The following is a 223,875-nucleotide window of genomic DNA, read 5'->3' as shown; positions in this document are numbered from 1 at the left end:
GGGTGGGCTCGGAGAAGCCATCAGGCTACCTGAACTCAGCCTCCCCAACCATAAAATGAGATCTCTAGTGAGATTTCAAAGCTATTCCAACCCCCTGCAAGAATGCGGGTGGAGAGAAGCATCCAGAGTTCATGTTCTAACAATGAAAAGCGCTTGTAAAATCCTCAAACAAATCTCATACATGCTACCAGGAACAAACCTCAGCTCTGCTGGGATTGATGATGTTTATTCAAGGTACAACGCTGGGAAAGTTTCCAGCCACCGCTAATTGGGGTGCAGTCATTTCATGTCCTACAAAACAAGGGCTCCTGTTCTCACTGCTTTTAAGTCTTGGGAGTCTTAAGACTCACAAAAGTGTTCAGCCGACTGAACTCAATATCTGATTTTCCCTACATTGCTTGTTTGCCTGCCAGCCTTTTCAATACACCTCCTTATCCCACTCTGCCCTTTGCCATGTGAGGATCAGGGCTTTCCTCTGAATCCTACACTCAGGTTTGAACTTTGACTCCCAATTGTCTGCCTAATTCCCCCTCGCCCCCACACAAGGCCAGGAAGGGGCAGGAACAGGGGTGTGCTGGGGAGGGATGAGACAAGGTTGCAGCTCAGGACATCAGAAACAGACTCTGTCCAGGCAGCCCCTGGTTCCTTCCCCCAGCAGGAAGCACAGAATGGTTCAGGCTGGAAAAGACCACAGCGGTCTTCTGATCAAATGGTGCCACCTCCCTGCTGAAGCAGGGCCATCCCAGAGCACATGACACAGGATTGTGTCCAGGTGGGTTCTGAGTATCTCCAGTGAGCGAGAGTCCACCGCTGTCTGGGCAGCCTGTTCAGTGCTCAGTCATGTGCACAGGAAAGTTCTTCATGTTCAGATGGAATATCCTGTGTTCCATTTTTTGCCCGTTGCCTCTCGTGCTGGGCCCCACGGAGCAGATCCTGGTCCATGTTCTGACCTCTCCCTGCAGACACTGACAAATATGGATGAGGGCCACTCTCAGCTGTGTGTCCTCTTGAGGCTGAACAGCCCCAGCTCCCTCAGCCTTTCCTCATCAGGGAGATGCTCCAGTCCCTTCATCACCTTCCCTCTGTGGACCTGCTCCAGCAGATCCAGAGGAAGCAAGGGAGATGCTGCAGGAGCTGGAACTCTCCTGCTCTGGAGCCAGGCTGGGAGAGCTGCGGGTGTTCAGCCTGGAGAAGGCTCCAGGGAGACCTTAGAGCCCCTTCCAGTGCTTAAAGGGTCTTCAAGAGAACTGGACAGGGACTTGAGACAAGGGCCTGGAGGGACAGGACAAGAGGGAATGGCTTCCCACTGCCAGGGTTAGCTTATTAGGAAGAAATTATTGGCTGTGAGGGAGGTGAGCCTTGGCACAGGGTGCCCAGAGAAGCTGTGGCCGCCCCATCTCTCTGGAAGTGTTCAAGGCCAGGATGGACAGGGGTTGGAGCAACCTGGAACAGTGGAAGGTGTTCCTGCCCATGGCAGGGAGTGGAACTGGACGGTCCTTCAGGTCCCTTCCATTCTACAATTCTATACCCGCTCCAGAAGCTTCATGTCCCTACTGTCCTGAGGAGCCCAGAACACAGCATTCCAGATGAGCCACACCAGGGCTGAACACATCCCCTCCCTGACCTGCTGGCAATGCCCTTCACACCCCAGGATCCCCCACCTTGGCCCCAGGACACACGGCTGGTCAGGGGCAGTTGCAACCCCTGGAGCCTTCTCTGCAAAGCTGCTGGCCAGCAGGTCACCCCCAGCCCGGGCTGGGACATGCAATGACCTCCCTGCTGCTTTAGCTCCAGCACAGACACCCTCAGGCACTGGATGTTCAAGCTGGAGATCATCAGGCAGCAATAAGCCCCCAATGCTCCCTCGGCCAGGTAGCCTCGGCCAAGCATAGGTGACTGTGAGCGACACCGCACCGGCAGGGACAGCTACTGCCGGCTTGGGCCAAGAGAGGAGAAGGGAATCCTGGCCCCTGAGGGATCCAGGGCCGCCGCTGTGCCCCGAACCCGCCGCCGGCCCGGGATAACGAGACCACAGGAACATGGCGACGGCGCCGTGAGGGGAAGCGCCTCGCCCCCGTTTCTCCGCACCGCCCCACACGGCAGGGGGCGCCGTGCTGCCCGCGCATGCGCCGCTGCGCCAGAGGATCGAACCGCCAACTGCCCCAATTCGAATTCGCATCCTCACCGACCAATCACAGCGCGCAGGGCGGGCCAGGCCCCGCCCCCACCGGCCTCCCGGCCAATGACAGAGCCTGCTGTGTTTAAAACAAGTGCGCGCGGGAGGTGGGCGGGGCGGTGGCGCGGCGGGCGGGCCTGGCGGGCGGGGCTCCCGCAGCTCCCGGCGCTCACTGGGCGCGCCCGCGCTGCGAGCGGGGCGTGTCAGCCCCGCAGTCCCCGCCCGCCCCCGGCGCTCCGGTCCCTCCTCCGCCTGTGCCGCTCTCTTGGAGCCGGGCAGGGCGCTGTGTCCGCCCGCTTAGTCCCCGCGGACGCGCCGCGATGAAGGCGGGCGGTGAGTGCGGATGTGTTCACGGGCTCCGTGGGTGCTGCTGTTTCCCGGTCCTTCCGCGCTGAGGGGCGGCTCCAGAGCGGGCTCAGCCTGCTGGGCGCCTCCTGAGGAGGTCTGAGGGCGGGGGTTAACGGGATACACCGAGCCCGTGCTGAGGGACCACCGGGACCGGCAGCGGGTGGGGGCCGGGCCGACGGCTGCGCGCCCAAATTCAAACGCGGCGGGAGCGGCCCGGCCCGGCCCGGCCCGGCGGGGGCTCGGGGCCGGCTCTGCCCGCGCTCTGCTGCCCGCCGGGGCCGTACCTCAGCCCCTCTATGACCTCTGGGTCCGTGGCTGTGGCTGGCGACTGAGCGCTCCTGGCCTCAAAGCCAAGGGGTCAAGATGTATATTGCGCGTGGAATAACATCTCGGGCGTCTGTGAGTTTGCAGGGTGCACAGTAATGTGCAGGAAACCCCGTTCAAAAGTAAGTGGTTTTTACTGTAACGGTGGCTGAACGATGGTACTTGATTGCCCAGAGCGATTGTGGCATCCACATCCTTGCAGTTGTTCAAAGCCACCTGGATGTGGTCCTGCCCCCCTTGGCGCGGCCGTTGGACCGGGTGACCCCCAGAGTTCTCTTCCAGTTTAAACCACTCTGGTTTCGTGAAGCAGCACATTGGAAATTAACCTGTGCCACTTCCTGTCTGTAGAAATGGAGTTTTCACTGAATTGCTCATGTACCCCCTGCTCTCTATTTGGATGCTCATATAGGCTGAACTGGCATCCCAGTTTGGGTGTCCGTTTCATTTTCATGGCAATAATACTGCTGAAGATAATACATTTTGTATATATATGTGTGCGTGTGGATATATATAAAAAAATATATATTATTGCATTGGAGTAATACTCCAGAAGATATAGGCAATGGGTCTTCCATTGGCACCCCTGGCAGCAACTGCTTGGAAAGATAGGCTTGCGTAGGCTTGGTGGTCTTCCTAATATCTCTGGTTGTGTTCCAGGGACTGGTGTCAGTTGAGAAGGAAAAGTTGGGGCATGGGGGAGGTAAATGAAATGATAACTGTGACAGTTAAACCATTTGTTACTACTGAGCAGGGACAGCCGAACTGTTTGTCCCTACTAAACATGGTCACAGGAGTCAGGGCTCAGAGGGGCTCTTGGTGAAGAACACTTGAGCATGAGCCACCCCTTCTGAGTCTCTTGGCTTCATTAACCAGTTTGAACAAGCCCTTTCTGCTCTGTGGCTTATTCTTGTGGCATTATGTGGCACGAGCTATATTTCCCTCGTTAATATGTTTGCCGTGTCCTGTGCTGCAGTGAAGAAGTGCTCAAGTGAACACCTTTGTATGTGTGTAATACTCTGTAGTACCTTTTTTCCTTGTGCTGTTCCATCACTGACTGAAGTGTCCTGTGTTTTTCTTTTCCAGTGGTTCACTGTAGATGTTCCAGATGCTTTTCTTTCCCTTCAAAGCGAAGGATAATAAAACGGCCTCGAGTCCTGACGTTCTTGAACCTCCCCGAGGATGTCCTGTTTCACATCCTGAAGGGCCTCCCTGCTGCAGACATCCTCTCAGTCAGAGCTGTAAGTGCTGTAGCTTTCCCTCTGCCAGGCACCACTGCTCAGCTCTGCCTTCAGGAGCCTGGATGCACACGGCTTCTCATCTCACAGTGAGCCTGAAGAAACCCAAAGAGTTTCTGCAGGGTTTAGATTTTTGCTATCCCAGGAACAGTTTCATTTCTCACTGCTCAAGTTAAGAGTAGCAGCAGTATTTGACTGCTTTTTGTACCTTTTCTGTGGCAATTGTCCTGCCAGATTACTGTGGTTGAACAAATTGGTTTGGTTTGGCATCTCTTGCCTTACTGCTTATCAGGCAGGCAACAAGTTAAACATAACTTGTGATTAATTAGTTACTTCTCTAAAATAAGATTGCAGAGACCTGTTCTTCTGTTGGTCCTTTTATTTTGGTAATCATTATTTTGTGTTCCCTCCATGCAGGTGCACTCACATCTTAAGTACCTTGTGGATAATCATTCCAGTGTTTGGGCACATGCAAGTTTCCAAGACTTGTGGCCATCTCCAAACAATCTGAGGATGTTTGAAAGGTAAGTTTTGAACATCAAATTTGTCTGGTCTTTTAGAAGAGGTTGTTTGAAGGAAGATTAACTGTTCTAATCAGTCCTCAGTGTAGTTGGGGCATCTGACTTGTACGAAGAGGGGAAATATTTGCTTTAGGAATGAAAAAATGGCTGATTTCAGGTCTAAGCTGCAGGTGGTCACTGCTGTCTCTTTAACCAGAGCAGGACCTATTGCATATACCAAAGTTATTTCTCTTCACAGGCATTAATATTCCAGACTGGAACATAGCACATTCCCTAAAACCTCTTTCTGGTGCTTCCATGTGAATGAACAAGTGAGGTCAGGGGCTCCAGAGAATAATGCTGTTTCTAAATCTGAGATGGCTTGGTCACTTCTTGTGCAAACCAGTATATTGAAAAACAGGTGAATTTCAGTAACAAAGTTTGAAAGGGTAATAATAAATCTGCTTTAAAAAGATGGGAAACATCTTTTTATCCATCTGATTTGAAGGGGATCCATTGGTGTCAGAGGTTTCTTTAACAGGTTTAAATGTCATGATAATGGTTTTGCTTCTGACTGTCACCTCTTTTCTTTCTGAGGCAGACCACTATGTGCACATCAGTTTGGGAGGGAGGAACACAAGGGCTTCATGTTTTGATGCATGTCCTTCAGGGCACAAGGACCAAACTGTGGATTCTGGTGCTAGGAAGGATTTCAACCTCAAGTGTCTTCTCTGTTTGCCCTTCAGGGCTGCTGAAAGTGGTAACTTTGAAGCTGCTGTGAAGCTGAGCTTGGCATACCTGTACAACGAAGGCCGTAAGTGTGGGAGTTTGTCCTGGGGCTTTGGGACCATGACATAGCACAAGGAAGTTTTACATTGCTCTGCTTAGGCACTTTCCAGGAAGCTGCCAGGTGTTCAGTGATGGGACAGGATAGAGCCTGGGAATTCAGGGTTAGGAGTTATCCTCTGCAAACTTGTGATCAAACTCGGCTACTTTGGTATTGTGATAAATGTATCAAAAGGGCCTGAAAAGTGACAGGAGGAGCCTCCTCGCACAGGGTCCTGGCAAGGCAGTTGGTATTTGCAGACTGAACTCCCCAACTTAGGTTATGTGTTCCTACAGCCTGACTGTAGTAAGATTTTCCTTCTTTAGCAATCTCCGTGATTTTTAAGGCTCTAAAGGAAAGAGACAGTTCAACCTTTTCCTGATTGTTTCCTCGTGTGTCTTGGTTTGACTGAATGCCAAGCAGGCATTGTGAACAAACTCTACTTGATTCCTGGCTTTCTCTCCGGTTCAGTGTCCATCACGGGCCATGGGCGTGCAGAAGTGAACGGAATAAAGGCATCTCACTACTTCAGCTTGGCAGAGCACCTGAATGTGTGTGCAGTCCCCTTTATCTGGCTGTTCATCCGTCCTCCCTGGTCCTTCTCTGGAAGCTGCTGTAAAGCTGTGGTCTACGAGAGTCTCAAGGCAGAGTGTCAGCTCAACAAGGTCAGGTTTCTTTCTGCCCTTGGCTTTACCTTACGTCAGTAACTGTGTCTCATTATTTTGGAAAAAATACTTTTGTTTCCCCAAGGAGCCTCTGACTGTGGCTCAGACATTTTATTGAACTCATTGCCAAACTGCACATGAGAGATCATGAGTGCTGGAGGCCTGTAGCGTCTCTTCTGAGAGGTTCAGTGCTATCTCAGGGATAACAAAACATAGAGAAAAGCAAGGGGGAGGAGTGATTGAAAGATAAACCAAAACTGTAGTCTGGAATTACTAGCAAGAATTGCTGTGGTTTAACAATGCTTTGTCTTGATGCTTTCTTCAGGCTCAGAAAGGATCTATTCTCCACAGCTTGGCTAAGGTCTTGAATTTCTTTGAGGTGAGCATTATTTCTGATGTGATGTGTTTGGGTTTTTTTTGTGGTGATGCTAATGCTGTTTACCTTGATTAAAAAAAAAATAAATCACCCAGATGCTCTTTTACTCCTCCAGTGGCCCAGGAGTTTCTGTTCTCGTGAGTTTAATTTACTGGTTGTTTAAAGGAACATTATTAACTTACTTTATTGAATTGTACAAACAGTGAAATTAATTTTGGCTTAATTATGGGCTTGCAGTATGTTCAGGTCTCAAAGGAGGTCTTCCAGTTGTAGTGCCTAGCAAAACAAAAATTAAAATAAAAAGCCTTCAGTGGCAAGCAAGCCAAACTGCATTTGTCTGGCTGAGGAGAAGCTCTCAGAGCATGCATCTGCAAATGGCAGCACTGAGTGGAAGTGGGAGCATTCCTGAGAGGCTGCCAAGGAATGGATTCTGCTGTGTAGCTTTAGCACAGTATTCTGTAGCTTCTGAAATGTTGAGGCATCCACTTGTCTGGACAGAAAGAATACCAATATATGCCTTTTGTTTTTAGGATGAAGGAAAAAAAAAAGAATCCCTTGAAATGCTTGAAGAATCATCAAAACAGGGTTGTTTAATCAGCTCCTACCTCCTTTGGGAAAACAACAGAAAAGCTGCTGTAAGTAGTCATTTTTTGTCTCTAGACAACTTTTACACTAACTTCTGGATCTCTGTTATGTGCAAGAAATGTCCTCAGAAAGCAATTGCTGTTCCTCAGAGCTTACCTTCTTAAACAAGGAGAGTGCTAAGAACTCTCTGAAATGAGCTTTGGTGTCTGCCTGGCTACAAGCAGTTGTAGCCAAGGTGCCACAGAAGTTGCTTTAGTCCAACTCTGCTGAAGGCTTGGGCACTGCTGGCCAGTGATCCCAGGGCTCTGGGAAACAGGAGGGGGAGGCTCCTGCCTTGTCATTAATAGATCTGCCAAAGCTCTCACCTTGGAATCCTGAGTGACTGCTCTCATTTCCTGTGAGACCTTGGGCAAGAACTGAAAAAGGGTTCTTAAAAACAGTGATGTCATGATGAGAAACAGACCTGTTGCTGAAATAATGGATGTACCTCCAGGTAGTGTTTTTTCTCTGGATGTTGGTGCTACAATGCCTCTGTTTGCTGTGTAAAGGCTGTGGGTTTTTACATCTGTTTGTGTTGCTCTCTGTAGATGTCGGATCCTGGCAGATACCTCCAAAGTCTCAGGAAGCTACGAGACTACGCAGCCAAGGGCTGCTGGGAAGCACAGGTAAGACTGAGTTTTCCCAGAAAAAGAGTCTTTATTTGGTCCTTTCTGTGCTGCCATTGTAAGTTTAGATTTCTCTTTTTAGAAGCAGGACCAGCATTGCTGAGTAATGTCTTTATGTGCACGTCTGTATCTACTCTGCAGATTCTCTTCTTTGGGAAATTACTGCACACCTGTGGCAGAATGGAGTAAAGATGCATCTTTTGATGACTGGCCCTAAATAATCTGTGTGCTCAACATTTAAACAAACTAAGAACTACCAGTTCAAGTAGTTTGTCATGTTCACTGTTTCAGCAGGAAAATTAGAGGACCATCCTCTGCTGCCCTAGTTTTCATTTGGTAAAATAAGCATACTTTCTTTTGTGTTCTCTCTACTACAGATAGCTTTAGCCAAAGCTTGTGGGAATGGAAACCAACTAGGATTAGAAGCAAAATCTTCCAGGGAAATGGTTTCTCAAATCTTTCAAGCTTCCCTTCCTATCAGCAAGCAAAGCATCTTCACTGTGCAGAAAGGAATGAATGAAATAATGAGGTAGGAACTTGGATCCAGGAGTGAGGCCCCACAGCAGAAACCATTCCTTATTTCCCTCCACATCTCTACATTCCCTCTACAGCTTTTCTGGGCAATCTGTGCCAGGGCCTCACAGGGAAGAATTTCTTCGCAATATCCCATCTAGCCCTGCCATCTGTCAGTGTGAAGCCGTTCTCCCTTGTCCAAAGTCCTTATTGGCTCCTTTCCTGAATAAACACCCACAGCAGTGTCACCTGTGTTAGCCTGCCCTTATCTGTAAGTCCCTTATCTTTTTTTTAGGTAGATTTTGATCCATTCTGGTTGCTCTCTCACATGTAGGGCAGCTCCACCAACTTCCCCTTGCTGGCATTCCTTTCCTAAAAAAGCACGTTACCATCCGTGGCAGCATTCCAGCCACACGGGTGTCCCACCATGGCTCTGTAATGGCAATGGGATCGTGGCCCTGTGACCACACACACACATCTCCAGCTCCTCCACTGTGTGTGTTGGTGTGCAGGGAGGGGATGGAGCAGGCAGGTTTTCCAGGAGGGCTGCAAGAAAACCCACCACAGCCACAACCCCACTTGAGGGAGTTGGCTCTTCTCTTGGGAGGCATCTCAGGAACACTTATCCCTGCTCTGCTTGGCCCGGCTCATTCCTCACTTGGATGTCATGGTGTGGGACACCACTTCCCAAGTCCTTCCTTAAGTCTCTCTTCCTGTTCTAGGTATATCCTGGTGGATTGGCTGGTGGAAGTGGCTACCATGAAGGACTTTTCTAGCCTGTGCCTTCACATGACAGTGGGATGTGTGGATCGTTACTTGAAGCTGAGACCCGTACCTCGTGCTCGGCTCCAGCTTTTGGGAATAGCCTGCATGGTCATTTGCACACGGTGAGGGTTCTGGCTGGTGAGCAGGGGTGGTCATTGTGATCATCCAGATTCTTTCCTGCAGCTCAAACTTCTCCCCCAACCCCATCCCTTGCTTGTAATACTGGAAAGACTCTCTGACTTCCCTCTACTTTGACTGCTGCTTAACTGCGTTTACATACAAACACAGACTCTAGATGAGGCAAAAAAGGTAGTTCCTTGCAGGTTTTTTTCTTATTTAGACACATGATCATAGCTGTGGATTGCTCTAAATGCATTCCTTCAGCAACTGGAGTCTTTGATACCATATTGGCATGAGAAAGCTGGAAAGGAGTAACAGCAGCAGTGATCCATAGTTGAGCCTGTTACACTCAGATGAACTGCAAGGGCTGGTGGAAGATTATCCTTCTGTGTTCATTTCCTTAATATCTTGCATCTCAGCCTAGGAGAGGCTTCATAGATGAAGCATTAGGATCACAGAATCACAGACTGGTTTGAGTTAGATTGTCTCATTACACCCCTCTGCCATGGGCAGGGACACCTTCCACTGTCCCAGGCTGCTCCAAGCCCCAAAGTCCAGCCTGGCCTTGGACACTTCCAGGGATCCAGGGGCAGCCACAGCTTCTCTGGGCACCCTGTGCCAGGGCCTCAGCACTCACAGCCAAGAATTTCTTCTGTATTAGGAAGAACATTCCAGATTAGGAATGTTCCAGTAGGTAGTTCCATCTTACAGAATGAAATAAAGAGCTGCAATGCTTTCTTTCCTGGTCTACCTGGGAAAGTACCTTGTGAAGTTATTTAACTCTGGTCATTGTGGATGGATTATCTGCCATGAGTGCACAAATCCCCTTTCTGCTGGGGCTAACTGGTTATTTAACATTGCAGTTTCATCAGCAAAGAGATGCTGACGATACGGGAAGCTGTGTGGCTGACAGACAACTCCTACAAATATGAAGAGTTGGTCAGAATGATGGGCGAGATCATTTCTGCCTTAGAAGGAAAGATAAGGGTGAGTTTGGAAAGTAGATGTAATATTTCCCCCCCATTGGGCTGCTAGTCAAGTCAGGCTGTAGCAGTTCTCATCTAAGGAGTTGGGGGTTTCTGTCGGTGTTCTCAATCAGCTGTGGAGCCTGTGCATGTCTCAGAGCATGCAGATACAGAAACCTCTGCCTTCTCTAGAGATTCAAACTTCAATTTTAAGAAGCCATTTATTCTCTCACTGGAGAATGTTTCAATGTCAATGTAGTAGTTAAACAAAAAAGCCCCAAACAAACAAAACCCAGCACCTGGAAACAGCTGTTCTAAATGCTTTGTGCTGGTCTTGTATTTCCAACCTCTGTTCTCCTTTCTGCACTAGATACCCACCATTTTGGACTACAAAGAAGTTCTGTCAAGCATCGTCTCACTGGAGAGAAGAACTCTTCACCTGTACAGCTTCATCTGTGAGCTGTCCCTCCTGAACACGAGCCTCAGTGTGTACTCCCCAGCCCAGCTGGCTGCTGCTGCACTGCTGCTGGCCAAGATGCTGCATGGGCAAGGTAAGCCATCTTACCTCAAGTGGAGCTGTAGCATGGTGTGCCAGTCTGCCTTCTCTTTCTAGGGAGATTTTTTTGGGGTGTTAGCTTGTCTTTAGGCAAGATGTCCCAGTCACTTGGCTGGGGGAGGTGGAGAGAAGAGTGGAAAAGAGGAGGACAGGTATAAGAATTCAGAATGAAGAGCTGAGTTCAGCCTGTTTGGCTGTATTGGGCAACCAAGATGACTAGAGGGCTGGAACAGCTCTGCTGTGAGGAAAGGCTGGGAGAATTGGGATTGTTCAGCCTGGAGAAGAAAAGCTTCAGGGTGACCTAATTGTGGCCTTCCAGTACCTGAAGGGAGCTGACAGGAGACATGGGCAGAGTCTACTTACAAGGGCCTAGAGATACAGGACAAGGGGGAATGGCTTCCCGCTGCCAGAGGGCAGGGATGAATGGGATACTGGGAAGGAATTGTTCCCTGGGAGGGTGGGCAGGCCCTGGCACAGGGTGCCCAGAGCAGCTGGGGCTGCCCCTGGATCCCTGGCAGTGTCCAAGGCCAGGCTGGACATTGGGGCTTGGAGCAACCTGGGACAGTGGAAGGTGTCCCTGCCCATGGCAGGGGGTGGAATGAGGTGGGCTTTGAAGTCCCTTCCAACTCAAACCATTCCATGATTTTCTGATTCTATTTTACCTCTTAATAGCAGTGATGAACTGGAGCATTAGCATCAGATGATGCAAGCTTTGTGTTTCAATGACACTGAAGATTTCTATCTTTAGGTATAACATCAGTTTGGCAATAAACTTATCCTTGAAGCCAGTTGTGAACATGAACAAACTATGGACAGGCATAAGCTTGCAAAGATCATGATCCTTATCCTGTTAAAAAAAAAAAGCTGTCTGACTACAGAACTACTGCACTTTATGAATATGTAATTCAATACATGAATGTGCACTCTCTTCTCCAGCACACCCCTGGACCAGCCAGCTGTCTGAGTGCACTGGTTTCTCTCAAGAAGACCTCTTGCCCTGTGTGCTGAGCCTCCACCAAAAGTGGTAATGGTTTTGGGACTCTTCGGGGGGGCACATGACTACTTGGATTGCAGCTCTTGCAGATGTGCTGCACCTGTACAGTCAGCCCTTCCCAGTGAAGGAGGGGCCTTTGGGTAACTGCCTTGCTCCCCTGCACAAGGCACTAAGATTCACTTCAGGGACAGCTGTTCTATTTCTGCCAGCTGGTCTGGCCCTGGGTCACAAAAAATGGGGACAGAAAAGGAATTAGATGCTCACATGCTCAGAAGCCACCAGGTGTCCTGATGAAGCTGCTGAAACACCAACTGCCTTACACAGCACTGAGGGGCATAGAGGGACAGTACCTAACTTGGCGGGTTTTCTTAATATTGTTTCATAGAATCTGTTCTAAGATGGGGGTTTTAATCTTTCTTTGCAGCTTCCACGACGATGTCCCAAAGGACTATAGGCAGGTGTCCCTAATGGCAGTGAAACAGCGATTTGAAGACGAGCGCTATGAAGAAATAGGCAAAGAACAGGTGGGTGAGCTGTGGCTGCATCTGCTGCTGCCTGACACCCAGAGCAGAGCTGCTGCCCCATGGCAGGCTGGGTGAATAAAGTGGCAGTTTAAAACTTGAGTTGCAGGGACTCTTAATTGATGTTTGAGTGCTTGTGGGAAGAACTTGCTGGGACAGAGTTCTCCTACAAAATAAATAGCCTCCTTCTGGCTATTTAGTTCTTATGACAATCTCATGGTCTAATTCTTGTAGGCACTTTCATTTTTTTTATCTATTTCTTTATTTAATATTTTAGGTTATGAGTTACAGCCAGCTCTGTTCATTGTTGGGTGTGAAACAGGAGGACCCAGCACCCAGTCCCTTGCACAGGAACGTGGTGGAAATTCAGACTTTTCTCAGCTCTCCCTCTGGAAAGAGAGCTAAAAGGTGAGTGTAACTCATGGCTGTCAGTGGCTCTGAAGATCAGCCCGAGGCTTTCCTCCTCTCTGGTACCCTGAGGTTTCATTCCTAAATACAGTAAGTTTTCCTGTCACCATCTTGACATACCTATTTAAAAGAGCTAGAAAAGCCTTGGCTTTTAACATGTGATTTCTGGGGTTTTTTGCTATAGAAGGAGGGAAGACAGCATTCAGGATGACAGAGGCAGCTTTGTGACTACACCCACAGCAGAGCTGTCCTCCCAGGAAGAAAGTCTGCTGGACAACTTCCTCGACTGGAGTTTAGATTCCTGCTCTGGTTATGAAGGTGATCAGGAAAGCGAAGGCGAGCGAGAAGGAGATGGTGAGCAGTTTATTCTTAGAAAAAGCAGCCAAGAAGATTAAACTTGTCTTTTCATTTTTGCTTAAAACTGTTTCTCAGGCACCAGATGCCTGAACTTTCAGCTGAAGACCAGTTGGAAAAACTCTTCCCCTTCCCCCGTGGTTATAATTGTTAAACTCTCTCAGAGGTATCTATCTGTTCTTTCTCTGCACTGCTTCAGAACATGATGACGGGTTTTGTATTTGCTCAGCATTTCAAAGTCAGGCTGTTTGCAGTGCACCAAATGTGATGAAAGAGCCACTGTCTTAGAAACACTAATTAGCTGTTGGGTTTTGCTGACCCTGGGCCTGGCTGCTCATTTTCTAACAGCTTAGTACCTGTTCAGATAGTCTGAGGGAAGAAAAGATGCTGTGTGAGCAGACAGAAGGTTGACTCTTGCTTGGCTTTTTTCTGCTTGGCTCTGTGCTGAGTGCCTACTTGGTGCTGGATTGGGACAAACTAAGGTTTCTCTTCTCCCATCCTGCAGTGACCAGCCCCAGTGGGATCCTGGATGTGACAGTGCTGTACCTGGACCCTGCAGAGCACTGTGCCCAAGACTCCAGTGATGAGGACAGCCTGCCTGGGGAGTGGGATGGCTCCAGGGCACCCCACAGGGAGGGGGAGTTGCCAGGGGCATATCTCACCCCAAGGAATCCCAACCCAGAGGGGAGCTCGGGCTACTCTTCTGTCAACACTGCCAGTCCTACATCTTCTGTTGAAGGCAGCCCTGGAGCTCCTCCCAAACCTACCTCAGCACTGCCCCACAGCAATGCCATGAACAGGGAGCCCTGCCAGCCCCATTACCTGCACAGGAGGCAAGTCAAGAGAAAAAACATGGCAGAACACACTGAAGAAAGGCTGAACTTGGGCTTCTTAAGCCTCTGATTTCTTCATGCTTTTAACTTTTCCAGGATTCCTGGAAACTGTATTTCTGTTGCAGTCATACAGGGATGGTAGTGAATAATTGTAAATACCTCCAAAAGAACAACCCCCTTCCCTTCAACCTTGTCTATCTTGTACATCTGGGCTATTTCCTCCCTTCACAGCTGCCTTTTTACGTATCCCCTATTGTCTCATCCTTTGCTAAGGTTCTGCTCTCTCTCTAAAACTTTATAGCCCAGTTGTCATCCCTCTTAGTGACAGAACTGTCCTGTCCCTTGCTTCCTCTGAGGCCTGGCACTATGAATGAAATGAATTGACAGTGGTTCTCAAGTTCCTGAATGTAACACTATGCTTGAACTCTTCCACTTGAAAGACCTATTTTGAGGTTGTGCTGCCTTTTTACTCTGTCCAGGTCTCCCTCAGCTCCCTTCTCTTCTTGTCTATGGCATTTGCTGCACTGATACAAGGTTTTTATTGAAAAACCCCAGAGGTAAATGAAGGCTCACTGCAGGTCTGAGCTGCTCTCTCACCTACCTCTCACATGGTTTAAACCTCATTTGCCTCTTCTCTTGTTGCCATGTTTTCCTCACCTGAAAAGTCCTTCTGTGCCTTAACACATAGTGAACATTGGAATACCAAGGTACAAGACTTCAAAAAGATGTCACTGAAGTTAACACTGGAACTGGACTCCAGGACTCTTTAGAAGTTACTGTGGCATTGGCAACAGTTCAGATACACACAGTGTAGTGAGTGTTTACTGTCCGTTTTTTTTATAAATCATTTTGTTATTAGAGATGGGTCCCGGTCTTCCTTCCCCTCATTCCGTGGCCTGAGGCTTGGAGAACTGCTGGGATGAGGTCAGGGTTTAGCCCTGAGCTGAGTTCTAATGGTTAAATTGCAGTGGCACTGCCTGAAGGCTATTTACACAAATCTCACAAGGAGCACAGGGCTCAAACCACCCTCACAACCCTACAGGAGCCCCAGAAAGGCCTTGAATGTGCCAAATAGCCAACAGCAGCCTTGAGTACTTGTCCACAAAGTTTATTACAAAACCATGTACTGCCACTCTCGTTCAAAAAAGAAAATCCCTGATTCGGTTTCCTGGCTCATGGTGGCTCCACTGCAGTTCTCCAGCTACTGCTTCCCCTGAGCTGCCATGCAGGAGTGTCTTCACATTAACTTGGTACAGCAGCAGCTCAGACTTCAGCACTGGGTCACATTAACATGGGAAGAAAACGCTTATAAAAACCTCTCTCATTCTAAAACTAGTAAAAGTTAAAATATATCTGGGAAAGGCCTCACTGCAGAAAGCTCTGAACTCTTCTTGTGCAAGTTTTCTTGATCTGAAAAAATAAAAGCAGAGAAGGGGAAGATGAATCAGTTTAAACTCCTTCCCACAAAGAGGAAATTAGGTGAAGAGTTGGCTCTGTGTTCCTGCTGCTGGATGCAGAGCTTTGGCTGATGCAGCCCTGCACTAAAACCGTATCTGGTTCTGTATCAAGCCTCACTCTTGGAGGTGCCTCATGGCTAAAACAGCACCTGGGCTTGAGAACCACCACTGCCTCAGGGCTGAGGCACTAAAACCAGAACTACAGGCTGCTTTCTGAGAGAGAAAAGCAAAAAGTACAGCCCAGAGCTTCAGATTTAAAAAAAGAAAAAATTACCAAGATGGCATGAGTTTGCATCACCTCCCCAGCCTGCAGCCCCCTTCAGCCTTTAGTAACCCTTGTTGTATTCCTTCATGAGCAAGTTATTTCCAGAAAAACTTGAGGAAACATAGCCTGGCTTCGTGTAGCACTGGACTGGTTTCAATAGGGAATGACAGGAGGAGCAGGTTGGTCTCAGCTGGAGCGATGTCACAGCCACGCCTGCTCTGCCCTCACCTGCCTGTGGCAGCACAGGGCACACGCAGCAGCTCCCAGCACTCACCTAGGGCACTACTCGGACATCCACAGAGTCATAAGCTGAAGCTTTCATCTTTTCCAGTGCCTTCCCAAAGAGCTGCCGCAGGGCCGTGTAGTCAGGCTTCTCCTCGTACTCCAGTGCCATCACCTGCTCCAGGTAGCTCTCCAGGCCATCTGCAAAGAGACTCACACTGGAGCAGCACAGAAACTCCAGCTGCCAAATGGCCATTTCAGGCTGCTTGTCCTACGGCCAGCTCACCCACCCTCCCAGGCAGCTGCACAGAGAGGAAAACCAAACCACAGCTAATATGAAGCTCAAAGACAGAATCACAGAATTACAGAATAAAATAGAATCACCAGCTGGCTTGGGTTGGAAGGGACCTTGAAGCCCATCTCCTTCCACCCCCTGCCATGGGCAGGGACACCTTCCACTAGCCCAGGTTGCTCCAAGCCTGTCCAACCTAGCCTTGGACACTTCAGGGATGGGGCAGCCACAGCTTCTCTGGGCAACAAAATGGGATGGGGAAGTGACCTCTAGCCCCAGATGCTGCATTTCTAAACCCACCAGCACACCTGTCCCTTCAGCAAGGTTCATGAAAGCAGATCATGGGAAGCAGCCCTTGTTCTCCTGTACGAGAGAACAAGGGATTTGTTCCCAGCCTGCCAGATAATTCATGCTTGGTCACCATCACCATTAGAAGCCACTCTGGACCAGCAGCCCAGCAGAGAAAGTTCTGGCTTCAGGCACAGTCAGTCCTCCATCCCTGAGTCCCATTGCCACTGAGAGCAAGCCCATACCTGGAATGGATCTCTGCCTGAAGCACAGTCGGAGAAGGCATCTCACATCCTGTCTGTACCTGGAATAGTCAGCACAGAGTCCTGTCAGGTGAGAAGCAATGGACCAGGTGCCTGAGCACCTGGCATTGACAACAGGGACAAAAAAAATCCCCAGAAGGCTGAATTCAGATGGCCATGTTCTGGATGAAGCAGAACTTGGGGTTCACCAAACACCCTGGGGCCAGGCTCAGCCTTGGCTGCAGGATGTACCACAGCCCAACAGCGTATCATGACCAGGGGATTTCAGTCAAAACCCCCCCTTGCTGCTTTCTGCTAAGCATTTCCCAAAAGAGTAGATGACTTCTCCTACCTTTCTTTCTGTTCCACCACAGCTCCTACTTTGTCCAGCTCATCAGACCAAGGCAAAATGCCACAGAGCCATTTCAGAAGACAGTAGCCCAGAGATTCCAAGTCACTCCGTCGAGATGGTCCTGATGGGAAGCACGAGACATTCACATGTCACTCATGAAGGGGCAGAAGTAAAGAGATCCAAGAGCTTCATGAGATGTGCTCTGGGATATCAATACTCCTGGGAGCCTGCTAACTCAAATAGTTTAGGAATCACCTCCCAGCCTCTGAGGGAAGATTTCCTGAACACTGTGAAAGAGCAGTCACATCCCAGCCAGGAGAAGGACGGAATTTGGCACAGGCTGCCCAGGGTAGTGTGAAGTCCCCATCCCTGAAGGGATTTAAAAGTCATGTAGATGTGGCACTTGGAAAGTTGGGTTAGTGGTGACCTTGGAAGTGCTGGGTTTACAGCTGGACTCAATGATCTTAAAAGGTCTTTTCCAACCAAAGTGATTCTATGATTTAAATGCCCTTCCAGCTCTCATTGCTTCAAGGTCAGAGCACAGCCTGCTGCAAATCTGTTTTGGGCAGGGATCCAGTCTGGCTTGAAACAGATCCCTGCTAAGCTAGCACGAAGGGCTGTTTTCTATTCCCCACACGCCTCCAGCAGCCAAGGCTCCAGATGGAGCAGGAACATCCCTGCTGCAGTCACTGAGTGACCTGGCAAGTCCCAACACAGCAGCCATCAGGAGGCAGGAGTGAACAGCCCAAACAGGAACGCAGTTCCTGGTGCATGTGAATGCCTGGAAAGCAGCAGTACCAGCAACACCAGCGAGGAGCCCCAGCTCCAGGGCACCACCACAGGAACAGCTCCAGCACGTGTCACAAACCCCGACCCACCTGCGCCCTTGTGGCTGTCCAGGCTGATGAACTCCACCGTGCCCTCGTGAGGGGTCCTGCTGCCCTCGCGCCGAGCCACGTGCTTCCCCCCGGGGCAGTACCGGAACGCGAAGCCATAGCCAGCAAGGGTCACCTGCAGGCCAGCACAGAGCACCCACCTGAGTGAGGTGCAGCCCCCAGTGCTGCCCCACAGCCCCTGCCTGAGCACTGCCCAGCCTGCTCTGCTGGCTGCCCAAGGCAGGGACCTGGGGGCTCCCTTATCCCCTATCACAATCCCACCTCCAGCGCCCTTCCCTGGCAGCACTGCTCCTGTTCCCTACCTGTGTGAGGTCTGCTGGGTTCAAATAGATGTTCTCAGCAGTGATGTCCCCATGCACATACTCATTCTCATGAATGTACTCCAGGCAGTCTAGCTGGGAATAAACAGGGGAAGCATATCAGATCCACGCAGGCTCCTGCAGCACCCTGGTTATCACTGAGCTGGACCTTCCCCAGCTCCCTGCAGCCATGGGGAAGAGCACTAAAAACACGACATCTCACAGCCTTCAAGTTCAAAGGTCAGGTCTTAGTCATTCTTCTTATCCCAAATTCCTTCAAGGTGACACAGTGCTGAAAGGATGCTACTGAAGTTTACAGGAGGCTTGAAAGATGCTATTTAAGATACCCCCACCCAAGCCCCTGGAGGAGCTTTAAAACACCTCTGGGCGATCCAGAAGGAAGTTAGAAGTATTTTCTGAAAAAGTCTCTTGGGAAGGATTGGTTGTCCACATACCACACGAATTGCAATCTGAAAAGCTGCCTTCTCCCTCAGCAGGTGCAGGCCATCGCTCAGGACCAACTGAAGAGATCGCCCCAAGTCAGAGAACACCAAAAACCTGCAGGAGAAAAGGGCTTTGCACATGGCAGTACCTGCCTGGTTTGGAGACCCTGTGACACTTGTCAAGTGATCCACTGGACCCCACTTCGACTCCAAGCTGACCTGGGCAAACACTTCTTGACTTTTGGTGAGAGAAAACTTCTTATAAAGGAGACAGATGTGCTCGTCATGTGCTGCAGACACACAGCCTGAGTCTCCCCTTTGTGTTAAGTGTCAAGGACCAGAATAAGGTGTCTCCTGTCCTGAGCAGCAAAAGCAGTAACTTCACCAGCAACACAAGGACTGAAGGAAACAAAGCAATGAGAGGCAAAGCATTTAATAAATGACAGGAGCAGTGCCTAAGGTCAGGAGCCCAGGGGACAATGACAAAAGGACTAGCAGACAGCAAGCAGAGGAGAGGGAAAGCCAGAGATGCTCAGGCAGCCCAAGAGCTCGGTCATCTCACCTGTAGCTGTCTGCATGCAGTCCAAAGCCAACGCAATTGGGGATGCCCAGCAGCGGCACGGAATGCCACCTCTTCCACTTCTCCACTACAAGGGGAGAGAAGAGGACAGTGCAGCAGATGCTGCTGAGGAGCTCTAGGAGGAAGGAGTTAGGGATGCTCCTCCTCTGAAGGTCTGCTCTGCCCTGGACAGCTGACAGTGGGAAGCCTCTCATGCTGACTCTGTTCCCAGAATTCCAGTCTGATGTGGGGGAGTATTGGCATGTCAATGCATATAGCACTGTAGAGCGGGAATAGAACGGGCAAGATTCTGGGAATACCAGAGCAGGCTAAGGCATGGGATTGCTACAGGGCTAGGGAAAACAAGGAGAGGGGGGAGAGAGAGGGGGATGGACAAGCAGATTTTTACAGTTCTTCTAGAAGTGTAGATTTGACATAAATTCCTCCATCCCCCCTGCCCACATTCTCTGGGCAGCTTTGCTCTTGCTCAGGTTTTGGGATCAATGGAGTTGATACCAGAGAGCAGCTGACAGAACCACCCATGGAAGAGGGACAGGAGAGTGAGCCAAGGTGAGTCAGGCTGCAGAGCTGGACAGCTCCCAGACACATCAAGACAGAGTGAGGAGAGTGAGAAAGCTGTGCTCATACTGCACTGTCCTACAGCACACCGACTGCTGGGAGAACTGGCACTGACTGAACTCCTCAGCACTCTGGCACTAACTGAGCAGGGGATTAATTTATCCTAGCCTGGCCTTCCAAGAGATTCACATAACTGTTGAGAGAGGAATGCCAGTTATCCTTAGTCCTTGCCCTCCCAAGAAGCACCAACCTGTGCCTGCCTTGGCAGCTCGCTGGAAGAAATTCTGTTCATTGTAGATCCTCCCATCTTTGGTATCCTAAAGGGAACAGGAAGGAGGAGCATTACTTCAGCCACACACATCCTGCTGGAAAGGGAAACTTGGGTAAGATTTCTACAAAACATTCACTACTCATTTTAAGGAAAGCAAAGATCAACTAACAGAGCTGAGAACAGAGCTCAGGTGTCTTGGTTCCCTATTTAATGCTGCCCCTAACAACCACATAAACTCTGAGCATCAGCACAGAGCAGGGGAGGGGCCATCTCAGGCTGGGCCTTTCCAGCAGCCCATTTACAGCTGTCTGAGGGTTAAAAACAGCCAGGCAGTGCAGCCCAGGCACAGCATGGAGAGAGCTCTGGTCCCAGAGCTCTTACGTTAAAGGGAGCCAGACATGATCTTCTCAGCCACAGCAGGGATGAGGGTATTTCTACAAACTATTGAGGCAAGTCTCAACAGAGAGCTGTAATATCTATTCTAGCTGTGAGAAAGTGAGAGAAAAAAGTCTGCCTTTGTAACATTTGAGATCTTGCTGTCATCGAGTGACCTCGACTACACACAGTTTACACTCAGTATGGCTGTGCCTACACACTCATTCCACACTAACTCAGAACAGCAGCTATCATGCATGGGAGAAAGCAGCAGTGTTCTGTTCTACCTGGTTTGATACAAAACTGGTATCAAAGGTAGCTGGAGGAACAGCAGGCTCCCGACAACACAGACCACATCCCAGAGGGTATTTCACTCTGCATCCTGCCTGTGAGCCCATGTGGGCCATCAAACCCCAGAGCCAAAATGCTCTCATGTGCCATATCACACTCCACAGTGCTCAGCAGACCACCGAGCAGCCAAAAGGTACAAAACAGAGAAGCTGGGAGTGTTGCCTATAGAAGTGATTACACTTTCCCACCTACTGGTTTTAGTTTTGTGGCACTTAGCAGATTTTTCTCATCAACACTGTATTCCTTCTCCATCCTCTTACATGTCTCCTCTGACAAAAGGCAGAGGGATTGTCTGAGTGCCTGCAAGAGCCCCACAGAGCCATAAGTCAGCACTGGCCCTCCTACAGACCAGCAACCCCCAAGAGCCACAGCAGACAAGAAAACAGTCTTTCAGCTCTGGTTTGTGAGCTACTGAAAATCAATTGACTGAATTCCCACCACAGAACTGGAAATAACACATTTCTGGAGAACCCAAGGTATTGACAAGTGCCTGGAAAGCTGGCTCAGAACTCCAACTATAATTCCTATTTGATTTCAGAGTGTGCTCTGACTTCACACAGTGTCTCCATGCTGGCTCTCACACAGCCTCAGCACAGCACCAAATTCCAACCTCTCCAGTTTCCCCAGACTTCAGCAGGGTGTGTGCACACCTGCCAGAGAGGAGAAAAGTTGGTCTGATATTCCTGAATCAAGGTATCCACCTCACACCACCAAGTTCACTTCTGCAGGTTCCTGAGCCTGGTCAATCAAAGCAGCAACCTTCTGTGATTAAGGCTTCGGGGTTTTTTTAGTCCTTGTATCCATTTTCTTCATACCTTTAACAGAAAAGCCAACTGGTACTGAAATCCCAGCACAATACCATCAGGGGGTTGTATCCAGCTCCCTAGCAGGGGCCTCTCTGACCATTCTCTCCAGATTCTTCAGATACTCTCAGCCAAACAGGTCCACACACAGTACTCTATGCACTATTCCTTACCCAAACAGATCAAAACTCACAAGTTTGAGGGAGTAGCTTTGCTTTTGAGGACAGGTTCCAGATGCTGACTGCGCTGTGGAAGGATGGAACAGATGTGGTTACAGGAGCATCAAAAAGAGGTTTTGAATCATTGAGTGCAGCCTGTGCAGCTGGATTTACTCATCCTCTGCTTCTTTCCCTTGAGCTTTGCAAAGCAACCTCTGTGACAGCGCCTTTCCAGATCACTACAAAATAGTTCTTACCTTGTTCCAGGGGCTCAGCACCCTGACATGCTGTGAGTGCAGTTCTGCTTAAGTCACAGAAGCATCGGGGCATGGCTACAGTATGGGGGTGCTTTGAGGGGTATATAAAGAATAGATCATTAGTAGAACCTCAAAGGCATCCCCAAATTTATTTGCTGAGCATTCCCTCCAGCTCACTCCATGGTTTTGACAAATCTGTGAGGGATGCCAAGTCCCTCTGCTCTGTATGGATGTTAGAGTTGTATGTGGCCTCCCTTCTCCAAAAGGATTTGCACCCATGACTTGGCCTCAGGGCAGTTCCTCTTCTCTTGCTCTAAGACCAAGTGCTATCCACAGGTTACCTGCAGCTCATCACCTGAAACCTATTTCTATAAAAGCACCCTTCACTATTGATTTTCCTTTTTATCACGTCTTTTAAAACACATAGGTGGATGCTCAGGCTTTATTATGCAACAGCTTGAATAATGAAAAAGAAAGTAAAGCCAAATATCAGGCAAAACTTGGTAATGGAGAAAATTCCTCTTGGGCAGTTTCCAAATTAACAAGAGAGAAGAAGATCAGAAACTCCCCTTTGGAAGTTTACAAACAGACTGAAAAGATCAGCACTCACTAAATGGCTGAGAAGCAGCCTATGTGGTGTAGTTGCTTTCTTTGGCCCCAAAACAGGCTGAGAATTGACATTTAGTGGGTAGTGACACCCCTTACAGCACAGGAACTCCTGTACATTACCAGCAAATAGTTTTTTGATCTTAAAGAACAGAAAGAGGAAGTGTGGCCCCAACGATGCACGCTTCATGGTAACAAAGCAGCCTGGCCTCGGCTTGATACTATGCTGGTGGCAGAGTGGCTGACAGGCAGATGCCCAGTGAGAGCAGCTCCCAGCTGGAGCTGTGCCAGGGAAGGTTTAGGTTGGATATCAGGGAAAGGTTCTTCCCCAGAGGCTGCTGGGCACTGCCCAGGCTCCCCAGGGAATGGGCACGGCCCCGAGGCTGCCAGAGCTCCAGGAGCGTTTGGACAGCGCTGCCAGGGATGCCCAGGGTGGGGTTGTTGGGGTGTCTGTGCAGGGCTGGGAGCTGGACTCCAGGGTACTTGTGGGTCCCTTCCAGCTCAGGATATTGTATGAATTGTATGAATGCTGGATCCTGCGAGCCTGTGGGTCACTGCCAGGCCGGCGGACACCGCAGCGTCACCCACTCCGCGGGCTCTGGGGGTTTCGGGATGCTCCCACAGCCGTCGCCGAACCCAGAGCCGGACATGCCCCCCTCGCCTCCGGGCCCCCGCCCGCCCCGGGCCCCACAGCACCTTCGTACACCAGCCCGCGGCCGTCCTGCTCCAGCAGCCGCACCAGCCTCCACCGCCGCCCGCCCTGGTCCGTCAGCACCGTGTCCGCCGGGAGCGGCCGGGCCGGGCCGGGCCGGGGCTTGCGGGGCGAGCGGGGCCCCAGCCGGACCGCGGCCGCCCGCGGGGAGGGGGAGGCGACGGGGCTGGGGGTCGGCGGCGGGCTCGGGGCCGGCGCTGCGGGCTCGGTGTGCTCCTCGGGCGGCGCGGGCAGCCTCCCGCCGCAGGCCGGGCAAAAGCGGAACGCGGGCTCCACGGCGAGCCCGCACTGCGGGCAGAACCGGCTGGGCCTGCGGGACACGGATAGCGTCAGCGCCCGCCCGCCGCCCCGCTTCCACCGCCCCGCTCCCGCCGCCCCCGGCACCTCGGGGAGTCGCCGGACACCTCCGCCCACGGCCGCTCCAGGCTCGGTGTCCCTGCCCCCGTCCCGCGCCGCCCGCGCGCCCTCCGGCCCGACATGGCACCCCGGGCCCGCCCGCACCACCGCGCATGCGCCCGCCCGCGCCGCGCCTCGGCCTGGCAGGGCAGCGGGGCTGCGGTGGAGCACCGCGGGTCTGAGGGGATAGGGGATGTCTAACGGGACCCCCGGGCTGTGAGGGGACATCGGGATCTGAAGGGAACATAGGGGCTTCTGAGTGAGCACCAGGGCTTCTGAGTGAGCACCGGGGCTGTGAGGGAATACCGGGGCTGTGAGGGGACATCGGCGCTCTGAAGGGACGCCGGGGCTATGAGGGCGCATGGGGCCTCCGAGGGGGCACCGGGGCTCGCGGTCCCGCGGCCCGCGGGCTCTCCGGGGTCACAGGAGGTCACAGGAGGTCAGGCTGCTCCGGGGGCCAGCGCAGCCTCGGGATGCCCTCAGGCCGTGCCCCCAGCGCTGCTTTCTGGGGCCGAGTGTTTTCGCATAAAAGACACCAGAAAATTACTCAGAAAGGACCTTGGGACTGCAGAACAGGCGCTCACAAGTTAATGAGTGCAGGAGTTAATTTGTGGCACAGGGCTGTGTATTCAGTGTATGCACCTGTGTATCCCATCCCTTGCGTACATTCTACACCTCAAGCAGGCACCGTTTCCTTAAAAGAGGTGTAGGTGGACTGAAGCCTTTCCCATCAGGTGGGCTGAAGCCAGGGTTTGCCTGGGGAAGGTGCCCAGCAAGGGGTAGCAGAGGCAGGCGAGGTGGGGGCAGTAGGGACCTGGTTCTTGTCCCACAGAACACCTCACATGTAAAGATGTTTTTCAAAGCCCATCTCAGTGAGCCATGGAACACCAGCCACTGTGTGCGAGAAAGGAGCAAAGCGGATCTGGAAGGCAACTGCTCATCGTATGAAGAGCTTGAGTGGAGCAGCTGCTCCCACCAAAGCTTAGCGTGAAGCAGGAGTGAGCTTGGTGTGCCAATGGTGGAAGGTGGAGCAGTGGTGGAATGCAGCAGGAAATAACACCTGAGGTATGAACCCCCTGACTGAGCCCACCGTGGGGCTCCAGGGCTTGGAAGAAGTGTCTCCACACAGGGTGTGCTGCACAGACCTGATTGTGCCACGGGCTGGTTGCCCCTTCTCAATCACTGCAGGTGCTAGGGTGTGTTCCTAACATTCACTAAGCACACAAAACGTCCCAGCAAAGCCAGAACTCTGCCAAATGACTCTGGGAAGCTTGGCATGTGTTCGAATCGATTTCTGCAGCCTGTTGCTGGGATTTTTTTGAAGCACCTGGACACTGTCAGGAACGACAGGGCAGGCTGGAGGGATTCTTCCGTTCCTGCCCACCATGGCCATCAGGATACTGCACTCCACAATCACTCTGTTATTTCCCCTGGCATTGCAGGCAGCAGCAGGACACTGAATTGCCTCACCTCCACTGCCACCCCCCTGCACAACCACTTCAGTTCCAGCTCTTCCCACATCCCATGCAGGTACAGCCTCAATTCCTTTGTTAACCAAAGCATCCCCTCAGAATTTTGACAGAAAAGAAGTGGCCCTTTATCAGATTTGTTTGGATTTCCCTTAACAGGCTGGTGGGTGGTGTTCTGGGTCAGTGATTGAATCTCAGACCCAGACCTGCAGGGGATCTGAATTGTTTATTCAAAGGAATGAACTGGTTTTATACACTTTTCTAAGGCACAGTATTTCTTTATATGGTGTGACCTATCCCGTGTTGCCACATCAGCAGCACACTTTCTCAGTGTCCCTCTGTGGGATGATCACTCACTGTTCACCCGTCCATCGTCCATCAGCTCCCGGCAGGCTCCTCTCTATAGGGGTCTGCCATGTGACACCTCCTCCCCCCAGGGTCCGGTGGAGACAAGCTTCTCTGTCCCCCCATGTGCTCCTTTGTGCTGCCATGTGCCTCTGCAGGCAGGTTTTACAGCTCACAACCAAATTCTACTTTATAATTCCCCATATTTTGTCTTCCCCTGATTCCTGAATCAAAATCATTGTCCCCAAGCCCTCCGCAGTGACCAGTGGCTCAGCTGGGAATGCCTTGGTTCAGCAGATTTATAAAGTCTTCCAATTACCATTTTATTTTTTTTTAACTTCCTTAAGATGTTAATTCTTGATCACAGCTCTATAATTTTGTCGGTGGTTGCCTGGGGAACAGTGATCACAACCTGATTACATTCAATTTGGGGAGAGAAGAATCCGTTCAGTAAACAGAAATACAGGGTGCTTTAAAAAGTCAGACGCCATAAAGACAAGAAAAACTGAGAAAACACAGTGATAGGGAAAGGTAGACAGAAAATAGCGAGAAAAGGCAATTCTTTAAGATTTATTTCAAGAGTCACCAAGCCAGAATCAGAGAACAAAAACCTCCATCCTTCTTCAGTGCTGTATTGAAAGTAATGATTAGCAATAAAAAAGAAACCCATAATAAATAGATGAAAAGGGAAATAATTAACAAACTTCTCCATTTCATAACTGGTAATTTGCATCAGCAGGGCAAGCTGGGTGCCTGCAGTCACTCCATAGGGGATTGTGTCTGCAGCATTGCACTTTTGCCTGGTCTCAGCAGGAATTTGCTCCCCCTTTCCTACCTCTGGCATTGAAAACCAGTCTGGATTTTGGGCTGCAGAGGGCTCTGGCTCCTGGAGAGCCTCTAGAGAGCAGGACAGAGCAGATCTTGAGGTCAAACTTTGGTTCTTTGAACCTTTCAGCTCTCAAGTCCTCGGGTGAGGTGCCAAGGCCTCACCACCCTCAGGGAAGGATTTACCTCTGGATGATTCCTTGTCCCACTGCCCACACACCTCCCCCACTGTCCATCATTTAAAACCCTTCCCACAGTTTCATTTCAAGGGCTTGCACCCCACTTTTGTTTTCCTTTAGCCAGAGCTCATCTCTCCTGGAGATGCTCCCTCTATCCCCCAAGTTTCTCTGGTTTATCTGTAAGCTGAAATCCAACCCCCATAGGCAGCAACCTGCCTGCCCTCGCTGAGCAGCACCAGTGCCTGCCCTGCCCCAGCTTCCTCTAAAGCAGTGGGTTAGGTAAATTTTTAACCTCCCTTGCTCTCGAAGAGGGAAAAGTATGAATTTTTAGGAGAAGACCTGTCTTCCTCTGGCCTTTGTGTGTTGAGGATGGTCTGACAGAATCACAGAATATTCTGAGTTGGAAGGGACCCACAAGGATCATTGAGTCCCACTCCAAGTCTGTGCTGTTGTGCCCTCTGGGAAAGTGCAGACAGCTGGGATGGCAACAGAAAGATCCCTATCTCCCCCCTGCAGGAGTTTTCTTGGTGCCAGCTCAGTTATGTCTCCCTTATCTCACCCTTGGCTTCCCAGCACACTGCCAGCAGCCCAAACATGTGACTTACCAGATTTAGGTGCTGGCAGAGATCTTTGAGCTTGACAGAATGTCCAAAGCTGCCGGTTCTTCAACCTCTTAATGAAATGAGGCTGTTCCTTTTCATTTACACACCGCTTGGATCCTGAAGTGATGGCTCTTGAGAAGCCATGCTAGAGTCCTGGGAGAGGCCTTGGAACCCTTTCAGCTCCAAATTGCCAGGTCCAATCCAGCAGCTGTAAGAGGTCCTGGCTGTTGGCACACCCGTGGGAAGTGGCCCTGGGGACACCAGCTGCCTCTCTGGGCTGAGGGGACAACCAGGCTGCCTTTGGGCAGTGCAGGCAGAGCCTGCCCATGTGTCCCAGGCCATGCTGCCTCCCCAGCTCCCACCACAGCGGGAGGCTCACCCAGGCACAGAGGAGCAATGGTAGCTGAAGTTCCCAGCCACGTCTCCTCCAAGGTCTGTCAAGGGCACGGAGCTCTGTAACCCCCAGCAGAGACATAGGGACAGAGCAGGGACACTCTGGGGACACTTTGCTGGAGGTTGATGTGGGCAGAGACTGTGCCAGCTCCCTGCAGAGCAGTGCCAGGGAAATCACACTTGAGGAGAGCAGGGATTGGGAAGAGCAGCAGGTATTCTGGAAAGCTTCTTCACATGTCATCCTTCCTGGCCCATGGAGATTTTCCTGTGTCTGAGCACTGTGAGGGGAGTCTGTTCCACTGTGCATCTCCCCAGCACTTAAAGGGCAAAGTGATACACCAGGAGACTCCAACGTGGCAGCCAAGATTGGGGGCCTGCGAGCTGGCATGCCTTGGGGTGAAAGGGAAGAGGGAATCCACCCTGGGGAAAAGAAGCCCAAGAGATCTGGTCCTTGGCAAGTCTGGGGGGAACAAGAGAAGTTGTTGGATCCACTCACCCACTTTAATCGGAACCACCATCCTGGCATTTTACTCCTGGACAATTGTTGGGCTTTTGATGGGATACCCTTCCTTCCTGGACCAGGGTAAGAGAGCAGAGGAGGCTGCTGTTCTGCTGAGTTCTTTATTTCATAGTCTCACAGCTTTCTTGAAGGCAGAGTTCAAGGGGGTTACATGATAAGGCCAAGCAGCAACAGCAAACAGCAGGCAGAAAACAGCTTCTTCTTCTAGCTCTAGTTTCTCTGTAAGTTTTTTTCTTACAGAAGTATGGATTGTATTTGTTAATTGACCAATAAGATTAACACACGATTCTAGTTTTTCTTTTCTTAACCTATCCTGGTCTAATTCTAACAGTTGTAAATCTTACACAAGTGTACATAGGTATTACACAGATTTGCAGTTTCAGCTGATACAGTTTCTATCAGCTCTTATTGTTTATGTGAACACTCTAAAAAATGTGAACAGTACAGTTCTATCTATGTTTTGTCTAAAGTAAAGAAATTCTGTGAAAAGGCAACACTGCTGTAGTAAAAACTGTGTTTTAAGGTCTCTGCTACATCTTTTCAATGTTTAAGGCACTTAGCATATATTTCTACTAAAAGTTAAATATCTATATTTCTATTTCACTTTGGTGTGACTTCATGTATCTCAACTGGTCCAAAGGTTTTAATTCAACCCCTGTGCTTTGGCTTCCCTCTGGGCCTGAGTCCAGAGGAGCTTTCACTCCAACAGGCAATAACAGTCTAGGGTAAAAAATGCCAGTCCCAGGGCAGCACCATGCAGCACTGCAGCAAGTTAAGGATGGGAAGAAATGAGGACAAGATGGAAAATGCTCTCAGCAGGAGTCGGTGTGTCTGTCCCTTCCCACGGCTCACGGGATGTGATGTCCAGGGAAGCCCTCGCTGCATGTCCCTGGGCCACTGGCTGCTCTGGAGGAAGGTGCCACTGGGCATCATGGGGTGTGTGCCCTGCTCATGCTCCTTCCTCCATCGCAGGGAGCAGCAAGAGGCTGGGATGGAGGGCAAGGAGCAATGCAGATGTGGTTGCACAAGGACAGCAGTAGTGAATCCCAGACAAAATCCTTGCCTGGATAGGGTCCAGGGTGCCAGGGCTGTGGGGGAGAGCAGAGGAACTGAAGGAGGAATTACTTAGCCAAATTCCTTTTCCAAATGTCTGCATTTGGCTGCCAGCTGAGAGATGAGGAGCCAGAGCACCCTTCGCCAGGCCCACGCTGGCATGGCTGCCCTGGGGACTCACCGGCACACCTCCCCCACAGTGCCCCTGCCAACCTGTCCTGCATTCTGGGTGTTGTTTGGATGGGCAAGGGGAGGTCCTTGATGTCCTTGATGGACAGAGATAAGATGGTTTCCTGAGCCAGCCAGCACCTTTAAAACAGGTTAAACCCTGAAACCATGTATGGGGTGAGCAGGGCTCGGGTTTCTGAACCCAGGTGATCTGAAGCAGTCCAGATGGACATCCCTACTGCTGCTGACAGGATGGCCCCTGTGGCTGCCCCGCGGGAATAACCCCATGGGAGATGGGAGTGACAACAGCCAACAAGGAAAGGTGGTGGAGAACAGCTTGAGCCATGATCTCAGGGACACAGATGCCAGCAGCAGGAGCAGGGTTGGCAAGTTTGGCACAGGGGCTGCTTCTTCCTTCCAGGGGCTGATGTGAGAGCTCAGAGAGGGACATGCCCCAGGCAAGTGCTTCCCCACTGCCTGATCCCCACTACTTGATTCCTCACTGCCTGATCCTGCCTTTTTCTGGGTTTCTCCCATGTTCCTGCTGAGTCTCCTGCACACTCCCAGCCTTGGGTGTGAGCTGAGTCACTGCGATGCCACTGCACCTCATTGCAACATCTCCTGTCTTCTTAGGAGCCATGAGGAGCCTGCAAATACTTTCTTTGGCAAGATTTTTGTTTTGATCTAATGGCTCAGCTTCCTTCAAAGGCAGGCACGGAGAGGCACTTTGTGAGGCAACAGGGAAGGTCACAGGGAGAATTGAGGCAGCTGTAATTGGGGAGGATCAAACCCAGGCTTGAGCAGGGGTGTGGACAGGTGGCTCAGCCCAGGCTGACATGAGGCTCCAGCGTGTCACCGCAGGCAATGACTGTCCCAGATCCTCCCCAGGCCCATAGTTACCTGTGACTACTCAGCTGGCTGCTGTCATCACCTGAGACACGGCCAGGGGCCCTGTGATGATGCAGATGCTGGGTAAGACCACACCATTGCCAAGGCGGCCACCACAGGGTGCCATCCAGAAGGGTGACACACGATGGAGGAAGGCAAAACAAGGAGAGGACGAGCCCTCAACCAGGCCATGCTTGGAGGGAACACACGTGCCATCCCTATGCCTGGCCAACCTGCATTATCCACATCTCAAAACACTCGTGTGGCTCTGCTGAGGGACAACAACTCTGAGCCAGGCAGCTCCTTCCTGCCTCCGAGCACTGTAACGAGCTTTGCTGCATGCTGCTAAGGATGCGAGCGTGAGCAGGGAAGCTTTGCTGTGGTCTGGTGGCTGCTCAGTCACCCATGGCAGGCAGCTTCAGTTCCTCTGGTGTTTGTGGAACCAGGTGGGGGAGGGCAGGAACACAGCTCCCAGCTGCAGCTCTGAATATGGGCAGTGGATCTGGGCCTCTCCCAGTGCAGCCCAGTGGGAGATGGGATCTGGGCACAGGCTAGACACAACTTCGACTGCAAGCATCCCATCCGGGGCCAGACCCACAGCTGTGACTCGCTCCAGGTGCCCCGGGGAGCCAGAGCTCAGCTTTGGCCATCGCCAGGATCAAAGGCACCAAGGTGGAGAGCGGGGTCTCCCAGCTCAGGGGGTCCCGGCAGTGCAGTCACGAGTGCCACTCTCTGTTTGTACAGGCCTCATTTTAACACCAATGCTGCTGATTCCTGCTCCCATACCCAGACACCTTCACCCTTGCCCTTGTTCTCAGTTCATTTCCTCCTCTCCCAGGGCCAGCCAGGATCCAGCAAGCGGCTACAAACCCCCAAGATCAGAGAACCAAAGCATTCACACTCAAAGCCATCAGTGTGGCACTCAGCTACACGGAGATCCCAAAAAATTATAGAATCATAGAATTATAGAACCATTTAGGTTGAAAAAGCTCTCTAAGGTCAAATCCAGCTGTTTCTCCAGCACTGCCAAGCACTCCAGCACTCCACCACTAAATCATGTCTCCAAGTGCCACATCTACATGATTTTTGAACACTTCCAGGAACTCCACACTTCTCTCAGCAGCTTGTTCTGATGCCTGAATTCCTTCTCTTTATCATATGGAAAAGAGCAGTGGGTGGGGGGTGGCCTACGCTCCTGCCTCTCATGGCCTGGGGCAGGCTGGGTTCACTGGGGCAGCCCAAATCCCCCCCAGCACTCACAGCACCAGACAGCTGCCCGAGGGGTACCCCGTGCCCCTTGCTCAGTAGAGCTGCCTCGAGCCATGGCTGTCCTTGTCCCCATTGCAGTCCCACCTCCCCACCCTTCTCTTCCTCCTCCCTCTCCCACACTGTGCTAACTTTCCCCACTTTGGTGTTCCCAGCACCAGCAGCACCTTCTCCTGCCAATTTGGCAGCCAGTGGGCAGGGCAGGCAGGGCAGGCAGCCAGCAGCAACTGTGACCCCACTCCACCGTCGGCACTTTCATCCTTATCTGGAACGTTCCACCTGACCCCTGGAGTGGCCCGGGAGTGCCGCATTCCCACGCACAGGAGCTGGCACCTGCTTCCAAAAACCGGGGCACCAGGGCAGGGCCCGGTGTGGAGTGCTGCTATGCAGGAGCAGGGTGGACAGACAGATGGACATGGCAGCACTGACCCTGCACCCGGAACCACCACGGCCACTCACAGCCGCAGCCCCACACAGTGTGTGTGAGCCCTGTCACGTACACACACGGCCCCTCGCACACGCACAGACCCCTACACACACACTGACGCTTGCACACATGCAGGTGTCCACGTGGGCACGTGTGAATGTGTGTGTCCCACACCTGGCACATGTGCAGTGCCCAGCGCATGCACACACAGCTGTGCAACGCCCTGTGCACACACACACACACCTGGCACACGTGCAGTGCCCAGCGCATGCACGCACAGCTGTGCAACGCCCTGTGCACACACACACCAGTGCACGGAATGCCCGAGGGGGTGTGTGCGCCCACAGAGAATGCACAGCCAGAGGGATGTGTACACACACACCTCGCAGACATGTTCACAGTAATATACACATCTCATGCACACACAGGATCACACACACACGGGCACACACACAGTGACACACATACATATGAACACAAACACACACACAAACAGATGTGTACACACATGTACACACACAGATGTACACACACAGACACAGAGATGTGTACACACACAGAGATGTGTACACACACACACAAACACACACGTACACACATACACACACACAGATGTACACACACACATGCACACACACAGATGTACACACACACAGATGTACACACAGACACATGTACACACAGACACATGTACACACACACACACACAGATGTACACACACACACACAGAGATGTGCAGACACACACACAGAGATGTGCACACACACACACACAGAATGACACAGATATGTGTACACACACACACACAAGATGTACACACACACAGATGTACACACACACACACGTACACACACACAGAGATGTATACACACACACACGTACACACACACACACACAGATGTACACACACACACGTACACACACACAGATGTACACACACACACACCGATGTATGTATATACACACACGTACACACACACACACACACACACACCGATGTATGTATATACACACACGTACACGTACACGTGTACACACACACACACACACACACAGATGTACACACAGACACACAGACACAGACACAGACACACACACACAGACACACACACACACACACACACAGAGATGTGTACACACACACACACACACAGAGATGTGTACACGTACACACACACACACACATAGATGTGTACACACACACACACAGACACACACACACACACAGAGATGTGTACACGTACACACACACACACACACACACACAGAGATGTGTACACACACACACAGAGATGTGTACACGTACACACACACACACACATACACACACACACACAGATGTACACACAGACAGACAGACAGACAGACACACACACACACACAGACACACACACACACACACACACACAGAGATGTGTACACGTACACACACACACGCACACGCACACGCGCGCGCACACACACACACACAGAGAGATGTGTACACACACACACACACACACACATAGATGTGTACACACACACACACACACAGACACACACACACACAGAGATGTGTACACGTACACACACACACACACACAGAGATGTGTACACACACACACAGAGATGTGTACACGTACACACACACACACACACACAGAGATGTGTACACGTACACACACACACACACACACACATACACACACACACACAGATGTACACACAGACAGACAGACAGACAGACACACACACACACACACACAGAGATGTGTACACGTACACACACACACACACACACACACACACACATAGATGTGTACACGTACACACACACACACACACACAGAGATGTGTACACGTACACACACACACACACACACACACACACATAGATGTGTACACGTACACACACACACACACACACAGAGATGTGTACACGTACACACACACACACATAGATGTGTACACGTACACACACACACACACACACACACACACACACAGAGATGTGTACACGTACACACACACACACATAGATGTGTACACACACACACACACACACACACACACACACACACACACACACACACACACACACACACACACACACACACACACACACACATTTTCTCACCCTCTCACGGTCCCGCCCCGGTCCCGCCCCTCCCGGCGCGTGCGCGGTGCGGGCGGTCCCGCGGCGGGCGCGGGCGGGGCCGGACGGAGCCGGAGCCGCAGCCGGAGCCGCCCGGCCCGGTGAGTGAGCGGAGGGGAATGGGCGCTGGAACCGCCACCAGTACCGGGGGAAGATGGGCGCCGGAGGGTGCTGGGCACCGGGGGGTGATGGCAGCAGGAGTGGGGGGCTCGGGCGGGGCGGGGGATGCGCGGGGCCGCGGCCTCTCGGCCGGTCGGCGGGGCGGCCCCGCCCGGAGCTGCGGCAGCGCCGGGGCCTTTGGCCGGCTCCTCCCGCTGCCGCCTCCGCGCTCCGGCGCGGCTCGGGGTCGATGCCGGCCGTGGCTCCTGCGCGGGCCCCGTCCCCCGTAGGCTGCGGGGTGCGGCGGGATGGAGGCGCGGGATGGAGGCGGCGCCGCGCGGGCTCCGCCGGCGATGCTCGGCCGCGCTCCGGCAGCCGCGGGGGCTGCGCCTGGCTGGGACCCGCCGGCATCCCCGGGGAGCTCGGCCATCCCTCCCTGCCGGGGAACGGACACGGGGCTGCGGGGACCGAGGGGGCGCCTGCCGGCTCCGCTGCGCCCCAGGGCCCTGGCTCGTTATGAGAAGGTCTCTTATGCCAGGACAGACCTTGAGGGGCTGGAGCGTGTCCAGGGAAGGGAACGGAGCTGGGGAAGGGGCCGGAGCGCAAGTCTAATGAGGAGTAGCTGAGGGAGCTGGGGGGGTTCAGTCAGGAGAAAAGGAGGCTCAGAAGGCACCTTCTCACTCCACAACTCCCTGACAGGAGGGTGCAGCCAGGTGGGGGTCGGGCTCTGCTTCCTGGGAACAAGCGATGGGACACGAGAAAACAGTTTAAGGTTGTGCCAGGGCAGGTTTAGGTTGAATATTGGGGAAATTTCTTCATGGAAAGCATGGTCAGACACTGGAACAGGCTGCCTAGGACAGTGGTGGAGTCCCCATCCCTGGAAGTGTTCAAAACCAAGTAGAAGCAGAAGGGATCCCCCTGTCCTCTGCTCACAGCTGTCTGGGTGTCCTGTCCTGTCCAGCCACTGGGCAAGTGCAGGGCAGGAGCAGGGTTGTACAAGGGTCCATGAGAAACCCACGTGTTGGGCTCCAGACTTTGTTATTTTGCTAAATCCACGAGGCCAGTGAATTTGCAGTTTATTGTTTTATGGGCAAGCGCAAACTCGCTGGGCAAACCAGTGATGTTGTTTTTCAGGCAAAGGGGTTGACCAGCTCTTGCAGCAGCTTTGTCCCCCCTCTCCTGCTGCTGCTCCAGCACAAAGGCTGTTACAGACACAACCATGGAGCCCATCAGGCTCCCTGTGCCCATTGACCCACTCCCACTGCAGGGCAGCAGCTGTGCACAAGCCAACCCCGCATTCTGCAGACAGGATCCAGCCCCAGCTCTATTTGTGTTTACTTCTTTATTTCAAAGCTGAAGTTCCTGTCTGGGTCAAACCCAGACTCACGTATCTGTTGGGCACTGGGTGTTGGGTTTGTAGAGGGCTGCGAGGTCGCTGGTCCCTGCAGCACCCAGCACCCCACCAGCCTTGCAGCCTCTTAGAAAGTTTTACTGCTGTTTGCACAACCAAGGTGAGGTTTTTATGGTCTGGCTGTATCGTGACTCCCAGATGTCTGTGAACACTGAGAGGGTGAAAACACCCCAGTAGTGATTGCTGTGTGTCACTGAACACTCCTGGCCGGTCTGGTGGCTGCTGGCCCTGGTTGCTCTTTGCAGGACCCGGGACTTTCTGCATGTGCTCGTGTCGGAAATCACTCGCTCTTCCTGAAAACAGCGGCCATAAAAAGTCCTTGCCCTGCTATGGCTGCTTGTGCTTTTAATTTCCAACACAGACACTGTGGAGAGCAGAGAGGAATTTCCTGCTCCAGTTACAGCATGGAAAGTACCCAGGGACTGACAGCCCTCGCTAGGTGTGTGATGCCACCACCCCAGGAACCGCGTGCTCCTCAGCACAGCCGTGGAGGTGCAGGCACCTGGCAGCTCGTCTTATAGGGGTGACACGATGTCTGTGCCAACCGGCAGGGAGAAACGCTGGGTTTATATTAAAAAAGGCAACGTCTGCCATTTCCAGGGCTGGTTTCTATGGGAACGGGACATCAGAAGAGCAGAAATGCGGTGTGTGCTCTAAAATAACTGCCAGCACCCGGGAGCACGTGGCCTTTGCTCGGCTCGCTCAGCCCTTTCCGCTGAGGCGGCAGCCGGGCACAGCCACCTCCCGGCAGCAAGGCAGTGTGGAAGTGGGTCAGGAGGTGGGATGCTGTGGCTTTGATCCCTGACGATCCTCAGCCTGTCCTCATCTAAATCCACCAGCAGAACAGCTCCGGTCCAGGCTGGCAGCTGGTGCTGCCACGTTATCAGCACAGCTTGGCACTGCAACAGGGGCTGGTGGGGACCAGGTGGTGAGGACCAGTCTTGTGTTCACCCATGCAGGCTGTGGGCAGGCAGGAGTGTCTCCTCCCTCGCTGACCTCCCTGAGCATGGCCAGGGTGAGTCCACACTCATGTATTCAGGAGACCCTTCCTCCTGCTGTGGGCAGGTGCAGAGAGCAGGGTATTTCCAGTGAGGAGGAGAGGAACTGGGTTGTTCTCGCAGAAGCTGGTGGTGGTCACCTCTCTCTTCCCCCAGATCTTTGGCCCTGCCTCTTGGTGGGAAATTCAGTCTTGTCTTGTAGTGCTTGAGGTCAGGCAGGAGCATCTCTGGCGAGGACAACCCAATGTGCTGCCCGTGTCCTCCTGAGAGGCACCTTGGTGCCTCCGAGGTCATCATCAACTGGTGGCACTCAACCCTCCCTTCCTGCCGCACGTGGGCCCAGACATGGACCCTGGGCCCTGCCTGAGCTGCCTCTGGTCATGGGCATCTCGGGGCTGATCCAGGCAGCACCTCCCAAAACAGGTTTCTCTTTTGGGTTGGAAAAAAAAAATCATTTTTGTGGATGCCAGAGCCTGGAAGACCGTTCTTGCTCTCAAATTCAGTAATAGCCTTTGCAACAGAGCTTCTTCCTCCTCTCATCCTCCAGCAAGCAAAAGGTCCAGAATGGGTTTTCTTGGAACACTTAAAAACTTGGAAAGCATTTACTGGCAATAACGGAGTTTTCTGTCTTTGCACAGTGTTTGTGTTACCCAAGAGCTGCTTGACATTTTCCCAGCAGCAGCCGTAAGACCTGCGGGGGTGGTTGGGGGGGCAGCTTGAGTTTGAGGGTGCGGCGGGGCGAGCAGGATTTGGGATCTCTGCGAGGGCAGCAGCCTGCTCCTGCCTGACCTGCAGCATTCGTCCTCTTAAAAGTGAGCCACAGCTTGGACTCCCTTGGTTTGCTCCGGATTCCTTCAAGGGGGTGCATGACAAAGGTTTCTGCTCAGTGGCAGGGGGGCTTATTTGGGGGTGTTTCAGGTGCTGCTGTGTGGGGTATGTGTGTGTGGGTCTGGGGGACCTGCTAAGGGATCCTGTGGACCAGAGGTCAGCTGGAGACATGGCACTTTGTGAGGCGCTTGAAGGTTCCTTTGCCAAGTCTCCCTTGCTATTCCTTTCCTGCTTGCTGTGAGCGGGGGTTCTGGTGGACTTTTTGGGGCTGAAGTGTAAGATCTCTTCTGCTTTCTCCTGCCTGGAGAAAGATCCTTGAACACAGATGTCCCTACTGTTGTAGGAATCTGTCTTCTGTGCATGGAGTGGCAAAGAGAAGGTGGGTTTTTCGTGCTCTGAGAACACGTGTGGGTTTAGCATTGGGGCTGGGAAGGTGCTTGCAAAGCCAGGAGAAGGCTTTTGGTTTAGGGTTGGGGCTGGGAAGGTGTGTGCCAGGGCAGGAGAAGGGTCCTGGGTTTCGGGTTGAGGCTGGGAGGGTGTTTGCCAGGGCAGGAGAAGGCTCCTGCAGAGGTCAAGGAGCTGGTGGCAGAGAGCAGGTGAGGCAGGCAGGTGTTGCTGTGCCTGCAGCCCTGCGTGGGTCTCAGCTGCTCCTGCTGCAGCTCTGTTGCCACCGGAGCTGTGCTCGCTGTGTGCGTTCACTGGCACCGGCCTGGGAGCCAAGGTCGGGCAGGCTGGGTCAGCACCCTCCCCTCCTCTTACTGTGGCACCCTGAAACCCCTGCTGAGGTTGCTGGGTGCCAGGTGCGTCCAAGGAGCCGATACCATCCCAGCCAGGGCTGGAGAATGTGCTGTGGAGCATTTGCCAGGGCGTTGCTCGTGGGTCGTGTGCCCATCCGTGTCCCTGGGCAGCTTTCAGTGCTGCCAGGCTTCGGAGCATGGCTCGGAGCTGACCCCAGCAGCTGCCCGCTGTGATCCTGTCGGGATGTGCCGTGCTCAGAGGCTGGCACTGCTCGGTGGGGGCTGCCCAGAGTCCGGCAGTGCGGGCAGGAGGCTTTGCTCGTACCAGGGCTGCCCCTTCCTTCTCTGTGCCGCACTGCAAGCCCAAAATCCCGGCCCTGATGTCTCCTGATGGGACAGCAGTGCTCTGTCAGGAAATGCCACTGCAAATGGAGACACAAACAACTTGAAGGGATGGCGGATGCTTCCCGAGAGGGGGAGGAGGCGGCGGGGGATCGTCCTCAAGCGCACGGACCTTCTCTTGTGCTTCCCTACCCTTTTCTGATGCTCGCCTCTCCGAGGGAGAGTTTCTGCTGGGAAAGCACCGGCAGTGTTGCAGAACCAACCCTTCACACGGCAGGAGGTGAAGGCACAACTTGAAATCTCCACCATCCCAAAATAATGGGCTGCCAGGGGTTTGACGGCCTTCCTGGGGCTGCTGTTTGCGGTTCTGTAACCCTGTGCTCTTGCAGCTCGAGGAAAGCTGTTCCTGTCTGCTGCTGGGAAGGACCCAGGTTGGGTGTTGAAAGAGCAGCTTCCATTGCTGGGAACAGCCATGCCAGAAACCAGGGGCTCTTACTCTTAGGAGATGGAACACAGTGGTTATTTTGCCCTGTTTGGGGTCAAGCCAGCTGCTGTGGCACCAGGCTGGAAGCCGAGAGCTGCCCTGGGCTGGATGGGGTGTGGGGCGCTGCCCTCCTGCTGCCCAGCTCCACCAGCACCTGGCACTCACGGCTCTCTCCTCTCTTCCAGGGTCCTGCGGAGCGGCGGTGGCAGCGCTGGGCCCCTTCTGATGGGAGGATGGTTGTGCTCAGGCAGTTTGGGCTGCTGCTCTGGAAGAACTACATCCTGCAGGTAGGCTGGCACTGCGCCCGGGAGGCCGCTTCTGACACCGCTAAATGGGGGTACAGCAGAGCTTGCCCAGCCTCTGGCTCCTCCAGGAAACCTCCCCCGTGGGCACAGGGCATCTCTAGGAGGAAAACTGGGTTATTCGTGCACGTGGTGTCTTTTGTGCTGAGCTGTGTGACCTTATGGGCTGTGCTATGTGCTCAGTTTCCTTGTCCCCGGCCTGCCCTCTGGCCATGAGCGTAGCTCCCCTTCTCCTGGGACAGGGTAACCCACACACCCACCCATGTGACAGTGGGGTTTTTTGAGCTGTCTCATTGCGCAGCCTCCTCCGGAAGTGCCGGTGCCTCCAAAACCGCTGGAGCCCTGGGGGTTTTTCCCTTCCATTGTTTTCTACCACTCTTAGGAGCAGCTTTTAGAGGTCTTAAAAATATTAAACCACTGGCACCCACTGCCAGCCCACCTCCCAGCGTGGCAGCTGGGCGGTGCTGAGGGATTTGTGGACGTCAGGGCCGGCAGGTCCCGGCTGGTGCTGGCCGAGGCCGCAGCCCCTTTAAGCAGCGTGTGGGTGTTCCCAGGCAGATGCTGTGGCTCCTCTGGGACCCGGGGCCAGCCCTGGCAGAGCTCGGGGGAAGAGGACGGAGCAGGGTTGGCTGCAGCCTGGCTTTACGCTTTCAACTACCTGTCTGCAGCTCAGCACGGCATTGCTGTAAAAATAAACCAAAGGAAGAGGGAAGTGCTGGCTGCACCCGGCCTTCCAGCAGGCACGGAACAAGGAGCAGCCGTTGGAGGGGACAAAAGGGACTGGTGGCAGGGCTGATTTGCAGCCAGGAGCATCCCCCATCCTCTCTGCAGGGGAAAAGCGTCGTTTTCTGGGTGTGCTCCAGAGTGGGGACACGTCTCAGCGGGTTTTCCAAGGCCACAAGCTGACTTAGGTTTACTGTGTGGGGACACAGCTAAAATCCTGTTCCTGATAAAGACACAGAGCTCCCAAGTCACCCCCACCCCGCTGTGAGGATGGATGCTGGCACACGTGGCTCGTCCTGAGCTGCTCTGGCCAGGCGGAGGTGGTGATTATGGATGAGTATCCCTGTCACCTCTGGAACACAGCGCTTGAATGACTTCTGCTGCAGGGCTGGTGAATGTGTATGAGCCTGCAAGTTCAGGGAGGCAGAGAGCTGTTCTGGAGGCAGCCCAGGAGATAGGGAGAGGTTTAGTACGATAGTAAATCAGCGGGAGGCAGCTGGGCTGCCAGGGCTGCATTATAAACCCATCAGACATCTGCAGCGTTCGCTTTTATGAGCGTGGCTGTTGGGAAAGCTCCTTTTTCCCTGCCTGCCCGGAGCTGCTGCCTCCTGCCTGTGCTGCCGGGGCCGGCTGTGGACTGTTCCTCCCAGGGGGAGCCCCAAGAGGTGCTTCTGGCTTTGGCAGTGGGTGCTGAGAGCCAGGGTAATCGTAGTCCCTGTACCATCTCCTGAAGGAAACACTGTCCAAGATCCCATTCACCCTGGCTCCTGTGGGGCTGTCTCCCTCCCCAGGATGTCCAGGCTGTGCTCAGGGCTCCCTACCTGCCCCACTGGAGATTCTGCCCACTGGCTGCTGGATACAATCCAGTTGCTGAGACAGCAAAGTTGTGAGATGAAAGCCGTTGGTGCTCCTCTTTCCTAGTGGTGCTCCTCTTTCCAGCCTGGCAAAGGGGAGGGTAGAAAATCCCCACGTCTTGTGAAGCCCAAATTAGCCAGAGGCCTCAGAAAAGGTTAATGCTGCTGCTGCTGCTCCAAGCATGTGCTCTGAGTGAGCAGCCATGAACCCCTGTGGCCAGGGACATCTCTGAGCTGTCACTGCTGTGGCTGTGGCTGAGTGTGCTGTGCTGCTCTTGAGCCTGGGCTGGGGTGAAGGCAGCTTGTTTTGCAGGAGGAAATCACAGAATCCCAGAATGGTTTGGATTGGAAGGGACCACCCATCCCGCTCCCTTGCCAAGGGCAGGGACACCTTCCACTAGCCCAGGTTGCTCCAAGCCCTGTCTAACCTGGCCTTGGACACTTCCAGGGATGAGGCAGCCACAACTTCTCTGGGCCAGTGAAATAAGGCAACACAGGTCCAAATTTCAGCTCTCCTCCCCTGGACCTGCCTGGCTGCTGCACCAAGCGCTCAGCTAAGCTGTGCCCCCCTGCCCATGGTGAACCATGGTGTGCCCAGCCGAGCTCTGTGCCTCCCTCTCCACTCCTTCCCCACATGGGTGATGCAGTTTCCAATGGGAACAGCCTGGTGCTTGCTACTCTCCTTGGGAGCAAGCCTGACCTTTACAGTGATGTTGCGAGCATGAATCCTTCAGCACATCCTGGCACTGGAGTAGAACATCAGGGGAGTGAGACTGCAGGGAGGCGGGTGTGCTGCATGGTGCTGGTTGGGACCAGCGCTCCCCTTGGCCCCATGGTCAGAGACAGCAGAATTGTGAATGTTTTGGGTTGAATGGGACCTTAAAGCTCATCTTGTTCCTACTCCCCTGCCATGGGCAGGGACACCTTCCACTAGACCAGGTTGCTCAGATGACCACAGTTCCCCTGGACACCAGTTTGAAATGCTAATTGACCTGGGTCGATGCTAATGAACCTGTGTTGGTGGGGGGTGTTACTAGCTAGGGGGAATTGTGCAGGAGAGGTAGCCCTGGGGGAATTGATGGATGATGCTCCCTCCTGAGTGCAGGGTTTGAGTTCATTCTCCAGTTGCTTGAGCCTCAATTAAAAGAAAGAAAAAATGAGCCACTGTGTGCAGTGCAGGAGTGGCTTGGGTATGCCCACGGGTGTGCTTGCCGTGCTGCAGCTGTTCTGTGGCCGGAGGCTCTGCTGGGCCCCATCCTGGGATGCAGATCCCATGTCCAGCTGCCTGGAGCAACTCAGCTCCTGCAGGAAAAGTTTCACTGGTTCCAGCAGCGTTGCTGCACGTGGCAGAGCCCCAGGTCACGGGGAAGGAGCAAAGGACCAGCCTGGGTCATTCAACCCAGCAACGTGGTGAGGAAGGCTCTAATGGAGGCTGATTTGAGCTGGAGCACTGCTTAGGGTAGGGGACACTTTGGCTGGAGAGTCCTGAAGGATGTGGGAACCAGCACAGCGTCATTCCTGGGCTCTGGAAAAACCCAGGTTGTGAAACCTTGTGGAATGCAAGAATGCTGCTGCTCCGTGGTGTTCTCATGGCCTGAACCTCGTTACTGTGCTCATCTACCTTCTGTGTTTGCACTTCTTTTTTATCAAGAGAGAGAGAGTGTGCTATATATGGATAGGTATCCGTGTATAGACACATACCATGGTAGATATCTAGATGTCTGTGTATATATAGACATATAATGTATTTTATAGCCTTACCCCCATCTTTGTACCTTTTCCCTGCCCCGCAGAAGCGGCAGATCCTGGTGACAGTGATCGAGGTGTGCCTGCCGCTGCTCTTCGCCGCCATCCTGATCGCGCTGCGGCACCGCGTGCACTCCGTCAGCCACCCCAACGCCACCCTCTACCCCACCGAGTCTGTGGATGACCTGCCCAGCTTCTTCTCCTCCCGGCATGCCAGCAGCCCCTGGGAGCTGGCCTATGTCCCCTCCAACAGCAGCGCCGTCCGGAGCATCGCCGAGGCGGTGGAGAGAGCTCTGCCCATCAACATCAAAGGTGAGCAGGGCTGGGGCTGCCCCTTCCACCCCAGAAATTGGTGTGAATCTTTACTCTGAGTAGCCTGGTCCAGTGGAAGGTGTCCCTGCCCATGGCAGGGGCTTGGAGCTGGATGGTCTTTCATGTCCCTTCCAATCCAAACCATTCTGTGACCAATTCTAAATCCTTATGCTCCCAGAACACTTTTTTTTTCAGAACTTCAAGGCCTGTAGTTTGATTTTTTTCCCCCACTAAAATGACAGGATTTTGAGTTGCTTTTTGGTCTCTAAAATGCAGTTTCCATCTAGAAAAATATCACCCTAAACCAGTTAAAGAAAGTCGCAGTGCTTCCCTGTGAAAAAGTATTTTTGGAAATCTTTTGGCACAGAAAATTTTAGCACTTGGTGTTCCAAACTGTTAGGATTTTCTGTGGGAAAGCTGACTCCTGCTCTCAGGGAGGAGGAATGTCTGCATGCCCAGGATACAGGGCAGCATCCTGTGTAACTGCCCCGTGTCTCACAGCCAGCATGGCACGTCCCTCCTGTCCTGGAGCAAACGATGCTCCTGGTGATGGCTGAGCGCCCATCCATGGTGCGTTGCTGTGCCCCATTCCTGCATCTCCACGTTTTCCCCTCCACAGCTCAGGGCTTCACCTCGGAGCGGGACTTCGAGGAGTACGTCAGGCTGGACAACCGCTCGGGCAGCGTCCTGGCCGCCGTCGTGTTCCGGCACCGCTTCCCGCACAGCTCGGCCCCGCTGCCCCTTCAGGTGAGCGAGGGGAAGGTGGGGACAGCATCCCCCCTCCGGGTGTCATCCGGGTGTCATCCAGGTGTCATCCAGGTGTCACTGCCGTCTGTCCCACCCCCCTCCGACCCTCCGTGTGCTCCTTGCAGGTGGAGTATGAGCTGCGCTTCAAGTACAGCCCGAGGAACGCCCCGCGCAGCGAGCAGACGGGGCTGAACCCCAACCTGGACCGGGACTGGCACACCAGTTACCTCTTCCCCCTCTTCCAGCTGCCCGGGCCCCGCGAGGCCAAGTTTGCTGATGGGGGGACGCCGGGTGAGCACGGCCGAGCACGTGGGGTCACCTTCCTGCAGCACCTGGCAGGCTCTGAGCTTTTAAAGAAATAGGCTCATTTAAAAGAAATTATTAAATTCAGTTAATTATAAGGAAGTGTTGATTTATATTTATACCAGCATTAAGTTTATCTATGCATAAGGCAAACAATTAAATATTTATTTATATAAGCATATATTTATTTTATATAAATACAAGCAAGTGATTAAATATTAAATATTTATATAGATATTAAAAGTCTTAAATTTACATATAAATCTTTATGAATACATAAATAGTTAAATGGTTATGTATTTGTGTAGATGTTTATATTCAGTTTTAGGCATATATAAACAATTCCACATTTTTAAATTAATATTTAATGTTAATTATTAACGATAGGCCTTTTTAATATTTATTTGTATATTTAATTAATTAATATGTCTTTATTTTATTGAGTTATTATTTAGGTAGAATTTAACTTTATTTACAATTTTGTTATATTCATTATAGCTATCCTTTATTTATATTTTATCCTGTGACTTCATGGGCACTGTTTGGCCTCTGGGCACCTCTCTTGAGCAGGGTTGGATAAGAATAAATTTCTATGTGCATGAATCATTTTAAAATTTAATATCTTTTCCCATTTCGATTTTTAATGGAAATTTTATTTCACGATCCAAACTGCCCAGTGTTTATTGTGCTGCTTAAGTACTTGAAAAGTAAATAGAGCAGTTCTGTGGTTTGGGGTGTTTAAGGGCAGCCAAACCACTGGCAGAACAGGAGCCAGCAGGGACATTGCTGGAGCTGGCGCTGGCTTAGGACTGGATTTTTGGGAACTTCTCCTGTGGTGGCAAAGGGAATATTTCCCTCAGTGGGATTTCTCCCCCTGTATTTGATTGCAGTGTCCAGGGAGAGGGAGAGTGAGGGTGAGGAAGTGGGCGAACAGGTTTTGCTCACAGTGTGTAAATAAAGCAGAGCCCCAGAGTGTTTGCTCAGTACATGAGTTAATATCAAACAATGTTCCCAATCTCATATTTCCACTTTTATCTTCTCTCTCTGTGGGTCATTTTAACCAACTGACTTTCAAAATGTTCATTTGGGGTTTTGTAAGAGAATTTAAATTCCTGTCCAGGTAACACTTGGCTGCAATTCCACTTAAAAATAAACTATTTTAAGTTTATTTTGTTATTTAAAGCTGTGTTAAGAGAGGTTTAGGTTGGATCTCAAGGAAAGGCTCTTCCCCCAGAGGGTGCTGGGCACTGCCCAGGCTCCCCAGGGAATGGGCACGGCCCCGAGGCTGCCAGAGCTCCAGGAGCGTTTGGACAGCGCTGCCAGGGATGCCCAGGGTGGGGTTGCTGGGGGATCTGTGCAGGGCCAGGGTTGGATCCATGATCCTGGTGGGTCCCTTCCCACTTGGGAGATACTACTGGAAAATTAAAATTTTTTCAGCGTTTTCTAATGTACAAAAATGTAAGTCACACGTTTACAAAGAAAAAGAAAAAGGGATGGAACACAAGCCCAGTGGCTTGTGGTGGTTGATGGTGACAGGTAATCTCACAGCCATGCTGTGGGACAGCGACCATGAACTGAGTTTTCCTGGCAGCTCCTCCTAGGGGAAGGTGTCCCTGCTCTAGGGGAAGGTGTCCCTGCTCTAAGGGAAGGTGTCCCTGCTCTAGTGGAAGGTGTCCCTGCTCTAAGGGAAGGTGTCCTTGCCCATTGCAGGATGTAGAACAAAATAAGCTTTAAGGTCCCTTCAAACCCAAAGCAGTGGTTCCATGAGTTTGCTGTGGTATCAATCCTTCCCCTGTGCCCCGTGGCACAGTGATGCTTGTGTTGCTTTTGCTCTGCACTCCAGTTTTAGTCCCTGTTCCTCTTCCCATGTGATCCTTCCCACAAAGGCTGTTTGTCCCTCCAAACCCCAGACCCGTCTCTATTCCCCGTGGTTCTTGCCGTGCAGGTTATCTCCGGGAGGGATTCCTGGCGGTGCAGCACGCGGTGGACAGGGCCATCATGCAGTACCACGCCGGTGCCAGCTCTGCCAGCCTGCTGGAGAACATCACTGTGGTGGTGCAGCGCTTCCCCTTCCCGGCCTACGTCAATGACCTCTTCCTCCTGGCCATCCAGAACCAGCTGCCGCTGCTGCTCATGCTCAGCTTCACCTACACCTCGCTCAACATCGTCCGCGCCGTCGTCCACGAGAAGGAGAAGAAGCTGAAGGTGAGCGCTGGGATGTGTTCCCCTCACTCTGCAGCCGTTCCCAATGGATGATGGCTTTGCATTAGGAACAAAATCCCTGTTGGGTGTAGAGCCAGTGAGCAGGAGGTGGGGATGGCAGCGGATTAGCGAGCCCCAGGGAAGAATGTTGCTAATCCTGCTGCCGGCGTGAGGCTGGGCTCTCCTTGCTGTGCAAGCCGGGGTGCTGGACCACAGGGATGGTGTTTCTCCTGGGCCAGGAGAGAGGGCAGCACGTGTGGGTTCCAGAGTTTGTGGATTCAAGAGTTCAGCCTGTGGGAAGGAAGGTTTTTGCCTTTTGAGAGTAGCGACCCGATGTGGGTGTGCTGTGGGGGCGGCTGGAGCTCGGCCACGTGGTTGCGACAGCAGGGCTTGGCTTCTCCCAGGCGTTGGGTGTCCTGCCCTGTGCTGGGTGGCCCTGGTGGCACCACTGGCACCCTGCCCTGGGTTTGGGCTCAGCTCGGCTCTCTGGGGACTCCTGCAGTGGTGGCAGCCCTCGTTTAGGGAGGTGGAGGACACCGCGCCGTGCTGGTGGCTGTGCAGGACCACTCTGGTGGCACTTGGGGCTGCCACCTCCCTGCTTGTGCCACCTCTGCCTTGCCCCAGCCATGCCCGGGGAGTGTGGGTGCAGCCCTGGGTGATGCTGTGACCTCCCACAGGAGTACATGCACATGATGGGCCTCAGCAACTGGTTGCACTGGAGCGCCTGGTTCCTCATGTTCTTCCTCTTCCTCCTGGTGTCCGTGTTCTTCGTCACCGTGCTCTTCTGTGTCAAGGTGAGCGTCTGGCCCCAGGCCACGAGCTCTGTGCTGGCAGGGCACAGGGATGATAGGGCCACTCTGCCATGGGACTGTCCTGGTATCCCAGGGCTCCTCCAAAGGCTGGAGTTTGGGTTTCCCGGACCGAGGTGGGCAGTGCTGCCCCACAGCTGCATTCAAGGCAGGGGTGACTCCCCCCAGAGGGAGCTGGGGATTGGAGCCCCAGGGACACTCCATGCAGAGCAGGACCACCCTGCTCCCAGAGCCTCTGAAGGGCCTCAGGCTCTCCCCTCTGCATGTGCCCACACCATGGCAAGCAGGAGGGGGCTGTCTGAGTGTTGGCCGGGGTGCCCCCTGCCCCTTAGACCCTGCATCACACGAGGACAATCTGTATTTCCTCCCTCTGGAGTGGTCTGGGAGTTCCTGGGTGTTCTCACCCATCCCAGTTTGTCTCCAGCCCCAGGTCTGGGCTGTTAAAGCCACAGCTGGCTCCAGCAGCTCTGGGCTTCACAAGATTTTCTTGGCAGGTGAGTGAACAGGGAGCGGTGCTCACCAACAGTGACCCCACGCTGGTGTTCACCTTCCTCGCCATCTTCTCCATCTCCTCCATCTCCTTCAACTTTATGGTGAGCACCTTCTTCTCACGAGGTGAGTCCCCCCACGCTGCCTCCCTGTGTTACTGAGCACTTTGACTTGTGGAGGGGGCATTTCTTCCCGTTTTTGGCTGCATTTTCCCCACAGTGTGTGGAACAGGATGTTGGTACTGGTTGCTTCCCAAACCAGAGCAGGTCCAAGGGCTGGAGCCCCTCTGCTCTGGAGCCAGGCTGGGAGAGCTGGGGGTGCTCACCTGGAGAACAGAAGGCTCCAGGGAGAGCTCAGAGCCCCTTGCAGGGCCTAAAGGGGCTCCAGGAGAGCTGCAGAGGGACTGGGGACAAGGGATGGAGGGACAGGACACAGGGAATGGCTTCCCAGTGCCAGAGGGCAGGGCTGGATGGGATATTGGGAAGGAATTGTTCCCTATGGGAGTGGGCAGGCCCTGGCACAGGGTGCCCAGAGCAGCTGTGGCTGCCCCTGGATCCCTGGCAGTGTCCAAGGCCAGGCTGGATGGGGCTTGGAGCAGCCTTGGCTAGTGGAAGGTGTCCCTGCTCATGGCAGGGGGTGGGAGAAGGTGGTCTTTAATGTCCCTTCCAACCCAGACCATGCCCTGGTGTGTGACAAGCTCATGTCTTAGGGCCTCATCTGGCTGGCTTGGCCCCAGACTCTGCTCTGGCATGGACAGGGGGCTTCTGCAGCTGCCCACCATGGGGTTGGGGTCAGGCTCCTGCCTTGCTGTGGGATGTGGGCATGTCCTTGTCCTGCCCCCACATAACCATGCTCTGTGCACAAATCTGGCACGTCCCTGGATGGGAAGCTGGTGAGGAATGCTGGGTGGCATCACCGTGACGTTTTCCCTCTCACTTTTCCCTGCCCTGGCAGCAAACGTCGCAGCTGCCGCTGGCGGCTTCCTCTACTTCTTCTCCTACATCCCCTACTTCTTCATCTCGCCCCGCTACGACCTGATGTCCCACAGCCAGAAGCTGGCATCCTGCCTCATCTCCAACGTGGCCATGGCCATGGGGGCGCAGCTCATCGGCATGTTTGAAGGGAAAGGTGAGTAGGGCCGTCTGTTCCTGGGGAGAGGAGCATCCCCTTCCTGTCAGCCTGAGTTTGTGGTGGGGTGGGGCTGGCTTGGTGGAAAGACAGCAGGGAGAAGCACTTTCCTGCTTCGAAGTAGAGCTGATTGCTCCCATAGCAGGGCTCTCCGAACTTGTGCCCGTGCCCCTGGGCTGTGCAGAATGCCATCCTCACTCTAATTACCAAAGGAATTCTGTTCTAATGGATGGGAACCATTGCATTTCCTTCTTCCTTTAATTTCTTCAATTTAAGCAGTCTGCTGTTGCTTCCAGCAGAGCTGTGCATTTACTCAGTGCTGGCAGTAGATCAGTGGCTGTAGTGATGGAGGGGTGATGCTGGAGAAGGGATCATTTCTTCCCAGGCAGTGGCAGAGGATGGCATGGAAGGAGCATGGTGGGGTGGGGAGCCTCGAGGTGTCAGTGCCTCTTTTCCCTCCATCTGCAGAGGGATCCTAGAGCTGTGCAGGTGCTCCTGGTTACAGAGCAGTGAGCTGGCAGAGGGGCTGCTCTCTGCCAGTCCTGGAGAAGATGGTCCTCCTGGGGATGCAGAGGTAGCAGTGCCCCGTGTGCTTTGCAGGGACTGGCATCCAGTGGAGGGACCTCATGAAGCCCATCAGCGTGGATGACAACTTCACCTTGGCCCAGGTGCTGGGGATGCTGCTCCTGGACTCGGTGCTCTATGGCGTGGTGGCCTGGTATGTGGAGGCTGTGTTCCCCGGGGAGTACGGTGTGCCACAGCCCTGGTACTTCTTCCTCACGGTGAGCACTGCTTGCACCCCTTCCCTGGGCTTGAGGGGCATCACTGGGGACGGTCACCACTTCTGTGCTGTGCAGCAGGCCAGTCTGATGGGCAAGGGTGGCACCATCTGGCCTCCAAAACCACGGGGTGTGCAGCATGTCCTCACTAAAGGCTGATGCAGCTGTAGGTTTTTACTGTGGATGAAGGTCGTCTTGGCTTTAAATCTCTCTCCCAGCACTTCTGGCGTGCAGGGTGTTGTTTAATGTTTCCAGGCCCAAGCAAAGGCATTGGAGAGAAACCCCAGGTGTGAGCAATCAGATCCAGCTATTTGACACCCCCGAGTGCTGCCATGCAGGCGGGCATGGGTGGCCTGTGTCCCACTGCCAGCCGCCACGTGCCAGGGGTGGGTGACAACTGTCACCCCGTCAGCTGAGCCGCCCTCGCTCTGCCAAGCCAAACACTTGGCATCACTGTCAGCAGCTGCAGCTGCAGTGGGCACTGTGGCTCCATGGCTGCAGAGAGGATATGTTCTATTTGATACTGGAGATGGATCCTTTGTTATTTGATAGAGAGGTTTTTCCTTCTCCCTTCCAAATTCCTCATCCCGGGGTGGTTTCACTCCGGTATCTCACTCCTTGCAGTCAGACCAGGGAAGCAGAGATGCAGCCATTGACAAAAGCTGATTTTGCATCCTGGAGTTGTTGAATTGTTATTCCCATGGGGATTTAAGGTCCCAAACACTTAGTTTCATTCCTAGAGGGCCAGGCCAAAAAAAGGGGCTGTAACTGCAGCAGCTGGACCCCAGGCTGTAATTAGTGTTTGTCCGGGGTTTTGGAGGGAGTGGTCATCCATGGGCTCTCCTGGGCAGGATGAGCTTCTGCCTGAGTGATTTTTTTTCTCAGTGAAATTTTTTCCATGGAGATGAAGATGGGGAGAAGCTGCTGTGTAACCACAGGCAGTCCTGCTGCAAGGGAGAAATGGGGGAAGGCAGGAGGGCAGGAGGAGCTGTTCTATCACGTCAGCCCTGCCTGCTGAAGATGTGCTGGTTGGCAATTCCCAGGCCAAGGAGAGTGGTCTGGGAGATCCTTGGGAGGCATCTGTGGGAGGAGGAGGGTGGCCAAGGCTGGGAAAAAGAGATGGGCTCTGCCTGTGCCTGACTTCTGTCTCTCCCTTCCTCCATCAGCCCTCATACTGGTGCGGGCGGCCCAGGACTGTTGTGGGGAAAGAGAAAGAGGAGGAGGAGGACCCCGAGAAAGCCCTGAAGAGTCAGTACATTGAGGAGGAACCAGCTGACCTCGTGTCAGGCATCAAAATAAAGCACCTTTCCAAGGTACTGACTGCCCAGCAGGGCACAAACACACCACAGTGTTGGTTTTGTAAAACTCGTTGCCTGCAGGCAGCTTCTGTATCCTCGTGCTGCCCTAGGGCTGGGTATGGCTCTTCCCCAGAGCTGGCTGCATTTTGTGGTGGGATGAAGTGCTGGGTACTTAGAGGTGCAGTGACATCTGTATTTAACTGGTTGACATCTGAATTTACCCTGAATTAGACCTGTTGTCTACTGCTAACGCCCCGTGAGCATCCCGGGCTTTGCCTGCTGCATGGAGCTGAGGCACTTGCCTGAAGTGCAGCACCAGCTCATGGGCGTGATCTCCACAGGTCTTCAAAGTGGGAAACAAGACAAAAGAGGCAGTGAAGGACCTGACAGTGAACATGTACGAAGGGCAGATCACCGTCCTGTTGGGACACAATGGTGCTGGGAAGACCACCACCCTGTCCATGCTCACAGGTAGGAGCATCCTGCTGCAGGGACTGATGACTTGACCCTCAAAGAAGAGCCAGACCCTGTCTCTGAGGGTGGGCAGGGTTTTTGATCTTCCTTGGAGCTCAGTTTGCTGAGCTGTTGGTCAGGGGTGCCAGGGTAGTGTGAGAGGGAGATGGAAAGAGCATGGAGGGTCCCTGCTCGGGCCTCCGCAAGAATGGGATCAGCCAGTGGGTGAAATGACAGCCAGGTTTTGTGCTGGAGAGCCCTGAAAAGAGACTGGACCTGCTGTAGGATTGCTCTCTGTAGGCTTTGCTGTGATAAGGCAGATAAGGTAGAACAGGTGTTTGTCATTCTTGAGCTGCTGAGCTCCACCATACCTGTTTTGGACACAGTGGCCTTTGATGGTCCTTCCCTGTTCTCTATTGCTCTGAGCTGCTCCTGGCAACTCAGGGGGCTCACGGGACCTTCCTGGAGCTCTGTCCTGGCCGTGACTGGCTCTCTGCACAGCTCAGAACCATGTTTGACCTGCCTGTTCCTCTCCTTTCTGCACTGGCAGGCCCAGTTCCCACCTGTGGGTGCCCTGCAGCCCACCCTGTGGGCAGGAGGAAGCTGTTGTACCCTGGCCTGAGCAGGAGACAGACTTGCTCTGCTTTTTTGGCAGAAAGCTGGTGGGAGGGGGGGGGGGGATGCTCATCAGGACCGTCCACCTTTCCACTGGCTCTTTGCCACTGGGGTCACCCTGAGGCTCTGTGTCCCGCTCCCCGCAGGGCTGCACTCCCCGACGGGCGGCCAGGCCTACATCAATGGCTACGAGATCTCCCAGGACATGGTCCTGATCCGCCGCAGCCTGGGGCTGTGTCCCCAGCACGACGTCCTCTTTGACAACATGACTGTGGAAGAGCACCTCCACTTCTATGCAGGGGTGAGCCTGGCACTGCGCAGGGGGCAGCCCTGGGGGAGGCACCTGGGCTCCTGAAGGTGGGGAAGTGTAGTGAGATCTATCAGGTGGGTCCAAAAATGATCAGAGGGTGAAGCCCCTCTGCTCTGCAGCCAGGCTGGGAGAGCGGGGGGTGTTCACCTGGAGAGGAGAAGGCTCCAGGGAGAGCTCAGAGCCCCTTGCAGGGCCTAAAGGGGCTCCAGGAGAGCTGGAGAGGGACTGGGGACAAGGGCCTGGAATGACAAGACAACAGGGCTCACTGAGAGACAGCAGGGTTAGATGGGATATTGGGAAGGAATTGTTCCCTGGGAGGGTGGGCAGGCCCTGGCCCAGGGTGCCCAGAGCAGCTGTGGCTGCCCCTGGATCCCTGGCAGTGTCCCAGGCCAGGTTGGACGGGGCAGCCTGGGCTAGTGGAAGGTGTCCCTGCCCATGGCAGGACAGTTGGCCTAGATGATCTGTAAGGTCCCTTCCAACCCAAACCATTCCCATGATAAGCAGAACAGCCCTTGCATCCTCTTCCCACCTCATCTGCAGGCTGGTGGAGGAGTGCAGGGTCTCAGACAGCACCACTCCATGGAACCACCCCTGCCAGCTGTGCTGGGGCTGGGCACAGCTGCAGGGTTGGGCAGGAGTCCATCTCTGCTTCCCCACTCTCCTGTCTGTGTGTGGAGGAGGGAGCGTGGTGGGGTTTGGCAGCCCTGCAGGTGGGCTCATCCCTCCCTTCCCCCTGTCTGGCAGCTGAAGGGATACCCACCCTCCAAGTGTCCTGAGGAGATCAACCACATCCTGAGGATCCTCAACCTGGAGGACAAGCGCCGCTCCCTGACCAAGGCTCTCTCCGGGGGCATGAAGCGCAAGCTGTCCATCGGCATCGCCCTCATCGGGGACTCCAAGGCAGGTGGCTTTGGTGGGCTCACCTCGTACCTGGGGCCAGTGCAGGTCCTTGGGGTGGCTCTGAGGCTGTTCCTCATCTGTGGTGAGCCAGTGGGAGAAGCAAGGACAGCAGGGAACGGGCAGGAGCACCTCCATGAAGGGGACAACTGTGAGGGCCATGCCTTGAGGCTCCGCTGTCTGGCAGCTGCTCCCCAAGATCATTACTGGGAGGCCAAGGCTCCCTCTGGGCCCTGAGGTTGTCCCCTCCTGTGCTGCTGGGCCTCTGCCAGCCCTTTCTGACCTGCACCCATCTCCTGTGTGCAGGTGGTGATGCTGGATGAGCCGACGTCGGGGATGGACCCAGCCTCTCGCAGAGCCACGTGGGATCTCCTGCAGCAGCAGAGGAGCAACAGAACCATCCTGCTGACCACTCACTTCATGGACGAGGCAGACCTGCTGGGGGACCGCATAGCCATCATGGCCAAGGGCGAGCTGCAGTGCTGCGGCTCCTCACTCTTCCTCAAGCGCAAATACGGTACGGGAGCAGCAGCAGCTGTGCTCCACGTCTTCTCCTGGCCAGGGAGGAGCAGGAGGGGGATAGAGAGCAGGAAGGGGGTCCATTGCTCCTTGTCTCATGTCTGGTTGCTCCCCATCCTGCTGTTCAGCCTCTCCTGAGGCCCGTCCCCACATTTGCTCTTTCATCGTGTCCGTGTCCGGCGCAGAGCGGTGCCTGAGCATCCCTCTCTGCTCCAGCCCCCTCCCCAGGCCAGGCTGGGCTGGGACTGACCCTCCTCTCCCTTCTCTCGTGGCTCCCCCCAGGGGCAGGATATCACATGGTGATGGTGAAGGAGCCCTACTGCAACCTGGGGGAGATCTCCCGCCTCATCTGCCAGTACGTGCCCAACGCCACCATGGAGAGCAATGCCGGGGCAGAGCTGTCCTTCATCCTGCCCAAGGAGAGCACACACAGGTAATGGCGTTGTCCCCTGCTGCCCCTCCCTGGGGGGATCCCTTTGTCGTCACACACTGTCTCACAGGCTTGCTGGAAAGGGGAGCTGCTCCCTGCATCAGCGCTGCTCATGGAAAATGGGCTTCAGTTCCTCCTGTGGTGCGGAGGGTGGCACAAATGAGGCAGAATGTTCTGGCTCTGAAATCAAATCTATGGACCCAGAAGGGTGACAGAGCTGATTGTCCCCATCTGCTCTGTTCTCGTGAGACCCCTCCTGCAGTGCTGCCTCCCGGTCTGGAGGCGCCAGCAGGAAGACGTGGAGCTGCTGGAACAAGTGCAGGGAGGCTACAAAGATGGTCCAAGGGCTGGAACCCCTCTGCTCTGGAGCCAGGCTGGGAGAGCGGGGGGTGTTCACCTGGAGAGGAGAAGGCTCCAGGGACACCTCAGAGCCCCTTGTAGGGCCTAAAGGGGCTCCAGGAGAGCTGCAGAGGGACTGGGGACAAGGGATGGAGAGACAGGACACAGGGAATGGCTTCCCAGTGCCAGAGGGCAGGGCTGGATGGGATATTGGGAAGGAATTGTTCCCTGGGAGGGTGGGCAGGCCCTGGCACAGGGTGCCCAGAGCAGCTGTGGCTGCCCCTGGATCCCTGGCAGTGTCCAAGGCCAGGTTGGACATTGGGGCTTGGAGCAGCCTGGGACAGTGGAAGGTGTCCCTGCCCATGGCAGGGGCTGGAATGGGATGGTCAGTAAGGTTCATTGCAGACTCAAACCCTTCTGTGTTTCCATGATTCTGTGATAGCTGAGGCCAGAACAGCCAGTGGAGCCCAAACTCTGCCCTTGGGGACAGGGGCGTGCTCAGCGCCACAGGCTGCCCTGCGGTTGGATGCAGGACTCCAACTAGCTGCAGGACTGATGCCCAGAGGGTCTTAACCCCGGAGTGCCCCCTCTCACGACTGTCAGTGTCTGACATCTCCCTTCTCTGCCCAGGTTTGAGGCCCTGTTCACAGAGCTGGAGCAGAGGCGGGAGGAGCTGGGCATCGCCAGCTACGGCGCCTCGGTCACCACCATGGAAGAGGTGTTCCTCAGGTAGGTGGAGGGGTGACCAGTGCCCGTGTGCTTTGGTGATGTCCAGCACAGCTCTCCGGGGCACTTGTTGGCATTGGTCTCTTGGGTTTGGTTTCCCCAGCTCAGAAGAGCTGTATCCTGCCTGGATCTCTGTTTCATCACCCGCTTTGCCTCCTGGCACAGGGTTGGGAAGCTCGTGGACTCCAGCATGGATATCCAGGCCATCCAGCTGCCTGCTCTGCAGTACCAGCATGAGAGACGCTCCAACGACTGGGCCATGGATGACTCCAGCAGCCTGAGTGGCATGACGGACATGACAGATGACAGCGGGGCACTCATCACCGAGGACTGCTCCAGCATCAAGCTCAACACTGGGGTGAGTGCTGGGGGGGTCAGGGCAGCAGGAACGGGGAGGGGACATGTGAAGGGGGATTTGAAGTAGGGGTTACCAGGTGGAGCCTCCCCCACGGCTGCTCTTGTTGCACGTGGTTTGGAACATCAAACCGAAAGACCAGGTTGGGTTAGGACAAACAATTTTTAGGGTTGGTAGGGTTGGTCACTTCCATTCTCTTCATGTTAATCTTGGGGTCTGAGTTGCTCTTCAAGGTGTTCCAGGAGATCTAATGTGGTTTTCCATCTGCTGTTGTTCCATCACTTGGAAGGGAGATGAGGAAATCCATCTTCCTTCCCTTGCTCGTCCCTGGCAGCCCTTCATGCCCTGCTGCCTCTGCGCCTGTGATCAATGTCCCTTGTCTTCTCAAGGGCACATCTCAAAGGCAGAGGGGGAGAAGGACGTTGCTGGGTTTGAAAAGCAGAGAAGGTGCTTGCAGGGGCTGGGCTGGGCACTCAGGTGTCTCACCCGGTCACTCTGGCCGGCAGCTGCCCCGCAGTAATCCTGTTTGGGAACCTCAGCTGCTGGGAGGTGGAGGAAGGTAAAGGTCATGGCTAAAGCTGCTTTTAACACCTGAGTCACACCAAGGGACTCCAAGCCATGGAGGTGGATGTGCTGGAGCTGGGCAGCTGCCCTGCTAATCCCTTTATAGGCTTGGCTGGAGAGCAGGCTCTGCTGCGGGCTGGCAGCGTGCATGCAGGATGGGGGTGGTTTGGGGTCATCTTCCCCATCAGCTGCGTGGGATGATGTGTCCACAGCTGGCAGGGCTCACCTTGACCTGGCCTCTCTCCTCGCAGTTCTACCTGTGCTGCCAGCAGTTCTACGCCATGTTCATGAAGCGGGCCATGTACAGCTGGCGCAACTGGAAGATGGTGGCAGCGCAGTTCCTCGTGCCTCTGATCTTCACTGCCTTTGCCCTCATCGTGGCCAAGACCTTCCCGGGCCCACGGGACTCGTCCCTGCTGCGGCTGACACTGGAGCCCTACGGCCAGACCATCGTGCCCTTCTCGGTGTCGGGCACCGCGGGCCTGCCGCAGAGGCTGGGGGAGCAGTACGTGGAGCTGCTGGAAGCCCAGCGTCAGTCGCCACTGGAGGTGCTGGGTGAGGGCTCAGGGAGCACCCCTGGAGCAGGTGGTGCCCAGCAGGGTGTCCAGGGGCCACTGGTGTGGGTGGTTTAGGTCCCAGCTGCGGCGTATCCGATGCATTTCCTTCCTGCATGGGAGTGTCCCCTCCTTGGCAGGGCCTCTCCTTACCTGAGCAGAGCTGTCTTCTCCATAACCCCATGTTTGTGGCCACTGGAACAGGCTCCCCAGGGAAGTGGTCATGGCCCCAGTGCTCCCAGAGCTCAAGGAGCTTTGGACAATGCTCTCAGGGATGCACAGGGTGGGATTGTTGGGGTGTCCTGTGCAGGGCTGGGAGTTGAACTCGATGATCCTTGTGGGTCCTTTCCAACTCAGGAGATCCTACGGATCTGCATTTCTATGATCAGGACTAGGGTGGGCCACCAGGGCTGAGTCTGCCTGGGCTCCTCTCCAGCTGGCCTCAGTTAGCTCTGGTGTGATGGAGCCCGCCTGTAACAGCGGTGGTGTTTGGCAGGTGGGCTGGAGGAGTACCTCATCTCCCGAGCCTCTGAGGAGGGAGGAGCCTTCAACGAGCACTACATTGCAGCCGCCTCCTTCGAGGGAGCAGGGAACCGCACGCTGGTCACGGCGCTCTTCAACAACCAGGCCTACCACTCCCCGGCCACTGCCCTCATGCTGGCAGACAACGCCGTCCTCAGGGTGCTGGCAGGCCCCAACGCCTCCATCACCGTCACCAACTACCCCCAGCCCCGCAACATCACCGAGAAGGCCAAGGACCAGCTCATGGAGTACGTGTGATGGTGGCACCAGGCTCGCATTCCTGCTGGGGCTCAGGGCTCCCATGGTGCATGTTGGTTTGGTTGTACTGGGGTCAGTGGAGGAGCCAGGCTGAAGCTTCTCAGACTCAAATGTAGCTGTGATTGCACTCAGGAGGTCAGGGGAGCAAAGCTGTGGAGATGACTTACCTGCTGAGCCTGGCAGCCACGTCACCCCAGGCACATCTCAGAGGGTGGCTGTTCCCCTCAAGATACTGGTTGGGGTTACTTTTCCCCAGGTGCTCATAGGAGAGGAGGCCATGTGGCCATGCTCTTCACAAAACCTCCCATCCAGGGCCTCTGAACCTCACCTAGACCAGAGGGGCCATGTGTGGGGCCTTGCCAAGGCTGGGTGGAGGTTTGTGGTGTGCAGGGTGGGCTGTGCCTGCGGGATGATTGTCTCCCTTGAGTGTTTCTTCAGCAAGCCCAGAGTGGGTGTGCTGGCCACAGCTTCCTCAAGAGGGGCAGCAGAGGGGCAGCTCTGGTCTCTGCTCTCTGTAACCAGAGACAGGACCCCAAGGAACAGCTGGAGCTGTGTCAGGGCAGGCTCAGGCTGGAGATCAGGGAAAGGTTCTTTCCCCAGAGGGTGCTGGGCACTGCCCAGGCTCCCCAGGGAATGGGCATGGCCCCAAGGCTGCCAGAGCTCCAGGAGCGTTTGGACAGCGCTGCCAGGGATGCCCAGGGTGGGATTGTTGGGGTGTCTGTCCAGGGCCAGGGGCTGGACTGGATGATCCCTGTGGCTCCCATCTCACTGAGACTATTCTATGATTCTATGCTGGCCCTGTGTAGCCTCAGCACTGGTTTGCTGAGTTGTCCCTGCCCTAACGTGTCCCCCTGTCCCCACAGAGGCCAGACTGGGTTTGCCATTGCCATCAACCTGCTGTATGGCATGGCCTCGCTCGCCAGCACCTTCGCGCTGCTGCTGGTCAGCGAACGCGCCATCAAGGCCAAGCACGTCCAGTTTGTCAGCGGCGTTTACGTGGTCAACTTCTGGCTTTCTGCTCTGCTCTGGGACATCATCAACTTCCTCATCCCTTGTGCTCTGATGTTGGTGAGTCACCCCTGGCACCCCAATGCCCTCCCCGTTGGTGGGATCTCTGGGTGCTGCTCCTCTGGGGTACGTGTGGGTGCAGGGAGAAGGACAAGGCCACTGGCGTTGTCTCTGTAGAAAGGACCAGCAAGAAAGCTGTCCCTTGGTCCTGCTGGGAGCTGGACCATGGCCAACCAGCTGGGGCAGCTGCCTCTGGCAGCTGAACACTTGGCTGTTGGGACTAGAAAATGTTAAATCCATGGGATCTTGGAGAGGAATTCCCCAGATCTGCCCTTCTGCATCCCAGTCTGCAGAAGGGGCCTCCCCTGGGGGCAGCCATGGGCTGCTGGTAGCACTCATCCATGAGGGGTTGCTTGGGTCCTGGGCTGCTGGGACAAGGAGACATCACCTGAGGTCAAGCCAAATGTGTCTTCTCCCCACATTGCTGTGCCCCAGGTGATATTCCAAGCCTTCAACGTGCAAGCCTTCACCCAGGACAGCCACCTCGTTGATGTGATGCTGATCTTCCTCCTTTATGGCTGGGCCATCATCCCCCTCATGTACCTCCTCAGCTTCTTCTTCTCAGTGGCAGCCACAGCCTACACCCGTCTCACCATCTTCAACATCCTGTCCGGCACCGCCACCTTCCTCGCCGTCACCATCATGAGCATCCCAGGTGGGTCAGTGCCCTCTGCACCTGCCCAGCCATCACCAAGAAGCTCCAGCCCCCAGGGGGGCTCTCTCACCCCAGGGCTCTTCCCACAATAGCCATAAAACCCTGCAACAGTCCACTCCCACCCATTCTATGTAACAAAATATGTTTGGTTTCCCTCTAAACTTGGCAGTATCAGAGTTTTTTCCTCCCAAACCAGCAGTCTCTAATGCATTGATCCACCTGTTCTCCTGTTTCAGAGCTGGGTTTGGTGGACCTCTCCAAAACCCTGGATAAAGTTTTTCTCATCTTACCCAATTACTGCTTGGGCCAGTGCATCAGTGACTTCTACCAGAACTACGAGTTCATTCAGTTCTGCACCTCCTCCGTTGAAGCCATCTTCATCTGCAAGGCCTTCAGTGAGTCTCCATGTCCTCACCTGACCAGCCCCCACAGCCTGAAGGGGGTTGTGTGGGGTGGATGGTGGAACTGGGCAGATCTATGGGGCCTCTACCTGGGTAGTAGCTCCAGGTACCATTTTAGAGCAGAAACTGGGCAGCATATGAGGACACGCATAGGAAAAAGCTGCTTAACTGGATCACCTTACTCATGATTAGGAGGAAAATGTGGGCTAGGGGAAGTTTCACAGATGTGTAAAGAAATCCCAATCCCAAGATTGGTGTCCTCTGCCTGCCTCAACTGGGAATCTTCTGCCAGATCCCCTCCAGACCCAAATCCTCTTGTGGGAAGCATTGGAAGGAGCTTTGGGCAGGGAGCCAGTGTGGGATGGAGATGAGCCTGGCAAAGCTTTGGGCTCACAGCATCCTCTGGAGTTTATCTGCCCCTCCCCAGAGTGTGACTTGATCCAGGAGTTGATTTTGTTCCATCCCTCCTCAGATATCAGTTATCAGATGAACTACTTTTCCTGGGAGACCCCTGGAATCGGGCGGTACCTGACCTCCTTGGCCGTCCAGGGTTTCTCTTTCCTCTTCCTCCTCTTCCTCATTGAGACAAACCTTCTCTGGAGACTGAGAACTCTGGTCTGTGGCATCTGCAGGCGGCGGAAATGGGTGAGTGAAGCACGAGGGAGGGAGCAGTAACGTGCCCTCCAAACCCAGGCCAGCAGTCCCTGTGAGCTGGAGACAGACTCTCACCACCTCAATCATCTTCCCAGGGAGCATCCCCAGAGCTGGGAGGAGCCAGTCCTGTTAAGGGTACGGATTGGCAAAGGGAGTGAGGCATCCCCAGAGGTGGCTGATGGAAGGGGTGGATCCTGCCAGGACTGGGGACGCTGGAGGACCCCGTTCATCCCCCAGCAGCCAGGTGACAGCAGAGTGTGTCCTCCCCCTGTGTTTAGGTGGCCCTGCTGAACAGGGTGTCTGTGCTGCCAGAGGACAGGGATGTGGCAGATGAGAGGAAGAAGGTTTTGGAGTCGCCACCAGAACTGCTGTCGTCTCTCAGCAGCCCTCTGGTCATCAAGGAGCTCACCAAGGTGAGGAGAGATGACCTGAGCATCCTGCTGTCATCTGAGCCGTGTCCTCTGGGGGCTGGCAAAGCCTGCCATCGGCTGCTGGCACAGCCTGCCTTGCCGTGCCATCGGGCAGTGACACGTGGCTCGTGTGTGGTCTCCTCCAGGTGTACGACAGCCGGGAGTCCCTGCTGGCAGTGGACAGGATCTCCTTGGCCGTCAGCAAGGGGGAATGCTTTGGTCTCCTTGGCTTCAACGGAGCGGGCAAAACCACCACCTTCAAGATGCTGACGGGTGACGAGAGCATCACATCAGGGGATGCCTTTGTGGATGGCCACAGCATTCTGGCCAACATCAAGAAGGTACCCAGGGCTGCAGGGGTGAGGTGGTGTTGCAGACCCGTCCTGTGTTTGGCTGGGCTGAGCCACCCTGCAGGTGCCTCCAGAGGACATGGTTGCAGTTCCAGAGGCAGAGACAATATCCCAGGGACATTGTGTCCTTGGCTGGCTCAGCTCTCCGTTATCTGCCATGTGGAAACAGTCCCCTCTCCACTGGGATTGCAGATGTGATACAGATGGAGTCCAAACCTGGTGAGGGTGGCAAACCCTTCACCAAAGGGTTTACCTCCGTAACTGGAAATGTGGAAAATATTGGAGGATGGTCTCTAAAATGAGTGTTTCAAACCTTTCCAGACCTCTGCTAGGGGTCTTCTTGCTGGGAATTGCCCACTTGCTTTGGAAGAGGAGGAGATGAGCAGGGGTTAGGCTTTCGGTCCAGTCCTGGGATTCCTCCAGCACTGTCCCAGATTTCACAGAATATTCCGATTTGGAAGGAACCCACAAGGACCATTGAGTCCAACTCTTAAGTGAATGGGGACCCCAGACATAGAGAGCATTCCCTGAGAGCATGCCCCAAATTGCTTCCTTCCCTGGAACTGCCTTGTCTCATGCTCTTGTCCCTGGAAGTGACCAGGACATGGGGGAGGTACCATCCCTCCAGCGCTTTCTTTCTCCTGAGAGCCTGGGCCACCCAAAATGCTCCCTCGCAGTGAGGAACCAGCTTGGCACAGGCATTATGAGCCCACCCAGTTGCTGCCCAGAGACACATCTGTGTCCATCCCTGTCAGCCCAGCTTCTCCAGGGGGCATTTCCCTCACAGTCTCAGAGCTGCGGCTCAGTTCCTGTCACTCTGAGCAAAACCTCCCAGAGGAGCAGCAAAGCCTGCCCGTGAGCTGATTGCCGTGCCTTCCTCTCGGCCCAAGGTGCAGCAGCGCATCGGGTACTGCCCGCAGTTCGATGCCCTCCTGGAGCACATGACGGGGCGCGAGACGCTGAGCATGTACGCGCGGCTGCGCGGCATCCCCGAGCGCTACATCGGCAGCTGCGTGGAGAACATGCTGCGGGGGCTGCTGCTGGAGCCGCACGCCGACAAGCTCGTCAGGACCTACAGGTGAGAGCAGCCACGGACAAAGTGCTGCCCCTCCTCTCTCGTGATGCTCCCTGTGCTCCTATTGGGTCTCTGTCCCCGTTCCCGCTCCCATTTTCGGCTGCATGTTGGACTCGATGCTCTTGCGGGTCGTTTGCAACCTTAACGATTCTGTGATTCCTCCGCAGTGGTGGGAACAAGCGGAAGCTGAGTGCTGGCATTGCCCTCATTGGTGGCCCTCCTGTGATCTTCCTGGATGAGCCCTCCACTGGCATGGACCCCGTGGCCCGGCGCTTGCTCTGGGACGCAGTGACACGGACGCGGGAGTGTGGCAAATCCATCATCTTCACCTCCCACAGGTGACACTTGGCTGGGCAGGGCTTGGCACGAGAGATCAGGGAGAGTGGTGGGGTCCAAGGGATGGGACGCACCTCCAGGGCCTGGTGAGTGGGCATGCACAGCCAGTGACTGGCTTTACCCAGATCTCCCTCCTTGAAGAGTCCAGAGAGAAGGGAATACACCTCCAGGCGCTTCCCAGAAGCTTCTGCTTCTGTCCTGGCGCTTACATGCCCAGAGAAGCTGTGGTTGCCCCATCCCTGGAAGTGTTCAAGGGGAGTGCTGGACTGGGCTTGGAGCAGCCTATTCTAGTGGAAGGTGTCCCTGTTCATGGCAGGGGGTGGATCGAGATGAGCTTTAAGGTTCCTTCCAACCCAAACCATCCTGGGCTTCTCTGAACGAGTCCTGTCCTTCCTGCAGCATGGAGGAGTGCGAGGCGCTGTGCACACGATTGGCCATCATGGTGAATGGGCAGTTCAAGTGCCTGGGCAGCCCCCAGCACCTCAAAAGCAAGTTTGGCAGTGGATACACCTTGCTGGCCAAAACCCGGAGTGAGGAGGAGGGTGAGCTGCAGGCCTTCAAGGCCTTCGTGGAGAAGACTTTCCCAGGTACCGTGAGCTGCTGGAGCTGTTGCCCTCAAAGCAGGGGCTGGGTGTGAACTTCAGCACATTCCCTAACCCAGAGCCTCTCCCTGCTCGATTCCCCAGGCAGCGTCCTGAAGCACGAGCACCAGGGCATGGTGCATTACCACTTGACCAACAAGAACCTCAGCTGGGCACAGGTAAGGGGGTGCTGGGAACCCTTCTCCTGCCCCTTCCTGTGTGGTGCTTTGCTTTCGGTGATGCATCCTTCCCGCGCTGCATTCTGCTGTGGCACGGGTGGGCACAGCTTCCCCGTGCTGGCACCGCCCTGCTCCTGCCCCTTAGCCCCAGGGACCGCCTGGCAGTGGCTTCAGGTGGTGCCACGTAGGCACCGCGTGGTCCCACCTTTACCCAGCCTCTGCTGCTGCGGGGTCCCAGCCCAGGGACACTTAAAAAGCCCACAGTACAGATACAGTATGTAACCCTCTGCATACAGTATACAGAGTTGCCTATAGAGTATATACATGGTATATCTCTATATACACTATCTGTCTATATGTACATTATCTATATATAAATACATGTATAGGACAGATATTCATAGTGTACAGATAATTTTCATATGCAGTATCTAAGTATATATATATTTTTATGTATCTATTATATGCACTGGATGTAGTGTATATAATATACTGAATATTGTATATATACAATATATACTATATTATATACTCTATAGGGTGTAAGGTAATACTCTATACAGATTATGTACTCTGGAGTTCATACTCTATATCAAGTATATAGTATAGTGTATAGAGTATATATAGAGTACACAGTATACAGATTATATAAAAACTATGTATAGGATTATATAAAAACTAGAGCGAGTGAGTTTATAAATATATATATGTAGTGAAGTGTAAAAATGATCTGTATGCTATATACAGATAGTTATGTATAGTGTATCCTATGTAGTTTTTTCTTTATTATATTAAGATTTTATATATATAATGCATTAGCAGAAACCTTGGGCAGGGATTCAAGGCCAGATACGTGTGTATATATGTAAATATATATATATGTGTGTGTGTATATATGTATGCATTTATCACATATGTGTAAAACAATCATATCCACAGCATATATTTTTAAATGGTGTCAGATATTCCTGGCTTCTCCCCACTCTCCTGCTCGGGAAGGTGTCATTTTCCTCGGTCTCCCTGGAGAAAAAAGCTTTCTGTTTTCCCTGCCACAGCTTGGGGATTCCTCTGTCACAGCCTGCGGTTCCCTGTCACAGCCTATCTGGGAGATCCCTATCATAGTGTGGTGTTCCCTGTCACAGCCTGGGGTTCCCCCTGGGGTCCTGGGGGTCCCTCCACCAAGTCACTCTGCCCTCCCTTGCAGGTCTTTGGGGCCCTGGAGAAAGCCAAAGAGAAGTATCGCTTGGAGGACTACTCGGTGAGCCAGATCTCCCTGGAGCAGGTCTTCATGAGCTTCACTCGCTTCCAGCACTACACAGAGGACAGAGGGAAATGAGCCCCTCCGGTGCCCTTCGTCACGGACTGGCCCTCAGCCTATACATAGTATATATAGAGACAGTAATTTATATATCAGCGTGTCTTAAATACTGTATAAATGTAAAACTTTTCACCAGGGAGGGGTGAGAGAGAGGATGGCAGTGCTCCTGCTGCTGGCACCGGCTCTGGGCACGCATGGGTGTGCGCATGTGACACTGCCACTCTCCAGCCTTCATCCATCCACACAGCAAAAAAATTCCGCCCAAAAAGCCGGGAGGAGCCTGGAAGGGTGGAGAGGGGTGTTGGACTTGGGCTGGCAGAGGAGGAGCAGGATCCCCCCTGCTCCCCCCTTCCCTGCCTGTCGCTCACACCCAGCAGGATGCTGCCCCGTGGTCCTCACCCGCATGTCCATGTGTTGTTTGGTGGTTGCTCGTGGTTTAGCCGGAGGCTGTCACCTAGCTCAGATCCAAACCGTCCCTGGGGTCGGTAGGAGGCACTGGGATCGCCCGTGGGAGCACTTCGTGTCCAGCCGGCAGGGGGACAGCTCAGCTCCTGTCTGGCACCTGCCTGGCATGGGAAAGAGGAGGCTCTGTCTCCTTTAACTGCTTGGGAAAACTCTGTCTCCTCCTGCCTGCTTGCCAAGCCTGGCCCGAGGAGCTGGCACTGGCCCCAGCCGTGCAAGGGGAGCTGTGTGGTGCCAGGAGCTGGCACTGGGTGAGAGGTAGGACGTGGTGCTGGAGCAATGCCCAGAGTTTGGCCCCGGGAACAGCACGTAATGGGCACGGCTGGGGAGCCAGAGCTGGAGGCAGCAAGGGGCGAGGGGTGCCCAGGGACACTGCTGGGAGGGGGGAGAGGTGCCACAAGGTCCCTGGGGACGCTGCTGGGTTGTGTGAGAGGTGCTGCAGGGTCTTGGCTGTGCTCTGTGGGATGGGTGTGAAGTGTCACAGGGTGCCCAGGGACACTGCTGGCCTCAGTGTTGTGCCCATGCAGGGGTTCTGCCAGCAGCACTGCCCTGCACTGTGCAGTGCAGCCACGGGACCAGTGTGAAGCCAGCCATGCCCTCACTGTGCCCATGTCCTGCTGAGCTCACCCCTTACACCCCACACAGCTCCAACCAGACCGTATCTGTCCTGCATCCCCCTTCTCATCCCCTCTGCCCCTCACCAGGCTGCTCCAGCAGTAGGCAGGGAGCAAAGGGCCTGTCCTGCCCCTGCCTGGCTCCGCGATGCTGCTGGGCACCAGCATTGCCCAGTCCTGCCTGGGCCCAGTTGGAGGAGGCAATTTCTTTTTGGAGTTTGCCAGTGGCAGGGTTGGTGGGGGTTTTTTGTTTGTTTGTTGGAAATCTGTGTTGATTCTTGTCTGTCTTTAACTAGTCCCTGTGTCACCTGGGCCAGCCCCTCGGGCGCTGCCCCACGATCAATGCAGAGCTATTTGCACTATAGTACTACACACAATTGCACATAACTAATTAATATTTATGGCAAGGGGGGCTGTTTCCCTCCCAGTGATTGCATTGTCAGGGGTTGGATTATATTTTTGGGTTGGGTTTTCATTTTTTTTCCTTGTGACTGACTCATTCTTTCCTGTTCCATTTCTTCCCTTTGCCTAATGTTGTTGTTCAGAACGATGGTGCATCATGTTACTAAGAATTTCCCCAGATCTTAAAGATGTGTGTTTTTATTAGTCAGCAGCCAGCAGGTGGATGGCCTCCCTGGACACCTTGGAGCCCTTTGGAGCTGCTGGCAGGAAGGGGTTGCTCCCTGGGAGCATCCTGGGGGACAGCAGAGCCAGCCACTGGCAGGGCACCATGCAGGGGAGAATCCCAGCACCAGTGACTTTCCCAGGGAGGGAAGACAAAGGGAGATGCTTTTTGCTGGGAGGGTGCCTGAGGTGCTGAAACTCCCAGTAACTGTTTTTCCTGGAAAGGGAAGTACAGCAGGATGTAGTAGAGCCTCCCAGGCTTTGCCTGGGATGTGGAACAGTGGCAATGTGGAGGCTTCAGGGGGTGAGATGCAAAATTGCCACGGGCTGGCAGTGCCCTGAGCACAGCAGCAATCGTCCATGTCCTGTTGGCACTGGTGCCCCTGCAAGGTTTGGTGCTGGGGTGGGGGCACGGAAGCAGCGTAACCCCCACTCTGCCCACGAGTCCATGGCAAGGATGACATGCCCTGACCCCAGCCCTCCATCACTCTGGGGCCATCCTGACCTCAATGAAGGAAGCATTATGGAAGCAGCATGTCCCTGGCCGCAGGGCTGGAACACCCTGCCTGTCAGCAAGGCGGGCACTGTGGGCTGTGCATGGTGCTGCTCCCAATTTCAGTCACAGCCACAATGCCAGGCGTGCCAGCCCGGGGCAGGAGCAGGACCAGGAGTGCTCCATGGGCATGTGCTGCCAGGGGCACAGCTGCTGCTGGCACTTCTCTGGCCTCCCAGGTGGGAGAAGCAACACGGCTCCTGGGCGGCTTCTACTCCCCACTGGCTGCAGTGTGGTTGTTATTCCCAGCATAGGAATAATAAAGATGATTTTTTTTTTCCAGTGGGTGTTTCCTGGCCTCCTTTGGACTCAGACTCTGTTCAGCCTGTGCTGGCCTCCTGCTCTCTGCTTCGGGGAGAAGGATGAGGGGGTAGAGGGGTGTCCTACAAAACCAGAACTGGAAAGGCTCAGTGCAGCTTGGAAAAGCCCAGCAGCTGAGGAGTTTTTGTGGGGAAGCAGAAATGGGAGTCCCCTTCCTTTCTGCCTCAGGCAGCCACAGCTATCCTCTCTCAGCTCCCCCAGACAACCACAGGTGAGGGGGAGACCTCAAGCTTGGCACTCAAAATGCCTTTTGGCCTCCATGGCAGTGTCAGACTGGCCCTGGCACTCCCACTCCTGCAGCTGTGCCCGCCTACACGCTGCAGCCCGGCTCTGGAGCACAGCCAGGGTGCTCAGCCCCCTGCAGATGCCCATATGCCCCCCCAAACATCACCTAAGACAGCACCAGCCCCTCGCTGAGCCCTGGGAGATGAGGCAGCATGGGGGCAAGGATGCAGCTCCAAGGAAGGGGATCTCCAACCCCTTGAATCCACAGACGCCAGGTACCCACTGAGCCACGAACCAGCTGGGAGCACCCCCTCTCCAGGGCATGACGCTGCACCCCCCTGCTTCCCCCTCTTCCCCATCCCACAAGCGCAGCTCCACGGGCAGTTTCAGCGCTTTATTGTCTGGCGGTCCTGCTACAGCCCCCCACTGTCCTCCCCGTGGCTACGGCTGCAGGGGGGAGCCGCTCCCTCGTGCCCAGCATGGCACCGCAGTGTCCCTGGGAGCTGGAGGCTGCAGGAGCTGCAGCAGTCCGAGAACTGGCACTTAAGGAATCCTGGCTGGGGCCGCACGCTGCTCCTCTGCCGGGCACAGGGAGGGCACGCGGCCAGGCATGGCTGTGGTCCGGTCCTGCTGGGCTGGGTCACTCCACTTCGGGCATCTTTTAAAAATGTGGTTCAAAAACGCCACCGGTTCTGGGTTGTGACCAGGTGCTCGCAGCTTCGGTTCTCTTAAAAAGAAACCAAACGCAACCTTTTCTTCCCTTTTATGAGCAGTTCTCGATTTTGGCCAGAAATTGCTGTGCCCACCACTCCTCCAGGTCGATGGGAACGAAGTCTGAAAGAGAGTGGAGGGAGAGAGGGGAGCAGGTGGAGCAGAGCTCTGGGTGCTCCCCACCAAACCACCAGAAAAAACCATAGAATCACAGAATACCCTGAGCGGGAAGGGACCCACAGGGATCATCCAGTCCCACCCTGGCCCTGCACAGACACCCCAACAACCCCACCCTGGGCATCCCTGGCAGCGCTGTCCAAACGCTCCTGGAGCTCTGGCAGCCTCGGGGCCGTGCCCATTCCCTGGGGAGCCTGGGCAGTGCCCAGCACCCTCTGGGGAAAGAGCCTTTCCCTGATCTCCAGTCTAATGACACCCCCAGGTTTCCCCCACCCCTGTGCCATGTCCCCAGAAGGCCAGACTGGGTTTACAGGGATACTCTCTTCCTGGGGGAGCTCTCAGCTGCTGCAAGAGCCCCCAGGCTGCTGCCACTGCCCTGACTCCAGGTGCCACCAGACAAATGTTGTCCCCATGACTGACTGGTCCTGCTGGCCCCAGGAGAAGCAGGTCCCCACGGGGATCTCCTCTCGCTCCAGCATGATGCTGAACCCCTTGGTGGCTGGAGAAGGTCTGAATCCCAGAGGAGTCAGCATCCAGGTGTCCTCCAAGAGACACAGTGGGACATCCCCACCACAGTGCCTGGGGCCAGCTGTCTCCCCCCAGCACCCCCAGAGTGACCTCAGCACCAGCAGGACAGACCCAGCCCCTCTGGCACATCCAGCACTGGAATCCTCCTCCTCCTTCCACCACAGCCATGCTCAGGTGCAGGCTGAGCCCAGAGCAGCCCATTGCACCCCGAGCCTGATGCACCCCAAAGTGCCACAACCACTTCCCACTTACTTTTGAGTCCGGGGTTGGGGGTTTTCTCCACGTACTGCACAGGGCCGCAGGCGCTCTCCCCACTCCGGCTGCCGTCCAGCTGCTGCTCTACCTGCTGCCAGGCTGGGGAGGGGGAACAAGCACTGGGTGGGTTTGGGATGGGGGTTCCCGGTGTGGGGGGCTGCGGGACAGGAGCAGGAAGCAGAGCAAAGGAGGGCAAGTCCCCAGGATGGGGACTCCATCCCTGCCACCGATGTCCCCAGCGTGGTGTGGGTGCTGGGGAGGGACTCCACATGCTCCAGCTCCCCTGGGCGCTGCCGCAAGGACGCTCTGCCCTCACCTTCATAGACAAAGCGGACGTTCTCCTCGTGGGCCAGGGTGTAACACTCTTCAGGGGCCGAGATCTGCTGCAGCAGCAGCGGGGGCCTCTTGCCATTCACTCTGTTGAAGACGAGTTTCTGCGCTGGGCTATGGAGGGAGGGAAGCAAGGGGGGTGAGGGCACAGGCAGCTCTGCCCACCCCAGCAAGAACTGGGGCGGTTCAGGTGTCCTGGGCTGTCCCATGGTGCACACACTGACCCACAGCTGTGGTCACCCAGCCCTGTCCCCAAGGACTGGGATGGAAAGGGACCCAGCTCCCAGGGATAGGGGATTCTGACACAGGAGGGGTGCAAGGGGAGCTCCCTGGGGAAAAGCATCAGCTGCCCACCTCCCACTTAGCACCAAGGGCAGTCCCTAAAATAAAGAATCTGCCACCAAAATTGCAGGAATATTAGGAAATGGAAGTGAAATCCAGTTAGGTACTGGACAGGGGATGTGCCATCCTCTGCAGATGAAGCACCCAGGTTCACTGCAACAGCTCTGGCCCCAGCATGTCCCCAAGGTGCCCCAGGACCGGGATGTAACCCTTTGTCAAGTGGGAGCAGGTCAGGCTTCCTCAGAGCTGGGATCCCCTCTGGCGAGGGGCACTTCAACCAACCCCTGCCTGGACACAGCAACAGCCACCAGAGCTAAAGGAAAAACTTGGGATGAGACCTGAGAGCATGTTCAGTGCAAAACTCCAGTATTTTGGCTTTTCTGCCCAGCTCCAGGGCAGGACATGTCTGCAACAGCCACGTTTCTCATGGGACAAAGTCTAAGGGGCCCTAGGAGTAGGTTTGGAGGGCAGGAGAGACTGGGAGCAGGCAGCTCCTGCAGATCTGCAGGCAGGGGCAGGGAAGGGCAGTGACCCTCAAGCCCCCACAGCCCGGGGCAGTGGGCAAGCAGGAGGAAGGCAAGAGTGGTAGAAGCCACTCCAGTGAATTACAGGGATCCTGGGAAGGAGAGGAACTGGGTGGGGGGACAGGGGGTGGCTCTTATCCATTTCTTGGAGCTGGAGAGGACGTGCAGAACTAGCGGGGTCCCACCGCCCTGTCTGGGTGTGCTTTGACCCCAGCCCACCAGCCGGGAAAGGGTCTCCTTAGGGATCCCATCATCACCTCCCAGCCACTGGAATACCCCTCAGCACCCACCCGGCAGCTCCAGGTGCTGCTGCTGCTGCTGGACGCTGGAATTCTCCCAGGAAGTGCCCCCCCGGCTTTAGGGGCAGAGGGGATCGCCAGCTCCGCGTGGGCTCCGCGGCCCCCGTGGGTGCGCGGCGCGGCCAAGGCGGGCGGTGACACCGCGGGGCCGGCGCTGGCCCCGCCGCCGGTTTGTGCAATCGGGGCCGTCCGCGGGGCGGGCGCGGGGGGGTTGGACAAGCCCGGCCCCGGCTCTGCCCCGCACCGGGGACCCCCCCGCGCCGCCTCCTTGGCGTGACCCCACCGATCCCGCTCCCCGCGATTTTTTGGGGACGACCCGTGGGAAGGAGGAGGGGCAGCGACTCCGGCGTGTCCCCGGCGCGGGGCGGCCCACGCCACGCGTGTACAGAGCTCCGCGGGACGCGTGCGGGCACCGGCACGGCTGAGACCCCCGGGGCCAGCGGCACCGAGCGGAGACCCCCGGGTCCCCCTCCCGCCTCCCGTCAGGCGGCCCGGCCGTCCCGCTCCCCTTCCCAAGGTCACGGCCCGGCCGCCCCGGTGCCGGTCCCCTTCCCAAGGTCACGGCGGCGCGCGGGGCTTACCTGGCGGGGGGCCACGGGCCGGGCTGCGGCCGCCCCCGCAGCTCGCCCAGTTTGCTGCTCTCCACCGCCTGCTGCGTGGGACCTGCGGGGGGTGCGGGGCGTCAGGGGGGAGCGGCGCGGGGCGGGACGGGACAGCACGGAGCCCCCGCGCCCCCCCGGCCCCGCGCCCCCCGGTACCTGTGCGGCGCTGCGTGGCGAGCTTGCTGGGGCCCCGCGTCAGCGTGTACATCCTGCGGGCCCCGGCCCCCGGCCCGCCGCCCCCGCCCGAGTGCCGCGCGCGCCCCTCGCCGGGGCCTTTAACGGGCCGGGCCGGGCCGGGCGGCCCCGGCAGCACCGACACGCCCCCGCGCTTAAAGGGACCGCGGGGCGCGCCTGGGGCGCGGCCACAGCGCTCGGCCGTTCGGGGGGCGCAGGGGACACGCGCGGGATAGGTCGGGGGAACGGGTGGGAGGCGTCCGGGGACGCATGCGACACATGCGTGCCGTGTAAGGGACATGTCTGGGTCGTGGGGACACGTGGGGGACACGGCCGGAACATATCGGGGGCACGCGCGGGATGTGGGACACACAGGGGACACGCGGGACACATCGGGTGTACGTGTGGGAGGGGCGCGGGATGCACGGGGCACACAAGGGACACACGTGGGATGTGGGGACGCTCGTCTCACACACAGGGGATGTGGGGACACACAGCGGACATTCATGGGATACATTTGGGGCATGTGTGCCATGTGGGAACACACACTGGAGACACGCTGGACGTGTCAGGGGTGCACGTGGGGGATCAATGAGGACACACAGGATGCAGGGAAACACAAGCAGGGCACATGTTGTTGGGGGCACATGTGGGGACATTACATGGGACATGCATAGGACACATCAGGGGCACACGTGGGATGTGGAGGGCACGCAGGAAACACACTGGGGATGCACGTGGGACACAGAGGGGACATGTGGGAGACACAGGACACTCACAGGACACATGGAATGCACACAAGGGACACTGGAACGTGCGGGGCTCAAGTAGGGGGGAGGGCACAGGAGGCACGTAGGGCACAAGATGGCACAGGCACACCGGGGACACGGGAGTCACAGGAAACTCGGAGGGGACCTGCACGGGGACATTTAGGAGACAGGACACTGGAGCCATGGCATACACAGGGGACAGATAGGGGTCATGCCTGGGACACAAAGGACCCAGGCAGGGAAAAGTGAAGGGATGCAGAGGCAGGGGCTGAGGTGCCACCCCCACGGAGACAGCGCTGCGACGAGTCCTGAGCTGCACATCCCATGACTAGCGCAGGAAGCCGGAGTGGGCAGCCGCGTCCCGGCCAGCACGGTGACCTTTGGAGCGGGGAGGTCCCTCCAAAGTGTCCCCACGTGGCGGGAGGTGCAGACCCAGGACACGATCCCGAACGTGTCCACCGGCCACCCCTGTGGCACTCAGAGTTTTGGGGAGAGACCGTGTGACAAACACACTGGCGTCTCAGGGAGGCTCCAGCCTGGCTCCAGGGGCTGCAAAGCCACCCCACGAGGGTGACCTTTGCCTTTCCGCCACGTTGCCACGGTAGTGGCCAGGGAGGGAGGGCTGCAGGAGGGTGCCTCCCATGAAAGCCCAGCAGCGCCTGACCCTGGTGGGTGCCAGGCACCCGTGGGCCCCTCGCGGGTGTGCATCCAGTGCTGTCACCCCCAACCCTGTTACTGTGCCTAAATACAACCCTGACCTGCGGGATGTCACCACCGGCTGTCACCCTCCCTGTCACGTGCTGGGGGCTGTGCCTCAGTTTTCCCCCGGACCTTCCCGGGGTTTATAAGTGCCTGTTGGCGCATCCCTGAGCTTTTAGGCGCTTGGAAGGGCTGAACCCCTAACCCTTGTGCTCCAGAGGGATCCCTCCAGTCCTCCACCACCAGTGACAGCTGTCGCGGAAAGGGTGGGTGGGGGTCCCCCGTCACTCCCATTTTCCCGGGGTGTCCGCGCGAAGCCTCAGTTTGCCGCTGCCGAGGGGTGCCGGTGCGCGGCGGGGGCGCGGCATCACCCCGGGCCGGGGTCCCCGCGGGGCCGGGCGGGTGCGAGAGGCGGCGGGGCGGGATCGCTGGCGGCCGCGCCGCTGGTGTAGTGGTATCATGCAAGATTCCCATTCTTGCGACCCGGGTTCGATTCCCGGGCGGCGCACATCCCTTTTCCTTCTTCCTGCCTTTTTCCCCACCCGCCGTGGGAAGCTCCACCCGCGGCGCGGGGGGGTGCCGGGGGTGCCGGGAGCGGTAGTTCCGCCGCCCGCCCCGGCCATGCAGGTCCCGGCGGCCGCGGAGCGCAACAAGGGCCCGATCCTGGCGGTGCTGCGGGAGTACGCGGGGGGCGGCGCGGGCGCGCTGCGGGTGCTGGAGGTGGGCGCGGGCGCGGGGCTCCACGCCGCGCATTTCGCGCGGGCGCTGCCGCAGACGCGCTGGCAGCCCTCGGACATCGACCCGCGGGCGCTGCGCAGGTGAGCGGGGCCGGGGGTCCCGGGGGGACGGGGGACCCCGGGGGGGCACCGCCTGCAGCCCCCTCCCACGGGCCCACGGACCTGCGGCCCCGGTTCCCCACGCCCCTGGTTATTTTTTTCCTTATTTATTTCGTTTTGGGATTTTAGGAAAACGCCAGTATCCAACTCTTCTGCAGCCTGGGCTCTCCTGCTCAGTGCTGTTTTTCCTTCAGGAAAACCCTGATATCCAACTCTTGGGTGAGCTGGATGCATATTTTTTCCCAGAAATGACCTACTCAACAGTGGGCCCAGGTTCCACACTTTTTTCTTTTTTCAGGAAAAACCCAATATCCAACTCTCCAGCAGCCCAGACTTCCCTGCTTGGTGCTGTATTTTTTCCAGGAAAACCCCATTATCCTGCTCTCAGATGAGCTTCATGTGTATTTTTTCCCAGCAAGGGCCTCCTTGGGCAGCCCAGGCTCTCTGGCTTGATGCTTTATTTTTTCCAGGCAAACCACAATATTCGACTTTTCCCCAGCCCAGGCTCCCCAAGTCAATACTCACTATATTTTTTTCAGTAAATCCCCAATATCCAACTCCCAAACACCCCATGTTCCCCAGCTCAGGACTTTATTTTTTTCCAGAAAGGTCCCAAAATCCAGCTTTCCACCACTGAAAAAAAATAAGCCTCGTGGAGAGGTGCTGGAATCAGCACCTGTCCAGGGGGAGTTTTGTGCTGCCCACCCAGCAGCACCCACCACCTTGGGTAAAAATAATCCCCAGGCTGGGAGGCTGCAGGAGCTGAGAGCTGGGTGGTGAATGTGCCAAAAAGGGTGTCAATAACACCAAAATCGGGTGGTGCTGGTGCAGTGGTACCAGTGGGGTGCCCCACAATGGGAGGGTGCTCCAAAATTGGGGAGTTTAGGCCCTGGGGCCTCTCCATCCACGTGCTGCTGGTTGTCCAGGTGCTTCCAGTTCTCCATGTGCCAGCTGGAAGCAAAGGGCTGGACAAAGAGCCCCCAGGCTGTGCTGCACCCACATCTTTGTTATTCCACATCGGAGAGTCCATCCAGGAGTTTGTCCCTGCCTGCAGCGGGTGCTGGGGGGGGACGGGAGGGACCCGGCAGGGCTTGAGGTGAGGTTTGGTGCCCACAGCATTGCTGCCTACGTGGAGGCCACGGGGCTGCCCAACCTGCTGCCCCCCATCCTGCTGGACGTGTCACAGGGTTGGGAGACCTGGGGGGGCACCCAGCCCGCCTCCCTCGACCTCCTCGTCAGCATCAACATGATGCACATCGCAGAGCTGCGGTGCACCGAGGTGAGCGGCCCTCGCCAGCCCCTGTCCCCTGCCAGGGCCCAGGAGGGCTCTCCTGGGAGGTGTCCCCAGCCCCCTGACCTGGTTCCCACCTCTCTCGTTCCCCAGGGCCTGTTCAAGGGTGCCGGGGTGCTGCTGAAGCCCGGAGGTGTGCTCTTCACCTATGGGGTGGGTCCTGTCCTGGGGCGGGAGCATCCTGGGGGGTGCAGGGTGTCAGAGCGGATGCTGGGGGGGCAGGTGGGAGGGCAGCTCTAGGCATGGCTTAGGGAGGGAAGCGGGAAATGCAGGGGCTTGGGTTTGGGGGGGGGTCTCTGCCTTTTGGGGCACACGCTGAGCCTTGAAAGGGGCAGTTTTGGATGAGTGAGATCCTCTCCTCCCTCACCTTATCCGAGGCAGGGTCTGGGGGGGGTCTGCAGAGGGTGACAGGACCCACAGTGGGTGATGGGACTCATGGTTCCCTTTGGGGGCCGTGTCTCTTCCTGCTTGGCTCCTGTGCGTGGTGGGGACAGCAGCCCATGGGAGGGGGGCTGGGGGGACACAGGGGGGCTCCTGCCTGCAGCTCCAGCTGTGTCCCACCAGCCCTACGCCGTGGACGGCCAGATCAGCCCCCAGAGCAACGTGGACTTTGACCGCAGCCTGAGGCAGAGGTAGGAGGGGGCTGGGGGGGCTCAGGCTGCTGGGGGCCCATCCTGTGCTCTGTGTCCTGCCCCTGCTCCTGCAGCTGCAGGAAGCTCCCTCCCAGCGTGGTCCTTCAAGATAAGCAACGCCCGAGGGCAGCCCCGCAGCCGGGGGCGCCCCTGGGAGATGGGGATGCTCTGGGGGGGACGTCCCCGTGTGTGACCCACGCCTCCCTGCCCGCAGCAATCCCGCCTGGGGGCTGCGGGACACGGCGCTGCTGCGGGAGCTGGCCGAGGCCAACGGGCTGTGCCTAGAGAGGATGGTAGGTGGTGGGCCCTGGGGCGCTCCCCGTGCCGCTGTGCAGCCCTGAGCCCGGCTCTGTGCCTCCAGGTGGACATGCCGGCCAACAACAAGAGCCTGATCTTCCGCAAGCTGTAACCTGCCCTGACAGCGCTTCCAGCACCTCCCGGCGCCGCTGTCCCCATTGATGCCTCCTGCGGCGCTGTCACTGTCCCACCATGGCTGCAGTGGGGCTGGGGACAGCACTGAGGGGACAGTGCCCCACTCACCCCAGCTGGGGCTGACTTGGCTGGGGGGGTCGCTTCTCCCCCGGTGCCTTTGGGGCTCCCTTTGCAGTGGGGTGCCCCAGCCTGGACCACAGGAGCCAGCGCAGCTGCCACGGGGGGCTCAGACATGGGGGGCACCGGTGCGGGGGAGAGGACACAACACCCCTGGGCACGGGGGAGACTCCTTGCCCCATTTGCTCGGAGGGTGCTGTGCTGATGGCACGGGGCCTGTCTCCCTTCCCCCCTCCCCAGGATTGTGCTGCTGCCCACCCAATAAACTGTGGCTTTGGCTTCCACACCGCAGCAGCTCCCTGATGTTTTCAGCACAAACACTGGGGGGCGGGGGTGTCCCCAGTTCCACCTCCAGCACCAGTGAAAGGGTCAGGTCCAGCACCAGGGGTGTTACACTGGGCCCAGAGGCTTTGGTGAGGTGGGAAGATTTTATGAGTGGGGTGGTCCTGGCAGATCTCCCACCCCTCTGCAACCCAACCCAGTTCTCTTGCTGCTGGACAGGCTGGGGGGGGTCACACGGTGGGGGGAACATGCGGCAGATAAATTACAGTGGAGGTGGGAGCTGGTCTGGGGCTCGGCATGGGGTTGGGGGGGAACTACATGACAGTGGTAACCTCTAGATACAGGCACTGGTGCAGGAGCTCCCTCAGGCTGCCCCCTCCGTGGTGTGTCTGCAGCTCCCCCCGTCGGCACACTCTGGCTCTCCCCTAGTCCTGGAAGCGGTTCAGGAGGTCGCAGGTTTTCTTCTCCATCAGCTCGTAGATCTTCTTCACCCGTTTGTCGTTGGCCGCCCGGACGTAGCTGCTGGGGTCCAGCGTGGCCATTCCGTCGTGCACCTCGCCCATGATGATCAGGGGCCCGTCCTCCGCCGTCATGTTGGGGCAGGGGCAGCTCCAGTCCATGTCGGTCAAGGTCACCTCCAGGTACTTGATGTTGAAGAACTTGAGGCCCATCTTCTCATCCTTGAGGACGTCCTCGAGGGCGAAGCGGGCGATGCCGGAGTCCTGGTCCTCCACGATCTCCATAAGCCGCCCCACGATGGCAAAGTCACTGCGGCAGAGGCTCAGCACCATCTTGCTCTTCAGGCGGCAGGCCTTGCACTGCAGGCTCTTGGGGAAAGGGCACACGTCCTCGCAGGTCTCCTTGCTCTCAAAATTGTTGGTGTTGCCCTCGCAGCCGCCGTAGACGAAGGAGTGGCACTGCTTGAGCAGGTGGTTGTACGCCCAGCGCGGCTCCCAGTTCTGGCAGGGCCCCTGCACCATGGGCAGGAGGCAGGTGGGGCGGGCGCTGCCCAGGCAGGCGGCTCGGCATTCCTCGTACGTCTCAAAGTGGTTCCTGTTGGCCCCGCAGCCGCCGTAGCGGAAGGTGAGGCAGGAGCCCTGCTTGGCATCAAAATGCCAGCGCACCTCCGTGGCCTCGCACCGCCGCCGGTCCGGCTCCTTCAGGCACTCGGCGCTGGGGAAGGGCTGGGGGCTGCCGGTCCGCGGGGTCCCCCCCGGCTCCCGCCTGACCACCGACAGCGGGAAGTCGGCGCGGAGCAGCCCGGCGGCGTTCCGGGCCGTGCAGGTGTAGATGCCGGCGTCCTCGTGGCGGGCGTTGTAGATGACCAGCTGGCCGATGTTGGTGACCACCACGTTGCCGTACATCTGGTCCGGCCGCATGATGAAGTTCTCCTCCCGCTCGCTCTGCTTCTCCCAGGTGATGTCGGGCTGCGGGCGCCCGCTCACGTCGCAGCGGAAGCTGACGGTGCCGCCGGCGCGCACGGACTGGTGGAAGGGGTTGGTGTAGAGGGCGGGGGGCACCGGCACCTCGGAGCCGGCGCCCGGCGTGGGGCGCGCCGTGGTCTCCTGCGGCACGGGGCTGGTGTCGGGCCAGGTGAAGATGTGCTTGCATGGCACGGTGGTGAGGCGGGTGCCGCGCAGACACGCCTCGGCGTCCATGTAGCACTTGTTGTAGTAGGTGAGGCCGTCGGAGGCGCAGGTGAAGTTGGGCTCCTTCTCGCAGCGGTCCTTGCACTTGCAGACGGGCTGCCCGTCCCAGATGTCGCAGTCGGAGCCCTGCTGCGCGCACACGAAGCTCTCGCAGGAGGCGGCGGGCGCCAGCGCCAGCGCCGGAACGCTGCCGTCGGCAAAGCGCGCGGCCACGCAGCTCCGCAGCCCACACACGTTGGTGCAGCATTTCTCAAAGTCTTCACAGTCCTGGTCGGGGAGGGAGAAGAGATTGCGGGGGGCGGGGGTGGACATGGAGGTCACCGCTGTGCTGGGGCTGTGGATGCTGTTCCCACCCCTGTAGGACTTTGGGGTGGGCGGGTGTCCCCCGCGCGGCCCCGCGCACCTTCGGCATCGCTGGGCTCCGGGTAAGAGCCCGACCTGCCCGGCACAGCTGCACCAGCCCCAACCTGCCCTCAGCACCCCCAGGATGTTTCGGGGTGCACCGCAGTGCTGACGGTCCCTTCTCCCCAACAGTGGAGAACAACTTGCCCTTCTCGGCTTTTGCTGGCCGAGGGGAGGCAGAACTCATTATCCAGATGAATTGTGAAGGAATCTCCCCTATGGGTTCAGACGGCCCTGACTGGGATGGGGGTGCCCCTGCTCACCCTGGTGGAGCTCAGAGCCAGGGCTCTCTGGGACGGACAACCCGGTCCGTGGGTGGGCTCTGGCCCCCAGGGAAAAGTTGGGAAAGGGTTCTGTCCTCGGCCTGATGGGGTCTGTGTCCCAGCACACCCATTCCCTTCATCCCAGCCAGCCCTTTGACAGGGTGGGAGCATCCTGCGGGTGCACGAGGAGGGTGTTCTGACTACGGGACACGGTCATGAGGGGGCAACAAGCAGTTTCTCTGCCTGTGGGGGACTGGGGAGCCCAGCCGACAGGTGGGGCTTAGGGGGCAAAGCTGCAGCAGGGCTGAGCCCGTTGCACTGAAACAACTGAACCGGCTGTGCCACCCAGCACAGGACCCGCACCCCAAAGCATCTCCTTCGGGGACCTGCGGATGCCCCCCAAACCCTGTTGCCGCCCACCGCCCCCGCAGCCCCCTCGCTCACCTGGTCGGCCTGGCACTCCCGCTCGCAGGTGCTCTGGGCGTCCACCCACAGGTTGGGGTTCAGCTGGTTGGGGCAGACGCCCAGGTGCCGCATCCTGCCCGGCTGCAGGCTCAGCCCGGCCGCCGCCGCCAGCACGGGCAGGAGCAGCGCGACGCCCACGGGGACCCGCTGCCGCCCGCCCGTGCGCTGGCCCCGAGCCCCGCGCCCGCCTCTACCCCGAGGAGCCATCGGGCCACCCCGCGCCGCCGGCCTGGCTCGCTGGCGAGGGCTCGGGATAAATCACATTCAGGACGGAGGGGATGAGGGAGAAGGCGGGCGGGCGGGGGGACAAAGAGGAGGAGGAGAGGACCAAACCTCTGTCCTTCAGCACACCCGGCGCCCGCCGGACCACCGGCGATGCCGCCCGCCGCCTCCATCCATCGCCGCCGCTCGGCTCTCGGGGCGCCGGGGACACGGCGGCAGTGGCGGGTGTCCCTCGGGGCTCAGTCCATCCCCGGCACGGCCAGCGGGGCGAGTGGGGTGGAAGGGGAGGACGGGAAGGTTGTAATCTGAATCCCCTCCCTTCCCACTGATGTTTCTGGGTGTTTGGAATGGGAAAGGCGCTGACCTCAGCCTCTAACCCCGGCGAGCCCGGCGATCCCTGGGCAAACACGGGGGGAGATCAAAGGCAGAATGCAGAAAGTCTCCAAAGAGGGAGAGTGAAGGGAGGCGGGGGGGGGGGGGGCACACAAAAACCCGCCCGGCCCACGGAGCCGAATTCCTGCAGGATGAGAAAACAGCCGGAGCCTGCGGTCCACTCGGACGGGGCGGCCGGCGGGAGGCACGCGGAGCCCTCGGAGCCCACGCTGCGGGCGGCCGGGACCCGGTTGGCCCGGGAGCCCCTCACCCCGCACCGCATCTCTGGGCACCCACCGTCACCACAGCCGAAGGTGCCCGGGAGCGGCACGGATCCATCCCCGCTTTCCAGCCCGCATCCCACGAGTGCCTTGTCTCGCCTGGCGGCATGGGTGCCCACCCAGCCCCCCTGGAGGGGCTCCTCCAGCCCCCTGGGGCTCCCAGCCCTCCCTCCCCGATGATTTACGGCCAGGATGTCTCCTGAGCCACACCAGACCCCGGCACACTGTGCTTGGGCTCAACCGGCACGTCCCGCACCAGCCCCGAGCTGGCAGGAGCCGGCCCCGGCTCCCCGGCCAGATCCCTCTAATCCCCGATGGAGACTGACCTGCAGCAGGAACATTTCATGGCATTTTGGCAGCATTAACTCTTCCGGCTCTGGTGTGAGCCTCAGCCCTGAGGGGGGTCTGCAGCCCCTGTGAAACAGCAAACCCGAGGAGGTTTTGCCCCGGGGAGCAGCTCAATACCTCCAGCCTCTTCTCTTGGGGGGCCGGTGGTGGAGGGGACAAAAAAACCGGTGGGAGCCCTTTCCTTTTTTTTGGGGGGGGGGGATCCAACCCACCCCACCCCAGTGCTGCTTTCGCACGTAATGGTTTGGTGCTCCCCCGGTCTGTGGCTCCTTGGGGAAGCCCTTTTGCCCCAGGCCAGGTGAGTTGGGGGACCCTCGACAGCCCCACGCTGGTGTGAGCAGGGTGCAGCCACAATGCACGGTGACCCCCAGCCAGTACCACTGACACAGGGCTGTGACCGGCCACCCCTGCCACTTCCCTGCCCGGGCCAGCAAGCAGCTGCACTGCTGCTGGCTCTGGGCTGCCCATGGCGATTCTGGGGCTCCCCGGGGCCCAAAACCCCAAAGCACAGTCAGGCCTGTCACCAGCTGGCCATGACCACGCATGGAGGGCTGGAGCATGTCCCATGGCTGTGCCCTGAATCCCGTTCCACAGGCAAGCAGCCACCCAAGGATCCATTCAGCTGCGGATGCTGAGGGAAGGTTATGCTGCCCTTGGGCACTCATGGGGAGGCTGATGTTTTGCAAATAGGGAATTGCATCAGGATAGCCCAGCCAGGAGCTGCTGGGGCCTGTGCCCTGCGTGCCCTGGCGGCCTGAAACCCCCAGACCCACCCAGCTGGCCCCAGGCCTCCGCTGCCTGGAGATTCCTGATCCACAAACCCACCTTGCTCCAGCTGGGAAACAACGTGGCAGATGCAGGGCACCTTGGTCCCCAGGGACGCAGTCCAGGGCATAGAGCCACTTTGGGGTGTCCCAGGGTCCTTCCCAGGGTGCTGATGCAGAAGGGAAGGGGGAAAAAGATCTGGAGCCCAACTTCTGCCTATACCCATGCTGGGCTCCATGTGGTCACAACACAATGCCAGTGCCCCGGTGTGGGTTGGCTCTTGCCCCACTGCCCCTTTCCAGAGCCAGAGGAGCAGCCTCAGAGGGTAGCACGTGTTTCACATCAGAGCCCAAGGTGCCTCATGCCTGCATTCCCGAGATCAGAAGCTGCGAGGCCGGGACAAGCCAGGAACCTTCACCTCAGTGGTGCAAGGCTGGATGGAGGAATGGCAGCTGCTGCGTGGTTGGAAATGTGGCTCCCAATGACTGGAGATCCTCACCAACACCTTGGGACCCCCACCCACGCTGAGACCTTCACCCCACCTGGGGACCCCCAGCCAGCCTCTTCCAGCGCTTCTTCAGCTGAAGGTGAACGACAAAGCAACTCTGCCCACCCTGGCCCAGCCCATGGTAATTTCACCATCTCAACACTTCTGAACTGTTCACCTCCACGTGTCCAGGCACCAACTGCACTCTAGAACAGGGATTTTTGGGGTCACTTTCAAAGATGCCAGACACAGATGACGGTTTTATGGTTCATCTTCTCCCTCCAAGACACGAATTAGCTCAGCATCGGGTCCTGGAGGGAAGGGTGCTGTGCCACATGTCCCTGCTCCCATAACCCACTGCACCCGGCAGGCTCCTGCCTCACCCGTGGGGGAGCTGCACCCTCATTTTCAAGCATCTTGCAGTTGCATCAAGGTCACCACCTCTTCCCAGGTTGCGTGGGACAGTGGGACCAACCCAAGAAGCCTCACATCAGAAAGGTGGGTGCAGAGAAACACAATGACCAAAGTCCTGAATCATCCCAGAGTAACCTGCTCCCTCCTCCTTTCTCCAAGGAGCAGAGAGCCTCGAAGCTCTCCCAGCTTTCCCACCCCGCTCAGACTGTGCAGTGTTTTCCTGCCCTGCTCTTCCCAAGCAGACAGCTGCAGCCCCGCAGCCCCCGCTGCTCCGCCCTAATGGGCTCCGGCTGTCCCGACCCCACCTGAAACCACACACAGCCTTTGTTTCGGCCCTGTGAGAGGGAACAGACACTTCCAGAACCCCCTGAAGAAAAAGGGAAAAAAAGGGGCTGCGTGACTCTTCCCTGACCAGGCTTTCACCTTAGCTCCAGGGTTTTCCAGGCTGCAGACACGATCTCATTTCCCCCTGCCCCCTCCCAGCCCCAGCAATTACTACTTAAGCTGTTAAAACAAGCGTGGCCAGTCTGGTACGAAGTGGAAAATCTGATCCTAGGGAAGTGAGAAGGCAGGGGAAAAGGGAGGTCAAGGGGAGGTGGGCTGGGAGAAGGGGATCAGACAAGAAGTCTCCCTCCACCCCAGGATCAAATCCCCCTTCTTTGGGGCTCCTGGTGCCTCCAAAAGCCACCCTGGTGTGACACTGGTGCTCCGAGGTCCCTGCAGCATCCTCTCTGTTTCAGTCCCATTTGTCCCGGGATGGCTTCCAGCTCGCCCCAGTCTGGGCAGGAGGGTGACTGCTGCCACAGCACTCTCTGCTCCCCCAGGATCACCCAGACCCAAAGAAGGGATTTAAGGCTTTGACTGTACTTGTTCTGTCGCCGTGGAGCAGGGTCTGGGCACAATTCCTGGCAAACTGCTGGAGAGCCTGGCTTCCTCCAGCCACCTATGGGACCAAGCCTGTTGGAAAGGAGTTTGTGTTTTCTCAGGGCTCCACTACCCCACATCAGGGGTTCTGTGAGAATCGAGAACAGATTTATCTTCTGCATCTACAGAAAAGGGCAAAAAGCCACCATAGCCAGGAATCATGGCTCCCCAGAAAATGTAATTCGAGTTATTTTGTGGATGACCTGGAAATGGGAATACACACCTGTACCACAAACAGTCTGAAATCCCCAGGCATGGGCAAAACCACCACCTTTTTCCCTTCAACCTCTTCCCAGCCCCCACAAAAACAGATACAACTTCTCCTCTTTTCAATTGGTAGTTCAAAACAAACAAAAAGACTTTAATTTATACAAAACAAAACCATGTAGAATCAGTTAAACAACACTGACTGTACAAAGGAATAAAAAAATAAAAGGATAGTCCAAAAAAACCCAACTCAGGAATGGTACAAGTGTTGGAGAGCAGCTACAGACTAGTGTTGACATCAGATGCAAGAATCTTTTCCTTTTAAATTAAAAAATAAAAAAAGTTTGTTGCTGGGCAATCACTCCAGGGAAATCTTCCATCCCCACTCCAGACGGGATCCGTGAGACTTTACAGGGTGACAAAACCTAGACCAACCACAGGGAAACAGCGTGGGGAGGTGGCACACGTGGCACAGCCAAACCAAAGCAGAGGTACAGCAAGTTTTGAGACATGCAGCCGCTTGGTGATTTCAGGAAGGATCCCTTTATCCCTCTTCGCCCCACACACCGGCGCCGGGGCCCTGTGGTGCCCGGGGGTGATTCCCGGGAGGAGCCGCCCCTGGCGGTGCCGGTCACCTGTTGGCCGTATATCCCTGTGCTGCTGAGCCAGCGATTGTCTTCTGCTGTGTGTTAAGTGATGGGAAACAGGTGCCAGCCATCCCAGACAGGTTCTCCAAATCCCCCGGCCTTCGCGCCACCGGGACGGCCCGGCTGCGGCTTTGCTCTCGAGCCAAAGCACCACTACAAAGGATTCCTCTCCCCCTCCACCTGCCTGGGGTTTAATTCTGTCCTCGCTCACTTGAGCTGGGCGATAAAGCACGAGAGAGCCGAGCCAAGAGACCAGCCCGTGCTGTGCTCTGCAGAGAGGGGAGGGGGAAGCCTCTGGCACCTCCCAGGCCGGCTTGGGAGCCAGGGAAGCGACGTCCCCGCGGGGGGACGTGTCCCTGCTGTCCCTGCTGTCCCTGCTGCCTGGACACAGCGGGTCCGTCGGCCGCGCGGGAGCTGCAGCGGCTTCATTCTGCCCATGCAGTGCCCCAGGCTGCCTGGAAAGGGGGAGCAGAGCAAGCCCGGGCCTTGAGGAGCTGCTGGTCCCAGGAGGGGATGGCAGTGCTGTACACTTCACTTCCTACCACATTACTCACAATCTACACACCCTGGCCACCTGTGAGAACCTGCCACCGTAGCTCAGCCCCACTGCCAGGCTCCCTTAGCTTTTGGGATAAGGGCTGGGTGCTATTTCTCAGTTTCCAGGTGAATTTCCAGCACAGGTCAGCCATGGAACAAAGCCAGGGAAGCAGGTGCACTTGGCTTGACAGAAGATCCATCCCAAGCTCTTACCCCTCCAAGATCCAGGAGCCATCCCACAAAGCAAAGCAGTTTGCTCTCCCCATCTCCTGGGACTGCCCCAAGAGCCAAGTGACTTTGCTTCTAAGGGACCTGGAGATTGCTGTTTCCCCACCCCAACCTTCCACCTTCCCAGTCCCTGCTCCTTCACGCTCCAGTGGGAAAAGCCACTTCTGCTCTTTCCCACTTTCATCCAGGAGGAGCCACAGCAGTGTGAGCCGAGGCAGCATCTTTGGGAAAGCAAAGCTGGAAGCAGCCAGGATCCAGGGGCTGTCACATGGGGTGCCGTCATGGATGGAGGGCACTAGAAGCGATGGCTGAGGCTTTGCAGCAATAAAGAACAAAATTCAGCATTTTTCCTCTGCTTTAGGCACAATGCTTCCACCCCCTGCTCCCCAATCCCCGATGAGAAAGCACAAAGTGAGCAAGGCATCAGTCTGACCCCAGAGCTGCCTCTTCCTCCCGCCTGCCAAAACACTCCAACCCCCCAGGACCCTGGCCTCACCGTTCTGCTTCTCCATGCACTGCCATCCCACCCTGCCTTCAGCACTCACAGGTTCTAGGGAATGACAGGAATAGAGCAGCTCGGGGCATGTTCCACACCAATCGTCCTTTCCTTCTGCACACGTAGTATTTAAAAACATCAGCACGAGCCCAGAGGTGAGGGAAAGTCTCTTAAAGCATTTATGTGTTTTCATTGGAAAATCCTCCACTTGTCCCCTTTGCTGACACTGGGAAAGTCAATCCAGTATTGTATTTACATGGCTGCATAAAATTTTCCCTGACTGCTTCTTAAAAAAACCCTTAAAAAACAAGTGATATTTATATATATGTATAATATTTACATAAATAAGCGAAGGCAGCGAACGGAGCGCTGCCTTCCCCTTCCCAATTGGCCAACTCTTGCCTTGTTTTCTGGTTTTTTTGGCAACAGCAGGTTAACATCTCGGTGAAAACTGTCATTAGTCCCCTGTCCCTGTTTCTTTTTGTCTACATCCAATGATCACTATTGCACCAGCAATCTGTTCAGGAGGCCAAGAGTTAAAGTTGCAGCACAGACTCTCCTTGCCTACTCCCTTAAGCCTCTCAATCTTCCATTAAATCCATTGCTCCATTGAGACTGGATGAGCTTTTTTCCCCTTCCCCCCTCCCCAACCCGGCAGCTGCTGAATTTTCCACCCCAGGCCAAGAGGCAAAGCCCAAAGCATTCTTGGAGGGTCACTTGGCAGATCCTCTCCCCGCCAGTGCTGCGGGATCCAGCCGGCACCATGCTTCTTCCTATGCCAAGCCAAAACGTGAGCACATTCCTAACGCTTGTGCGTGCCATTGGAAAAGCAACCGTGGCCCCTCCAAAAGGATCCAGTGGAAAAGGGTTCGGTGTGCAAACAGCTGTACATCGGTGGGTGGGTGTGGATCCGACAGAAGCTCAGGGTGCCCATCCTGCTAAGAGATCTTGCAGTTGTTGCGTGAGCAGTTCTGTGGGGGGCTCTGGGGAGGCCGGATAGATTTGGATCTCTTCAAGCTGTTCCCTTTGCTGCTGCTCCCGCCCCCGCTGCTGGCCAGGGAATAGGAGCGGCCGTGCATCATCACTGCATTCATCCCGTTGGCCATGGAGAAGGATTTCAGGTGGCTCTTGATGGTGACAGGCAGGGGGAGCTTGTCGATGAGGTGCACCGGGGTGCAGGACACGATGGCTCGGCAGCACAGGTCCTGTAAGCTGAACACTGGTGGGAGAAAGGACCACACAGTCAAGGGCCAGGAGATCCCCTGGGCTGCCCTTCCCCCACAACTATTCCTTGTGCTGCACAGCTCCAGCTCCTCAGGGAGATATGGCAGTAATGATCTCACAGGAGCTGGGAGTAGGGAGCAGGGTATTTAGGACAAAAGCTTGGGCAATCAAGGTGAGCTCTGCTGTTGCAGGTTTGTGCTTTGCCAGACACCAGCTTTGGTGTGAACACAGGGTTAGGCACTGCCAGCCCTGCTCTGCTCAGCACCCGGGGCTGGCAGGGCCTGACTCACGTTCCTGACAGACACTTGGCTTCTCAACCCACCCTCTGGCAACCAGGAGGTGCCTAGGAAAGAGGCAACAGGGTCAGCAAGTCCTGGAACAGGACAGTGGCACCTGGGACCTGCTCAGGGGGCAGCTCTCTGCAGAACCCCCCAGCCACAGAGACCCACCAAGGCAGAACACCCAGAACACTACTCTCCCCTTTTGAGCTTCCCAGCATCCTCCCAGCTCAGCGGGCATCCTGTGAGCCTGCAAGTCCCTCTCCTTGCCGGGGGATTCCCAGCGAGCGGCCACACGAGGGCACTCGTTATCCTCCCGCCTGCCTGCGGCCAGAGGCACGCTGCCGTTCCCGAGCAGCACACCCCCCTTTCCCGGTACGGAGCCCCCAGTCACAGAACCACAGAATCATTTCGGTCAGAAAGGCCTTCTAAGACCATCGAGTCCAACCATTCCCCCAGCACTGCCAATGCCTCCACTAAACTATGTCCCCAAGTGCCACATCTGCATCTTTTTTGAACACTTCCAGGAATGGTGACTCCACCACTGCCCTGTGCAGCCTGTTTGAGTGCCTGACCACCTTTTTTGTGAGGAAATTTCCCCCAATATCTAATCTAAACCTCCTCTGGGACAGCTTGAGGCCGTTTCCTTTTGCCCTTTCCATTCCCAAGCAGGCAGCCTGCAGTTACAAATCCTCTGGAAGAGATTCAGGAAAGGTCTGTGAACTCAGCCCAGTCCCTGCCCACCATCCCTCTGTGACCTGCAGACCATGGCACAGCAGCCAGGTCGGGGACAGGAGCCCAGGCAGAAAATTTGGTGACTGGGGCTGGCAAACAGGATTTTCCCATTCTGATGAGCAGGAGCTGAAGATCCACATGAGAGCACAGCATCCCAGGAACACAGATCTCCTGCTGCTCAGACTGCAGTGGGACACACTGCTACCTCCAGCCAGGAATAATGTGGGAAACGAGATTATTTTGCTTCAAACTCAACAGGCTGAGACGTAACATGGAATCTGCTCGTGGTTTGCCTTCCTGTGGCACTCATGCCTGGATATATGGAATAACCCAGCCCACTGCTACATGCTGACAGCAGAGATGAGATTTACTCCCTTTCAGTTCCTTGGGCTCACTCTGCTTCCCTCCAAAACAAGGAAGACAGGCTCAGGCAAGGGCAAGGAGAAAGGTGCTTACACTTGGATTTATCCCACACAGCCCTTTGATTGAAGTACTTTCAAGCTGGGAGCTTAATTGCCCTCAGTCTCATCCAGAGTAAGTAGAAAGGCGGAGGATGCCCCAGAGCACTTCAGATCCCAGACATGCTGAACTGCCCTCTGGAGCAGCCCATCCCCGTGCCAGCACAGGCAGCTCATGGCTCAGCTTCAGCTTGTCTGGCCCGAGGCATTCCTCCACATCAGGTGGATGCAGCTCCCACAGTTCCACACCTCCCACCCGGGCAGCCACAGCCCCACGGCTCCACATGAGCCGAAATGTCCCACCCGGAGCACCCTCCTGCCCACTGACCTCGGTTGGGCCTCCAGATCTTCTCCATGCCGTGCCGCATGAGGACGATGCGGGACAGCTCCGTGAAGGACTCGATGACGTTGAAGTTGCACAGGGGGCTCACCTCGAAGAAGGTCATGCAGTTCTTCTCGGCGTAGGCGCGCGCCTGCTCCGTCGGCACCTGCCGCTTGAAGGCCAGGTGCAGCCTGTTCCCCACCAGGATCCGAGGGACACCTGGGGCGTGCTGGAACAAGGACAGAAGTGCAGAAATCACGGCTACACCCAGCAGGCTGCTTAGCTGCAACAGCAGTGGAGGGAAAAGAGGTAGAAGCTGCTCTGTGGCCAAGGGACTGTCCAGCAGCACCTCTGTGTGGTGGGGATGACTAATTTGTCACCTCTCAGTTCATTCACTTCTGAGGGAAGTTTCCTGTCTTTCTTGACCATTCCTGTGCCCTTTCCTACTACTCCAGATTTACACAGAGGTGGAGGGCAGACATTTATTGCTTTGCTCCACTTACTACTGCACTGCCATCATGTCCCCTCCATAGCAGAGCCGTTCCTGCCCCAGTGTCAGGTAATGCCTTGGGTGATATATCCCCATATTTCTGCTACAGATCACTGCCTATGTTCTTCCATTCACTTACCTCATCTATTTCCTTTATCCACCGGTCTATCCCATCAAAGGACCAGCGATTAGTGATGTCATACACCAAGAGAATTCCCTGGTGGAAGACAATCAGAAGCAATCAGGAATTTTCATAGTAGGAAATGTGACAGGGGCAGGACACCCCTGAAAGACCCCCACATGCAGAAACCAAGAAGCAAAGGGACAGAACAATGCTCCAGCTGCACCATTCGTGCACAGATAGGGCAAAAGCAGAGACAACAGGGCTGTGCTAATGCAGTCCCAGGTTGTCAGGGAAGTTTTTACCCCTGTTTTGGCTCTGGTATCTCCCAAATAATTTTTAAAGCTGCAGTCTCTACACAGGAGGAGGAACTGCCTTGGCGGCTGTATCTGGAGGAGCAAAGCACACACTTCTCCTGTCACAAATCTGATACAAACTCGCTGAGGCAGAAACACACCTTTTTTCTACCCCCTTACACAGAACAGCTGCAGTCAGTGCTGAGGTGGCAGCAGGACAGGAGGGAATTTTCAAGCACACCCCTCTTCTCCAGAACCTGTCTCATTGTGAGCCCTTTGCTGACAAGGAAGAAGCTGAATGATGCCAACAAGCACCACGGTATCTCCACAGACTGAGCTCTCAGGACTAGGATCCATCCAGACTTTGCTGAAGGTGCTTCCCACTGTCACTGCCACACTGGCAAAAAACCCTTTCTTCAGGCAAGAGGCACCTACAGCATCCTCAGGTTCACATCCATGTTCCTGAACACCACCCACATCCATGACTCGCTTCCCAGTCACCTCCTGAGGTGCAGCACGTGGTGCTGGCAGCAGCACAGGCACGACTCAAGGCAGGGAAGACATGGAGCAGCTCCGAGGAGTCTCCACCTCACCCCAAGCCCAGCTGGCAGGACCCAGGAGCACCAGGTGACCCAGGTGGCCAGACTGCTGGCCACCACTCAGGTCCACAGCATCTCCCAGCAAGTGAGCTTTTATTGAATCTGAGTGTTTCTGAGGACAAGGACAAGGAAAGTAGGCTGTGCCTGGCCCTGCAGGCACACGAGCCAGGAGCTGCTGCTCGGTACTGGTTGGGCACAGACAGCACTTATGGAATTGTCCTCAGCAGAGCCTTTCTGCAACCCTCCCGTTATTTTTCTGACTTCTTGTCACTCTTCTTTGCAATCAAGGACATTCCAAGTGACAACAGGCACTCCAAGCTGACTTGGCAGAATCACAGTACAAGGTCCCTGCAATGGGAACTAGGGAGGAGGAGATGAGCTTGTGCTGAGAGAGGAGGAGTCCAGCTGGGAAGGCAGCACTGGACGAAAGAGAACCCACCAGCAGCAAGACTAAGGGCAAACCAAACCACATCACTGAGCTACAAGTTCTGCAGACCCAGCCTTCCCTGAATCAGGGGTATCCTCCAGGAACAGCTATCCCCTACAGCGAGGCCCCAGCATAAGCAAAGAGATGTTAAATCGGCAAGGGAAAGTCTCAGCTTTCAGCTCAGACCTCCCTATGAGAGGCCTGGATTCAGCACAGGGAAGGAGAGAGCTGAGACACTCCCAGCACCTGTCCTGGTAGGAGTCAGGGACCATGGAGCACCCTCATGTACCTGTGGAGTTGCCCCTTTGTCCACTGAAAGGAAGATGTGCTACACAGATGGGAAACACAAACTACCCAGTCCTCCCAAACCCCAGCTTTACAATCCTTGCTGCTGCCAACCCCTGCGCTGAACTGGGAGGAGCCTGTGCAGAAGCTTTGTGTGTCATACACCTCAAATTAACAAAAAAATAATCATTAACATGAAATGTTTAACATGATTCCTGTGTGAAGCAACAGGAATGATAAACTGGCATCTGGGCCACTAAGGCACCTGAATCCTCATACTAAAGTCACATCTGGAGCTGGCAGCAGCACTGCTCCCCCCTCACGAACAGCAGCCGTTCCCGGATGCACTGGGTGTGCCTCGACCTTGTCTGCCTTTCTCTCAGCTCTTTTGGAATAAGCAGCTCTCAAAGCCTGACCAATTTTATAATTTTATAACAATTCAGATTCTTGCTTCTAAAACAATTCTGATTCTTGAGCTGTACCCCCAACCTCACTGCCCAGTGCTTCCACCCCAGGCAGTCACTCTCCAGGTGAAGTTTGTTTTTTCTGTCCTCGCTGGCCCTCCAACATCTCCACATCTGCATTTCTACCCCCAAAGAAAGGCTCAAATGCACACATATAGAAGGGCAGAGGGCACAAAAGGCAAGTCAGGTGGGTTGGCTTCATGTTTGACAGCCCAACACGAAGAGCAAGCCCTTCAAAGTCTGGGTTTGAGGCTGTTCTGTAGGACCTGAAGGTGAGTTTACAGAGTGGCAGAAGCATCTGTGGTGTGGGGGGAGCATCTTCAGTTTCCTTCAAGGAAAGTCTGGAGCTCATACCTAGAGTCCATAATTCTTTGTAGTCTCATTTCTAGGACAGTCCAAAAACTTCATAATCAAAAAGAAATGGAGGTTGTTTTTGTTTTGGAGGGGAAAAGGATCAGTTTCTCCTAGATTTAGAGAGGAAAAATAAGAAGGAAGTAATGAATTTCCATAAATAAAAAATCCCACAAAACCAAAGATACTGCTTCTCAAGGACCCAATCTAGAAATACCTACTAGCAGGATACATCGCATTTTAATTGCGTATTAAAAAAACCCCCAAAAAACTCTGAACTTTCTTTTAATTTTTCCTCTATTTGTTTTGATTTCCAGCTTCCAAGGCTGTGTGTGAGAATTAATGAGAGTCAGGAAATAACGGAGCAAAGGGTTCCAAGACAAATGGCCAGCAAGATAAATAAAGTCTACTTGCTTCATTTCTGGATTGACAAGTTCCTTCAGCCAAGAGAAACAGACCCAAGACCTAGTTTGTGACGATTATTTCTGCCAGGAATATGCTTCAGGAGGAGAGAGTTTTTAAGCTTGCTGGCAGCTTCTGCCTGGATCTTCTTTGAATAGGAATAAGGATAAAACTTCAGCAAAAACACACCCCTATGTTCTCAGCAGGGTGAAAGGTCAAGACGACGATTTCTAAATTCAAAACATGATACCTTGTCTGCCAGCTGAGCCTCCAAGCCACAGCACAGCTCCAGCACACATATTTAGAGCAAGGATTGTCCAGGAAAGCTTCCTGGAGCTCAGAAGACACCAAGGCCAAGTTGCCCGTGCCTTGCTGCGTCCCCCTCCTGCCCAGCTGGGTATGGAGCCCAGCTGTGCTGCAGCTCAGCAGGGGAAGGAAGAAGGCTGCTCAACCCCTGGCCAGCTCCTGGTGCTGCCAGATAACCTCACACTGCTTCCAAGTAGCACTGGCATGCTGCAGACACCACGTTTCCAGAGCACACATCCCAAATCCACTCTGTCACTGCCATCTCTGCCCCAGAGAGAACAGCACTCAGCCATGCACAGAGAGGGAGCTGGCTCCATGTCTGCAGACAGTTCCAAGTAAGATCTGTCAGGCTTTTTAAAAGTCTCCTTTGGAATAATGTGCACAGAATTTTAATTTCCTCAACTCAACAAATGAACAGCTTCCCATTCCCAGCCTAATTTGTTCTCTAAGTGCCTAGATGGTTGTCAACACCTTATTATCTCCACAGCTCTCGATTTTCAGTTTGACAAAGCCCTTTTGTACCATTATGTACCCCAGGTTCCCACAGCATGGAGTGAAAAGCTCCACGCTCAGCTTCTCAGACCAAGGAGACCTGGACCCCTCACAACCCTCCAACAGCCCTCCCTCCTTTCCTCCTCAGTCTGCCTACAGCTTCTGTGTAGGTAGAGGGTGACTGGACTCATCCCCAGATCCATCTGGGGTCTTTTCACAATTGGATTTTCAGAATTCATTCCCACTCTCATTTTGTTCCACACTACTGGGATTGGCACAACCCTCAGCATTCCAGTGACAGAAATTTCCACATGAGTGCCTTGCATAGTGAACGAGGAACACAGAGACACCACCAGTTATTGTATCCAGCAGCACATGTGGACACTTACTCTGCCAAAACCCAAATTTGCTTCCAGCAGGAGCTTACACAAAGATCTGTCCACATAACTGAGGTGGTGCTGGGGAAATATCGTCTCTGCCTGCTTGCAGCAGGTTTGGACCAGGTTTATAAGCAAAAAGCTTTTAAAGGTAAGAGAAAATCAGCTTGCACACAGTCAGTGTAAAGCAGGCTTGTCTAAAAAGGTTTCCCAGATGCTTTAGGGGCTTCCAGCACACAAGAAACTGCTGGGAGCACTTGCACAACTGCCAAGGACCTCAGCCCAATGCAGGCAGGTGACAGGGTGGCCAGGAAAGTGTCACTCGCTGATATTCTCCACAGATGGAAAAAAGCTGTTGCTGAAGAAGGCTGAAGACCCCCCCCAGAGTGGATTTTCTGTCCCACAGGATGAAATAAACCTTAAACAGAAAGTCCAGTGCTGACTGGAACCAGAACACTCTGTGTCTCCTGCCTGCTCTTTCACAGCTCCATTTGATTGTGCCTTTCCTGCTGGCACCTTGGACCTTGGCTCATGGGCAGTGACATCCTGCTGCCAAACCTTTTTCTAGCAGCACAGCCCATCGGGGGGGTATTTATCACTGAGCTTTTGATAAGTATTTTGGCAGGGCAGGCTCCTCCAGCAGCTGGACAATCCCTTCCGAATGACCCGAGGCAGGTGAGGTATTTGCTGCTACCAGAAAAGCCACAAGGGAGGGCTGAACCTACACCTGAGTCTGCTGAGTTGCCAAAAATCCACCACCTTGCTGCATACTAAGAAGCCCTGCACAGGATAAACAGCAGCTCCTCAAACCACCTGCCTAAGCAGAACTCAACAATATTAATTATTTCTTTAGGGCTGCAGCTTTGCTGCAAGATGGGAGCATTTTTTCACACTGTCTGGGAAGAGTTTGGCAAGCCACATTTTCAGAAACAGTTTAAATCCCTGGCATATGAGGACATCAGGAACAACGCTAACACTGCTTCTTCCTGGCTAGATCAGGAAGCACTGCCACAACTCTTTCTCCCCTCTGTGATGACTCTTGGAATAGTTTGCATTTGCTCACAGCAGCCAGAAGAGCCACAGCTGCTCGCAACAGCCGAGATCAGTGAGCCAGCTCTGCTGGAACGGCTGAGACTTTGAAGCCAAGCAGAAAAGGAGCAGAAGTCCAAGAGCAAAAAAGATTTCTGCAGCACCTTTAAGCACACTAAATACTCCTCACCATACCCTATGCTGTGACAATTAACATAAAAATCCTTCTTCAACACAGCAAGCTCAGACCGCCCGAGTTGGCTCTGCAGGGTGCAACACTACTGGGTTTCCATGTCTCCCTCCTCCCTGGCCCTGCAGTCACCATGACTGGCTGCACACTGCCCCTGCCCCATCCGTGCCTGGAGGCCAGTGCTCTGCTACCCCAGACAAACACTCCTCTTTTGCCCCAAAGTGAGACCCTGAAGTGATGTGGTCAGGACCTGCTGGCTCAGCAAACCCCAACAGAGAAGGGATGAAGTAGAAACTTGACACCCAGGGAAGTAAGAGAAAAGGAGAGGGGTCCCAGGCACACCAGCACCACAAGCCTCCACCTTGAGCCCAAGAGCTCGTTGTGTCCCTGATGAGATCAGATCTAAGGCAGGGCAGGGAGGAAGGCAAGAGACCTTCGATCCTCACAGCAAACCCTGAGGCAATCATGCTGGAAGAAGGGGCTGGTTCTTGCTCACAGCCAGCTCATCAAGAGCAGCAAGGATGTTTTACTGCAGATAATTTCAAGAGGAAGAAGTTCCTGCTGAACACGAAAGCCACATGGCTCTGGGCCCAGGCCAGTGGTGTGGAGTTGAAACTGGGGGAGGCATCAAGGTACTCACGTCCTTTCCCTAGGGAAGGACCAGCATGAAGTTCAGGCTGAGCACTGTACTAGGCTGTGCCATGGGGGAAAGAACTCCCAAGAACTCTGGAGACTGTTTTCCCATGTTGCAACCTCTCCAGGGTCTACTTCAGAAAATTCAATTCTTATCACTACACTTGAGAAACAATGAGGAGTGCATGGGAAAGTCAGGCATGCTTCCCTGGCTTGGAGGCACTTTTCATACCAAGTATTCTCTTAAGCATTGGCTATCCAAACCTGGGTAAGGGCTGCCAGGTTGCTGAGCCAGCCTCCTGTTCTCACAGCCAACCTGTACAAGTCCTCTCTGGAACCTCATTCTTCAAGCTCCCCTTGTGCTCTTTAGTCCTCCACTCAGTGAGAACCTTCCACTAATTCTCAGCGTCAAGGTGCTCAAGGCCAGTTTACACCAACCTGTTCTTGTACAAATATCACACTGAACTTCAAATAGAGCTTTTCCCATGCTGGCACCTCTCTTCTCTGCTGGATTTGTTCTTCCTGAGCTTTTGGCTTTTAGTTTAAATAAGCTGTTTCTCTTGCCTCCAAGGGGATTTGTGTCAGCCTTCCTACAGCAGAAGTCTTGAAGCCTGATGATTCCAAGACAGTAGAAAAGAAAGCAAACAGCTGCAGCTGAGAAGCCAGTACAGCACACAGCCCTGAATACATCCTGGAGACTACACCTGGAGTACTGCACCCAGCTCTGGGGCCTCCAGCATGAGAGGGACACGGACCTCTTGTAACAGTCCAGAGGAGGCCACAGGGATGCTCCAAGGGCTGGAGCATCTCTGCTCTGGAGCCAGGCTGGGAGAGCGGGGGGTGTTCACCTGGAGAACAGAAGACTTCAGAGCCCCTTCCAGGGCCTAAAGGGGCTCCGGGAGAGCTGGAGAGGGACTTTGGATAAGGGCATGAAATGACAGGACACAGGGAATGGCTTCCCAGTGCCAGAGGGCAGGGCTGGATGGGATATTGGGAAGGAATTGTTCCCTGGGAGGGTGGGCAGGCCCTGGCACAGGGTGCCCAGAGCAGCTGGGGCTGCCCCTGGATCCCTGGCAGTGTCCAAGGCCAGGCTGGATGGGGCTTGGAGCAGCCTGGGCCAGTGGAAGGTGTCCCTGCCATGGCAGGGGTGGAATGGGATGGGCTTTAAGGTCGCTTCCAACCCAAACCATTCCATGATTCTAAATCAGAGAACTCAGAAGCACTGATGTGTTTCTCCACCAAGACCACACAGGTTATGCTGTGTTTATGCTATGGCCATGCCAGAAGTAGTCAGCTTCTGCATACTGAAAATAACTGGAGGTGTTGGAAGTCCATCCTTGCAGTCACACGGGCATTTGTTATTCAAAACAAACAGTCCTCTTGCTTTGGTTAACCATTCAGAGTATAAATTGAGATACTTTCTTTTTCCGTTGAAAGTTGTGGTGAGTTATTTAAGAGACACGGTATCTGTATTCCTGTTAACACAGGAATCTCACTGGAACATCACATGGGAGCCAACCACTTGCTGCTGAAAACAATCTGAGTTTTACTCCAAGCCACCTGGAGAAGGCTGTACAAGGACTCCAGTCATTTTCAAGAGGCACTTTCCCTGTCCTCATCTCCTGGGCACTTTCAAAGGGCACAGAGGGACTTCCCTTGGGAATTACCTCTCCTCCTCCTAGGCAGGCTTGTTCCTTAGGGCTGGTTTGCTGCTTTTAAGGGTTGACTATTTGGGCAGACCAGGATTAAGGCACCACAACAGCACTTTGGAAAAGGCATTTGTTGCACGAGCAGAGGGCAGATTTGAGGCAAAGCTGTGAGCTACAACTTGGTGTGCAAGTGAGCTCCATTCCCCAGCATTCAGCAGGGAATTGCTGTCTACAACTTCCTGAAAGAAGGTGGGAGTCACATGGGGATTGGTCTCTTCTCCCAGGTAACAAGTGACAGGGTGAGAGGAAACAACCTCAAGTTGTGCTAGAGGAGGTTTAGATTACATTTTGGGGTAATTTCTTCACTGAAAGGGTGTTCAGGCATTGGCACGGGCTGTTCAGTGCAGTGGTGGAGTCATCATCCCTGGAGATGTTAAAACCCACATAGAATTTGGTGCTGAGAGACCTGGTTTAGTTGGGGCCTTGGCAGTGCTGGGTTGCTGGTTTGACTCGTTGATCTTAGAGGGCTTTTTCAACCTTAGTGACTCCACGATTCTATAAAGCATTCCCATTAAAGGCCCCCTTGCCTGGCTGATGAGGTTTACTGTCTCAGACTCATTCCTTGGGAGGGGTAGGCAGGGAGACGGATGAGGCAAACCTTGCTGATGCTCAGGTGAGAGCTCCTCCAGTAATACTGATAAATACAGCTGAAGGGCAGGACATTGTCTCCAAAGCAAAGAAGGTCAAGAGATTCATTTTGAGGAAGGAAGAGAAAATCAATCCCTTTCAAGACTGCAGACAGCCAGGTACATGACACCTTGTGGCACCCAAATGTAGTGTCCAGGGAGAACAGGCTGCAGGAAGCCCATGGAGGTGCTGTGCCAGTGCCTCACAGCTCCATGCAGGTTCCAGACAGATGTGTGTCTCTCTCCCCATCCAATTCAAGCGTTCTCATCATTGCTTATTTCAGCTTTGCCCTGTGCCCCAGATTGCCCTGTGGCAGCAGCAGGTATGAGCTCTGGTGCGTGGGCTCAGGCTCTGAGGGTGCAGCTGTGCCAAGACACAGCACCCGCTCTGAGGAGCTCCCAGGTCACACCAAGGGGAGTAACCACTGTGCACAGTGGCTGCACACAGGGCTAAAAGCTCCCAGGTGGCATTCCTGGACACAGCAGCTGCTGCTTTTTATTCCCAGTTTGATCTGAGCATCTGACACAGCAAGGTGTTAGAAAAAGCCTGACCAAAGCTGAGTTCTGTGGTCACCAGGAAACCACACTGACCAGTTCTGTTCACTTCTAACTGGTGAGGGAGGCAATGTGGCCTCAAGCCCACAGGTTCCACGAGGAGGTTGTGGATTCCTGATCCCTGGAAGTGTTCAAGGCCAGGCTGGATGGGGCTTGGAGCAAACTGGGATAGTGGAAGGTGTCCCTGCACATGGGAGGGGGGTTGGAATGAGATGAGCCTTTAAGTCCCTTCCAATGCAAACCATCCTGTGATTATGGGATCGGGGTTCCAGATTTTTCTGAAATGTAGAAAGGGCTGAAAGAAAATGAAATGTAGAAACTGAAAGAAACTCAGACACGGGACTGAGCATGCAAATGGGGGATCCTGCACTTTCCCACTGCAGAACTCCAACTCTCCTTGCCTTGCACTTTTCTGCAAGCACCAGGAAATTGGCTTCTGCTTCAAAGGAACTGCCTCAAAACATCCAGACCACCAGAGATGTGCACTAACATGAATAAACAAGACACTGGGGGAGATCTCAATAGCACACCCCAGGTGAGGTGCTCCTATGTCTATGGCACAAGTGAATTTGCAGGAAGTCAGAGAAAGAGAACAACACGGATTTTGCCAGTTAGCAAAGCAAAGGTCTACAGATACAAGGAGCAAAAAGCCAAGAGTGGTAAGAGCTTGAGCAGAAGAGCAACGTTTCCCAAAGGCTGGGAATCTCCCAGGATACTCAGGAGACTGATATACAGCTTCTGACTGTTAGCGTCTTAGAGAGGAGGAATTTTCTCCAAAGTTTTCCAATTTGGAAACGATAAGGAGAATAAAGTAACTCATTTAACTTAGGGAAACTTTATCCTGGAGGGACCCTGCCATGTCTACTAAAAGGACAGCAGCAGAACTGTGAGAAAGCACTATTAAACAGCAATTTTCCAGAGGACCACAAGATTTTTGTGCTGTTGAGGATCTTGATGCTATTCTGGAGCAGGGCCCAAAGGAGAAGCTCAAAATCTAACACTCTGCCTCATGTTTTCAGGAACACACATACTTTACGTTCCAGTTGAGCTGCTCTAGTTTCAAATCTGCCTCAAACACTCAAGTAGGAGCCACCCCTATTTTCGGAACTGACTCGAAAGCAACACAGACTGGAAGAACTCCACTGGGAAAGCCAGTGCCATATTTAAACAAATCTGAGAAACCTCAGAAAGTAGGAGTTCCCACATTAAAGATAAGGCAGATCTAGAGCAAGAATTGCCTCATCCTCTCTAACCCCAACCTCTCAGCCCTGCTCCAGAAATTAAGACTGAATATTGTCTGCACAGACCTTTTCTGTGGGAGTTTAGCAAAGTCTGCCATTCACTCCCTTCTCTCCCACCATTTCGTAAGAACAGAATCCCAGGCAACAAGACAACATTAAGTGTCTCCTCTCATCTACAGAGATCCATTTGGTGATCAGTACATTCCTCTTCAGAGCTCTTTACTATGGCAGGAAAGACTTTTACAGCCTAAAGGAAAAGCAAACGTGTCCCATCAAAGCCCTGAGAGCAGCACTTACCTGGGCTCCCCTGGAGTAGGATCTGAAAATGGTGCAAAATCTTCCTTGCCCTGAGGTGTCCCTAAAACACAGAAAAGTTACAGCTGTGAGATGTGCAGAATCGACTCCCATACTGCACATCTCCTACTGGCCAAAAAGAAATAAAATAAAAATCTGTGTTGATCTTGTCAGATCTTTAGGATGTGCATGGTACCCAAAGTGCTCGGCAAGGTGGGTTCTTCTGGGGAAGAACTGGTGAGTACATCACTACCTTTGAGTACAGGTTGTCGCTGTCATTGTGCTTCCCATGGAGAAGGTACAAGCCCAAACCACTCTGCTGCAGCACTACCTCATGATGTGTGAGAGTATAAGTCACTGTACTCCCCTGGGCAAAGGATTTTCTGCCTAGCTCCCTTCAGTCCACAGGAGTTCAAAGTCATGAGTTTGCAGAGCTCTCCCAGCCATGGAGAACAGCCAACCTAAATGTGACCACTAACAGGAGGAGGAATTGACTTGCACTAGGCTTCACTTGTTTTTCAAACACATTTTAACCAAAAATAAAGGGAATTCTCTTTATCCCCAGATCCCTGACAGACCTGCTCTATATATCCTACAGAAAGCTGAGGAACAGGATTGGGGTACAGTGTTTTAGACCACTGTGACAATAAGGGGATTTTCAGTCACTATCATTTCTCCTGTCTGGACAAGGTGTAACTAAGTTTGACAAAATTACCAGCAGCTCTCAGTCCCCATCTGGGACAAGAAGCCAGAGCCCAGAACTCTGATGTAACCAGGACATACTGAAATGTGTCAGGCTAATCAGAGACACATTATGGTACTTGCCAAATCTATTCCCTGGGCCAGGATAAAAGACACTTTAATGGCCACTGAGAAGGCTGAGGAATCCCTCAGCCCCAGATTTGTAGCTCCAAGAAAAACACGCTGACCTCACATGCAGGACAGTCATTTTTTCAATCTAAAGCTTTGTCGATCCTGGACATCAATCTAACAGCCTGTGCTTACATGTCCTTCTCCCTCGACAATCAAATACTGGGTAAGTAATGATAAAAGATTACACTGAGGCATCATCTATCAGTGTTACCAGCTTTTCAGTTCCTGTGCTGTTCTCCAGCTCAAGAATTACAGTATAAAAAGATGGTTTCAAGAGGGAAGCACTAAGTTACTACACACTTGGGGCTGAAATGTTAAAATAGGCATCTCACAAGAGAGACAAGAATGCAAGTGGCACATATAAACATGGAGGCTAGAAGAGATAAATTAGCTGCTTCTGTTCTTTTTTTGTAAGAAAAATGAGGACATTCAGCTTCAGAGAGCAGGGGTGTAATTAAACCACCAAACAACACATTGCTAGAGTCAGTCACAGAGGCTGAGAACATGGGGTTCATTCCTATTTAATAATTCACACATGTTACTAATATTCCTGTTACTTGACCCAAGCATTTGTAAGGGGATATTTAACTCCATATTTTAGGACCTGTGTCATTCCCTACTAGATCTGTGTGAAAACCAGGGCAGGGACAGACTACCCATCCTTACCTATCCTGTCCTGTCCTACCCTTCCTCTTTCATCTCCACAGACTGCTGTGTCAGCTCCTCAGCAAGTTGGACCTCAGACAAAGCTCAGCCAGAAGGACTCCAGCTCTCCTCTGGTGCTGACAGATAAGGCAGGGGTTACCCCTCCCATGCAGTGTTCTCCCACCTCTGTCCCAGTGTCTGGTCACTCCAGTCAGTCCTGCTCTCCAGGAGTTCACCCTACCTGACACTGTGAGGTCTGTTCACAGCTCTTGGTTTTCTACTCAACGCATCGAGAAATATCCAGCTGCTGAGGGACTAAAGGCTTCACCTTTTTTATTCTTCTACCTTCCTTCTCTTGTTTCTTGTTTTCTCATCCTTGGATTTCAGCAAAAATCCGGTATTGCTTCCAAAACAATTCTAGTCCCTCAGTGACCAAGAGCCGTATGGGAACATATAATGATGTTATAGTTTGGTTGGAAGGGACATTATCCACCAACCATCCCAACCCCCTGCCATGGCAGGGACACCTCCCACTGTGCCAGGCTGCTCCAAGCCCCAATGTCCAGCCTGGCCTTTGGCACTGCCAGGGATCCAGGGGCAGCCACAGCTGCTCTGGGCACCCTGTGCCAGGGCCTGCCCACCCTCCCAGGGAACAATTCCTTCCCAATATCCCATCCAGCCCTGCGCTCTGGCACTGGGAAGCCATTCCCTGTGTCCTGTCCCTCCATCCCTTGTCCCCAGTCCCTCCCCAGTCCCTCTCCAGCTCTCCTGGAGCCCCTTTAGGCCCTGCAAGGGGCTCTAAGGTCCCTCCTGGAGCCTTCTCCTCTCCAGGTGAACACCCCCCGCTCTCCCAGCCTGGCTCCAGAGCAGAGGGGCTCTTGGAGCATCTTTGTGACCTCCTCTGAACCTGTTCTAACATATCCATGTCCTTCTTGTGCCAGGAACTCTGGACAACAGAACTACAGGTGGGGTCTCAAGTGCAGAGTAACAGTGAAAATGGTCAGTTATGGCAGACAATGACTGAAATCAGACTATTCCAGCAAAGGTGTTTGTGCTGCTTGATTTACAGAAAGCAATCTGGTTTGCCAGAGTAACTTTCTGATAGGAACAGCCAGCAAGTCCCACCACACACCCAGGGATGGTCCATGCTCTCCATGTACAGCATCCCCCCAGCCCTGTGTCCCTGCTCACCTGGCCTGAGCTCCCAGGGTTTGGGTTAGAAAGGCTCAGAAATACTCACCAGAGTTCCAGCTTAACCCTTCTGCCATCCAACAAGATAGTAGTGGTCTTGTAGTCAATTCCTGAAAGAAAAGCAATGAAAAGCTGAGCAAACCCTGAGAACATCTTCAGAGACATCAAAGAGCCTTGCTCTGCTCACACAGAGCTCTCATTTCACATTTACTAAAGGGATGTTTTCTCCTCCTTGCTCTGCTGCCTGTTTAAGCAGGGCTACAGAGACCTGACAGACACACACTTCTGCTCCATGGCAAAGATTGCTCTCGTGGAGCTCTATCCCTCCTCCCTGAAAACACTGTTAACCCCTGCATTGCTTCTGACTTCTCCACTGTGGGATTAAACCTCTTAGAATTTGAGCTGTAGGAAAGGTTGGATGGGGCTTGGAGCAACCTAGGAAGGTGTCCCTGGCCATGGCAGGGGGAGGTGAACAAGATGAGCTTTAGGGCTCCTTCTAACCCAAATCACTCCGTGTTTCTCTGAGATTCAGTGATTTGTAGCATTATCCCATATTGCAGTGATAAATTAGAGTTTTGGGGAGTGAGCCACAGACATAAACAATTCAGAAACATCTCTGCTGCATCAGCCTGCAGTCCCAGCATCTCTCAAACACCACTACCTGCAGCCACAGGACATTTTGGGATATGAGTGCTACAGAAAGGCTGTCCAAAGATTGCTGTCTCTTCTTCTGAGCAGCTCTGGGGTGTGGATCACAGAGGGCCAGGTAAGGCAGGACACACTCCCCTCCCTTGTGAAGGGCTGAGAAGCAGCACAGACATCAGATTTTACTTTTCATGGAGCCACAGCACGAGAGTAGCAGAAAGCCCCCAAACCACAACACCCAGCTGTGCTGGCACACAACTCACTCATACAAGGGGTGTCCACTACCTTCAGATACCCAAGAAATTCGTTAAAACTGGGAGTCTGCCTCACAGTCAGACTGAGAGGTTTAAAAAACAACTCCCCTTGCAAGCACCAGGCCCAAACCACGCCGAACACATCATTCCCTGCAGGCACAGAGGAGGAGGCACAACTGCACCTCCCACCTCCTTCCCAAAGCCAAGGGGCACCAGGTGCCCAGGAAAAGCAGCTTCTCTGCTTGTTAATAAGCTTCAAGTGTAGTGAAGCTGCATAAACAAAGCACAGAGCACCATTACTGCACACCCACTGAAGCATCAACTAATTTACAACCTTTTAATAAAGCAGAGTCACTTCACTCTGATTTCATCAACTTTAGTTCTTGTTCTTGCCAACAGATATCAAACTTTGAATCTCTATTAAAACCCCACCGTTGTGTTATGACCTGCATTTCCCTTTTCCTGCAAGGAGAACACTGCCCTGACAACCAAACAGACAAGTTTGTCAATAAAGCAAATGGATTTTCCTGAGTCATCCGCAGGAGTTCCCTGTTAGTGAAAAACAAATTAGATTTCAGCCTATCTTAAGCCTTTCAGCCTTAAGATAATTTAATTATCTTAAATTCCAACTATTTCCAGTGCTTTATCACAGAAAATAGGCAGTTTACATTTTATCTTCCTCCAGAGACAAGTGAATGATCTGTATTTATTTTCAGGGAGATATAAATCTCCCTCATCCCCAGGGATGGCAGAGTAGTGGGAGTAAGGCTGCTCTGCTACCAGAAGGGAGCATCCAGACATCTTCCCCTGCCAGTTCCTGGACCAGGATCTGATGGGCTCTTAGGGAAGGGGCTAATTAAGCCCATTACTCTGTTTCAGATGCAAAATCCCCAGAGACTCTGCCCCCTCCTAAGGCACGAGCTCCCTGTCAGCAGTGAGTCTTAATCACCCTCAGTGCCAGCAGTGCACAGGTGGAGCAGTCACATGAAAGCACCACAGAGAGGGTACAGGGACAGTTTTCAGGGCACAGAGGCCACATACTTCCAAAAATGCCACTGCTGAGGTGAAACAAATTGCTTGAGTACAGCTTTTAAAAGTGACAGAGGTTCAGCTGAACTGGGAAGAGAAGGAAACTTGTTAATGGAAATGTCAAATACACAGATGTCTTCATTATGCTCCTCACCCACTTACTGCCCAGCCTACATCCCCAGAGGAACATGGGCTCCCTGTCCTCAAAACTCATGACTTGGTCACCAGAGAAATGCTTTAAATAATCCATGTTCATCTGAAACTACACCACGTGCTTTAATGCAGAGGGACACCAGTCTTTGGGTGTTACATACACTGGCCCAAGGAGGTCACACACACTCCAGTTAAAAGCAAGCTGGTATCTGGCAATGGGCTGAGGGAAGTGCTGCACTTTTTAACTTGCAAACACTCAAACTGAGACTAGGACTGAATTTATAAAAGGTTTTGGAGCAAACTCTGCCTACAAGCTCATTAATGAAGAGCATAAACCTGCACAACTGCAATGTTTTGGAGAAAATTTCAGCTTCCCTTTTCCATAAACACTCTGCATCATGACAGCTCAAAGGCACTCCCTGGTTTTGGTCTGTTCTTTTAGCTGGTTAGCACTGAGCAGGCTGCAGCTCACAAGCCCAGCTCTCCCACGGCTCACTGGTGCCACAAAATCTGCACCAGTTAGAGGTGCCCTCAAAACCACGGGACTCGCCACAGCGGTGAACACCAGCACTATCCCCTTGTATTTCAGTCCCAGTAACAAACAACCGTGTCCTGAGCTGCAGCCCAAGACACTCCTCCATTCACAGCTCACAAGGAAGCTGAGCAGCCGAGCTCTCTTTCCTAGGCCCAGCCTACAGCTCAAGCTCAGCCTTGGCTCCCCCCTTGTCCCAGGGATCTGGGGACAGGGGGTCACAGCAGCCACCAGATGCCACCTCTGCACTGAGGCTGCTGGCAGTATGACAGTGCACGGCCATGGCCATACCACGGCTACCCCTCTCCCTTTACATTTCAGGCAGCTGAGACACAAGTTAAGGGAAGTTTTTAGAACTTCCTTTCTGCAGGTGACAGGGTTCCCCCACCTCTGTTTACAGCCAATCATGGCTTATTTCGGGACGGACGCTCTGCTGGAGCAGCTCTGATCCCACTGCCCTGGCAGGGAGGTGCCAACCCCATCACTGGGATGCTCCTGCAGCACACCCAGACTAGAGAACCAGCCCAGCCCTGCCCGGCCCCGGGGGCAGCGGTGCTGGGGGAAAGGGAAACACTCCTGTTTAAAGCCTATTTTGTATCAGCTGATCTTTTTCTGGACCAATTACCATGATGCAACAAAGTGAATGAGGCTCAAAGAACAAGTTGGGGCTGTTCTCTCAGATTTAGCATTCAGGCCGATTCCTGTGTTATTTTTCCAGCCCCGCTTTAGACTCCTGCTTACACTGATGCCATCCCAGCCCCATTCCTGGAGCAGAGAGCTGACCTGGCACAGGGCACTGTGCAGAGGGATCTGACCAAGCTTGATGTCAGACACCCGATTCTCCTCCATGGAGCTGGGTTTCATGCTCCTGGGCAAGGCTCCAGGGAATCCCAAACCTTTCTTTCTTTCTTTCACCAGCTGCTATAAGGAAAACCTAAGAAAGCAAGTCATTTTCCCATGGGAATCCACAGGATGGGTTATAGGAAACTCTGATCTTTTCCAAATTACTCATGCAGAGCACAACACACTTTGCATCAATACCACCTGAAAACCTCACACCCAACCTGAGCTTACTTAAAGCTTTTACCCAAAAGATGACAATTGATGCGAACAGGAAAAGTAAAACCCCTGCAAGAGACATGGTAACTTTCTAACAGCACTGGACACTACTTTGTATCAGGCTGTTCACTTTCCCCTTGGGAATTCATGGCTTGGACACAGGTGTACCTCCGCTCTGCCAAGCCCCTGCCCTGCACCTGCATGAGCAGCAGAAGCACAAGGGAGGAGGCAGCAGCCAAGCAGGTACAGGGATCTGGAAGTCACACTGGAAAAGGGAGAAACACAAGGGAGATGTGCATTTCATGCTCTGCTTTTAAAGAGGTTGATCTCTCAGGAAAATTGCTTTAAATAGCTCAAGTGAACAAGGCTCTATAAATATTTACTACTGAAACACGTTGGCCTCTGGGCTTTGTGTGGGTCTTTGTTTCAGAGAAAAGGAGATGAGTTTGCAGTTGCAGACTCACCAGGTGACTCTGCCCTAACGCCTGGGTGGGGGCCAGAAGGGCACCTCCCCTGAAAAGGCAGGTTTGAGCAAAACCTAAGAGCAGCATGTGCCTTTCTCCTCCTTCACCTTTCCAAGGGGATCCCCACTTAGTACTGGGGTGAAGGTGATTCCAGCTCCCGGGGTAATGCCAGAGCCAACACTGCATTTTAGGTTATTGGTCCAAATCAAGCGTCCTTGGGATGCTCTCATGATCCAAGCCCCAACTAACAACTCCTGCACCTACACAAACATCACAAAGGTACAGCCAGGACTCATCCCACATTTACCATGTCATCAGCAGGTTTTCCTGAGACCTTCCCCAAAAGCTGCCAGCACCATCTCCAGTTTGCATCTGCAGTATCTTTAAGAAGAACATAATTTATTCACAAATCTGGGGCAGAAGACATTCCAGGTGATGCTCAAAAAACTCTTTCCAAAGGAAAAAAACCCTAAAAACTAGTAAAAATAAATCAATGTACTCAAATGAAACATTGATATAGTTTTAAGACAAGCTTGCTTTCCTTCTGAGAGAGACTCCTTGTCACTTGAAGTCATTTCCAGTTTGCATGAGTCAGATTGGCCAAAGATGCTTTTGCCACCTCATTTCTTACATGAATGTTTCTGCTTGTGGGAGTTCAGAATCCACCTCACTCTGTTAGTCCACCCACAAAAAAACCCAGTGCACATTATTTTAACTTCATTAAAACTCAGCTCCCCCAGCTTACAGACACGTGCTGTATAATGCAACCTCAGCTTTTTTTCCTCCTTTTTAAAATTAAATTTGGTTTCATTTATTTATAATTCAAAAGAAGATAATCAACCTGCTTGCAAAGTGATACATAAGGTCAACAGGCAAAATTGGAGGTGTACAGCGATGATGAACCAAGGCCAAGCCTTTATTCAATGCATGATATAAATAAGAAATAAGATAAACTGAGTGGACTTTTGTTACCTGACTAATGCTGCAATTCAGTGGATTGTTCTTTTATCTGCAGACATAATTAAGCCAGAGTTGCTGCACTCTGCAACTCTGATGGCATCTGAGCACTCAGAAGAGGGCTTAGGATGAGATGTGCCTGGTCTGTTGCAGCCCTACAGAAATGCTCTGCTCGACTGAGAAATTTTAAAATCGGCTCAGAAGCCACCAGAAAGACTCACTGTGCCACCACAGGGCCTCACCCAGCCAGCCTGGTGATGGACTTTGGTTTGTGATTGTCATTAGTGCAGCTGAAGCTGTACCACACCACAAATGTCCAATTGAAAATGTTGGATTTTCCCCCAAACACCCGCGGGCTCCTCTGTTAGCTTAGAGGTCATCAGCTCTGCTGAGTGCAGAAGGTCTCGGGCTCTTAAAGGTCTCCCTAAAGGTTTGGAGGTTCAGTGCCACACTGACTACTGGCTGCTGGGAAGAGGGAAGAGTACAGGGCTGGAATGAAAACATAGAGAAGGTACACCAAATATTTAACTTGCTGAGGTTTCACAGTGAACTTGAGTAACCAGCTGTGAAGGGCTGGCTGTGCTGCATGGCACCAGAGAGGAGCCCTGGGAGAAAGGGATGCAGGGCTCTGAGAGCAAGGAGCTGACAGATTTAAAGACATGCCATGATTATAAAACAGGCAAACATCAAGAGTATCCAGCCAGGAATTTGTAACCCGTGTTGTGACAATCCTTCCTTACTACCCAGGGAAGGATCAAAGCCACAATCACCCAGTGTGCAGCTGGTCTTAAATGCATGTTCTCATTGCCACAAAGGTAGAAAAGCACCCAGGAACACTTTAGAGTGGGTCAATGGACTGCAAATCCTCTACTGTATGTTTGCAAAGGGAAAACATTATGGATGAAGCTGTGGTGAAGCTTCTCAGCAGCAAGGACTCCAGGAGCTGTGACTAAGCAGAGATGGGTAAATTCGGTTTTAAACCTTATCAATAGTTCAGACAACGCTGTGGATGCCAGAACACCACAGCAATTGTGAGTTTTTGTGAGAACATAAACTATGCATGAGAGCCCTGTCCCTTCTAGCCAGGCTATCCAGGAGGAGTCCAGTCAGGGTGTCCCCTCCTCTGAGCCCTTCTGCAGGACTGGCAGAGCCTGGCTGGGTGTCACTTGGGCTCCCCCTGCCACAGTCCCCTGGCACACCTTTGGGAACATACCAGCATGTTTGCTGTCACATAAACTAGCTGTCATCTTACTGGTGTGTGTGCAAGACAAGCTGCTGAAAGGTCCCTCCCTCTCCCTCCAAAGGGCCTGTGCCAACCTTGCAGCTGGATCAAATAAGGAAAAACCAATCAATCTGTGCTGCACACAGTGCAGAGGCTGTCCCTCTGCCTGTGCCACAGACTTTGGAACTGGAGCCCTTCTGCGCTCTGCTAAGCCCAGCCTAAGGCTTAGGCTTAAGTGCAGAAATTCATTTACCCCAAATGCCAGCAATAGCTGAGCAGTGTCCAATGGCGATTTGTTTATTCTACCAAGTCCCTGGGTGTCATAGATGTTACTAGTCCTTTTCCAAGATGGTTCATGCCTTTCCAAGTCATGACTGACACGGCTGGGGCATAGAAAGCCTTCCCCCTGTGTGTGCAGGCCCCATCTGGGGCTGCCCAGATCCTCCTGAAAGCTGGAACCACTGTGGGGGGAGAGCAGCCAGTGGCCAGACATCCCCATCCCTGCTGAGTATGAAGAAAAGGCAGAAGCAGCAACATGCAGCTAAGTCCCATCCTCAACAAGCCCAAGAGGAGGGAAGAGAAAGGAGGGAGGAGAAATGCTGGAAAGTCACAAAATTGAGACCAAAAGGTGGGCATAATAGCTCCAGGGTTGCTGGCAGATCAGCTACAGAATAAGAACATCATTCCCACTTCCAGTCCCTAGCATGCAAAAACCTCACTCCAAAACCAAGGCAAAGCCCACAAGACCTCTGCAAGCAAACCACACTCACACGTGGGGCTCCCAGTAGCAGTTTGGACAGCACAGACATTGGCAGAGGAGCTGGGAGCAGCCCTGAACCAACACCCTCCTGGGGAGGTTATTTCAGGGTGAAACAGCCCCCCACCCACAGGGTGTTACCCACAGGCAGAGTTTCCAGCAGAGCCTCTCCAGTGCCCAGCTTTGGGGGTGTACTGGAAGCATCACACAAGGTGAGGCCCAGAGCTATTCCAGAGCAGCTCTGCAGCACGATCCCGCCACACAGCCAGGGCCAGACAAACTCACTGGCTTCTCCACCTGCTCTCCCTTGCACCAAAGTGGGCACTGGCCTCCTGGGACCCATTTTCTGGCAGAACCACATTCCACAAGACAACAGTGACTACACCCCCAACACCACGTTCACTGCTCCCTCTCATCACACCCCACATCCCGTACCTTTTTGTTTAAGAACCGCTTAGGGTGGGGATGGTCATGAAACGTCACCTACAGCGACTGAGGCCAGGGACCAAGTTGCTCCAAGAGCAGAATACAAAGCCAGGACATATTGTAAATGTGGTTTAGAATGTCTTATTTGGGGTTTTGTTGTTTTGGGTTTTTTTCCAAGCCCTCACCAGCCTGTGAGTAAAAGGGCAGAATTCACCTATCAGAACTGTTTGTTTGTGGGCAAAAGCTGATAGAGGAAGACTTGTTGCTTCACCTCTCGTCAAACGGGCACGGAAATCACAGGTGGCCAGGAGCTGCTGAAAGCATGTTTAGAGCAAACAGGTTTAACCAAATGTACTAATCCAACACCAAACCCACTCCCAGGCAGAAGGCAGCTGCTGGGGCCAGCATCCAGGTTATGCATGTACCCACAGATGCAGGTTTGAGATCATCTCATTCCATGAGTACTTAAAAAACAGGCAGCAATATCTGTAAGAAGATACCACAGGTGCATTATCTTCCACCCCAGCTCCTACTATGCACTTACAGAAGTAGTTACTGTCTCTGTCATCTGTAAGTGATACTAAATTGTTCAGAAAAAATGTGGTATGAGGGCATCAACATAACAGATGAAAAAAGGGAATTCAAGCTATTCAAATAACAACTGATGAAGTCACCCAACCTTAAAAAGTGTGTACAGCAGCACATTAACAGCAGCAATTTAACTAGTCAGCTCAGAGCTGTGAGCCACAGGAAAAATCCCTTCCAAACAACACATGAGCTCATCAGTTTGAGTCATGCATTCAATTACCTACTCTTTAGAGAGAGAAACAAATTATCATCACCAACAACAGAGGTCAACCAAACACAGGTGGACTCACCCCAGGTCTGTGCCTTTCAGTGTCACGGTTTGCCTCACAGTATTACTACTTTGTTTTGAGCAGGGTGATAGAAGTTCTATAACAGCATCATTGCAAAACAGCCCAGTTCCTGCCTGCAGAGCTGGGACTGAAGGTCAGCAAGCATGTGATTCTACCTCTGAGATCCTGTCCCGCACTATAGCTGAGCTTTGGGAACAGGATCAAGAGGTCTCGGTTGTCACTGGGCGTGCAGGAGACCAGGACCGCTCCCGCCCCCTGCTCCTGCCTTCATCACTTCCTGCTCACGGCAGCTCACACACAGCCCACCCTCGCTGCACCGCTCCCTGGGAGGCAACAGAGTTCCCCATCATTTCGGTGTGCAGCAGATGAGCGGGAGCTGGTTTGGGCAGGAGCTGAGCCCCACGCAGAGCCCAGGGCTCCGCACACGGCTCGGCTCCGCGAGCTCTGCCAGCCCCGGGGAGCTGCCGCGGCGCTTGGCAGCTCTGGGAGACATCCAACGAGCTGCCAAGCACCTCGTACTGACACACATGTAGAAACAGAGAGAGAACAAACGCCTTGCAATTATCTGTAGTTACCCAGATTTGTAGATTTTCTCTTGAAAAACATACTCCATCTTCCATTCATAGACGCCTCATTTCAACTGAGAGGGATTTCCATTTAGCCTGGAAGCCTTTCACAGGAAGCCTGCTCACATCAGTTCCCAGGCATCTTCATCTCCAGCTGAGAGGGCTTGTAGGTGGGGATCTCCGGCAAATAATTGCTTGTTTGGTTTTGTAGCCAGCCAAAAGCAAAACACTGATTTGGAGACCTCTGAGAAGCCCGGATTTGCAGATTTCACTTGTCCACTGCCTGCTCCAAACCCAGCAGCGTTTGAGCAGCTACGTGGTCCTCACACAGAGGAACTCTGTTCTGGGCACGCTTAAGGGGGACAATTGCATCAGAAAACGGCATTTGAAGCCAGGAGCAAATCTGTTCCTAAAGCTCCAACAATTTCAGCAGACACCCGGGAAATCCCAGAAACAGTCCAAAGTCAGTCCGGAATCAGGGATGTGAAGTGGATTTGTGCTTTAGAAGAAAATCAAGAATGATTTTATGCACAGAAGCGACAACAAACAAAAGAGTTTCTTCATGCCTTGCAGTTCAGATCTCCATAAAAACTACACAGCTGCACACAGAAACAAAGGCAGCCTGTGAGGGAAATCAGAGGGCACCATAACAGTCTGCATTGTTGCTGGATGACAGTACAAACATCAAGATATGCTTGGAGACAAAAAAATCCCCAACACTCAAAAAATCCAAGTATTTGTCCAAAATACTTTCAATATCCTATCCCTTCACAGTTTCATTTCTGTGGACACTGTGCAGGGAAATGCTGCTCTGCAGCATCAGACCCTGGTGGCATCCCCACACCGGTGCATGCCAGGCTCAGGTGCACACCTGCTCACGGATCCTGCAGAGGCTGCCTCTGATCCCTGGGATCCCCATCCACACCCCAGCTGGCATCTCCAGGTTTTGCCAGCAACAAAACAGCATCTCCAGACCAACACTCCACACCCAAACACCCTGAGAGAGCTGCAGCCCTTCAGCTGGGTGTAGACAGGTTAAGCAGACACCTGCAGAGTTCCCGGAACAGCTACAGAGATTCCACTCCCCAAGAATTTCTCAGGCTCCCGCATTTGGTCTCGCTGCACCAAAAAAAACAAGTCCTGTGCCAGGAAAGGGCTGCTCCATCCTGGAAGCACCAGGATGGCTGCTAACATTGGTTTCACCTTTCCATGGGCTGTTTCCAACAACAACAAACCTCCAGGGACCTGACTTACAGTGCATGGCAGGTGTGCTCAGTGCTCCCTCCTTGTCCTTAAAGGATGGACTGGGCCTGTTGGCACAGCAAGCACCTCACTGCACACCTGTACAAACTCTGCTGCCTCACAGCAGCTCTCACCAGCCTGAAACCAGGTTTTCAAAGCCCAAATTGGAGCCTCTCAGATCCCCTCCTGACCTACAGGGCGAAGATCTCACCCCAGCTACTCTGGCAGCCTCTCTGGAGCACAACTTTTGCTGCCACCAGGAAAAAGCCAGCATTTGACATTTTTAAAATAGAAGAAAGTACTGAATTTAAGCCTTCTAATACAGATGAGCCCTACAAGAACACAAGTGTGTCTCAACCCACAGAGGTGTTCCACAGCAAACACATTTGCTGGCAGGGTGAGCAGCACAGGTAAGGCTCTCAGGTAAGATCTACCCTGCAGAGTTTCACCTCCTTGTGCCAGAGCACATGCCTGCAGTTTCCTGGATGGATTTTACCACCAAGTTACTCAGGCAGTTTGACAATGTAAGAAAAAAAACAGCTCTTGGGACAAGAGAGGATCTAAGATTAAGTAAACGATGGGCAAAATGATGGGGGGGGGGGGGGGGATGTTGTTGCATTTTCTTTCTTTGTTCATTGTTTGGTTGGGGTTTTTTCCATCTAGTTCTGTCTCCAGCGCACTCGGCCTCCACTCCAGAGCCATGGGCAAAAGGCCTGTTACAGGTGCTGTTACAGCTGCACTGAAGAAAACAAGGCAGGGTAATTTCTGTGTCCAGGACTGAGCAGGGAGCAGGGGCAATCACCTGCACAGAGAGGCAAGTGGTACAATAAAACCCTCAAATGGGCCCAGGAACTCAGAAGCTGGGCTGAAAGCGAGTTAAAATCCCTAAAAAAAGATTTTTTTTTAAACCCTGCATTTTATTTAAAAGGTTACCCCAAAGATGCTCAGAACCTTCTGTTAAACTGCCATTTAAGTACAGCCTTTCAGTGTCCCCTTTCTGCCTGTCTCCTCCTTAACCACTGACGGTTTAACCAGCAAATACTATGTTTGAATTGCACGAGGATTTTTGTCCCAATTCAATGCCCAATACTGCACAGAACATACAAGGTATTAAGAATTTCAGGTGTTGTACTTATAGGAGAAGAGGTGTCAAAGTTGTAAAATGATCTAGCAATGTCTAGGATGGGCTGATGGAAATGAAACAAAGACGAGATAGAAAAGAGGAAGAAAATCTAAAAAGCTGTGGCTACGTAAAAATACTTTCAGCAAATAGAAGCTCTGTAGGAACAAACTATCTCTGAGGAACAAACAATCTCCGAGCTATGTTGCAACCTTACTATTTACTACAACTTTTGCAGAAGCAAACAGACTCTTTGATGGAGGTTTCTTGCCTTGAGCCACCACCCTCTGTGCCCCAGGGTAATTTTCTTTCAGGTGAGTCTCACCTTACAGCAAAGCCTTTAGCAAAACAAAGCTGAAGGTTTTCACATTGGAGCTTCCCTCCTCCTCCAGTGCCTGCAATCACACAGGAATTGATATGACATAATGCTCCTGTAAAGCTTGAGCTGGAGTGCCAGAGGACAGCAAGGGGCAAAGGGAAAGAAAACCAGATTTGAACCAGCAAGGTTATAAAACCACAGCTCAAAGCCTCAGCTCAGAGCATAGCTATTCTCAAGTGCAATGGAAAGATGCTCTGCTGTTCTGAGACAGCGAGGCTGCAGAGGAAAATATGCCAGGGAACAGCTGGAAACAAAAGCTGAAGGAGGAGGAGGAGACCATTTTCCATGGTCTTTCCTATGCAGCTTAAATACCGAACCAACCAAAAACCCCCACACCAGGAGAGGTGTGGACAATGTTGGTGTGGAATCTGGAGAGAACAAAACCTGCCTGCTTTTTACAAACAAAAAACACAGAGAAACCTTTAATCCCAGTTATTAGAAGAACATTCCACCCATTTCAGCTTTGTACTGCTTGGCTCACATCACCTTTGTGCACTCAGGGCTCTGGAACATGTTAACAGCCATAAAAACACAGCTTTTATAGAGAGATTAGAGGTGCTGAGAACTCTGCAGTGCAATCCAGAACTTTGCAGAGTAGGTTCTCAGCTTTATAAAACCCCAACCCTCCTCAAAAGTTCTGCACAATAACAACCTACGCTGTTCTGCACCCCTAATCCTGACTAAAGAGAGTCACCAAACCTGCCAGGCACTCAGTTTGGGGGCTGGGTTTTGGCTTGATGGGGATTTTTTTGTTGTTGGCTTTGTTTTGGGATTTAAGTTTAAACTGCAGCTGGTTAGTCCCACAACAAGCAGAGCTAGAGGTTCAGCACTGTATCTTTGGAACTATTTTTCACACAAAGGTTATGTAGAAAATAATGGAGAAATAAAATAAGAGATGCTGGAGCTGTTTCTGAGTTGCCTGCTCTGATGAGATCAGCTTTGCATCTCTAATGACAGGGAAGTGAACATCCCTGAAGGACACTGATGCAAGCGCTGGCAGACAGCAGGAATTGCTGCAACAACCACTCTGCAAGCCATCCGAAGAGATTTCCAGCAGCACAACCAGCACAGTCCAGCTCAAACATTTCCCGCACATCAGCTGTGCAGCCACTACAGGAACGTGATGGCTGGGCTGCACTTGGAACACTTTGCCTCAATCCTCCTTGCATCAGAGTGCTAAAGCCTCGAACTAAAACATTATTCCAAAGAACAGTCCTGCCAGAAAACAAAGAGCAGTTTCCACTGATGTGCAGCAGCTGAAGCAGTGGGGCAGCCTGGCCAGCTCCTGTCTGCCATCGACGGGGACAGCGCTGCTCCAGCACAGCAGGACATGCCTGGTGGGACTGGGCCAGCTGAGGGAGGAGGAGGCAGCAAAGCAGCCCCAGAATCAAGGCTTCCCTCCCTGCTGATGCCAAAGAGAGCCCTGGCAGTGCAGCAGCACCAGGATGAGCACTCAGCTGCCATCTGAAGCCTGGGCTCAACACCTGTAGCTCTCATGTCTATACCCAGAAGGTGCCACTACATTGGTGCCGGCCCTGTCTGAGGTTTTACTGCACACGGGGTCACCCAGCAATTCTTGTCTGCTCAGGAGGGTAAGCCAGTATCAGGAGTTCAAGTTTAGAGCAGAGCTGCTCAGCCACACACTTTTTAAGGCTGTGAAAAGTGAACCAGTGCAGCAGGACCTCCAGCCAAACACGGCAGCAACACAGCGGCCGCGGATCAGAAGCAAGAGACCATCTCCATGGTCAGTCTTGGAAACTCAGCAGGCAAGGAGCAGAAGCACTGGGAAACATCTCCTCACATGCCCTCCACTGCAGCGAGGAGGATGAGACAAAGTGTCTCTTCACTCCCTCCCTGTGCACGCTGCTGTGGGACAGGTGAGCTCCTGGTTGGCATGGAACTACCGGGGAGCTCCTGGTTGTGCACTGGTGCCTGAGGGGTCACAGGGAGAGGAATTGCTGTAAAGGAAGACTTGAAAGGGACATCTCAGGGATCTCCAGATTCAGACAGCTGCAGAAAAACAACCAGAGGGAAAAGACACTCAAATAAACAACCTGGTAATTAAGAGCAGTCCCCAGGCAAACAGTGGCGGCTGGAGGGGACCAATCACCTCCAAGGGCTGGGCAGTGTCTTCAGCTGCCTCTCCCGTTCCTCCTGGCCAGGAAAAGGGCAGGCAGCTGCATTGCCCCAGCCCTTGCTCCTGCATGGAACCCCAGCCCTGGTGGGCTTGCTGCTCCTGCTGCCCAGGACCTGAATTCCTGCACTTCTGCTATGGGGGAAGAGCTACTGGGAAAGATCCAGTTTTCACCTGAACCACAAAATCTGTCGGTAGCTATTGCATTGAGCACTTCAGGTGCCTTTTCCCTAACATTGCCTTGGGTCTGGGTAGCAGTGGGGTACCAGAGCACCTAAGGATGGTGCTCGAATAAAGGTACTAAAACTCAGCCAAGGGACAGGGTTGAAAGAAGGTGCTGGGGCTCAGTGCATTAGGGCTGGTGCCAGCACTGCTCCTGTGCAGAGCAGGGCTCTCATTTCAGCTTCCGTGTGCTCATTGCAAGATCAGAGTGAGGACATTGGCTGCATCCTCATCACTTTTTTAATACAAGCTGAGGACAGGGAAAATAAAAATAAAAATCCACCCCCTTTCCAGTCAAAGCCATCTGCTCCAAAACACGCTCTGCTCTCTCCCTAACACACATTTCTGCTTTCCTGTGGGAACAGCAGCAGGTGAGGGGGAAGGCAGCCGCAGAAAAAGCCCTCCATCATGTGAGGAGGGAGCACATCACCCTCATGTCTGCGTGGTGAGCCCAGCCCTGGCCCTTTCCTGGGCACCGTCACTGTCTCACACGGCAGCGCTGGCCCTCGTGCCTGCCGAGCACAGAGCGCTGCCCTGACTCACCTGGGGCTCAGGGCTGGCTGCTCCAGCAAGCCAACAAACCAGCTGGGTGAGATCATTTCAGCACATGAATAACCAGCTATTCGAGAGTGGATGTGTGACACGGTGGTGACAAAGCCATGGGTCCCTCAGGTGAGGAGCAGCCTCGTGCCCCTTATGCTGGGCACGCACACCACCCCTACTTTCACATGCAGCTCCACCACATCTCATGTCCCAAACCACCCTGTGACCACAGACATTTCTGTCCTGCCTCAGTACTTGGGGATGGGTGAGGACAGACCCCAAGTGAGCTGTTTAAAGACCAAAGTGAAAAGTGATCTGTGTAGAGGACTCATATCCACAAGTAAAGCACAGTTTCACTCCGAGTCTGGTGTAACCCCTTGGCTCATGGCACAGGAGCCAGAGCAGCCCCTCCCTGCGCCTGGGGAGAAGGAGCCAGTGCTGGCAGCAGAGGGCACTCAGGGGAAATGCAGGATTTTTTGGTTCCCAGGTGAGATCCTCCAGCTGTCCAGAGCAGCAGTGAGGCTCTAAAAACAGCATCCTGCCTCCACAACTACAGATTTGGGAAAGGGAGGGTGAAAGCTGGGAAGAAGGACAACACTGGAAGCCCAGAAGAGCATTAATGTTCTCCCCATCAAAACACTACTAGGAAGGCTTAATTCAGGGTCTTCTGTGGATGGCCAAAAAAACCCAAAAGCTAAGTCCAAATCAGTTACAATACCCAGCCACAGGACAAAAACAACACTCCCTGTTCCTCACAGGGAGTGTGCTTGGCCGATGCTACTGGAGACTGATACACTCCATGCTGATAGCTCCAGCACGAGCCTAGCAAGAAACACACAAGTGATAACTGGATCTCCAATTCCTCCTCAAAATGCCACCTTAATGTCACTAAAAGTTCCATACTCAGGGCCCTCACAGCTTGGCGCAGCAATGGTCAGGGCATCCCTCACACCTCCTCCTGCAACAGGAGTAACGACCACCTCTGCTCCCACAGAGCAGGTTTATTCTGCCAGCAGTTTAAAGAAAGGACATTGCTGAGGCCTTGCTATGCACCACAGGAACTGCAGGGGCTAATTTAAGATGTGCCCGATTTAGAACGAGGTGCCAAGCTCCAAGGCGGTGCTGAGAAGTGACACTTCTGTTCAGGGATCCTGAAAAAGGATGGACAGAAGCACCTATGGTGCTGTATGACAGACACAGCTCCCGCTGCATCCAAGGCTCTTGAATACCAGACACAGGCAGGCAGAGGCTGCTTACAGCACCTAAAAGCCAACAGAAAAAGGGCTTTTCATCTCTCAGCTGTGTGCAGATCCAACACCCAGATGCCCATGGAGAAGAGAGGAATCCCTCGATCCCTTTTCTACAGGCTGGGTAAGAGCAGCAAAAATACAGAGCTACATTTACAGAGCTTCACTTCTTAGGGTGTGCCTTCCCTGAGCTGGAAGGACAATCCATTCCATGCTGCATCACAAAACCTGGCTGCTTACAACTGTTTCCACACAATAGAGTAAAACAGCAGATCCCAACTAGACAGAGAAGGCAAATGGCTCCCTCCCCTCCCTGCCAAGGTCAGGGACCTGAGCTCCACACGAGATGTCCCCACCACAAGAGCAGCCCAAAGCACACACCAGCACAAGCAAGTTGTGCGTTCTGGACTGACCAAAATAGTGGTAGATGATACAACACTCATTTTAAATTGGGACGTGGGATCTGGGAGGGGATGAGGAAGAGGACAATGTGCTTACAAGCAGATTTACAAACAGAAGCTCCATATAACATTCCAGCATTGCTGTTCTGGGATGGCATTAGGTACGTGTCAAAGAGAATGCCAGGCTCAAGCTGTTCCCAAAATCCAACAGCCTTTGCTCAGGGGATGGTGTCTGTCAGGGCAGGGGAGCAGCACGCCCTGTCAGCACGTCCCAGCTGTGCCAGAGACACAGGGAGTTCCACTGCCAAGGCTGTCAGCAGCATCAGCAGGATCAGATTCACTTGGATATCAAAGCCACTCCAGCTGATTATCCGAAAGGTGCGTCGCTTCCCAGAATCAACAGAAGGAGAAACTATCAGAGCATATATTACTGTGAAACAACAGTGTGTGACCTAATTCTCTAATTAGGAATGGGCTAAATTGCCCACAGAGGACAAGGGAAGGTTCTGAAATTATTCACTGAGATTTCTTTCTCCAACAAAAAGATGCTGGTATTTAGTTGCTACAAAACAGTGGGTTCTGAAACAAAGGGACTATAGCCATAGCCAAAATCCCAGTTCTTTGGGTTTCATGCCTATACCAAAGACCCCACTTTACTCACTCTTTACTCCTACCCTGTCTGCTTCAAGCCCACTTCAGTCAGGAGACAATTCCAACTGTAACACTCACTTAAAACAACCACCCCGTTACACTCCGCATAGTAAACACCAACCCCTCGGAGCAGTTCCACAGCTCCCAGGTGAGGCAGGTTCTCCAGAAACACAAACTCTCTTCAGGGAAGCTCTAAAGCGCCCAGCACCTCCTCGAAGGCAAACCACACCAGCTCAGCCAGACACCCGAGGAGATGAACGATACCAAAGGCTTCTCCTTCCCGAAGTGCTGCTCCCATTTCAGAGGCAGCTCCACTTCTGAGTCACTACCTCCCCGTAAATCTCCGTGGAGCAGGTGCGCACTTGCATCAGCTCCTGGAGAGCTGCTGGTGGCTCCAAGGACCGAGGGCGGTCGGGGCCGTACCGCTCTGCATGCTCCGAATTTGGCCAGCACGGAGCACCAAGGAGTTCCTGATTTCCTCATACAGGCAAAACTCGGCACCACCTGCTCCTGCCCTGGGCTGCAGTGATGATGCAGGGAGGGTCTGAGCCCTTGGGGAGGTTATTGTGCACGGAGGAGGGGGAAGGATGACAGATTGAAACCCACAGCAGGACCCACACCCCGCCAGGCCGTGCTACACTGTAACTGCAGGAAATGCACCGCGCCACTCCTTGGCTCTTAATTACGGTCTTGTGATACCGTAGTTAATGGTCTGTCAGGGGCTCCATTAGGAACCTCGACGCCGGCAGGAGGTGGATCAGCCAACCCGGCCGCTCCCGGTACAGCCACCGAGCCAGAGCGGCTCCGGGCTGGGAATCAGGCTCCAGTTCTTTTGTTACAGCCCCTGCTTCCTCTGGGAACGGCTCGGTCCTTGTGGCAGCCGGGGAGAGGGAGGGCAGCCCTGCCCTGCGAGCGGCACCACTTGGGAAGGGTCCGGCTGCGCATCCAGGGATTACATCAGACACCAGCCCCTCTACCCACATTCTCCTCTAGATTTGGGGCATTTCAAGGAGCTGAGGAGGCCTCTGAGCTGCCTGCCACGCGCTGTGCTCCCAGTTAATGGAAAAAAAAACAAAAAAAAAAACAAAGGAAAAAGCAAAACAACCCCTCCCTGCCTGCCAGCTCGGTGCTGGGTACGGCCCTCGCGGGTCTCTGCGGGATGCGGGTGACAGCAACGGCGGGGGGAGGTGACAGCGACAGGGGTGTGACAGCGATGGGGGTCCTGCGGCCCGGTTCCCCCCCAGCCCCCCTTACCGTTGCTGTAGGCGTAGGGGGACTCGGAGGCGCCGTCCTGCAGGCTCTCCAGGATCTCCCCCTTCCCCACGTCGCTGTCGCCCACCAGCAGGAACTTGAGCAGGTAATCGTAGCTCTTCACCGGGCTGCCCTGGGTGCCCATCCTGCCTCTCATCGGCGGGGCGGCCCGGCCCGCATCCTCCGCCTGCCAGCCTCGGGCTGCGGCCTCTGCCCCGCCGCCGCTCACCACCGGCCGCGCATCTTCCGCCGGGGCCGCGCTGGGACCTGCGGCGGAGGAGGAGGAGGAGGAGGAGGAGGCGGAGGAAGGGCCTGGCCCGGCCCGGCCCCGCAGCGCCCCCGCCGCTGACACGGCCCCGCTCCGCCCCCCACCCGCACAAAGCGCCGCCGCCCCACGGGGCCCCGCGGCCCGAGCCCGCCCCGCCCCGCCCCACCGGGCCGCAGCACCGCGCTGGGTCAGCCCCAGCTCCGGTCCCACCACCCACCTCAGCCGCGCCGGACCGCCCCCGCCTCACGGACCCGCCGCGTCCGCCCGGGCCCAGGCGGTGCCTCGGCCTCGTTCTCGCCGCTCCCATAGGCTGAGCCGTGCGTCAGTCAGGAATGGCCCCGCCTACTCCACAAACTCGCCGTTTCCATAGGCTTAGCAACACGTCAATCAAAAACGACCCGCCCCGACGCGCCCATCAGCGTTCGGGGGCGGGGCCAGCGGAAGGCTGGACGGCTGCGGACTACAGCTCCCTGCGTGCCTTGCGGGAAGCGGGGCATGATGGGATAGTGAGTCGGGCGGGGGGAGCACCCGACGGGGGGAGAGGCACCCGGGATTGGGAACCCGGGACTGGGAACCCGGGACTGGGAACTCGGTACTGGGGAATATCCGGGTGTGAGGGGCACTCAGATGTTATCCAGGAAGGCCGGGCACCCAGGTGTGAGCTGGGCATCCAGGTGGGAGGGGCACGTAGATGGGGGGCCATCCAGATGTGTGGGGCATCCAAGAAGAGGCGGCACCCAGGATCTGGGGGCATCCAGGTGTGAGACGTGTCCAGGTGGGTGGGTATGTGGAAAAGAGGGAGGGAATATAGGTGTCCTCCACGAGGAGGGGTAATCCAGATGTGGGGTGAGAGTCCAGGAAGAGGGGCACCCACGATTTGGGGGCATCCAGGTGGGTGAGCGTCCATTTTAGGGGGGGCATCCAGGTGCAGGTTCTGGGGGTGGGAGGTGTGTGCACCCCATTGTCGGTGGCGCAGGGGGCGGCCACGGTGACATCCAGCATGTCCCCAGGGAACGGGGATGGCCGCGGGGCTGTGGATGCCAGGCCGAGCCTGTAGCCAGGAAGGGCTGCCATACCCACTCCGGGACGTTGTCCACTGGAATCCCTTGGCACTGGTCTGACATCTCTGAGGAGCCACTCCCAAAACCAGTCCCAGGGGATTCCCAATGGGAAGGTGTGGAGGATGCTCTCGCTGCTGTCATTGCTGACAAATCCCTGTGCTGAACAAAGCATCCTGCTAATCTCTCCAGAGCTGGGCATTTCACCTTCGCTGTTGCCAGCCTGGCTGCTTCCAATGAATCCCATTTAAATGACCCGTGTTCCCCAGCCCAGCGAGCACCACAGATGCCCCTCAACCCCAGCTCCTCGGGGAGTTCCTCGTGGCCACTCTTGCCAGAGAGCCCTGGGAAGGACTGAAGAGCATGGCAAGGTCACTCATGGATGGAGAGGAAGAGGGGATGGATTGAGGAGCGATGCTTTTATACAATCACGGAATGGATTGGGTTGGAAGGGACTTCACAGACCACCCAGTGCCACCCCTGTCATGAGCAGGGACACCTTCCACTGTCCCAGGCTGCTCCAAGCCTCATCCAACCTGGCCTTGGACACTGCCAGGGATCCAGGGGCAGCCACAGCTGCTTTGGGCACCCTGTGCCAGGGCCTGCCCACCCTCCCAGGGAACAATTCCTTCCCAATCTCCCATCCAGCCCTGCCCTCTGGCACTGGGAAGCCATTCCCTGTGTCCTGTCCCTCCAGCCCTTGTCCCCAGTCCCTCTCCAGCTCTCCTGGAGCCCCTTTAGGCCCTGCAAGGGGCTCTGAGCTCTCCCTGGAGCCTTCTGTTCTCCAGGTGAGCACCCCCAGCTCTCCCAGCCTGGCTCCAGAGCAGAGGGGCTCCAGCCCTTGGAGCATCCCTGTGGCTTCCCTGGACTTGCTCCAGAGTCCTTCCCTCCACCCTCACAGGGAGGGGGGAGGTGGCAGAGCTCTGGGATGGGGGGGCTGCCCCCTCTTCGGTAGTCTCAGTCTGGCTCCCTCTCCTCTCCCACAGCCTGAGGGCTCATGGGCTGCCCTGGAGCCATATGCTGCGAATCCCTTTGGGAAGGCCTGTTCTGGTGAGGGGTTTGTGTCCCATGGAATCCTCACCCTCAGCTGCTCAGTTTGGCTTCTCCACTGGCAGGGGCCAAACAGAGCCCCCTCTGTGCCCTCTCCCACCTCTTGAACAGCCCAGTGAGAGCACAGATGGAGGAAACAAAAGAGCAGCTAAAGCAAACCCAAAGAGCAGCTAAAGCAAACCCAAAGAGCAGATGTCCTCCTGCAGCCACTGCCACTCCTGGCCACTGCATTCCCAGGGTAAAGGGGCTTGGAGGGTAAAGCCTGTGGAGAAACACCCACCCCAGGGCACAGCCTGGTGAGTGGAGTAGGGGAAGGGGAGAGGGGGAACCTGTGGATCTCCAGGAGGAGAGAAAAGCCTAATTCCTGTACTACAGTCCATTGGATCCAAAGCAGTGGAGGTGGACAGGAGGATGATGGGCAGGAATCTCCTCTATTTTATATCTCTTAGCCTCTGGGTCTGAGTCCTGCTGCCCCACAGGGCCAGCCAAAGCCCTGTTAATGGCTCGCTCATTGAAGGGATTTCTCTTGTCTTTGGTGGGATGGTGGGAACCAAACAGCGCCCAGACTGGTGGGAACTGTGGCAAGAGGTGGGAGGCAGAGTGAGAGGGGCAATCCTGGCAGAGGGGTGACCTTGGCAGGGGCTTGCTGCAGTGCGGGGACTTTGTCGCAGCCATGCACTCAGCTGGGACAGGGGAAAGGAGAAAGGAATGGAATTCAAGGGAGTGACTACTCTGGTGCGAGGAGGGAAGGAGTGGCTGCAAGGACCCATCATTCCCAGGCCCAGCTTGGGCTCCTGCTTGGATTGTGCTGTGCTGCAGAGGACTGTCCCCCATCCTGCCCCCTCACACTGAACACACCACATGGGCAGGCCCATGGGGAAACAAGGAACCCCTCTCTGAAACACAGGAACACCCAGAGCTGGAGGAGCATCACCTCAACCATCTCCCAGGCTTGAGGTGGCATTCATTGGATCCTCCTTGCACAAGCTTTGTGGTTTGGCCTTGGCAGAACAATTACAGCTGGACAAGTGCCAAAATACCCCCACGTGTGAGAGAAGAGGCTGAGGAGCCACCCAGCCAGGCCCTGGGATGGGGATGAACAGCCTGCCTGGATCAGCTGAGCCTCCAGCAGCCACCCTGCCCTGTCCCTGTGCTGCTGACAGCCACACTGTGCTCAGCAGCAAGTCAGAGTAGAGGGAAGGGCTGGATTTTTCTCCCAACATCTTTATTCTGGTGTAATCAAAATCCATTTAAGTTCTGATTAAAAGGTTGAATTAATCAATCAAACCTATCAGTAGAACAAAGTTTTCCATCCCTAAACTCACACACAAGCACTGATATGTGCAGCATCCCTCATCCCTGCTGCCACTGGCACTGCTGGCATTGTCACTGCCCTGCTGGCACTGCCATTGCTCTGCCCAGCACTCCTGCCTGCAGAACTGGAGCTGTCATGAGCCCGAAGCCAGTCTGGTTCCTGATCCAGGGCTTGTTCCTGGACTGGTGCACGAGACTGGTCTGTGTTTCACATCACCAGGCTGCGTTTCACATCAGGGCTGCAGTGGGAAGGAAGTCACCTTCAGCTGGGGTTAGTGGTGACATTTAAAGCAAACACTGTGTCGCACTTTGCTCCTGCTGAACGCCTGCTGGTTCACGTGAGGGAAGGAGAAATGCACAGCGGGTTTGAACTTCCTCGCCAAACTTCACTCACACACTTTTAATGAAACTCTCAATGAGTCACTGCTCTTTTATAATACTTTACTTAAAACCAGAAAACCCTGTGAGGAGGATTGGTTACAAGAGCTGTGAAGTTCTCACAAACTTCCCCAGTGCCAGATGTTAAATAACACAGTGGATGGGAGAGGAGCTGCAGCCTCTCCCTGCCCCGAGCTGGCCCTGGGTTCTGCAGCTTCCCCCAAACACCTGCACTGCTCCCAGCCCCAGCACCTGCCTGGGAACACAGGGGGTGTGTTCTGTCACCTGCAGCACTCATCAGTGCAGGAACACTCCTCATATTCAGCTTGCTGAGATGGTAAACGCAGAGTCTGAGCATTCCTGGTTTGAAGTCCAGGTGTGGATAAGGACTGGAGCCAAAGGTGACAGACTAGCAGCAACTCCTAATGCAAACTGGTGAGCCAGAGGCAAAGGCGGTGGGCACTCTGCTCTCATCCAGGAACGCAGATCAGCTGCCCACGTGAGGCCTGGATTGCTCTGAACGTGTTTATCCTGCACCCAAAACTCCCGATGCAGCTGCAAAGCCCTGTGGCCTCCTGTCACATGGAGGATCAGCTGAGATCCAGACCCATCCCCTGTGAGTGCACAGCACACTCACCCTGCAGAGCCCCAGGGCTCCACACGTGCAGACCCTGCAGACCTGGACACTGCCAGCTTTGGGGTTCTGCTGCCCAAGCTCCCAGAGCTCCCACTGTGAGCTCAGCACAGGCAGGAGTGAGGCTGGAGAGAAAGTGCTCTCTGCTACCAAGTCCAGAGAAGGACCAAGGAGCAGGTCAGGGATCTGAGTCAATGCACAGGCACCCCCCTAAGCAAGGCTTCAGCCCCCAAAAGGCAAAGGAGCTGCTGAACAGTCCCTGAGGAGGGGGAACAGGAGCAGAGATGACACAGGACTGCTAATGCTCACAATCACTGAGGAGATCTGAGTTACCGTGTCGCCGAGCTCTGCACTACACAGGGACAAGGGGCATGAACTGAAACACATCAAACCCTGCCTGAGAGCAAGGGACACCTTCTCACTGTGGGGGTGACCAAGCACAGGCACGGGTTGTCCAGGGAGGTGTTGGAGTTGCCACCCTTGGAGATATCCCAAAGCCATCTGGACACGGTCCTGGGCAACCAGCTCTGGGTGGCCCTGAGGGAGCAGGGGCTGGACCAGACAATCCCAACCCCCACCAGTTTCCCGTGATGGTGTAACCAGCAGGTCTAAGCATAAAGGGTAAATCACTGAGGGTTAGAGCTAAGCAAGAAGATGGTGTTGGAGCAGCAGGAAGAGGCAGCAGAGGGCAGAAGGAAAAGCAGCTCGTTCTCTGCAGGATGAAATGCAGATTTCCCTGCCTTACACTACTGAAAGTCAACGTATGGGTTGTACATTCGTGCAAGAGTCTTTGTGTGGGCCTGAGCAGGGCACAGTCCAGCTGCAGCATCAGGGAAAACTCCCAAACCCATAACCAGAGCCTTCAGTGCAGTGTAATTACTGAGGTTTCCTTTCAGCATCGTCACATGCTGTCCTAGTTAGGGGAAGAAAGTATTTCTCCAAGGCAGAATTTCTCTCTAGGATAGCGTTTTTCACACAGTTTCCTTCACAACCCCCCTGCCTAAGTAAAGAGGGGGTTTGTGGCAGCACTGGGAACCTAAAGGTGGGAGAAATAATAATAAGGAAATGCAGTATTAAAAAAAGTCTGTAAGATTAGAGTCTTTGACTGATGGCTGGCAAAGCCTGCGTGCTGCCTGCTATAAGGGGTGCGTGGTAGGAATGGGAGATCTGGAATCTTTAACTACTTCTCATCCAAGGGCTGCTCTGGATAGTATAAATCTGAGGATAAATCAGAGCCAGAGCCTCACCAGCAGCCTCTTCCCTGAGGAAATGCCAGCGCTGGGCCAGTCTGTGCTCCCATGGACGATGATGCTGATTCTAACTTCTAATTAGAGAGATGACATAAGGTCAAGTGTTCTTGAGCAGGATGTCTGCTGTGTTGTTGTAATGTCTCTGCACAGAGTCGGAAAAGGGTGGGGGAAGACTCTTCCACAGCAGGGACTGGAAAGGAAGAGGAGAGACATGGCAAACCTCCAGCAGAAGAACTCAGATACCATCACGGGCAAGGAGAACGCCCAGTGTGAGGAGCAGAGGCAGCTCAGGCACCAGCTCCGGGTGACACAGGAGAACTGCACCTACAAGGAGCTGCCACTGCCCAGCTGGGCTGCTCAAGGTTCCCTGGTGCAGAAGACTCGGGATGTCAGCTTTGAGGAGGAGCTTGATATTTCCCCACCCCAGAGTCAGTATCAGCCTTCAGTAAACAAACCCAACACTGGAACATCTAAAACATCCATCAGGCTCCCAATAGCAAGGTCACAGTTGCTGGTTTTCATGGCTCTGTGCTATCTCTGGGGCTTTCAGGGCATTTGATCCCAAAGGACCATGATTAGGACCATCATGAACTATCTGGTCTCACAGAAAGATTTTAAAAGTCAGGATATTAAAAACATTATTTTCACAAGACCAAAAATACAAAGTTTCTCACAGCAGTCAGCAAACTGAACTGTGCAGGCATGGGAGGAACCAGGGGATATCATTTACGAGCTCCAGGGGAAAGATGAGAGGGAGTTAAAGTGTAAACCTGCTCTGCTCAGTGCCAGGTGAGGATGGGGCTCATGACTCTGACTTCAGCTGAAGTGAAAATGTTATTTACACCATTCATCCACCAAATGCATCAGGGGTTAGCTTGCAGTTATTCCCACCTGGAGTGCAGAGAATTACTCAGGCAGAGATAATTCCAAGACAAGAAGATGCTGCACAGGAGTTTTAAGCACGGATCATCAAAGAACAAGATCTCTCCAGTTTCTGGCAGGGATGTCCCAGCCAGAGCCTGCGGTGGCAGATGGTGAGGGGGGTTTGCCACACTGGCTTTCTTCAGTGATGTGCCCTGGCTCAAGGTGACAGGGCATCATGTAGTGCCCCTGTAGTCCTGCCTCCCTCACATGTCCCTAAGAAACCTCGAAGGCCTTGGAGCTTTGCCTGCTAAGGAATGTCTGGACCCTGCACCTGCCCGCAGAGCTTCCTTTTCTCCTGCTCAGGCTATGCCTGGAGAGGCAGTGACTGCACCACGAGGGGCTTTCAGCAGCTCCAGACAACCCAAATACATCTGGCCAGGGATATCTTACAGCAGGGGGGCCATAACCCTTCTGTGACAGCTGCCAGCACATGGATGAGACACAGGGCTGGGGTAGGAAACTCTTACCCTGCCCCGGCAGTGCTGGCTGAAGGCTCCTAAAGCCCCAGGACACCTTGCCTTGCCAACACCCACTGCAATGCAGGGGCAGCCATCCAGAGAAGGGCTGGGCACTGCAGCCACAGCACCTTCTCCTCTTCCTCCTCCATCCTTGGCTCCTTGGCCAGCCAGGGATAAAGGAGCAGGATCCAGCACAGCCCTCACCTGCCAGTGCAAAAAGCAGGGTACAGTGACACTGGCTCCTTGCTTGAGCTGGGGCAGAGGAACAAGCAGAGCTGGAGGAAGTGTATTTTGGGTAAGGACTCTATTTAAATTACACACAACCACAGCATGCCCAGTGGGACATCACCCTCCAGTGCACAGGCACCCTTTCCAAGAGAGAGAATAGGAGACACACCAAAATGAGACCAGGACATGGAAAGCCAAGCAGTGCTGCACTTTGAAAACATATCCAAAGCGGAAAACTCCCCTAAGAGAAATCCCAGAATCATGATCCAACAGTCTGTGCTTCTGGGCCTCCAGCCTCACTCTTTCAACCCCTTCTCTGGTGCTGCAGTGGGGGTGACTGCAAGCCCTCCTAAAAAGAAATTAATAAATATCCCATGAATTCAGACACCCAGCTGTTCAGTTTTCAGTGTAGGACTCCATGAGCTGATTCTCCACATGGTTTTGGTCAGCTGGCTTGAAGGCTGAAGCACAAAAGGTCCAAAACACCCTCTGGCTGAATGCACCACAGCATTGTGGCTCTGCTATGGCCCTGTGAGCTGATGTGGAAGGAGAAATTCATCACCAAACCATTTGGGAGCTGCTTCCTCCATGATGCTGAGCGCTGGTTTCATGAGGCACTGATGGGTTTAATCTTTTGCTTCCAAAATAATCATTAGCATAATATACAAACACAGTGTAGGGGAAGAGAAAGTTGAAAAATAATGTTTAAAAATACTTGCCTTTAAAAATTCAGCCCTTCCTATGTTACCAAAATCTATTTAAAGGGATGGTGCAGTTGCTGGCTCTGAGAAGCCTTTGGTCCCAAAGCATCAGGAGTCAGTATGTTTTTCAGGTCAAGTTCTCAAGCTCTTCCACTGTCTTTAGTTCTGCTTCTCTCCTTTGTGTTTCCAAGGGTAGATGAGCTCTCCAAGGAACAGTTTCTTGCAGAGAGATGCCCAGGAGTCCCTGGGGTAGCAGCTGTAGGTGGGCAGTCTGTATGTCTGGACCACACCTCCGTAGGAGAGGGGGTTGATCTGTGCGGAGAAAGAGGGATAGCAGCAAGAGAAACATCAGTCCTGCTCCTCACACACATCAGAATCCCTCCCTGGCTTGCTAAGGCTGTTTATCCTTCTCCAACATCCCCCAACATCAACAAATTGAGCTTGGCAAGGGGTGTTACCAGAATCATTTCCAAGCAGAGGGGCAGACAAGCACCGGCACGAGAGCTGGGGGAACGAGAGGGGCGTGTGTTACACACCAGAGTGGAGGGGACAGTGGCTGGAGAGACAGCAACAGAATCACAGAGTCATGGAATTTTTTAGTTTGGAAAAGACCTTTAAGATCATTGAGTCCAACCCTTAACCCAGCACTGCCAAAGCCACCACTAACCCGTGTCCCTAAATGCCACATCCACACTGCTTTTGAACTTCTCCAGGGATGGTGATTCCACCAGTGCCCTGGGCAGCTGTGCCAGCGTCTCACCACCCTTCCAGTGAAGAAATGTTTCCTAATATCTAATTTAAACCTACATCTAATACTGCACTGGGGATGCACTGGGACTCCAGGAACCCCTCTGGAATAGACCAGTTTAGCTGTACCTGTTACGAGCCCTCAGCCCACAGCTGTGCATTAAGTTAAACCTGGTATCACCCGAAACCACCCAGTGGAACCAAGTCCCAGCACGACAGGATCACACCACAGAGCTCCTCATCACCATTTTCAATTAAGTCTCCTTGGCTGAGTTCATCTCTTTTAATTTGACTTCAATCACCACCCCAAGCCTGTACCTACAGAAGTTCTGCCTATGGTCCCCAGTTGCTGCATTGACCTTTTGAAGACAGGGATGTGAACAGACACATTAACTGTACAAGGGGTGACAGAGGCACGTTAGACCTTGGGAATGCTCATCCCAATGACGCACTCAGGGCAGGGAGACAGGTGAAGTCCACAGGACGGACCCGGTGTGGCCAAGATCTGATGCATGAAAAGGATGCATAGCACAGTCTCCAAAAGAGCAAAAAGATTGCACAGAAATGGTGGGGCTCAGAGCACAGACCACGAGAGATGCCAAGGGCTGGGGACTTACAGAGGCAGGGAAAGCTTGGCCAGTGGAGAGGAATGAAAGGACATCCTTCTCTAGAAAAAGGGTTCAGCTCTGCTGGAACCAACCAAGCAGCTCTGGGAAAGGAGACAGTAATTCACAGCACAGAATCCAGCCACAAAAGGAAAGCGAGACAGCAAAACCCATGCACAGAGTCACTACTTGGTCAAAGCTGAATATTTCTTTTGTCCACTAAAAAGCATCTGGGTTTCTGGGAGTTTGCCTGTGCCACCAGCTTGCTTCAGCTGCCTGGAGCTCATGGAGTGGTGAGGGATGAACTCCCAGTGCCTACAGAGATGGAGCTCTTGGAAAGGGGGTTGAGCTAATAGTTCATTAGAATTAATCCTGGAGACCTTTGTCAAATTAGTTTCAAAGTACAAGATTGCTCAAGCAGAAGGGGGAAATGCCTGTACACAGAAGCATCCATAGGAAGTTTAGGAAAAAGGCCAGGGCAGCTGCTTGCAGGGAAAATTATAAGGAAAGAGTAAACAGGGAAAAAAAAAAAAAGGCCAAAGAAACCTGTCCCCAGAACTAGCAGCCATAAAACCCGAGTAACTGTTTCTGCCCATTTCCTCAGCTGTAGGCAAAGCAGAGTGTTTTAAGTGCAAACATGCTGGGGGAGGAGGACAGGAACTGCTGCTCTACAAGGGAGAGACACAGTGAGTGTTCCTTTGACTATCCGCTGTGTGGGCTGGAAGGTCTGGACACAACATTTGTGGTTGAGAAGCATCCCTGGGCAGAGTGGTGATACCCAGGGGTAACACTGGCCCTGCAGTAACCAGGGCTTTTTACACCCACAGCAATTCATGTCCCTGCCTCTCCTGGTACAAATGGAAGTAAACAGGCAAAACTCATTTATTAGTGAAGGGGCAATATTTGTTCTCCTTACGAAAGTTCTGTAAAGCTATAACAAACCCTGCTTAGAATATCCATCCTAATGGAGCTGCTCCCTTTTCCCTTCCTCTGTTGTTCAACCCTTTCCAAAGCAATTGCTGGGCAAGATGAGACTTTCAGCAGAAGGTACATGAATGGATCAAACTCATTGTGTCCTAGAATCCCAGAATCTCAGACTGTTTGGGTTGGAAGGGACCTTAAAGCCCATCCCATTCCACCCCTGCCACGGGCAGGGACACCTTCCACTATCCCAGGCTGCTCCAAGCCCCAATGTCCAACCTGGCCTTGGACACTGCCAGGGATCCAGAGGCAGCCACAGCTGCTCTGGGCACCCTGTGCCAGGGCCTCCCCACCTTCAAAGGGAAGAATTTTTTCCTAATATCTACTCCAGACCTGCCCTCCTTCAGCTTAAAGCCAGTTTTCTCCCTGGGCTATCGGTTCAACTGAGCCACACTGCCAGAAATATTTCTTCTTGTGCACCAAAAGAAATTATTTTAAACACTAATGAAAACAGTGACCTATGTAAGACTTCCTGAAGAATCTTAAGCAGCATTTGGAATGGAAATATCATCCCCCATCCTCTGCCCCCCTCCAGGGTCTGGACTTTGCATTCCAGAGACGCTATCTTAAAAATCAAAAATAATCCCTTGGCTGAACCAGGAGTTGGTTGGGAATGCTCAAAGCCAGCATTATTGATTTCTGATCCATTCCCAGTGCCCCACAGGACAGCTCAGACTATCCCCTACAGCTTCAACTATTTTGGGCGTAACTCCATGCATGCAGCCTTGCTTCCATCAGGCACTGCTCCAAGAGGGTTCTGCACAGAGAGGGGGCAAAGCCACCGTGGAATCTCCAGAAAGGCACAATTTATGTACAGTAAATAAGAATTTTAGCATTTCACTTAAAAATAGGTTTTTCAGATTGCCCTCTCCAAAGGCCTATCAGAAATTGGGATATTCAGCAGGATTTCTGACACAAGCCCATTTTTCATTTCCACCAGCACAAAGAGAGCAAAAAATGCCTTTTCTGACCGTCTGCTCATTATTACTTGAACAGAAGGCTGGGACAGACATCTACTGCAGCACTTCCACCTCTTGAGGTGATGACTTGTGCTATATTCCAGATAGAAAATGGATCTTCCTGCAGTGGTCCAAGGAAAATTCATCACAGTCATATGACTCACTGCCTCTGCTCTTTTAAGTCGTGGTCTTTTCCCTCTGAAGACTCCATCCACCTCATCTCTCACACACACTGATGTGAAAGCCTCTGCTCAGCAGCTCCTGTGCCTCACCTCTGGTGTTTGGTTTCCTTTTTCTGGACTCTCCTGGCCACGGAGGATGGCAGATTTTGGTTCTTACACCACTATCCTACTGAAAGGCAGAGCTGGGAAGACACTTGCTTAGAGAATGCTAGTTTTGCCCTAGAAGACATCTGTTGCAGGGATTCCCTCTGGAATTGCTAGTAGCTGGTTTGCTGGTTCCCTGCTAGCCTGACCTTTGCTGAAATAGGGTGGGACCGGTGATGGAAAAAGCAAAAGGGCTGGGAAGCTGCAGTTCAATCCTTCCCACACACTCCCCCAGTGTCCAAGTGCTTTTATAAGTGCTATACACTACTGGCAGCCTCTCCTCTTAGGATACAGAGAGCAAGAAAAGCCACCCCGGGATATGGCTGTGTTCCTGCTGGGTCAGGAGATGGAAATGTCGCTCCTGAAAGTGTAAGGAGAACTTCCCTGCTGTCAACACCTCATTTCTTCTCAGAAGATAATTTCCTTTAGTATCTTTGATGCCAGAGTGTGGGAATGGAGGGGGGGTTGCAAAAGCACAGGAAAGCTTTGCCCATACCCCTCACCAGGGCAACTCAGGAGAAAAGCAGGAGGCCCTTTCCTCTCTCACTTGCCCAGGCTCTTGTCCTGCTGGTGTCATGGGGCAGCCAAGGCTTTCCACCACCTCTGGAGGGGAAGAGCTTTTCCTGCTGCTTCACTTTGGATGGTTTAACTGCCTTCTTTTGCTTCTCCCAGTGTTCAGCAATTGTCACATTAAGCTGCCCAGAGCCAGGAGGTGATAATGGCATGAGATCTTAATCCCAGAAGTGACACTGCTCTGTTTCTCCTACCTCCCCTTCTTCTACATTTCACTTCCCACCATCCAGGCACTGCATTTTCTCCAAACACAGGACTCAAGCAGGGCATCAAAAAGCACAGAAAGCAGCAGCCACAAGGCAACATGGAATTATTTCCCTTGTTTCAGCATTTTACAGCTGATAATTTTGAAGTGGAGCCTTTCAGTGGGAGCAGAATGGATGGACTGGGGTCACTCTGGGGGGAAGGAATTGTCACGGACTGCTCAGGGGCCTCACCTGCATAAGGAGCCGCAGAGGTTTGCCATCCTGCTGCTCAAGGACTCTGAACTTCACTCCAGCTGCAAAGACACAAAACAAGAAAACCAAACCCATGGTGGCATTGTTGGGGTGTCCTGTGCAGGGCCAGGAGCTGGACTCGATGATCTTTGTGGTCTTTTCCCACTCAGGATATTCCATGGTTCAATGCCTGGAGCACAGACCATGCATTTGCTGCCCAGTGCTGTTGGCTGAGCACCGATTCCCTAGAAATTGTCTTCAGCCTTTCTGGATTTGGGAACGTTCCCCATTTGCAACAGGAATCATGGATTGTCTCTACAATGCTTTAAGCCTGATGACACAGCTCCATTAAAAGCAACCCCTCTCACCTCCAGCTTGAAAACCCAGTCCTAGAGCAAGCACAGAGCCTAGGAATCAGCCAGCCAGACCTGATGATGACAGAGGGACTGGAGAAACCTTCCACTTTTCCCAAACTTCCATGAGAATGGGAACTCCATTTTAGGAGCAGGCACCATTAATTCATGCTCATGTGGACAGAGCACATGTACAAATCTGTCCCTCTTTCAGCCTCAGGGAGGGAAGTGGCTGACCTGGAGGCATTAAAACATTTCAAAGCAATCCCTGCCCATTGATCCCAGCATCCACATGTTTTTAACAGGCTGACCCCATCAAACCTGCCACTTTCCTATTTCCTCTTGGATCTGCCTCATTGCCAATACTGTAAAGACAAATAGGAAAGATTTTGGATTCCACGGGTGACACAGTGCACACAAAGATTTAATAGAATGTTTCAAAGGTAACAGCTTGGACCAGAGAGGCATTTTTCTTTCAAAGATGTCAAATTACTCCACAGAAATAAAACCACCAATCCATCTCTGCAAACCTGTTCCAGCCAAGCATGTCCTGTTATTCCTTCCTGCAGGTAAGAAGATGAGAAAAGACTAAGGCACAGATCAAACAGTGACAGGAGCACAAATAGAAATAAAACTCTTCACTGTGTAAGTGCCATTGCTGCAGTATCTCTGTGACTCTTGCACACTGAAAAACCAAAATGTTTTCTCTTTTTCCTCAAGCTTTGAATTAATTAAAATGATACAGTTCCCTCCTGGGACAGAATGCTTTTCTCTAGCACACAGCTCTGGTTTAAACTCTCTCCCCAAATCATAAAGCTTTTTCTGTCCAGGACAGGAGGGATTTAGCTGCATCTTGCTGGATTATATTGAAAGAGGGGCTTCCCCAGTGGCTTGAAATAGATGTTTGAGTACCCCGGGCCTCAACAAGCAAATGGGCTGGATGACCAAAGTGCTCAATGTGATTCACAGAGCTTTGGCTATGAGGAAGTGTCTAAGCCATTCCAGGAACTACTTTTCTGGCAGACTTTGTCAGAGAGAGACAGAAACAAGCAGGCACTGAAGGTTCAGGTATGTGGTCGAGCACTCTGGAGTCTTATCCCAGGAACACTCCATCCTCCCAGCAAATGCTGGTTCTGTAGGTCCTGGCCACACACCTCCCTTCTACAGCCAACAATTTCTTAATTACATTATTTAATTGCTCAAGAGTCTCAAACTTCTAAGAAAATACAAGCGCAAAAAGGCTATAAATTCATTTTAGAATGAGCTGCAGACTACTGCAGAGCTCAGAACTCTGAGCAGTTCCCTTCTCACAGGAAGAGCAGGAAGGCTCAGGCTCCTGCAGATCACTCCAGCACAGAAGAACCCTGAACTATTCCGTGATTTCCAGCCAACTCCAGAGCTCAGGGGTCTGCTTTTCCTGTAAAAAGGAATCGTCAGTGGCACAGGAGAGGTCAGGACATGAACTCATTTGCTTTGTTTCACATGACAGCACACTCAAGCGAGGGCACTGCTGGTTTGGACTCCAGCAATCATGGCAGGCCCTACAGAACCACAACAAAACCTGTGCCAACCTGTTTCCACTGTGAAAACTGGGAAGCCAAAGTACAGGAAAAACGAGCTGGCCTGTTCACAATCAAACAATGCTGGTGACCTGTGTGCGGGCAGAGTCTGAGAGCCCTGAAGCCTCTGCTGTGCCTTTCTTCATGCTGTGAATCCACATCCCAACCAAGGTGGTACCCCTTGAGCTGACACTGGGTGCACAGAACTCTTGCACAGAGGACATCTGCTGTGATGTGGGTAAAAAAGGCTTTTTAAAGTCATAAATATTTCACTTTGGATGTGTGGAAAGAAAAAATGCATTTAGTTTCTGGTGTGTGGATGGATCATCCACTTACCCCTGGCCTGGGCTTCATCAGTGGAGTATTTTGTCAATTCAGACACTTGTCAAACAACTTGGAGGCCAGATGCCACAACTGAACTGAGCTGAACTCAACCCCCTTCCTACCAGCAAAAACTATCCATTCATGTTGGTAGAACCATCCTGATGGTGCCTGTAAGATCAGCTGCCCTAACACCTGCCAGAAGATGTCTTATCCAAGTTCTGAGCCCGACAAGGGAGGCAGCACCTCAGCAGTGAGGACACCATGTGATGTGTACTCTCTGAAGTCCTTTGAATCGGATTCAACTGCTCCATCTGTTCCTGTTGCCACGCCACGGTTTTGTGCTGGGGCAGGAACACAGGCTGCAGAAATGCTCGGAGATGCCTCTTCATCTCACAGGCACCAGGGCACTGCAGTGCCAGTTAAGGAACTCAGCTGAGAGGACAATCCCCTGCTTGGGTGGGGGCTCGTTTCCTGCAGCAGAGACCTGGCTGAACAGGAATGAGGAGAAGTAACCTGTGGCCTTACATAACCTAAAGGAAATTGTGGTCTTACACCTCTCAGTGGCACCAAGATTTCCTCCTGCCCTACATCCTGCTCATTACTGGGTCAGTTTTCTTCAGCAGCATCTCCTGCTCCCCAGAGACAGCCCTGAAGGCTTTAAGATGTTTCTGCCAGGAAATTCATAGGAACCTGCTCAAGGCTCCCGTGGAAAAGCAACAGAGTTGGTAACACAGCTCAGCTCTACCTTCCCAAAACTGAGCCTGGCAGTGTTCCAGCAGACAAAGCTGCTGAGGTTGCCTCAAGCTTCCTCTGCCTTTGATGACTGGCCTTGGTTTACTGATGATCAAGCTCTTTCTTCTATGCTAAATTCCTGCTGCATGCTCTTTAAAAGGATGGGAGATAATAATTTAGATGTGCTTGACTGTAACTAGATTAACCATAGCTGTGGACAGTCAAAGGCATTCCAAAATGAGTCCTTACTCTGGTGCCAGCCATGGTTTATGGTTACCCAAAATGGAAAAACAATGTCTGGCTTCCAAATGGTGACAGATTAGTCTCAAAAAGGGAATGATTATCTGAACTCTGCCCAGAGCTTTGAAATTAACCCAAACACCTCAGGTCAGGGCTTCAGTCAGTCAAAGTCAGCATAGAACTGAAGGAGCTCCATTGATTTGCAACCACTGTAGATCCAGCCCTTTGGAACAGCTGATATTCCAAGTATTTTTGTGATTTGGCTTGTTTCAGAGCCCGAACACCCAAGGTTATGAGCCTGTTTCACAGAATCATGGAATATCCTGGTTTGGAAGGGACCCACAGGGATCATCCAGTCCAGCCCCTGGCCCTGCACAGACACCCCAAATCCCACCCTGGGCATCCCTGGCAGCGCTGTCCAAACGCTCCTGGAGCTCTGGCAGCCTCGGGGCTGTGCCCATTCCCTGGGGAGCCTGGGCAGTGCCCAGCACCCTCTGGGGAAAGAGCCTTTCCCTGATATCCCTGGATATAAAACCTCCCCTGACACAGCTCCATGCCACGTTTGGCTCGCAGAAGTTTTACCTGACCTGGCAGTCCAGAACTAGAATAAAAGATGAGCTCGTTTATATGGGGCTTGTTTGGATGTCACTTTTAGTGGCCAAGGGCTTTGTAAAGGTGCTCCTAATTCTGCTTCAGGTTCAGATTTCTTTCCATTGACATCCTCATCCTGCTCCTTGCAGGAACTGGTTCACAGTAGGGACACCTGCACGACTTGAGCCTTGGGTTCTTTCCTACCCCCACTGCATCTTCAATTCAGGAGTGACCCAGTGCACCAAAATCAAGCACATAATGCAAAATACTTGAAGTGCTGCAGGGGCAGAGCTGAGGGACTCACCTGCGAGCCTGTAGGATCTGCAGAGGCGAAGGATGAGGGAATAAAGAGGCAGGGAATCAATCAGGTCCACCAGCAAGCGTATGAGGCCCTGCACAATCACCACCAGCAACCGGAGCTACAGAAACCAGTTTAAGAGAAAATCTCAGGAAACAGGAGATGAAACAGCTGTAAATTCCTGAGCTGAGCTGGGATCTGACACTGCTGTGTGCTAAGCTAAAGCCTCCCAAAGCAGGTGTGATGTCTGGAAGTGCTGAGCATCCAGACCCTGCGTGAGGGTCCTCAGCAACCTCAGTTGAAGGGGATAACTGGAATGAAGCTCCCAGAGTTGGGGATGCTGTGACCAGCAAGGACACGAGAACTATTCCACTTTCAACAGCCATAGTTGAAAAGGAAGCCCAAATTCTCCCATTTTGAGTCAACTCCATCACTATGTACCAGTGAATGTAAATTTCCCTCTCTCCAACAGTGAGCTGCAGCAGCTCATTTCTGCCTGAAGAAACCCCACGTAGAGCCTAAGCAAGAGCAGAGCAGGCAGAAATGAGCTTCCTGCTCTGTGTTTTCTGTCCCTGACTAAAGCACCTCCTTTTGTCACACTGCAGTTCTTTTCTGCTGCCAAGCTCATCTGAAAAGAGAGGGCTCAAAAAAGCTGCTGAAAGCATGTGATGGCCACTGTCTGTGGAAAATTTGGCTCTGGGCAGACCACAGAGAGGACTGGTCATATTGGGGGGGAAAAAAGAAAAATAAAGAAGTTCCAGCCTCTGAGGAAAGCTTGGCTGAAAACATTTAATACAGCAAGTTAATTCCCTGAAAAAAAAGTTCTGGATCAGACTAGAGGGGCCATCACCACAGATGTGGATGGAAAGATAAAAAAACAGCTTCTGAGAGAAAGAGAGGGGAACAGCTTTTCCTGCTGGCCAGGATTTGCTGGGAATTCCCTTTGGAAAAACACAAACATGAGCTGTGTGAGAATCCTTCCTAAGAGACCTAAATTTTTATTTTCTTTATGGATGATCATAAACGCCTAGGAAACCATTTTTTACTATCTCAGAAGAGAGTTTGACTTGTTTCAAGGGTTAAATCTTACCAGGGTAAACACCAAATAATACAGTGCAGTTGTAGGCAGGAGGAACAGCAGGATTGTGAACAGCAAAGTGCCAATAAATAACTAGGGAAAAAGGAAACACAATCATGAGCAGAGCAATGGCAAAATAAAATACATTACAAATAAAGAATAGGAGACTCTGAGGCAATGGAAGTTTGCAGGACTCCTTAATGTGTTTTCATGTTGCCTATGTGAATAATGATGCTGTTACCTTGGATATTTTCAGTATTTCTCCTCTCACTGGGCCTTCTTCAAAATTCCTTATTATGGGGGTACATTTGGAAAGATAAATAAAAGCTGGATCCTGACAGCACTTTTCCTTTATAGACAACATTCAAGATTTCCCATTTCAGGCCAGCTTCCTTAGGAAACAAGATTTACATGATAGTGCAATTTTTCCACTCTCTGTCCCCAAAAGTTTTAGAGCCACTGATCAGAAAAATGTGGAAAAGAAAAAGAAGTGGTAATTTGAATGGGAATTCTGTAAAGAATTGATAGGTACTTCTGCTCCTCCTTGTTTCAGCAGTGCAGGCACCTGGTGCAAACCTGACAGAATTTGGGTGATACACATTCCCCAAGTCAGCAACTGGCTGAGCTGTCCAGCCACAGAAATTCTGCCTCTTGCTCAGTGGGAAGGTGGGAGAGAGGAAGAAGCTGGAGTCGGGGAGCAATATTTAGAAGATAAAGGAGAAAAATCCCGAAGGAAGCAGGTGTCATTAGCTCCACTGCCCACAGAAAAAGTTATTTTTACTCTGGGCCAGCCCAGTTGGCGTAGGTCTAAATAATTCCAAGTGGGAGAAACTCAGACTTGTAACAAACAGGGACCTGACTCTTCAATTTCCAGTCACCACTTCCAGAACAGAGAGGCCACAGGAGCGCAGGGCACTGCAACCTCTGCAAAAAGGGACCACGGCTGTGGGACATCATGGAAGAAAATAACCCAGCAGCCACGGCACAGAGGTGGATCAGCATCCCAGATTTAGGGATGTAACCAGGAATAGATCACAACCCAATCCATTCTCCTCACAGCAGTTGTTTCTCCCCTCTCCTGTCACCCCACCACAGTTGTTTAAACCACCAAAAGTCTTTTAAGGTCTGCTTTGAATGTCTCTTCCTACCCGGCCAGCGACACAATTCCCACTGGTCTCCAGAGCAGCAGGATGAAGCCTGAAGTGCCAAACGAATTCTCCTCAAAGTACACAGGGAGTGAGCCCTGATGCAAACCTGGCACAGAGGCTTTTAATCACCAAAGAAACAGAAAATCAGCTCTCAGCTGTGGTGCAAGAAGCTCAAAGTTATCTGCTGTAACAGAGAGAGGCGCTGACCCTGCAAGTTTCCAAATATTATTGTATTATTTCAGTGATGTTTGCAGCTGCTGGCCTGGAGCAGTTCAGGCTCTGCTGGACTTTTGCATGGCATTTCAGAAATTAAAAAGAGCTTACAGCACTCCACAAAAATTGCCTCTGCCTGAGTGAGAGTGTGTGGGCCAGGCTCCAGCACAACGTGAATGAAACGGGGCCTTTTAATAGAAACGCTGCCACGGCTGTTACTGTGGCAACACTGCTGGGCACCACATTTCCAACTGCCTCCATCCCTCCCCCATTCCCACTCCAGCCTCCGGGAGCTGCCAGCATCTGCAGCACCCACCACAGCTTGCTGGGTGCCTGGCAGGTGCTCAGGGCAATTCTGTACTTGCCAGAATTTGGCCCTCTGAGCAAGAGAAGGGATGCTGGAGGGCAGGCAAGGGGTGCAGGGCAGGGAAAGGATGCTGGAGGGCAGGGAAAGGGTCCAGGGAAGGGAAGGTGTGCTGGAAGGCAAGGAAGGGATGCTGGAGAGCAGGGAAGGGGTGCAGGGTAGGGAAGGGGTGCAAGGAAGGGGTGCAGGGCAGGGAAGAGGTGCTGCAGGGAAGGGGAAGAGTGCAGGGAAGGGAAGGGCCGCTGCAGGTAAGGAAGGGGTGCTGGGGGGCAGGGAAGGGGTGCAGGGAAATGTAGGGGTGCTGCAGGGCAGTCAAGGAGTGCTCTAAGGTAGCAGAAGAGCCATGGAGTCAGTGTCGGGGTATGTTCCTGTTCTGGGCACCACAAAGGCTCCCGTGGCTCTGTCCCAGTATCAGTCAGAGCAGGATGGGAGGCCATCCCTGTGGGCAGTGCCCTGGGGTGTCCCTGGGGCCGTGGCACTACCTGGTCCAGGTCATAGGAGCAGGAATCCACCCGCTGCCGCAGCACGTTCCACTTCTTGCCCCGAAACAGGCGCCACAGAGAGGACAGGCCGTAGATCTTCAGGCAGTAGAGCCTGAGCAAAGAGAAGACTCTGTGCAGCACAGCGGGCAGTGCCCAGCTCCAGCACCACCCAGCTGTCACCATCACAGCCCCATGCCCACTCACCCACCTGCAGAGCCAGGGGTGGCAAAAGAAACCCACTGGGAATGATGCAGATAAAGACTCATGGCTCAGTCAACCCTATCTGGGCTGGCCCCTGGCACGGGGGCTACTGCAGCCAGCTCTGGGCCACTGGAGGGCAATGGCCAGGCCATGCCCTGGGGCTGTAGCAATCACCAGCCTCATGGCAACACCTTCCCTGCAGCAAAAGGGTGCTGAGGCCCTGGCACAGGGTGCCCAGAGAAGCTGTGGCTGCCCCTGGATCCCTGGAAGTGTCCAAGGCCAGGCTGGACATTGGGGCTTGGAGCAGCCTGGGCTAGTGGAAGGTGTCCCTGCCCATGGCAGGGGGTGGGAATGAGATGGGCTTTAAGGTTCCTTCCAACCCAAACTGTTCCATGGTTCTATGAAAAGAACCAGCAATCTTATTTCCCCAAGCTCACCTGTGTCTCCCCAGGTCAGATCTGTCCCTTCCCCTGCCTTCACACCCTTGCAGACAGGGCTGGCCAAGGTCTTACCCCCACACCTGAGTCCATTGCAAGGCAACTGTGCCTCTGCAGCACAGAGATACAAGGGGGAGGAGTGGAGCCCCTGCAGCTTCTCTGGTAACCCACAGCTCCAAAAATCCTTAAGAGTGGGAAGAGATCACTGAAATGCCTGGTGGCCCCTACTGCACCCCTTCCTCAGGCTTTCAGAACTTGGTGCTGTGAGACTTGGAGCTACTTCCCTCACAGAAAGATGACAACAATGAGGGAAACTTGGGGTGACAAGGGGTGGGAAACAGACACTTCTTTATGGAATAACATCAAGGAAGAAAGAGCCTTGGGATGGAGAGGAGGCACAAAGAGCCCTGGGCAGCTGTGCCAACATACAGGGATGTAAAGAAAGGGTACATGGCCAATGTGTGGGGCAGAACAGAGTCTGAGAAAGCCTGAGCTACGAAAGCCAGACTGGCAAACTAGGCTAGCTAAGGTGTGGAGGCTGCTCAGATTTCACAGCAGCAATGTGAAAGCAGAGGCAAGGAGTCTCATCCAAGAGAAGAATCTGGTTTGAGGAACACCAACTGCTTCAAGGAATTGGCAGGGTGCCTCCAGACTGGCAGGCACAGCTTGGTGCACTAATCCCTAGGCAGGAGGGAGCCCAGGACAACTCCTCCAAGTTCTGGCACACACCTGCCCATGGCTCTGACTAAGGCCACGCTCTCCCTGCACCCCGACATGACACCCAGTGGGTGTTGCTGCAGTGGCACCTGCCGCACCTGCCCTGCTGCCTGCACACACACGCCTGCCCTCGTTTCACTCTGCTGTTTGCCCCAGAAGGGGATCTCAGGCTTCACCAGCACCTGGACCAGCAAATTCTTCCTCCTGCCAGCCGCAGGAATTCAAGGGGCTGTGGTGGCTGCGGTGGCTGCTGACTCTTCCTGGCTCTCCACAGTAACAGCGCACAGCTCTCTATACTTCTGACAAACACAAGACTGGTGGGCTGGCTCCCTGCAGCTCCAGGGAAGAGCAAACAGCTGAGAAAATGCTTTTCCTACTTCCTACTACCACTCTGCACAACTAGGATGAGCAAGGCCACTCCTCACAGACCAACACAGAAATTCCAGTAATTAGAGGTGTTGAGAAGAGACCTCCCACTCCTGACATTACTGATGCTGGGTGTAAGACCTATGCTCACAACAGATCCGGCTCATAAATCGGGTCTCAATATTTCCAACCATTCCCTAAACTACCCAGATCTAAAGATTTACTATTTCTTGTGTTGTTTGCAAAGTAAAGCCTGAGGAGGGACAATGGCCATTCTGTACCTTATAAGGCAAAAGGTCCTTTATCTCTTGTATCCCACCTCCCTGGCAAACACATCCTGTGGCCTGTGGGACTCCTTGGTGCAGCACAAGTTAGAGGAGAGCAGGAGCAGAGCACAGTGATGGGCACCTCTTGCACAGGAACCCCAACAAAGCCCTCTGCACTCCCCCTACTCATTCAGAGCCTTTGCCCAGCTCTCAGGCCACGGGACCCTCCAGACAATGACACCAGGAGAGTGTCACAGACCCCCTGTGACCCCAAACCTGCCATCTGTGCTCCACAGTGCAGGCAAGGACCTCTGAAGCAGGGCAGAGACTGGGATTTTGGGGCTTCTCCAAAACTACAGGGGTTCTCCTCTCCTCCTCTTTTCCAGTTCCCCTCCGTATCTCCAGCAGGATGCAACTGAGGAGAGAACTCCGAGGCTGAATCAAAGGGATGGGGTGAGCTGCTTGCTGCTTTCTTGTTCTCTGCCTGCCACGCAGTTTTATCTTTCCAGGTCACTACCATGACAGATAAATATCCAAATGCAGGAGAAATGAAAGGTAGGCTGCTTGTACTACTGCGGCCATCATTTCTACAGGCTTAAAAGACTGCAAGAAATTAATTGTGGGTTAAACTGAATTCAGGAGAACTACACCAGGACTGAATGCTTCACCATGGCCTGAGGTGTTTCCAAGCAAACCCCAGAGAGGGAGGGGGACTCACCTGGCCCCGTAGACATAGAAGCAGTAGATGTGGAAGGTCAGGAGTGCAATGATGTCAGAGAGGATGCAGAGAGCCACGGTCAGGCCCAGACAAGCCGACAGCCCCACGTACCACAGGATCATCTCAATGAAGGGGGACAGCAGGTGGATGTAGCCTGGTGGACATGGCAGAGGGTCAGTGTTTGACTGGGTTATCTCCCACCTGACCCTCTCAAAAGGCTGATTCCCCTCGCCCTAGAACACTGCTCCAGAAATCAGAGCCATGAAAACATGGAAGTGAAGCTGGAAAACTCCTTTAGATGTCATCTTCTCTTTAGGAGAGCCAACAAAAACTCTCTTTCTGCCAAAGTTTCTGGCTCAAGGTGGGGCAGCACTGGGAGGATGGGGAGGAGTGTGCTTAGCTTGAACACAGCAGTCACCTTTCTCCACATGGGATTTCATGGAATTAGCATGGCATGGTTTGGGTTGCAAGGGACCTTAAAGACCATTTAGTGCCAACCCCCTGCCATGGGCAGGAACACCTTCCACCAGACCAGGTTGTTTCCAGTCCTATCCAATCTGGCCTTGGACACTTCCAGGGATGTAACATTTGATTTTCTACATTTGTGTCCAGGTTCTTAAGTACCTTTTTAACTGTTCACATCAACCTTTACCAAAACCATTCCTGTTTTTCTGCTCTTCCCGCAAAAGCCACCTCATATGGCTTTTGTAAAATAAAGCAGTGTGGACAAACAGTCTCTTTCATCACCAAAGTGGGGCAAAGTCACAGAAACAAGACCATACTTGACTGGTGAACAAAGTAAGTCAGTATAATAACTATGGAGTTCATGTTCATCATGCCTGTACTCCTCCACCAAGGATAACAGGGGTGTGTTATTTCAAGGAAGGACCTGAAACAATAAAATTGCACTAAACTGAAGTCGGTGATAGGACAGGGCTGGCATTTGCATCCCTGCATATTTCTCATCCCTGTCCCAAGAGCTGCCTCTCACATGGCAAAGACCACGAAACCCTACAAAAGACCTCATAGCAGTGCCTTCCCTTGGACACTCACCACCAGTGACAGCAAGTAACAGCCCCAGCAGGATCTGCACTTCTTGCAGAGCATTACACCAGCACTTTAATATGGATGAATTCCTTGTGTGGGAATCCAACTTTGGCTTCAGTTCCCACAGCAGGAAGACTCCCAGACAAGTCTGTACTTGCAGAAGTGCATTTTGATTCATTACTCACCTCTAGGCAAACATTAAACACTCAGAGGGAAGAGATGAAAAGGGAGGCTGGAAAGTTAAACAATTTCACTTACTGATCCAAAGATGGATGTGGTAAAGAAAGAAGCGGCCCAAAACTTGATCCAAGGCTCGGTTCATTTTCAGTCCAGCTGGTGCTCCCATCAGCCACTGGAGCAGGTCCTGCAGCTCTTCAGCCACGTGCTGCAAACACAAGGAAGCAAGGCCATGGAGAGAAAAGACTGCAACCACACTGAACAGGGCCAGTGCACTGCAATTGCTGCCCCCTCAAGTATTCCACCACAACCTTCAAAGCAATGGGAAAAAATCCAAACACCTGCTTTACAGATGACTACTTAAATCAGAAATGCAACTTTATTAAAGTCCTTACTGAATCAAACACAACAGCTGAGAGGAACCTGAACTGCTTCAGTGGTCTCTGTGCTGGGAACATGGAGCTGTGTCACCTCTGGAAGGCTTGCACAGTGGGATTTATTGGGGTAATGAGGGTTCTGGAAATAGATGGCAAATGCTGGTGCACAAATCCACTTCTGGGGACAATCTGGTGAAAAGTCAGAGATGAGTTGGGGAAGGCTGTCAGGATTTTAAAAGGGGGGAAGATGGCAGTGCACTACTGGGCAAAAAAGAGTGAATTTTTATAAACAATCTGTGTTTAGAGCAGGGTAGAAAACACAATCACATAAATGTATTTCATGCACAAACTTTCTTGATCCTTTGTGGTGTACTGGGCAATAGCACTGATCTTGCCTATCACTCTCTGCAGGCTTCATGGACAGGTACTCATGGCATCCCAGCAAGGGAGCAGCCTTGAATCACTGAGGAAAAACACTAATGGAGCTCCTCCCCACATCACTGAGTCAGAAAATGATTATGGTTGGAAAAGACCTCTAACATCACCAAGTCCTATGAACCCCATGCTGCCAGGTGCACCACTAAGCTACATCCCCGAGTGCCACATCCACACGGCTTTTTGAACACTTCCAGGGATGGTGACTCCACCACTGTCCTGGGCAACCTGTTCCAATGCTTGCCCACCCTCTTCATAAAGGAATTTTCCCAATATCCAACTGAAACCTCCCCTGCTGCAACTTGAGGCTGTTTTCTCTTGTCCTGTCACTTGTTACCCAGCTGCCCCCTCCTGTCAGGGAGTTGAGGAGAGTGAGGACGTCCCTCCTGAGCCTCCTTTGCTCCAGGCTGAGCCCCTTTCCCAGCTCCCTCAGCCACTCCTGGTGCTCCAGCCCCTTCCCCAGCTCTGCTCCCTTCCCTGGACCTGCTCCAGCCCTCCAGTGTCCCTCCTGGCTGACCCCAGGATTGGAGCTGCAGCTCCCCCAGGACTCTGGTGCTGAGTTTCAGGATTCGTGCTGCTCCTGCCTGCCCCGTGTGCTGTCACTTCACTGCTGCAGAAAAAACCAAACACCAGCTCTGGGCTTGTTCCTCCCTACCTCAAATGTGTGCTCCAGACCCTTCACTGAGGGCTGTGATTCACATTTTCTGGTGATTTCAGCCCAGGCTGGTGTTATTTATTGATTTTCTCTCTCCACTCCACTACTCCACACTCCCCTTGCAGTTGGGTGATTTTTCTCCTCAGAACTTCACACCTGCCCTACTCCCCTGAGCTGAAACCATTGCTGAGCTCCAGTTACCAAGCTCTGAACTGAGGGAGCTGAGAGTGATAACCTTCAGCAAACAGGTGGGAAAATACCTGGAAGAAGTGACCTCTTACACTGTCCCACATGGACAGAGATTGTGAGGAAAAGCCCTGTCTTCAAAAATCCCACTTAAAGCCTATGCAAGTGAAGGGCACTGAAAACTGCCCATGTGTAGAACCACCAAGCCACACTCCCTAAAGCTGATGCACTGCAGCCTACTTTCCTTATCACTCACATGTATAATTTCCCTAAGGTAAAATTATTTCCAGGGAATGATTCCATTTTCTTTATTAACCAACAGATCCTGGCAAAATGCGTTTGTAAACATTTACTTTTAGTGCAGTGGCAAAATTAATGGTTCCATTTTCAACTTCTCCAAAAGGCTTGTCTTTCTATTTCCTTCCTTTTCCCTCTGTCTCACTGCAAGTCAGGGCTGATTGGATCCCATGGAGCTCACCTCCGTGGCTAAGAAGCATTTGCTGCTTTATAAATAGACTGGTTTTAATATTTAAAGTGTTGGATTGGTAACTTAGAAAAAGCATTTGGGGATTTTAATGAAATATTTAAATGCTTGAAAGCAGTCCTTCGGCAAGGCTGGATTTTAGCAGTGAGTATTTCTGGAGGCTGCCAGTCCCAGAGGTGCTGCTGAACCCTGGCAGGGGCATGTAGCCCTGGGAAGGTGCCCTACCTTGCTGTCATTCAGCTGGGCAAGGCATCTCAAAACAGAGTCCTGAGGCATAACCTTGCAGGTTGTTTTCCAGACAGATATTTTAGGACTGATCAATAGCAAGTAGAATCAGGAAAGGTGTCTGGGAGTCCAATTCTCCTCCTGCAGTCATGAATACTGAATGTGGGCATATTAATAAATCAGATACAGAGGTTTGGAAGTGTTTCATAACAGGGTGCTGGGACATGACCAAACTGAAGAGAGACTGAAGCTAACGAGGGTTAGATGAGCTCACTGTGGAAATATTCTCTTTACTGTCATGCTCTTCTTCCTACTTTCCATGTGCAGAGGACTAATGCTGATGTGACACGGATGGAGAAGGACACACAGGGCACTGTGATGCTCCAGGGAAGGGAGTGGAGCTGGGGAAGGGGCTGGAGCACCAGGAGCAGCTGGGGGAGCTGGGAAAGGGGCTCAGCCTGGAGCAAAGGAGGCTCAGGGGGGACCGTCGGGCTCTGCTCCCAGGGAACAGGGACAGGACAAGGGGAAATGGCCTCAAGTTGTGCCAGGGGAGGTTTAGGTTGGATATTGGGAAAATTTCTTCACTGAAAGGGTGGTCAGGCCCTGGCACAGCTGCCCAGGGCAGTGCTGGGGTCACCATCCCTGGGGGCACTTGAGCACAGGGGTTGGTGGTGAACACGGCGGTGCTGGGCTGATGGTTGGACTCAGTGATCCTAAAGGTCTTTTCCAGCTTTAAGGGTCTACCTGGTGCAAGTCAGAGCACACAGAGCCAAAGCTCTCCCTGTCAGACACACCTGCCCTGTGTCTGCTGCAGGTGGTTGGGGCTCTAAGATACACAATTTTACGAATCAACATCAAAAAACATTTTCCAGGAAGTGTTCTCTCTGCTTGCTTTGTTTATGGATCAGTGGAACAGGACTGAGTAGGAACATACATCCAATTATCTCCAAGCCCCAGCAATGCTTTTGCAGGCACAATCTATGATAAATATGTAACTGTTTCAAACAGATTACAACTTAGGGAAAAGAGACATCGGCAAGGATAAAAGAGATGAAGGGAAAAAAAGAGGAGATGGTTTATAAGCAGTTCTGTTTAAAAGCAGTGCAGTGCTTTGAGTCAGGTATTTCTGGAAGAAGGTTGTCTCGTGGAAGGCAAAAGCAAGGAGAACCATTGGGAAGCCTGGTGGGATCAAGAGGAAGGAGGAAGGTAGGAGTTGTGAGGGCACCCACAGAGGGAAGATTATTCAAGTTTTCCATTTTTGGATTTGAAAGCCTGCTTCAAAAATCAGTCCTTCCTAACAGCTCCTTGCCAGTTACTCCCTGGGTGTCTCTGAATCACATCTGCCTCACTGAGTGACAAAAGCAACTTGTTATTACAGCCAGCACAGCACGCTGGGAAAGTGGGAGCTGCACTCAGTGATGTCTTGTGCAGCATCAACAATTGCCAGCCACGTGCTGATTTCAGGTCCATTTTATCAGGGGATGACAAGGGATGGCCAGGGAACACAGCTTGGCAGCAGGCTGAGCTTGTGACCCTGGCAGTGCTGAGAGTCAAAATAACCCACCTGCACTGCTTCCTTCCAGAGAGATGTTGGGTGGAAAAAACCCGAGCACTGTATCCAGGCCCCACACAGTTGGGATTTTGTCAATGTTAAAATCAATCAATCAAACCAATAAGGTTATGTGTTATATAAGGTTAGCCTGTCAATATTAAAATCAATAAGGTTAAAGTGAGGTTATGTATATGGCTTTATTATATGTAACAATCTTACTATAATAGTACCATGGAATATCCTGAGTGGGAAGGGACCCATCAGGATCATCAAAGTCCTTGCACAGACACCCCAACAATCCCACCCTGGGCAACCCTGAGAGCATTCTCCAAACGCTCCTGGAGCTCTGGCAGCCTCGGGGCCGTGCCCATTCCCTGGGGAGCCTGGGCAGTGCCCAGCAGCCTCTGGGAGAAATGAGATATCCAATGTTTTATTTACCAACAGACACAGAGGTGTAGGGTCAATGCCATCAGCAGATCTGGGCACAGCTCAAAGCAGGAGAGTGTTAGGGAAGGAACAGGAGCTCTCTGCACACAGGGAATGCTGAGTTACTGAACTTGGCAACACACAAGCACTTGAGAAAGCCCAGTGATGGGAATAATGCAGACCAGATGGACACTCAGCAGCAGAGAGGAAACCTACTGCTGAATGGCTGAGGGGAGATTTTGCTGTCATACTGGAAAAGAAGTGGTGCTGGCTTGCACACCACATGCTGAAGTCATTGGTATATTTTGGGATCACTCAGATCTGCCTTTTTTAAGGCCTGCACATAATGAATATAAATCAATGCCCAGCAAAGGCAGTAAAAGGACTCCAAATGATTTTATGTCCACAATCTCATATGACTGAAAGAAGAAAGTAAGGCTGGAAAAAAGAAGAGTTGTGAGTGGCCTGAACTGATAAGCCTGGAAAAACAAGGAAGAAAGGCACTGACTGGCTATCAGCCCCCCCAGACACGGAGGAGTCAGCACTTCCAGGAAAGAAAACAAACAGCTCCTGGTGATAGCCAGGTAACAGTCCACACTTGGAGGAGACTTGCTGAAGACAGCTGACACTATGAGGCAAAAGCTGAGTGACAGATGAGCTAAATTACTGAAAGAGGAACAAACAAGCAACCCTCACAAGCAAGCCTGGCCAGGACAGGTGCTGGGGTTGGACACACCTTGAGCACGGAGAGCGTCCATCTGCCAAAGACACTGGGCAGATGGAATCCCTCCCAGAGCCACCTGTGCAACCAGGAATGCAGCCAAAGCCACTTCCCTGCAGACTTGTTAAGAAATCAGATTTCTGAGAGCTGGGCACTTGCAGTAATCCCAAAGGGAAAGCTCTAAAGAACTCAGACTTCTCCAGCTGAAATATCTGTAAGGGAAAAGATGTAGGAATAAGGCTTAGAGGAATATTTGCAGTGTAGAGCTCAAAACCAAGAGCAAGTGTCCTGCAACAAATGTGGTTCTTCCTACCCACCACTGCTGCTGAGTAGTGTCTGCAGCAATCCTTAGAACATGCTGTCCTTAAAAGTTTGACTATGAATGGTAAGAAAACCAGCAATAATCCTGATCCACAGCTATGCTGGACACTCCATACCTGCTTTCTGAAAGTCCAGCATGTACAAGAATGATCAGAGACCTTGTAATCATTAAGGAGTTAGACATGGACCAAGAAGATCATTGTCAAGGGAAATGTGTGCTCTTCCCAGGAAATGTGGCATAAATAGGAAAAATAAACTGCTGCTGGAATTCTCTGATCAGATTTAAATTCTTCCCAGCCAAGAAGTTGGAGAAAGAGCAGAGAGAAGACATTCTCCAGCTGCTAGAAAGAAACCAATGGAAAGACCCATTCAGAAATGAAAGCAAACTGGGCAGAGAAAGGATTAGGCTGTGCAGCTGCATGGCAGGGCTCAAAACTGGTTGCACATGTATTCCCAAGACACAGAAGCTCTTAAAACAGAGCTGACCTCAGATTAGTGGTCTGGTCTCCAGCCTCTGAAGTACATTATATGTTCCTTACTGCCACTAAACAGATATACTGGAGCTCTGCACCTAAAATGAACCACCAGAAGAGCAGGACAGTGTGAGTCATACTTGCTATCCGTGAATTTCTGCTGATGTTGAGGGATCTCAGTGGGCAAGAGGAGTTATGTTTAAGAAAATCACAAGACACAGCAAGTTTTCCTAGTTTAGCATCCATACCCCAGAGCTCTTAGGCAGGAGTTCAGGTGTTTGTACCCTGACCAGCAAAGCCTTTGGACTTCCCCACGAAACTCCTTTACAAGCACAGCTACACTGCTTATCATGTTTGACTTTCCAGCAGTTAATCAGATTCAACCCAGGTTATGGCTTTTTTTCACCACAATTCATATAGCAACAACCTGAGGACACTTTCTGTTGACTCTGGAAAAAAATAAAAGCACTGTGCCTCCATAACCACCCAACCTGCAGCTGCAGAGCTCTGTCCAAGCCATAATTGTTCCTTTAGGAGCTGGAGGAGCCCTCCCATAAACATCTAATTACTATTCACAGCACATGCAAAGCAGAGTTGAGTTTCTTTTGAGCAGCCCCAACAGGCTTGATTTGAAGATTTCACTGTTCTTGAGAAGACCTAATTTGCATGACTTCACACAGGTCTCTCCGAAACCCTTGTGTGTGAGGCATTGCCTCCTTACAACCACCCCAGGCATCGAGAGCTGGGCAGTGCCCAGAGCAGGTGAAAGGGGATCAGATTTGGCCACTTACATCAGCCACAGGGATGAGAGTGTCAGCAAGGTGACCAATGCGGTTCTTCCTGTACAGCCACGACATCAGCAGTATCCCCAGGGCCACATCAATCAGCAGAGAGACAAAGATGTTGGCTTTCCTGCAGGCAGGGTAGAGAGAAACAGAGCGAGAGAAAAAGGAAGGGCAGTGCTTAATGTTTCAATGACAGTTGTTGGCTTTGCTTATGTAGCACCTTTAATGTCCCAGGGACACCACGACAACTCACTGAAGAGGAACAATTGCAGAATCTTTTCACGTCCACTGGTGTGCTGCTCATTCTGTGGCCAAGCACAGGACAGGTTTGTTCAGCCTGGAGAGGGGAAGACTGAGGGGAGACCTCACAGCTGTTTACAGCCTCCTCCTGAGGAGCAGCTCCGATCTGTGACAGGGACAGGACCCAGGGAGCGGCTGGAGCTGGGCCAGGGCAGGGTCAGGTTGGATATTAGGAAAAGACTCTTCCCCCAGAGGGTGCTGGGCACTGCCCAGGCTCCCCAGGGAATGGGCACGGCCCCGAGGCTGCCAGAGCTCCAGGAGCGTTTGGACAGCGCTGCCAGGGATGCCCAGGGTGGGGTTGTTGGGGTGTCTGTGCAGGGCTGGAAGCTGGACTGGATGATCCCCGTGGGTCCCTTCCAGCTCAGGATATTCTGTGATTCCATGATTCTAAACATGGAGCTGCTCAGAACCTGCCACACCACAAAAGCTTTCTTAGCAGGGAGCAAAGAGGGGATTGAAGCCACAAAGAGGAATGTTAGACAGAAAGGTACATACCCACTCAGGGGGATTTACCAATTACCAGTCCTGAGGGCACCAGCACTTGGTGCACCCACACTGAGATCAGATGGCTTTCTGAGGCAAGGCCATAAACAGTGGTTTTGGGGTCATACACAAACCCAGAAGGGCTGCTGAGCTCCCCCTTCCTTGCTTGAGTTTCTGAATGGAATTCCATGACGCGAGTTATTCAGGAAATCAGATTAAACAATCACAGTTACTTTTGGCCTTCAAATCTGCTAATCTATTTTAAGTGTTCCCTGGGAGTCTATTACTGCAGGATCAGAGAACCACACAGAACAAGACTGGCGGTGGAAGAGCCGTAGGGCATCCAATATCTGTCTCAGATCTCTGCTCTGTTCCTCTCACTGTGCTGCATGTTTGCTTTTTCTCTTACACTTTGTTACTGTTCTAACAGTGTAAGTGGAGTCTCTGGTCTGCAGTTTCTGCACAAAAAGCTCGCCCAAAAGAGTGGGTGAAAGAGGGGAGCATTTAAACCTTTCTGCTCTTATGGAAAGTGCCACTGAACACTGATGGATGGCAGTGGTTGACAGCAGCACATGTGAAAGCAATGAGCCTGTGGGAGTAGTGACAGCAAAGCACTCACACATGGGTGCAGTACAAGTTTTTGGGGTGCAATATCCCAGCTGCCTTTCCCAGGCTAGGGATAAAGGCAGGTATCTGGCAAAAAGCATAATTAACATATAAAGATACAAATATATATGCATACAAATACAGTGCAGAGTAAAGATGTGTAAACTAGCAGGGAGTAGAGCAACATGATAGGGTGCAGTGAGGACCTAGTGCTGTCCAGGCATGGGATCCACAGTTTGGGTTCCCCACAGGAGACAGGAATAGAGCCAAGACACACCTAACTTTACATGTACTCCATACCTCATCAGCTGATTTTGGTTTTGAGCCTTCTTGGTGCTGCTGATGACCTGGAGGTGCTGCAGGCGATGTCCCAGCTGCTCACAAGTTGAGAGTTTGCTCCACAAGAAAGACAAAGGCCAAAACTTCAGCACCCTGCAGAAACACATGGGAATGTCTCCTCTTGCCTTTGCCATGCAGCAGGCAGGCCAGCATCCAAAATCCATGCAAAACAGTCAGTGTAAAGTTAAGGTTGTGCAACCAGAGTTGGTGATTAGATGTTAATGACTCTCTGAAAGGTTAACAGAATTAAGGCAGCCTTGCCAGACCAAGACATGCAGACAAGCCAAGCTCTCATTTGCACTCTGTCAAACCACGTGTCTCACGCTTCCAAGGAAGCCACAAGGCAATCCTGATTCCAGCCTTGGTTTTTGGATACATCACTAGGCTGGCACAATGCTCCAGTCTCGAGGAGGGCAGAGTCAAGTTGTGTGTTCAGTGCAACAACACAACACAGTGTAACCGCTGCACAAAGCCCAGTGTTACTCATCACAGATCATGGAATGGTTTGGGTTGGAAGGGACCTTAAAGCCCATCCCATTCCACCCCCTGCCATGGGCAGGGACACCTTCCACTGTCCCAGGCTGCTCCAAGCCCCAATGTCCAGCCTGGCCTTGGACACTGCCAGGGATCCAGGGGCAGCCACAGCTGCTCTGGGCACCCTGTGCCAGGGCCTGCCCACCCTCCCAGGGAACAATTCCTTCCCAATATCCCATCCAGCCCTGCCCTCTGGCACTGGGAAGCCATTCCCTGTGTCCTGTCCCTCCATCCCTTGTCCCCAGTCCCTCTGCAGCTCTCCTGGAGCCCCTTTAGGCCCTTCAAGGGGCTCTGAGGTGTCCCTGGAGCCTTCTGTTCTCCAGGTGAGCACCCCCAGCAGTCCCAGCCTGGCTCCAGAGCAGAGGTGATCACAAGTCTCTATGTGGTGTGACCCTGGTATAACAAACAGCTGTGCCCTCCATGCAGTTTATGTTCCTTTTTCCCCCTCTTTTCTTTTTTCTTCCACTTGATCCTTCTCTTCTTTTTTTTTTCCTTTATTACTTCCAAATTCCTTTTCCAGGGTCTTCACTTCTACCTTCTCTCCACTGCCTTGCAGTGACCAGCATTATGTAGATAACATAACATTTAGCATTAAATTAGGTTTCAAAGTTAACATCCACATTAGGCTTGTAGGGGAGGAAACAGTCACACGGTTCTTTTCTTATGACTCAGAAGAAAAGTACTAAATGATGATCAATTATTCTGGGGAGTTACTTTTATTACCACACAACCTATAAAGCAAGGACTGTTGGTGGTTTGTGCAGGCTGAAATGACAGAACACATGGCACCAGCTTTGGTTTGGGGGATAAATTCTGATGGGGACATAATTTGGATCACTTCTCTCCTGTACACTGCACTGTAGCCAGTGCAGCTGTTGCACTATTTTCACAGTGTTTCACTGTTTTTTATTACAGGCCCAGGAATCCACAGTCATTTTTAGTCACTTCACCTACTCTCCTGTGCTGCTTTGGCACGGTCTTTCAGGTTACATTCATTTCACACACTACCATCATTCCTTGTATCCTGCTTCACTTTGGCAATTGCCCAGCTGCTTGGATCATTACTGAGCATGGCCTGGAGATGGATGTCCCTGCAAACTGTGCGTGCCTTCCATGGATTTCACCCGGAGCACGCCAGCCCGTGCCCAGCAGCGGATGCCTCCAGGACACAGGACACAGGACGGGCACACTGGGGTGCCCACCGCCATTTATACAATTCACACCAACCACAAGGGTACAGGTCCTCCAAACCCTGCTCAGTTCCCTGGGGCTGCTGTCCCCTTCCTCCCCACATCCTTCTGTGCACCCTGCTTCGTGCACAGTTTGTCAGCTTAAGGACCAGAGTGTTGAAGTCCCCCCTTCCCCCTCCCTCCCCATTCAAATTTCAGACACATTGGGTTTGAAACACACGCAGTGTACTGTGAATCATTCTTAATTTGAGGTCTCCAAGTTACTCAGCTCTTCGCTACAGCCTCCCACCTTGGAGACAAATGAATGCACTGTTCCTCAGCTGACTTGTCAGGAGGAGGGAGCTGAGGCGGTAGAGAAAAGAGCACCGTGCAGGGGAGGGAGAGGGGGGTGACTGCTCTGGCCACTGATCACACACACCTGGGCTCACAGATTCACCCAGACACAAGAGCAGACGAGTTTTCCCTTCCAATTATACCCCAGCCCAGTGGTTACAAACTCTGGTGTGGCAAAACTTGACTAGAGCAGAGAATTGCACTTGAAATGCAAAGAAGGGGAAGGAGAAACGCTCTACCTGTGGGATTATGTACAGATGGCTGAAGGTGAAGAATTATGGGTCAAACACCAGCTGCCAGACCCTGTCAGCTCAGGCAGAAAGCAGCAGCTCTGGGGCCCTGTGCTAGACTACACACTCACTGGGTGACAGTCACACCCTCTCACAGCAGCGAGTGTCTCTCACCATCCACGGCTGCTCCTCAAGCTGGAGGCAGCCAGCCCCTGGGTCACCCCCAATCTGACACCCCTGGGTCACCCCCAATCTGACACCCCTGGTCAAGGGAAAGGACAGGCTGCTGTTGTCTGCCTGGGGAATGTCTTGCACAGGTGGGAATGATTCCCAAAGCAGTCTCATCCTCAGAGCACCACAACATTGTGCACCCACTGCAGCCTGCAATGGTTCAGCTCCTCAGCTGGACACCACGGGCCCAAAACCACATCAGAAGGGTGTCCTTGTCTGTGCTACAACTGACTCTCTTTTCACTCACCACCACAAGCACAACCTCTATTCCACTCACATACTTTCTTTGGAAAGGAAATACATACACATACTTATTGAAATAAAAATACAAACATACTGCAAAAAGCTCAATAGAGCAGCTGCAAGATGTGCTATGGGAACTCTCCTCTCTGGGAGGACTGAGGAAGAAAGCAAAAAATATTCCGTGCGTGGTCTCCTACCCCTTTGCACATCGACTGTGCATTGCCAGAAATACTCCCACTTGTTTACCACACAGTTTATAGAACAATTTTCAGAACTTCAATGGAAAACCAACCAGATAAAAAAAACCCAACAAAATCCAGTGATGTTGTGTCATTGCATTATTTAAGCAGCAGGAGATCTTTGGGGTATTTCCAAATATATGGAATTTTAGCACTAAATTAACATAGCCTCCATGAGTAAGTCTTGATTTTCCAATTCAGTTTTTTCCCCAAGAGTGAGAGGGGATTTTTCAGCCATCAGATGAAAATCAATCTTTCCGAATCTGGATTACATGCAAATATTAAGCTCCATTAACCAGAACTCCTGAGTGTTTTCTTGCTTCTTGCTAGAAACTGCAGGAACAGTGCCTCCCTTTGGATGAGGAATTGGAGGTGCTTATAAACAGACGTCTTTTAAAAGAAGCACACAGAATTTATTGCCTCAAGACTAAAACACCCTAATGTCCCCAAGAGCAGAGACCTTCAGGGATAATGGAATGCTGCCCTCAAGTCCCTTTGAGGCAGAATTGCAATGGCAACCCCTTAGTACACGGTGGTGCTGAAGAAATGCCTTAATTCAGGATGTGCAGGACTTGGGAGCGCTGGCTGAGCTTGGAGGGATGGCAGCAACTCTCTCCCTGAGATTTCCAACACTGCTGCCCTGCTTCTCCTGTGCAAATACACAACAGGGGCATTTCCAAAAATCCCCAAGCCTCTGCAGCCTGAGAGGACATTGCTGATCTCTTTCTTTGGCCTTTCAAAGCTGACTATCCCTTAACATCACAAAAAAACAGGGAAAGAAAGAAGTCCTGTGACCTGAAGGAGAAAGAACTCAGTAAATCTTATTTTGTGGGATGTTCTGTCCCAGCATGGGGAGGAGGGGACTGGAAGGACACCTGCACATGACATCTTGAACCCTCCCTGCCTCGAGTATGTTGGCATGAAGGGGGTTGTACCACACATCACGTGCAAACTGGAACCAAATTCCTCTGAATGACTTACAAGGTCAAGCAGGAGACTTGTTATAAAGCCAGGTACTAACCTCTGCTCTCCAAGATTGATGTTTTAAAACACGAGTAAGGTAAGTAAATACAAAGCTGATACTGTGGGTGAATAAAACAAAGGAGAGAGAAACCTCTGCCTCCCAAGGCTACAGACAGGCTCAGCGTAGGTTTATGCACAGCAAGTCTTGCATTCTGCCTGCTGGCAGGTACAGCTGGCTGCTGCTCTACCTCAAAACATCCATCCTGGCCCTAGGAAAAGATGAAGTCCGAATTCCTGAGAAGCTGGGTAGCAGCTATCTGGGCCCAACCTGCCAGCTGAGCTTGAGCTCCCACCCTAGGCTTAGACTGTAGCCTCCTGGATGTCTGCAAGGCTTGGGCTTAACCTGACTCCAAGCCTGGCCTCAGTCCTGGCACCAGACGAGGTAGGATCAAGTGAGACCAAGTGCCTGTGCAGAAAAGAATCATCCTATCTGTTGGACGTGGCACACAGACAGAAAAATGACCTTTGGAGCTGACTCCAAATCTTCTGCCCGACCACAAAGTTGTGACTTAGTCACCATTAAGAACCAGTAACACACAGTATCTACAGAGCAGTCCCAGGACACAGGGGTCCTTGATGATATTAGGTTTGGGTCTGAACCTAAATCTCTTCCAATAGTCCAAAACTGGACAGTTTTCCCTTTGTGTACCAAAATGTGTAACCCAACTGCTCAGAAAATCTTTGCATGGGAAGAGTTTCACTGTAATTCTTTTACAACCGTATCACACAATTGGAAACCTGTTAAAAACCTCCATTCCCTTAGGCTGTACTCGAGACGATCTATCCATGAATACAGTAGTAGCTGTTATCAAAATTTCATCAATTCTAGTGTCCCCTTGCAGCTTAGAACCAGAATTCCACCCCCCTCTCTGTCACAACCTCTCCAGGCAGCCTGACCAGGGCAGTGGTGGAATCACCATCCCTGCAAGCATTCAAAAAACATGTGGCACTTGGAAACCTGGGTTAGTGCTGGCCTTGGCAGTGCTGGGTTAATGGTTGGACTTGATGATTTTAGAGGGCTTTTTCAAGGTAAATGATTCCATGATTCTAATTTTCTCCCCTTCGAATCTGCTCAGAATTAGTTTCCAGTCCAAGCACTTGCCACGTGTTACATTTGGAGCACCCTATTCAGGCTCACAGTTGTGAGAACAGGATTTCACCAAGGATTCAGGCTGACCAGCAATCCCTCTAAACTTCTATAAAGTGCCAAGGTTGCAGCACCACAGTCTCTTGGAGAGAGGACAGATTAGAAACAGTATTTGCTGATGTTTCACAGCTGCAGAAGGACTCACAGCAAACAGGGAGGAGGGAGTCCTCAGCTATTGAGCCATTAAGGAGAGCCTCATGTCATTCTGTCAGCCACAGAACAGCCAGAAATCCACTGTTTCAGCTGTGATGAAACTGAAGCACGGCTGAACTATCCCTGCTGCAAATGGGAAGGACATTAATGCCTCCTCAGAAAACCTCCCAGCTCCACAAAGAGCTCTGAGAGAGGCTGTGGCATTGTGTTTTCAGTGGAGCTTCCCAGACTCCAGCAGGACCTCTTGCAGCAGCCTGTTCCAACAGAACAACTTCAAATCACATTTCTCACTGGGGTTGAGCAGTAGTCCAGCAATGCCTAAACACGAATTACATTTCCAGGTGAAACAAGCTGGGTGATGTCACATCCCCTACCTGCTCCTGCAGATCCCAGAGAGCAGTGAGAGCAGGAATGTCAGCAGCATGCAGGCAGGCACGGAGGCCTGCTTCATCAGCTCCACGATGATACTGGCCTCCACCCCATCCGACTGCCAGTGGGTCAGCTTGATGGGCCCCTCGTCGTACCTGTCGGTCATGAACAGGACCCGGCTCCTGGCCACCGTGTCAAAGATGGCCGAGAGCTTTGAGGCATCCTCTGCCCTCTGGCCAGCTGTGTCCAAAGGGGGGTGCAGATGGGAAAGCATGACTTTGCGCTGGTCATAGTACACCAAGATGATTTCTTCCTCCTGAGGGTTCTTAGAGTTTTTCTGAAGGGTAGAACAGCTCCAGAATTTGCTGTCTCCCTCTTTGCTTATCTGAATCCATGGCTCATGGCAGAATATGGTCCCAAGGTCTTCCAGGAACTCACTCAGACTATCTTCTTTCTCCTGTTTGCTGTTGCTCCATGAGCCAAGCACAGAAACACTGACTTTAGTCACACGCTGAACTTCCCCGAGGTACTGCTTCACCTGGACAGGAATGAAGGGGAAGTGCACCACAGCAAGGATGACAGCAGAGTTCTGCTCCGAGATCCAGCGGCCGATCAAAATGCCGCTGTCTGCCGAGGAGCAGCACGACGGAAAGAACACCTTCAGTACCATGACAGTGACCCTGGAGGGACATACACCTGCCAATAAACACAGAAGTTAAACTTGAGGATGGGGAGTAAATGCAAGGAAAATGTGAGCTGGCCAAAGCCACTGGAGAGGAGAACTAAGCATGTTTGAAAACACTAAGCCCAACCACTTGAGTAATGATATTAGTGACAGCCAACAGCCACACACACATTCAGGAGGTTCCTGATGATCTGCAGTCTTTGAAGGTAAGCCTGGAGTTTCCCAGTAAAGCCCTTCTCCAGTCCTGGAGGGGTTTTTTGTGGTGGTACCTGGATAAGCACAGCCCATCAGACCAGCCAAGATCAGGAATTCACCTAGCCTTAGATCTTGGATCCCACACTGGACGTGCTGGAGCACTTCCTAGAGAAGGGACTACATCACAGCACACCATGGTGCCTCTGGGGAGTATTTCCTGCTGCTACCAACAATCAAACACTGGTTCATGCTATAGTCTCCTTTATCACCTCACAGCCCAGAGCTCTGCTCTGTGGCAAACTCACTGAGCAATCTTGATCACATCGCTCAGCTCTTCCCCTCATCTGGAAACTGAGATGATAATTTTGTCAGAAGAGACTACAGTGATTAACTGAAATAGTTTTAATTCATTAGATTCAACAGTCTAAAAGAGGAGAAGCATCTCTGCTTTATCAGTGCTCTTTATCTCCAGTGCTTTTCTCCCATCATTAAGAACACATCTCAATGGCCTTGGGAGACTTTTCCAAAAAGGAGCTTTGAGGCAGTTGACAGTGTCTCTTTAAATAAGGTGGAGGTTTCTACCAGGGATATAATTGCAGTAAGGAGGGCGCTGGCGCAGAACAGGCGGCATCCGGCGCCCGTTGTCCTTTCCTGTCCTTCAGTGCTTTGTTAGGGATGTGAAAACTCCGCAGGCCCCCGAGGCTGCTCCTCTGCGAGGGACCCAGTCAGTTGGAAAGGGAACACAGAGGGTATTTACAACACAGAGGGAGGATGCGCAGCAGGAAGGGCCTGGTGGCTTTGTTTTCCTCTCCCTTAGTACAGGAGAGCTGAGCCAGTAAAGCTCAGCACCTGGCAATTTCCTACAGCATGGAGGGATGGAGCAGCAGCTATAGGGAGTGATTAACCTCTGGGGTTATAGTGGGGTAAACTGGGGAGTTGTGGACTCCCCATCCCTGGAAGTGTTCAGGATCAGGTTGGAAGGGGCTTGGAGCAAGCTGGGATAGTGGAAGGTGTCCCTGCCCATGGCAGGGGGTGGAATGAGATGGTCTGCAAGGTCCTTTCCATGCCAAACCATGCCATGATTCCATGACTCTTCTGAGATCCTGCTTCCTCACAGACTCCAGGTCTCTGAGGTTATCCCTCAGGTCAGAGAGGGAGAAATGAAGTCCCTCTGTGGCCTCCAGATCTTGCTGGGGACTGGAGGATCTCTGGGGCAGTGAGGGCCAGTGCTGGGTGCTTTCAGCACCTGCAAACACTGGGCTTCCAGCACCACACTGCCAACAAAATCCCTCAGGAGAGGGAAGCCTTGGGATGTACTTTGCAGTTTTGCAGTAAAAGGGAAAATTCAGTCCAAGCCAAAACATCAAAGGCAGCCTCTGTGATGTTTTTCCTACTGAAGGAGGGACAGTTGTTGTGAGTATTGCTGTGAAGGACTCTCAGTGTCTGTGCACAGCTGTCCTTAAAGGTCTGTCCATCCACTGGAAATTTCAGAGAGGAACTGTCAACTGACTCTTCATACACACATTTATTTTTCACTGAGATTGTTTTTAAAGATAGCCACAATCCTCTGGGAAAACTTCTCATGGAACAGAAACACTTCTCACCCTTATCTTCTCTAGTTTGCGAGTTTTTCCTCTTACACCTTCCCCAACTTTTTGAATTAACATAGTTTCATGCACCCAACTACCCTAGCTATAGCTCAGGTCAAATGATCTGCCCTTTGGATGCTGGAGACATGGCAGAGAAGACTCTGATACGATTTTCAGGCTGTACAAAATATCTTGACAGTTGAAAACCAGCTGATCAACTATTGTTATGTTAATGTGTCTCGTATTCCCAAATCCATGACTTGTCGTGCATCCACCTCACTCATTTCAATAGACTGATTGAAACATCAAATGTCATCACAGTCAACTGTTTCACTGCTGCTAATTTTAACAGAAAAATCCCACCAATGCTCATGCAGTGCCTGCTCATCAAGCGCCTAAAATCTTCCAGATCCACCTATTTCTGCTGAAAACATCCATCTTTCCCTGAGAGCATCAATGCAATGATCTCAAGGTCACCAAAACCAACAAAATAAACGCCACCTAAAATGTGTTAATGCAACCAAAAAAATGAATACAGGACCCCAGGACTGATTAATTCCAGAATTTTTGTTAGAAAAGCAAAGGTGAACGGTGGGATGTGGCCATGGTCTCACCCCAGAGGCTATCCTGTGGCCACACGGTGTCAAGGGGGACTGATCCGACAGCAAATCCACACCTGAGCATCCCACTTGTAGGGGGATTAGGGCCAGGATATAAAGAATCATAGAACCATGGAACTGTAAAGGTTGGAAAAGCCCTCGGAGAACATTGAGTCCAGTCATTCCCCTAGCAGCAGCACCATCACCACTAAACCATGTCCCCAGGTGCCACATCCACAGGGCTTTTTGAACACTTCAGGGCTGGCATTCCACCACTGCCTTGGGCAGCCTGTGACAGTGCCTGACCATGCTTTTCGTGAAGAAATTTCCACACCTATCCTATCTATGTTCAAACTAAACCTCTCCTGGCACAATTTAAAGACATTTCCTCTTATCTTGTCCCTTGTTCCCTGAATCCGACCCCCCCCCCCGGCTGTCCCCTCCTGTCAGGGAGTTGTGTAGAGCCAAAAGGTCCCCCCTGAGCCTCCTTTGCTCCAGCCTGAGCCCCTTTCCCAGCTCCCTCAGCCGCTCCTGGTGCTCCAGCCCCTTTCCCAGCTCTGCTCCCTTCTCTGGACCCGCTCCAGCCCCTCAGTGTCGCAAGGGCCCGGCGCTGCCCCCGGCCCGCCGGGGCCTCCCCGGTGCCCGCGCAGGCCCCGCGCCCGGCCCGGCCCGGCCCGGCCCGCTCCGCTCCTACCGCCGGCTCCGCTCCGCCGCTTCCGCCCGCGGTTGCTCGGAGACGCCGCTGCGGCCGGGCCGTGCAGCGGGACGGGCCCGGCCGGCGCCGCCACCCGCCGCCCGCGTTCCGCTGTGCCTCGGCTCCCCGCTCCCCGCTCCTCGCTCCGGTCTGTCGAGCCCCGCCGGCCCCGCTCCCGGCAGCGCCGCTCCCCGGGCTCGTCCCGGCGCCTTCCCGCGGGCCCCGAGAGCGGCGGGGCCGCCTGAGCCGCGCGATAAGGAGCGGCAGTGCCCCCCGCCTCCCCTGCCACCGCCCGGCCTGGAGCGGGGCCAGGGGCTCGGCTGTGCTCACGGGACGCTGTTGGCTCCATCCCCACAGGCCAGGGGCTCACCTGTCCTCACAGGACCCCGTTGTCGTCTGTTCCCAAAACCGAGGGCCTCCGCTGTTCTCCCGGGACCCTGCAGTCCCTCATTCCACAGGCCAGGCTGTCAGCTCTTCTCATGGGATGCCACTGTCCATGATCCCCCATCCCCAAAGTCCAGGTCTCACCTCTCTTCACAGGACCCTGCTGTCCCTCATCCCACAGGCCAGGCACTCACCTTTCCATGGGAGACCACACTGTCCTTCATCCCCAAAGTCCAAGGACTCGCCTTTCCTCAGGGAACCCTGTTGTCCCCCATCCCACTAGCAGGGGGCTCAGCTGTCCTGATGGGAGCGTCTTGACCCCCATCCTGACTGCCTCAGTGGATGCCTGGCCCAGCAGAGGCCCACGGGTGCCAACAGGCGCCCAAGAGCTTTGTCCTGTGATCCAGCAGTGGGTCAGGGTCAGCGAGCTTGGGAAGATGCTGGGCAGCATGAGGGGGTCCCCACATGGAAAGGGAGAGCAGGTGCAGAAGTTGGGGTGGGCTAGAGAAAAGGTTTGGGATGCTATTTTTGTTGTTGGATGCCACAGAATTGGAAATAAGCTGGGGGAGATTTGGTTTTCTGGGAGCTCAGCTTCCTGAGATGGGACAGGCTCATCCCCGCATTCCTGCAGACCATGCAGCCCCCTCCCTGCTGCTGCCTCACTCTGCACGGAGAGGGGTCTTGGAGGGCACCACGAGGTGTCTGTTGTGTTCAGTGCCTGTTCCAGGGCCAGGAGGGAGCAAGACCCTCTCCAGGGATCATGTGGGATGAGAGGCGTGACTTGGGTCTGGGATATCAGCAGAGACCGGGGAGTCGTTGAGCGCCATGCCCACACGGAGGGCTGGAGTGGGGAGAGGAAAACGCCCGTTCCTGTGCCGGCACACCCTGCCCGCCTTCCCCTGGCCGCTGCCGATAAAGGCAGCGGACGTGGCTCTGACCCCTCCTCTCCAGAGCGCAACAAGGCAGCTCCAGCCGCAGGACGCGGGGCAGTGTGAGGAGTTCCACGTTTCCATATGGAATTTGCTCCATGCAGTGGTTGTTGCTTCCCTGTAGAGGTCAGGAATGCAGCACAGAAGGAGTTACCATCATCTTACCCTTTTCCTGAAGTCTGCTGCAGACCCAGTGTGCTGTTCTCTGATTGCAAAACCCTCCCTAATAATTAGCCTGGGAATGAATTAGTATGGACCAGTTGTCATCATGCCAGGCTGGACAGGGCTTGGAGCAACCTGGTCTAGTGGAAAGTGTCCCTACTCATGGCAGGGTGTAGATCTAGGTGATCTTTAAGGACCCAATCCAAACCATTGTGTGATTCCATGATTCTGTGATAGAACATGGACTTCCAGCATGGCCTTACCCCTCCGGTCATGCTCTGGCATCAGGAAGATGGGACCATGGCACACTAAAATCATATGGAGAGAGGAGAAATACTTATATTAGCTTTGGAAAACACACAAGGAATAGAGGGTGTGCTGATAACAAGTTTGCCAAAGCACCAATGCAAGGCCAATTCTGAGTAGCTGGGTCATCCTTTAGGTACTCCGGTGGGTCCAGAGCTGGTCTAGTCCTGGGAGAAGCTGGAGACCATCAGGCAGTCAGGTCTGGGGCAATGTCCCATCCCTGCAAGTGTCCAAGGCCGTGTTGGACGGGGCTTGGAGCAACATGGTCTAGTGGAAGGTGTCCCTGCCCATGGCACGGGATGGAATGAGATGGTCTTTACAGTCCCTCCCAACCCAAACCATTCCATGATTCTATGACATGAATCTGTGGGAGCAGTGGAGCTCTCAGCCCACCTACAGACCCACAGCTCAGCAGGGCTGCAGGGGAACCACCCTCCCTCCCCATCTGGATGTTTGGTTGGGGCCAGCACATGGTGCCCTAGCATTGGTGGGTCTGTACGGGGACCTCACACAGTACTTAAAGACTTTGACACAATTCTCCACTGTGTCTGCCACGAAGAGGTGCCCAGAGGAGGAGCAAGCCATGCCAGCGGGCCTCCGCAGCCCTGTGGACACCAGGCAGACGGGAGCTCCATGCTCTGGGAACAAGTGGACTGTACGGCGCTGCTCATCTGCCACCAGGATGCTGCCATCCGTGTCCACGCAGACCCCAGCAGGGTTGCCAAACTGGTGTCCGTATTTGCTGCTGAGGGAGCAGAGGAGCTTACGGCTCCTCATGAAGACCTTGACGTCTCCACACTCCTCGCTCACCACAAAGCCTCCACCAGGCACCGGACTGACGTAGCGAGGTCCCTGCAGGTTGGGGACAGAGCGGACATTGAGTGTCCTGAAAGCATGGTCCAGAGCAAAGCTGTGCACTTGGCCTTGTGCATAGTCTGCTACCAGGATCTTGCCCACGGAGTCTACTCCAATACCCCTGGGGGAACCACCCTTCCTGACCTTTATCCATTCCCCCTTGGAGAGGCTGGTGTGAGGGTTGAAGACCCAGATGGCTTCATTCACCATGTCAGCTACAGCCACCATTCCCATCCTAGTCACAGTAACATCTTCTGGCAAGAAAATGCTGCCTCCCTTGCCCGTCTGCTGGCAGCGCAGGGACCGCAGTGTGTGGCCTGTGCTGCTGAGGACGTGGACCCAGGGAGCACTCTCAGCTGTCACATAGATGGAGCCATCCGGGGAGCAATGGATTCCACTGACACCCCCATAGCGGCTGCCGGTGGGGTTGGGAATCTGCTGGACCAGCTCATCCTGGCAATAGCAGAGGAGGTTCTTGATGTTGTCCAGATCTCCACACAGGCTTTTGGCCTTATCTGCCAGCTGGTGGACCTGGTGCTGGGTCACCATGCCCATGCCACGCTGGCTGTGCAGCAGCGGGCTGGCTGACTGCAGCGTGGCAAATGACTTCAGCTGGAGGCTGTAGATGGTTTTCAGAAGCTTCTCTTTTATCTGGCTGGTCTCCAGAGTGTCATCCATGACAAATCTCTTGTCCCTGTTTGGGGGAAGCAGTAGGACCATGACTGTCCCTGCCTGCTGCCATCTCTGGGGCCATTCTATGGTGCTTGCTATCTACCCGGGATCAAGGCATTGGTGCTAGTCTGGATTCACTTCATGCCAGAGAGACCATGTCACCTTATTGCCAGCTAATTATGAAATAAGGACAAATAAGGACTATGGCACAGAAATGAAAGAGTCACCAAGATGGATTTGCAGCTGGAGGAGCCAGCAAAAAGGTCCAACAGCTCCAACAGCTCAACTGGTGTAAGATGTGGCCCGAAGATTTATGTGTAAAGGTGAGCCCTGTGTGTGAACATATTGAATGGGACCTCAACCTCTCCAGTTCCTGAGATGGTGGCTTCTTTCAGGTCTTTAACACTTGTTACTCCTATTTTCTGTGAGCCTCATCTCTCCAAACCAAGCTCGACCCATGATTAGATTTGAGTGACTCAGGGTGACCATTCCTCAACTCCCACATGTGTCAGATGTCACACGTGGCCAGTGCATGTCTTCGCTAATGGCAGCTCCTTTCCCATCCAAATAGTTTCATAGAATCACAGAATATCCTGAATCAGAAGGGACCCACAGGGATCATCCAGTCCAACCCTGGCCCTGCACAGACACCCCAACAACCCCACCCTGGGCATCCCTGGCAGCGCTGTCCAAACGCTCCTGGAGCTCTGGCAGCCTCGGGGCCGTGCCCATTCCCTGGGGAGCCTGGGCAGTGCCCAGCACCCTCTGGGGAAGAACCTTTCCCTGATATCCAGCCTGACCCTGCCCTGGCCCAGCTCCAGCTGTTCCCTAGGTCCTGTCCCTGTCACAGGGAGCAGAGATCATTACCTGCTGATTAAGTTACCTCTGAAGTAGCCAACAACTTGTCAGGGAGAAAAGGGGAGGTTCTGCTCTGAAAGATAGATTCAATCTTCACCATTTTCTCAGACATGAGAACCACCATGAGAACCCAAATTCCTGTTTTGCTCACTCTCACTCTGTTTTAAAACCAGGCAGCGATGGGAGCCCAGCTTTGCTGTGTCCTGCCCAGGCCTGGCTGGAGTATGGCTTATAACACACAGCCAGGAGCTGGCAAGGGAAATGTTAAGAGAAATATGACCTCATTAAAGCTCCTGGAGAGGCACAGCTTCACTTTGCTTTAAATGTGATTATAATTAATATTATAATGGGCACACTTGGCTGTTTTGAGTTGTTTGCAAACCATCACTCCACTTTTATTGCCCCATGTCCCATGATTGCCTGGATCATGTGCTCTATGCTGCTCACAAAAGTGACATTTCCCCAGACCACAGCTGAAGAAAGCTAAGGCATACGGTGCCAAATAGTCCTTCTCATGTGCAAACACTACAGCTATCTAAAAGCCATCCCTGAATAATTGCAGAGCTATTAAATGCAAATATATGATGGCGGGGATGAGAGAATACAGATGGAAATCTGATTCCTGCTGGTTTTGGGGCCTGGGAACAGCTTTTTCCTCCCCATGGTGTTTTTTTCTTCCCCATGGTGGTTAAGCCTTATATCTCCAGCAGCAGAGATCTGCTTGGTGGAAACAAGCCCTCCACATCTCAGGACTGCTTGTCAGGGTCCTCCTTCAGAGCTGGACAGAGTCCTCAATCCAAGAAACTGGATTTTACAGATGGGGAAACTGAGTCACTGCCAGGGAGAAATGTACTGACTGCCACATCAGGAGCATCTACCTCGCTTCCTGGGCACTGGACACCCAAAGTTGCCATCAGACCCTTGATGGTGTGTCCTGAGCTTAGTTTGAGCTGCTTGGGGTCCAAGCCCCAGAAAAGGGCTCTGACACTGTCCCCCACACAGCTCAGGCCAACCACCTGTGGCTACGAGCCCAGCCCCACAGATCCTGTACCTCAGTCCTGCTGTCCTGGGGGCTGCCTGTCCTTCCCTGGCAGCGCTGCCCTCCCACCGGCTCCGTCCTGCTCCCTCGCCGGGCTCAGGGCAGTGGGACCGAGGGATGTTGTGTTGTTAGTGACGGGCGATTGCCCTCAAGTCTGGGTAAACACAGCTCCTTGTGCTGACAACCAGAAGCAGCAAGACAAGGGCTGATCCACAAGGTTTTTACTCCCTGCTGGTCTCCTGCCCAGAAACAAGGTGCCTTTCCCCCAGGATCAGTCTGTGTCCCACCTGCCTGCTCCAGCCAGAGGGAGGCACCCAGCTGCAGGGGTGATGTGGGGTTTTTACGTAGAGGCAAAAGGGCTGATTTGCTGCTCCTCACTCTTGGCAGCTGCTGGGGGGGCACAGGGATGCTCACACTGTGAATCAGGGCTCCTCACAGCTTCATCACTGCCTCCCTGTGTGCCCCAGCCTGAGCACAGTGCAGGTGTGTGCCTCAGTCTCCTCTCTTACATAAAGAAGACTGGTGAATTTTGCCGTGTCAGGCTTTGAGATGCAGTGATGGAGAAGCTCTAGAAGAGGCAGATCAGCCAGGACTGCTGGAACCCTTTCTCCCCTTTCTATGTCCATGCTGCTCAACCCAAGATCTCCACAACTGGACAAAACCGTGCTTGGAGTTGATGGTGGCATTTATTAGTTCTGCCCCAACAAAGAGGGTCAGGAGTAAAAGCAGAGTTAGCAAGGAGCAGCCTGCAAGGGGCTGCTCAGGACCTGCCCTCCCTCCCTGGCAGTGACTCCTGACAGTGCTTCCTGAGAGTGCCCTGTCCACTTCTGCCCACAGTGAGCTCAAACCACCCACCTTAAACCTGGCCAAGTCGTGAAGAAGTTTGTGTCTGTTCATTATTCAGATGGGCCAAATATAAGTGAAGTTTGGGTCAGACTCAGGCACCTTTTTGGATGCTTGGAGGGGCCGCATGTGCCTCCCTTAGGACTAAGGAAGCAGGTTGGGGTCTGTCTGGCTGCAGGAGCTGTGGGATGAGGATCTGCCTCCAAAGCCCCAGGGCTGGGTGCTCTTCTCACCAGGTGTTTAGGGCCCTTCTGGTCCTGGATCAGTGTATCCCTGAACCTCACAGTGCCTGCTTCAGACCTAATACCAGCCGAAATTAGAAAAATAACTTGACATGACAAGCGCTGGGGCCGCTCCATCTGAGCCCCAGCAGGACAGGAGGCAGCTTCAAAAACCATCTCCCAGGGCAACAGGGTTTGACCTTTTGTTTCACTGTTGTGTGCTCCATCACCAGGATAAACAAACACAGCCTGGCCCTGGGGCTCCTGTTCACCTTTCCAGGACCGTGGCTCTGTCACAACCTGTTCGGAAGCCATCCCGGACCCCAGGAGATGCCTGTGTCATGGCAGAGCCCTGGCACAGCCCATGCCCACGCCAGCACCGGGAGCTGCAGGGTTCAAGGACATGGGCATGGTCAGCCTGCTGCTGCTGGAGATGGGCCAAACCAAAGAGAGGTTGGGTTCAGTTCAGGCTTTCCTGGAGCACATTCCTTGCACGTATAAGTGGCAAACTTCACCCCTTGTGGCTTTTCCTCCCCTGGCACGGGGCAGCAGCTCTTGGTTGTGTGTCCAGAAGGAACACACAAACCCTGGGTCTCTGCCAGTCCCTGTGCCCAGGGAGACAGGCACGGTGCCTGCCTGGCACACTACAAGTGTGCAGGGAGCCAGCGGGAGATCCCACAGGAGGAGTTACCAAGTCACAGGCTCGTGGGAAAACAACTCAAATCCATCCACTGAGAATATTTCCCCACCTAGAGCACAGCTCTGTGACTGGGGAGCATGTGGGGGGACCCGAAAGTCCACAGTGTCAGTCCAGTGTCGGTTGTGGTGCAACAAAACCCTCCTGTGGCTCAAGTCCCTGCTGGACACCAGAGCACTCCGGCCCCGAGGGTTTCAGCATTCCCCAGCTTACTCTGGACCCTGCTGGACACCAGAGCACTCCAGCCCTGAGGGTTTCAGCATTCCCCAGCTTACTCTGGACCCTGCTGGACACCAGAGCACTCCAGCCCTGAAGGTTTCAGCATTCCCCAGCTTACTCTGGACCCTGCTGGACACCAGAGCACTCCGGCCCCGAGAATCCCAGCAGTCCCCAGCCTGCTCTACACCACCGTCAGCGCAAGAAAGTTGCAGCCGAGGGCTGTGGTGGTTTGCTGGGACCGAAGGGGCGACGAGGGGACGGAGCAGGGTGGCAGCAGGTGCCGGGCTGGACACGGGCTGGTCATTGCTTCGTGCGGACACCAGGCGGCCCCGTCTGTCCGAAGAACCGGGAATGATTGGCACTGATCATCAAACAGCTGGAATGCACCCTGTCTGTGTCTGTGCGTGTGCGCAAGGGAAAGTCGGATCCCAGGACTGTGCAAGAGGTTTCGGTGGGAAGCTGGAGCAGGCACTGCACATCCACACACAGAAAACATGATCTCCAAGCAGAGCAGAGCCTCTGTCCTGGCTGCACTCCCCCACTGTCCATGGAGTGCTTGCAGTGTCCAGCTGGGGACATGCAGGGACCTGGGGACACTGCGGGACACAGCTCTTGGAGTCTGATCCCCCACGCAGGGTGAGACTGGGCGGGGGATTCCTAAACTTTATTCCATGGAGGTGAGAGCAAGAACTCAGCTCCTCTTCAGGCAGCACAGAAATCCCTCAAGAAAGGAAAGCTGTAACTACTCTGGTCCCTAAAACTGACCTGGTCCTGCATGGACATCCCGGAATCCCCTCTGCTGGTTAGCTAACCAATGGAAAAGATTCTCCAGGGTCTGATATGGGCTCAGCTGACACCTCAGCTTCTCCCTTTCTCCCTCCTCCTGCACAGCCTCCCTGCTCACAAGGCTCACAAGAGGATTAGGGAGTTAATCCTCTTTAGGACATCAAGCTCTCTGTTGAGCCTGCTGGGAAGGGCCAGAAGCTGTGAAGCACAGCGGGGCACTGCCACAAAGCCTCTTTCATGCCAGGAACAGCGCTGTGGATGAATCCCTGTCCTGGTGGCAGCATCCCCATTGCCGCCCCCTTCTCCACCCGACCCAGGCACGAGCCTGTCCCCGTGGGAGCTGGGCAATGGTCCCACCAGGCTATCTCCCTCCGCCCCATCGTGGCATCTCCACCTGGTCTGGAAGGGTGGTGGGAGGAAAGCAAAGCACCCTCCTGTCCTGGCAGGGAACAGCATCCCAAGGCCATGCAGGAAGTGGGAAACAAACAGAAGCTCTCTGCAAACACAGCTCCATGCTCAGCCCACTGAGGAGGGCTCTGGATGTCCAGGAGCTCTGTAGAATCCCAGGGGCGTGGCTGTTACTGGAGCAAAGCTATGTGCCAGAAATATTCCTGTATGGATGGTACTGAGCCAATTGGTCTTCCACGAGGGATTGCTCCAGCTCTTCCTCTGGTGAGGAAGGGTGCAGGCTGGCACTGCTGGTGTGCCACTGGCTACAGGTGGGCAAGGAAGCACCTGCACCTGCAATTTCTGTTCCCACTTCCCCCCCAAACCACAAAGTGTCAACATCCTTGGGTACCCTGCACCTAAAATCAGGGAGGAAATAACAGGGGCTGAGTGCTTTGACTACCTGAGCCCCAGATCTGGGAAAATGATGTGGGTGTTCTGGCTTTGCAGCAGCTGCTGCCTGCAGTGGGGGAGCCAGGGCTGCCCAGGCACAGTACCTAGCTGTGCAGGTGCTCCTGGGTCTTCAGGAAGCTTCTGCCTTGCAGGAATGTTTGATCCTTCTCTTTCAACCATTCGACCCTCAGCATCTTCTCCTGCACCCCAAGGCAGCAGTGGGGAACACGCAGCAGTGGTGCCCTGGTACCACTTGGCATCTCCTGTGTTGCCCCAGTCCCAGCAGGCATGGGCCCCTTCCAGGCAGGGAAGTGGGCAGGAAGGCAGGAGCTGATCAAACAGCCGCAGCCAGGATCTCACCCTGCTTTAGCCTGCAAAGCCTGAGGGAAACCTTCTCTCTGCTCAGCTTGGCTGCCTTTGGAAGGATCGGCCCTGGTGAGATCCAGAGCACTGCCCTCACCCGCCCCAGCTCTTTTAAGTACCTAAACCCTCAGTGCTTCCCTCCGTGGGCCTTTGATCCAGCTCCAAAGCTGGAAAGGTTCTGCCCTGGGCAAATACCCAGGGAAATAATCCATTCAGAGGCATCTAGGAGCAGGGAAAGGAAACCTCCAATTGCAATAACAGATGGGAAAACGCAGCAGGGAAATTTTGTAGCCTTTTGCACTGTTTTTCCTCATTTAAAGCTGAGAAGATGGGATAGCTACTCCTCTGCACTGGCTACATGCTATGGGGGGGTGGAGAACACAGCTGCTGCCGGAGCAGCTTTGGAGCTGCAGTCTCAGGGACTGCCCAGCACTTCAGTGCTTGTGGCTGACGGGGGTTGAAAAGTTCATGTGGGACTTGAAATACTCCAGCAGTGCAGCAGTGCTCCTGTCAGAGCCAGGGGACAGTCACCAGGGCACAGCAAGATGGCTCGAGGCAGAGATGCCCTCACAGTGGTTGTGGTGGAGAGAGCGATGAGGAGCAGCAGTGCTGCTTCCACAAACAGCTGGGAGCAGAGGATCCAAGATAAGCCACCGGCAGTGTGTGGAGTGATGCCTTCTGTCTGCCTCTGCTCCTCTTCCTCCCACAGAAAAGCTCCCAGGAGGATCAGGAGGACTTGCTGTTCCTCCCCAGGAGCTGCAATTGGGGTGAGAGCTGGGCTGTCCCTCTGATCTGCATTGCCCTGGCAGATCAGCCCCTGCCAGGTCTCAGCACATCTGTGCTGCTTCCCTGCTGTGCTACCAGCCCTGGGGGCAACATTTGTGCCTCGAGGGGAGTCACAGCCTCCCCTGCTTGCTCCTACTGTGCTAATGCTTCCAAGCAAAGGGAGGAACAATGCTAAGAAGAGGGGTGAGGAAGAGACAAAGGGAACGGTGTTCTCATGGCACTGTTAGTACCTCCCAGCACACCTTACTTGGAGCTCCCAAGACTAACACCACTCCTTACTTAAGGTCATGGGGAAACTACCTCACAACGTGCAGCCATTTGGCAGAAAGAAAACCTTCCCAGCCTTTCCCCAGGTGGGAAGTGCAAGGTGAGTTGGGACAGGCCCTCTGGAGTGATGAGACCCCTTTGGGGTCAATTCCTGATTCGTCTTCCCAGCTCGAGTCCTCTCAGCCTGGTATCTTTCCCTGCCCTCGGCTCACAGTTAAAGTTGCCCTGTCACCGCTGCAAAGCTGGGTCATTGCCTCCCTCCTGCCTGAGATGGAGCAGTTCTGCTCCAGGTTGTCTTTGCAGCTTCACACGTCTGCTCAGAAATCTCCTGGCCGACCTTGGCCCTTCTTGAGCCCACGTTTGGTAACTTTCCACTGCTCTGAGCTCCGGCCTGCCCACGTTGGGGTAAGAGAAAACTGGTTGTGCTGGGCAGGAACCACTTCTCGTCCCCAGCTGGTTCCACCTGGGAGCCCACAGCTCTGAGTGAGTGCCCAGCTCCCCAGCCAGCTGTAGGTGGGGCCTGGGATGCCCTGGCACAGCGGGGTGGGGCACCTCAGCACTCGCCCTCCTGGTCATCTCTGTCACGGCCTCTGAATTTGCATGGTGCCGAATCACTTGGATCTCCCCCAACCAGCTGCACATTGCTGTGTGCAAGGGGTGAACTCCCCCCGGCACCAAATGTGTCCCCATTTCTGGGTGTCACAGCCAGCACCCTGCTGGTGCTTGGCAGCACCCAACTCTGGACATGGCATTGGCTCCACCACACCTTTTACTTGTGGGCAAACCAAAGGGAGTTTGCAGCTCTGTCCCTTGGACCATGGTTTCCCTGCCAGGCTGGAGTGCAGTGGGAAGAGGTGATGCCCACCACAGCCCCAGCCATCCTCCATGCAGGTGGATGACTCCTGGGACTCCTGGTGACTGTACCTCTGCAGTGAATGTCCCCTTCCACCTTGGGATCCACCCCCAGATTTTGTCCCTGGCCCTTTGCCACCAAGCCAGGGAAATCTGGGGACACAGCATTTTCAGGGGTCTCTGGGATGTTCCCACCTCATGCTTGGGGCTGCCCTGCTCACAATGAGCAGCCTGACATGACATCCTGCCACCCTTCCCCAGGAGCTCTGGTCCCATCCCTGTGTCCCAGGGTGTCTGGTTTGCCCCTGCACTGTCTCCCCTTGCTGTTGACCCTGGCAGGGCATCCAGCCAGAGCTCACAACCAGTGGCTGGAAAGCTGGTTGGGGATGCAGCAAACCCACCCTCCGTGTCCTCCACTCCCAGCTTCCCTGGGGCCACATCCTTGTGCCAATGGGATGGGAAGTGTAACAACCTCCTCTTTTACAAGGAGCCTTGGAATCTGGTTCCTTCCACTGCCTTGCCTGAGATAAGCCTTCCCTTAGGGTTTGTTTATTAGGAAACTTCCCTCCCTCCCAATCCCTGAGCTCTCCATTGCTCTTGAAGCCAGAGGAGAAGGAATACTTGAGCAGGAGCAGCTGTACCCACCTGGGGTTAGAAACCCATAAAAGTTGTGCAGCTCCATTGACCAGGAGCTGCTGGGCTCTGGGCTGGGCCAGGGACCTGCTGTGACCCCACATCCCCCCAGCCCCAGGAGCAGGGGAGCTGCTGCCTCATCAGGGCAGGGGAGGGATTTGGCTGGGTCCTCCATCTGCTGATTGGGAGTGGGCTTGGATGGCAGGAAAATGGGGGGGGACATGCAAGTAGGGGGAGTGTGGTCAACCATGGCCATGAGCGATGGCTATCTGGTGGGACTGCGTGTAAAGGGTGGGTAATGGCTCCCTATCAGATGCCTTTAGGGTGACCAAATAGCTGTGTAATGGGTCCTGTGCTGGAGTGGGCTGAGGGCCCTGGGGGTGCAGATTGCAGCCTGGATAAGCCACCCCAGTAGTTCAACTCCCATCCATTATTTAAATGTAAGGGTAAATGCTTTCATCTTTTCAACTGGAATGGTGCCACCAGCTCAGCCACCTCCCTGGTGGCCTGCAGGCAGGAGTCCCTGGGAAGGGAACTGCCTTGGACAGCCATGGCCGGGCAGAGAGGGGAGAAACCCCCTCTGTGGGGGTGCCACCAGCACCCCTGAGGACAATGTGCAAAGGCTGAGGGACAGGGTGGCACTGGGGACACGGGATATGACCCTGCACCTTCTCTCTGATCTTCCCTGCACCAGGGTCTGGTGTTGTGGTCCCAGGGTCCAGCCGTGGTGGATTGTAAAGGAGAAGGGAGGAAAAGGCCGTGTGTGTGTGCAGGGACTTCAGCAGGAGCAAGCAGTGTCGTGCCAGGACAAGGGGAATGACTTCAAATTGAAAGAAAGTAGGTTTAGATTACAGGTTAGGAAGAAATTCTTCTGTGTGAGGGTGGTAAAGCCGTGGCACAGGGTGCCCAGAGAAGCTGGGCACAGGCTGCCCCTGGATCCCTGGAAGTGTCCAAGGCCAGGTTGGACGGGGCTTGGAGCAACCTGGGACAGTGGAAGGTTTCCCTGTTCATGGCAGGGGGTGGAAATAAATGAAGTTTAAGGTTCCTTCCAACTCAAACCATTCTGGAATTTTGGGATTCTATGAATTAGGACCCTCATGGCTTCTGTGAGGACATTTCTCAACCTGACTTCTGCTGTCAGACACAGTGGGCAGCTCCTCTCCCCAGCTCAGGGCAAGCCAGTGGGATCCTGGTGTTGATCCAGCAGAATGAAAGAGTCAAACCCCACCCACGTGAACACAGACCACACTCAGCCAGTGCCAACGTCTGGCCACATCCTGCTGGTGGCTCACCTGTCACCTCAAAAACAGAGGCTCTGTGATAGGAGCTGTGGCATGGGACTGCTGCAGGGTCCAGCCGGAGCAGGCAGAGCTCCCAGGAAAGAACAAAGCAGCCAGCAGCAACTCCTGCTCAGGGGTTTTCCCTTTAATGGTTTGGTTTTTGTTTTGTACATTCGTAAAACTGTGAACAATAAATACTATGTGATCAGCTCCCAGCTTCCACTTGCCCCCTCCCCAGCTGTCTGCAGAGGTGAAGGACACAGTGAGTGGCACAGGGAGGGCTAGCACCAGCTCTACTCATGGGAAGGTCCCAGCTCACAGCATGGGCACCACAAAGCAGGGCAGCATCCCAGCTCTGGCAGCAGGATGGAGTCAGGAGCTGGGGACAGAGAGGTGACAGTGTGCAGGCAACATCTCAGCTAAAAAGGGGTGAAAGGCATCACTGCCTGGTGGTCTGGGCATGGATCTCCTGCTGAAACTCAGGGCTGATGGTCCCAGAGCTCAGCTACCCCTCTGGTGTCCTGGACCTCCAAGGTGCCCACGTTCAGATGGGGATCTGCTAAAAAATATGTGCCGATGATTGGAACTGGGAGGAGATGCTGTTTCCAGGTAGGCAGAGGGACCTACATGACTCGTTCCTCAGAGGAGGTAAAGGCCGGGTGGGCAGGGAAGGATGTGACGGGAAAACGGGACTCCAACTTCCTGGCTGTGCCTGTGGGTTTCCTGCTGTGATTGGGGTGAAGGTCCAGGCATGGAAGAAGAGATAGTGAGGGGGGAGAGTAGGGAGCCCTGAGATATGGGAACAGGGAGGTGCTGGCAGGGGGTTAGGGGCTGCCAGGGCAGCGAGGGAGCTGGGGAGAGGAGATGACAGCAGGGCGTGGGGTGACAGAGGGGCACAGGATGGTAGAAGAGGCTGGAGGGAGACTGGGAGGCTGTTGGGAGTGGGTGATGTGAGCAAGGTGCTTGATGTGGAGGGTCTGCTGTGCTGATGGTGTTCTGGCATCCAGATGACAGCACAATTCACACCCAGAAAGGCTGGGCAATGCCACCTCCCTGGGCTCTGGGACTGAGGAACTTCCACTCAGGTTCTGGGGTCTGTTCTATTGGGGTCTTCCCACCTTCCCTTGTGGGACCAAGGTCATGTGGGAAGCAGCAGGACATGGCCCATCAGGAAGATCTGGAGCTGGCTCAAAAGGGTTACACTGCTGAGCTGAGCATCTCTCCTTCTGAATATCCCACTCCCCACCGCCCCGAACTTTCCTCCAGAGAGAACAGACCAATAACCCCACAGGCCCCTGTGCCCTAAGCAAATTCTTGCAGTGAGAAATAAACCCCTTTGATGAGGTGGAAGCTTTGTCCAGAGAGCAATCAGGTGAGAAGAGCCAACTCTTCCTATTGTCTGGGTCCATCAAAGCACCCGGGAGTCCCAGGTCCCACGTGGGGCCTTGCCTTCTTCAGCCACCACAGTGGAATTGTCCTCTTTGGGCCCAAAGCGTGTAAAGCTCCTGGGATGTGCTGTGTAGGTCCCTTATTTGTGGCTTTGCCACTGTCCTCTTTGTCCTGCCTTCCTGGCCCGCATCCCAGCACATCCCATGTCAAGGAACAAGCCACCGAGGTGGTGAAGGCCCTGGGTGCTAACAGAACACCCCACCGTGTCTGAACACCAAGTGTGGGTGGGAGAGGAAATGCTTTTCTAGGAGAGCACTACAGGGAGGGACTCTAAGAATTCCTGGCCCAAGCATGAGGGCATCCTGAGCCAGAGCAGATGCTCCTCAGAAGGGTGGTGGGGACAGGGATGTGTGACCGCCCTGCAGTGGGTCCCAGTCTGCCCAACAGAGTCAGGAGCCCCAGTGAACACAGGAGAACGTGGCCTTTTGGGAAGGCCAGTGCTGATCCCACAAGCAGCAGGCACCTGCCTGGGTGGTTTGATCTCTAGTGCTCTGGCTCAGGGCTGGTTGCTTGGCATTGTTCCAGCCTGGGATGGGCCAAGTTTGTCCCTTCACTGTTTTTTTTTTTGGGATCTGTGTCTCTTGAGCTCTGTGGTTCATGGCAGCATCATCTCACCCATTTTGCTGCCCCAAGTGCCAGCGTTCGGGGGATTAGGAGTAGTGGGCAGGAGCTCCTGGGAGCTGAACTCTGCAGGATCAGGGCCTTGGTGAGGACCATGCATCGTGTCTGCATGGGCAGAGAGGGAGGGAAGATCCTTTCTGTGTGAAGGCAAAAGGAGGAGCTGGACACAAAAGGATGGTCAGTGGACAGGAACAAGTCCCCACAGCCCAGCACTCCCTACATGTGGCAAATGGCCCTGGCAAGAGAGCTCAGGGCCCAGGTGTGGAGCTGGCAAGGTGGCTCCTGTGTCACACTTGTCATTGTGACTGATGGGATGTTCTTGTCTCCACAGTGCAGAAAACTCTTGGCCTCTGGGTCAATCCAGCTGGGCATCTTGTTCCCGGCTGTGACCCTCCAGCCTCCGTGGGATGAAGTCACCGTGTCCTTGCTCTGTACAAGGTGACAGCCGTGGTCTGTTTTAGCACAACCTGGACCAAGGCTTGGCCCTCTGTAGTCCCTCCCCTGTCCACAGATTGTGGGAACTGGGTTGCAAATGTCCCTGAGTGTCCCTGATGAGAGGGCTGGGTGAGCCTTTTGATGAAAGCTTGGTGCTTTTGGCAGTTTTCTCTTGCTGCTTTTAGCAGTTTTCTCTTGGTGCCTGCTGGTGACTCCCCTTCTGAAGGGAGTTCCAGGACTGGGGTGCTGAGGCTGGGAGCATGCAGAGCCCAGCAGCACTGTCCGTGACACACTGGGGAGCACAGGGACTGGATTTTTACACCTTGTGGATTCAGCTGGGGGAGCTGCTGGAACCCCACACAATGTGGTCCCAGCCAGGCAGTGGTGGTGCTTTCATCCATGGGGAAAAGGAGGAGTGGAGAGGTGGGACACTGGGAAGGTGAAGCATGAGGTGGTCAGTGAGATCCAGGAGCTTTTGAGCAAGGTGGACTTAGGGGTCAGCATGCAGAGGGCTGTGGACACACACGGCATCGGTGTCGCTGGGGAGGCTGCAGGACAGGGAGCGCTGCATGGCCCGGCAGCCCAGGGGCCCATCCTCGGCGCTGACCGGGAGCTGCGGGCCCTGCGTGCTGCTGGATCTGCCGTCGGAGCAGAGCAGGACGCTAGAGTCTGCCTCGCACTTGGTGGTCCGGCTGTAGTAGGGCTCCATGACGTGGCGCAGCTCCAGGGGCACGGTGAGGGGCAGCACCTCGGCCTTGATCACGGCGCCCAGAGGGGCCTCGGAGGAGGCCGCCCGCAGGCTCTCGGAGCGGCTCATCTTGATCAGCAGGTCAATGGTTTTGTTCTCGGCCTCGAGAAGGCAGTTGGGCAGCCCCTCCCCATCTCCAGCCTCTCCGGGGGCCGGACATTTGCTGAGGGGCCCTTGGTCTTTGCCGTGAAACTTCTCACTCCCCAGGCTCACGTTGCAGGGCTCCTTCTTGGCCTGCTGGACCTTCTCCAGACCTTCTGAGGATCTCTTCACCGACAGATCCAGCGGCCCCTCGTGGGGTTTGGTGGCTTTCTCCAGTGCCTGGTGGATGTGGTAGAGCTCCCTTCGGATTTTGACCAGCTGGTCCCTCAGCTCTTTTTGCCCGGGGGTGTCCTCCTTTGCCAGATCAGACAGTTTCTTCTCCACCTCTTGGTACTCCTCCAAGGTTTTGGACAGGTCCCCGATTAGCACAGTTGTGGCCTCAGAGCCTGCCATGGTGGCAGAAGTCTCTTGGGGTCTGCTCTGCTTGCAGAAGCCATGGTCCATGGCAGCACCCACAGAGGGAAGGACTTCCGTGTCATTGCCCCTCTCTGGTTCCTCAGGCTGGCCTGTGAGGACATCCGAGTGCCAGTGCTCCAGGGCCTTGGGGATGTGGCCAGGGTTGGCCCTTGAACCACTGCAGAGAAGAAGTGGATACAATCAGTAGGGAAAAAGACAGGAAAATCCTCAGGCTTATGTCCAGGGCCAGCACTACCAGATTTAGCCAGGCTTCCTCCACTGGCTGCTGCCAGCGTGAGACCCTTCCAGGAAGGGCTTTGGTCAGAGCAGGCAGAGCCCTGGCTGGACCTGCTCCTGGCACTGCTCTCCCAGAGGAGGATGGATCCTGACACACTATTTCATGGCACCGACAAAGGGAGAGGCCAGTCTGGGGAGATGGTGCTGATCCCACCTCAGCTCGCCAAGCCTGGATTCCCCCTCTTCTTGGAGCACTGGAGAATGTTGACGGAAATGACCAGCCCACAGTCCTGAAGGCCTAATTGGAGGGAATCTGTCCAGCCAGCCTGAGAGCATGGAAAGGGCAGGTGGAGATAGAAAACCACAGAGATCTTCTCCAGAGAAAGCTCCTTTGGGTGTCAAAGCAGTGGGTTTACTGTGACATTTTTGTTGGAGCCACAGCTGGACTTGCACAACCAGGGGAGGAACTGAAATTCTGTTTAAAGGAGCTGTGCACATTTCTAGCCCCAGGTAAAAGGAAATGTTTGGGAACGTGACCCTCCTTCTGGGCTTTGAAAGCAGAAGGTGAATCAAAGGAATGCAAATGTGTATGTTTAAAAATAGACAATGATTGTTCCAGCAAACCTGGGATATCTGGGGACACGAGAGGCGCTTTCCTGGTGCCTGGGGAGCACAGGTCCACCCCACACAGACACCACATCACCTCTGGCTCTATATAGATCAGGGGAAGGCAAGGGACAGTGTGTGTGACATAGCCCAGGTGCTTGGAGGCACCTGGGAACTTTGGAGGCCCTGGAGGGCAGGGAGCTCTGCTTGGGTGGGCACTGGTGTGGACCACCAGCCTGAAGAGTGCTCAGCTCCCTGGGGCTCATCCCATGGATCAGTGGCGGGGAACAGAACAGGATATGGAGATAAACAAGGTCAACCTGAAGTGAGGAAGAGGCAGAGAGATCTCAGGCACCTTACCTGCTCTGGTAGCTGAGCTTCCCAGGCATCATCCTTTCAGGTCCTATCAAATCCAGCCCATTGGCAGGGAACTTCCTCTTCAAGGGGTTTCCCGGAGGGCTGCTCGTCTCCAGACAGGTCACCACTGGCAACTCTGTCTTCCTGACACTGCCGTGGGTGAAAGCACCATCCTTCATCCCCACCACGGTTTGGTAGATGTCAGTGGCTGACTTCTTGCGTAGGTTGCTGAGGCCCAAAGCTGGGTTGCTCTCCTTCTCCTGGGACAGCCATTTTGCCTCTTCTTCCTGCCCCAGCATGGCAGAATGGCCGAGCTCGGAGCCTGGCTCCTCCCGGACACCTTTGGACCAAGGAAAACCTGTCTTCAGCACAGGAACCTTCAGCAGCCCGGCTTTGTTTGGCTCACTGGAAGGTTTGGTTTGGGGTGGTGTGGGCATGACTGAGCCCACCAGCTGCTGGGGGTCTGGCTTGCTGGAGGACATCTTGCTCTCCGTGGAGCCGAAGGTGTGCTCGAAGAGCAGCGGGTAGTAGAAGCGGGGGAGGAAGGCTGAGCGCTCAGGGCTCTGCAGAGGCTGGAAGTGGGAGGCATGGGGGTGCATCAGCTGGGCTGTGGAGGCCAGGAAGGGCAGCTGAGCCAAGTGAGGGTGTGTTGTTGTGCTGTTGGCCATGGTGGGGCTCAGGTAGGAGAAGAGACTGGGGTTCAAAGGGTAGTTAATACCCAGCAGCGAGAGGTTCAGGCCCTGAGGTTCGTGGTAGTCACTGTAGGCTGGAGGGGGGTAGCACGGAATGATGTTGCTGTCGGTACAAGGTGGGGAGACCTCAGGCGTGTTTCTCCTTTGCCCATTTGCCACCAGTTTCCACTGCTCCATCAAAATCCCACCGCTGGCCAGGCATTTCTTTGGCACTTTGCAATGCTTTGGCTTAGCATCTAGGTCAGGGGAGGCCATTTCCCTGCTCTTCATGACATGGTTCTTGAGGGAGAAGACATCCGTGATGATGAAGTCGGGCTCCGCTTCCTTGCAAGGCTTGTTGTCCCTCTTGTTCTTGAAGCCGAAGACCAAAGTGTTCACTTCTGGTTCAGCTGGGTCACCTTGGCAACCTGGCTCTTCATTTCTCTCTTTCTTCTCCCCCGCATCCATCTCCCTCAGCAGGCCAGCAACATCCTCCTCCTCCTCCTGGAACTGGCCACCTTCCTCACCAGCCCCTTCAGCAGGCAGGATCTCCACCCCTGTCATTGGCTTGTCCTCGTGGCCATCCCTGCTGGAGACCTGCTTGGTCCGGACGGAGCCTCCCGGGGTGGCCGAGGAGTCGCAGGCATCCTGCTCGTCCCGCCGTCCGCGCAGGCGGGAGCTGTCCGTGTGCAGCAGCCGCAGCTCCGGGTGCAGCAGGTTGCCCTTCTTGTAGGGCCAGTCAGACTCGATGAGGAGGGACAGGGAGTTCTTGCACAGGCTGTACTTCATGTGGTTGTAGAGGTGGGACTTCTCCATGCAGGTGAAGGGACACTGGAAGCATTTGTAGTTGTAGGGTTTGCCCCATGGCCTTGGGATGTAGTGAGGCTTCTTCGGCTTCCTCTCCTTGTGCTTGTAGACTGAGGTCAGCTTGCAGCCCACGTCGTCCTTGGACATGGTGGAGGCTGCCTGGAGATGGCTCCTGGTGGGAATGGAGGGGCACAGCAGGTGAATCTTCCCACACCTCTCCGGGAAGCACAGTGTGCCCTGGAAGAAGGACAGCATGGAGGTGGTGAGCTGTGCCTGCAGCTCCCAGGCAGATGGCTCTGCTCTGTGGGCACCTCCTGGCCCCAGAGAGTGGAGCTTTGGGGACCTCAGTCTGGAGCTCCCAGGTTTGAGATTTAAACCCAGGCCAGTGATGGAATTTTTGCCCAAACCCAGCAGGTATGCCTGTATGTGCTGATCCCATTATCGACCGTCTTCTCTCAAACCACCCCAGAGGAAAAGGAAAACAAACACTATTAAAGGCGTTGGAGCTAAACCACCTCAAACTGACATTGAGGTGCCCAGGTGACCTGCCTGGCCAGCCAGAGCCTCTCTGGGGCAGCCCCAGCCCAGCTCAGGGACCATTTTCCTGCTGAGGGCAGGGAATAAAAGAGAAAAGAGTCAGCAGCCCCAATACCGTGCTGGGCACAGACTCATTTGGCTTGCCATCTCCTGGGGTACTGCAGTGCCAGAGGTGTTCCAAAGCTCTGGCACCAAAGCTGCTGCAGAGCTGGGCTAAGTTCAGGTACCTGCAACCCTGCATGTGAATGTGTGATCCCGTGCAAAGAGGGCAGTGGGATGGATGGACTGGGTGGGAGAGGCTGCGGGCTGAGCCTGTAACCTGGTGTCACTGCTGGAAAAGCAGTGCTGCCTCCCTGGCCTGTGAGATTGACACTGTCCTGTGACAGAACAGGGATAATCTGGCCTGGAAAACCAATCCAGGCTAAACTACACCTCCCCCCCTTCCAGGTGGTGCCGAAATCAAAATGCCCAGGCAATATCCCCCACAGGACCCTGGCACTGGGCTGCCCCCTCTGTGCTTCCCACCACAACCTCCTGGACACAACCACAACCCGGGGACAACAGTGTCATGCCTGTTCCACAGCCTGGCCCCCACGAGCTCTGAGAGTGGCCAGGGGGCACAGCTCGCCCACTCCGCATCTCCCAGAGGAGCCAGACCTGCACAGGCTCCAAGGTCATGAAACTGAGCTCCTTCACAGATGGCCAAGCAGTCACGGGGGCACCCAACACCGACGCAAAGGCCTGTGTCACTCCTCCAGATGCTGCTTTGCTCTGGAGGGACTTGCCAGCTTCTCCTGGGGAGAGCAGCGAATTTGAGGGCTCATTCTGTATGTCTGGGGCTCATTTCTCAGGGACCAAACCCTTCCCCCATGCATCAGGTCCCAGGGCAGAGCTCTGCCCCAGAGACCCTGCAGCCAGGCTGGTGTGGGATTGCAGAGCCCAGAAAGGAGAAGGCCAGAAGCAGCTCCAGATTGGGACCAATGTGGCAGCTGCAGTCATTTGGGGAAAAAATCTGCTCCCTGGCTTCTGGGAAGAAGGAGACAAGATTTGCAGGATCGGAAGGGAAACAGCATGTATCTCTGCAGCTTTGGGCAGCTGGGATAAGGAATTGCCAGGGGGAGGTCCAGGCAGTGGCTCAAGAACCTGACAGCCCCTGCACCAGGCCCTGCTCCCCAGCAGCCTGGAATGTGCCCAGCCATAGCTCACATCCTTCTGCACATGGTCTGGGGGGCTTCCCTGGGGGCTGGGGGGGAGCACTGCAGCTCCCAGGGCAGAGGGATGGGCACAGCAGTGCCGAGGGGCTGGGATCAGAGTGGGACGGGCAGGGAAGGGGCTCCTGCGGCAGCACCACACCAGAGGATGGATTGCCACGTGGCCCCGTTGATAGTGCCCACCTCCCACAGCTGGATGGCATTCCTGCTGCTCCCCTCGGTGAGCCCACACCCTTGGGGCTGACCTCTCACCCTGCAGCCCCAAGGCCCCATGCTTTTTTCCCTGATCATCTTGCTCCAGGTACACAGGGATGCTCTGGCTGCAGCCTGCAATACCAGTGGCCCTGGGGACAGTCCCTCCAGCCCCATGCCCAGGCAGTGGCTGTGCTGGGCTGAAGGATGCTCCCATGCTCTGGTACCCACTCTCCTCACTGTGGGTGCCAGGGACATCCCCTTCCCCTGGGAGCATGGTGAGAGTGTTTGTGTGATAGAATTACCTGCACAGAACCCTTTCAAATTTCTTTCTGAGGCTCGACATCAAACAGCAGAGTATCTCCCACCCGCCATGGGGACAGGGAATGAGCCATGCTGTGGCTTCCCCAGGGGCAGGCTGAGCTGCAGGCAGGGCTGGGGGACAACCCCCTGCATGCCCACGTTGTGGGCTGAGCTGGTAGTCGACCCTGCCACTAAGATCTGCTCATGCAGAAAATAGGCAAAAACGTCCCCTTGTAACGAACCAGAACTGGGATGTGGAGGGGAGGCCCGGGGTGCAGCCCTGACCCGCGGCAGCCCAGGCTGGTTTCTCCCATCGCAGTGGGATGTGCGGGCAGAGCTCGGGGCCTCCCGCCTGGAGGTTCACCTCAGCACTCCCAGCCTGCCCGCGGGGACACGCTTGTCCTTCAGCCCTCAGCCACGCTGGGTGTGCGTCACGCCTGTGAGCCGTGAGAGCTCCACACACTCTGCGCTGCCCGGGGGAGCAGAAGGGATGCAGCAGCAGCTGGGCAGGATGGGGCCCCTCTGAGCATCACTCCCTGGCTGCAGCCACTGAGCCTGGGGTGCCCCGAGCATCCCGGACCTGCCTGTCCGCCCCGTGTCACCCTGCTAGAGGGCAAGAAACCAAGGGTGGCCGAGCGGGGAGCTGGGCGCCTCGGCCCCGCTGCGATGCACGTCGCCTGTTTGCAGGTCAGTTGAACAAACATTTGCTGTTTATATGCCAGAGGCAGATTAAATCTTTGCTGGAAGACTGGAACTGGTTGTTCCATTCCTGCACACCTGATCCTCCTCCTCCAAGGCTGCTGCAAGAGCCGTTTGTTCCCCTCCTGTGCCCGGTGGTGCAGAGGATGGCAGAGAGATGTCCCGTGTAGGGACAGGCAGCTTGGCTGCTTCCACACCCTCCGCGCTGCGGAGAGGAGCAGCAAGGGAGGAAAAGAGGAAAGGGCAAAGAGAAAGAATGGGAGAGAGTGGGGAAGTGCCCTGCGTGTGAGCCAGGCAGGCTCCGGCGGAGCGGAGGCATCCCCAGAGCCGGCTCAGGCCCTGCGGAGCCGGGAGACAGGCGTTGTGGCTCCTGGTTGCTGAGCAGTTCCCGCACCAGCAGATCTTCGTGGTCTGCTGAGTCTCTCTCTGCCACAACACATTATTTCCAGTGGGCTGTCAGCTGCGGCGGCGGGGGCCGTGCCTGGGGGCAGCGCGCGGCGGGGACCGCGCACCTGTGCCTGGGAATTGCAGCATCCCCGCTCTCCTCCCCGGGACCGCCGAGGGGAGAGGGGCACGCTCCGATGGAGGGAGCCGAGTGGCAAGGGGAGAAGAAAGAGAGGGAGAGACAAAGGGAAGGAAGAAGAGAGAGATGCCCAGGGAAGAGATCTGCAGTCCCTGGTGCTCCAGTAGTTAAAAAATCCCAGCCTGGTCTCCAGGCGCAGGGATGCAGGGAAGGGCACGCAGCCGTTGGGGCAGCTGAGCTACAGCACCTCAGTTGTCCGTCCGGCTCGTGGTCTCTAATAACAGCCAAAACTCGATTTCTAGGATGTAGGACAATCATCCATGGTACTGCTCCAATTTTCCTAACCCATCCCAGCAGACCGGGTGCCGCTGGATGCAGCACACAGGATGTACATCCCCACTCTGAATCTGCAGGAGCTTCTCTGGAAGCTGTGGAAACGTTCAGCCCTGAAGCATCCTGCAGCAGGGAGTTCTTGGCACACCACCCAGAGCTTCATCCTCCAGCTTGTCCCCACAAGTCTCATTTGATGCCCCCCAATTCTTTGACTGGTAGAAGCAGCAACTACAGTCCCTGTCCACCCTCCAGACACATGGTTCACCACCACACCCCTGCTTCACCATCTCCTTTCCAGGCTGCAGCTGGACACGGGAGCAAACCCTTCCAGATCCCACCCCCTTCCCTAAGCCTGCTCCTGGTGTGTGGCAGCCACTTGCAGGAAGGGGCTCAGTCCAGTGGGTTTCCTGTAGCAATACAAACCCTCTCCACCTGTAGGTGGGCATGTGAACTTGCCCTGATCTGCTTCTGCAGACTCCCAAGAGCTTTTCTGGCTGGAACAAAGACCCCATCTCTCAAACTGATGTCCTTTCTTTGCTTCTGACCTCCAAGTGCTCCAGTGCTGACTGGGAGGCTGCCAGGGAGCTGCAACGCTCCCATGGAAATTGGCTGCCCTCAAGCTTTCCCAGATGGCTGTAGGACATGGCATGGAGGAATGGGCTCAAGAAAGGCACTGAAGTTCTTCTCCTCAGTGTTGTTGTGATGAGCCTCCTGCCTTGCACCTCGTCCTGCAGCTGAGGATTCCTGTGGTCTCTTACATGCTGGTCCTACCTTCCACGGGTGGGATTTCATTGGTGGTGCCCTGTACACCCGCCACCAACCACAGGGACAACTCTTCCCTGCTCCTACATCCACCAGTTGCTTCCTTCCAGGCCATCCAGGCCCCTCATTTCCCAGGGCTCAGCATCACTGCAGTCTGTGTGGCCCTGGCATTGCTGTTTGTCATCCAGGGATGCATTTCCCTGGTGATTGTGCCAGGACAGGACGGTGTGGAGCAGAAGGATGGCCCTTTGATGGGATCTCACACCAACCCCACAAACCATCCTGCTCCTGCCATTACCCGGACTCTGCCTTTCTGGAAATTCCCGTGGGGTTTTATCCCATTTTCCCCAGCGCCGTGGCTGGAGCAGCCGGGCAGAGCCGCGGGAGGGGAGCGCGTGGGGCGGGAGCCACTGATCAATGCAAACCACTTTCCCTACACTGCACGCTTTTGCCGCAGGGGCTGCTCGGCTATTAGCGGCTATCGGGTCCCTTTTCGTTTTCATAGCCTGGGGTTGTGTGATTTGAGCTTTTAAGCGTTTATCGGAGCTGGGATGAAGGCAATTGGCCATGGCAAAGCAGCAGGCACTCGGCAAGAGGAGGGAAGCGTGGCTGGTGGGGCTGGGAGCTCTGCGCCTCCCCAGCCTCACCCTGTACAGCCACTGTGTGAGGCCATCCCACCACCTCTGCCTCTGGCTCCCTACATCAGCAGCTTTGAAACTATTCCCACCTCGAGCTGTGCCTTTCTCCAGCTTGATCTCAATTGTTGCACCAAAATTTCTCCTCTTCCCAAAACCACATCTTCAGAAGAGCTGGGGTTTCCTGTCTCCTCCAAACAGCCAGTCTTTCCATGTCTGCCCACCCACCACGTCTTCGTGTGCGAGGCCAGAGGCTGTGACCCACGTCCTGTAGCTCAGGGTGGCTCCACTTCTGTGTCTCCATATGTGGGCTCACCAAACCATGTGCTTCACATCCCAGGGGCAAGACCAAGTCAGAGTCATGGTCTACAAATATGACAGCATCTGGATTCCCAGCCTTTGGGTTTCCAGCCTTTGGAGGGATCTGGAGTGTCTGGTTGGGGAAGCTTAGCTCTCTTCACAGGTGGATTTAGGTGAGACCCAAAACCCAGCCCAGACATGGGGTGGGTCCATCTTTGTGAGCATTGCTGCCTTTGGATGTGCAGGTTGTCTGGCATCCCCTGCCCAGCCTTGGGGTATCCTTCAGCCAGATGATGAACTTACTCCCTGCCATGTGCTGGAGTCACAGCACCTCCACATGTAATGTTTTCCCTCATTTTGGGTCAAATCTTCTCCCATCTGTGCACTTGCTCAAGAAATGTGGCTATGTCTCTGACCTCTCCTCCAGCCTCCACCCACAAAAAGTTGGCCTGAAGTCTCCCTGTGGCAACCCCAACACCCCGTGAAAAGCATTCAACCAAGTGGCAATGGGCTGGAGTCATCATCGTCTGCCTGTGACACTCACAGCACAACTCACAGGCTCCTTGAGAGATGAGATCAGGCCGTCACAGCCTCCAGGCTACTCTCCAGAGACGTGAGGGTCCTCCACCGCAAAAGGCTTTCCTCCCACAGCCTTTCCTGCTGCGAACCCTTCGGGGGAAGAGGCAGTTCCTGGTGAGGAGATGTAAGACTGTCTCTCCACATTATATCAACCACCCGCAAAGCTTCTGCCTCGGCCCCACTGTGGGAGCTTCCTGCATCTTCCTCCACCTCCTCTCTACCTGCTAATGGAGCCTCAGGAGACCACAGGCTCCCAGCCGTGGAGTCAGCAGCTCAATGGCAAAATGATCTCCAAATTTGTGAAGACATCATCAGTCTCCAAATGAAAATGTGCAGCTGGGTAGAGGGGAAGGTGTCTGTGCCACTCAGGAGGATCAACAGTGTGGTTGGCACCCAGGGGTGTGCAGAGGAGGTGGTGTCCTTCCCATCTCCATGGTGAGCATGGGAAGATGATGGACAGCTGGAGAGGACTTGGGCAGCTTAACTGTGTGTAGCTGGAAGAGGAATGTAGGTGCAGCCATCCTTTGTGCTAAAGTCTGTGTCATGCCTGTAATGTGCAGGCCTTTCCTGTTTCCAGAAGAAAATTCCATAGCTTCTTCCAGTTTCTATGACCTCTGGAATTCCTTTCCCCACTTACAAGTTTCTCCTTCTCCTGGTGACAGCCGAGGATGGATCCCACTGCCTGTGAGCGCCTGCACTGGGAGGTTCCCTTCCACCCTTCCATCTGGAGGACCTCTGGGGATGGTGGCAATCTCCAGAAGCCCTTTCTGGTCACCGGCATGTGTCCCCTGTGTGTGCTGTGGCACACCAGCAGCAGTCCAAGAAGGGCAATGTGGGGCTTAGCTCTGCTCTGATTACCACAATCCACTTCTCCCACCCAGCACAGACCAAGCCACATCAGTGTCCTCAGTGTGGACACAGAGGTTAGATCATCTACCTGCCCACACGAGCACAGATCCCCAGTGCAGATATGGACAAGATTCCACCTCCTCTGCCACCTCCCCTGCAAAGCAATGAGCTCTGTCATACAATGAGGTGCATTTAGTCACCCTTTGACCAGCCTGAAGGCTCCCTGAGGCTCCCCAAACTTCTACAGCCCAGTTCTTCATACTACAAATGTTCTCCTCCTCTTCACTGTCCATTTATCCTTGGACCGTTCACGGTCCATAAATGCCCTGGGGATGGGAATGATAAGAAAGGAAGGAGATCTCTGCTTTGCTTCTCCTGGCTTGGCAGAGCCCAGCTCTTTTTGTGTCTCCTAAGACACACTGAAGGTGGCCAAAGGCTCTCATATTGATATGGCCTTGCTCACATCCTGAGCTCTCTCCCATCTGCTGTTCTTGTATTTGCTGCTCCACCAAATCACTCTCCATCTTCCCCCCAGAAAATTCACCTCCTTGCAGTTCAGATCCACCCAAAATCCTCTGGGGACAGGAACAGGGAGTCTTCACCCCTCCTCTGCCTGGCCCCCTCCTGCCTTGCAGCCCAGCCCTCTCCTGCTCCTGGATGTGTCCATCGCTGTGTCCTCACTTATCCTTTGCTACAGGAGAGGAGCTTCACACAAGGACATCCCAAGCATTTCCCTCACCCTTCCCTGTCTCCTTTCTTCCTGCTATCTTCAGAGCCTTTCCCATCCTCTCCTCTCTCAGTCCAGCTCCTGGCAGTCAAGATTCTGGCTCTGTTTTTGTCTTGGATGTGGCTCCTTTCCTGCAAAGCTGCTTTTTGGCCCATTTGCCAGGACATGCCCTGCTGCAGGGGGTTACTGTGTCCCAGCTGTGGGACTTTGCCATTCCCTCTCTCCAGCTGGGAGCTGCACCTTGCACAGCCCATTGAGCCTGGCAGTCCAGCCAGTTCTTGACCCACCTTGTCTTTACATTTCCAGCTTGGCCATGAGGACACTGCAGCAGGCCATGTCAGGGCGTGCCAAGGTCACTTAAACAGGATCCCCTTCTCTCCCTCCCTTGTCCCGGCAGCCAGTCCTCTCCTCACAGTGGGCAGTTGTGCTGCTCTGGCAAGATTTTCCCCCAGTAAATTCACCCTGGCACCTTCTTGCTACCCTTGAAGGTGGAAAGGACTTCAAGGAGGGTTCACAGCTGTCCCAGAGACCAAGATTATGTCTGGCTCACTCTGGGTGCTCCCTGATGGGTCTGAGCCATGGGTGCTGCAGGGCCAGGGGCTGTTGTGTCCCTGCAGGGACCTCTGCACATCTCAGCAGAGACTGGGATGGAGCTAGCAGTGCCCAGGAATTGCTTGGCTGTCCCACAGCTCGCCCTCTTGGGACTTTCTGAGTTGGGTCAGTGTCCCCAGGGGCTTGCAAAGCAGAGCATTGCTGGTGGCAGCCACCCAGCCGTCATTTGGGATCACCCCACGCAGCTGAAGAGCTTTCCTCAGTACACCCTCAGGATACAGACCTGCCAGCAGACACCCTGAGTCACTGCCTCCCTCCTGATGGACTCTCCTGCCAGCTCAGGTGGGCAGGGGAGAGCAGGAAAGGGGACCACAGGTCACAGGGAACAGACCCTGCTGCACGCCCCTTCTTTTTCTTGGCTGGGATGTTGTTCTCCCAGGCTAACCCCCAAAGATCCCCCGTCCCCTGAGTTACAGGACGGGTCTCTTTTTAGGCAGAACATGGCCAAGGTGGGGCCATGATTTCAACTACCACTAGAAAAGGGGGGCTGTTGCAATGCTGGGGCCCCAGCCAGGAGGACGTGGGCTTATCCCTGCTCCTGCCTGCCGGCTCCCAGCACTGCCTCCAGCCAGCAATTTTAGGATGGAGCCATTTAAATCATTACAAGGTCTAACCAGCCACCAAGGAATTGCCACCTGCGAAGGACTTGGTACGTTTAAGGTTAAAGCCAAAAATAAACTGGGGAGGGGGGCTTGATATGCTGACCTGGCAGTGACACCAGTGCAGTTCCGTGACCACATCCATGAAATCCAGCCCACTGTAAAACCCATTTCAAAATGGTCCTAAGTAGGAACATCTGCTGCTTCTCCCTCCCCATCCTTAGGGGAGCACAAACAACTCCACCTGCTAAATAAAAACCTACAGGGGAGACGGTCCAACGCTGGTTGGGGGAGCTTGGGAACAGCAGGGAAATTGCAGAGCAGAAAAGCCAGTTGGGATGGACTCCAGGGAATGTGGAGGAGCTCTGCTAGGCAGAAACCTTCTCGCAGGGATGGGACACCGAGGATCAGTGCCAGCCCACTGGGACACCCATAAACCTTTTAGGAGAGGAACTCAGGTTGTTCCTGGGGGATACCCAGCTCCCAGCAGAGAGGAGGGAGGAGGCTGCTCCGCAGGGACCTGGAGCACAGCAGGCAGCACATCACACCCTGAACACATCACACCTCTTTGCAAGCAGATTTCTCTCCAAAACACATTTTTAGTCTCGAAATACTCATTTATTCTTGGGCAGGAACCTCTGCAGTGCCGTGGGCTGACCCGTGGGCAGCAGGCACCTCTCTGCCTTCTGCCTGGTACTTGGTAACAGTGTTTGGTTGAGCTTTTAATGCAGATCAAGGGTGATGCTGCCTGCTGGGATCCTCTCTGTGTTTCCAGCTCCATTGCACCCCAAAAATGGGCTGAGCTGCTCAGCCCCTGGCCCCGCACCGTGGGCAGTGCTTGGGCTGCAGTGTGGGGAGCCGAGGGATGTTGCTGTGAGTGGAGGCAGGGACGCCGAGCGGGCAGGTAGCACTTGGCCACCAAATTGCCCAGCGAGGTCCGTACTGGCCAAGGGATGACCAGGAGGAGTAACAAGGGCCCGAGGCAAAGCCACCGGGAGGAGGCAGGGATGTTATTAGCTGGTGCAGGGAGCGGGGATGCAGCTCGTTAACCTGTGCCGTGCCGCAGGACCAGGTGGAATGGCCGTGCAGCCGCATTCCTGCGGGGCCCGGCTGCCCGCACGGTGCCGGGAGCAGCTGCTGTGACACTCCCCGAGATGCCTGCGCAGGAAGGGGGTTTTTCTGCATCCCCCCTCTCAGCCGGGGTCCCCCCACTGCATCTGGGTGGGGCAGCGCTCTGAAATGCATTGGGATCTCCAGGAAAGGGTGAGAAGACCTAAGGGAATGAGGGGTGACACATCCACATCCTCCTGTCCCAGGTTTTCACAGAGGGGAACTCAAATCCTCGCCATGGAGGAGGAGTGAGAGCAGGGCAGCAGCATCCCGTGGATGCCAAAAACTTCTCCCCGTGCCAGTCCCAGGATTTGCCACCACCCTGATGCACAGCTGGGCCTCACTGATTTCCTTACCATTTTTTAAGAAGCCTCTGACTGCTGTGAGTTGTTCCTTGTTATGTGACCTCATGATTTGTCAAAATTCCTACCAACACGCATTCCCTGGCGTGAGGAAGTATATTCCTAGCTGACACCATTAAGCATCTCAGTAACTCACCTCCTCTGGCAATTCAACAGCTCAGTTTAGTTTTCACTTCCTTTAAGAAGGATTTAGAGGGAAAATAAAAATACGGATAACAAGGATAATACTGCCTTACTGTTAAATTTCCCCCCTTCCCCTGGTTTTTATTTTTCCACAACTGCAAGTACTCATCACATCTCCAAACCTGCAGAAAACCATTGATCTTTTTGATTATTACACAAATGTGGAGAGGTAAATACGTTAAAATTAACCTGCCCTCTGTGTCCTCCCAGGCTGGTTCCCTTTTTCTGATGTATCCTTTCATTTTTCAATAGGGAAACAGTGAAACCTCTGCAACCACCACACGGTCACGGGGAAAGCATCCAAAATCCTCCACAAACTTTCTATTGTCAGGGACTCGCGTGAGCAGACCCCCGGTGAAGGCAGTCGGACGTGTCATTAGGAGAGCAACCCAAGCAGAAAAGCCCCATATGACCTCCCCGGTGCCGAGCGCCTTTAATAATCAGGAGTTACACGGCTTGCAAAGAGACCGGAGAGCGGGATCGGACAGCATCCCTTGGGAACAGTGGCCTCGCTGCCCCCAGCGGGTTTGCACATCCCCGCTCCGGATACCGGCTGCTGCTCCCGGCAGAGCCCCTGCCCGTGGCGTGGCGCATGGCTTCCCTTGGCACCGCCAGATGCCCGGGAATTTATTTGGGAGAGTGCAAAACTGGCAGGAGCAGGCAGCTTTTAACAGGGGGATGTTTTCCGCTCCAGGTCCCAGGTGGGTTTTGTTCCCTGCCCAGACCCGCAGTGAGCCCCTCTGCTGCCTCCAGCACCTTCCACCCTCCGCGCGCCCCATCCATCCCCAAAACAGATTGAAATGTCAGGACTTACAGCTCGGCCCCCGTCCCGGCTGGGTGCCTGCTCAGGGCCGGGAGGCTGCGGGGAGGCTGTGGGAGCGGGGCGAGGGCTGTCCCCCCCGTCTGGGACCCAGCGTCCCCAAACCCCGCCGAGGCGGGGGGCAGGTGATGTCCGAAGCCACTCCTGAGCATTTACACGGTTGTTTGCAGGAAACATCAAACTCGGGAACAGAAGCGCCAACCCAGGAGTCATCGCCCCCCCCCTCGCCGTCCCTCCCCACCCTCTTGCTTGGTCTCATTTGTACCGATTTGCCCCGCAGGCTTCGCGCTGATTTGCCATGTCCCTGGCAGGGCTTCGACCGGGGAGGGGGAGCGGGAGCCAGACGGGGAGCGGATCGGGGGGAGCAGCCATGGGGAGGGTGGTGGGGACCAACAGGAGCCTGGCTTGCCAAAAGCAGTTCAGACCTAGAAAAAGCTTTAATGTGCACAGACGGAGCAGGCTGGGAGCAAAACCAGCTGGGCTGGAAGAGAACGTGCTCGGCAAGAGGCTGGTTTGGGGCTGGGTGCGTGCGTGGCTCCGGGCTGGCTCCTTGCTCCAGCCCTCTGCCCCCGGAGGGAAGGCAGAGAAGGGAGGGGAAGGTTATATGTGAAAATTCCCCTTCCAACATCAACTTTTCCTATCGACGAGTGATGGGCAGGATGCCAGCCTGGTTTTCTCCGGCATTAATGATTTACCTGCTCCAGCCACCACCCTTGCCCTGACAGCTCCTGCACCACATCTCCAGCACAAGATCCCCCTCTATGCCACGGGATGGGTTCCCTCGAGCTGGGACAGCCCCACCGTCATGCCCACCCTGCGCCCACCCTGGAGCCGATACCATCGCTGCCAGGTCGTGCCCACCTTGGAGCTCGTGCCCTGTGTGGGCTGAGCACCATTACCCGTGGAGAGAGACAGAAGCCTCACGTGGGGATGATTCGGAGCTTGGGTGCTTCCCCTCTCCCCTTGCAGGTCCTTCTCTCCTAGAAGTGAGTCCCAGACCATCCAGCTGGGGCGTCTGGCACCCACCAGGGTTTTGCCCTGGCTGGAAGGACTGTGGGAAGCTGTATCCTGAAAATCTCCTCACAAGATGTTGGATCCAGTCCAGACATCTGCATCGGGCTGTCCCTGCATGGCATCGTTTAATGCAATTCCTTAAAAACCGGACCCTTCCAAAACCTCCTGATGCTGTGGGCCAGCTCATCTCTTTGGAGCCAAGAGAGGAGACCCTGTGTCCCCCCTCACACTTGACCCACCAGCTCCCTGTCACCCGTCCATGTCCTCGGTTTATTATCTTACAGGGCTCTGGCGTCAGTGCTGAAGCGCTGGGTCCAGCACTGGGCACAGCATTGTGGGCACCCCCTGTGCCATGAGGGGGCCCTGGCTCTGCTCTCGTCCCCGAAGCATGGCAGGGACACAGCCCTTCCCGGGCACTCCGCAGGCAGCCGGCCCCAATCTGCCGTGGCACAGGGCCACCTGTGCTGGCTGCCCACGCCATCTGCGAGGGGGGGGCCGGGGGGAGCCGGCTGCCATCCCCCCGCCCGGGTCAGTGAGCAGGGGGACAACTGGGGTGGGGGCAGCACGGCTGCCTCGCTCCGGCCGGGTGGATGCCAATGCGTCCCGGTGGGGGGAAGAGGAGGGGATGGGGCCAGCCCCCCGTAGGTTCCTCCCGGGGTCTGCTGCCGTGGGGCTTGCGGGGACATTCCTGAGCCCTTTAGTGGGGACAGTGTGCACCCCGGCCGCCCCGGCTGGCTGCAGCATCCCAGTCCCTGCTGCCTCTGCGCGTGCCCTGGGGCATAGACGCAGAGGTGGATCCCGGGCGGGTCCTTGGGGGCGTCTCGAAGCCGGACCCCCTTGCACTGAGCACATGGCTGAGCATGGGGACATCCCATCCCCTCCTGGGTGTCCCAAGGGGAGCAGCCAAAGGACCTCCGGGAGCTTGTTAGCAGAGAGATGTCCCTGCCCTCCTGCTCGCGCTGGTGGCAGCCACCATCCTGACTTCCTTCCCTGCTCAGCTCCAGGAGCATCCTGAGAGCTCCCGCCCGCGGCCGGAGCCCACCGCGTGTCTGGAGCCCTACACCCGCTGGAGCCAGGCACCGGCAGGCTCATCCCAGGAATCCCCCCGGGCGCCGAGGCTGTGGCTGTCCTGCTCACGGGGGACGTCGTCCTTTGATGAGCCGATAACGGAGCTTGCCCTGCGCCTTCCTACAGGTAGCCGGAAAGTTTTATTCGTCACCGGCTCCTGGAAAGGTCACGGCGTCCTCCTCCCCCTTCTATTTCTGGCCCGTGCCCTTTCGCCGTCAGACGGGAAGCGCTCCCGTGCGCTGGACCCCGGACACGCCGTCTCGGTGCGGCCGCGTCCCCGGCGCCCGGTCCCGGGGGCGGTGGGAGCGCTGCGGGGAGGATGCTCTGTGCCTGCCCGCACGCTGCCCACGCCGCCCGGGCTCTTCACGGAGAAACCGCTGCAGGGCGGGGCGAGCCGTGTGCCATCGGCTTCACGGGGAAATAATGGGAATTTTGGGATGCTGCTGGAATCACCTTGCTACAAACCCGGAGGAGGTGGATCTGGCCCCGGGTGTCACAGCTCCCGAGGGAACGGGGCTGCAGCAGTCGGTGCTGTGCCTGGAGTGGGGTGCCAGGGATGCAGCGGGGACTGCGGCTCTGGAGGGATCCCGGGAACCTCACCCAGGGTCGGTCCTTCAGCACAGACACACGGTCAGCTCGCAGATTCCTTGCGCAGGCTGGGCAGGCGCCGCTGATGGGAAGGAGAATCACGGGAGCATTCCAGCGCTGGGGAAGCATGGACTGAGCAGTGCTGCCGGGTCTTAACTGCTGCCACCCAAAAGTGGGGAGCAAAAAAGGGAGCACCCCTCACTGACAACAGAAGACCGAAAAAGGAGATTCACCCTGAAAACTACCCTCTGCTAAAACCCTGCAAGTGTTTTCCCCTAACTCTGAGGAATACCCAAACCTTCATCTGAGCTCTTCCCAGGGGCCAGGCAGGGTCAGCCCAGGGATCCACCAGCCTCCCCAGCCACTGTGGCCTGGGATCACCCTGGACCCAGTTCTGCATGCGTGGGTTGACTTTCAGCTGTACAAGGAGCCCTGGAGACCCTTTGTACCCCAGGGAGGGACCCCCGCTACTACTCACAGCATCCCAGCATATCCTGGGAGGGCTGAGACCCCAGGAAGAGCTGCAGAGGAGCCCAGCTCCCCTTTCCAGCCTCCCCAGTTTGCCCAGGCAGTGTTGCACCATTAGACCCCTCAGTGTACAGAGCCTTTTCCAGCTCTGGGCCAACCTTAAAAAGGTTGAGAAAAGCCCCGGGGAGCTTTTTCATCCCTCTTTGTTCATGGAGCAAAGATATTCCCAGCCCTGAATCTATAGATTGGCCCTTAAACTACAACAATCTCCGGGGACCAGAGAAACAAACGTAGATTTTCGTTGCGGTTTGTTGTGTTTTGTGGTTTTTTCTGTTTCTTTTCCTGCGCAGACAGCCTTTGCCCAGGAGGGGTTAGCATGAAAAATGCATGTGGGGATTGGGGGAGCGGGGGGAGTGGGAGGAAGGAGCTATCGATCAAGTATCTCTGAAAGCCACACAGCTGTGCCAGCCCCGCTGCCTCTGCCAGCCCTTCCCGGCGCTCCCGGTGCCGGGCTCGGTGCCTGCCCCGGGTTTGGGATGGGGTGCTTGATGTTGTGCCCAGGAAACCGCCCTGGATCCCGGAGAGGAACCCGTGCTGCAGTGATCAGATACCTCTGCCAGCCCTTTCCGGCACTCCCAGTGCCAGGCTCGGTGCCTGCCCCGGGTTTGGGATGCAGTGTCTGATGTTGTGCCCAGGAAACCGCCCTGGGTCCCGCAGAGCGATCGGATCCTCGGCAATCCCTGCCCTGTGTGCGGCTCCCTCCAGCCAGGCTCGCAGATCGCTCCCTGCCATACGGCGTGTCAGAAATGGGCTCGGTCCCTTTTCCCCCGGATCCAAAGGATTCTCCTCCCAAGCTCTGCAGGACCGTAAGGAGGATCTGTGGAACAGCAACAGCTCTGCCCCCTGTGCCCATCAACCCTCCTGCCAGCCCCACACCTCTTACCACTCCAATCAGAAATAATTATAATAATTGCAAATAAGAAGGATCCTGAGCCTGATGCAAATATGGACACAACCCAGGTATGAGCCCTTGGGCTCCAAGGCGGGCAGCCACGCACAAAGGTGGGTAACCCAGCCCACCCCCCGGACCACGAAGGGCAAGCTGAGGCATCTCCAGCTCCAGCAAGAGCTGGTGCTGGCAGGAGAGCAGGGACACAAGTCCTGCTCTCAGCTTAGGAGCTGTGCTTGGTCTGGTCTCGGCAGAGCTCCCAGCAGGGCTGGTGGTTCCTACAGGCAGTGCCCTCACAGCCATGCCACTGGAAACCCAGGACACAATCCCTGGATCAGGGTAAGGCACTGCAGGGGCAAAACCTTCTCCAGATGGTGCTCATCGAGATGGGAACATCAAGCAATGGCGCTGGAGTGGATGCTTCATGCTATTGATGTCTTCCCCACCAAACCCAGCACTGCTAGCCAAAACCAGTCCGGAGCCTGGGAGAAGTGGAAGGGCTGATTTTAGGTATCACCTTGGCTGAAAGCGCCCTGAAATTTGTCCCAATTTTGAGATTTGGGAAGGGTGGGAGAGGAGGAAAACAGTGAGGAGAAAAGCGGTGGGAGAAAGGGATTATCTTATCCCAGGAGGGGGGAAAAGTCCCTGACATCTTTGCTTCTCCCTCTGGCTGGGCACTAGTATATGGCATTGGGGACCTCCTGCTTTACCAGTGGCACCAGGATGGGGCACCCAGCAGTACCAGCTTGGCCTGGTTTAGCTGAGATTTTGCTCAGCTCCCACCATGCTCGGTTCCTGTGCACCCGGGGAGAGCAGCTCGGTGCCCTGCTCAGAGCTGGGACTTCCCAACACAACCAGGGGGGCTCAAAAAAGCTGGAGAGGGGTTGCACTGTCTTCATTTCAGTGCGGAAATCTGAGAGCATTTGCCACCAGGATTTTCAAGGGTCCAGAGCCAAGGGGATAAGGTGTTCTCTCCTCTTGTCCGCTGTGGTCCAAGCCAAGGGCAGGGGACTCCCTGAGCCCTTCCTGTGCTGCCTGATCCCGGTGATGCTGAGCTACTGAGAGCCCTCAGATTTCCACCCCTCACCCAGAAAAGCTCATGGCAGCAGAGAGAGAGCTTGGCCCAAATCACTGAGCCCACTCAGGACACCCAGCACAGACCCTTGACTCCCTGACAACCCCCAGCATATCCCTGGCCCTGCGTGGCAGACTCTGGGCCCATTACCCAACTTGATCACACTTGCTCGCCTTCAGGATGGGCATCTCCAGCCGTGCCCGCAGCCTCGGTGCCCACAGCAGGGTGCAGGGTGCTGCTGGGGTGACGCCTATCCCAGTCTGGGTGGTGGGGACATGGCCATCCCCCTCCCAGCCGTGGCCAGCTCTGCTCACAGAGCTGCCTCTGCCCGTTGCAGGTTCTCTGAGTGTCCTTATCTAAAAACAGTCTGAATTATGCTCGGTGCCTGGGTTCTGATGCTCCCCTGGGCTGACCCTTCCTACGTGCATCGAGTGCTGCCCCTGCACAGGGCTGACCGGCAGGACCCGCGCAAGGGAAGTGCAGAGAGGGGGAAACTGAGGCACAGAGCAAGGGAACATCCTCAGCCTTGCACCCACAGAGCAGTTTATCATCTGTGCACTTGCTGGGGGTGTATAAGCCCAAATGCCTCAAAACATTAATTTTAATGATTTTGTCCAACTTTATCCTGATTACAATTACCGAGTCCCTTTTGCCTGGGACTGCCAGGGCTTCTCCAAGAGTCTGGCAATACATGGAGGTTCCCCAGCCCCGAACACAGCCAGGGCTCCTCAACCCCCACACCACCACCAGGCGCAGTCAATACCCCAAAGCAAACAAACCCCTCCCTGCCATAAACCCGGCGAGGCCCCGCGGAGTGCGGAGCTGTTGCTAGGATGATTTTCCATTCAGCAGGACACAAACTATCCCCGGCACGGAGCCTGGTCCCCGTCCGTGGGGCCGGGTGTGAGGTGCAGGGACGCCACAGGAGCTGGGCTGTACGGACCCCCCCAAGCCCACACACCCACACAAACCCTCGCCTGCACACGCTGATTGGTGTTTTGCCACCCCGTTGCCTCCAGCCCACGTCCCCCCTTCGGTCCCAGCTGGGAACAGCTTCCCTTGCAAAGGAAATTCCAGTGCAGGAAGGTGAAGGCAGCCAGGCAGGCGCTGGAGGCGGCGGGCTGAGCAAAAGTGCTTTTTAAAGTTGTTTGAGGATTCCTTTTGCTGCTTTGTCAAAGGCGAAGGGACCCCCAACGGGGCCGGGTGGGATGGGACGGTGATGGGCGGGAGATGCCGGAGAGCAGCCGGGCAGGAGCCAGGCGCTTCCCATAGCCCAGGCGGACCTCGACAGCAATTAATGCGAGTAAAGGAACGTCGCCTGGCCCGGGATGCTCTCCCACTCACGGTGTCCGTGTTTGCAGGGACAGAGACTGAGGCTGGGCTCTGCCAGATTCCATCTCCCACTCTCTCCACCACCGTCCTGAACTCCGCTGGCGCCAAAAAAGGCTTTAAAAATTCCCACGGATAACAGCAAAACTGCCCCATCCCACCTGCCTGCACGGCAGCCGGGCACGGAGCGGGTCCCTCGCACCTTCCCCCTCCCTGGGACACCCTCCTGGAGAAGGAGACGAGGGGGACTTACCTGCACACAGGACTCTTCTGCGCTCGCTGCGGCTCCGCTCTGCCTGATGTTCGCTCTGTGGAAGTGGGAAGCGTTTTAGATCATGCAGTAGGTTATATATTGTCTGCAAGTCTGGCCCTAGGGCGTCCATCAGTTGGTCTTGCTTTGCTCCTGCCCCTATATGGAAGATGCATCACATGCTCCGCGGCTCCCAGCTATCCGCCTGGCGAAAGAGGAAAAGAGGAAGGAGAGGAGAAGGGGGGAAGAAAAAAAATTAAAAGGATCTTCATCACCATGAAAGAGGCAGGGAGAATTTCTCAGCGGAAAACCCACCAGCCAGAAATCCCTGCCTGACCTGAACTTTCCCTGCTCTCCTTTTGTTATCCCTGGCTCCCAATGCCCCCTTTCATCTGCTGTTCAAGGCCGGGGAGATGTGAAGGCGCCTTCACCTTGATCACTCTCCTGCCTCACCTCCGAGCAGGTGAGGGGCTGCAGCTTCTGCCAAGCGCCGCCGTCCACCTGCAGCTCTCCAGCACTAAATATTTATCCCTCCCCAGCAATGCCCCCGGTGCTGCCAGGCAGGGCAGGGATGGGGCACTCCCAGGGCTTCCCAACCATCCTGCCCCAAACACACCCAACATCCTGGGGCATCAGGGCCATCACACGGGGGCAGAGTTACTGAGATGGCATCTCCTGGAGCAGGGTGCTGGCCAGGGAAGCTCTGGGTGGTGCTTGGAATGGGGGCTGCTCCCTTCACCAATCCAGGGGAAAGGGGCTGGTGGGGAGCTCCTGGCAGAGTCAGACGTGAGCGTCCTGACCACCACCGCGGTGGGGACAGAAAGGACGGGGGGGAGACTGCTGCACCTACTGTCCTGCCAGATGTCCTGATGGTTTGAGGACATTTCTCCAGAAGCAGCAGCAGTTTTCTCCCTTTTCCCCATCTCACCTCCCTAGCAGGGCTGCACAGCCGGTTGTGCAGAGCAGAGGCTGCAGAAATCCCAGTTGCACCAAATTCTGCACCAAATTTTACCTGGTGACTTCTCAATCCTTGGTACCACTGCCACCACCCCACCAGCTCTCCAGGGCAATGTGCAGGTCCTGCTTTTCTGCTCTCCTCCTGTGTCTCTCGGCTGGGAACCAAGCAGGACATGTCACTCTCCTGCTTTGGGTAGGGCATTCCTGGCTGGAGCTCCTCTGGGAAAGCCTTGGCCTCCCTGTCCTCAGAAAGGGGACATGAGGTAATGATGTCCCTCCCAAACCCAGAGTCATCCTTGGAGCCTGCTGTCTTCTGGTGCACTTGGTCACATGCAGCACAGATGGGTCATTTCTCTGTCCATAATGATGGGTTCCCGGTTTAATTATGAGTATAGTCGCGTTTTTACCTAATGTTTTTGTTTGTATTTTGTTAAGGTTCAAAACCTAAGAATTTTTCATCACAAATTTCATTTGTTCCTTTCCCAAACATCCCAACCTTGGCTGAGCTGACAATGTCCTCCCAAGGTCCCAGACCCTACCCACAAACCTGCGTCTTCTTCTGAACTGCATTTCTACTTCCTTCAGAAATATTGGGGGAAAATGATTTTGTGTTACCCCACTTAATTGAAGCAATTCTGGAACCTTGGGTACACTCACAGCTGAACCTGGGTGAGGGATTCCCATCTCCAGGTGGCACAAACATGGGGAATTTGACTTTGAGGTGGCATCTGATAGGACCATCTAAATAGAGGGCATCTGGAGCTGAGCCCCATGAGGTCAGGAGTAAAGATTTCCTTATAACACCTTAGAAGCTGAAGGGCCAAGGGTCAGGCTGGTGATGTGTCTGCATTGAAGGGTCTGTCTGGGCAGAAGGCATCTGGAATCATAGAACCATGGAATATCCTGAGTGGGAAGGGTCCCACCAGGATCATGAGTCCAACCCCTGGCCCTGCACAGACACCCCAACAACCCCACCCTGGGCATCCCTGGCAGCGCTGTCCAAACGCTCCTGGAGCTCTGGCAGCCTCGGGGCCGTGCCCATTCCCTGGGGAGCCTGGGCAGTGCCCAGCACCCTCTGGGGAAGAACCTTTCCCTGATATCCAACCTGACCCTGCCCTGGCCCAGCTCCAGCCGTTCCCTGGGTCCTGTCCCTGGCACAGAGCAGAGATCAGAGCGGCCCCTCAGGGGCAGCTGCAGCCCCCAGTGAGCTCTGCCCTCAGTCTCCTCTTTTCAGACCAAGTGACTCCAGCCACTCCTCACCCGGCTTTATTCCCCTCTAGACCGTATACCATCCTCGTGGCCCCCTTCTGGTGACTCTTCAATAGGTTTAGATCTTTTTTCTGTTGTGGTGCCCGTAGCTGCCCCCAGAACTCCAGCTGGAGTTGTGTCTACTGCCTTTGGTTCGTCACAGCTGGGCTGAGCTGAGCTCTCCTACCTTGGAGCTCACACCTCCCTCCTGCTAAAGCTCAGCCTCACCAGTTCTCATCATTCTGAGGATCTTGGAGGCAAAGTCATGGAGAGGCCAATGCCTGGTCTGAGCACGCCTTGTCCAGATGGAGCAGGAGTTCCTCAGAGTGCCACGTTCTCACAGTGTAATTGCTTCTGGTGTCCCTGTGTGTTCTGCAGCTTCGTGGTGTTGCTGTAGAGGGGCTCATGGCCTCCAATGGTCTTCTGAACCTCAGTTAAAATGGCTGTGTCAGAGCAAAGGGTGTTCCCCTGGATCCCCATCTCCAGGGATACCCTGCCGTGTGTCAGACCAGAACCTGCTGAGGCTCTGTAAGGCTCACAGGTCTGTCCAGCAGAGACAGGACTCCTTCTCTCAGCCACAGCTGTGATCTTCAGAGCAGGGCAGTCCCACCCTCTGGGATCAGACAGCCCTGCTTGGGGATGGCCTGATGGAACGGCGCAGGGGAGTCATTCTGGGGACAGAGCAGCTCTTCCTGGGAGCTCTCATCAGTCACTGCTCCTTTCTCTTTAGTTTGAACTTCACTTGGATTCCACTTCAGCCTCTTCCTGAGGTTCTCAGTGACTTTCAGCAATCTTGAACTTGTGGTTCTGATCATGGAATTTCTTGCTGGATCCAAACTTATCCTAATATTTTGTCATACACAAGCACGCTTTCCTGGCTTTGGGGCTGGGTAAGTGCCCCATCCCCCCTGCCAGGATACCCATCCCACTGACCACCTTCCTCTCATGCTGATGCCACTTTGACATGACCTCCCACCAGGCTGGAGGTTTCCTTGCTCAGATAATAGAGCTGCATCCAGCTGGGAAGCTCAGAGGCAACACAGCTCAGACCCAGGTGAGAGACACTGATCCTGTTGCTGAAGGATCCAGGGAATCTGAGTTCTGGTGCAAATCACACCTTCTCCCTGCTGAGCAGGCTCTGACTGACAGACTCAGCCTGCTCCCAGGGGATGGGAACGGGAGTTGAGGGATGAAAGCAGCCAGGATAGCTAATTGTGGTTTGGTACTTGAGAATGTTCAGGAACTGGAGGGCTCACAAGGTCTTTGGAACGGGAGAGATGGGCAGACCTTGCCAAGCACTGCTGAGGTGGGAGCTCCAATGGGAGCCACTAAATATGGAGAAATCACACCTGGTTCATAAAGTCCCCCAGCTGTGACCAGTAGGAAGCTTGGAGAGTGTCCAAGAGAAGCTTCCTGTGAATTTGCTCTGCCTGTGTCCTCTCCCCGGGGTTTCTGCTGTTGAGCACCACCAGAGACCTTGCCAGAAGGGCTTTTTTCATGACTTTGTGCAGCCACCAGCTTCTTGTGTCCTGTGTGGTGGCCTCAGACACTGGAGAAGATGGGGAAGTTCCAGAGGGACCCAGATGATATTCTCTAGAATTAGTTCAAGTTTGCCCTTTTAGGAAGATCTATTCCCTTGATCATAATCTTTGACAAATCAAATGGACAATTAACAGCTGTGCATATCTGTTTTCTGGAAGGAATTTTTTTCCCTGAGGACCAAAGGAAGGACCAGTTCCCATTCCCATGGAGTCTTGAATCTGGAGGGTTTCATTCTTCTGCCCAGAGCTAAAGACAGTTTCCTCTGCTTTGCTTTGTCTGTTCAGCTGAAACTTCCACCAGAAGGGTTTTGCTGAAGGTCTCAGAATTGAAAACTCAGGTGTCTACACATCAGTGCCTAGGACTGTGGTTAGGGCCTAAAATTATGAGCCTGAGCCTGGTTAAGGGGGGAGAGCTTTGTTCTCCAAGGAGCCAACCTTGCCTAAGTCAGCCTTGCCTCTGCAGCTGGCCTGGAGCTGGCCAGAGGAACTCCCTGGGAGCTGTTGGGTTCCTGTTGGGGCAGCTGCCTCACTGCCCTGTGCAATGCTGGGGTGAGAGGGTGGGAGGAAACCCCTGCCAAGAGGGGGGATTTCCATTTTGCTGTGTGGTTTGGTGGTGATGGAGACCATCACAGGTGATGGAGAAGACAGGGAGGCCTGAAGGCGCTGTGGCTGCAAAGTCCATCAGCTTTTGTTGTGACAGAGGAGCTCAAGAGGCTGGAGGCAGCTGCTGTGACAGAGTGAAACTGGAGCCCATATCCCTCCCTCCTGCAATTAAAAAGGCGGAAAAGGGGAAAAGAGCAGCTTCACTGGTGACCTTTCCCTCCTGCAAATCTCAGCCCGCCTCACTTCATACACCAGCATCAGGAGCAAACAGCCGGGCTGGGACCTGGCAGACCAGTAGTGGCACAGAACTACCCAAGGAGGTTGGCCGTGCCTGTGTGTGTGTGCACACCAGAGTGGCTGCTTTCTTCCAGCCTGCAGGCTGCTCCGGGGAGGGGGAGCGGCAAGGGTTCGCTTGCCAGCTTCTCCTGAGGTCCACTGAGAGGTGTCTGTAGGGCTCATCTCGAAGAATGTCAGAGTGCATGTGCTCCGCGAGACGGCCTTTCAGAAGGCATCAGTCCTGCTGTCACGCAGTGGACCACAAATCGGGAGTGACAGCTGTCTCCGTGTGCACCATCCATCTGTGGCAAATGTGTCAGCTAGCTGAACACTCCCGAGGAAACTGCTACGGAGCTGGGAGAGGAGGAGGAGGAGGAGGAGAGACACAGAGGGGGAGTGAGGGCGAGGGAGAGGGGGGAAAATGCAGCAGCAACAGGGGCCAAGAGCAGCAACACGTTAACCCAGCAAGGCCACGGGTCCTGGGTGGCCTTGGAAGAGAGAACAAAGGGCTCTTGTGTGGTGGCACCTCCAGTGCTCAGTGGAGATGCCCATTAAACAACAGCCCTTTGCTCTCCCAACCCAAGAAGCTCCAAACCATAAATATTAATGATGCCATAAAGCTGCCACACAAGGTGGTGTCACTGGTGCCACAGTGGGGGGAGGAGGACATCTGGGCTTGTCCAGGGCCATGGCTGGAGGTGCAGCAGACCTGGGAGAGGATGCAGCAGTCCCAGCAGCACCCCAGCTGCTGATGCTGCGCAGGACCAAGGAATGGGTTGGGCACTGGGGACAAGGTGGGACAACCTGTCTCTTCTCCTCTGATGGATATCACCTCCCCCTTCTCTCCTCTCCCCTCCTGTTCTTTCCATCACACTGAATTCTTCATCCTGGATGAATTTGGTGCTGTGGGACATAACAGCCACGGGAACTGCATTTGTTTTACCATCCTTCTGAAGCCGGTCCACACGGTTAACAGACAAAAGGCACCTCTTCCCTTGACTGTCTTCACTCATCCCATTCCAATGTGCTTGAAGAGGGGATTTCTTGGGCTGGAAAAAACTTGGTACTTCAAAACCACTCACTCCTTCTTCAGATGATACCCAAAAAGTTCAGTCCCCTCACCTGGCCTGTGTTTTTGATGCTTTTCCAATAATACCTACCAGTGAGATCCTCTACCACAGATTTACCATCAGCATGAAAAATCCTTGGCATTGTTGTACCACTGCTGGGGAGCTACCTACTAAATTATGCATGAACTGGAGTCTTTCCCATGGAAAGCTGCTTGGAGTATTATCCATGTACTCCTGGACACCAAGGAGCTGGAAGCTCCAGGCCACCAGCCATCGGTGACACACGCTGCTTGTCACCAGCTCAACCCTGAGAGTGAACAACAACCTGAGTCTTTCAGCAGCTGAAAGTCTTCATTCTTGGACAAAAATGGTGCCTCAGGGCTGCTTGGAAGGGAGAGAGGCTTACCTTGCTCCTGTGCAGGTTGGGGGACAGAATTAAAAGAAGGTGCATAGGAGGTCGAGATCGGGGTCTTCCTCTGCAGATATTTCTGCTTTATGGTCTCAGCTAAACTCCAAATTCCAGCTGACAATGGTAAACTGGGTTGTTTCTGGTCATGGGTGGGGCCACAGGAACAATTTAATTTCCAGCCTTAAGTTTTCCAGTAGGACACACCCACTGCACAGAGGAACCTTGGCCAACACCCGTGTATGGGTTCTGTAATGATGAAACACCAGTTTCCCACCCCAGATCCCAAATTGGGCCAGACCTCCCCAAACCTGGGGGCATTTCCTGGCTCAGAGTGCTGCGGCAATGACTGTGAAGTGCTTTGTCCATTCTCCAGTATAGAATGGAATGGGATGGGATGGGATCGGGTGGGATGGGGTGGGATGGGATGGGATGGGATGGGATGGGATAGAATGGTTCAGTTGGAAGAGACCAACAATGACCATCTAGTCCAACTGCAGTCCTTTCACACATGTAGCATCTGAGCTGGCAATTACAGCAAGACAAAGCTCTCTTTTCCTCTGAATTCACTGGAGTTGCAAGGAAAACTTTCCAGCAAAAAGAGGCATGAAATCCCTGGCACCGGCTAGGACAAGCTGGACATCTCCCTCACTGCCACAGTGCTGCTGAGGAAGTCCCCAGAGCACAGGCAGTGACATTTCCATGTTGGCAACCCCATACAGGGGGCTGGGAATACTCATGGGAGCGGAGGAGTGGAACCAGTGGGGCACAGAGGAGGGGGCTGGGAGAGGAGCCCACCAGCTGGGAAAAGGGAGCCTCATGTTGAAGATCAGTGATCTCAACCATTTGTCATGCCAAACCACTATGCAATCAGAGCTAATTACAGTTGAAACCCCAGAATAAGCACATATCCCTCCTCCCATTGGATTTGAACGATAATCCCTCTAGTAGTGCTTATTTATAACATCACTCAGCACCAAACTGAGCAGTGAACACAGCTAAAACCTTGTCTGGGAGACAGGAACCTGTCAGCCAACAAAGTCAGTGAAAGGTGTCCACAGGGAAAACATGGAAAAGACATGCAGGTAATTCCCAGCTGGTTTCCAACAGCCAGGGTGGCTGGAGAGAGAGGTGCACACGAAACTGAATCAGAAAGTTCAGTGACTGAGTTACCAAAAGCCACATTGGTCTGGCAGAGGTGAGTTCTCTGCTTATGAGCAGAGGGGATGAAAGAGTTGAATACGTGAAATAATTTATAGGAGGATTAATTCTGTATTTCTTAACCAGCTAAGGACCATTGGGAATCAGGGCAGATGAGTTAAAGTAAGCTGTGGAATAAAAATTATCCCAGGAACGTGGGAAGGTGAGAGCAGAAGCAATCCTAGTCCAGCTGTCACGGGTAATAGAGCCGCACGAATCAGGCTCGAAAAGAGTGACTTCCTCCAGATCACTAAAATTGCAGCTTCTCTGATTGCCTTGCTGGCACTGGGATGCTGAGCCCTTCATCCCCAGCCCGTGTTTGTTTTGAATGTGGACAAATGATCCCATTAGGGACAAAGCACATTAGGGAGGCTGGGTGGGAGCAGCGCGGTGCTCCCGCTCCTCAGGCGGCTTCCAAAGGTGCTCCGAAGAACAGGGGTGCAGGTCTGTGAGAGACTTCCAAACAGCAGCAAGTGGGATCTTAATTTGGGTGTGGAAACCTGAGGAGCAGAGGGGAAGAATGAGCATAGCAGCATTTGAGGGGAAAGTAATTCCAGTAATTCAACAGAGCAAGAGCTGCTCTGATCAAGGTGTCCAGGACACCAAATTGGGCAGAGGTGGCTGAAACAATGATCTGAGTAAGACAAAATGGAATGCTAAAGTCTCCATTCTGTTGGTGTGGAGCTGCTCTATCTTGTGCCTGTGTCAAACACATACCCAGAGGTATTTCATATTAAATCTGGGCAACTGAGACCACCAGAGAACGTGTACTTGCTCAGATAATGCAGTAACAGGATGGGTAAAGAAATGCTCAGGGACTCAGAGAGAGGAGCTGGCTTTGCTTTTCTTTTCAGGGATTAATCTCCAAACTTCTCCAGGAGAACAGGAGCTGGGAGAAGCTTTGCACAGGGCCCAGTCAGCACCTTCTCCATCCAGCTCCCCTGGTGCATCATCACTTGTGCCGTGTCTTCTGAAAGATGAGGCCAGACAGAGAGATTTGGAACATTTTTACCCATCTGATCTTCTGTTTCATCGCTGGAAAATGCTTTCACAGATGTCCTGGTTGCCACAGGTCTTTGGTTGGCAGCATTTCACGGGGACATGTGACTTGCATATCAATAATGCTCCCCTTGGCAGGTCCTTCAACTGCTTGCTCTTCCTTTCTCCTCAAAACTCTCCCAGGACTGAGCTGTGGTCTGTGTTTGGTGGCCTGGCCATTTTCTTGGCAGCTGGGAGAGATTTAAACTGCCAGAGGGCAGGGCTGGATGGGATATTGGGAAGGAATTGTTCCCTGGGAGGGTGGGCAGGCCCTGGCACAGGGTGCCCAGAGCAGCTGGGGCTGCCCCTGGATCCCTGGCAGTGCCCAAGGCCAGGCTGGACATTGGGGCTTGGAGCAGCCTGGGACAGTGGAAGGTGTCCCTGCCCATGGCAGGGGGTAGGAAGGAGATGAATTTAAGGTCCCTTCCAGCCCAAAAAATTCCATGATTCTGTGGAGCCAGCAGCCTGCAGGACTCTGGCTGCAGACAGAGCTGGTCCTGCTGTTTTCCTGTTGGGATGTTCCCACTGTTTGCACTGAAGAACAGCAGTCATGGGCACACTCCTGCCTTGTGGATCTCACCTGCTTTTTTGGGGAAAGTGCTTTTCACCAGCCCAGTAAATACCCAGACTCCTTTGAAAACTGATCTCCTTCCCCCTGCCTTCCCTGTCCGTGTTTGGATCTCACAGCTCGGTTTTCTAACAAGGGACCAGGCAGGGCTCTCATCTCCCTTGCAAGAAGTGTCCTTGCTGGATCCCAAAGCCACACACAGGGCCCTATTCCATGTGCTGATTCCCAGCCCCTTCCAGGGGCTTGTCAATCTCAAAGCCACAAGAGAAGCCAAACGAGGGCCTGCACCTCTGCCACCGCCTCCATCCAGCCGAGTCACGGAGCTCTGTGCCACCCGCCAGCTGCAGGCCTGTGCCCCGTGCCCTTCTGCCCCAATCCCAGTTTCCTGGCCCCATCTGGCACCTGCCAGACTCTGGATCTCCACCCAAAACTCCTCCACCCAGCCGACAGCAACGCGTCCCTGGCCAGCAGCAAGGCAGAAGCACACCGGAGCCCTGCGCGGCCGGTACAGCCCCCTCCTCCTCCCGCTGCCCCGCTCCCCCCCGGCCGGGCCGGTCCCTGCGGGTTCTGCCAGCGACAGGAGCAGAGCTGACCCCGCACACGCGGGTCCTGCCCGGGGCGGCCGTGTCCGCTCGATGCTCGGGTTACTCTGCGCTGCCTGATGGGCTCCGGCTGCCTTCAAGAGCCATTAACACCAAGGCAGGGAGAGAACAGCAACAAAAGGCTCTGAAGTTGTCCCTTCCCTGCCTGGGAAAGTCCTCCCTGGGCTGGGGATGCCAAAGCCGGCGGAAGACAGGTGCTGGACAAGAGTGAGGCTCTCACAGCTGAAAAATAAGAACAGAATTAAAAATCAGCAGGAGAAAAATGGCAAAAGCCCCTGCGACCTGTCTGGGATGCTTTTACGACCCAGGGAGGAGGAAATCAGGTTCAGAGGCCCACAAAAGTGGCTCCAAAGGATAAAAAAAGCCGTGGTGGGAGCAGCTGCTTTCCCGGGTTTACATGCCCATCTCTTCCCACCTCATTTTTGCGCTCTCTGTCCTGTGACACCCTGTACCCACCCACTTCCCCAGCTCTAATGAGACCTTCCCATTCCTGTCCCCTGTCACATCCTCTGCCTGCAGGACCTGAGGCAGGATCTCCTGGAGCCCTGGTGCTGCTTGGGTGGCCATGCACACACTGGTTGGCCTGGTGGTGCTTCTAGGAGGTCCTGGTGACTTCCCATGGCAGCATTTCCCCGGAAATTTGGGTCTTTTACTGGACTAAGCTCAAGAAGCTTTACAAAAATTCTTACTGCTTTTCAGATTTTGACTGTTTTGTCCAATTCAGCTGAAATGGGGGCAAACACTTTGGGAGGGTGGGGCTGGGACAGCCAGCCCCATGTGAACCTCGTCCAGCAAGCTACACTCACAGCACTACATTTAAACTGGAAGAGGGACGAGGATAGGCAGGAGCTGGGAGCAGTACCAGGGATGAACCGGCAGGGATGCTCACTGGGCATCAGCACCTGGCAAAGTCAAGGGCTGCTGGAGCCATATAACGAGGAATTGGAGACAAGTCCATGTCAGTTGACACAAACTGGCTTCCTTCATCTCCTCTGACGTGTTTTTGGAGAGGGTGAAGCTTGGCCAGTGACAGAACAGCTCTGTGGCCAGTCGCCTTGGAAGTGCTGGTCTGGTACCGTGCAGCACATGGATTCAGAAAAGAGGGAAAGATAAAAATAACCTGCTGCATGTTGAACAAGCCAGACCCTGGCTCGGGAACCTCTCCCGAGCAGGCAATCAGCTCTGACAAGTTGTGTTTGGGTTGTCATCTTCTCCTGCTCCACCACCCACCTGCTTCTTAAGCTAACATGGGCATCCACTGGGAAATGGCAGAGCTGGAGGCAGCTGGGAAGATGTGAGAGCCACGGGGAAGGAAGGGGGCAGGTCCTGCTCTCCTGGTCCTGCACGGAGCCCAGGGTGGACAGCAGGGAAGGAGGCCCTGTGGGAGGGAAATGATGAGGAAGGTCTGGGTGAGGGGCTGAAAGAGCCCACCTGGGCTGTTCCCAGGGCTCAGTAGGGTCGGTGGAGGCACCAGGGTGTCTGCAGGGTGCTGGGAAGGGTGTAGGGAGCAAAGGGGAGCGCTGTGATCCTTTGCTGTGACCCACCAGAGGTGTTGGAGGCAGAGCCTTGTAACTTCGGGGTAGCAAATGTGTGCAAGACAACAGCAGCAGCTGCAAACCAGAGAGAAATGGAAGGGTGAGAAGCTCTTTCAAGCAGCCAGGGAAGAAAAAATAATCAAAAAAAGCACTTTGGCTAGAAGGTGCTTTACAAAGTATTTATGAGGTGTGCTCGTTAAAAATGGATAAGCTGTGCAGTGAGGCTGCAGAACTCCTGCAAGCGCCAGGGATGGGAACTTCTGCTGCCCGAGGAAGGCCAGGAGGAGCGAGCCTGTGCTCGGGGAAGCAGCGTGGATGTCACTGCTGTGCAGCCACGCTGGGCTGCAGGACCCGCACAGGTCCCGTTGCTCTGCTTTATTTGTGTTCAGGATCCGGATTGAAAGGGATCTCTACCCCTCATCTTCTACCTCCTTTCTGCAGGAGCTGGAGTAGCTCCTGACACCGGGCTTGCGTCCCACACATTTGAGGGGCTACTGCATCCGGGCTGAAGCCACCAGCAGCTTTGCAAAGCTGGCTGCTTCCCGCAGGGAAAAGGAATAGGCTCGGCTGCAAAGTGGAGGAGCACAGGGCATCCTCCGTCTTCAGCAGCAAAATGCTCCTGGCCAGAACTGACCATAAATTGGATGGGCCGGCAATAGCAAAGCAAAGGTACAGCATGCTTGGATGCAGCTCTGGAGGTGGCAGATGAAGAGAGGAGAGGAGAGTTTTGCAGGGCGTGGGTGAGGGATCGCAGCCAGGTGGGAGCGGTGCGCTGGGTCAGCGCGGCGAGGGTGAATTCTGCCGCGCCGTGTGGAGACCTGCCCGCTCCCGCACCTGCACGCCCCGGGTCCCCGGCAGCCAGATCCATCTCCACCGTGCCCATGGTCCCCGGAACGATCCCAGCCCGCCGCGCTCCGCGGCTCCCGGCGCTGCGGCAGCCGCGTCCCATCGGCGCGGGCAGCGCGACGCGAAGTGATGGGGAACAGCTGCTCGGTGCAACGCGACCTCCCCCGGGCCGGGTCCCCCCGCCCGCAGCACCCGGCGGGGCGTGAGAAAAAGAGCAGCGCTGTCAGGGCCCATCAGCGCGGACGGGCGCGGGGGGAGCGGCGGCGGCGGGGGAAGGCAGGGCTGGAGGGGAGGGTCGCGGCTCCTCGTCACGCGTGCGGCTGGGACAGGGTCCCTGAGGGCCGGGGACGTGCCCCGGGTTTGGGTTTCCCGCAGCGGCGCCTCCTCTGGTGCTTGGGTAAGAGGTAAGACAAGAGTGGCTTTGAGGAGGAGGAAGAGGAGGAGGAGGTGAGGCAAAGCCAGCAGGGTCTGTGTCCCTGGGAGCGTGGGGTGGGCAGCAGCTTGGCTTGGATGGATGCTTCTCTCCTGGTGCCAACCACAGGACCCCAAAATCCGCGTCTCTCCTGGACAGCCGGGCTCCTTGCAAGGCTGGGGCAGAACCCTCGCGGTGTCCCAGTGCCGTGAGGCACAGACAGACCGATCCTCTCTGCTTCTCATTCAAACCACCTGCTCTGTCTGGGCCGAGGGCTCCAGAAGAAAAGATGCTCCCAGCTGTAAGAAGCCAAGCACGCCGGTCGGCAAATTCCCTAAAGGCGCAGCTGAGCCTCCTAGCAACCCCAGGGAGGAAAAGAAGCAAAAACCCCGTCTCAGTGGGTGAGATTCTCCCTCCTGCCCTCAGCCGAGTGTCAGTGCTGTGACAGCGCGGGGGAGGGCAGCCAGAGTCTGGGGACAGCAACAGATGGGAACGGCTCTCTGCAGCTGCGAGCCAGAGCTGGGGCTGGTTTGCTGCAACTGGGGCTGAGCTGGGCTGCTCAGAGCATCCCCGCAGCGTCCCTGTCCCTTGGAAAGGCCACAGGAAAGATACCTGCAGGAGCCAGCACAGTGAAAGTGCAGCCGTGGAGCTGGGAGTGGTGGGCTGTGGGATTGTCCTGTAAGTGCCACAGGAATGTGGTCACTCCTGCTCCTTGCGGGAAAGGTCCTGTGCTGGGGCACTGCCAGTCGAAATGACCCCCAGAAAATGGCCTTTTCTGCTGGGACTTGTGGTGAGGAGCAAGAGCTGCTGCTCTGGGAGATGTTGAGACAAGGGAAAGAAGGTCCTTCTGTCCCATATCAGATCTTCTCTGTAAAAGAGTCACAGAATCATAGAATAGCTTGAGTTGGAAGGGACCTTAAAGGTCTTCTAGTTCCAACTGCCTTTCCCAAGGGTCTTCTCTCAGCTACACATGGAAACGGTTCCCTGGCCAAAATTCCCAGGTCATACCCATGTCAGACAACCCCCCAAGACACTCCAAATCTTCTCTGAGGATTCTGGAGTCCTTATCATGTCTTTACTCAGTTCACCCATCACTAGCATGGGATAAAATGTAGACCCCAAATGATGTCCCATGAACGTCACCTCCGTAAGAACAAAACAAACAGCAGGCTGGGACCTGCTGCTTGCCTTCCTCAGCAAAATCCAGGGCAGCAACAGGGTCCTGCTCCATGAGGCTTGAGCTCCGAGGCTCTGGCCAGGGGGGCTCAGCACCCTGGGGACAGCAGCTCAGAGCAGAAACCTGCTCCTGCATTTGGTGAGTCACTGTAGCTGTGGCTGTGGAATGGGATCTGGGGTCTGGTTTTGTCCGGCCGAGACTGGACAGAAATTATTTGTAGACACCCTGCAGCCAAGCCATGAGCATTCTGTGCAATCTCGCTTGGGACCACAATTTCCATGGGAATGTGGAAAGCTGGGGCTTCCCCACACCTTTGTCTACCTGCTCCATCTTTATTATGAATCTTTTCACCATCCTAAAGGGTGAAACCTCCTTGACTTGGCCTGTGATAACCCAACTTATAGAGGTGGGTTTGATGGTCTGGAGACCTGAGCTACACAGAAACCCTGACCCTTTTCCTTCAGGCCTCTGCAGTGCCTTTGGGCAAGCAAGAACCTTCAGTCATTAGAAAGGCTGGATTGAAACTAATTGCCCCAAAAGAGAAAAGCTTCACATCCCATCCCCAGGCCCCCAGGCCTTTAGGATTTCTATGGGCAGCATGAAATTAGTAAATTGCTATTTGTGTGATTCCCTAGACCCTTGCCCATAGGACATTTTTGCTCTGTCATATAACGTAAACTGCAGGCTTTGGATATTCAGAGAATCACAAGTAACCAGAAGAAGGAAGGCAAAATGTAACCTCAGAGAGCTGCAGGCTCCGCAGAGCCTCTCTGGGAACATGGCACTCACAGGCAGAGCTGAGGCAACCACTGACCCCTCTTCAGCTGAGCACATCCATTTCCTTCCACTTGCTTACTGATGGGAAAAAAAGTCATTATTAACAGCCAAATTGGAATTTTTTAAAAAAAATATAATGAATGGATGGATTTCATGGCAAAAGAGATCTCTGCTGGTTCTGGTCCTTGTTGCTCTTTGGTCCTCGTTTGTCTCCTTTATTTCAAGGTGACCCCAGGTGCAATTTGGGTATTTCTGTTACTGGCCAGCGCTGAATTTGATGGTTCCTCCATGGACACGAATAATCATTCACACCAGAGAAACTGGGACAGACAACCCTCCCTGGAAACAGTTCCTGACAGCAGCACCAAGCTCGGGGCTGCTCCTTGCTCTGGCCACAGACAGGGAAAATGCTGGCTACACCCAGAACGCTGCACCTCCTCCCACCTTCAGACACAGAACTGTAGAGCATCTCCACCTCGAAGGGACCCATCAAGACCATCAAGTGCAACTCCCTGCTCCTCACAAGACCACCTAGAGCTAAACCATGGACTGTGAGCACCAGCCAGGCGTCTGAAATTGGGTAAAAAGAGTTTTGCTCTTGCTCTGAAGCTATCTTGTCCCCCAAAGTTCTTACCAGGTACTTTTGTTCCAGGTAGGTCACTGTCTCACCCACCATCACATCCAGCACCTGCAGAAGGGAGACCTGAGATGTGAAGCTCAGGAGATGGAGGACTAACATCAAATAATGGAATTCTATGGGATTCTCTTGACCATGAGATGCTGCTGGAGAAACCTTGTTCAAAAGACTGAAACCTCTCTCTGGACACCTCTCCCTGATTTTGTTTCAGAACAATTCAAAACAAAATCTGGAATGCCCTCAGCAGAGGCTCCAGAGAATGGCCAGAGGGACAAGCAGACCCTTAACCATTAACCATGATGTGCTGCTGCACTCCTGGTGTTTGCTCAGGTGCTGCAGCCACGGCAGACACGTGAATCATCTCTTTTTCTCTGTGATACGGTGGTGTCAGGGAAAAGGGAATAATGGAGTGGACACACACCCTGTAGAAGAGATCTCAGAATCACAGAATCATTTAGGCTGGAAAAGCCCTCTGAGATCATTGAGTACCACCATTGACCCAGCACTGACCATGTCCCCAAGTGCCACATCTACCTGGTTTTTAGTCCCTCCAGCGATGGGGACTCACCACTGCCCTGGGAAGACTGGTCCAGTGTTTTGTGAAGAGCAGCTGATGCCAGCCCTTGCTCTGGGCTGTGTCCCACCGCAGAGCAGCAGAGGCAGCTCCGGATGACCTGTGAACAGTGCAGGGTGACGGAGGTGGGAACGGACTCCAGGATGCTGCAGGAGGGGTTTTGTCCCAGAATGCAGATGCGGAGGGTGAAGAACAGCAGGAGGAGATACTGAAGGCAAGGGAGGCAGGTGGTGTTCTCTCATGAACTGCTCTCCCAGGTCCAGCCTTGCACTTGTGCATGTTAAACCTTCTGCCCTGGTTTCTGGATCCTGAAGGCCAGCAGGAGGGGGTTTCCAGGTTATCATCCTGGGCAGCTGGGCAGTCGGACAGTTCTCCAGCCGAACTAGAGGGGTGCTGCTGTGTTTTCCCAGAAATCATGAGAACAGTCTGGTAAGAGACTCATCTCTTGACCTTCAAGCAGCAGATTCCATCCCCAGTGCCCCACCGCTGCCACCCCCACCCTCCATCCCATTTGGCCTGGAGGTGCCTGGAAGAGGGTGGGGAGCTCTCTGGTTCATTGATCCCATCTCTCCAAGGCACAGGAGGCGCCTCGGCACCGTCAGCGTGGCCGGTTGTTATTGTCGCTGCTGATTTCTGTGCTCTCCTGCCTCTTTCTCCCTGACTGGTTTGGTGGCCCTGTCATTACCAGGTTTCTCCAGCTGCCTGTCAGGGTCCTACTGGCCTCAGCGTTGCCTCAGGCTCCTGGATAACAAATAAGGCACAGAAGAGTCCTTGGGCTTCCACGGCCTTAATTAGCTGGTGTCGTTTTAGGGATGTGTGTCCTGCTGGAGACACAGACAGCTCAGGAGGCATCTTTAAATGCATCCAATTAGAGGGGGCTTCAGAGACAAGCAGGCAGCTCCTGAGCACAGGGGCTGCTGTAAGACCTCGTGTCCTCACTGGAGGCTGGAGGTGAGTTGTTCTCCCCCTGGCAAACACCAGTCTCTCCTCGGTGGGACCTGTCACTGCTGTGGCCCTGGTGGCATTCACAGTGTCCTGCCTGGTTTTTCTCCAAGAAACCTGCCAGCCAATCCTGTCGTACTCAAAGCTTGGGTGGATGTTGGCATAAAATCAGTCAGTGTTTGCTCCGGTTCTCAGCAGCCCTGGATCTCCAAAGGAGCTGCTGCCCGGTGTCTTTGGACACAGCACAACTCCCCTGTCCCTTCCCCACTGTCAGGTTCTGCTGTGTGTGACAGGCTGATGTGCCAATTCTCAGCATGACCACAGTCAAGGAGTTGGACTTGATGATCCTTGTCCGGAGTTGGTCCCTCCCAGCTCAGGATATTCTATGATTCTTCGACAATCTGTGGCTGAGGTGCAGCCCAAGGAGATCCTTTATTCCTAAGGATGGCTCCTTAGGAAGTCTAAGGAGGCACATTCATGGACACATGAATTCCTCTGCAGGCCGTGACTGAGGGGTGCCTCCACAAGCACCCCCTCACCACTCCAACGAGCTTGTGCCCAATGGGATCCATAGGGAGAAGCCACCCTGAGGTGCCACTGAGAGGCAGTGGCTTGGTGACTTCACACAGAACCTCCACTGGCATGGAAGTGACCTGAGTTACCTTGAAATCAAATGAGAGGCAAATGGAGTGAGGATGTGAATCACAGAACCACACAAAGGTTTGGGTGGGAAAGGACCTTTAAAGCCCACTCAGTTCCACCCCTCCCTGCAAGGGGCAGGGTCACCTTCTGCTAGACCAGACTCCTTCTAGCACCCTCCAACCTGGCCTTGAGCACTTCCAGGGATGGGGCAGCCACAGCTTCTCTGGGCACCCTGTGCCAGGGCTTCACCATCCTTATTGCAAAAAACTTATTTATATCCTACCTAAATCCCCCCTCTTTCAGTTTAAAACCATCACCCTTCATCCTAACACATCAGGCCCTGCTAAAAGGCTCATCTCTGTACCGTGAGTGTTATAGGATGTTTTCTGGGATGTGTTTGTTCTTTAACATCTGCACACAGCTGTTTGCAAAGCCCTCATGGGGAACTCTGCATTCCAATCAACCATGAACATTTCCAGCCAAACACGAACACGCTCAGACTGCCAGAGTCTTCCTGTACAAGGTGAGCTCATCCCTTCTCCCTGCCCACATCCTGGCTATGACAGGTCACCTCTGGCACCTGCCTTTCCCCCAGGGAGGTCCCTCGGCGTCCCCATCCTCCCCTCCTGCCCCAAGCCTCGCTGCTGCTCAGGTAGCAGCACCCACCACCATCCCTTCAGCCTCCACCTCAGCTCCCTCAGCCTCTTCAGCAGCAGGCAGCTGGGTCAATCCCCTCACCAGGGTTCAAAAATTATTAAATCGATTAAAATCTCATGGAAGCAGGTCCCCATCCCAGCCCCAGTCCCGGATGTGGTGCTGAGGAGTCTGGGCTTTGCTGTGGCCGGGCTCAGTGGTGGAGGCTGCCCAGCTCTGGCCTCTCAAAGAGTTAACGCCGAGCAGCACCATTAATATTCTCACTGATAACCCCAAATACCAGCCCTGCACGGCTGTCGCTTTCATTAGCGCCGGGAAAATGAGCCCTTCAAAATAGGACAGGCGGCTGGGGGGGGGGCGTGGGGAGGAGGGCTCTGGGGCCAAACATGCGATTTTCCGTGCGATTGACGGATATTAAACCGCCTTCCAGTGACGTCAGGGGTCGCTTGGCTGATGGCGAAGGATTCCCCAGCCCCCTCGGCCCCGAGCCCCCCCGGCCGTCCCCGGGTGGGTGCCCCGCACCGGGTGCCGCGCTGGCCGTGGCCCCGAGCGCCGCGTTCGGGAGGTGTGCGGGCGGCTGTCACATCGCATCAGCTCCCGGCCCCGGCGCGGTGACTCGATTAAGGTCCTTTGCCGCAGAACCGGTTAAAGAGTCAGCGATTCACTCAACCGGCTGGGCAGAGCCAGGGGTGGCCGGGCACCGCCGGGCACGGGGACCTCCCGGGGATGGGGCAGGGCGGGGAGATGAGGGCTGGGGATTTTTCCTTTTCAGATGTGGAAGGGGAGCGAGAGCCCCGCTTGGTGTGTGGGAAAGTTCGTCTTCCACGTAACCTGTCGAGGAGGTGCAGTGCCCGCGGCACCTCAGACTTCCTAAATTTTGCTTTACCACGTGTATTCCCAACAAATCTGAGCCCTAGGGGCACTGGGAAAGGACGGCTCAGGCAGGGGCTGGATCCATTCTGCTCTCCACCGCAGCCTTCAAGGGGATCCCGGGGAAGTTGCCAGAGCATGGATTGGTTGTCTCCCAGTGTTTTGGCTGCAGTTGTCCAGCTCCTTTGGGATGCTGCTGTGGCCAGGGAGAGGGATCTGATGAGATGGGGAAACTGAGGCAGGGGCCAGGTGCTTGAGCACACATGCTGATGGATGGATGGGGTTTAGAGCTGGGGTTGTGCTGCTGTTGGCATCACAGGGAGCCACAGAAGGAGCTGCAGCAATGGGAAGCACAGCCTGTGGCTGGGCAGAGGCAGCTGGGGCAGTCTGGGAGGACCACACCAATTTGTGGCACCGTGTCCCCAACCAGGTCCCACAGTCCGTAGTGAGAAACAAGTCTTGCAAGATGCAGAGTGTGTGCCAAAGCCCCTCAAAGAATCAGAACCGTTCAGAAGGGACCTCAAAGCCCATCCCATTCCACCCCCTGCCATGGGCAGGGACACCTTCCCCTATCCCAGGCTGCTCCAAGCCCTGTCCAACCTGGCCTTGGACAATTCCAGGGATCCAGGGGCAGCCACAACTTCATCCTTCTCTTCCTAAAAGAAGGCCCTGAAGCAGCTTATGTTCAAGCCAGGCATTAACTGGGAAATGAAGATCCACTTTGACCCATGCCCAGAGAGGGTGATGACCAAGACAAACCTTCCCCTTGACCCAGAGGCATCTCTGAGAGTACCAGGACCCAGTCACGATTCAAGGTTTCTGGTCTACACAGTCCTGGGGGACACTGCCATGGGTGCTTGTGCAGGGACTGTAGCAGAGCTCCATCCCGTTTTGTATGGACCTCGTGGTCCTGGGGCTGTCCAGACACAGAGCTGCCCCCCTGCCAGGCCCCAGCCTGCTCCTGATGGGCAGAAGGGTGCCCTGGAGATGGGTGCCCCACTTTGTGCCCTGCACATGCCAGGGTGACAGCACATTCCTCGGCCCATGGTGCTCCCCCTGCACGGCACCAGCTGCATCCCCACAGAGCCCCGGCACTCCTGGGACTGGAAGGGCCTCTGGAGATGTTCTGGTCCGACCCCCTGCTCACAGCCTGCCCCCTCCCTGACCTTTGGGGTGCCCTGTTCGGCTTGTCTTCTGATCTGCCCAAGCTGTCCCCAGAGGTCTCCTGGCACCCAGGCATGGGATCTAGCATGGGACAACCCCGGCAGCATCCTGTGAAGAGGGACAGGGATGTCCTCGCCCGGCTACAGCACAGCTGGGGGTCACTGGTGGAGAAGAGGCACTAACACCAAAGCCAGCAGCAGGGTGGCACAGCTGAGAGAAGAGGGGCTGCATCTCTCTCCCCACCTCTGCTGCTTTCAGGCCGATGTCCCTGGTGCTGGGAGGGACCAAACCCGGGGCCGAGGGAGCCAAATCCCAGTGTGTCACACACGTGTGCCCGGGGAGGCTGTGCCGGGCTCAGCCCTCGCCGCGGAGCAGGCGGCAGCCTGTGTGACAAGCCAGACCAGCATGGTGGATGGCAGTAATTATCGTGCCGCCCACAGCTGAAGGGGAGCATATGGTAAGGAAAAGGAAACTAACTTGTATTTTTCCGCACCCCCGGGCTCAGCCTTTCTGGGGCTGTCACAGTCGATTTGTGCTGCCTGAGCTGTTTCGCCCCGGCCGCCTCTGCATCCGGCAGCTCCCTCGCAGGCAGCGGCGGGGCTGGTGCTCGGCGCCCGCTGCTCCCGCAGCCCCCCGTGCCGGGGACGCGGCCGGCGGCTCCGCGGGGTGCGACAGCCACGGCCCCGCTCCCTGTCCCTGCTGGGACACGGCAGTGCCGGGGCGGCGGCGGGAGCTGGATGGGCCAGGGGTGCTGCCATGGATGCGTTTGGAGCCACGGGGTTGAAGGGGCACCTTGGGATGCAGAAGCCCTGAGGAACCCTGGACAGAGCCGGACACGCACCCCGGCAGGGGGCTGGATTTGGGGAGGTCTCTGCAGCAGCCCTGGGTGATCCATCAGCTCTGAGCTGTCTCTGCTTTCCAAACACACCAGGCTTTCCTGAAGATGGGTTATTCCCCACGGGAGCTCCAAGGCAGCCCCTAAAAGCCACCATAAGTCCTACACAGAGCCCTCCCTGAGCCACTGCGTGTGCCACAGGCAGCCATTTGTAGGGTCCTGCAATGGTTTGGGTTGGAAAGGACCTCAAAGATCATCCAGTCCCAGCCCCTGCCATGGGCAGGGACGCCTTTCCCTATCCCAGGCTGCTCCAAGCCCCATCCAACCTGGCCTGGGACACTTCCAGGGGCCCAGGGGCAGCCACAGCTGCTCTGGGCACCCTGTGCCAGGGCCTCCCCACGCTCACAGGGATGAATTTTTCCCTACTACCCAATCTAACCCTGCTCTCAGAGTGTCTCCATTGCACTCCCTGGCACGATGTGGTCTCTCAGGTGGACTCTCAGGTGGCCCCAAGGTGGCCAGGATCTAGCTGAGAGGGAAAGCTGCTGCCTCACTCCATACTCTCTCCTGGTCAGTCCTCTGTCCAAATCCTCTTGCCAAAAGCAAGCCAGGAAGAGGTAGGTGCAGCGGGCAGCTGTCCCTGTTGGAAGCACGGTGTTTTCTACACCAGTTCATGGCCAGTGGAGATTTCTTGGGTATGGGAAGAAGTGGGATCTCTCCATGGAGCTGCCAAGAGGCGTTGGGGTGGGCGAATCCTGATGATATTGGCGTTGTCATGACAAGGAGGGTCCAATGCTGGAACTGAGCTCGTTCAAGGGTCATGATCCCCTCCGTGGCACAGCGCTGTGTAGGCACCACCTGGGCATCCTTGCCAGCATCACCACAGACTGGTTCATCTCCCAGTTGGGCATGGATTCACCCCTGGAAGGTAACTTCCAGTTTTCATTGAGAAAGGGGACGTGGGAGTTTCCAGATCCTTTCCAGACCTGCTGCCAAGGGGCTCCTGGAAGAGGCTGGACCAGGACACTGTTTCTATGCAGTGGGATATAGAATCGGTTTTCTCACTATTGCTGGTGTCTCACTGGTACAGGGTAACATCTCGGGGGTCGGGTTTGGGTACAGAATCTCTGAAAACAGCACTGAGCCTTGTGGGAGGTGGGGACCAGGATCTGGCTGGTTTGAGACCTCAGAACTCTTCAGGATGAAACACCAAATCAGGTCACCCAGGCACTCTGCTTGACCCAAAGAGGGAGGATTTTGCAGGGGAGTCTCCTTCACCCTGGTGGTTGCTGGTCACAGGATGCAACACCAGCACCCCCAGCATCCGGGGGAGGTTATTTCTTTAGGAATAAACTCAATGAGCAGGAGAGCTCGGCCCCTCACAAAGCCCTCAGCAAACACCAATAGAAAGAGGGGACATGAGGAGAAGAGGGCTGCACCCCTGTGCCCTGGAGCTGCCCTTCCCACAGCCAGGGTCACCTTCCCGGGCTGGTTTCCAGCCCCTGGCAGCCACACAGCCTGGAGAGCAGGACTGGGGACAGCAGCCACCGATGGAGCTCCTTCCCCTGCTCCAGGAGGTGCCTGTCTCCATCCAGCTCCATCCTGGGCAAACCGGCTGCAGTGCCTGGATGCCAGAGGAGGGTGGCACGGGCAGAGGCTGCTGGTTTTTAGCACACGGCCCGGAGAGCCGCTGACCCCCGGGCACGGCGCGGGGCCCATCTGTCGCGCCAGCCTCTGGCCCAGGGACAGCTTGCACGCCATGGTCCTGAGCATTGCTCAACGCCGGGGCCGCGGCCCCCGGGCACGGCCAGCTCTGGATTCTCCCTCCACAGCCGGTGCCCCCAGCCCCTCCAGCAGTGCTGGGCCCCCCCATCTGACCAACATCCCAGGGATACAGATGGAGAAGTAAAAGGGGGCTGTGCAGCCCCTTGGCTCATCGATCACCCGGGGTGGAGGGATTATGATGTGCACAGAGAATGGGAGCATCAATTAGTTTCCCTCTAACGGCAGGAGGAGGATGGGGGCTCTTGAGGGGGTGGGGAGCATCCTGAAATGCAGAGCTGAATTCCCAGGCTGGAGGAGCCGAAGGATGCGGCCGGGGTGCAGGGAACTCTTTCCATGTCTATGTTCCCTCCTCGTGCTGGATCCCTTGGGTTTGCCTGTAGGACCCCAAAAGTGTAACCCCCCACCCCTGGACTCCCCACCTACTCCAAGAGGCCTTTTTTGGGGAAAATTTGGTTTGAGGGGAAAAAACACCAAACCCGAGCTTAACTCCGCCAGCCAGGGCTGAGTGAACGGGAGTGGTGGGGTGGGCTAGGAAGGAGAAGACCCCCGGGAAGCTGCGGCTCGGTGCCTCCTCCCCCTGCGGGTCTCTGACCTCCCGTTTGCCTGTCAAGAGCGAGCTCCGCCACCGAAACACCCCCTGTCAAATTAGTGAGTCAGAAGACGTAAGAGAGACCACCGCTGCTAATTTGTACATTAACTGGTTCTGACAGAAATATTTCACAAGTGAAAAAACAGAAAATGTGCCTCAAGACAATGTGCAACTTCCGTACCAGCAAACTTCTGCTTAACTGTGCGGTGCCCGAGGAGGGGGGACCCCCCGCCCCGCCGCGCCCCGCCGGGAGCAGCGGGATGGGTTTAGCGCCGGGAGATGCTCCTGGAAGGCTGGATCAGGCCCTGAGCCGTGGGAGTGGGGCGGGCGGCCGCAGATTCCCCAAAATGGGGGGGGGGGATGAGGGGGGTGAGGCGGGGAGGGCAAGGGATCCTGGCACCGTTCCCCATCGGGAAAAGGGAAAGGGACTGACAGGGTGGAAGGGGCTTGGTGAGAGCCCCCTCCTCGCCCCACGATAGAGGGGTGCTGCCCCTCCACAGCACCCCTCTATCACCCACTCTGCTTCCAGCAGCTGCCGACATCGGGGTCTGCTGCTTTTTGCCCCCAGCCCAGGATACGACCTGCTGGGGCTGTCCCCGTTGTCACCATGTGGGACAAGCGTGGGTCACAAGCTATGGCCACTCTGCCAGGAAAATCCAGGGGTGCAGGCAGCTGCCAGCTGTGCCCACGGGAGAGCAGCAGGGTGCAAACCCTCCCCGGGACCCACGGGAACCCTGAGCCACCGCAGCACCGCAGCTCCTTGCCGCCACAAGCGGCCCTGACCAAAGCCGGTGGCCAAAGCCGGTGGCCGAGCCTCTCTGCCGAGCCCCTGGGCAGCAGAACCCCATGGAGAGGAAGCAAGAACTAGGCGGCTGCCGGGGCTGCCTTGTGGCCCCTCACGGTGGCCTCACGCCCTGCCCGGGCCCGTCCCCCCCGCGCGGGGCTGGCACCGGTGCGTGTCGGGGCGCGGGTGGGAGCAGGTCCTCGGGCCAGCAGCATCGAGCACATGATCTGTTGTGGCAGGTTCCCTGCAGCCTGGAGCCAGCCCCGAGCGAGCGCTGGTGATGGCTTTAATTGCTTTCAGATTCGATAGCCCAGCCCGTGACAGCCCGGGCGGCGCGGCCCCAGCTGTGCCGGCCCGGACCCTGCGCGGCCCCGCGCCCGCTGCCCTCGGATGGAGAGCCCGGGAGGAGGAGGAGAGGAGCCGTCCTGGGATGGGATCTTCCTCTTCATCCCGGGAAAGTCTTCTCCTTCCTCATGTGTGTCTGGGTGACCCCCTGAGCCTGGTCCCTGGGGAGACCCAGCCGAGGGACAGCGTGGCAGCCCAGGATGCCATGGCAGCCCTGCTGTGAAGCCACCCGACCATGTGCCACCGTGACCCCCAGGTGAGCACCCCAGAGCAGCTCCACCCCCACCCTCAGGGTGCAGCTCAGCCCCATTCGGAGGTGGGGGGGATGTTGGAGGGCTCTGCTCCCCCATCAGAGCTGGGGACGTGGGAGGTGGAGGGTCCGTGATGCCGCTGGGGCACAGGCTGGTCCTCTCTGTTGGCTGCTTGTGCCCTCCCAACCTGCAGGGCCCTGTCAGGGGACGGGGGACTGCTCTCTAGGTAGTCTGGGCCTGACACAGATCTTGGGGGGTTTCTCCCCCATCCGAAGGGGGAAGAAGCTGACCCCAAGCATCAGGCTCCCACTCCACGGGGTGGTGGCTGTGGGGGGTCAGCTGGGGATCTCCGGGATGGGAGGATAAAGGGCTGCTCACCACCTACAGTGGCACCCGTGGGCTGGCCCTGACCCACTGGTGCCTGTGCCTACATCCTCCTCCTCCTCCTCTTTCCCGCTGGTGCCATGGTCCGAGGTACCTCCCCCGGCTCCAGCCCAGCCCAGGTGGGTGCAGGCAGCTGCAGGATCCCTGTTTCCTTGCCTGGCACTGGAGTGTGCGCGAGAGAAGCAGGATGAGTCCCCTGGCACCCAGAGCTCACCCACGCACGCAGCAAGGCGGGGGGTGCCAGCCCGAGCCTCCCTCCTGGCACACGGTGGCAGTGATGACCGTGCCATGTGTCCTTCCTGAGTGCGACCAGCCGGGAGCCCCGGCCCCAGCGGCGCCCGCTCACTCCGGGGGTGCTGGGGTGGGGATGGGGCTGCCTGCAAGGAACCCCCGCCCGTGTGCCTGCA

The 223,875-nt window shown here is 54.3% G+C and overlaps 10 protein-coding genes and 1 non-coding gene across 19 annotated transcripts; 4 read left to right on the top strand and 7 right to left on the bottom strand.

Moving 5' to 3' along the window:
- The first annotated feature begins 2,405 nt into the window (after positions 1–2,405).
- On the top strand, positions 2,406–14,587 carry CCNF (cyclin F). Its single transcript, XM_032126029.1, has 17 exons — positions 2,406–2,509; positions 3,932–4,086; positions 4,501–4,607; positions 5,330–5,397; positions 5,881–6,074; positions 6,400–6,453; positions 6,981–7,085; positions 7,623–7,700; positions 8,078–8,229; positions 8,936–9,100; positions 9,962–10,085; positions 10,434–10,614; positions 11,556–11,643; positions 12,038–12,137; positions 12,412–12,542; positions 12,727–12,896; positions 13,402–14,587. Exons 1-17 carry the CDS (start codon positions 2,497–2,499, stop codon positions 13,797–13,799), a joined length of 2,283 nt encoding a protein of 760 aa, XP_031981920.1. The 5' UTR covers positions 2,406–2,496; the 3' UTR covers positions 13,800–14,587.
- Positions 14,588–14,821: 234 nt separating this feature from the next.
- On the bottom strand, positions 14,822–23,648 carry VRK3 (VRK serine/threonine kinase 3). Its single transcript, XM_032126030.1, has 12 exons — positions 23,541–23,648; positions 23,141–23,466; positions 21,617–21,669; positions 19,874–19,940; positions 19,048–19,132; positions 18,498–18,600; positions 18,046–18,138; positions 17,726–17,858; positions 16,848–16,968; positions 16,499–16,557; positions 15,726–15,874; positions 14,822–15,139 (listed from the first exon to the last, which is right to left on the bottom strand). The coding sequence occupies exons 1-11, from the start codon at positions 23,633–23,635 to the stop codon at positions 15,726–15,728; spliced, it is 1,284 nt and encodes a 427-aa protein (XP_031981921.1). The 5' UTR covers positions 23,636–23,648; the 3' UTR covers positions 14,822–15,139.
- Positions 23,649–33,868: 10,220 nt separating this feature from the next.
- ABCA3 (ATP binding cassette subfamily A member 3) lies at positions 33,869–66,513 on the top strand. Its single transcript, XM_032125720.1, has 31 exons — positions 33,869–33,923; positions 38,907–39,008; positions 42,394–42,658; positions 43,278–43,405; positions 43,531–43,696; positions 45,654–45,913; positions 46,588–46,704; positions 47,214–47,334; positions 48,163–48,336; positions 48,937–49,118; positions 50,282–50,428; positions 50,755–50,884; positions 51,628–51,782; positions 52,536–52,691; positions 52,995–53,205; positions 53,490–53,640; positions 54,607–54,705; positions 54,868–55,060; positions 55,873–56,176; positions 56,672–56,945; positions 57,819–58,023; positions 58,459–58,678; positions 58,915–59,073; positions 59,552–59,724; positions 60,012–60,146; positions 60,290–60,484; positions 61,384–61,571; positions 61,736–61,906; positions 62,304–62,491; positions 62,591–62,664; positions 63,869–66,513. The coding sequence occupies exons 2-31, from the start codon at positions 38,955–38,957 to the stop codon at positions 63,998–64,000; spliced, it is 5,127 nt and encodes a 1,708-aa protein (XP_031981611.1). The 5' UTR covers positions 33,869–33,923; positions 38,907–38,954; the 3' UTR covers positions 64,001–66,513.
- A 647-nt stretch (positions 66,514–67,160) lies between these two features.
- Positions 67,161–70,816, bottom strand: MCRIP2 (MAPK regulated corepressor interacting protein 2). The gene is made up of 5 exons (XM_032126246.1): positions 70,706–70,816; positions 70,529–70,610; positions 68,769–68,896; positions 68,450–68,551; positions 67,161–67,615 (listed from the first exon to the last, which is right to left on the bottom strand). Exons 1-5 carry the CDS (start codon positions 70,755–70,757, stop codon positions 67,545–67,547), a joined length of 435 nt encoding a protein of 144 aa, XP_031982137.1. The 5' UTR covers positions 70,758–70,816; the 3' UTR covers positions 67,161–67,544.
- Positions 70,817–72,629: 1,813 nt separating this feature from the next.
- Positions 72,630–72,700, top strand: TRNAG-CCC. Its single transcript has one exon. It is a non-coding gene; the product is annotated as a tRNA-Gly (tRNA).
- A 44-nt stretch (positions 72,701–72,744) lies between these two features.
- Positions 72,745–75,784, top strand: METTL26 (methyltransferase like 26). Of its 3 annotated transcripts, none has more exons than XM_032126242.1 (6): positions 72,753–73,010; positions 74,145–74,307; positions 74,377–74,472; positions 74,884–74,951; positions 75,166–75,244; positions 75,313–75,784. In XM_032126242.1, exons 1-6 carry the CDS (start codon positions 72,814–72,816, stop codon positions 75,358–75,360), a joined length of 651 nt encoding a protein of 216 aa, XP_031982133.1. In that variant the 5' UTR covers positions 72,753–72,813; the 3' UTR covers positions 75,361–75,784. The 3 variants fall into 3 exon arrangements, with proteins under 3 accessions (XP_031982135.1, XP_031982133.1, XP_031982134.1); XM_032126243.1 differs by having other exon boundaries at positions 72,755–73,010; positions 74,413–74,472; XM_032126244.1 differs by lacking the exon at positions 75,166–75,244 and having other exon boundaries at positions 72,745–73,010.
- Positions 75,785–75,885: 101 nt separating this feature from the next.
- Positions 75,886–79,107, bottom strand: WFIKKN1 (WAP, follistatin/kazal, immunoglobulin, kunitz and netrin domain containing 1). Its single transcript, XM_032126241.1, has 2 exons — positions 78,541–79,107; positions 75,886–77,698 (listed from the first exon to the last, which is right to left on the bottom strand). Exons 1-2 carry the CDS (start codon positions 78,766–78,768, stop codon positions 76,208–76,210), a joined length of 1,719 nt encoding a protein of 572 aa, XP_031982132.1. The 5' UTR covers positions 78,769–79,107; the 3' UTR covers positions 75,886–76,207.
- A 3,591-nt stretch (positions 79,108–82,698) lies between these two features.
- RAB40C (RAB40C, member RAS oncogene family) lies at positions 82,699–119,534 on the bottom strand. The gene is made up of 6 exons (XM_032125817.1): positions 119,238–119,534; positions 101,152–101,212; positions 98,397–98,457; positions 88,136–88,213; positions 87,513–87,735; positions 82,699–85,708 (listed from the first exon to the last, which is right to left on the bottom strand). The coding sequence occupies exons 1-6, from the start codon at positions 119,389–119,391 to the stop codon at positions 85,428–85,430; spliced, it is 858 nt and encodes a 285-aa protein (XP_031981708.1). The 5' UTR covers positions 119,392–119,534; the 3' UTR covers positions 82,699–85,427.
- Positions 119,535–123,351: 3,817 nt separating this feature from the next.
- PIGQ (phosphatidylinositol glycan anchor biosynthesis class Q) lies at positions 123,352–161,653 on the bottom strand. 5 transcript variants are annotated; one of them, XM_032125990.1, is made up of 11 exons: positions 161,629–161,653; positions 157,502–158,192; positions 151,766–151,897; positions 150,083–150,203; positions 143,518–143,644; positions 142,213–142,366; positions 139,508–139,619; positions 137,313–137,393; positions 136,229–136,343; positions 132,126–132,187; positions 123,352–127,809 (listed from the first exon to the last, which is right to left on the bottom strand). In XM_032125990.1, the coding sequence occupies exons 2-11, from the start codon at positions 158,164–158,166 to the stop codon at positions 127,657–127,659; spliced, it is 1,722 nt and encodes a 573-aa protein (XP_031981881.1). In that variant the 5' UTR covers positions 158,167–158,192; positions 161,629–161,653; the 3' UTR covers positions 123,352–127,656. The 5 variants fall into 5 exon arrangements, with proteins under 5 accessions (XP_031981881.1, XP_031981884.1, XP_031981879.1 ...); XM_032125993.1 differs by lacking the exon at positions 161,629–161,653 and adding an exon at positions 161,259–161,343; XM_032125988.1 differs by lacking the exon at positions 161,629–161,653 and adding an exon at positions 158,959–160,961.
- A 1,753-nt stretch (positions 161,654–163,406) lies between these two features.
- NHLRC4 (NHL repeat containing 4) lies at positions 163,407–165,079 on the bottom strand. Its single transcript, XM_032126371.1, has one exon. The coding sequence runs from the start codon at positions 164,612–164,614 to the stop codon at positions 163,448–163,450; it is 1,167 nt and encodes a 388-aa protein (XP_031982262.1). The 5' UTR covers positions 164,615–165,079; the 3' UTR covers positions 163,407–163,447.
- Positions 165,080–174,374: 9,295 nt separating this feature from the next.
- On the bottom strand, positions 174,375–198,952 carry PRR35 (proline rich 35). Of its 3 annotated transcripts, none has more exons than XM_032126379.1 (3): positions 198,760–198,952; positions 179,205–180,916; positions 174,375–178,179 (listed from the first exon to the last, which is right to left on the bottom strand). In XM_032126379.1, exons 2-3 carry the CDS (start codon positions 180,824–180,826, stop codon positions 177,246–177,248), a joined length of 2,556 nt encoding a protein of 851 aa, XP_031982270.1. In that variant the 5' UTR covers positions 180,827–180,916; positions 198,760–198,952; the 3' UTR covers positions 174,375–177,245. The 3 variants fall into 3 exon arrangements, with proteins under 3 accessions (XP_031982270.1, XP_031982271.1, XP_031982269.1); XM_032126380.1 differs by having other exon boundaries at positions 179,205–180,851; XM_032126378.1 differs by lacking the exon at positions 198,760–198,952 and adding an exon at positions 192,010–192,201.
- Positions 198,953–223,875: the final 24,923 nt, after the last annotated feature.

This window comes from Corvus moneduloides, chromosome 16 (assembly GCF_009650955.1).
Source record: "Corvus moneduloides isolate bCorMon1 chromosome 16, bCorMon1.pri, whole genome shotgun sequence".
NCBI lineage: Eukaryota > Metazoa > Chordata > Aves > Passeriformes > Corvidae > Corvus > Corvus moneduloides.
Note: the sequence above shows the minus strand (reverse complement) of the source record. Positions and strands in the feature narration are given on the sequence as shown.

Coding starts and splice junctions, on each gene's coding strand:
- RAB40C (XM_032125817.1), bottom strand. CDS start 119,391: ATGAGAGGCAGGATGGGCACCCAGGGCAGCCCGGTGAAGAGCTACGAT. Junction 101,213..119,237: donor CCCCTACGCCTACAGCAACG/GTAAGGGGGGCT, acceptor CTTTTCTTTCAG/GAATTGACTACAAGACCACT. Junction 87,736..88,135: donor GGATAAAGGAAATAGATGAG/GTAAGTGAATGG, acceptor TCCTTGTTCCAG/CACGCCCCAGGTGTCCCTCG.
- CCNF (XM_032126029.1), top strand. Junction 7,701..8,077: donor AGGGCTGCTGGGAAGCACAG/GTAAGACTGAGT, acceptor TCTCTACTACAG/ATAGCTTTAGCCAAAGCTTG. Junction 10,615..11,555: donor CAAGATGCTGCATGGGCAAG/GTAAGCCATCTT, acceptor TCTCTTCTCCAG/CACACCCCTGGACCAGCCAG.
- PIGQ (XM_032125988.1), bottom strand. CDS start 159,007: ATGCCGCCTGTTCTGCGCCAGCGCCCTCCTTACTGCAATTATATCCCT. Junction 151,898..157,501: donor TCTGGGATCTGCAGGAGCAG/GTAGGGGATGTG, acceptor GTGTTTCTGCAG/GGTGCTGAAGTTTTGGCCTT. Junction 127,810..132,125: donor CTCTGCGGCTCCTTATGCAG/GTGAGGCCCCTG, acceptor TTCTCCGCACAG/ATCAACCCCCTCTCCTACGG.
- METTL26 (XM_032126242.1), top strand. CDS start 72,814: ATGCAGGTCCCGGCGGCCGCGGAGCGCAACAAGGGCCCGATCCTGGCG. Junction 74,473..74,883: donor GTGTGCTCTTCACCTATGGG/GTGGGTCCTGTC, acceptor GTGTCCCACCAG/CCCTACGCCGTGGACGGCCA. Junction 75,245..75,312: donor GGCTGTGCCTAGAGAGGATG/GTAGGTGGTGGG, acceptor CTGTGCCTCCAG/GTGGACATGCCGGCCAACAA.
- ABCA3 (XM_032125720.1), top strand. CDS start 38,955: ATGGTTGTGCTCAGGCAGTTTGGGCTGCTGCTCTGGAAGAACTACATC. Junction 58,679..58,914: donor CACCATCATGAGCATCCCAG/GTGGGTCAGTGC, acceptor CTCCTGTTTCAG/AGCTGGGTTTGGTGGACCTC. Junction 62,492..62,590: donor CGTGGAGAAGACTTTCCCAG/GTACCGTGAGCT, acceptor TCGATTCCCCAG/GCAGCGTCCTGAAGCACGAG.
- PRR35 (XM_032126378.1), bottom strand. CDS start 192,192: ATGTTTCCTGCAAACAACCGTGTAAATGCTCAGGAGTGGCTTCGGACA. Junction 180,917..192,009: donor GCCGGGACGGGGGCCGAGCT/GTAAGTCCTGAC, acceptor TCCTTCTTCCAG/GGCACACTGTGCTTCCCGGA. Junction 178,180..179,204: donor AAGCTCAGCTACCAGAGCAG/GTAAGGTGCCTG, acceptor TCTTCTCTGCAG/TGGTTCAAGGGCCAACCCTG.
- VRK3 (XM_032126030.1), bottom strand. CDS start 23,635: ATGTCGGGCCGGAGGGCGCGCGGGCGGCGCGGGACGGGGGCAGGGACA. Junction 19,941..21,616: donor AAAGCTACTCCCTCAAACTT/GTGAGTTTTGAT, acceptor TGTTCCCTTTAG/GATACCAAAGATGGGAGGAT. Junction 19,133..19,873: donor AGCTGCCAAGGCAGGCACAG/GTTGGTGCTTCT, acceptor CTCCCCTTGTAG/TGGAGAAGTGGAAGAGGTGG.
- WFIKKN1 (XM_032126241.1), bottom strand. CDS start 78,768: ATGGCTCCTCGGGGTAGAGGCGGGCGCGGGGCTCGGGGCCAGCGCACG. Junction 77,699..78,540: donor GGGAGTGCCAGGCCGACCAG/GTGAGCGAGGGG, acceptor CTCCCCGACCAG/GACTGTGAAGACTTTGAGAA.
- MCRIP2 (XM_032126246.1), bottom strand. CDS start 70,757: ATGTACACGCTGACGCGGGGCCCCAGCAAGCTCGCCACGCAGCGCCGC. Junction 68,897..70,528: donor GGCCCGTGGCCCCCCGCCAG/GTAAGCCCCGCG, acceptor CTCCCTCCATAG/CCCAGCGCAGAAACTCGTCT. Junction 67,616..68,449: donor CCCCAACCCCGGACTCAAAA/GTAAGTGGGAAG, acceptor ACTCTCTTTCAG/ACTTCGTTCCCATCGACCTG.
- NHLRC4 (XM_032126371.1), bottom strand. CDS start 164,614: ATGGTCCTACTGCTTCCCCCAAACAGGGACAAGAGATTTGTCATGGAT.